The sequence below is a fragment of the Gopherus flavomarginatus genome, chromosome 4, assembly GCF_025201925.1.
Source record: "Gopherus flavomarginatus isolate rGopFla2 chromosome 4, rGopFla2.mat.asm, whole genome shotgun sequence".
Classification (NCBI taxonomy): domain Eukaryota; kingdom Metazoa; phylum Chordata; order Testudines; family Testudinidae; genus Gopherus; species Gopherus flavomarginatus.
Window position 1 is genome coordinate 107,820,090 of NC_066620.1, and position 230,523 is coordinate 108,050,612.

The 230,523-nt window shown below is 42.6% G+C and overlaps 1 protein-coding gene across 11 annotated transcripts; it reads right to left on the reverse strand.

Annotated features, from left to right (window-relative positions):
* Positions 1 to 7,823: 7,823 nt before the first annotated feature.
* On the reverse strand, positions 7,824 to 204,809 carry AIG1 (androgen induced 1). 11 transcript variants are annotated; one of them, XM_050949895.1, is made up of 6 exons: positions 204,481 to 204,761; positions 137,772 to 137,927; positions 126,202 to 126,303; positions 23,342 to 23,457; positions 11,920 to 12,083; positions 7,824 to 8,485 (listed from the first exon to the last, which is right to left on the reverse strand). In XM_050949895.1, exons 1-6 carry the CDS (start codon positions 204,619 to 204,621, stop codon positions 8,448 to 8,450), a joined length of 717 nt encoding a protein of 238 aa, XP_050805852.1. In that variant the 5' UTR covers positions 204,622 to 204,761; the 3' UTR covers positions 7,824 to 8,447. The 11 variants fall into 11 exon arrangements, 8 of the variants coding, with proteins under 8 accessions (XP_050805852.1, XP_050805853.1, XP_050805858.1 ...); XR_007773904.1 differs by lacking the exon at positions 23,342 to 23,457 and having other exon boundaries at positions 204,481 to 204,733; XM_050949896.1 differs by lacking the exon at positions 137,772 to 137,927 and having other exon boundaries at positions 204,481 to 204,806.
* Positions 204,810 to 230,523: the final 25,714 nt, after the last annotated feature.

Here is a 230,523-nt window from a genome sequence, read left to right on the forward strand (position 1 = left end):
AGAACTGGTTAAAAAGACAGGGAACAAAGGGTAGGAATAAATGGTAAATTCTCAGAATGGAGAGGGGTAACTAGTGGTGTTCCTCAAAGGTCAGTCCTAGGACCAATCCTATTCAACTTATTCATAAATGATCTGGAGAAAGGGGTAAAAGTGAGGTGGCAAAGTTTGCAGATGATATTAAACTGCTCAAGATAGTGAAGACCAAAGCAGACTGTGAAGAACTTCAAAGAGATCTCACAAAACTAAGTGATTGGGCAACAAAATGAGAAATGAAATTTAATGAGTATAAATGTAAATTAATGCACACTGGAAAAAATAAGCCCAACTATACATACAATATGATGGGGGCTAATTTAGCTACAACGAATCAGGAAAAAGATCTTGGAGTCATTGTGGATAGTTCTCTGAAGACGTCCATGCAGTGTGCAGAGGCAGTCAAAAAAGCAAACATGATGTTAGGAATAATTTAAAAGGGGATAGAGAATAAGATGGAGAATATATTATTGCCCTTATGTAAAGGGATGGTACACCCATATCTTGAATACTGCGTACAGATGGTGTCCTCATCTCAAAAAAGATATACTGGCACTAGAAAAGGTTCAGAGAAGGGCAACTAAAATGATTAGGGGTTTGAAACAGGTCCCATATGAGGAGAGATTAAAGAGGCTAGGACTTTTCAGCTTGGAAGAGACTTAGGGGGGGATATGATAGAGGTATATAAAATCATGAGTGATGTGGAGAAAGTAGATAAGAAAAAGTTATATACTTATTCCCACAAGAACTAGGGGCCACTAAATGAAATTAATGGGCAGCAGGTTTAAAACAAATAAAAGGAAGTTCTTCTTCACACAGCGCACAGTCAACTTGTGGAACTCCTTGCCTGAGGAAGTTGTGAAGGCTAGGACTATAACAGCATTTAAAAGAGAACTGGATAAATTCATGGAGGTTAAGTCCATTAATGGCTATTAGCCAGGATGGGTAAGGAATGGTGTACCTAGCCTCTGTTTGTCAGAGGGTGGAGATGGATGGCAGGAGAGAGATCACCTGATCATTACCTGTTAGGTTCACTCCCTCTGGGACACCTGGCATTGGCCATGGTCAGTAGACAGGATACTGGGCTAGACGGACCTTTGGTCTGACCCAGTACGGCTGTTCTTATGAAAGAAGTCACTCATGTTATCATCAAGCAGGACCATATGCAGAAGAGTCTAGTTAATCCTGTTCACCGCCTGAAGAGAAAAGAATTGTTTCTGCAAAATGTGTCAGAGGCAAGCATTAAACCTGAGTAACAAATACATTATGCCACTGCTGACAGGATGGGACAATTGGTGGAGATACCAACAAAGCCTAACCATCAGAGAAGGAGCACTGTGGGAGATGTGTTAGGAACAGTGGGCAACATTTGAGTTATAACTCAGGTTAACTTTGCAGTAAAGACAAGCTCTCAGACTTATTGGTTCCTCACACAGCCATTTATCTCACTCCAGTGAGGCAAAGCATGTGTGAACCTAGCTTCAGTGGCTGGCTAAACTGCTTGCAGTCACTGGAGCTGCACAAAGCAGCTGAGGCAAGGCAGTGAATCTGGCCCATTATACACTATTATGTATAGATCTTCGGCAAGATGCTTTCTTTCATTAACACTTACTGTACTCTCTGTGACAGCACAGTTGCAAAACACCTTGCTTCACACTGTCTCACATTTCACAAACTGCATTTATAGCACAACGCGCCAATGCACATATTATAGTTTGTGTATTTAACCCAAATGCTAGATTTACCACAATCACTGTAACCTGATGCCTTGCAACAGCTTTGCTAGGATATGTGAGGTTGAGAAATCTTCAGGATGATTTGCTGTCTCACATTCTATTTTGTGGAACCTCACAACACCAATTAACGGGATATGATAGTGACTGAAGGACACTAGAATGTGCCTTTGAGCTCTCTCCATGCTGATCCATCTTGATATGATGGAGTGGAGAAGAAGAGCTTGTCATCAAAGTTGGGAAGAGTCTCAGTGCAAATTCAAAAAAGAAAGCCAAAGGAAAAGCAGAGACCTTATATGCCATTGTTCTGAACTGTCATTGAAGAGTCTGAGCCATCACTGGTCACCTCATGGCTTTGGCATGCATTGGCATCAGTGCAACTAGTGTTCCTCATGTCCAGAACAAAAGCCTCTTGCCAGCAAGCTGAACGTTGACATGACAAAGATCAAAAGGTCAACATTTTTTCTTTTGGCCTGCAGCCACTGCTAGGTTGTAGAGGAGGAGTGTAAGGGTGAGGGAAAAGATGTGACACACTGGGGTAAACATTTGACAATGTAACCCTCAAGTGTGAGGCAATGGGTGAGATGGAAAGACAGTAAAATGGGCTTCTACCTCCCAGGAGTTCAGACTTCATAGAATCAGAGGGTTGGAAGGGACCTCAGGAGGTCATCTAGTACAACCCCCTGTTCAAAGCAGGACCAATCCCCAGACAGCTCTTTACCCCAGTTCCCTAAATGGCCCCCTCAAGGATGGAACTCACAGCCCTGGGTTTAGCAGGCCAATGCTCAAACCACCAAGCTATTCCTGCTCCCACCAAAGCTTCACATTTGGGTGGCAAATAGCTGATGTGTGGCAATCTCAGTCAGGAGCAGTTCTGTTTTTTGCTGCCCCAAGCCTGGCAGTAAGGCAGCCTTCAGCAGCGTTTCTGCAGGAGGTCTGCCAGTCACATGGATTCAGCAGTGGTTCTGCAGGTGATCTACTGGCCCCATGTGTTTGGCGTATCAGCTGCTGAATTGCTGCTCAAACCACGGAACCAGCAGACCTCCCGCAGAACTGCCGCCAAAGACTCCCTGACTGCAGCCCTCATGACAACCAGTACGCTGCCCCTCCCATCCCATCTTGCTGCACTGGTGCCTGGAGCCACCGCTGCTCATAGTAATGTTTAAAGGCGTATGAATACTTAAATATCTGCTTATAGTACATACTTCCAGCTGCACACAGAAGTTAGGGATGAGATTTTTCAAAGCCAGTTAGAGGATTTAGTCACAGAACTCCCATTGAAAGTTGTGAGTTACGTGGCCCAAGTCTACTAGTCAGCCTTGAAAAATCTCAGTCTATTTCTCTATTACACAAGAGAAAAAACTATGTTAAAAGAACATTATTGGGTTGAAAAGTAAAGCACTTAAAATTTAGAAAAGGCCACATCTCCCCCAGCTCCCAGTCTCCTTGCCCAGTTAAGTCGCAGTCTCCCTGCTCGACTTCCAGTCCCAGTTTCCCTCCAACCCCATCAGCCTCCAGCCCCAGTCTTCCCACCACCCCCTGACTCCTTGTCCTAGTCTAGTCTCCCCGCCCCCCAAGTCCAGCTGTTATCCCCTCTGCATTCAATTAAGGTAGCTTCCTCCTCCATGCTGTCTAGGCACCAGTGAGGGCATGGAGAGTCAGGATCCTTGGTCTCAGTTCTGGTGGCCAGATCGACCTGGAACAATCTGAGCTGCAGCTCTGCTCCTCCCTCGCCCGCCCTACAGTGCTGGGCCAAGCCGCTGGCCCAAACCCACTGCTGGCCCCAGAGCTGCCCCTGGGGCATGGCAGGCCCAAGCTCAGGGCCACCAGCTGAAGCTGAGCAGTGACTGGCTTCAGATAGAGAGAGAGGGTGGGGTTTCAGGGCACAATATGGGCAGGGCCATGGCCTAGGTCAGTGAAGGCTTAGCCTGCCCTGGCCTATGATACCCACTGCCCATGTCTACAAGAATTATGAATCCTATTTTTGAAGGAAAAACACAACAATTTATATGTAGTTGTACTCTACACCTGGGTTTGTAGGCAGTAAAGATTTTGAAAGATAGGTCTTGTATTAAAGGCTGGAATTAAATTGCCCACTATTTCTGTGCTTTAAAGCCCATGACCCAAAGGAGTAGAAGAACTTTGAGATAATGGGGAACAACTGAGTTCAAACCTTGCCAGACTACTATGCATTTTCCAAATCAATTGGAAAATATTAATCTCCACTGCATGTATTGCTACTGGCACCCAAATTTGAAAATGTTTGGCCTAAATCCATATTTAATACGTAATTGGAGAGTGTACAGATTTCCAGATCCAACAGCAGACAATACTAGTTGTGTGTACTCAGCTCCTTTGAAAGTAAGGTCACTTTGATTTAGGTGACCATCTAAGGCATTTGACAGCTTTGATTTCTGTCAGCAACCATGATGGGGATAATCAGTCTTAGTGGCTGGAGTCAGGTGTCAGAGCCAGAATCAGGAGTCTAGAAGTGGGCTGGAGTAAGAACAAGGCTGGAGCAGGCTAGGTCTTGGGGAGGAGAGGGTTGCAAGCTCTGGAGTGACAATGAGTAAACTAAGCTGCTGGCCCTCCTGTGATCACACCCACACACCCACACACACACCCACCCCCTAGTGGATTGCCTGGAAAGTGTTAGGAAATCTAAGTATAGGTGGTCACTACCAACTCCCCCATTAGAATTTATTCTTAACACTAGTATGCAACACTGATAAATGCAATTATTAATGAGGGTTCCACAGCAAGGGACAAGTTATCTAGGTCTTCAAACAACCCCTGACCTCATCAGACAAGAGCTCCCCGCAGACCAGACACACCAACTCAAAGTGGAACCAGACCCTGCCAGAATGACACATGCAAAAACCTGCAGACATGTTTCCACTGCTACAATGATCAACACCCCATACAACACACTTTTTTAAGATCTATGGGGCCTACACATGCCTATCATAACATGTGATATACCTCATCCAGTTCACTAAATGCCTCAATAGCAACTATGTCTGTCTGGTTTCACCCACAATCACCATGCTCTTCAAATGAGCTCACATAAAAGAATTATAAGACAAAAATACCATACCACCCACAGACGAACACTTTTCACAGAGTGATCACTCTATCACTGACCTCTCAGGTCTTGTCCTCAAAGGAAACTTGCACAACACCTTCAAAAGATATGCCTGATGCTTAAAGTCATAGACTTGCTAGACATTAAAAACATGGTCTTAAAGACTTTGGATTTATAGTTTATTAAAACAATATGTAACCTACTAACCTCCCTTTTTTATCCCATGACAGTAGAAGGGTTAAGGGCCCGTAACAGGGTCAGCACCCGCCTCTTGGGCATGCCTCTTTTTCTCAGGCCAATAGTGCCTGCAAACAGTCTTTTCACCCGGGGGAGGGCGGAGAAACCACACACCTTTCATGGATGGCCCCCTTTCCTCTCAGTTAGGTGTGAGCCTGCTTTTCTTTTTTAGTCTTACATCAGGGTGGTACCTGCCTCTTGCAAGCACCCCCAGGCCACTGGTTCTCTCAGCGGTCTTCAGCAGCTCAGTCCTCCAGCCGAGCTGCATACACTATCTCAGGGTATACAGTCCAGAGTCCTTATCACAGCCCTGGTATGGGGCCATAGCTCTTAAGCATCTTCCCAGAGGCACTGCCTTCTAAAGGCACCTAGTTGGGGCCCATCTTGGTACCCTCAACTAGTGTCCTTTTCAGCAGCTCTCCCTGGGCTCAGTCTGCTACTAGTCCAGCAGGACTCATCTCGGTACCCTCATATGGTTTGGCCAGGATTTATGCTCAGTCCCCTGGGCTCAGCCTTCCTGCACTGACCTTCGATGGCTCTGTTGCTATTCTATCCAGCCAGGAAGCAGTTCTTTGGCACCTTTCCCTTGGCTCAGTTGGGTCTGGTGAGCTCTCTGCAGCAAGCTATCCATAGTCCTGGTGTTCATCTAACTAGCCAGGCACCCAGTCCTCCCTTGTCAAGCTCTGCACAGCAACTGAAGGTTCTACTCTGCTCTGCTGCTTGTCTTTTATCTGGCCCTTCTGGCCCCTTATTGGTTGCTCCAGCAGCCTCTCTGATTGGCTGCTTTTCTGCAGCCACTCTAGGCTGCCTGGAGGACCTCTCACTGCTCTATTCTGGAGCAGGGTGATGCAGGGCCTCAAAGTCTTCAGCAGGGGGCCTCCAGACCTAGTCCACCCTGCCACAGTGCCACTTCACCCTGAATGGTCCCTTAGAATATGTGTTAACTTCTTATGCTAAACAATCTGTTCCACATTGTAGTTAGTTGTGACACGGTGGGTGGCTTCCTCCCTACTCCTGGCTGAGAGTGGGAAGGTGAGAAGCCTGGGAGGCAGCTGGGCCCCGCCGAGGTGAGAGCCCTGACTCTCAGCCCTTCACAATGCCTCTCGTCAGTCAGCAGAAGCGCTCCTGGTGAGGAAATACACAGTCGACAGAAGAAGAGTACTATGGACATCAGTAATTACTGTGGTGACTATAAATTGACCTAACATAGGTCGATTTAAGATTATAGTGTAGATATGCCCTTAGTTTCCCAGACCTGAAGAAGAGCTCTGTGTAGCTTGAAAGCTTGTCTCTCTCACCAACAGAATTAGGTCCAATAAAAGATATTACCTCACCCACCTTATCTCTCTAAAATCCTGGGACCAACATGGCTAAAACAACACTGCAAATAGGCATGAGTATGTCAAGTGTGTGGTGGACATTTAAGTCAGATTTTCCCTGTTTTTGAAATTTAAAGGAACATTGTGAAAGTTTTAAGAGTTAAAACTTTTCCTATGGTATTTTAATATTCAGGGGCGGCTCCAGGCTCCAGCACGCCAAGTGCTTGCTTGGGGCGGCATGCTGCGGGGTGGGGCTCTGCCGGTCACTGGGAGGGCGGCAGGTGGCTCCGGTGGACCTCCCGCAGGCGTGCCTGTGGAGGGTCCGCTGATCCCGCGGCTTCAATGGACCTCCCGCAGGTGTGCCTGCGGAGGGTCCGCTGGCCCTGCAGCTTCAGTGGAGCATCCGCAGGCAAGCCTGTGGGAGGTCCACCGGAGCCGCGAGACCAGCGGACCCTCCGCAGGCACATCTGCGGGAGGTCCACCGGAGCCGTGAGATCGGCGACTGGCAGAGCGCCCCCCACTGTGTGCCGCCATGCTTGGGGCAGCGAAATGGCTAGAGCCGCCCCTGTTAATATTTAGTCCATCTATGTATTTTAAATAGATCCTGCTTTTTTAAACAACCAACCACTACACCCCAAAATCTCTGTTTAACCTCTCCCCCCTCCCAAAAAACCCATAACTCCTGAAATGTTTATCATACTGTATGTATACCAATTTGTTGATAGTAAAACACATTGCAACTTGCATGTCATGTTCTGCAGTTAAATCCAGAATGGACACACTAACAAATTTTAGTTCCAGATTAGGACTACTGTCGAGCCAACTCAACCCCCTGATACTGTCCTTCTCGTTAAATATATATTGAACACCTACAACACTTTACACCATCAGAGTGCTTTATAAACATTTAAGTAAATACATTTTAGTATATTTAAAAATTCAATATCATTATGAAGTGTGTGTGAGCTGGACATCAAGTTACTTGTATATTTGGAAGATTATTTTTTCGTAAGTATATTTTCCAGTTAAAAATAATTCTGTTCATTAATTTTAATCCCATACAGCTTTCTCCTGGCTGTAACATTTCCCATTTAATTGCCTGGCAGTCAATTGGAATCCAAAAGAACATAGACCATGGCGAATACTTAGAAACTAAGGCCCCAATACACTTAAGTGCCTTCCTGAATGGAGGTCCGAATGCATTCTCTCCAGTACACTATGTACTGCCACTTATCTGTTAAGAGCCCAGGGCGTGGCTACCCAGTTTCAGGACTTCAGCATATTATGTGGCAGTCAATTTTGTATTAGAAATGCCATCATCTACAGGTGACATAACAAAAACTAGACATAGATTATACAGTACATGCTGCATCTATCCATCTGGAATTCTTAGAAGCAGCATTCAGAAAGAGAAAACTGGGCATATTTTGTTCTTTATTTATGTGCTTTTGTATTTAAGAAAAGTTCCATCATATGCACATAGGTTCTAATTACAATTAGGGTTTGATTCAATTGAAATAATTAATATTAACATGGCCTACTTAAGGCAACTGTTATACGCTAGTACATTAATATATCATAGTTCAATTAGATTATTTCTTCAGGTAAGCTTGTGTAGTGGTCTTTTAATAGATCTTTGCAGTATACAGTACTCTGAAATATACAGGATTATTACATTTATCCACAGTAGGCCTATCTGCTTAACCTCTTTCTGAAAATGATACACAAATGGACCCATTATTCCTCTCACAATAAATGGAAATACATTTACACTGATGTAGATAATAATACACGTTGAGAATGTTGTGGAGATAATTAATATACATATCTCCATGGATATGATATGTACAAATATTGGAAAGAGGAGGATCAACACATATTTAATGTTTTAGCTAAAATCAATTCTCCTCTAAATAAAAGCATTGGGCACATGGTCCATATAAACTTTTTTCCAAGAGATTCCTTTTCCTGCCAGCATCTGTTCAAGCCAAAAAGTTTTCCATGGAGCAAAAAGCAAACTCTCCTTGTTGTATTCAATGCTCAGTCCATTTTAGGCTTTTCTTTTCCTTCTTCTATACCTGAAACAATATGGAGAACACCTTTTAAAACACCTGAGTGAATAAAAACTGATTATTTACTCAGAAACCTAATACATTAATCTTCTTCTTTGCTAGCAGCCTCTGTCATGTTACCTGACCTGCTGTGAAGGAAAAGAACATCTACACACCTGAAACCAGCAGTTGTCTGGTAACAACCTACCTAACCCTTTCCTTCCCCAAGATTCTTTTTAGAATCTTAATCTGAATCTATAGCAAACTCTGCCTCTGACTGCTTCAGGAGAATGAAGATAATTGTCTCCTGGGGCTCCAATTGCTTACATACAAACAAAACAGAGCAGATTTTATTATGGCTACCATTAGCTGAAGCTAAGCAGCTGACATTTTTTTAAAGTACATTTTCAAACTATTATTGCTAATTCCATTTAGGTTTCTTTTTCTTTCTTTCCATTGTCAGATTTAAAAAAAAAAATCATAAGTAGAAGTCATTCTTCCTGACAGTGCACAAAGAATCAATTACTGCTAATAGGTTTTTTTTTTTCTCATTAATGTCCATTCCTTTTAGTAATCTAGGTAGCATGAGCACAGTACATATACTCTTTAGAAGATTTGTCCTTGCTGCAGAACTGCTCTCTGTCATCTGTGTTGAAAGGCGGCTGGGTTGGGCAACAGGTTGTTTTCCTGGTGATGAAAAGTCAGCTCTTTCAGATGCTTGTTCCTGGGCAATTAATTTATTATTAGACTCTAGCAAAAATGTTGTTCTTTTGCCCATTTTGTTTCTTCTGACTAAACCTCCCTGCCCAATGTATCAAAGATAATCTGAAAATGTTTCTTTTGGCGGTTTCCTGGACTGTTGCAAATCGCAGAAGAAAGATTTCTCAGGATTAAAGGGCAATGGAAAGTCATTTTGAAAGCAGCAAAAGGGAAATCCGACCATAGATGATATTACCTACTAATGGAATATGTGCACAGATGTTAATTCTTCCCATGGGCCATTCTGAAAACGTACCTTTTAATACCCAGATAGGGGGTAGGAGGAAAGTATCTACAGAGGAGACTTTACTGAAAGAAGCCATAAGGAAACAAATGGCTCCAGACATTGCCAGCAATCTGAATACAATGGGCGTTGTATTTTTGGTTTGCCAGCAACCATGGGATAGCCATAGTCAAAGGTCTGAAAAACAAAACAAATGGGCTGGCTTCAAAAGAACCACTACTAGCCTAACAGTCTGCTCCAGAGCCAATCTCAGGTCCCTTGTGTCCTGTGCTGTGAGGAACTTACCCAGTGGTTTTAATTAGAGCATTGTATTTGTCTTTTAAAAAGAGTCTCTTTCCTTTCTTCTGAGGTATTCTACTGCAGATGGATCAATTAGTTTGGCAGGAATGCAGGTATCTTCAGCACTAAGAGAAGGCCTGTGGAAAGGGCAATTTTTTCCTTCCCTATCATGTCTGTGGGTTGGAAAAACTAACTTCAAAATCATTTAGTCAGTACTGGGTTTTTTTCTTAATGCACCTCCAGAGGAAAAGGATCACAGAAAAAATGAAACCTTCTTAAGTCAGATTGTTTTAATTTGAAGGCCCCTTTTAAAGGTTTGGTTTCCAAATATTTTTTGCTCCAAATCTTACATATAATTATTATTTTACAGTTTTTATGGTTGTCGTGTTCCGATCATACACTTTAAGTCTGATCTATATACCAAGCTTCATACATGGCCACACAGCAGGTGACTCATGCCATTTGCTGGCTTGCATGTCGCTGAACCAAAAGAATCTGGATCAGTGTCTTCTAACCAACTGGAGGAAAACTGAAGAGTAGCTAAAGGCCTTGCTGAGCCTATTGAGACTATGGCAACATTAACCTAAATTCTCCTGAGATGGGGAACCAAAGGAGCTAAAGTTTCTATTATACATAATATGAGGGAGATTTTCCTTGAGCTACTTGTTTGTGGGATTCAATAAGAACATGTGCTTCTTCATCATATTATTATTATATTTTATATTATATGGAATTTATACACAGTGAAGCCTTCTTCTTTTGGATAACCTTTCTTTAAAGGACCTTTCTTGCATTATCAGAAGAAGAGGTAAGTGGTTTAAATAGACATTAACATGAAATTGAATTACAGGTTCAGGACCAGCCATGAATGCAGTGCCAAATGACCAGAGGCTCTACAGTTAAAAAAGAGGTGCCGGATATCTGGAGTCTAATATTGAAAAGGGGCAAATGAGGCACACAGAAAAGCAGGTTTTGCACTTTCTAATTAGAAGTTTAGGGTGACATTCTGGCCCCACTGACGTTAATGACAAAATGCCCATTGACTTCAGTTTGGTGTTGTTCCAGCGGGATGATTATGGCCATCTGGGTTATGTGAGAGGGCACACCCTCACTGGCAGAGAGGAGTCTAAGGAGCTCTTCTGGGTTTAGCTAGCACTAATCAGGTGCACCTGTAGGGCTTGTGCTGTGTGAGGGAAGAAGCTTAAGGCTACAGGGACAGAGCAGCAACCAGGAACATAGCTGCACAGCTTACTGACCTTAAGACTGTATGAACCAGGAGTATTCCTAAAATCGGGGCTGGAGGCAGGCCATAACAAGACACTATACCTGCCGATAAGCCAAATTCCAAAGAGGTGACCAAAAAGACTGCCTAAGAGACTGATCACCTTTGTCTTTCTGCTTCCTTTTGGACTCTTGACTCCCTTGCTCAGGGAAATGAGAGGAAAAAGGATCTTTTTTGTTCGGAGAATTCTTTGTGTGCCACAAACAGGGGAAGAACTCTATAAGTAGCTCAAATCATGATCTACTGAGGACCTGGGATGGTAATTTTATAAATTTTTTCCCTCCCCTCCAAACCATCAAATAGAACAGTTATATAAAGAATCCACTAAGTTTTGTGCCTCTCATTTTATATGCCTAGTTGCAAGTGATTGGTAAATAGGCTAGTGATATTAATTCTGTAAAATTTTGCAGAATGGTTATCTGTGATCTCTTATTACTTGAGGACTATTTGATATGGACATATTTAATTTCATAGGACAAACTGATTTATAAATACATGAGTACCTTATGCTTGAAAATACCTTTTAAAAACAATCTTTCTCTTCCTAACCTCAAGCATAACAATAAGATCATTTCCATAGAATGGCACTTTATTCTAGCTAGATTTTACTGGTTCCTGAGCTAATAAAACAGAGTGGGTTGCAAATCTTTCAGGTAATTGCCAACAGCTCTTAAATTAGAAGTTATAAAAATGAATACATATTCATAGCTAATCTTGTTACCTGGGAGACATTTCATTCATTTGACATTTTTTAAGAGGAAGAAAGAAAAGTTACAATGAAATCTTGTCAGCTCCCCCCATGTTTAAATCCTAAAACTTCCATTAACATCAATGGAAACAGGATCAAGCCTCAAGAGAGGAATCCTATTGGTTAGTGCTCCTGAAAACAATACTTACATTTTTGTGTATCCCAAATGTAGTTATTCAGGACTTCTCCCAGCAAGTAGAAAATGTTAAGTACTAGGGTGACAGTTGCAAAGAAAATTATCTTGGCACCTGGGCTGATGTAATCCAGGAGAGGGTACACCCAGACCCCTGTTACTTGATGGATCCAGCACACCCTAAAACGGAATCAAAAGACCAGTGAATATATTGCTTATGTACTGGTTTTAAAGCAGCGCTGGCGACTGTGTCTAGTTACTTTAACCTACCAATGAGTCAATTTTTTCAAAGAACTGCAAGGTGCAATTGAATGTTTGATTTTTAGATCACCTGAGACGATGCCTCCTGGTACAGAGGTGGCACAATGAAACTGAAATAGTTTTACAAGAATACTGTTACTCCTTTTGACCTGAGTGGTTAAACCCTGAAGACTGGTTATCAGGTTGTTTCTATTAGAAGGAGAAATTGAGGCTGGACTGGGTATTTCTCTGATGCAATCCTCCTTATTTACAAAGAATGTACAAAGTCCTCTTTCCCTGAACACCGGAGGCATGAACCAACAGGAGACAGTTTCTTTGATTTCAGTTCCAAGCCTTTGAGTCAGCACTTTACCTGAAAACTCTCTTTTAGTTCTTGGTGTTTGGTGGTGAATGTTGATCTGTAAAATATGGCTTGTTGTATTGTATTTCTAAGATGGTGGGTTGTAATGTCAGAAAGGAACAGACAGTTTTAGCATATTCCCCCACAGTCACAAGACAAGTGATTGCAAATCAGTAAGGGTGAATGGTCTAACTGCAAAAGAATGGAGCAACCATCATGGGAGCATTCCTTAGATGGCTGGGCGGGCTGGCTGACTGGAGGTGGGAGGGAAAACAGTTGGAAGGAAAGAGAAGATGACACACTTAGACCCCTATAACAAAAGTTAGAGTGATATGATAACTGGGCTCAAGTGCACACAAGGACTGTGGGGCTCTGAGAAAAGGAGCCTTCCTGAAAGGGGAGAGAACCGACTGGTGGTAGGGGGAATCATACAGTGGAAAGCAATTGGAGATTAGGCAGGATCCCAACAATCTTTTGGCCTCCTAAAAGAATTTATGTTAGTTACAGGAACAGAAAAGAACTCAAGAGGGAAGCCCATCTAACTTTACTTCTAGGGAAGCATAGGTTTAGATGAGACTAAACCTTCACATACGCTTGTCATGGGGCACGTGCCCTTTCTGGGGAGTTAGAGCCCACCTTGCATGTTACTGCCTTATGAAGGCCTCCTTGGGGGTAGCTGCCCGCCCCAGGTGGCTGATTAGTAAATAATAAAGGTTACCCAAACTCAGTTAGGGATAGAAACTCCTGGGTGGAGAGGAGCTTGTATGAGTGCTGATCAGGGAGCCTAGAGGGTGAACTCTCCAGGGAACCCATCAAAATGGAGACTGTATAAGAGGTGCTCCTAGAGAGAGGATCCTCACAGACCCAGGGCTATAGTTGGCAGGCATCCAAGAGGGTCTGATCTCAACCAGGGGGTCTTCCAGATACTCTCTTTGGCAAGGATCACCTGCTGTCCCTGGTGAAGTGTTGCAGAGGATGGATCTCCCCAGATTCTTCTCTGAAGTTAGGGATCCTTCTCCAGTAGGGGCAAGATGCCTAACATCAAGGGCAAAGACTGGAATGGAGAGAGCCCCTGTAAAACAGCCTAGGTAGAGAAGACCACCAGACTCAGGTTGGGGACAGATGGACTAAGAATGACTGGGTCACCCAGCTGAGATGTGGCAGGTGAAAGTTTGGTTTTTGTGTAGGTTTTCTGTCAATAAATGAGACCCTCCACAAGGAGGTGTTCTTTAGCATTGAACAGTCTGCCAGGACTTGTTGATATGCTGGGTAAGAGCTCATCCACAACACCATGCCTGCCTGCAAGGGGGTGCCCTGGGTCAGCCTGGAACGATACGGCTGTTTGTTGTGGAATCCTTTTCTGTATTTCTCTGTTCCACTTGTTAATAAACCTACTTGTTTTAGAAAGGTCTTTGGGCACTACATCTCTGGTCATAGGTTCCTGAGGGAAAGAGATGCCAGTGTCCTTACTGGACCTACATGGTAATATGGGTTGGCATAGGTGGGGTATTGTACCCAGATCCCAGTCTAAGAGTGGGAGAACTGCAACATTCCACCCCAGACTAATAAGGGCATGAGGCTTAACCTCTGAGAGGGTTCACTTAGACACCAGAAAGGGAATGGAGGTGCAATTAGCTTTTGCAACTCTGAAAATTACTATTGTTATGCATGCTCACAACTACAATGACATGGTTGGTTCCCCAGCTGCCTCTGGAGATTCAGGCAGCAGCAACCAAGAGTTCTCTGTATCACTTTCTTTCAGCTCCAGACCTCACCACTGTCATCAATGCCTTTGTCACCTTGAGGAAGGATTATGGAAATGCCCTCTGGTGTCTTGGTAGAGTAGTGGTAGTGTTCTGACTGCGCATGGGAGGGCTCAGGGGTTCAAGTTCTGGGAAATCTTTTGCAGAAATTGTGGAAACTCTCACCTTTATATTCACTGGGTGAAATTCCATGGCCTGTGTTATGCATCAGGCCATACTAGATGATCACAGTGGACCTCTCCTTCCATCCCAAGTGCTCTCCCTTACCTTGGTCCTGTACCATATCCTCCTTCAGCTGCTGGTTACAGAAGCTTTATTATACAGTCAAATCCCAAATTACTAGAAACTTCATGTAGGAATTAAAATGTTGGCAGTAGGCTAATCTGTGAGATAACTGTGATTGGCTGCTGACCATAGTCCCCCTCCTGCCTCTCTGAAAGAGTCCACATATGAAAAAGTCCCTCCATACTTGTGGATAGCTTGTCTTCTACAGCTCTTGTACTGTGCCAGAATCAGAGGGGTAGTCGTGTTAGTCTGGATATGTAAAAGCAGCAAAGAGTCCTGTGGCACCTTATAGACTAACAGACGTATTGGAGCATGAGCTTTTGTGGGTGAATGCCCACTTCATCAGATGCACGTCAGATGCACTTCGTCAGATGCATGCTCCAATATGTCTGTTATATAAGGTGCCACAGGACTCTTTGCTGCTGTGCCAGAATGTACTTGTAAAAAGGTAAAAGTGCTAAAGACCCTAAATGACTAATAGGTCTTAGCTTGTCAGATAGCTGCTGGGGGTAAAGGAAGGGGAATGGTATGTCCTCTCCACTCTTGGCTGACTCAAAGCAGGGAAACCATGGAAATTACTGCTCCGAATTTTTTTTCACTTTTGTTTTGTGATCATTAGGTGAACTGTAAAACAAACCTTGAGGAAAAAGTCTTAAAAGACCTGTGCTTGGAGCTTTATTTCCCTTCCTTGGCTGGTGAAACTGCCCACCAGTTTACAGCACCTCTAGTGGAGGAATACTCAAAAGGGTCTTTGATCTACTGCTGTGCACTTGAATGATTGGTTCATGAACCAAGTGGAAGTGACATTTACTAGAATCAATTTATTTTGGACACCAAAAATATTGTCTAAATCCAACTGTGTCACTAAAGAATTCTTGAATGTTATCTATGGCTTGTTGAATGTAGCATCCTGGCTTATGTTCTGTAAGTTTTACTCTTTGCTGGCCAAAGTGGTATGCCCTTTAGTTATTAACACACATCATGATGGATTGCAAGTTATGCTTCCAGTTTAGCAGTCATGGGCTAGATCCACAAAGGTATTTAAGGAGCTCATCATTTAGGTGCCACAGACATTCTGAAAACCACCACTTAGCTACCATCTAATCTTGCAGAGGCCTAGATTTTCCCCAGTAGGTATATGCAAAGCTGCCTAAATCTTGATGCTGCCCCATGGCTAACAAATTGCTTGGAGCCCTAACTCACCCCTGAGCTCTGGCAGTCTTCTTCAATTAGGCACTCTCTTGCCTATCACACCTTTGGGGCTTGATCTCCTTGGTGTGCTCATAGCATGCCTATGGGAATTCCCTTCCTAGATGCTTAGCTCTCCCCATGCTTTGTATGGGGAGCCTGACATAACTCAGGGCTGAGGAGTCTACCAGGTGGCAGGGTGCTTAAGAGGTAGGTGTTGCAACGCTCAGCATTGCAATGCCTAAGTCCTTTTGTGGATCCAGCTTTGTAACTGTCCCTACAGCAACATGATCAGGTCACTAACAGGAACTAATATGACAAGAACAAGATAAAACAAGTGCTGCTTAAGAAACAAAGTTCAAAAGCACACCTGACTAGCCATCCTGACCTCACTGAAAATCAACCACACAACCCAGTTGTCTGTGCTGGAATTATTAACATTGTACTTCTTTCCACTGAGCAGTGACACAGCGAGTATTGCTGCATTGTCTATATTACAAATGTGAGTAGCAAAAGTAGGACTGCTGCCATGGAAACATTACCTGATGTCCTTTGTTAGTTTGTATTCAAGAAGGAATGAATTCACTAACTGAACACTGCACAATTAAGGGCTGATCAACTGTAGGCATAAATCTTCGATACAAGACTACTGATTATTAACTTTAATGAATGCCTTCGACACGGCAATTCTAGCAATCATTATTCTTGTTCAACCTCATTATTAGATAAGCACAGGGGAACATGCATTAAGACACACTTTGGATTGCAAAGCCAGAGCCAATTTAAGACCCTACTATTGTACAGGTTAAAAAAGTTGCTAGTTGAGATATAAATACAGTGTGTGTGGTGGTGGTGGTGGAGATTAAATTGACTTTGTCTACTGCAAAGTTAGTTGGTCCAGTTTTAGTTTAGTTTTAAGATACACCCATCGGTGCAACCTTCATTAAATGGTTTATATTCACGTATGCAATGTTTAATATTTTTATCTGCAAAAGTCCAGAAGGTTAGAACCTCTGATCTCCCTCTGATTCTGTGACAGCACATGTATCCTATCACACAGCTTTCTTTTTTTGAAGATGAATATCCCATAGGTCCCAAATAATGACATCCTGTCATTATTACTGAGTTCAGCTGGTTGAAAAGACATTTCTGAAGAAATTTCTTACAAAATATTTGTCATTACTTCAATGAAACATTTGAAATTTTTCAACCTGCTCACTAGCTAGTTTGAAAACAGGAAAAAAAATAGAAAAATGTAGCTCTTTTTCATATAAACATTTTTGGAGGGGGAGCAGCTCTGTTCTGGGATTCCAAAAAATTGAAGTTTACCTTTAAAAAAAAACAAAACCCAAAAAACTGCTACTATTGCAGTTAATCCTTTAGCTCCTTCCTGCCAAAATACTGAGTCTTCCTCGCTGCCATTTTTCTAGCTTGCATTAAAAAACAAGCTTGCTTGAGGAAGTAGAAGATGCATTGGAAAACTCTGGACCTCTATTACTTCTAGTGCTAACTGAGATAAACCAACTAAGCCTAAGCATGTGGTGTGTGACATTCTATACATATCTACCTGAAAAAAATTCTTGACATATTGAATGATGTGACTGTGCTTGTTTTAGATGTTACAGTGTGAGCTTGAAAGCTTATCTGTCTCACCAACAGAAGTTGGTCCAATAAAAGATATTCCCTCACCCCCCTTGTTTCTCTAATATCCTGGGACCAACACAGCAACAAGAACATTGCAGACTATGGAATGTCTCCCAGCGGAAGTGAGGGAGTTGTATCAGCTGAGTCATTCGAAACTGGAATGAATGAATCACTCAAGATTACAGTGTAGGGAACAACCCTGCACTTTCAGGGGCATGAACTCAGTGACCCATAGTAGGTCTGGTCTATTTCTGAGTTCTGTGATGCAGGGTAAATAGACTGACAGAAAGCTGCTAGACATTTTAGCCAGGAATGTATTTTTTTGCAAATTTGGTCCTTACTAATTTCTTCTTCCCTTTTCATGTTGGAAGAAAGTAGCGTGAACTTCAGTCTACGTGGGATTCAGAAATAAAGGTAGGCTGTAGTGAAGTATAAAATGACCAGCTCACTGAAGATGGAGATCACTACGATGGGAGGTGTGAGAGGCATGAGAACACGTGGGATGCCTAGGATAAGTGAATGTAAATTTAATTTTTCTCTTGCATATATCCAGCACTATTTGTCTTGATTTATTATCACACTACCAAACATCTAGGAACTTCCTTTTTTAAAAAATGCATACAATCATCACCCTATGCAAACGTCTCTTCCTCCACTTATCAAATTAACAGACCTCCCTAAAGCCAGCTGTAAGAAAATCCATGTTTTTCTAAATAAGTTTGATGGGACCTGCCTTGCCTGAATTGTTTTATTAAGTAGTGGAAAAAATGAACCCAAGTTCAGCCCTGGCACAGGTAGGGGCAACTCCCATTGTAGTGAATGTAGGAACAAGAATATTGATCAAGTGCTTTACTCCCAGATACCTATTCCCACATGACTAAAGCGCAGTCACGTCCTTGGGAGTGGCTCTTTGGCATCCAGTACATCTCAGCAGCAGAAGGAACACAAAGATCTTTTAACTATACCCCTTTGGCTTCATTTCTTCTGTGGCCACATATGGCTCAGACAGTAGTTGCCATGAGACCATGATTGCTACAATGAGCAAAACAATATCTTGCGATTTTATCTGCCTTGACAATCAAATACATAGACCCAGTGCCTGTGGGTTTTTTGTTTGCTTTGGGTAGTCAGAATGTGCTCAGAACAGTTTTCTAGCACTAATGAAAATAAAGTGTGATCCCATTATCAATAAAGCACATTATACCAAGGCCTTGATCCCAAAAGTCCATGTAAGGTGGGCAGTTAGGGCGACCAGACAGCAAGTGTGAAAAATTGGGACAGGGGGTGGGGGGTAATAGGAGCCTATATGAGAAAAAGACCCAAAAATCAAGACTGTCCCTATAAAATCAGGACATCTGGTCACCCTATGGGCAGTATGCAGTGCTAGACTATTGTCTTCTGATGCAAATCTGAGAGACTGCTGTATAGGGCCATGAGAAAAGTTAATTAAAAGCTAAGACTTGTCCTTGCACAGAGAGAGTGTGTGTCTCTGCAGTTTGTGTGCCTGCTCTAATCCTTTCATGAATGCAGGGGTGAAAGAGAAAATAAAGGGGTGATGGGTTGGGGGTGAGAGAAATGGGCTTCAGTGTAATCTCCAGCATACAACTTGGCTCTGATCCTTTCTGTTGCTACTTGTGGGTGGGGTTTTTTTTATACACTATAGAAGGAAAAAGCACCTCTATCAGCACCCTAGTACCTTTCCATAAATGAAACAGACACATGACAAATAGAAACACCTGCTTCCCCTTATCCTAAAACCAGAAAATAACTAATCCCAAACCTTTACTCCCAAACCTAAACCTAAACACTATTCCTAATGTGCCCCTTTCTCTCCATACAGCTGGCTCCAACGATGATCACTGTAGTGTGTCCAAAAGGTCAAAAGATCTGGACTAGGTCAGACCCACGCAAAGAGTACATTTAAAACCTGAGGACAAACCACCCTGGCACCAGCTTCCACCACATCTGCCTCTCCTGATCTCAAATATGGCAGGATGGCACAAGGAGAGAGACCATCTCTCAGGCAGGCAGGCTATGAGCTTTATAAGTCAAAAACAACCCCTTAAGCTCTAACTGGGAGTCCAGCCAAGTCCTGGGGCAATGGCAGTGTGTGCTCCCAGCAAGATACACTGCTTAATGAGCAGGCTGTTGCATTCTGCTCTAGTTTTATTTTCCAGGTCCAGCCTCAGATAGAATGCAATAAGTTTGAGGTGACACAGGCATGGATTGATAGTTGGATCCCACAGCCCATCTCCAAATGAAATCAATACAACCTCCTAGCAAGACAGATGAATACAAGCATTCATGGTTAGTGTTTGTATATGGTCACTTACCAACAGGTGGGGAATCCAGCACTACCTCAAGTTGGTAAGTTCTCGTTACGAAATGTGGGCGCACCCTTGCTAAAAGGGGCAGATATAATCCTTCTCATATTTTCTGGTTTCTCCTTCCACCCTGAGCCTACCATCATCACTTCAGTTCTGTTGGGCTTGAACTTAACCCAACGATCTTTGATCTATATTCCAGTCTCAGTCTACAGACTGGGTAGAACCTTCAATAGCACTGAACTGTCTGGGGAGATTCAGAGATATAAAACTAGGTGTTATCCGCAGGCTGACACACGACAGACCATGCTGCCTCACTAATCCTCCCACTGACCTTTATAGGCCATTAATGTGAGAGGAAACAAAATGCAGTTGTGCAGAACCCCACATGCATGTCCTCAGAGAGGAGAAGCAATTGCTCCAACTCCCTTTTGGGAATTCTCAGCAAGGAAGAAACGGCGTTAGCTGAGAGCAGCCCTATCCACTCTTGGTACAGTCTGTAGGAAAATCAATACTGGAGCGGAGAGTGTGCTTATAAAACTTACAGCTGACCCAAAGCTGGGAGGGATGGCAAGCATTTTGGAGGACAGGATTAGAATTCAAAATGACCTTGACAAAGGAGAGAATTTGGTCAGAAATCAACATGCCAAAAGTCAATAAAAACAAATGCAAAGTACTACACTTAGGAAGGAAAAAAATCAAATGCACAAGTACAAAAGGGGGAATAACTGGCAAGGCAGTAGTGCTGCTGAAGAGGATGTGAGGATTATAGTTGAGCACAAATGGAATATGAGCCACCAACGTGACACAGTTTTGAAAAAAAAGGCTAATATGCTGGTGTGTATTAATAGGTGTGTCCTATGTAAGACATGGCAGGTACTTGTCCTGCTCTATTTGACACTGGTGAGGTCTCAGCTGAAGTGCTATGTCCAGTTCTGGGTACCACACTCTAGGAAAGATGTAGACAAATTTGAAAGCGTGCAGATGAGAGCAATAAAATGATAAAAGATTTAGAAAACTTGACCTATGAGGAAAGGTTAAAAAAAATATAACCTGGGCATGTTTAGTCCTGAGACAGGAAAACTGAAGTGAGATTTGATAACAGCCTTGAAATATGTTAAGGGCTGCTCTAAAGAGGGGAGTGATCAATTGTTCTCCATGTCCACTAAAGGTAGGACAAGAAATAATCGGCTCAGTCTGCAGTAAGGGAGATTGAGGTTGGATATCAGGAAAAGTTTTCTAACTATAAGCATAGTTAAGTACTGGAATAGGCTTCCAAGGGAGGTTGTAGAATCCCTATCGCAGGAGGTTTTAAAGACCATGTTAGACAAATGCTTTTCAGGGGTAGTCTAGTTATACTTGGTCCTGCCTCAGGGCAGGAGACTGGACTAGACGCTCACTCAAGGTCCCTTGCACTCCTACACAGCTATGAATCACACCTAAATGATCAACAATGCTGAAGGGAGCTCATTGGGGAAAAAGGCAACAGTGTGGTATAATGGACAGCGCAAAAAACTGGAATGCAAGGAAACTGGGTTCAAGTCCCACCTGTACCACTGCTTTGCTGCATGACCTTGGGCAAGTCACTGTGCCTCAGTTTCCCTCAGCTGTAAAATGGTAATTATGATAGTGGTTTCTGTAAAGCATTTTGAGGTCTATGAATGAAAAACACCATAGCAGGGCTGAGTATTATTACGATAGCACTGAAATATGTAGACAGGAGTAACAAAGTGAATGGGTAGCAGTGTATATCTCTTAATGCAGAATCAGTTTCCCTTGTGTTCCCTGTCCTGTTCATCTCCTTTTACTTTGTGCTTCTAAATGCAGGATGCAGATACCTGTGCTGGGCAGGAGCAAGCTATACAGGGCTCTTAGCTGTTTTAAGAAATAAATTACCTAGTGCTTGGAATGAGAGGTGCATGCTGTGCAATAACAATTTCCGTCAGGATCTTTGCAAGTATAAATGTAATGAAAATAACTGATATGGAGGATGTGACTGTGTAGAAGCTGCAAGATACTGTATCACCTAGCACCTTGTGTCAGTGTCAATTTATGTATGCAACTCACTTGAGAAAAAAATAAACACATGTAAAACAATCTTTTCATACTGATTTTGTAACACTGCCTTAAAAAGCTCTTAAGACACTACTTGAATTTATTTCCACTTACACAAGTGGACTGCTTCAACTTTTCCATTCCTGTGGAATAATTTTCCATTGGCCTCATCTCATGATTTGCACAGATTCATAGACTCAGAGACCCAAAGGGACCATTTTGGAAAAAAGAAAGGTTGCCGTACTAAATAAGCCCATTAATTTATTAAGTCTGGTATCTTGCTGTTGTGTATTGTTCAGAGGAAAGTGAAAAAATAACCACAACACACCTAGCTAGTTGTGCATTTTTGCATGTAGGTGAAAAAAAGAATCCTTCCTTTTCTCTAGAGCAATCAGTTTATGCCCTGATGCATGAGATTTTTTTATCTTTATCTCACCAAGCACAACTACAAATATTATTAATAATAAAATTATCCTGATCCTTTTGAAATCCGGCCACAGAATTTGACTCTGATCACCTTGATTTTGGTTATTACATGATGACTCTGTGTGTGGTGGGTACCTATACCTGGGGATAATGTCCCCTTTTTCCTTGGCCCGAATATGGTCAGGGAGCATTGAAGAGGTAGCACTTTTCAGATCCTATGTTGCTTTCTAACTAGTGGCCCCCTTTGGCTGGTGGAAAAGGTAGTATTCCTGAGTTCTGGAAGGAGCTGTATCCCCAGTTCGCTTAGCCTATGGGAAGGCTGTTGTGAAGTAAAGTCTCAGAGGAAGGGAGTAGGAGGAGAGGTAAACGGCATCATAAAGGGCCTCAAGGGAAGGGGAGAGGGGAGAGAGAGAGTGTGTGCGCGTGTGGGTTGTGTGTGTGCGCGTGTGCACATGTATGTGAAGGGGGAGGGGAGGACAGACTTTTTAACCAAACAAGGATCTTGTATGTGTGTGTGGCGGGGGCAGAATGATTAAATAATTGCAGGGTTTAAAAAAAAAAAGTCCAATGGGTAAAGCTGCTTTGTCAGATAAGTCAGATATTTTTAATTGGAAAACTCCCCAAAGACCAAGTTTAGTGTTGCTTATGCTTTCTTTACTTAAAGATTTTCCCAAATATTTGCATTTGAAATAAATTACAGAATGTTTGGATTTCTGTAATTGATTCTAACACAAGAATTAGTGAACTAAAAGAAAAATGAAAAAAAAGCGTTATCTTTTCTGAAGGGGCTTAAAATGCTGTTGAAGGAAATCATTTGCCTATTCTCAATTTTTGTTTGATAGGACAAAAAACCCTAAGCAATAAAATCAGGGTCCAAGAAAAACATTTAGTTTGAAAAAAGATGGAAAAATGTAGCTTTGGAAAGATCAGTGCTTACATGGGATTGTTCAACAAATTCCTGTTGTGTGAGGTTTGGCATATACTTTCTAAAAATATCAGCATCTGGGGAAGCCAGACAAAGCCCAGGTCTTGGACCAAACTAGGCATGCAGTGTGAATCTGTTAGTGATTATATCCCTAATGAAATATGTGCCCAAATTTAGCAGTACAATCCCCCAATACAATATGAAAACACAGCATGTACGGTCCTTACCATAATATATAGCCAACAGAGAAGGTGCATACTGCAGCCAGTCCACAGCTCCTGCTGGGATACTGATGATGTGTTGTTCTCATCTCGATTAATATAAAGGGCAAAACTGTTGTATGCTAAGAAAAAAACAAAACGCAACAGGAGAAAACCAGGTGATACAAATGATTCTCACTGCATTTCAGCACTTGTTCTGCAACAGGAAACTTAATAGCAAAGACTTCTCACAGGGGAAAAAACAAAATTCAGAGGTAATCTCTTTATAGGGATGGAAAAAGACAAAACCATGAGCATATAAAGCCAATCAAATTTAAACCCTATTACTTAAATTGGCCTTTTTAATGCTTGATAGCTGAGGGGAATGTAGGAAAAAGTGAACAGAACGTACATTTTTGTTTTGCCTGAGGGTTGCAGTGAAGCATCATTTTGTGATTAAGGGACATGACCTGGAACTAGGGGAACTGGATTATACTCCCAGGTCTGCTCCACAATTGCTACATGACCTTTGCCACATCACTTAGGTCAGGGGCGGGCAAACTTTTTGGCCTGAGGGCTGCATCGGGTTTCCAAAATTATACGGAGGGCAGGATAGCGGAGGCTGTGCCTCCCCAAACAGGCAAGTGCGGCCCGGCCTCACCCCTGTCTGACCTACCCCTGCTTCTTGTCCCCTGATGCCCTTCTGGGACTCCTGCCCCATCTACGCCCCCCATACCCTGTCCCCTGACCGCCCCCGGAACTCCTGCCTCTGACTGCCCCCCCGCCACCCCATCCAACCCCTCCTCTCCTTCCTGACTGCCCCCTGGGGACTCCTGCCCCCATTCAACCCCCTTGTTCCCTGCCCGCTGACCACCTCGACCCCTATCCACACCCCTGTCCCTGACCACCACCTCAAACTCCCCTGCCTTCTATCCAACCCCCCTGCTCCTTGCCCCCTTACTGCGCTGCCTCGAGCACTGGTGGCTGGCAGCGCTACAGCCATGCTGCCCGGAGCACCAGGACAGCCTGCCGTGCTGCCCGGCTGGAGCCAGTCACTCTGCCGCGCAGCACAGAGCACCGCCCCAGCTCTGCAGCTGTGCTGCCCTAGGCACTTGCAGCCCTACCACCCAGAGCATTGCGTTGAGAGCATTGCACCGGCGGCGGAGCGAGCTGAGGCTGCAGGGGAGGGGCTGGGTGCTAGCTACCTGGGGCAGGAGCTCAGGGGCCAGGCAGGAGGGTTCTGTGGGCTGGATGCAGCCCACGGGCTGTAGTTTGCCCAGCTCTGACTCATGTCAAATGTGTCCACTATTTTCGGACACCCAACCCCAGACTCCAGTTGTCAGAGGCACAGAGCACTTAAACTCCAAGTGAATCAATGCAAGCTGAAAGTGTTTAGAACCCCTGAAGCAGACCTGATGTGTCTCAATTTGGGCATCCAAAAATAGGGGTAAAATTAGGGATAATTACCTTTCTTACAGAAGTGTCGTGAGTCTTAACTTGTTAATCTTGGTAACATTAATTGATATCCTCAGATAAAAGGCACTAAGGCCAGTGTTCTAACAATGCCTATACAGCACCTGCCCATGTTTAGAAGGGACAGTCTTTATTTTATCATTCCACCTTCTAGTTTTCCTGAACTGCACCTTCTAAAATGATCTCCTCATCCAATTAATATCAGCAGAGTGAAAAAGGGTGCCCTCCCCCTATCCCCAAGCTATACATAACTTGATGTATAGATTTCAAAATGTTAGCAGGTATGAAAATGTACAGAAATGAGGAGCAAATCCATCTTAAAATAAAGTTCTGGATTAAACTTTCATTTTTGAACATACAGCTCAGGCAGAAGTGATCCTATTGGTGACTCCAGCAGCACCCATTGCATTGCAGACCTGCGGTGGATCTGTACACCAGTCTCCCACTGAGTTGAAGGAGAGGTCTACAGGTGTCAGGATTGCAGGAGCAGTCTAAATCATAAACCAGTTTCAATCCTTTCTTGATACTGGCTCAGGAATAAGACAAGAATGTTGTTGCTTGTGGCCAAATTCTGCCAGCAGATGTGCATGTGCAGCCTTCATTTTATTGACCTCGACGAAAGCTGCAGATTGAGGGCTGAATTTGAAATTTAATAATTACACTGTGAATGCCTTAAAACATTAAAAAGTATTATGGTGGAAGGGACAAAGAAGCTAAAAATATCTTTGTGGGGATAACAGGCCTTAATGAGATAAAACAGAACAGCCTTTTGCAGACCTGCTCTTCTTTAACAACTTTAAAAAAAAGTATTTAGCTGGGAAAGACTAAGACAGTGGAAACTTCTCTGGCTCACAGATGTAACCTAATCTGGATTGGATAAGTGTTCTGATTTTCAATACACTAGTAATTAATGACTGGCATTTAGAGAATGTCAGGTGGATAATATAGCAGTGAGGGGAGCTTTCAATTTCTTCATCTTTTAACAGCTTGTCCCGCCCCCATCTCTTTAAACAATATAAATCACCACCAAGGGAATGCGTGTATGTTTTACACGTGGTCTATTATAGTTGCGCCCACTACTATCTTAAGGTCTATTAATGGTGCAAAACCTTCAGAGTGCACTGACGGGTTGGCAGCAAACCAACTCTGAAATATTCACTTGGAGGTTTGGGGTCTGCATGTGAAACCCTTTAGATTCTGGTAACCAGCTTTATATGCCTGGGCTAATGTAGTGCAGCCGAAGCTGTGTAAACAACTCCAGACCAGGCTCAATAATCTATTTAGGAACCAGAGGTCAGTAAATATGTTAGCCTCCAAAACCCCTTGAATCTGTGCAGGTTATCAGTTCTTTCTGATCTGTTCACCAAGTCTTAATTATCCATCATAAACCTGGTTTAATGTATTATTGTTGATTATTTGTATTATTGTAGCCCTAGGAGCCCCAGTCACGGACCAGGACCCCATTGTGGTAGATGATGTACAAATAAAACAAAAAGACAGTCCCTGCCCCCAAAGATCTTACAACCTAAGCCTAAAATGTGAGATAACAGGTGGATAGAGGCAGATGAGAGAGACCAAGGAAGCAACGAGACAATATCTGTCAGTACGCTAGGCTGTAGTGTCAACACACCAGCAGCCTAATTGTTGTCAAGTGTTTTTGTGGACCTCACAGCAAAGCAGAGTTTTAAGGAGGGATTTGAAGGTGGATCATGAGGAAGTTTTGTGGATGCTTATGGGAGCATCTCCCAAGCGTGAGGGGCAGCATGGGAGAAAGCACTTGCCCCATTTTGCCAGAGATTAATGTTTCTTTTGACACCAGGTAATAACAGTATGACACACAGGAAAGTTGAACGAACTGATCTTTAATTCTGAGCCCTAACTAAGAGACATGGGTTAGTATTACATCAGGTTAATAAGTATCACATGGCAGATGTCATTATCCCCCAGTTCCAGTGGCTACTGCTCCAGGTCTTCAGGATGGTCCTTAATTCTGAGGTACACAAATGAAAAAGGTCAGTGGAACTTCATTTTTTCCCTTGCACAGAGATGTATGGCGCTGCAGCTCCTCTGTGCCTTAGTCATCTCTCATTTTGACACCACTCTTTGGGCCGGTCTACACAGCAGGGAAAAACCCACGGCTGACCCATGCCAGCCAACTCAGGCTTACAGGGTTTGGGCTGCGGGGCTGTTTCATTACTTTGTAAACTTCCAGGCTCAGGCTGTACCCTGGGTTCTAGGACCCTGTGCAGCGGGAGGGTCCCAGAGATAAGGCTCCAGCTCGAGCCCAGAAGTCTACACAACAATGAAACAGCTCTGCAGCCTGAGCCCTGCAAGCCCTAGTTGGTAGGCATGGGCCAGACCCAGGTTTTTCTTTGCGGTGTAGATATACCCTTTGAAACTGTGCAATGACTCTCTCTCACTTTATACATCAAGTTAAATCTTGTGGCCCTCAGCTTTCCACATTTGTCTGCACCTCTGTCCCCACTTCTTCTTATTCCCCCTCTTGCTCTGCCACTCCCTGCTACCTTATTGCTCCATTTTGTATGCTTCTCCCACTTTTGGACTTTCTGCCATGCTGCCCCTCTCAGCTGTGACTCATTCTCACACCTTGTCAGACAGGCAATCATCCTGACCTTCATTAAAATCATTCTTTAAAACACGCTTCAGCTAAGCCTACCACCTCAGCTAGAAGTATTGTGATTCACACCTTAAAGTGCAGTGCCAACTACTCTGGACATTAATGTAGCTGTATTGTTTTGCACTTCTCTCTATTTCATTCTAGTAGAACCATGTCTATCACTGTGTTTTGTACAGCTCACAGCACTCTGTTGCCATTTAAACAAATAATAAGTCGCTAAACAGTTTGGCAAACTTTAGAAGGAATGCCCAGCTTCTGGGCTGAGAACTTGTGTCTATCAGCTTTCGATCCAATGCAAATTAAAATGATCAGACTGTAAACCTAACAAAAATAAAGAGTTTACCACAAAAATGATAGAATACCCTGAAGAGTGGTGTACCCTGAAAAATGGCTATGTAAAAAGTAATGGCACAATTTTACTCAACAGATCCATTTCTTTTGCATAAATAATAAATAAAAAGCTTTTTCTGCTTTTTTATCCCTGCTAACTCTGAAGAGCTGGCACTGCTCTCTGTGGGAGAGTGAACTACAGGTTTTATTCCATCTTGTGCATCAGAGTTCTCCCCTAAGGCCTGGTCTACACTTAAAATTGGATTGACCTAACTGTCATTCAGGACTGTGAAAAATTTCTCACCCTTAGAGCTATAGTTAGGTCAACCTAACCCCCTAGGTTGCTGGAAAAATTCTTCCGTTGACCTCTCAGAGAGATGGATTAATTACATCAGTGGAAAAACCCCTTTCATGTGTGTAGGAAGTGTCTACACTATGGCCTACAGCATCACAGCTGCTTCGACATAGTCTTGCCACGGCAGGGCTGCCCAGAGGTGGGGGGAGACAAGTGGGGCAATTTGCCCTGGGCCTCACAGGGGCCCCACGAGCTGCTCCGGGTTTTCGATGGCACTTCGGTGCAGTGGAAGACTTGGAGTGAGTGAAGTGCTGCCAAAGCCTCGGAGCACCGCCCGGTGAGTACAAGCACTGCAAGCGGTGGGGAAAAAAAAGCCACGATCGGCGGCACTTAGGCTGCTCTACCGCCGCCACTTCATTCTTCGGCGGCAATTCGCCAAGATCCGGCCCAGCCAGAATCCTCTGGGCGGCCCTGTGCCACTGTAGTGTAAAAATGCCCTAAGTTTCAATCACTTACATCCGTGCAAACCTACTGAAGGCAAAGAGGTTGCACAGGTGTCACTGAGCGTATAATTCAAAGAGAGTGGGATTGCACAGATGTAGCTAAGGGCAACTTGGCCTCCATGACCTTTACTCCTGGAAACAATGCAGAGAAAGCAAAACCTCAACTGTCAGAGCCCAGGCTGAGTGTGCAGGTCATCTTACACACAGAAATCACTGATGGATAATAAACACCAAACCTCCCAGCCTCACTGCCTTTTAAAAAGACTGATCTTTTAGCATGGCTGTGTGAGCACATAATGCAATAGTTTTCCCTGACAGCTGCAGGGTGGAGCAATTCCCCTAACCACTGTACTCGCTTCTGAAAGAGATGGAGCTATACTGAGACGTATGCTCAAAATGCACATTTATTACTGCCTTTTTAAAGGATATTTTAAAAAAATTCTCCCCATCCCCCCTCATGCGGTTTGGAGTGTGTGTATACATATGACCCGTGGAAATTTTAGACTGAAAAAATCATAATACAAATAGGCACATCTGTACTGTCAGCCCAGCAAATTTAGACTTGATGTACTATACTTTCCATTTTTAGTTATAAACCGCTACAGGTATTCAGAAGAAAAGGTTTTATGCAAATCACATACATTAAGAATGAGTCTGTAATAGACTTTTTAAAAAAAATTAAATGCTCCAGTGTTGAAAGCCTGATTACATTTTGCCTTCCCACCAGTAAGTACTGCTTTAACACTATTTTCATCAGTACCTTGCTTAGCTTCCCATCCCCTACCCAAAATTGTGTTTTAAAATGAATTTTAGGTAGTTTAAAAAAAGGTACTGGCTGAATTGTCAGACCTGTATATTAACATCTTCTTTCCTCAGGACAGGTAATGTAAAGTGGTAATGTAACCTTCCTCACTAATCTGATCCAATCCCAATCCTGACCTGAAATGATCACTTTGAATCATTCTAGGAGTGAGAAGTTGGTTCACTTCAACAGTCCATTTGTGCCTCTGAGATGCTCAGTAAGGGTGCGTAAGGGGTGACTGCCACTCAAGCAGCCCCTCGTGGCTGGAAGTCACTCCCCAGGCATCCTGCTTCACTTTCTCTCATTGGACTCCTTAAAACTCCAGATCACAATCCAGAGTTAGTTTAAACACTCCCCTTTCTTGGGTCCAATTTATTTAATCATCCTGACAAACAGTTCCTTCTGGCCTCAACCCCAGTTCAGCATCTCTCTCTCTCTCTCACCTCCCCCTTGGTAAGGGGTTCCCAAATCTCCTTCATAAAGAAGAATCTCAGTTCACCATCTCCCAGGCTTTACCTGGCTGCAGTTCAGCCTTCAGGCACTAACTTCCAAACTCCCTGGTCACAGGGTCTTTCTCCTGCCTTAGCAGGCTACTCCCAATCCTCCTCGCTGAGGCAACTCCCCTTGTCTCAGGTCTTTCATGCAGAAGCTTTTCCTGATTCCCTGCCATTTCTGACACAGCTTCTTGAGCCCCCCTACTTTGTGGGGGCTTTTATAGGGGAATCAGCTGTTTTCCATTAGGCCTCATCAAAGCAGTTAATTCAGCACAGGTGGGCTTGAGAGGTCCTTCAGTAAATCAAGGTTGGCTGACCCCAGGCCTCCAGCCCTTTAGGGTAAGCCACCCTGTTACAACCTCCCCTTAGAACCTTGCCCTCCCCAGGGAAAGTTCTACTTTTGGGGATACTCTTCCCCTGTCCCCGCGCCCCAAGGGTGGCCAGGTGCCATGCACCCTGACAAGGAACTTGAGCTACCTATGTTTCCCTTGTTTTTCCCAAGGCTCATTGTTTGGGTGCCCCACCTCCTTGCATGTGTTATTTGGGTTCTAACTTCATCCCACTGGAACACAGTTTGGGTTTCCAGTGTCTCCTGATCCCACATCTTCTTCCCAAGATTCCTCTCAGAGCCTTGCCCACCCTGATGCAAGCTTTCTGCCATACCTCGCAAGGGAGCTCACAAAACTGGGTGACTGGGCAACAAAAGGGCAGATGAAATTCAGTGTTGATAAATGCAAAGTAATGCACACTGGAAAACATAATCCCAACTATACATATAAAATGATGGGGTCTAAATTAGCTGTTACCACTCAAGAAAGAGATCTTGAAAACATTGTGGGTAGTTCTCGAAAACATCTACTCAATGTGCAGTAGCAGTCAAGAAAGCAAACAGAATGTTAGGAACCATTGGGAAAGGGATCAATAATAAGACAAAGTACAATGCTACTATATAAATCCATGATAAGACCACAATTTGAATACTGTGTGCAGTTCTGGTTGTCCCATCACAAAAAAGATACATTAGAATTGGAAAAGGTACCGAGAAGGGCAACAAAAATTCTTAAGAGTAGGAAACAGCTTCCATATGAGGAGAGATTAAAAGACTGGGAGATGACTAAGGAGGGGGGGGGCTATGATAGAGGTCTATAAAATTATGAATGGTGTGGAGAAAGTGCATAAGGAAGTGTTATTTACTCCTTCTCAGAACACAAGAGCCAGGGGTCATCCAATGAAATTATTAGGCAGCAGGTTTAAAACAAACAAAAGGAAGCACTTCTTCACACAATGCACAGTCAAACTGTGGAATTAGATAAATTCATGGAGGACAGGTCCATCAATGGCTATTAGCTGAAATGGTCAGGAATGCATCCCCATGCTCTGGGTGTCCCTAAGCCTCTGACTGCGAGAAGCTGGGAGTGGATGACAGGGGATAGATAACTTGATGATTGCCTGTTCTGTTCTTTCCCTCTGAAGCACCTGGCATTGGCCAAAGTTGGACGACAGGATACTGTGCTAGATGGACCATTGATCTGATCCAGTATGGCTGTTCTTATGTTCTTTCTTCCTTTGCCGCTTGTCAGTCTGCTTCTGAGATGCAAGCTCTCCAGCTCCCCATCCAGTTTGCTCAACATAATGAGTGAGTTCTCTCTCTTCTACAGTTGCCTGATGCACTCTGCCTAACTTGTCCAGCTGCCTCAGGGCCTGCTGCCTGACCTCCTCGATAACAGCTAGCTCCTGCCAATACTTCTCCCCTAAAGAGGTCAGGCTTTCTATATTCCCTCTGCACATCTTGGCAGCCGTAAGAGCTGCTCTCATTACTGCAACATTCACTTTTGCTGCAGCCTCAGTGGTCTCCCAAACACTAATCCGACCGTGCCTGTCATAACTTTCCTACTCAGATCTGAACTTTAGAGTTCAGAACCTGAGAAGCTAGCATGAAACCTCCAAACTTAATTACCAGCTTGGATCTGATATCGCTGCCACCAGCCAGAAAATTCCAGTGTCTGGCTCACTCTGGTCTCCCCAAAACCTTCCCTGGGGAACCCCAAGACTCAGATGCCCTGAGTCTCACCACAAAGGGAAATAACCCACTTCCCCTCCCCCTCTTTACCTCCTCCCAGATTTCCCCGCCCTGGGTACTCTAGGAGATTCCCTGCTTCAAGTCATTGAAACACCGCACCGAGAAATCAAATATTTCTCTCCCCTCACCCAGAGGTTATGCAAATTCAGGCTTAGTAAATCTAACACAAAGAGATTCTCTCTTCTCCCCTGTCTTCTTTCTCCCACCAATTCCCTGGTGAGCTGCAGACTCAATCCCCTTGAGCCCCCACTAAAAAAAATCCAACAGGTCTTAAAAAGAAAGCTTTATATAAAAAGAAAGAAAAAGATATAAAATTGGTCTCTGTATCAACGTGACAATATACAGGGTCAATGCTTAAAAGAAATAATGAATAAACAGCCTTATCCAAAAAGAATACAATTTAACACATTCCAGCAACTACACACATGTAAATACAAAAAAACAATATAAACCTATTGTCTTACTATCCTTGTACTTACAACTTGGAGACAGAAGATTAGAAAACTTGGAGATAGAGAGATCACTCTCAGAGCTGAGAGGATCACCGAACCGAGACAAAGAACAAAAGAACTCACACCCAAACTTCCGTCCACCCAGTTTTGAAAGTATTTTGTCTCCTGATTGGTCCTCTGGTCAGGTGTTGTTTGTTAACCCTTTGCAAGTGAAAGAGACATTAACCCTTAGCTATCTGTTTATGACAGTGCCACTCTCTGGGCATCTCTATGCTTTGATCACATTTCCTCATGGCTATTCTGGCTATCACTGTGGATATCACTGCTCCACTTGTTTTCCAGGGCTGACACACTGCTGTGAACATACCACAGACTGCTTCCCCCTTTAGCTCTCTCTCTTTGACACTCTCTTCGCCTGTTGGGCTTTTCCCTTCCCTTCCACCTCATTATCCAAGGTACAAACTCTTTTAATGTACCCGATCTCTCCATATCAAACACTTGGGCAGATGGTCCCTGCCCTCTCATTCTTCTGTTTCTTTCCTATTCATCCCCCACTAAAGTACTCATACTGCTTCTTGGGGCACTCAAATCTTCTGTGCCCCAGTCTTCCACACTGGAAACACACAGAGATCACTGTTTTGCAGGTGGCAGTGGTCTTCCTGCCAGCACTGCTGGGTCCCAAAGCCCACTGTGTGACCCATTGTGATTTCTGTCGCTGCTTCTGCAGAACTGTCTGCATCCACTGCTGCTGTTCAGCCAAGCAGCTTCTTCCATTTTGCTTTCTGCCGCTGCACTGTCACTTTCCTTGGTGGGAGGTGCTCTTGTCAATTCTGCCAACTACACCCGTTGTAACAGGGTAACTGCCACCCATGCACCCCCTTGTGGCCTGGGCTTGCTCTGCTTCAGTTTCCCACCTCAAAAAATCCAGATCACAATCTGAAGTTAGTTAAAACACTCCCTTTCTGAAGTCCAATTTATTTAACCTTCAGGCACACACTGGCCCTCTAGGACGCAACTCTGTCAGGGTTCTGAGGTGGGACTCAGGGATCGAGCAGCTTGAGGTCAGATTTCCAGGCCAAGATCAGTACCAGAGGTGAGTTGTGTCAAGGTTCTGGATCCAGAGCAAGTGTCAGAATTCTAGTCAGAGCCCAAGTCAATGCTGGGAGTTCAGGAAAGGAGAAGCAGAGTCAGTTGTGGCAGCTCACTAGGGATCTGCGTTGTTGCCTGGGTGCTTCCTGGTATGCCCCATGGACTTATATGGGGTCAAAAGATCAATTAGGAGCCTCAAAAGCAGCTGCTAACTGGATCCTTGGGAAGCATTTCCCATCTGTGTACATCCACTGCAGTTTGTGGATCACGGGAAGCAGCCAGGTTACAGCTGCCACCGAGTGGCCATGTGGAGGTGTCCATTGCTTAGTTTCTCTGCCAACCCAGGTTTGAGTCCCACTGATCTTTACGAAGCCTGGTTCAGAGTGTCTCTCTCTCCTCCTACTCAGCACTTGGTAGGGAGTCCCCAGCACTCCTTCCCAGAGCAGGATCTTAGATCACCAACTCGCAGGTGTCGCTTGGCTGGTGCTCAGCCTTCAGGCTCTGACTTCCAAACTCCCCTGGTGTCACAGTCTTCCTCCTGACTTAGAAGGTTACTCCCAATCCTCCTTGCCAAGGCAACTCCCCTGGTCTCCAAGCCTTCCCTGCGGAAGGCTCTCCTCAGTCTCTGCCACAGCTTCCCCCTTCCCTTTATTGGGAGAATCAACTGTCCATCAAGGCTATTAACACAACACAGGTGGGCTGGAACAGTTCCTCCAAAACTCAGTGTTGGCTGGCTCCAGGCCTCCAGCCCTTAATGGCAAACCACACTGTTACAGGGTGTAAGTTCTGATGGTGTTTCTTGTCATGTAGTCACCTGTTTACAAGGAAATGGCCTGAAACCAACATATGATTTCACATCAGTCACTAAAGAGCCATCAGAAGAGGATAATTTTTATTACTGACTCAGGCTAGATTCAGAACTAAAGATCTAAAGGTGAAAGATTATTTTAGTTCAGTGGAAATCCCATGAGCCATCTTGTCTTGTTAGCAAAAGGGTTTAATTATGACAGGTATATAGCAGAGTGTTAATAATTAGTACAAGTCAATAAAGTGATGAAAAAGGAAGTTTAATGGCTTTGATATCAGAAATAAATCTTTTGTCACAACAGACTGTGAGGTTCTGAAGTATTGGCTTCTCCACAGAATAATAAGCTTGAATGATTCTACAAAAATTAATGAGTAATGATGTTTCAGTCCTGTGAAAACAGTATGTAGGTATCCATGGATACTATACATAACTATGAAGAGCTGCAGTGCTTCATTAGCAATAAGTGATCCAGCAGGCCGACAGAAGTGTAGGAAACAGAACATTACAGAATATTGTGAGAGGCCAGCATTACATGCTGAGGTTCAGCATTACAGCATTACATGGTGTGGTAGTAGCCTGGTCTTGGCTTGCATTCCTGAACCTTCAGTACCCACCACATTTGGTCCCTCCTGAAACCTGACCCTCATCCTTCAGTCCCAGTTATCATATTATAGGCAGCATTTCTATATATGCAACAGACACTTTCATGCTTAATCAGAATACGTGCTTCTAAGACATTTCATTTTTGAAAATGAGACTGTTATGCAAATCATCAGGCCATAGCACATATTCTAGACTTACCATCTTGTGCTGTGATCCCATCAGATCCCACAAGATAAGCAATACTGAGCCAGGGCAGTGCTTGAATGGGAGACCTCTAAGCGTATGTCTTCGCTGCAGCTGGGAGCAAGCCTCTCAGCCCTGGTAGACAGACTCTCACTAGCGGGTCTCAAGCTATGATGCTAAAAATAGCAACATGGCGGTTCCAAACCAGGATCTTAAGCCCAGCTGGGCTCGAGAGCTCGAACTCCAGCCTGAACTGGAATATCCACATTGCTAGCGCAAGTCTGTTTACCCAGCCTAGGAGACTCACTGTCAGCTGCAGTGCAGCCATACCAGAGCTACCCTGAGCTGCTGCAGCAAATGTTTACTGTGATTCAACTGCTAGCACTCTTCCTTCTCAGCCAGTACTGAATAAGGCTCCAGAAGGGTACTAGTAAGGGACGTCAGAGGTGTTGTCTTTTGCATAAGAAACAAAACTGAGATCCTGACCACTTAGGGTCATTGAAGATACAACCTCTTGACACATTCTGTAAGGGCACGAGAACTCCTGGGGCGGGGTGAACTTCCCTTATGGGCATCCTATTGTCTATTCACAGTGTTTAATGCCTCCCTCTGAAGCATCTGGTACCGGTCAGAGACAGGATATTGGTGTGTGTGGGGCAATTCCTACATTCCTAACCTCAATGTCCTGACCAAATTCCAATAATATTCTGCTTTTCTAAATTCCTTTCAGCCATTTCAATCAGATATCGTATTATCCTTCACTTTCTGTTCTAAATTCTCACGTAGTTGTGTGCTGTTAAACAGCTGCTGCATTTCAGAGTGGGTGAAGCAATCCATGTCCCTCCCTTCCCTACTTCCCATGGGCATGTAAAACATTGTGAGATTAAAGGTGTTGCAGAAATGAAAAATATTATTAGCAAAATAACCTACATACTTTCCACTAAATTTAAAATCTCTGCCAGTGTGCTCACCTTAGCAACGGATAATGACATATCTAAAAATTGCCACAATAGCAGGCAGCCGCACTTGTAGCATAATAGCCCTCCTGTACTAATAAAGCCATCTCTGTGTTCTCTTCTGGGGTAAAATGGAGAACTAGATAGCTATCTTATAAAACAAGGGGCAGGATTTTTAAACTTTTGAGAGCTGAAACAGTTGACCAGGGAATATTTATGTGTCATTTGAAGGATGGCACTTTCCACCAAGACAGCATAATCCACACAGAGAACAGCAGGGTATCAGAACTGGGCATATAATAAATTGGAATCCTTGAGTGAGTCTGAAACCCTCCGAGACTGAGATCATCGGCAGCACTTTCCCTTTTACAAATGAGAAATTATTACTATTAACTGAGACACACTGATGCACAGGATGCACTCCAAGGCAGCCACAGACAGCTCATTAATTATTATTGTACGGTTTAAGAGAGGAAGAAGTATGATGTGATCTGAACAAAGACTCATACTATACAATGCCACAAGAGCTAGAGAAAACAACTTTCAATCAATATGAGAGTGCAATGCTCTTTGGGAAAAAAAATTTAACACTCTTGCATGTAAACCCCTCTCTTCCTCTTTTATATGGCTATATATACAGGATACCGTGCATCTGAATTAACTGGAATTGTATAGTAGGCCTCTCCATCCCTACCCATTGTTGGCGGCCTCATCCTCCTTATTACTGATAATACATAGTACATACCATACATTAAAATAGCAATAATGGTCCAGTCTCGCCATATTCCTGGGTGGATTAGTGGGAGTTATTTAGGTTTATTTATAGCTTTTCCATAATCTCAATCACTGCTGTATCTGAACACTTCAAAAATATTAATAAACTTATCCTCAAAATATTGCTAGAAGGAATGGAAAGGAAGTATTATTGTTCCCATTTTGCAGAAGAGGAACTGAGTCAGAGGGAGATTAAATGACTTGCCCAAAGTCACTCAGGAAATCTGGGGCAGAGCTGAGAACAGACCTCAAACCTGAGTTCTAGTCCAGTGCCTTAACCACAAGACCATTCTCTCTCATACAGAGGGGAGACAAGGTAACACAAAGTTGGCTAAAATTGTTTCCAGACACTAATGTTTGTAACTTTGGAACATTCTGGAATTCTGCATTCTCAGTTCCTTTGATCTACCTTCTGTCCTTGATCCTCCTCCATCAGTTTTCCCAGGCTGCTCTGATTACCTCCCTCAGAGCCATTCCACTCCCATCTTTCAGCTCCTGCTGCTTCAAGCTGCTCTCTTTCAGCTCCTGTTTTGTCAAGCCAAGTTACTCCTTCTCTGCTCTTCCCCCGCCATTAGCCGATGATGCATTATCTCTGTTTCTCTGTATCTTCCGCTTATCACAGCTCCTCTCTTTACATAATTTAGTATCTCCTCCAGGTATACATAGTACTCTATAATTGGACCACATGAAAATCTTTGTCACTAGCACTTGAAACAAGATTGTGTAGCAAAATTAGCAATTTTTATTTTAGTGCAATACACCCCCAAACCAAACAAAATTATGTGCCCCACAACAATTCTGTGCCATCAGTTGAAACTGCAGTGCCACATAATATAGTGATACAACAGTAGTATCCCCATTACCCTTTGTGTGATACAGGAAACAGTAAACCAAGCAAATCATTTACTCTACTTATTTCTCCAGTAACAGATCCTACTCCTTTGTTTCCTGAGACCATAAAGTACCCTGTGAACCAGAATTTAACTGTCCACTCCAGGTCAAAACATTAGCAGGAAAAAAACCAAACAAATCAACCACGAGCAGAGTTTCTGAATTTTGGCGAATGCCACTTGTTTATGAGTGCTATAATTATTATTTAATGAGTGTTATAATTCATGAATCTCTTGTCCAACTGATCTCAATTTTAGTAGAAATTTTATTTCATCCACATACCTAATCTTCCAGTTTTTAAATTGATATTCCTCTGTGATTTTCTGAGGGAGGGGAGCAAGTTGGATTTATAATATAAACTCAGTACAACCTTCACTATGGAGCAGCCAGAGCCTGTACCACACACAAATACTGGAACTACTGCAAACGGCTGCCAATTTTTTTTAAAGAACCATCCAGAGAAATATTTCCTTGTTTCTTCCAATTGCCCCCAAAATCACAGTCCCAGTGCATAGATACCGAATTATGTATACCATAAAGGTTTTACTGGCATGACTGTTGGATGGTCACTTTATGCACAAATGAGTGCCAATAGAATCTTTATACCACACTGCACCATCATGTTTTAATAGGCCACATTTCACAAAAAAAAAACCTTGTAGGTATATTTTAGAGATTATTTTAGAAAATGTTACTGATATGAAAAATAGCATTCCTTTCCCTGAAAAGCCAGGCTCTCTGAGTACCATGAATCCAATTGTACAAGTTTCTGATAGAGAGAAATATTACAATCAATACCTTTTATAAACCACTTACAATGACCTAAAATAGCTTATTTATACATGCATTATATTGTTTTAAAGTCCTTGCAATCTACCAGGGCTAGAACAAAGCTTTAGAAATTTGGGGAAGGATATTTCTGGCTTTACGAAGATGTAAAGCTCCTGCTTCTAGCTTGGAGATACTGGACTTTGAACCTGTGACTAGTCCAGGGCTGAACATGGCTTGTCCTGGGTCTCAGGCCAGTGTAATTTTGAGGCAGAAATTCCACATTTGGAAAAAGCAAGAAACATTTCTTTGGCAGTTTCATTTTTAAGTGGTGGCTAGAGTTGCCAGCCCTCCAGGATTGCCCTGGAGTCTCCAGGAATAAAAAATTAATCTTTAAGTAAAGATTATGTCATGTGATGAGATCTCCAGGAATACATCAACCAAAATTGACAAGTGGTGGCTGTTGAGAAATCTGAACACTTGGGAGTGGATAGTGAGGAGGTGGATTGTTCAGGTGAGGTACCCAATGATTCATAAATGTAATCATTCACACAGCTCTGCAATTTATCACATAGTTCAACAATTTATCTCAAGGCTACTGCCACTATATATATAATGTGTTTATACATTACACACTATAATAGACAATTTTACATGGGCCTATAAGCCCTTTCCCTCTGAAATTACAAAGAGAAACAGGCAAATATGAATCCAGTACCATCAATGCACACAGCCAGGGCTGCTGAGAGGGGGTTCAGGCCCCGGTGAAAAAATTTTTTTGGGTCCCCCAGCAAGGGTGGACCAGCTAAACAGGGCCGACTAAGCCGGGGAAGCTAGACCCCAGGCCCCCTTCCGGACTGCTAGGCCCCGGTAATTTGTACTGGCTTCTCCCCTGCACACAGCAACTCAATTTGTAATTTGTTTTGCATGATGTGTATGGTACTATACATTTTAAACTGCAAGTATTCCACTTTGAGAGCGAGCGAGCAATATGCTTTGTCATAAAATATAATATACATTTCCAACACATTCTGCACATTGTATTTCAAGCTTCTCCACTCCACAGACCCACTAGCTTGTGTTCTAAGTGCAATTATTGTAGATTATTTTAATTTGGCATTGTTTATGTTAAAAGAAATGTTATTTTGATTGATCAGCAAAAGTCTACAAGCTGCAGTAAAGGCAATTATGTCTGACATAGGGACATTATAGAAATCTATAACCTGAACCTTTAAAGCCTGACTTGAACCATCAAGTTTGACTTACGAGACCAGTTACAATACTGCTTCATGCAAAAAGCATTAGGTTAATGCTGGATCAAGCAGTTTTGCCAAACATGCACTGGCATAATTAATAAAAAATATTTCAGAAATAGGTTGCCTGCAAGAGGTTATTGATTTCCTGTCATGACATGTTTTCCTTATGAGGTGCTATGATGCTACGTATCTGAGATGTTTTGGCATGTATTTTTCAGTGACTAAGCCTTGATCTCTTCCTGGATTTCTGCCATTGGTGCATTGACATCTGAAACTACTCATGTTTGACAGCCTCATGCCTGAGCTATGTGGCTTCCAAGTTAGATGGGATTAGTATAGGAGACTTTCTGAATATTTCAAGTTTAATTGAAAGCAGATAAATACAAGGGTCTCAAGAGGGTGGCATACTTCTTACAAATGGCATCACATTAAATCATACACACGCTTAGAATGAGGAAAATTTCAGAGTTAATCAGTGTAGCATGCTCAAGAAATCAGTTGCCCTTGTTTTAATCTAGAAAAATGATTCTGATAATGACACATATTCCTAAACTATGAATTTGCTCCATGATTGTAAGTGGGTGTATGCCATGTACACATTGGTACACACATTTTCTGGGGAACAGCATTTTTTTATTGTGACTGGAAGGTGTTTTGCCTTTCATCCAAACTTTTATTAAGGCATTATTTGATTTCTTTTGTTAACCATTCCAGCTGATGATACCTAACACAAACTACTCATGAATGCAACCTTAAGGTTGTACAGTTACAATTAAAAATGTCAGAAAATATGAAAGATAAGGTTTCCATAACAGAATAGATTCAGCCACATTATATATATATATTGTAAGGAGAATATTTCCTGTTTTTCCTTGTTAAATGTGCAATTTAATATATTTTTGAGCATATTTATGTACTAGTAACTGAAAACCTGTGTCACACAGGTATAATTAGTAAATTCATGTGTGTAAAAGACTCAAAATTGTGGAGAATATAAAAATTGGACGGTAACAGACCACAGATCCAGTGAGGACTGTACACTGGTGATATTCTGAACAAAAAGAGCTCTCAGTCATTGTTGAAGCTCTTTCCAGCACTTCACACTGACTCAACAGATAGTATAGGCTGCAGAAGGATGTTTGGGGTTATTGTATGTACTGCACTGAGGGATTATGTGTATTTGGGGTTATTGTATATGCTTGTTGTGGTGTTGTGTGGGTGGCTGTGTTGATTTGTGTCTAGAAGAATTGTGCTGGGAGAATTGGTGTTGATCTGTGCTGGTGGCAGTTGGGTACCTGGGTATGGCCACTGGACCAAGTAATTCACCATCAGGGTAGTGTCCGTCATACAAACAATGAAATTGTTGCTTCCAAATTAGTTATAGAGTAAGGCTAATGATTGGTTGAGTTACTTCTGATATCACAATGGTCTAGAACTTTTGCCATGGCATAGATTCTGTACACTGCTGAAGTGTAATTCATAAAGTCAAAATTAACAAGAGTTTAAAAACTGGATGGTAACAAAGAGCAAATTCCAGTGACCACTGAACCTGGTAATAGTCTGAACAAAAAGACCTCTCAACCATGCTAGTAACTGCTTTCATCGCTTCACACTGACTCAACAGACATTTTAGGCTTTAGTGACACAGAGTAACATTAGTGGAATCTTATTATACAGATTTACTATATACTAGATAGGAAACATGCATGTATGTTTGGTATATGAAGCTTATCTTTTGCATTTCCTTTATTTTTTTAGCTTTTAACTGTGCTAATATAATGTTGCTTTAATGTAGATTATGAGCTTGATGCATTCTCTTGATGGAAGATGGACTGTTGGTCTCTGATGTCAGAAAGCCCACCTAACAGAACGGGTGCAATATGGGAAAACCCCTGCAATACAGTCCAAAAGGCTATGCAAAGAGGGGGGTTGTGGATTAAACCATTTTGCCATGTTACCTATAGCATTCACCATACTTTGCACTTCTATCATACCCTTCACCTCAGAATCTTGAAGCATTTCATAAACAATTTTCATAACAGCTTTGTGAAGTGGATAGGGACACTGAAGAACAGGGAGGTCTCATAAAGGCCATAGTTAGGTGTGCTAATCACTAGCCTATCTTCCCTTCCTGTTAGTGATTATGCTGTGTATTAATGTGCCTTGGAGATTATGGAAATACTGTGGGTGTGGGTGGCAACAGATTGTCCAATGTCTAGATAAATTTCAAATTGCTAGTTTACACCCCTGTTTTGTTGCTTTTAAAACAATCATAGTAACTACAATGTACACCCATGCCTTGTTTGATAAGTCTCATCCTTTTGTATCATCTCTTCTGCCTCGTGTACAGTACTTTTTATTTGGTTACTAACCTTCATATTAACTAGTCTGCGGACAGTGTATATCATATTATGAGGCAAGCTGGTTAGCTACCATTCCACTAACTTTTCAGATACTTAGTCCACTGAACAAACCAATGACCTACCTAAGTGTAGTTTTCTTCTCAGGTCTTTTCCAGCCCAAAGGAAACCTTTTAGCTCTGTACTCACGCATGAAATAAAGGTGGCAAATTTTATCTCTCACTATTATGATGGTTCAACAGCAGAACTGCTATACAAAAATTTTCAGCTGTATGCCAATCCTTAAATAATTTCTTTGTTTATGGAAAGGTGATGCCTTTACTTCCCATATTGAGTGTCTCATGACGGGCACAGAGGCACAGCTGGAGCCACTTACCACCAAAACCAAATCAGTATCCCAGGCAGATTGGACCATCAGTGATAGCCTCCTAATAATTCCTAATCGTGGCTGTACATTTTTATTAATACTTAAAAGGTTCTGTATAAACTTTTCATTTTTTACTCTGTTTTATGGAAATAATTAATCCTTTCATTGCCCCTGTGAAATAGGAAAATATTAACAATTCCATTTCACCAATGAGGAAACACACACAGAAAGGCACACACAACCTGCATAAAATCACAGAGGAAATCAATGTCTGAGCCTGGAGTGGAATGCAGAAATTCTTAGTTCCTCAGACTACCAGACCACATCTTTCTGCCTAATTTGATGAGGCTGAATTCCAAAGTCTCAGTGTGAGGTCAGCAACTAAGTAGGGGCTGAGAGCACTGACCTTATCTAACCATGGGAAAAGGAGGAGACAATTACATGTATAACATTCAGTAGTAGGTCCCAAATTAAAACAGATTATCTGAAATGTTGTAATTAAATGTGTGTGCATCTGCCTGTGTAAATGTCAGCATAGTCATGCAAGAGGAAATTCAAGAAGCCCAGAGAAATACTTTGGCCATTCCCTGAAAAATATATCCTTGCCCTGACTCCTTTGCTGATGAAAACCATCAAAGAGCAACTAAGACTTCAACTAACAGAATCCTCAGCGGCGGATGTAGATGGGGTCTATGGATTTGGTCCAGGAGTTAGCAGAATGCCCAGTGACCCACAAGGTTTGGATTCAAGGCTCCATGAGGCTTCTTTTGCCAGAGAATGCTATGGTCCACCTGGAGAAATAGCAGAAGGTAAACATTGGCAGGGTAGGGAGCCAGGATTGTTACAAGCATTTCTGGGAGAGAGCTATTGTACTGTCTCTGAACACCTCTTCCTGGCGAAGTCATCTGACAGGGTGGTAACAAGCATACATCAACAAAAGCTAGCAACTGCTGGAATTACAGACTCATCCTAATCAGCCTTCAAACTAGGTCATGGCATGGAGATGGGCCTAGCAGCACTAATGTGTGATCTTATTATTGGTATGGATAGAATACAAACTTCAAGGAAAAGTTTGTTTCTTATGAAAAGTCATTTCTTTAAAAAATAAGGGTTTGATGAAAAAAATTGAGAAAGTTTTGAAAGTTTGAAGGAAGGAAGAAAGAAAGAAAGAAGCCCAACAAAATTCTTAGACATTGTTCATTCCGTTGCATTCAGAGACAAAAAGGGATGGGAGGGGGGTTGGAATGGAAGGGAAGGGAGGAGAAAAACAGCATAGGGGGAGGGGAATGTGAAATTCCAAAATTTTGAAATTGCCAGTTTTGATGAAAAATGAGATAATAAATTTAAAATCCCAGCCCCCCACACTTTTAAAGAAAGTTTTCAGTTTTTTAAAAAACTATTTTTCATTGGAAAATAGATTTAAATGGAAAATGTTGACTAACTATATTTGTACCTTTCCAGTGCTGACAACTTTACAACCAAGAAAATCAGCCCCCCCAAGCCAGCCCATCCATGCTGCCTGGCTCATGCAGCCTGGGGCTCCGGCGGTGATTTAAAAGGGCCCGGGGCTCCGGCCTCTGCTGCAGTAGCGGCGGCCAGGAGCCCCAGGCCCTTTTAAATCTCCAGCTCCGGGGCAGCTGCTCCTTTTGCCCCACTCCCGTCGCCCCCCTCCATGAGCTAGGTTCTATTCAGTGTCTCCTGGGAGACTCAGCACAGAAGAGGCAGCCCAGGAGGAGAGGGGCAAAGACAGCTTTATGCTGCCTTTATGCTGCCCAGTTGGCCCTCAAGCTCTCTGTCTGTCCCATTTTTATATTAAAAAGAATCATTGCTGTTCCATTCTGAGCAGGTAGCAGAAGCTGCTGCACAGAACAGGAATCATTTAATTAAAAAAAAACAACTTGCACACACACAAGAAACCAACAGCTCTCATCTCACTATCTAACTTTAAAACTTTGCTGGAGCCTGTATAATTAATTTAAACAGATGAGCTTTTTTTTTTTAAATGCTGGTTACTCTGACAGACTGTGCAATGGAGCTGCAACAATTTCAAAGGCTTCCGCTCCCTGCACAGAACCGAGCAGCTGCAGAACAGTTCTTTGAAGAGGAAATGGCACCCAATGGGACAAGCAAGCAGCTCAGGGCTGAGCTCAATCAGCCCCAGAAGTCCTAGGGAGCGTCTGAGGACATCAAAAGAGGGAAGAACCAGGCTTAGAGAAATCTGAAGAATTAATTTGAAAGATTTTCCACCTTCCTGGAGCTTTCTTCAGTGCAAGCAGCAGTGACTGGAGGAAGGAGGCTTTTACAGATCACATGACATTTGACTGAGGCAGTCCTAACTATTGGGGCCTGGGAATTAAGGGTCCAGCTTGAGTTGTGGCAGGCTTCTCAGTCTGTGTATTAAAAATATAGATCTACATTTAAACAATAAGAGTACGTTGTTAAAAAGGGATTCCTGTATTTAAACGTGTCTTAGAGCTCGTCCTCACTGAGGAGGGGGAGGGTTTAAACCAAAGTGATTTGACACACATTTAACTAACAGTATGTATGTCATAAACAGATAGCTAAGGGTTAATGTTCTTTTACCTGTAAAGGGGTAACACCAGTAACCTGAAACACCTGACCAGAGGACCAATCAGGAAACAAGACTTTTTCAAATCTGGGTGGAGGGAAGTTTTGGGTGTGAGTTCTTTGTTCTTTGTCTTGTGTCTGTGCCCTCTCGGCTCTGAGAGTGATTTTTCTATCTCCTGCCTTTCTAATCTTCTGTTTCCAAGTTGTAAGTACAAAGATAGTAAGACAATAGGTTTATATTGTTTTTTTGTATTTACATGTGTGTAGTTGCTGGAGTGTTTTGAATTGTATTCTTTTTGGATAAGGCTGTTTATTCACTTTTTTTTCTTAAGCAATTGACCCTGTATATTTTCACCTTATACAGAGACTATTTTTAATGTATTTCTCCTTCTTTTTATAAAGCTTTCTTTTTAAGACCTGTTGGAGTTTTTCTTTAGTGGGGACTCCAGGGAATTGAGTCTGCAGCTCACCAGGGAATTGGTGGGAGGAAGAAGTCAGGGGGAAAATCTCTTTGTGTTAGATTTACTAAGCCTGACTTTGCATACCCTCTGGGTGAGGGGGGAAGAGAGATTAGCTCTCTCGGTACTTGTGTTTCCAGAACTGGAAACAGGGAGGGTGGAGTCCCTCTGTTTAGATTCACGGAGCTTGCTTCTGTATATCTCTTCAGGAACCCAGGGAGGGAACACCTGGAGGGGAGGAGGGGGAAGGGAAATGGTTTATTCCCCTTTGTTGTGAGACTCAAGGAATCTGAGTCTTGGGGTCCCTTGGGGTCCCTGGCTGGTGGCAGCGTTATCAGGTCCAAGCTGGTAACTAAGCTTGGAGGTTTTCATGCTAACACCCATATTTTGGACCCTAAGGTCCAGATCTGGGAAAAAATGTTATGACAATGTAAGGCACAGTAATAGCATGCACATGGGATGCTGTGCCATCTTTCAATTCACATCATTGTGTGCACATGGCAGTGGCTTGCCGCATATTAAGTGTGTGGCATTCTCAGAAGGTATCCCATTGGTCCTTTGCATCACTGCTCAGCAGCATGCATTCTGGGATTTTTCTTGCTCTGCCCAGCAGAAGCCAGCTGGGCTCAAAGTTTTTAAAAATCCCATGTTTCCACTGTATTGAACCCAGGCTTCATTTCCAGGCAGACTTTTTAGATTGTTGTGAGTCAGCATAGACTCAGGCATATTCTGCGCTATTCTGCTGGCAACCACAAGTACACAGAAGCTGTTTGGGTGTATTTCAGCTCTTAAAGCCAGATTAATTCAGCACTGAACTTCACCAGCTGCACCACCGAGTGGAAGATGTGGCAGCAGCAGCAGATTCAGTGGCATCAGAGGAAGTGGGACAAGAATGAAAAAGAGGAGGACATAGAGCAACTGATACTAGAGGAGCAATTCCTGGAACAGCTTCACACTGGACAGCACCGCTTTGGGCTTGCGAAACCAATGTGGATTGGTGGGAAAGAATTGGTCTGCTGACCCGGGATGGCCAGCAACAGAGAGAGAATTTCAGGATGGCGATGGCAACCTTTTTTGAGCTATATGCTGAGCTAACCTTGGATCTGCAGCAGTAGTGTATCAACATGCAGTGCCCCATATCCATGGAGAAGCGGGTCGCCATTGCCTTCTGGAAGCTGACAACACCCGAATACTACCAGCTGATAGCCACACAACTGGGGAGGTCAACCACTAGTGCAACTGTCTTGCAGGTGTGTGATGCCAAGGAAAAGGCACTGTTGTACTGGATTGTAAAGCTTGAAGTGCTCAGGAGATTGCTGATGGCTTTTGCTCACAAGGCAGTCCCAAACCGTATTAGAGCAATAATGACCCATATGCCTATTATTTGCCTCCTCTTCCCTAGGGCACAGAATTTATACACTGAAAGGGGTATTTCTCCATGTGTTCCAATATCATGGCAAGTTTACATATTAAATGCACGGTGGTCTGGAAGGGTCCATGCTGCTAAGCGCTTTTGGAACTTCACTCTATGGATCTTTATGGAGAAAGGATTGCTTGCCTCCAGGATCACTATGGACATTAATGGTGTGGAGATTGCTCTGGTTATCCAGGGAAACCTGACTAATCCTCTGGCTTTGCTGGTTAATAAAGCCATTCAAAGATTGCTTGGAGAGAAGGAGGGAACAGTTTAACTATCACCTCAGTAGTTGCAAAATGGTAGTGGAGTGTGCATCTGGCCGTCTGAAAGGAAGGTGGTGCTATTTGTGGAATAAGTTGGAAGCAGCAGGAAAAAATGTGCCAAAGATTTAGCAGCATGTTGTACTTTGCACAATATTTGTGAGACTAAGGGAGAAAGCATTAACAATGGGTGGGAGGCGGAGGTGCAGAGACTTGCTCAGTGGTTTGAGCAGCCAGCAAGGCATCCAATAGAAAACGGAAACAGCTGGGGCAACATTATTATGGAATGCCTATTCATTTTACTTTGAGGCTCAGGCCTGAAGCTGTGCAACTGAACTGCAGCTACTAAGCCATCAGGTGGACTAAGGGTGGGATGGATTGTGAGCAGTTCAGTATTGTTTCTGAGTGGTGGAAGTGCAGCATTGTGGGAATCCTCATTTTAGCTCATGTCTGTGCTTAGAATGCACTGATGACTCCTCATAAATTAATTTTAACAGGTTTTTATTATTAAATACTGTATTAAATTAGAGCACTAGTGAAACAAAAATTCACAGTGGTACAGTACAGTGGAGGGCAGAACAAAACCAGAGGAGGGGGATTCAAGCAACAGATATATGCCTTCCCTCTGCCACCTTTTGTTCGTGAGTCCTCTGTCGTTGAGTGGTGAGGCTTGAAGTTACCAGGGTTGTTAGATGGCTCAAAAGAGCTGGGCTCCCAGGTATGGCCTGGGGAATGGCCTCTAGGAGCATAGCTCCAGGGATGGAGAGGGGAGGAGTTGCAGATATTCCTAGTACCCTATATTGTCCAGGGCAGGGCTTCCAGGGCTCAAGGCCTCAGCCCCGCGAGAGGCACTGAGGCTGGGAGCTTCAGACCTGTGGGAGATGCCAAGGTTCAAGCCTTGAAATATTTACCAGAGCTCCACTCCAGCCAGCTCCAGCTGAATTTAAGCTCTGGTCCAGGAGCTACAGAACATGTGCTGCAGCAGAGCATTCTGGCTCTGTATTGCCTCTCTAGGGGTTGCCTTTGCATCTCGCTGTCTTTTCCAATACTGTACTGTCTTTTGCCAGGGCCACACTGTCCCTGGCTACTGCAACACAGACTTTGGCCAGTCCAAAGATCTCTCTGGAGCTCCATTTCTTTTTCCATCTGTGTCCTCAGGTGCTGTCTCCACCTTTCTGCTATTTTCATTTTTCCTAGGGACTCTGCAGTGGTGTCTGCAAACACTTCATCCTGAGTGTTCTGTTTTCCACCCCTCAGGTTAGCCAGCCACTGAGCTATTGATAATGGCCCTGCCCTTTAGGGTCTCTCCACTACCAGTGCTTTGGGGTTGGGAGTAGGAAAAACCCACAAGTGTTTATTGTTCATATTCCAAAGAGGCCATGATGGCATTTTTTGATACGCACTTCTGACTTTCCCTTTCTGAGATTCTTTCCAGTCTTGAGGAAACCTCAGAGTTGTTAAGTAGTGTATGCACAAGGAGGGTTGTACTGGGATTTTTGCAGGGGTGAAAGTAAGGCAGTACTGGCCGGTACGGTGTACCAGTAAAAAGTGGCTGCCAGTACCAGCCCGTACCCAGCTGACTTTAAAGTGCTGTCGTGGTAGTGCTTTAACATTGCTGCCCCTTCTGTGTCCCCCATCGGCGGCCCTGCCGGGTCCCTACCAGAAGAGCCGCTGATGGCAGGGCGCAAAAGGGCCAGAGACGCCAGAGTCCCAGGCCCTTTAAATTGCTGCTGGAGCCTTGGGTGGCGCGGGCTAGGCAGTGCGGATGGGCTGGCTGGGGGACACTGACCGCCCCTTCCACCTGAGGCCCCACCCCTTCTGGGGGCCAGAGCCAGCCCCTGTACGGGTAAATCTTTGGCTTCACTTTCACCCCTGGATTTTCATAAGTGTGGTATATGCAGTTTGGGTTTGCTGTTGTGCATTAAAAGCAAGGTGGAAGGGACATGTTGGGAACAGGGGCAGCTCCAGGCACCAGCATGCCAAGCGTGTGCCTGGGGCGGCAAGCCGTGGGGGACGCTCTGCTGGTTGCCGCAATGGTGGCAGGCAGGCTGCCTTCGGTGGCCTGCCTGCGGAGGGTCTGCTGGTCCCGCAGCTTTGGCAGACCTCCCACAGGCTGCCGCCGAATCCGCAGGACCGGGGACCTCCCGCAGGCAAGCCGCCAAAGACAGCCTGCCTGCCATGCTTGGGGTGGCAAAATACCTAGAGCCGCCCCTGGTTGGGAATTATGTTTCCAGTTTGGATTTTTGCTTATATGGTGTCGGAAGGATTAATGTGGGACATCTGGGGGTAAGCTGGAGAGTAATTCCCTCTACATCCCCTTTAGGCTGTCCTGACTCTTGATGACATTACACTGAGGTGGGTGACCTGGAGGCAGAGAATGGCCATATTCCAAAAGCCAAAGGGCAGACCAGAAAGACAGAGATATGCTGTGAAGTTATTCATTAGGATGTGGGAGTGCGGGAGTGGAAAGGTGTTGGGAGCTATACCAGCAGCTGTCCCCCATAATATCCAGACCAAAAATGGGTAATTTCTCAGCGTTAGCTTCTGCTTGATCTCCCTTGCAGACATGGAGAAAGAGTAGAGAAAAACAGACAGGGTTTTGCAATGACTGTCTGATGCATTCACTGTAAGAATGCAGACTACATGGGCTTGCAAACGGCCAATGGTCAGGGCTTTAGAATGAAACAGCGGCCGACTGCCCACCTGGAGCAGCCGTCATTTGAAAATGTGTACATGGGAGCCAAATGGACAGTGGAGGCCGAGTGAGGAAGAGAGGGAGGCAGGAGCTGGAGACTCGGAAAGATTCCTAACTCGCGTCTGCCTAAAATGGCTGCGGCCATGGGGCACCAGGAACAGAAGCTAGCATGCCCATATAGCACACTAATAAAGACAGGATCTTACATGCCAAAGTTTCCTTAAGAGGATCCCCCTGGTCCCAGATCCCTACTTTTGAACCAGTGACCCTCACTCCCGTTCTTGTTTTTTCATTTGTTGTTCCTGCCTAATCTTTTGATGCCTGCATCCAGTGGCTCCTCCCCTTAAGCTCGGGAGCAGTGGGGTAGGGGGGGCGTTAGATGTGGACAGGCCTGTGCCTGCCCCTCCCCAGAGCCTGCGTTTCTGTCTGGGAATTGGACTCGGCAGCTGCACAGCAGGAATTGGGCTTGCCATCTACCTGGCTGGCTTCAAGATCCTCAGGCCTGAAGAGATCCTGGCCTTCCAGAGAGAGCTCTTCACTGGCCTCCCCCTGCTCATCCTCCAGTGAGTCTTGCTGGTTGTCCTTGCAGAGGGTAGAGGGGGTAGAAAGAAAGAGAGCAGCAAGGTCCATGACCTTCCTGGGTTGGGAGGTTGTGTAATTGTGCAAAATCCTGTCCAGCTGATACACTTAAATCCAAGAGCAAGTGGGCAAATTTTGGCCCCATGTCAATTTTTAAAATGGGGGAGGGGGTATCCAGTCAACTTGACACTAGAGCAGTGCACTCAGTAAATAGAAGGTCATTAATGGCTGCCTGCAAAGCAGTGTAAGATTGCTGTTGCAGGACTGCCAAAGAAGTACACAGAAGCATTACTTGCACATAAACAATGGACTGAACAAACTCAATTCACAGCAAATGTAGTTAACTTGGAAAGAGGACTCTGGCGCTCCCAGTAAATACAGAATTAGTGTGCTATACTGAATTACGTTGTGTGTATGCAAGCACTTTCAAACCGCTTTAATTGGACATAATCTGGTTTAACCCTGCACCCCCCCGCCAGACAAGCTTAGTCAGAGATTATTTTCTAAAAATCATTAAACATAATCTGAGGCTTCAGTTCAGGATTTAGGCTGAACAGAGGCATTCACCATGAGAATTCCAATATCTCAAGTGCAGTAGTTTCCTTACCCACAGGTGAACATGGTCCCGGGGATGCTCTGGGAGACCTAGAACTTCAGGGCAAAATACCTTCCCAAACAACCCAAAATGCAAAGGGAGTGCACACACTGCAACATCCCTGGGGCTGGAGCAGCCTTCTCCCTGCAGCATGACCAGGCAGCTTTGTGGGCTAGTGCAAAGAGAAGAGGGTCCATGGTCCCATCTTCTCCCCACACACTGCGGGATAATTTGAATCAAAAGGGGAGAGTCCTTGTGCTCTCCCAGTATCAGCAGCTGTGATTGCCCTCGCCCTCATGTGATGTGTGCAAGGAGATGGGGAGGTTTCTTTCACCCTTCCTCCCCCTATACTCTTGGAGGAATTCTGCGCCACTGCGCATGCAAAATTTGTGGAGAAATTAATGGTTTTTGCGCAGAATTTCCTTTTCCTCCACAAAAATGGACTGTAGAGTTGCTGGCCGCCACAAGGGGCCGCTGGACCCAGCAGAGCACAGCTTGCAAGTAGAAGACAGCTTGCCAGGGGGCAGGAGTGGAGGAGGGAGCTGAAGGGTTCCCAGCAGCTGCAGTTCTCAGCATGCCCTGAAGGAAGGAGGGGTAGGAAACTCCATACAAGCCCAGGACCCAACATCAGTGTGTTTCTCCCTCTGGAGCTCTGGGAGAAGAGGGGGTATGAGTAACTGGGCAGGGGGGCCCGCAGCTGAAGTCTGGGGGGTGGGGATAAGGAGGTGCATGCGAGTGTCTGGACTGGGGGGAGGTGCAACAGGGTTCTGGTGGGGAGGGGGTGTGGGTGCCTGGCCCCCCTGCTTGTCTGTCAGGGGAGAGGGCAGAGAAACAGGAACTGGGTTGTCATAGCGGCTTCCTTAACTCTCTACTCCTGGAGGAATTTTTGGGTCTTTGTATTATTACAGACATACCTGCTGACAGGTATTTTGAAATAAATTACCAAAATAATAAAAACTTGTGTGATTATATAATGTTATTTTGACCAAAAAAATGCAGAATTTTGCAATATTGTGCACAGAATTTTTAATTTTTTTGGCACATAATTCCCCCAGAAGTACCCCTATCACATCCATACTATCCTTTTGAGTACAGGGCCAACCTGTCCCTTTATAAACCCTCCATTCCAGATGGAGGTCTGCATCCATTACTCACACTACTGTATGTATACTTCGTCTATACAGAAGTATTTAACTACGCTGCTTGCCTCAGTTCACTGAAGGGGTTTGTATGCTGATTGACAAATACTCATCCTGAAATTTGCACCCACTTTGATCTACGGTCTCCATAACACACCCATAACTACCTTTTCTATTTAACAGATTGCTAGCAAAATCAATAAATAAAAACCAACAAATCTTGTCATCGCTCCATGCACACACATACAAACTTGCAGAGCATAATACTGGTGACCTTCTGCCTAATTCTGTAACCCACAGAACTATCCGGCTCAACCCATAACCTTTATTTAATAAACCCAAACTGTTCCTTTAATTTAAAAATATAATTTTCAGTTGATTCAGTTTTTTTGTAGATTAAATTTATTCCAACATTTAACACCCCCCACTCAGGCCCAAAACATATATGGAATATTGGCTTAAGTGCACTGATCTATCCTAATTAGAGTACCAAATACCACCAAAGTCACAATACAAATAGCAGTTAATTTAGTGCAAGGCTCACAGAACAAAGATATTAAACTGAATGCATATTCTTTGGAAGTTGTGTGTTCCCTTTATTACTAATGTATAAATAGATACAATTTTAGTACACTCTGCTATGGCACATAATCAAAATGTTGTCTAGAAAAAGAACTGACACAACACATCCTGCCTCTGCTTTGTTGGATTGTCTAATTATACACCTATCACATCAAACCACTCCATCTTTGTCCTGTAACCAGCATTCTCTCTCTCCCCTTGTCAGTTTCATGCTAATCTTCTCTCCATAGTTATTAACTTTATTCTCCGTGTGTGTGTGCATGCGTGTGGGAGAGAAAGAGTGTGTAAGAGAGTGTGTAAGAGAGTGTGTGCTAATACCAATGACTTGAGCCAAACTGAATACAAATAGATACTATATACGTTTTCACAAACAGCTTTACCTTCACAATTCCCAGATGTATGGGGACCCATTTTTTTTTCTGGGATCATTCTGACTTTGACAGAACAATACTTTTTCTTGCAATGAACTATCCCAGCATAATTTTGCATTATAAATAGTTTTGCTTGGCAATTAACTTTATGTTACAATGTTGTGATGTCAGTCTTAGACGTGAATTGTGGCATAGCATTATTGCATTACGACAAATACTGTAATTTGGCTGAAGATCTTAATTGTAAACACTTTTACTATATTATTGACTTTTACGATTCCAGTCCTTGGCCTCACCTGAGCACAGAGTGCTTTACTGTGCTGTTGTATGCCGTGGAAAAATAGAACAAAGATGAGACCACTGGACTAATTTACACTTGAACTTTCTTCTCTGAGAGTGAAAAGTGTACTGATCTCCTGTGCCATCTCACTTCTTTTAATAATATTTTAAAAGGATGATGAGACCAAGTGCTGTAGAATGAAAACTCAGTGGGCAGTTGTTTATAGTTACAATGGCAAGATAAAAATGCAAACCAGAAAATAAATTCAAATGGCCTCAAACTTTTGAATGGAATGTACAAATTTTGTTTAATTAGGTCACTAAGCATATATTTTTGTACTTGGGGATGTTTTGCCTTTGGCAGTTCTCCTGTGGCAGCTAACCCATTTGAGATATTGGAGTTCTCACTGTGAATAACATGAAGTTAATCATTTCTGGGCTAGAAAAATCCAAGTACTAAAACACTCATCAAAAATTTGTCTTTGCTAATTGAGAGAGAGCACAATGCCATGGCTTATTGATTCTAGGTCAGATTTTCTGCTGTACCACAACAGAGAGGCAGTGCCATCAGGGAGCCAGTTACAGCTGTATGGCTCTGCCCAGCTCTGGCAGAGGTTAGAGCAGTCCATCCCTAACATATCCATGATGTGGCCCCTAAGCAGAGAGTGAGCTAGGAGGCTGACACCCAGTGGGACCTCCCCCATGCTGAGAGACAGTGTGGGGCAGGGAATCTAACCCTCAATCTCTGTAATGTTTTTTTTGAACAAAGATTTGAAAATCCTGTGCTGTGTCTGGACCAACACATTAAGAGTCTGACCGTGAATTAGAAAAGTAACTACAGCTTTTATTAAGAACTCAGTAGGACTGAGCTTAACAGAAACTGCCTATGCAGGTTTGAAAACCACTTCTAATTCTGACCAATCCTCTATCCAAAGCTGCCCAGAAGCAAATCAAGTTACAAACCTTGTATCATTCAAACAACTTCCTGAGGGCATGACAGCTACCTAGCAGCTTTTCAGAGCAGCTTAATCCTTTGTGGTGTCACATACATTGCCAAGTAATTCTGGAACTTCCTGGTTAAACAGAATATTATGAATTTGCAAGGACAGGTTTGTTATGCTTATATATTTTATTACCTTGATTGCATTTCTCATTAATAGACAGCAAGAAGGTTTCTTAGGGCATGGTTACACTTGCAGATGTAGAGTGCTGTGAGTTAAACCCGCCTTCGGAGAGCACAGTAGGGAAAGCACTGCCGTCTGTCCACGCTGGCAGCTTAAAGTGCACATTTGTGGCACTTGTGCCTCTCTCTCACTCACTCCCTCAAAGCAAACAGTAAATGTTTGCTTTTTCTTGGAGCTGATAAGCAGCCGGCCTCTCTGAAACGGAGCTTTCAAAGGGCATATCCACATTCCTGCAGCCGCTTTCACAATGACAAGAGTAACCACTTGACTTAAGGGGATTATGGGACGTTTCCGGAGGCTGATCACAGCGCAGTAACGCAACACCTCATTCACACTGGCACCACGGTGCTCCAGCAGGGGCACAGCAAACTTTATTCCTCTCGCCGAGGTGGAATACCAGCAGCGCTGTAGCTGCGGAGTCAAGAGTGCTCTACGTGCCTTGCCAGTGTGGATGGGCAGTGAGCTAGGGTGCCTGGGGCTGCTTTATTGTGCTGTAACTCGCAAGTGTAGCCAAGGCCTTAGTGAGAAGCAGTAGGTTAAAAAGTGGATACAGGTCTGGTTCTGGGTTACTGTATGGGAATGAACATAAAAAGGGAGGTTAAGGAAAAGTTTCTGGTTGGAGAATGCACCTGTTAACAAATAACATTCTTTACAATTTTATGCAATTTACAAAAGAGGAATAGTTGGTTACTTTGCTTGTGGAACTAGTAGAGTAGCACATTGTTTTCAATGACAGAGAGCCCTTCAACTCCACCCTTGTCAGGCCATTGTTACTCTTCTTGGGGGGAAAAGGGAACAAGATGTCAGGCTGTTCAAGGCTGAAACAGAGGCCTGTGTAACTGCCAATGATACTCATGAAAATTATATACAGACTTTCCCTCTTGAATAAGTGCTAATAACAATAGTTGAGGGAGGAACACTGTTATATATATATATATATATGGTCTGTTCTACACTATAGACCTATATCAGTATAACAACATCGCTCAGGGTGTGAAAAATCCACACCCCTGATCGACGTAGTTATACTGACCTAAGCCCCCATGTAGACAGCACTATGGTGGTGGGAGAGCTTCTCCCACCGATATAGCTACTGCCTCTTGGGGAGGTGAGTTATCTACACCAATGGGAGAGCTCTTCATTAAAGCACTACAGTGGTGCACTTGTGCTGATCCAGCATTTTAAGTGTAGACCTGCCCTAATTAAAAAAAAGCTACTGTAAAAGAACACCAAGGTTGCAGAGCCAAGCACTCAAAAGAATTGCCACCTTAATTATATCACCTTGTGCTGATACAAGTTTCTTAAACGTAGAAATTCCATCATGTGGAACCATTTTGATCCCCACATAGGTCATCTTCTGGGTTGGGATCTTTAGGTTTATAGGACTGTCCTCTGTCACTTGACCTAATGGAGTAACTGGTAGTAGTTGAAGGCTGTTACCTTCTATGTGGACCTGCCACTATAGGTGGATGGAGAAACACATTATCAGTGGGTTTCACCGCTATTTGCTGACAGCAAAGCAATATTGAGACTCAGGAATAATGGTTTCCATTCCATGTTCTGCAGGGAAGTGTTCTTGAGGGGGCACAGACCCTGCACCCAGTCCACCTCATGCAAGCTTGCCCCCTTCTGTCCATGGCCCCTCCAGCCTGTCCTCATCCTGTTCCAGTCTCCCACTGAGCTCCTTGTCCCAGTTATCATTCCTCCTGACCCTCTTGACTCCTTATCCCATTTGCAGTCTTCCTGTACTGCTCCCCTTCAGCTTCTTATCTCAGTTCCAGCTCTGCTCTCTCACCCTGGGGTGAACATCCCTGTCCTTCACCCTTGCCCGCTCATCTCCTCTAGCCCCTTGTCCCAGTCCCCTCCCTCATCTTCCCTTGCCCAGCCCAGCTCCTCATCCTTCCAGTGTGGCTGTCTCTTCTTTCTGCTCCAGGCTGGCTGGGCACCTGAGAGCACTGGAGAGCCAGTCTTCCCGCTCTCAGTACCTGCACATGGCACCATAATTACCTCCATCAGCCAGGAGGAGCACTTTCAGGGAAAGTCCTGGTCATCGTTTCCAGCAGGCCATAGCATGCTCAGATGCTATGTGGGGTTGGCACATGCCCAATCTAGTCAGCATATAGGAACTGTAAGGGGATGTAGTATACCCAGTAAAAACATAATCTTTGGAGAATTTATCTGCCAGACTGTAAGGGTTTGTCTACATTACCCGCATGATCGACGGGCAGAGATCGATCCAGCGGGGGTCAATTTATTGCATTTAGTCTAGACACGATAAATTGACTGCCGAGCGCTCTCCCATCGACTCTGATACTCCACCTGTGTGAGAGGCACAGGCGGAGTTGACAGGGAGTGTCAGCTGTCGGCTCACCTCAGTGAAGACACCATGGTGAGCAGATCTAAGTAAATCAATTTCAGCTACTTTATTCACGTAGCTGAAATTGCGTAACTTAGATTGATTTCTCCTCCCCCTGACCCCACCCAGTGTAGACCAGGCCTAAGTCTCTACTGTGTGAACTGAGATTTTTTAAAGGCTTGTTACTTGTTCAATGTTGGATAGATTTTCACCGGTGCAGCAAAAGGCACACCCCTGACATAGGGTATGTTCACAGTGTAATAAGAAAACCGACAGAACGGAGTCTCAGAGCCTGTGTCAATTGACTCAGGTTCATGGGACTTGGGCAGAGGGGTTGGCGCCTGAGTTTTGAAACCACGTTAGGGGAGTTGTGTCTCAAACTTCACTGTTACACTTCAATTTTTAGCCCCACAGCCCAAGCCCAAGTCAGCTGAACTGGACTGGCCATGGTATAGATGTACCCAGAAAGGCAACTCTGCCAAATGTCAAGTTCTTGCTCCAACTAATGATGATGCTAGAGCTTCTCGATGAAACACCTGTACGTTTGGTTTTTTTTAAGGAGGCTAACCTAGTTCTGAGAAATGGCTGATTTCTTTTTGCCCAAGTTTTTCCACAAAATTCAGCCTGAGGCAGATACCTGACACAGAAAAATTCAGCCTAAACTGTAAAAGTTTGGCATAGTTATAAGCAACTGAAAACAGAGTCTTATAATGCAAAGTGTCAGGCAACCTTAACTACAAGTGTCACTACCTGTGCCACCCTATAATATATATCAAATTTTATTTCTCACTTTGATTTCTTTTGCAACTCGTTCCCCTCCTCCTGCTGTATACTAGGTTTTTGTTGTTTTTTTTTGGGGGGGTGAGGTGTTTAAAATGGTAAGCTTTTCATAGCAGGGAACTTGTCTTTAAAGTTCCTGCCACACTTTTGGTGCTGTAGAAATAGATAAATAAATGACTCCTTCACCAGCACTACAGCGTTCAGGCCAAAAATAGGTACTGGAGGTAGATCTAGTGGGTATCACAGTTATACTGCAAAAGAGGAGCAATCTAATGCAAGCTAAAGTTAGGAGAGCAGATTCCCAATGCTATGGCAGGCCTCACCTTTCACTGCACTGTGCTGGAGTGGGACTACCAACCCTGTCAATGAGGTTGCAGCTATGAAGCAATACAAGAAAGGAATGGGAAGAGACAATGTGTGTTTTTTTTCTCCCCCCACACAGAGCTTGTATTTTCTGGATGGAGTGCCTCAGCTGTTCCTCTTCTGTGAGCCTCATCTGACCTCCTGGGATGTGTTTGTCTGATTTCTCAATAAAAATTATTTGCACCTGGATAGGGATGATTAGGGGTTGGCGGAGATACTAAACTGACAACAGGAGCTGGGAGAATCTTTGCCAGCCTTTATGTGTGCAACTGCTGAGTCAGTTCAACAGGCTCACATATCCCCAAACCTGGCCCCACATACACATGCAAATAACCATCAAAAAGGGAATCTTAATTTGGCTACATCCCAAATTTCACATTCCTCGTGGCTGAGCTATACCAGTTTTCCCATATGGCTTTGTCTTCCATGCCCTCATGGTGTACTGACAGTGAGGCAAAGCAGTTGCTTCTCTAAACATCCTGGAGTTGTTATGGGAGTGGATGAGAGTCAAATACAAGCCAGAGGAACAGCAAACAGACATGCCCGGGTCTGGATCTTTGACCTTCAGATTTCCCTTGCACCCATTAGAAACTGGGAGCCTGATCCTCAGCACTACTAAGTTCCTTTTGTGCCATTCCCCTAAACATTAAGTGGGCAGCTGAGGATACCGCCAGCATGAGGAAATCCACAGCTGGCATAAAGCCTGCTCTATACCAGCTCCTCCCACCCTGCTTCAGGGGGCACGTGATAGACAGTCAGGGTGCATCTGATCATCCTCGCTGACAAACACTACCCTTTCATGGGACATCCACGTCAGCACAAATTAGCATAAGATGTACCAGGGACTGGTTGGGCCTTCACTTAGCTTTGCTTCTCCCCTCCCCTCAGCTCGGTGTAGCGGAGGATTGAGCCACGGGAGAAGGAGAGTGGAAAGAGTGAGCAATTACAATGGTGTTATGTGGTCTGGCAATACTGGCCAGGACAAGTCCCTCCATTCTGTCAAGCAAAGGGACTACAACTCTGTCTGGCTCCTGTGCACATGGTAAGGGGAGTTTGCAAATTCTCCCAAGCATAACTATTCAAGGGCCTAAGATAGTTGTGCTAAATTGCGCAAGCCTATCCTCTGCCCCCACACATTCTTGATGTAGTTAAGTTAGCCACTCAGACAAACACAGTGAATCCTTCCTGAATTAAGGTTAGCAAAAAAAAAAACCAAAAAACAAAAAAACACAATTCTGCACCCACTCAGTATTTACAAAGGCTAATAATTTAGTCAAATCAAAACCAATTTCCTCATGAACAATGAAAGGCACTGCTTCTCAAAGAAGGTTATTTTCATGCCATATTTCACTTTTCAAACCCCAGACATTTTGACTGTACAGCTGATCAAACAAAGTTGCAGGATTTTTTTTTAATTTGGGAAGCATCTATTTCCGCCTCCCACCTAATGCTGTAAAAGCAGTGAAAACATTATGATTTATTTTTTTAAATAATACCTTTAGGCGGAGATCAACCCTGAAATATTTCAAGCCCAAATGGTGGAAGTTTAATGATAATTATGAGCAACTGAAAACAGATTAGAATAGAAACTATTATGCAACCTCAGCTGTAGTAGTCGCTGCTTCAGCTGCTATAATTATCCAAAAGAAATATCAAATTTGTGATACTTAATCATTTTCATATTTCATTTGGCTTGCTTAAGAACCAGCTATTCTCATCTAAATTTTAGTATCTTGTGAGTTAGGGCAAAAAATAAAAACTTGAGCAGATGGCTTGAGAATGACAAAATAAATGAGAGCCTACTGCTGTTAGAGGCTATATAGATGGAAAATTATGACTGCCAGGTTGGCTGAGCTTCAAACTTATCCTACAAACAGTGCAACTGGCTCAGGAAGGACTGGACAAGAGAGCAGAGTGGGTGTAAGTCACCGAAGAGCTAATAACTTACATCAATAGCTGGCTGACTCTGTGCTGGGCTCTCACACAGGCTCATGTAACAAGGACAACATAAACATCAAAGTTATGACCAGATAATGTCTCTGTAAAGCAAAGTTAAGTACACAAGAGGGAACAATAACAACAAATGTGCAGCACATGCAAAGCTAAAGTAAGGCTACATATGCAGGGGGCGCTGTTACGTTCAGGAACAGGACAGGAGTACAAAGTAGCATGAAGGTGTTTGTGCTGGCAAAGTGGAGGGTGGTCTACACTAGTAGCTCTTGGTAGGGAAGACAAAAAACTATGACCTGCAAAATGAATTCTGTTCTTAACATGTTGGTAACAGGCCCAGACTTTGTGTAAAAAATCATGGAAGCAGTGTGGATAGAGAGGGAAGAGTGGGGAAGGTTAGAATGTGCCCATTAAATTTCCTGCATTGGTTGGGAGACTCCCCTCCATTACTTCTGAGTGGCTACTTCATCCTACTCCTTGGGAGTAGTGCAGAGCTGTGGGGGAAGAACTCTAGGATGTGTCTCTATTAGTTAATCTCCTTCAGGTCTCTAACCACAGCGACCCCACCTAGAGCATAGAACCCAACCCACAATGCCATGGAAATATCCCCCCGAGCTGTCTCTTTTCTGAGCTGAAAAGTCCCAGTCTTTCTTAATGATTCCCAACATTCTGTTCACTTTTTGACTGGCGCTGCACATTGAGAGGGTGTTTTCAGAGAACTATCCACAATGACTCCAAGATCTCTTTTTTGAGTGGTAACAACTAATTTAGACCCCATCATTTTATATATATAGTTGGGATTATGTTTCCCAATGTGCATTACTTTGCATTTATCATCATTGACTTTCATCTGCTATTTTGTTGCCCAGTCACTCAGTTGTGAGAGATTTTTTTGTAGCTCTTCTCAGTTTGCCTGGGACTTAACTATCTTGAGTAGTTTTGTATCATCTGCAAATTTTGCCCCCTCACTGTTTACCCCTTTTTCCAGATAATTTATGAATATGTTGAATAGGACTGGGCCCAGTACAGACCCCTTGGTGACACCACTATTTACCTCTCTCCATTCTGAAAACTTACCATCTATTCCTACCCTTTGTTTCCTTTTAACCAGTGACCAATCCATGAGAAAACCTTCCCTCTTATCCAGGGGTGGGCAAACTTTTTGGCCTAAGGGCCACACTGGAAATTGTATGGCGGGTCACAAATGCTCACAAAATTGTGGTTGGGGTGCAGGAGGGGGTTCTGGGGTGGGGCTGGGGATGAGGAGTTCGGGGTGTAGGAGGGTGCTCTTGGCTGGGATCGAGAGGTTCGGAGGGCAGGAGGGGGATCAGGGCTGGGGCAGAGGGTTGGGGTGTAAGGAGAGGCTCAGGGGTGCAGGCTCTGAGTGGTGATTACCTCAAGCGTGGTGTGGCCAGAGCGGGGTTGAGCCGCGTGGTGCCCCCCCACAGTGCCCCAGCCGGAACGTTGGAGCAGGACCGAACTGCATGATGCGATCCCCGACCCAATGCCCTGGCCAGAGTGTCAGAGTGGGGCAGAGCCATTGGAGCGCTGGAGCAGGACCAAGCCACATGGTGCAGCTTGTGGGCCAGCTTAAAATGGCCCATGGGCCAGATCTGACCCACGGGCCATACTTTGCCCACCCCTGCTCTTATCCCATGACTGTAATTGCCGGGGTCACCTCTGGAGCCCTTTTTAAAAATTGGTGTCACATTAGCTATCATCCAGTCATTTGGTACAGAAGCTGATTTAAATGATAAGTTACAGATGACAGTTAGTAGTCCTGCAATTTTACATATAAGTTCCTTCAGAACTCTTGGGTGAATACCATCTGGTCCTAGTGACTTCTTATTGTGTAGTTGATTGATTTGTTCCAAAACCTCCTTTAATGACACCTCGATCTGGGACAGTTCTTCAGATTTGTCACCTAAAAAGAATGGCTCAGGTTTGGGAATCTCCCTCACATCCTCAGCTGTGAAGACAGATGCAAAGAATTCATTTAGTTTCTCCGCAATGGCCTTATTGTCCTTGAGTGCTCCTTTAGCACCTTGATTGTCCAGTGGCCCCACTGGTTGTTTAGCAGGCTTCCTGCTTCTGATGTACTTAATTGTTTTTTTTTTTTTGCTATTACTTTTTGAGTCTTTGGCTAGCTGTTTTTCAGATTCTTTTTTGGCCTTTCTAATTATATTTTTACACTTCATTTGTCATTAACATGCATTCTTATAAAAAGCCGTGTGGTAACATGTAACTGGGGACCATTACACTGTTCATAGGCTTTGAAGAGAATGCAAAGTGCAGATGCTGGCCTGTTTAGGCAGTCTTGCTTACCCGGGCTACCACACTGTAGGCAGGGAACTGTGCAACCTAGAAAAACCTTGATCATGAGAAAGAGGCACAAGTCTCTGTTCAGGAGAGGCGACGGCTGAGGAGTCAGTAGCCTAGAGTGGGTGCCCTTGGTGGATCATGAAGGGAGGAAATACAGGTGCAATTACTGTGTACTGTGACAATATCACCAAGGCTGACTTGGGAATCCAATGTGATTTAGCAACTAGAGATGGGTTGAACAAGTTTGGTTAAAATAAGAAATATCCCAAACCTGAACCATTATCCATCCCTCAAACAGAAACACAATCATTTTTTTTTTAAGGTTTGGAAAACTTCAGTAGTCTTTAGTGCATGTTTCACTGTAATTAAAACATAAATAAGAAGCAAATTAGCTTACACCTGACAGTGAGCCAGGTGATGATTTGTTTTTCTTAGAATTTTTTTTAGAAAGGGCATTTATAAGATTCCAGATATAGATTTGCTGCTCTGCATGTACAGTAAGTGGAACATTTGGTTGCACTGTGGTCATCTCAGTGCTATTAACCTGCAGTCTCATGATTCACTATTTATAACAGCACTCACTCTGTGAGGTATCAGATCACAGTCCTCATGAAAAGCAAAAGTTTGAAGTTATGAAAGTTGTGATCATTTTGTGGGAGGGGCTGGGGAAGGGGGAGAAGGGAGGGGAAGTACGTCATCCTAATGGGTAGAGTGATCAGATTTTCTGGACATCATTTCTAGGGCAAGCAGCCCAGGAGGTTGCCAAATCTACCAGGTCTAGAGATGACTAAAAACTCTTGTGGAGGGATGCAGGTTTGTCAAATGACAATGCTGAGCCTTGGGATATATTAAATAGGGTGACCAGCTGTCCAGCACTAAGGTAGGCTGCCTGCTTGTCATGGCAGTGGCACTGCGCTGCATGCGCCCTGGAAGCAGCCAGCAAGTCCAGGTCCTAGGAGGGGAGGGCGGGCAGGAGGCTCCATGTGCCGCTCCCACCCACAGGCACTGCCCCCCCAGCTCCCATTGGCCAGGAAGCCAGTGCTCAGGGCAGGGGCAGTGCGCGGAGCACCTAGGAGCTGGACCTGCTGGCTGCTTCCAGGGTGCAGTGCAGTGCCCAGGACAGGTAGGGACTAGCCTGCCTTAGGGCCACATCACTGCCAACCTGACTTTTAACAGCCCAGTCAGTGCTGACCAGAGCTGCCAGGGTCCCTTTTCGACCAGGTGTTCTGGTCAAAAACTGGACACCTGGTCACCCTATTTAATATATCCCAGGGTTTAGGATTATTGTTTGACAAACCTGCATCCCTCCATAAGAGCTTTTAGTCATCTCTAGACCTGGTAGAGTTGGCAGCCTCCTGGGCTGCTTGCCCTAAACTGATGTGCAGAAAATCTGATCACCCTACCCATTAGGATGACGTAGTTCCACTCCCTTCTCCCCCGTCCCTAACCTCTCCCACAAAATGATCAAAACTTTCATAACTTCAAACTTTTGCTTTTCATGAGGACTGTGATCTGATACCTCACAGAGTGAGTGCTGTTATAAATAGTGCCTCCTCAGTGGGGGAATATGACTTGGAACACAGCCTCTCCTGCTGATGTCGGTGGATGCAATTTGCCACACAATATGCTTGAGGGAAGGGAGACAGGTGTGAATGAAAGTTCGTTATCTACAGCTAGCAGTACCCTGTTGTATTTTGGGGAGCTGGTGATTCAAAACAGTGCCGCTCCCACTTACTTATGCAAATATATTATAAAGTACGAGCCAAATATTACTACTGTTCACCTTCATAAAACAAAAAGAAAAAGAAAAACTCAGATACAGAGACCTGGTACGGCAACTGGCATTGTAGCTGTGCACTCAAGCTCTACTCACTCAGTGGGTCGATCCACTTAAATCATCACAGCAAAGTCACTAAACTGTCTTTAGTACGCTAAAAGGCAGCATGTGTTTTGTTGGAAGAGGTACAACATGGTACCGTATATTGTGGACAATTAATTCATGTGATAAGATATTCTCCATGTCCTCACTCATCCCCACAAATTGTTGCCTTGGCCAATACATGTATAGAGTGGTTGCATGAGAGCAGGTGTTTGTTAATCTGAATGAAGGCAAGTCTCTATGCAGTCTCCTATCCATGCTCTCATCAAGATCTAGTCTCCCTCTACAGGGCTGGCTGAGACATCTAGAAAACTCTACATCTCCAGCCACACTTATTTTGTGACACCAATAGCACCAGCAGGACACTTGGGTTGTTTCTTTATAACCACGTACTCTATATCACAGCTAACCTACAAACCATTTATCATGGTTACAAGGCTAGCTACACCTCTGTCACCTTTCTGATTTCTCTGCACACAGCCCTTCAGGTCTTAGGCCTAATGGCTTTACCTATTCCGGGATGGAATTCCACAATTCTCCTAGTCTCAGACCAGTCCCTGGGCTACCATATCCTGATTATCCACCGTGCTTGCCCAGCAGGTCTGGTTATGTTTGAGTACCTGCAGTTCTTCCCTTCAGGTGACTGACCAGTGGCATAGAGGGATCAGATCTTCAAACAAAGTATTGTTTATTTTAATAGTAGGAACAAAACATTTGCGGGGGAAGGGGCGATTTTAAAATAAACAGCCTACACATGTCTGATGGTAACCTAGGCAGGCCTAACCATTTTAGATATCCCATTGGATGCCTATGTCAGTCTGGTTCCTCTGAATAAATCCTCCCTCTGGTGAGAGAGCCTTCCTTTTTAAACTTGCACAGTTCTGTGTGGGTCTTTTCCTATCCTGGCATTTTCTCTTAACAGCCCTCAAGTGTTTGTGGTGACAAAGTGTCTTATCTTGAGACTTTCTTTTCCCCTCCTGCTTGTTTTTCCCATACAGCCCCCTATCAAACTCAACCAATATAGCCATACAGTAACAGCCCAATAGTTAAGTCAACACATCATAGTAATAAATTACTACAGAGCAGCTCCAGATCTGCCACACCATCATTCTCTCATCTCCAAAAAGTCTTCATTCCACTGCCTCCTGCTGACTTTGCTGCCCATTGAATTTAATCCCACCGACTGATTGACATGTTGCTCATTTGATTTTTTAACTGACTCTCTAAGCCTTCTTTTGTCCTCCTTAATCATGCAGCCAGCCTTTTCCTCCATTACCAGTCTCACCTTTCGTTTTAACCACTCTCCACTCCACCCCGGCCAGCCTATTCTAGTCTCATGGCAAATCATCCACACATATCATTTTTAAAAACTTCTCAAACTTTAAAATGGAGAAACAACAAAGGATAGAGTTAGATGCATTATTTTCTAAAAAACAAAGCTCAAAACCTAGAGTCTCCTCCGGAGCCAGCACCACGCACCCCTTTCTGCACCCCAACCCCGTTTCCCAGCCCTGAGCCCCCCTCACACAAACACCTTCCCAGAACCCGCATCCCACAGCCCCTCCTGCACCCCAAGCCCCGGCCTGAGCCCCCTCTCACACCCCTGCCCCAGCCCTGAACACCCCCCCAAATGCCCTCCCTGAGCCTGCACCCTCTCCTGTACCCAACCCCCTCCCAGAGGCCACATCCCACACCCCTTCTTGCACCCCAACCCCATCCCAGTCCCCTCCCAGAACCTGCACCCTGCACCCCAACCCACTACCTGAGCCCCCACCCAGAGCCATCACCCTGCACCCCCTCCCATACCCCAACACCCTCCCTCAGCCCTAAGCCCCCTCCTGCTCCCAAATTCCCTCCCAGAGTCCACACCCTGAACCCACTCCTGCACCCCAACTCCCTGCCCCAGGCTCAGTCCAGAGTCTTTCCCACACCTCAACTTCCTGTCCCAGCCTGATGAAAGTGAGTGAGGGTGCGGGACAATGAGCGATGGAGGGAGGGGGAGTGGAGTGAGCAGGGCAGGGGTGTGGCCTCAGGGAAGGGGTGGGGCAAGGGTGTTTGGGTTTGTGATTACTGTTATTTCTACATTTTCTTTGGATTAGATCCTGGGTTGTACTTAAATTCAAAAAGTGAACTTGTGCTTAAAAAAGTTGGAGACCACTGAGCTAGAGCACCTTAGAACAGGATTGGTGGCTCTTAGTGTCTTGTTCTATAATCTCTTCAAAGACTATAGTTCTAAGTCACTTTCCAAAAATGCCTAAGTGAGCCAGGAGCCTAAATACTATTTTCAGTGATTTAGGCATAGGAGCCTAAGTCTAACTGATTTCACCTTAGGTCTGTACTTTATCCCAAACTCTGTTTCCTATCATCTCTGAGAAACTGATTGTGACACTATGCCTAATATTGTACATAGAGATATTGTTATAATATGAATATGGCATAATGAAGACATATTTTATGCAAGATTGGTCATGTGAGATATCACTGGAAAGGTTATGATTTACTGAATGTGATTATCCTATTTGTATGCCTGTATCATTTCTGTGTCTCAAGTTAGGAATATTAACTATGTATCAGTTACAAAAGTGTTTGCACCTGAGGAACGCCCACCAGCCAGAATGCAACCAGTCTGGGGGTATGGCTACACTTTCAGCTGTACAGCACTGGGAGTTAAAACTGTCTTCGTACAGCTGAATAGGGAAAGCACTGCAGTGTGGCCACACTGACAGCTACTAGCGCACTGTCATGACCACATTTGCAGCATCTGCAGCGGCACTGGGAGCGGTCCATTATGGGCAGCTATCCCAGCGTTCAAGTGGCTGGAACGTACTTTTCAAAAGGGGGGGTGGCGTGGAGTGTGACAGGGAGCGTGGGGGAGAGAGAGAGTGGATTTTTGGAGCTCACACTCTGTCAGCAGCTGCAAGTTCCGACCCTCTCCCCCACCCCTCTCTTACTCACTGAAAGCAAATAGCCTTCTTTGTTTTCTTCCTCACAGACCAGATAAGCAGCCTCCCCGAAACGGACCGCCCTTCCCTCCTGCATGCAAAGCTCATTCACAGCAAACAGGAGCTGTGTTTGTTTTTTTAGATAAGCAGCTCCAGGAGCCTTGAGTTCACAACAAAACAAACAGAGGCATCACAACAAAACAAAGAGAGTAATCTTCACTTAAAAGCATTATGGGAAGCTTCCAAAGGTCAGTTACAGCACAGTAAGATTATTCCCTGTTTACACTGGCACCCCAGAGCTGCAGCACCAGCGCTATTCTCTTTATTCCTCTCATCGAGGTGGAATACAAACAGCGCTGTAGCCAGGGAGATACAGCGCTGTATGTGCCTTGGCAGTGTGGACGGGGAGTAAGTTATAGCGCTGTAAACCCACCACCAGCGCTGTAACTCTCAAGTGTAGCCAAGGCTTGGCTGTTTAGTCAATGAACCATTAGGGAGAACAACAGGACTTTGAAAATGCTAATCTCCTACCTTCCTGGGATGCTGCTTTGACATGGCAGGGTCATGTGATCATGTCACCTGGTACTGGACCCCATCTTGTACTGCTAGTATTTTTCCACTAGTAGGGGTAGGGATCAAACTGGGAAACAAAGGATTCCAACCATATGTAAATCCTGAGTGAGTTAATCAGGGTCGGTTCTTCACTGAATCCCCGCCCAAGATGACTGCTGAAAACACATAAGACTGATCTGGGGAAAAAAGAACTGGACCCAGGCTGGAAAATGTGTCTGGACTGTGAAAGGAATATCTGGAGTTCTAAGCTGCAAGCAAGAGCAGTTTGTCTTCCAGAAACTCTACAACCTGCTTAACACAACATTTAGGGTGAGAAATTACTACTTGTAGCCAGTTTATTTAGTGTCTAAAACTTAGTTTGCGTGTTTGTTTTATTTGCTCGGTAATCTGCTTTGATCTGTTAGCTATCCCTTATAATCACTTAAAATCTATCCTTTGTAGTTAATAAACTTGCTTTTGTTTTCTCTAAACCAGTTTGTGCAATTCATAATTGGAAGGCAAAAAGCTGTGCATATCTTCCATCACACTGAGAGCGGGGGCGATTTTCATAAGCTTACACTGTACAGTTCTCTCTGCAGCACAAGACAATACAATTTGGGGTTCGCACCCCAGAGGTGTGGGTGCACTTGAGTCATGGGCAATCGCCTAGCTCAGGAGTTCTCAACCTTTTTTTTCTGAGCCTCCCTCCCACCCCCCGAACATGCAATACAAACTCCATGGCCCACCTGTGCCACAACAACTGTTTTTCTGCATATTAAAGCCGTGGCCAGCATTAAGAAGTAGCAAGCAGGGCAGTTGCTCAGGCTCCCACATCACAGAAGCTACCGCAAAGCTAAGTTGCTCAGGCTTCAGCTTCAGCCTTGGGTGGTGGAGCTCAGGATCCCGGGCTGCAGTCCCTTGCAGTGGGGCTTTGGCTTTCTGCCCTGGGCCCTAGAGAGACTAATGCCTGCCATGCTTGGCAGCTCCCTTGAAACCTGCCCGTGGGGCCCCGAACCCCTGGTTGAGAACCACTGTCCTAGCTGATTCTTCCCATGTAGAGCTGATTTCAGTGTCTGTGTCTTTCTGCAGCTGGGCATGTCCCTACCTGTGTGTGTGTGTTAGAGAGGCTTGAGGACCCGGCACAAAAGGACAGGGTGAGGGTACTCAGGCTAGTGTAACGGGTGGGCTCAGTGGGACTCCAGTACACCAGGTGGCACCCTGGAGTGGGGGGCAACCTGTTACACTGACATACACTTGTTTTGTTCCTATAGTTCCTATTCCTCTTCTGAGAACCACTGGCACTTGCCCTGACAAAAAGAACTTGGAAAAATATTATTTATTATTTGGAAGATGTGGGTTTCCTTCTACCCATACATAATTCTGGGTCTAAATGCCCCAATTTTTTCAACTCGTGCTCCTTATATTGAAAAGGGATACTTATTATTAAGTGATTGTTGTAGCTTGTCTCTCTTGCCAACAGAAGTTGGTGCAGTAAAAGATATTATCTCACCCAACTTGTCTCTCCATTATTAAGTGGAACAATTGAACAGAGAGCTATTTGCATTAGTACTCTAGCTAACATCCTGCAAATACATGATACATTGAGTCTTCATCTAAGAAACACAACCCATCGTGGTGTTTTTTTTTAATCTCTGCCAATTCATTGCAGGTGCTGATGAAGCTGAGAGGAGAGATTTCACTGCACTCCATCCCTAGGTTTGCCACTTCTGCAGTACAAAAACCAGGACATCCGGAATAAGTGTGAGCCCATACAACTGGCCAGCTGTCAGCTGAGCACCCCTACAGATTTCCTAGGACAACTACCTCAAAAAAGGGATGATCCTCAGAAAACCTGAACAGGTGGCAGCCCTCGCCATACCCGCCTTTCTCCCCAACTGACAGCATAAACATGGGGCAAGGATGCTGCCAATTCCTATGGGCAGCATGAGCAGGAGCAGTGTTTGATTCACCACCATCTCCTAACTATTCCTGCTGCCATCAGTCCCAACATTTCATACTACATCTATATTTTGTGTTTTTGTAACAGAAAACAGAACTTTTAAATGGGAGCTCTTAGTGTTAGATTTCTTTGGGGCAAAGGGTCAGTCCACTGTTCCTCCTCCTCACCAACCGCAAAATATTTTGGTGTCCATCTGTCTGCAATACCTACTTCTTCATCATCCTCTCAGAATCACTGTTTCAATGTTAAGGAATCCATCTTTTTATAATCACCATCACCAACAGCAACAGCAACAGCATTCTCTGTGGGGACTTGTACCTTGACCCTGTACAGGGCCGGCGCTTCCATTAGGCGACCCTAGGTGGTCGCCTAGGGTGCCAGGATTCGGGGGGCGGCATTTTGTGCACTCCCCACGGGGTGCACGGGAGCTTCTGGTTCTGCTCCTGTCACGCCGCCAAAGAAGGACCTTCTGCCGACGTGCCACAGAAAACAGCAGCAGGCAATTGAGCAGCTCAATGGCTGCCGCTCTTGCCTGCGGCATTTCAGCAGAGGGTCCTTCTTCGGCAGCGCGATGGGAGTGGAACCGGAAGCTCCCGTGTGCCCTATGGGGAGTGCACAAAATGCTGCCCTCTGAATTCTGCCTAGGGCGCCAGAAACCCTGGCGCCGCTCCTGACCCTGTAGTACCCAATCAGTGCCCAGCCCCAATTAGATTTGATATGTTAAAGGTAAGTGTGGGAAGAAATCCCTGAAGTTTGGAGGTAAAGCTGCCAAGTATGGAGATGACCAGTGCTGGCACACAGATATGGTACTTTAATAATAGCACATTTTGTTATAAGCTGCATCTCCGATTCTGCAGATGCTCATCATACTCTTGTGAATGTCTGGTAATGAAACAAGCATAGATCTATGACACAACACATTATGAGGCTGGATAATAAATAATAAATCAGTTCACTGGCAATAACTGAAGTATTTCCAGAAGACAGTAATATCAGGATGTGGGGAATGGATTTTAGGTTTTCTTCCATTAAAACTAAGAGGTACTTATGTCAGGACAACTAAGTTTCCAAACTAGTTATGAAATGTAATAAACATACTATTTAGTGCCAAAGTCAGAGATACTGAGGCAAGGATGATGAGAAAATGGTTCTTTTACCTGAATTTTTCTACATGGCTGAAATAATTCAGCTGAAATGTAGCCTCTCTGGCCTTACCTACACTTGTAAATTACAGTGTTAAAACATGGTAAGTAACACACGTAAAGCAATATAAGGTGAAATGCTTGGTACAGACAATGACTGTTGTGCTCCAAACACCATAGGGCTAACCACAACCAGATAACTACATGATAGTCCTTGTCACATTTAACATGTAAGCTACTATATTAGTTAACACATGCTCTAATATGGTATAATTTCCCAGTGTAGACAGACACCCCCACCCCCTGCTGAGCAGGGCTGACCTTGATAGTAGAAAAGATTCAGCGAGTTTGGAACAAAAGAAAAGTACTATGTGGTTTCCTGAATATTGTCTATCCCAACAAACAGCACTCAAGCTTTACATTCCACCTGGACAGACTTGGGGATACACAGCTGGAGCAAAAGGAAATGTAAAAAAAAATTTCTCCTCCACCATCTCTGGAAGTTCAGATAAAAATCCTGGTGATATGCAGGCACAGTTGGACAAAAGCTAATTTTGAGCAGTCTTAAGTTTAAACATCAGCAGTTACTGACAATCTTGCCTGATTCGAACACCTTCTTTTGTTTCATGGACCACCGTTGTTTCTTTTGTCAAATTAAGTGAAGTCCTGTACACTTTTTAAATGGTTCCGAGTTGAGTTAATATCCTCATCAAATATTTGACCTCTGACAGAAATCTGTGCTGGGCAGGCCTCATTTAAGACTAACGTTAGCCTATCATTGGCATTCTGGAGTATTGTGTCCAGTTCTGGGCACCGCATTTCAAGAAAGATGTGGAGAAACTGGAGAGGGTCCAGAGAAGAGCATCGAGAATGATTAAAGGTCTTGAGAACATGATCTATGAAGGAAGGCTGAAGGAATTGGTTTTGTTTAGTTTGGAAAAGAGAAGACTGAGAGGGGACATGATAGCAGTTTTCAGGTATCTAAAAGGGTGTCATCAGGAGGAGGGAGAAAACTTGTTCACCTTAGCCTCCAATGATAGAACAAGAAGCAATGGGCTTAAACTGCAGCAAGGGAGATTTAGGTTGGACATTAGGAAAAAGTTCCTAACTGTCAGGGTAGTTAAACCCTGGAATAGATTGCCTAGGGAAGTTGTGGAATCTCCATCTCTGGAGATATTTAAGAGTAGGTTAGATAAATGTCTATTAGGGATGGTCTAGACAGTATTTGGTCCTGCCATGAGGGCAGGGGACTGGACTCGATGACCTCTCGAGGTCCCTTCCAGTTCTAGAGTCTATGAGTCTATTCTCCTCTAGACAAAGTGGCAGAGCTACCACTTTTGGATTTCTCATTTAAGAACTCATTTCAAAATGCAGAGCACAGAGGTAGTGGGCTTTCTAAAACCTTCGTCATGCTATGCCCAGTTAATTTAAGCTCAAATCATACATTGTAGCAAGGTTCTGGATGTTCCTCCCCCTTATGAAGACTCATAGCTTGATTGTCAGAAGTGCAAGCACCCACAGCTCACACTGACTTTAATGAGATTTGAGGAACGACTGAAAACCAGGCCAAACTGTGTAGCCTTTCAGTGATGTGTAGAGCCTTCACTAGCCAAGGGTATGGCAATTCTTATGATCAGATTCTATTCTTGAGTCTCTATCATCTTGTTACAAGAGGCTGTGTGCCAAACAACTGAAAAATACCCAGTGGGGCCACACAAACACACTTCTTCAAATTGAGATTACAATTTTAGAAGCTGTAAGTGAATATTTATAGTAGGTCTTGGCAAAACTGAAAGGCCATATATGAAAAGAATTCAAAATAAAACATAAAAGTCTATGGCACTGATTTGTCTAAAGGAGAAATTTGCAAAAAGGCTCATCATTTCACAACAAATAAGGGGCCCTGAGGTCTAGGCAAAAACTTTTGAATTAAAGCAGAATACTTAACGTCTAAAACATTCAGCTTTTCAGATCTGACAGCTCGTATTTACCTTTGACTCTTTAACTGGAATTCATCAGATGGCCTCAGCAATTACCATGCAGTAATACAATAGTCAAATATTTTATTAATTAAAATAAGGATTTCAAGAAGTTGTCTCAGACTTACAATACAGGGAAGTGGGATTAATGCATCATACACCAGATTAGTAGCACAAATTGACCTTCAAATGCCTGCAAATAACTAGTGGATATTTCCCCATCTGCACACAAGCTTTCTGCTATCTTCTACACCAGTTCCTCCCACCACACCCAATGTAAAGGGAAGGAGAGGACATGTCAAGGGAGTTCCACGGGCAGGACCTGGGAGGGAAGAGGGTGTGGTGGAGTGAAGCTCCACTATAACTGATTCTCCACTGACATAAAGTCCAGTGGCTTATGTTGGGGCTGCCATAACTTGCACCAAAGCCATGAAGCTGTGAATCAGGAAACCACAACCACCCGCTGCCACCTCCATTAGTTCTGAGCTGGATCAGGGTATTGTGTTAAACTGAAAGGAGACATTAGAGGCTCAATTCTCCACTGCATCCAAGTGCTATTCAGAAGCAGTGGAGAGAGGAGGCTACTGGGAACCAATTGCAGATCCCTGATCCCGTGCTGCCTGGTCCCAGCATAAATTAAGAGCTGCTGATGTCACTGAGGAAAGATTCCTAAACTGTAATCTACATGAGAAAAGATCTACTGGTAGAGCAAAGTCAGTAGAGCTATACTGGCCAATCTTCCTAGTGTAGCTGCACTTTATACTAATTCCCTGGGCTAAATAAGCTATTCCAGCAAAGCCACTTTTATGCTAATAAAACTGCATCTACGTGAGGGCTTTTACTGAAGTGTAGTAAAAAATGCCACCCCTAACCAACATTGCTATGCCAGCAAAAGTTTCTAAGGTCACTTGTCCTAACTGACCCTGCACAAGTAGAAGATCAGCAAAGCAGAGCTGCACTTCACCATATCCCCTCCAAACCCATCCAGATACAAGCCCTACACCAGAGTTTGGAGACCAGCTGCTGTAGGAGGTGGTTAGGCCTCCATCTGGTTTTCAGCACCAGAGACAACTTCTGCAAAAGGAGAATTCTCTGCTGTCCTTTGCCATCCAGTTTCTGCTGTTCAAATGGTGCAAAGTGGGCAGAAACTGGATGTAGCAGACTGGAGAGTCCAGCTCTAATTCTCTTCCTTTATTCATGAGATGACAGAAGAACTCGGAAGACAAAGGAACTATAAATATGTGGTAGCCACACTTTCTGAGAATACTTCAGGGGAAGAGGCAGGAGAAGTTCTTGTTTTAGCCTCTCCTTCACATTCTCTTTTGCATCAAATGTAACAGAGGCTCTCCAAACTGCTGCTTGCATGCCGTCATGTTTCTTCAAAAACGTTCCTATAAGTTACAGTGGGTTCTGTCTGTTTTGATTTGATTGAATCTAAGACTGAGTCCCTTAATTTAAAGTATCAGAGGGGTAGCCGTGTTAGTCTGGATCTGTAAAAAGCAACAAAAAGAGTCCTGTGGCACCTTATAGACTAACAGATGTATTGGAGCATAAGATTTCGTGCGTGAATACCCACTTTGTCAGATGCATGTAAATTACTGATTTTGATAAAGATATAGAAGACCAGACCCTGGCCTCCACTGCAGCTATTCTGCACTGGTCTGCCCATGTAAAATGGTTGCAAAACTGACTTAGCTGGTACCGGGGAATCCTTCAGTGGCATATGGGAGGTTTAGCTGGTTTTACACCATGACTTCCTGCCTTCTACCCAAAATAGAGAAAGTGTTGGGCGTGTACAGTAGCCAAGTGAGGCATGAGACATGGCTGGGGAGCTGAGGTGACCCCCAGCTGCCATACAGCTCTGCTCCACTTGTCCAGGAGATAGTTTAAAGACCGTAACTATATTACAGTATATTGTAAAGTTGAGTTATTGGAAAACAATGCCAGACATGTAAAATTCCTGTTTTGGATCTGAAGATATGGAATTAGAATATTTTGATCAATTGATTACTTTTCAATATTATATACTGAATGTATTCATCTTCTCCAAATTTTAAAATAATTTTACTATCTTGATAAAGAATGAGCCACCTATGGCCATGTGTAATTTTATTTTAAGCAGATCTTCAATTGACCTTTTTGACTACTACTGATAGAGAAAAAAAGTTAGTTTTGCAATTTAAAAAAAATATATAAGGGAGAGGAAATCATATATGTCCGTACCTGGCCAGGGCTGCTCAATCATATGAGAAAAGTTTTTTAAAAAATCTCTGGTTAATCTCTTTCAATCAAAGCTTTAGTACTTTTTCTGACAAAATTCCGAAGTGGTATTGGAGATATATCTATTTGTTGGGCTTTTTAAAGTAGTGTAGGAGATCTAGCCCCAAGTGTTCCATTATATTAGGAGAATGTGTGGCTAAATCCTCCTGTGCTGGTCTGAACATTTTTTAAGTATGAAGATACTGTGACCTTTTTAAGGAAACAAAACAAAAGTAATAATGATGTGGCTGATGTTAATTTGAATGGCTGATGACGATGCTTTATCTAATTGCACATTTCCTCGATACAAAAAGTTTGGTTTCTGGAAGAAAAGTAGGTTGGCTATTTACTTCATTATTTCACCCTGGATCCTCGGTTTTAAGAGCAGATATATACACTGGCAATGTATACGTTTCAAAAGAAAATGTTCATTGATTTGTGGCAATGTTGCTCTTATTTAGCAATGAAACATTAGCTACAAACACAGTATAGACTTTTTTTCTATTTGTCATTTATATATAAAATCAGCGATCTTCACACAAAATATTTAGAGGGTTTCCATTTGATAAAATTACACTAAGTGAATTGTGATCTTATTTTTATTTTGTACATGCTTCCAGTTTGTCAATGATTTAATAAATAATTACCACTGATGTCTTAAAATATAAATTAAGCGCTTCAAATACTAAGTTATACCACTGAAAGCTGCCTCCTCCTCCTGAGGTTACATAAATATCTCAAGAATATAGCAGTGAAAGCATCGCCTGAAAAAATATGGCCAACTGATTTTAATTTTTATAAAATCGAAACAGGTTCAAGGGAACAGCATTCACAGGACTTTCATGTCACTTCTTCAGAGGCTTAGGAGGGAAGTGAGATGACCAATCTTTATAGGTTTCCTAAACAAATTCAAACAGGTGCTCTTTACTTTTCCACTTGGAGTGTGTGATATTTTGTGCCTGCCCTTATGAACACTTTGATCTGGATCAGTTAGGAAGAATCAAAGAATTTGCTTCCTTTGGGGCTCTGGACAGATGACAGCAGCACAATCTGCCCTGCTTAGTAGGGTGCACTCATCCACAACTCAGATTCACATCACTGTGATTAAGAAAGACATTTCAATATGTTAGTATTTTTTTTTTTAAAACCTCAACCCTTCGCCCCCAAATCCCTGTAGTCACCTCAGCTGTGTCATTCTGCTTGTTAGAGAGATGGAAAATGATATTACTTATTATTTTAACTAGCAGGGGAAAACAGTGACATGACAGCAATAGATATAAACGCAGTGGTAACTGTGACAAAATTTTATCACAAAACAGTTACCTTAAAAATAATTTGGCTCTGAAACACAAGAGCTAAATAACTGCTTGTTATTTCTGGAATTTCATAGCGAGGAAAAAATACTGAAATCTACATGTAGCAAACAAAGAACAAAGAATCTATGTGCCAGAAATACTGACAGCAGTACACTGCATTTCTTAAGTATGTAATGAGGTGTGATCTTATTTCTGGAGATATGTTATGCTATTTGATCTAACAATGACAATATACTATTGTTTAAAAGACAATGGAAGATAGTTACTTAGGAGTCGCTTGTGCAAAGAATCACACTGAGACAGCATATATACAGAAGAAAACCTATTATTTGGTATACTTTTTGTCCGCACAAGATTTTCTTTTTTATTGTCTGGGGACAATGTAGTAGGGTCAGAATTATTTCCTACCCATATATTTTTCAAACCAAGCAAGAAATAATATTAAAAATGACTTTTACTGATTGATACATTAACAGTACTCTGGGATGTTCCACTTTTAAGGTCTACACAGTGGTTTTAATGGATTAAGGACTGTTCCTCCACTCAAAAACTGACCCAAAGACAACAATGCCAGAAGCAACATTCTATCCATCTGAGATTAGACACTCAGGCATTTACTTTGAAAATATGAGATCAGCTTAACGAAAACAAATGTTTTGTTCTGCAGTGCAGGTTTTATTTAAACAGCAATGAACTCCCCCCATGTTAAATGCATCTACAAATACACACACAATTGACATTAGTCAGACCTAGATACCTCCTGTTTACATTATTCAGGACCTGACTACCTACTCATCTCTCCTATATTTCAAGAAGTGCAGCACAAGGAGTTGATGAAGCTCAGTTCTCATGGCACTCTGGAAAATGATTCAACTAAATGGTTTGGTGGATAGATCCAATTTTTTGCCTCATTGTCTGTGTTCAGACTCCAACCTTGTATGATATTTTGGAAAAAATTATCCTTTTCTGTACTGAGCAGAGTAAATATTTTGTCAGTTGTTAAGGATGAGCTAGAGAGTAAGACCCAACGATGTATCCAAATCCAGCAACAAGACTTGGAACTGCTTAAGAACTTTTTCCAGATTGTGACTTGTAATACACTTCAGAAGCCAGCCAGAAATACCAACCACTTGAACTATTAAAGAAAGGCTGAATGAACCCTTTTAAGAGCAGTGAAAATACATTTTCCACCCAGCTTTTAAAAAATTAATTAAATTAGCAAAGAAAGGGTGGGTGACAAACAGAAAATGTTTCCTTCCTTAAAGTGCTGGTTTTATGGTATCTTCTCAAGTGAAGAACAATTTCACCACACTTAAATCTCATCAGAGAGAAGAACCTTACTGAATTAAGCAAAAATTAAAAGTTTACTACTTATGTAAGGTTCAAAACCCAAACTACATACATAACAGACACAAGCATACATGTAAAATCTCCATCTCGTAAGGAAAGAGCAAGTTTTGTTGGGTATTTGAGTATCATAGCTTGTCAGTCAGGTTGTAATTGGCTGTAACTGGCAGCCCTACACTACAGAATATGCTTGTCCTCCAGCGAAGGGGCACTTAAACATTTTTTCCTACCTTTGAAAATATCAAAAAATTCAAAGAAATTCCTTCATATCTGATCCTTGGTGCCAAAAGCCCCACTAATAATTATAAGCTAGGGCCAAAGACATTACTGGAAGCTATATTGTGCCTTGCTATTCTACTGAAGTGCAAAAAAGTGAGGGGGAAGGGGTAAGAATCTCACTCCTACACAGTAGAGCTAGTCATGAATTTTCAAATGAAACTTCTTTTTTTTGAAGGAAAATATCAGTTAGTTGAGACCAAAGTTGTTCACAGGAATGCACCAGTTTCAACAAAATTTTCACTGGGAAAGGTTTCTTGAGTCAAGGATGGAATTTCTGTTCAAAACTAAAGAACTAAAGCTCCAATTTAGAGCAGGAACTTGAACCTCAGTCTCCCAGGTAAGTGCTCTAGCCCCAAGACTACAGCCTATTCTAGGATGGGTCTTTCTCAGTCTCTCCTGCTGAAGCTGCTCTACAACTAAATACTCATTAGGCCAGAGAGAGTAAGAGAGACTGACTCTATAGCCCAGTATTTAGGGCACCTTCCAGTCTGTAGAAGGGACTTGAGGCTCAGTCTACCACATCCAAAGAGAGTACCTTAGCCACTGATTTATTGGGTATTCTATGTGTGGGGAGGTCGCCCTCCCTCCTGTGAAAACTTAAGTCTCAGGTTCATCCCAATGCAGAACAGGAACATTTTTTTAGATGTTCAAGAGTTTCATGTGACAGGAAAACCATTTCCTACCCAGCACTACTACCGGGGCCGGATTAACCTTTTGTGGGCCCAGTGCCAAACATATTTGGGCACAGGGAGGTCAGTCTCCAGAGCGAGAGGCCAGCTGAGTGTAATGGGGCATGGCATGGCAGGGGCGGCCCCGCTCCACCAAGCCCAGTGAGAGGGCACTATTTACAGTCAGTTGCCAGATGCACTGCCCAGCCCTTTGCTGCCAGCATGCCCCTTCCCCTCGGGGGTGGCCCCATGCCATGCCACACAGCCCTTCCACCCAACACTTCCCTGACTCCATATGGCCTGAGCCTCCTCACATCCACTAAGTTCATCACCCTCTTCAAACCCTCCCCACAAATGCACAGTGCCCTGCACACCACCACCTGTGCCCAATGCCCCCCTGCCCACAGCCCCACCACAACTGCCCAGCACTCCACACAGAACCCCACTCCATAGTAGGGTGATCAGGGGTCCAGTTTTCAACCAGAACACCCGGTCGAAAAGGGATCCTGGCGGCTCTGGTCAGCATTGCTGACCAGGCTGTTGACTGTCCGGTTGGTGGCGCCACACAACGGGGCAGGCAGGCTCCCTGCCAGCCTCTGCGCTGCATGGCTCCCAGGAAGCAGCAGCATGTCCCTCCTCCGGCTCCTATGCACAGGGGCAGCCAGGGGACTCCTCATGCTGCCCCCACCCCAAGCTCCACCTCCACAGCTCCAATTGGCCAGGAATCATGGCCAATGGGAGCTGTGAGGGTGGCGCCTGCAGATGGGGAGGTGCGCAGAGCCACCTGGCTGTGCCATGGCTTACAAGCCAGAGGAGGCACACGCCACTGCTTCTGGGAGCTGCTTGAGGTAAGTGCGACAGGAGTCTGCACCCCTGAGCTACTCAACCCCCTGCCCCAGCCCAGAACCTCCTCCCGCTCTCCAAGCCCCTCAATCCGAGCCTGGAGTACCCTCCTACACCCCAAACTCCTCATTCCCAGCTCCATCCCAGAGCCTGCACCCCAACCAGAGCTCTTACACCCTGCCAGGCCTCAATCCCCTGTCCCAGCCCTGATCGCCTTCCTACACCCAAACCCCTCATTCCCAGCCTGCACCCCCAGCCAGAGCCCTCACACACACACGCCCTGCACCCCAACCCCCTGCCCTAGCCAAGAGCCCCCTCCCGCACTCCTAATGCCTCATTTCTGGCCCCACCCCAGAGCCCACACCCATAGCAGGAGCTCATACTGTACACACCCTGACCCCCTGATCCAGCTGGGTGAAAATGAGCAAGTGAGTGAGGTGGGGAGAGCAAGCGATAGAGGGATGGAGTGAGCAGGGGATCGGGGGCCTTGCAGAAGGGGTGGGACATGGGCGGGGCATCTGAGGAGGGGCAGGGCAGGGGGGGACAAGGGTGTTCCGTTTTATGCGAGTAGAAAGTTGGCCAGCCTACTCCTTAGTGTCCTCACACACACAGATCTTCCCCACCTCCTCACAACCTAGCTCCCTCCAGAGACCCACTCCCCCACATCCTGCCTTCTGACCGCACTCACCGGCCCTGCTGGGAGGTGACTGTGTCAGCTGGGCTGAGCCGGCAGTGCAGCCAGGGCTGGTCCCTTGGGAGGGGTGCGATCAGCCAGGCCAGGGCTGTCCCCGGCAGGCCCCCTTAGGACCCACTTGCCTGGAGAGGTCCATCCAAATCCCCTAGACTGCCATCCCTCCTGCCTGGCTGAGACTGACCAGGCTTCTGCACCAGCTCAGCTCTGGGGTGACAGGTGTGGCCCCACAGGTGGTGGAAAGCAGAGACTGCCTGGAGTCTGAAGTGCACTGGGGTCTGGCTGGGGGACAGAGAAGAGCCAGCTGGTGGGACCAGGGGGCAGAGAGGAGCCCTCGGCCAGTCGGTGGGCAGGCTGAGAGGAGCAAGTGGTGGTGATAGGGAGCCAGCAGGGTCTCAGTGCACAGTGCTAGTGCAGCAGGCTAGGGCCCCTTCTGGGCATGGACCCAGCTCCATGGAGTCCTGGCACTATTGTAAACTCAGCACTGACTACTATACAGAAACAGGGCACAAGCACCTTGTGCTCTGGAAAGCTCATGGATTTCTCTCTCTCTGTGGTGCAAGTCATTCTTTGCCATGCTCCCTTGCCCATGCAGCTAGCCAGGTGCACAGTGGGGTGTTTGCTGCAGTCCCTAAGAACAACGTAGCAGCAAGTACATGCCTTCTGTGCACTGGCATGCTGTGAGAGATATTCTACTTTGCTGAGTCATAGCTCCCATGGGATAAAATAAGACTTGACACCCTCAAGGTGGGGCTGTGCCATAAAGGACTACCAGGAAGGAAAGTGGCTTCAGGAATATAAGATCTTAGTTGCGTTGCAGCTAATCATTACAAGTGGTGATCAGTACAACTCAATTCCACTTAAGACATGGTTGATCGGTAACTACCTAAGCAGAGAAAGAAATGAAAACTAAGTGTCTAAATATAAGGAGATAATTGTGGAGCTCATCACATAATTATGAAAGTATCTTTGTGTTCATTTAAAAGGTATCTGTATTATGAGGGCTGTCCCAGTGGGGCTGGTCCTTTAAAGGGGGTTGGACCTGTGACAGGTCAGCAACTTCTCAGCTGCAACTGATCAGTGAGGGATCAGGTGATTACACAAGCTCAGCTGGGAATAGAGCTGCAGGGAGCAGGAAGGTTTCTATAGGTGATCCAGGGGGTGGGAGGGAAAAAGAACTGCAGGAAAGTGTTGGTTCGTGTACCTATTGTGTAAGTAGCTGTTGAGGATGTGAAAGATGAAAAGGGTGAGGAAAATGACAGGAAACAATGATGCCTCAATGGTAGCCATGTCAGAGGAAATTCCCCCCTCCACGCCTTCTGTTGGCAGCTGCACAAGAAGTCTGAGAAGTGAATACTTGACAGGTACAGCTCTACCTTGATATAACACTGTCCTTGAGAGCCAAAAAATCTTACCGTGTTATAGGTGAAACCGTGTTATATTGAACTTGCTTTGATCCACCGGAGTGCGCAGCCCCGCCCCCCTTCCGGAGTGCTGCTTTACCGCGTTATATCCGAATTCAAGTTATATCGAGTTAGCGGTGTAGTTACATTTAACAACTGATTCTGAAGCCTGAATTTTGAAGTGCAGCCTCAAAATGGAAGACATTGGTGACCCCTCCCCTCCATTCCCCTTTGCCAGGGACCCTGTTTGCCAGGGGGCAGACACATAGAGCTCAGAACCTCTTTAGGGCAGGGACTATGTTTTTGTTCTGTTTGTTGAATGCCTAGCACAATAGGATCCTGCTCCATGACTGGGGCTTCTATGCACTACTGTAAGCAAATAACAGAAAGGCTTTTAGAACCCTGTTATAGTCGTGCTGTCACTGTTAAGTGCTGCACATATAGTAATAGAATTTTGTTTGCATTTTATATAATTTAAAATAAAAAATAAAGGCTAATAATGTAGCATGTATTAACTGTATTGGTGTCTGATTTGATCATATCCTGCCAGCCACCCTTTTTGAATAGCAGAAAGGAATGACCTAATGGGCCATTGGTAGAGATACATCAGCCAGAATCTGTGTCTGGACTGATTTCAAGGCAGTAACACATCCTCTGATGGTCACCAATTTGTTGTAGGTTTAGCATTTTAAAATAAGTAAAAGAATGCCATGATTGTTTTCTTTTGCATTGCAATTTGATGTTCCTGTTCAAAATGTTCTGTGTAAATTAATTCTGTTTTGTGTGTGAATGAAGAATGTGTGGGTTAAAAAATGTGAAGGCCATTGCTGAACCAGATGGTCTAGGGAGGAATGGGAGACAGGAGGCTGCAACATGCCCCTATTGAAATGTCAGAGGAGGGCAGATTGATGATTCTAAAAATGAGACAGACACCTATAAATGGGGACAAAATAGCAGTAATCAAAACCAGCATGGAATAACTCCTTAAAAAAAAAAATAAAAAAACAAAATAAAAAATAAGAACAATTTGAAAAACAAGCACTCGTCAAACAATTGATTACAGCATGACGGTGCATAACTCATTGGTCCCAGTGAAGAAAAATCACTACATAAATAAGGTGCCTTGCCATGAAATTTTGGGTTCGTCCTGCCAAGACTTCCCCAGAGCATCATGTCGTGACCGACAGAACCCAGCTCCTCCCCACTAGATTGATCCAGACTGGTAACTATAACATCAACTGGTGGGACTGTGTGTGTGTGTGTGTGTGTAGTGTGACTGAATGCATATGCTAATTGTTGTACCTTCAATAAACATGGTGTATTGCCTTTTCCCCAGAAAAAAGATCCTGTGTGCTTCTTATAAGCATAACACACCCACCTCAGCAGTTGTCACTAAACAAATAATAAAAGGTAGGATATTTTTTCCACCTACATTTTACATTTTAATTTTTCCTTCATCCTTTAAAACAGAAGCATTAGCTCACAGTGTATCAGCACAAAGGAATTTGAATTACCATGGTCAGGAGGCATGCAGTATGTTCAATTTCTCTTTTAATTTTGTCAAAAATGTGAAGGAATTTCTCTTGCCCCTCCCCTACCTACAACAAGCACTTACAACATGATCATAGGTGTAAATCTTAACATCAACAACAGGCCCAAATCCTCTTTTTGTGTGGAATCTGTCTTGTCAAACAAAAATATCATCGAGCTCACGTGCCAATTTAGGCATGTGCTTCCAATTATTTTCTTCCAGTTCCTTATCTAAAATTGGAAGTTGTATTGGTGTATGAACAAAAATGTTCTCTCTCGTGGTTTATCTTCTCTTCTTGCTGGATCAAACAATAAAGTCATAAGGATATATTTATATATTTAAAAATTAGCCTCCATTTATATTTATTTTCTGATATAGCTGATTAAGGGCCAATCTTTAAAAAATGAGCAAAGCCCAAGTAAAATGCCTTGTTTAGCACCAAGATATGCTAAAAGCCAGTGGATCTGGAGGAAAATTTCTGTGCCAAAATGAGCTCCATGGGTGTCAGCATAACTGGGCTGTGGGCATGGGGTGAAGGGAGATTTATTTCCACTGGGTAAAGGGATAGCAGATGCGGCCTTGTGACCCCTTCTTATCCAGGGTCTAGCCCAAACTAATCTGAAGTGTGCACAAACCCATTAACCATATCTCCATTGGTAGGCAACATGCGCAATCTTTACTCCCAACATTTTCCTGAAAACCTTGGACATCACTTCCACAGCGTGCACATGTTCTCATAATTTGCTCAGCGAAATGCATCATTTCTGGGCATTTGACAATTAAGGATTTGGTCAAGTATGTTTAAAGTGCACAAACAAATGTCTACATGCTAGCAATTTCTAGGATTATTTTGCTATGGACACAGATCCACAGATAAATTCTACATTGTGCCTTAGGTAGCATGAAAGCCAACAAAGGGGGTGGCAAATAAGATGGAAAAGAAATCGCCTGCCTTATAGATTCACAGAAATGTAGGGCTGGAATGGACCTTGAGAGGTCATCAAGTCCAGTCCCCTGTGCTCAGACAGGACCCAGTAAACCTAAACCATTTGTGACAGGTGTTTGTCCAACCTGTTCTTAAAAACCTCCAATGATGGGGATCCCATAACCTCCCTTGGAAGCCTATTCCAGTGCTTTGTTACAACTATAGTTAGAAAGTTTTTCCTAATATCTAACCTAAATCTCTTTTGCTGCAGATTAAGCCCATTGCTTCTTGTCCTACCTTCAGTACACATGGAGAACAATTGATCACAGTCCTCTTTATAATAGCCCGTAACATATTTGAAGAGTATTATTAGGTCTCTGCTCAGTTTTATTTTCTCAAAACTAAACATGCCCAGTTTTTTTTAACTATTCCTCAGAAGTCAGGTTTTCTAAACCTTTTATCATTTTTATTATTCTCCTCTGGACTCTCTCCAGTCCATCCACACCTTTCCTAAAGCACGATGCCCAGCACTGGACACAGGACACCAGCTGAAGACTCACCAGTTCCAATTAGAGTAGGACAATTACCTCCGATGCCTTACATAAAATACTCCTGTTAATACACCCTAGAATGACAGCAACTTTGTTTACGACTTCATCACATTGTTGGCTCATATTTCATTTATGATCCTCTATAAAGCCCAGATCCTTTTAGCAGTACTACCACCTACCCAGTTATTCCCCATTTTGTAGTGCATCTGATTTTTCCTTCCTAAGCATACTTCTTTGCAGTTAACTTTATTGAATTTCATCTTGTTGAATTCATACCAATTCTCCAATTTGTCAAGGTCATTTAGAATTCTAATTCTGTCCTCCAAAGTGCTTGCAACCCTCCCACGTTGGTTTTATCTTTATAGGTATTGAAGTTAAGCTGACTGATCTATAGTACTGAGGGTCCGCTTTGTTCCTCCTTTTAAAGATAGGTACTATGTTTGTTCGTCTCCAGTCCTGTGGAACCTCACTCATCCTCCATGAGTTCTCAAAGATTGCTTCAGCTAGTTCTTTAAGTACCCTAGGATGAATTTCACCAGGCTCTGCTAACTTGGATATACGTAACTTATCTAAATGTTCTTTAATGTATTCTTTCTCTATTTTGGCTTGCATTTCCTTCCTCTTGTCAATATTAATGTGTTGAGTATCTGGTCACATTTTAGTGAAAACTGAAGTGAACTATGCTTAAACAACTCAGCCTTCTTGATGTCATCAGTTATTAGCTCTTCTTCCCCACTAAACAGAGAACCTACACTTTCCTTAATCTTTCTCTTGCTTCTAATGTATTTAAAGAACTTCTTATTGCTTTTCATGTCCCTTGATAGTTGTTTCTTATTTGGTCCCTAAATGGTTGTGCTATTCTTTTGTACTCCTGCTTAGCAATTCGTCTACGTTTCCACTTTTCGTAAGAGTCCTTTTTTATTTTCAAGTCATTAAAGAGCTCCTGTTTTGGTGCCATATTGTCACTGTATTATTCTTCCTCGCTCCCCCTCACATTGGGATAGTTTGCAATTGTGCCTTTAATATTGTCTCCTTCAAGAACTGATAGCTCTCCCGAACACCTTTTTCCCCGTAGATTTTCTTCCCATGGTACGTTGGCCTTAGAATCATGAAATCTATAATTTCATGATCAGTTTCTCACAAATTGCCTTCTAGCTTCAGATTCACTACCAATTCCTCCTTGCTGGTCAGAATCAAGCCTAAAACAGGTGTCCCCAAAGCATTCCAAGAACTTATTGGAAATTTTGTTTTGCCATATTACCTTTTCCACAGATCTCAGTGTAATTAAAGTCCCCCATTACTACCAGGTCTTTTGTTGCCTATGTGCTAATATTTCCAGTTCTTCCTGTTTATTCCCCATACTCTTTGCCTTATTAAACTATCACTAATTTAAAACAACGTTAGAAGATACTTTCAAACTCTGGTAATTTTTAATGGTATTTTTAAATTATTTTTTTCAATAAATAGATGAACATGCTGCTCAAAATAAGTAAGCCACCAGTGAAATCCTGGCTTCATTGAAGTCCCTGGCTAAACTCCCATTGTCTTCAAAGGGGACAGGATTTCACCATAGATACCAAATGAGAAACTATATCAATAGAAAACTAAATCTAATAATGTTCCTTGTTTGAGAAGATATGCTCTCAGCATGAAAGGGATAAAAGGATAAACATAGTCATTACATATTTTTCAGAGGCAGGAATCCATATTCATATATGTTTTATAAATTTCACCTAGTACTCCATACCATCCAGTGTAAACTATCACAATCCAGACAGACACACATTTATCTGAGAAAAACATTTTTAAAATTCGACCTATTTCACCAAGAGCCATCTAAAAGTAAGCTCTGAAAGGGAAGATCTTGCTTAACTTCATCAAAATGAATCGGAAGAAAACAGAGAGTGGGCTCTTCACCTGCACTCCAGCCTTTTCATGCTGACTAAAAAAGGCAGAGTGGCCCTACAAGCTCTGTAAACTGCCAGAGAAGGATTCCCCCAGCACAGACACCAGGGGAACAGCTATCAAGATACTCTTCCATAGACCTCCTCACAAGTCCTAATGTAGGGGGCATTCTAGGGCTGGAATGGCATCATGTAATACTCCTGGGATTTCAGACAGAGTTGCAACCCATAGGGCAGCCTGGAGAGGCTGCCATAAACTTACGCGGGGCCCTGGCCCTGTTCACCCTAGGGACCTCTTGGGTCTCTGGAGCAGCCCAGGAGTGAGGGTATAAAAGTGGCTTAGAGACACATTTGTCTCTCTCCCTGGGCTGCAAGTTATGTGCTGTCTCTCTTAGGCTCTGTCTATGCGGCAGCTAGGAGAGTGTTTCCTAGCGTGGGTAGACAGATGTGTGCTTGAACTTGCATGCTAAAAATAGCAGTGGGGTCAAAGTAGCGCTGTGAGTGGCATCAGCTAATTACCTAGGCACCGTCCTACCTGAACCTCATGCTATGTACTCAGGCGGCTCACCCAAGACAATGCCTGTGTCACTGCAGCTGCACTGCTGTTTTTAACATGCTGGCTGCGGCAGAGCTAGCACAAGTCTGTCTGTGTAAACATAGCCTTAGAGGCATAGTTCCTACAACTCATGGTTTAAATCAGTGGTTCTCAACCTTTTTCACACTATTTTTCACCCCAGGACCCATTTTCAGATCTAGTGAACAATCCCCTCCACCCTTTAACAATATGGGAAGGCAGGGTGGTTGTGACCCCTTGATACCTGTGCATGACCCTCAGGTCAAGAACTCACATTGTTTTTATCTATACGGTTACATGAAACTTGATATAAGCTATTTCATTGGGGAAGGGATAAAACTAAACAATAAGATAGTGGGGTTTTGTTTTTGTTTTTTTTTTGACTTTGCATCTGTGGCTTTTCTTTACCCTGATCTTCAGAACTCCCAACTTGAACAAAAACTCCATGGAGACAAACATTACAAACTCAATTAATTATATCTCCCTTTTCAGAAGTATAATTTAGGGTTGTTTCCAAAGTTATCTTGCACAGACTACTACAGCAACAAACATAAGACCATGCTGATCACAAGATCCTCCCATTGGCTTGTCTAATCTCATCTAGAGTATGGAAGGTTAATAAAAAAGTCTAAAGACTAAACACTAAAACTAGTGCCAAAATTAGTTTGACTCATTCATTCTTTCTAGAAGCTGATGCCTAGATAGCCAGTGTCCTCTGAGATTCTTGCTCCTGACTTCAAACAGATTTTATATTTGCCACTCATAATTCCAGTGGTCACTAAATTCCAGTTAAGATTTAAAACTCCTTAAGATACAATATATTACACTTCCTCTTCAAAATATGTAAGAAGTGCCATTTTAATATAAAAACTTTATTAACAGAACATAAATCAGCAGAGTGAAATGTGCGTGTGACTGAATGAAAGACAGACAGACAAACATTCTACTTCCGATTCAGCTCGTACTGAAAGTTTCTGGGTACGTAAGAACTTACAAACCCAAACCAGGGCCTTTTTTAAAAAAAAGCTAAAACAAAAATGTCCAAAGGTAACCAGAAGAAAAACTTCTGTTTAGCTGGAGTTAAGATTGTAATTCCATATCAGTAACTTAAGGGAAACACATAAAAGAACATTGAAATTGGGAGGCATTTAGAAAGCCATACGATTTTTGCTTAAGGTCAAACTAAAAAAACGGGAACGTATGAAAATACAGAGTTCTGTATTCCCTGCCTGTGTTCATTCAAAACAGACTAGTAAGGTGTGGTCTGTTGGCTGGCCACAAGATCTCTGCCTGCTCTGATCCAGTGATCCAAACCTTTTCTTAGGGGAGGTAGAGAGGCAATTGTCTTTATTCCTGTCAGTAGGTTGTGTAACGGGGTATACTGGCCCTTTAAAACTGAGCTGGGAAGTCTCTGGGGCAATATTACTCCTTTCTAGGTATAGCGTCTTAAAAAAAGACAGAACTGTGGGACAAAGGAACTGATTACCCTGAAAGAGGAAGTGGTCTCAGAGTGGCAGTTTGGGGTTTGGGAAGGTATCCAGGCCGCTGACTCTGTGTAAGGCTTGGGACCAGAGATTTGAGCGTGGGCAGGGCAAGACTCCTCTACAACTTAACCAGAACAAATCCGGGAAAATGAAATCCCAGGGTCTGCTGTAGACCTCTACAGAAAGGCATACTTGGAGAGGCTGCAAGACAGCAGCCTCTCCTTCCTAGTAACTTAGGAGAGTGTGGAGGGAACTGGAACTGCTGCTAGATCCTGAAGCAGGGAGAATGCTGCTTAATTTGCCTTTAGCTGCCAAACCTCTGGGGAGAGCCTCATAACCCACCAGGAACACTTGGCAGGAAGAAGCCCTGTGGGCAGGCCATTCTCTAACAATATTACAACAATTTTCAGTTTGTTTAGATTTTACCACAAGAGCTCTAGGGAGAGAAATCCCTCCAGTTAGAGGCAGTACTGCTTGTTTTTAAAATAGCTTAATAAGCAAGACCTCCAGGGAACACTGGTCTGTTACAGGCTGGAATAGCACACCCAGAGGGAATGGATTCCAAGGTTAATGCAGAATCAATGCCCCCAAATAGCCAACCCCTCATCCCAATGTAATGAGAAATCTGTACTCCTGCACAGGGTACATCTTCAAACTGAGACAATGTGAATCATGTGCCTACATCACTGTACCATACCAGACATAGAATCATAGGACTGGAAGGGACTTTGAGAGGTCATTTAGTCCAGTCCCCTACACTCATGGCAGGACTAAGTATTATCTAGGCCTGGGGTCGGCAATCTTTCAGAAGTGGTGTGCCGAGTCTTCATTTATTCACTCTAATTTAAGGTTTCGTGTTCCAGTAATACATTTTAACGTTTTTAGAAGGTCTCTTTCTATAAGTCTGTAATATATAACTAAACTATTGTTGTATGTAAAGTAAATAAGGTTTTAAAAATGTTTAAGAAGCTTCATTTAAAATTAAATTAAAATGCAGAGCCCCCCGGACCAGTGGCCAGGACCCAGGCAGTGTGAGTGCCACTGAAAATCAGCTCATGTGCCACCTTTGGCACCTGTGCCATAGGTTGCCTACCCCGATCTAGGCCATCCCTGACAGGTGTTTTTCTAACCTGCTCTTAAAAATCTCCAATGACAGAAATTCCACAACCTCCTTGTGTAACTTATTCCAGTGCTCAACTACCCTCACAGGAAGTTTTTCCTAATGTCCAACCTAAACCGCCCTTGAGGCAAATTAAGCCCATTGCTTCTTGTCCTATCTTCAGAGGTAAAGGAGAACAATTTTTCTCCCTCCTCTTTGTAACAACCTTTTATGTATTTGGAAACTGCTATCATGTCCCCTCTCAGTCTTCTCTTCTCTAGACTAAACAAATTTCCCTTTCCAATATACCCTCATAGGTCATGTTTTCTAGACCTTTAATCATTTTTGTTGTTCTTCTCTGGACTTTCTCTAATTTGTCCATGTTTCCTGAAAAGTGGCGCCCAGAACTGGACACAATACTCCAGTTGATCAGGGTGGAGCAGAGCGAAAGATTTACTTCTCATGTCTGTTTTACAACACGGCTGCTAATACAGCCCAGAATGATGTTTGCTTTTTTTGAAACACAGTGTTACACTATTCGCTCCTATTTAGCTTGTGATCCAGTATGACCCCAAGATCCCTTTCTGCAGTACTCCTTCCTAAGCAGTCATTTCCCATATGGAATACCCAACCGCTACTTATGTGCCACCTACACAATCAAACTATCCTCCAATGCATCCTCCACTGCAAGACTGCAATATTAACATCTCACAGATTTAAGGCCAGAGGGGACTTTTATGATCATCTAGTCTAACCTTCTACAAAACACAGGTCATAGAATTTCACCCAGTGATTCCTGTAGTTGCTGGAATTATGCTTCCTTACTACATATGTGAACACTATGGAGCACCATGCCATGTGGTTTAACTAAAGACTGCCCTCTACACCCCCATGTACACACATAAGACTTACCCTTTCTCCTCCTCACCTTTCCAACAGAGTTCCCTCAAACCAGCCATTGGAAATTTTACCAAGAGCTATAAGAATTTGCCAATGTCTTACACCTATCCAAGTTTTCAAACTTCCTCCTCTCAGAAATGGTTATTTTCTGATGTGGGGCTTCAACTAACTTCCTCCAAAATTTAAATCCAAATCTGTTAATTTACTTTGACTGGCTTATTCACCATCATCCCCTCCATTTTCCACCTTTCTTGCATGAGGAACTAACCGGAAGCTGTGGTGTGTATTAAAAAGTGTATGCATTTATGTAAATGAAATGGGGGGTGACAAAGGCTCCCAGGAAACTCAGTAACATACCAGCTGAATCCAGAAACCATTAGGAAAACCAAACACAAAATATTCTGTTTTGAATCAGTTAAATGTTGCACTGCATTTCCCTATTATGGCACATTGCTTTGTGGGATTTGCAGTGTGAGGTGGCTGATGCCCCTCATTCTCTCCTACAGGCTGAGCTCGCTGGATGGACTACAGTTTCTCCTATGGAGTGCAGTGTCCCCGCAAACTAAGTGGTGCGATGCATAACAGGAGCCAGTCCACGGCACAGAACGGGAACATCAGATCAGAACTATAACTCCCATAAGGCAAAAACAATGAGGAGTACTTGTGGCACCTTAGAGACTAACAAGGTGTGAGTAACAGTAGGGGGAAATTAGTTTTTAGTTTCTGTAGTGACCCATCCACTCCCAGTCTTTATTCAAACCTAATTTGATGGTGTCCAGTTTGCAAATTAATTCCAGTTCTGCAGTTTCTCATTGGAGTCTGTTTTTGAAGTTTTTTTTGTTGAAGAATTGTCACTTTTAAGTCTGTTATTGAGTGTCCAGGGAGGTTGAAGTGTTCTCTGACTGGTTTTTGAATGTTATAATTCTTGGCATCTGATTTGTGTCCATTTATTCTTTTGTGTATAGATTGTCTGGTTTGGCCGATGTACATGGCAGGGGGCATTGCTGGCTAATTTCCCCATACTAATTTCCCACTACTGTTACTCACACCTTCTTGTCAACTGTTTGAAATAAGCCACCCTGATTACCACTACAAAAGTGACTTTTTGTCCTGTTGATAATATCCCACTTTAATTGAATTGTCTCATTAGAACTGACCCCTCACTTGGTAAGGCAATTCCCATCTTTTCATGTACTGTTTTATATATATATATATATATATTCCTAATGTATTTTCCACTCCATGCATCTGATGAAGTAGGTTTTAGCCCACAAAAGCTTATGCCCAAATAAATTTGCTAGTCTCTAAGGTGCCACAAGTACTCCTCATTGTTTTTGCTGATACAGACTAACATAGCTACCACTCTGAAACCTGTTCCCATAAGGCAAACAATCACAACAGGGAAATGCAGTTTATTGTTAAACTGACTCAAAACTAAACATTTAGTTGTTTCCAAACTGAATTTTTTAAATTTTTTTTTCTCAGAACAAAGTCAGGGACAATGCATCAGACATGGCAAGAAAGGGCAAGTGAGGCGTATTGGTGCTATTACTTCTTTAACCTTCTAATCTGCCTTATCTAATATACAGACCTGAGTAAATTCATCTTAAAACAACTCGAAGTTGCTCAGCATGCCCAGAACAGCACAAGTAACTTGAGCAAAAAGACAGACCTCACTCCCTAGGGAAGTATGCTTTCCAAGCACAACTCATGTCACAGGACTGAGTTCACAATGTGTGAAAGCACTTGAGCAAAACTACAAAAAAGTATAACTCATATATTCACTTCACTTGGGACAATTAGTCCATAGAATCAGTGCACTGAAGAATTTAATCTAGGAAGAAGGATTGAAGAAACAAAATAGATACAGTTTGGCTAAGCAGTTATAAAAAAATATTGGAAAGGTGTCAAAATCAGGAACACAGAGAAATTTAGGACTACAGATGAGTACAGACAAGGAAAATCGGCTGAAATTAGGAAATGGTAAATTTAAGCTAAGCGTCACGACTAAAATTCCTGACAGCAAGTTTTCTTAGACTGTGGAACCGTTTGCAAGGAAAGTGATGGACGTCTTATCACTTAGGACTAGACTACAAGGAACAATCCTATCCTTGGCAGGAAAGGGACTAAATAAGCAGTAAGTCTATTCCATCTCTAGTTCTACAGCAGCACATAAAACTGTGCTGTCAGCCCCTATCTCCCATTTGCTGAATTTTCAGACATCTCTCTTTTTCCCAGGCTGCAGCACATGCCTGGAGGAGCTCGCTGTAAACACCACAAAACTCTTTCATTATTTACCTTCAAACTCTCCTTCTCCATGAGGCCTACAGAAAACTTGACAATGGCTAGGCTGCTTGTGGGCCAAGACCATTGTCTGTCATGCTGACCAAGGGGGTCTCATAGGTCTGGTCTACACTACACGTTTAAACCAAATTTAGCAGCGTTAAACCGATTTAACCCTGCACCCGTCCACACAACGAGGCTCTTTATATCGATATAAAGGGCTCTTTAAACTGGTTTCTGTACTCCTCCCCGACGAGAGGAGTAGCGCTGAAATCGGTATTGCCATGTCAGATTAGGGTTAGTGTGGCCGCAAATCGACAGTATTGGCCTCCGGGTGGTATCCTACAGTGCACCATTGTGACTGCTCTGGAAAGCAATCTGAACTCGGATGCACTGGCCAAGTAGACAGGAAAAGCCCCGCGAACTTTTGAATTGCATTTCCTGTTTGCCCAGCGTGGAGCTCTGATCATCACGGGTGGCTATGCAGTCCCAAATCCAAAAAGAGCTCCAGCATGGACCGTACGGGAGATACTGGATCTGATTGCTGTATGGGGAGACAAATCTGTTTTATCTGAGCTCCGTTACAGAAGACGAAATGCCAAAGCATTTGAAAAACATCTCCAGGCTATGATACAGAGTCCACAGCACAGTGCTGTGTGAAAAGCGTAACGGAAAGCCAAAGAATCAAATGGACGTTCATGGGGGGGGGGGGGACTGAGAACTCCAGCTATTCCACAGTCCCCACAGTCTCCGAAAAGCATTTGCATTCTTGGCTGAGCTCCCAATGCCTGTAGGGTTAAACACATTGTCCGGGGTGGTTCAGGGTATATCTCGTTAATTTACCCCCTCTCACCCCCCGTGAAAGAAAAGGAAAAAAAATCGTTTCTTGACTTTTTTCAATGTCACCCTACGTCTACTGCATGCTGCTGGTAGACGCGGTGCTGAGGCACTGAACAGCAACATCCTCTCCCCTCCCCTCCCCAGTGGCAGACGGTACAGTACAAAAGGACTGATAGCTGTCCTCATCAACCCATGAGTGCTCCTGGCTGTCCTCAGGTGAGGTCGGCCGGGGGCGCCTGGGTAAAAATAGGAATGATTCCTGGTCATTCCCAGCAGATGGTACAGAATGGCTGGTAACCATCCTCATCATAGCAACTGGGGGCTGAGTTCCATCAGCTCCCCCCTTTCCTGTGTAAAGAAAAGATTCTGTACTGCCTGGACTATCATAGCAGTTGGAGGCTGCCTCCCCCTCATTTTATCTCACTAAAAAGTCAGTGTTTCTTATTCCTGCATTCTTTTTTACTTCATCACACAAATGGGGGGACACTGCCACGGTAGCCCAGGAAGGTTCGGGGAGGAGGGAAGCAACAGGTGGGGTTGTTGCAGGGGCAACCCCGGGAATGGCATGTAGGTCATCATTTCTGCTGGATCTGACATGGAGCGGCTGTGCTCTCTGGTTCTCTGATACACTGGTTCTCTAGTACACTTGCCCCATATTCTAGGCAGGACTGACTATTTTTAGATAAAACATAAAGGAGGGAATGACCTGGGGAGACATTCTCATTTTTGTCTTTGTGCCCCCAGCCGACCTCAGCGAATGCCAGCCAGGAGCACCCATGACAGCAGCAGACGGTACAGAACGACTGATAACCGTCTCTGCTACCTTACAAAGGCAAATGAATGCTGCTGTGTACCACTGCAGTACTGCCTCTGTCAGCGGCATCCAGTACACATATGGTGACAGTGACCGAAGGCAAAACAGGCTCCATGGTTGCCATGCTATGGCGTCTGCCAGGGCAATCCAGGGAAAAAGGGCGCGAAATGATTGTCTGCTGTTGCTTTCACAGAGGAAGGAATGAGTGACGACATTTACCCAGAATAACCCGCGACACTGTTTTTGCACTATCATGCACTGGGATCTCAACCCAGAATTCCAATGGGCGGGGGAGACTGCGGGAACTATGGGATAGCTACCCACAGTGCAACGCTCCAGAAATCGACGCTAGCCTCAGTACATGGACGCACACCGCCGAATTATTGTGCTTTGTGTGGCCGCGTGCACTCGACTTTATACAATCTGTTTTACAAAACCGGTTTATGTAAAATTGGAATAATCCTATAGTGTAGACATACCCATAGTTTCCTTGTATTTCCCCATTTATCTGTATCCATCCGTTGTCTCTTGTCTTAGACTGTAAGCTCCTTGGAGTGGGGACTGTCTTTCTGCTCTGTGTTTCTACTGCGCCTAGCACAACAGGGTTCTGGCTCCACAACTACAGCAGCACAAACAATAAATCATAGATGATAATGTACTCAATGCAAAAGACTGGAAAAAAAGTACTCTGCTCACTAGTACTTATTCCAGTACAGGACACTGACATTTACAGGCCTGGTTAAGCTCTCGGTATAACGAACAAAAACCACAAATTTCTAGTCTTCATGGTTGTGGAGAATAGCTTGAAAAAAACGAACCCAATAGATTATGACACCAAGAGGCAAATAAAAAAAATCTCTACAAGTTATTATTTTTAACTCTGTCATGATGTTTGGGACTGGTGATGCTAATAAGAGTAATGGAGAACAGGAGCAGGATCTAAAAGAAAGATACCTAGCGTGTACTAATACCTGTATTATATACCCTGGGTTTATCTAGGCTTTCCACCAGGTGTGGGAGCCCAGATACAGGAATACTCTACTAATACGTGTGGCAGATGAGATGAATGCTTATGGTCAATCTTATAACATACCTCACATGGCTTTTACCTTACTATAGCAAAGTATGAACATTAAAACAGTCATAACATGTTGCCTTTTGTCTTTAAGTAGAAAATACATATGTGCCTATTTGGCTTTGATCACACTGGCTTTTTTATTTCAAAATGCTTTTGCTCAATGCATTGAGCAAGTTCAGTCATTTGAAGATGTATGTGATGGAATGATGAATAAGCTGTACCCTGGTGCCCTTGGTCATACAATAGAGAGAGGATTCCTGGTAGCACTGTACTCGGTGTAACTGGCTTTGGGGAGGAAAATTCCTTGAAAGCGGCACAACATTCAACAAAAGTAACAGAAAAAGAATGTGTAGGAGGAGAACAAATCAGTTAACAAATCTTTATTTCAGATACTGTAGATAAAATATAGCTAGCTAACTATACTACTACTATTAAAATGACACACTGATTGCCAAATTCAAATGTTCAAGTTGAAAATATTCCTCTTAATTTTGAACTTTACCGTCATCTTGAACCCTCTGGAGTTTAAAAAAGTCCCTGTGTGTTTTCAGCATGCACAGATGATACTCAGAAAAGCATGCTACTCTCATTGCTGTTTTAGGGGCAGTACCACGTCTAAAGAAACAGCATGGGCATTGCCCAGTGGAGACTTTCCAATAATCTTTATTCACAGGGGTTTATCATGGGTTATGAAAAAGGTGGCAGGACTTTCCTTGAGGAACACAAGGATGCTTGAGGAGCACATTGGAACATGTCAAGAATTCCCCCTGCAAGCACTTCAATGAAAAATATCTTTCAAGTGTAATTTTCTGTAGGTTTGCTGTTTCTTAGGAAGGTCAGGCTGTTTGACTATGTTGGGTCCATATTCATTTGCTTTGAACTTGTAGCTGGACTGTTAACAGTACTCCAACATGACTTCTAAACCAGGAGGCTAAGTTTAGCTAGCCAAGCATCCAAACAAGTAAATGGATTTAAGAAATATGAAGTGGATTCTATATATTATCATCCAATTCAGCTTTCAACATGTCTGAAAAAGAGAAAAGGTAGAGGGGATATATATAAAAGTTACTCACTGAGTGCTTTGCTTGTAGCAAGATTCCGGCTGCAGCCCAAACAGATAGTCTCTCTTATGGAGCCAGTAGGTTCCCAAAACTTAATAAAGAAGGAAGCAGCTGGGTCAGCATTCAAAATACCTTCCAAGACTTTGTGGACCAACACAAAAAGCTAATGAAGCTCCTGCTCCTTTCAAGCCCAGCACAGAACCAGAGTAAATGAGGGTCCATCAATTGAGTCTGAAGGGTTAAGGTGGGTTTTCTCCATGTGTTAACAACAGTTAATACAGTCCCTGACTCAGATCTAACCAGGTCATGCCAGCTCTCCTTGGGTAGCCAGGAGATAAGCTCACCAATTCCCTCCCAGCACTTCTTGTCAGCGAGGTTCGTACATTCATAAATAACATCAGAAGGGACCACTGTGAGCATCTAGTCTGATCTCCTCTGTAACACAGGCCATAGGACTTCCCAGATTTAATTCCTGTTTGGACTAGAACATAGCTTTTAGAAAAACCTCCCATCTTGATTTAAAATTTTCCAGAGATGGCAATTCTATCGCAACCCTTGGTTAGTTGTTCCAAGCAGGTTCAGCAATTGCCCTTGCTATGATCATAGCAGGAAGGAGAGGGATTTTATTGCACTCAGGCTCTCAACCCAGTGGCCTTCTCTTTGCACCTTTCTCTTATGTGACCCCCAGCAGGAATCTCTCTCCAGTCATCAAATCTGATAATTTAGCTGAGTTAGTCCTTACCCTTTTCCCATCTGTCGGCTGCTAACCCTTCCCTACACCCTCTGAGTGTGCAGTAGGTATGCCCTATCAGACTTATGTAAAATTAGAGTTACCAAAAGAAACTGGCCATTTGTTACTAAAAATGATAGTGTATCAGAGTCTTTATTCTTCCTCCCTCCTCATGTTGATATTTCACCTTGGACCTGTCCTATGAAATAAATAATAGCACCACCTCATTATGTTTTAATGTGTTGTAGTTCATATCTGAAAAGGTCAAAAACTAAAAATAATCTAACTAGGCCATCTATTCTACAACAGTTCTATTTAAAAGTGGTTGAGTATGTGTACGTGCACGTGAGCTGGTAACAGTGGGAGCCCAAACTCAAACTTGACTCTGTATGGCTGCAACTTCACTTGGATACTGACAGTTTACAACAATCTATGTTTTTGCAAAGTCATAATTTGCTGCCATGGAAAGAATTCCATTAGCAGAAAATAAATGCGTTGCCTCAAATCTTCAGGGAAAGAAATATTCCAGGAGGAGGAGAACTTTTTTTTTCCCTTGCAACTACAAGAAAGAAGCAGCCAGAAAAACAGAGAGGGGGAGGAGGGAATGGAGGTTGGGTACATGGTTTTGAGATGCTGACGTGGAAGATAAATAACCAAGGCTTGGGTAATAAAACTAAAACACTAATATTGTTCCTTCCAGCGCAAGGCCCAAATCTAGGTTTATCTCAGGGCAAATCTGATACAAAACCTCTTTGTAGAACTATCTTTTGATGAATATTCAAGTTGTTCTTAGAAGAATACAGGAAGGGAAAGGTTTGTAATCTGAAAAAGGAAACAACAGGAAGAAAATGAAATGAAATAACCGAGACACAGTTTTGAAATGGTAAAGGTTTCCCTTTTGAAAGTCATATTAGGACTGGTGAAAAGTGCCCGATTACTAGCCCAGGGGAATGAAGTATCCACAGAATAACGACAACATGAGCGGTGCTAGTATACAATCTGTCTCAACCATACACTGGAGGGATCACCTCTAGGCCTCAAGTGGTGTAAACTGTCATAGCTCCACTGCAGTCAATGGAGCTCTGACAATTACAGTAACTGAAGACCTACTCCTGTCAGTTTTTCCAACAATTTAATTCTTGGCCTCTCTGCTGAGACTTCCAACAGAGTTCCCAGTTAGTTTCCCTATGTCCTACCCTTCTCCTTTTTAGGCCCAATTCTGTGAAGTGCTTCTCAACATGAATTGAGGACACTCAGAGTTAGGACCATAGTTTGATTCATTAGACTGCAATACTATAGCCAGCTCAAAGCCTGCCCAAACCAGGCCTGAGATTTGGTAAGCAGGATTCATTGCCAAGTGTCAACCATCAGCTCAGCTGAAAGGGTCAACCAATATGTTATGCTTTGTTCCTTAATATCGTCATGCCAATGTAAGTTAGGAAGAGACACCTCATTATAAGGAAAAATCCACTCCAGACATTTACCTGGTGTTCTCCCACTACTACTATTAAAATTGTCATCAGTAGTGTGAAAGTATGAAATAAAGGTTAGAGAAAATGTTATTTATGCTAAGGAATCTGATCCCACATCTCAAAATTATTTTTCTTGCTGTCCTCATATTTTGTCCTGGGCCTACTGTACATCATATCCTGTATTTAGGTCCAGGAAGGATGAAGGCAATTAAAAGAGACATTTTTATTGCTAGTATAAACCCACACATACTTGTGCGTACACACACACACAGCCCCAATCAAAACTTTATTTTACAACCAGAGGGAAAGCTTCTTTTATTCCTCAGAAAATAAGTTTAATTTTTTATTGAGACAAGCTGAAGTAGTGATTTCGAGAGAATGCAACTGGAAAATTATTACACAGTTTTGCACATAGTTTTTTCTTTTTAAAGCATAATTCAGAAGATGCTAGGGGGAATTCTGAGGTGTAGGGAACCATCTTCATACTTTTTGGAATGTCACAAGTGGACAGTCCAAATTCTAGTCCACTGTAACAAAACTAAAGTAAGAGTTCTTCCAGCGACACACACTCTTCTCCCTTTCCAAATTCCTACTATTTTGGTAGTAAGGATATTTCCTATTTTACAGAAATTGAGTAAGGACATAAATCATGTTTAGAATCAAACAGCCCTAGTCTTGCAAGTTGATCCACACACACAGATGCATTGCATTCAGAGGGAACCCCACTATAGCCACAGTACTGTGAATTAGGCTGCAGGATCAGGCCTTTGTAACTACACTAATAGGCTCTCTAATTACAACTTTTTTAAAATTAAAGGTAAATAGATTTGCACACAATACAAATATCTTGAACAAGGGAGGGTTTTAGATATACAAGATAAGGGAACACCGTTGAACATAGACAATACTAGTTACAGTATTAAGTAAAAATCCATACTCTTGTATAAGGTATATCAATGATTTGTTTTCAATCACTTCATCCCACTTGGTCATTTTTCCAATCACTAGTTTACCTGTTAACATATGTGTTATATGTCTTTCAATTTCTCTTATTCTTGTTAAGCATATTTCTATAGTGAGTTTTTATTTCTGCAACCATAGAAATCAGGTACAACTACTATGCTCTTATTTTCCTCTTTAGTCTATTTCATTCTGCTAATTTTTAATGCCAAAGTTAATTGATCAGTAAAAACCACAGCAGCTGTGTGTGAACGAAAATGAGGGATGTTTATAGTTGTGAGAAGTCAGAAAAGGGAGGGGGAGGGGAAAATACCCTCATCACTTATAATTGATTAAAAATGACTGTCTCGTTCATACCCACAAATGAAACAACTCCAACTTCCCTGAGGTTCTAAATTTAACAGAAATTGAAAAAACTCCTGCAATTTTTATCTCAAGTTAAACGAAAAATCAAGGCGCTGACACGATACATTTTAGCACAGATCTATCATTCCGAACGAGAAATTTATTAATAGACTACACAGAACTCTGCAGCTTCTCCACTCCTCCCCAAACCATAGCCCTCCAGCAAGAGTACTACCAATGCATTCCCTCATAGGCATGGGTTACAACCAACACTCTTGTCCATTGTGAAGAGTGAAATCTGTAACTGGTATTTTAGTTGGGAAATCATCAGCTATTGTCTCAATTCTGCTGGCACAGCAGGTGAAAATCAGGAGCAGCTGTGCTTCTGGGTCGGACACTGTTTGCACTACCAGTAACTGCAGGGAGGGCAGGTTTAAAATCTGACTAATGTTCCATGAGAGCCTCCTGGCCAGGGGCTCATTGGGAGATTTGATAAATCAATGCATCTTTTGAGTCTCCTGGCCATGCTTCTTCCCCAGTTAGAGGCTATGCTGCTGACTCCCTGGAGAAGTGGGGTTTGCACTTGGCACCATTCCTCCTGATCATCTCCTCCCGCCAGATTTTCTGCTGAGAGCAGCCCTAAATTCAAGCTGGTTGAAATCAGCATATCCCAGGGCTAAATTAAGCTCGATGTCTTGCATGTGGAGAGTACACAAACAGAAATTAAGGAGTTCATTTTACATAAACAATAGAAAAATACAAAGCAAGAGAATGTACAGGGTGTAGATTTTTGATGTGTCAAGCTTCACTCCCTTTGCATGATACAGAACAAACTACCCTGCGAAGGACCAGAAAATAAAACAGACGTCACTTCTTTAGAAACACAACAACTTCTGAGAGAGTAGTATGTCTGTGCACATCGAGAGATATAGGCTAACGTCTATAAATAGCTCCAACCTGGCAGCACTGGAGCAGCAACGGAAGCCAGACTGAGGCAACAGCTGGCTTTGCTATGGAACTTTTAATCTAAATGCCATCCTACTTGTCCTCGGAGATGCACTGAAAATTGGTCTGGCTCATCAAAGCTTTATCATTCTTTTCAACATGGTTTCATCGGGCAATACTAGTAATTTTGCAATGTCATCTTTAAATATTACAGTATTTGGTCTTTATTTCAAGCCAATGCAGCAACCGATCAATACCCTGATTTCACTGTAAACTGACATGTCAAGTAACAGTATTTTAAAATGCAGTTTACATACACGTTCAATTAAATGCTGTTAGACGTGCAAAGTATGCTATGTCATGCTATGGAACAGTGTAGAAACAGTATAAAGAAACCTTGTATTGAAAGAAATCAGATCAAACAATCCCGTAGAAACAAAACACCAATCCACCGTCTTTAGATGCTATTTCTGTTATTTTTAATTGATTTACAGTGGTTATGCATTCAGGATGAATTTTACTACATCCCACTAAAAACAAACAAACAAACAAACAAACCTAAATCCTGAGTATATGGGCTTCAGCATTCTTGTAAAGTTGAATGCATTAATATTTGCAAAGTACTGAGATATTCTGAAGTGGAAATATTATTTATTATTCTATTAACTAAACTAATGTGCAGTTGGAAAATCTGGTGCAGTTAATTGTTTGCTTTCCATTAACCTGGAAAAAAATCTGGTGCACTTCACCTATGCTCATCATACTAGGGTGAGGTGGAGGGCAAGAAGCCAAGGAGCAGAGGGCTTAGGTAACTTTATACCACCTTTCCATCCCTCTGATAGTGGGGGGCAGATGGGAGAGAGTTTGTTCCCTAGTACAAATTAGAGTAACTTTAAGGATGTTCTAGGTTATGTTGGCAGTAACTGCTCCATAGATTCCAATCTGTTGGTCCAGGACTGCATTCCAGTTACATACCCCAACCCCAGCAGGCCCCTATGTTGGGCTGAGGTGGGGCAGGAACTGGTGATCCTATCCTGGGATTTCCCTACATCAGCAGAGTCCCTAGCTATCTATTTAAGTCAGTTCTCCCTCCAGTTTGTGCCACCAGACTGGCAGTAAAAGGACTGAGCAGGGATCTAGATCTGGCTAATTATTTTTATTGATATTCACCCGTAGTACAATTTTTCAGAGCACTATCTGAACACAGGAAGCAGAGAGAAAGGGCACTCTGACCACAAGATCTGCTATGCCCACCAGTGTAAATCAGAGACCATATTTTTTAATGCCAAAAGATATTAAAAGATTTCTTTTATTGTGAAACGTTCTAGAGTAATATCACTTGAAACTTGTAGGATTCTCTTTTCCCTCTGTTATAATACAGCGTTTACGGGATCTATAATACATAGGTGGTATGTTCTGTATATAATCCAGTTTGATAAAAACAGCTTTCAGGTTCACTGAGAGATGCTCTCCTTTTCACAGTAATACCCGCTAAGAGGCTGTATTATATTATGTTACATGGTAATGGTATTTCCAGAAAAAAAATGAATTACACATTAATAAAGCAATGAAAGTATGCAGGTAACCATGGCTACTGTTGTGGACTCAATAACATCTCTTATACAGCTGTTAACATTTGTATTATTGCCAATTAAGCTGCAGAGATCAGATTTGAAAAAGGGCTGGCAAACAGTAATTTCTCATCCGAAGGAAATAAATGCAGGCGTCTATATCAGATTACATTATTTTATGTCTTCTTAACAGGCACATCCTTCTTCCAACGTTCAAATTAATGCTGAGAAGTAATGAAAATATAACCCCTCCATGGCCATCAGTTATGTAACTTGTGTGTCAATAACATGTTTTACCCAAGCTACCTCTTATTTAAGTTATCTAAATAAAATTTCCTTTTCTGATGTCCCGACAAACTATGCATCTGTAACTGGACTTCCACAAAACCTCTTGAAGAGAGTCTCTTGAATACATGAAAGAGGCTTCTCAGTCCCTTTAAAAATGTGCTACCAAAATGCTAGTGTTTCTGTAACTGATCATAACATCTGCCCCTTCTACTTGGTGCCGCAACTAAGTGTCCTGGTCACCAAAAGTATTACTTCAAAGGAAGTCTGAAGGCAGCTGGGAAGAGGAAGAGGCAGCACTTTCCCCTTTGACACTGTTTACATTTCCAAACTGTTCTTTCTTATAGCACCTTTCTGTTTATGGGTCAGATTTTCTCCTCTCATAGCTCAAATAATCATAGAGGAGAGAGCATCCCTGGGGAATTTACCCTGCGTAAAAAAATGTACAAAAGAAAATTGTGCATTTGGGATATTTTGGAAGTAGCTGCTAAAACAAGTTGAAAGAGCAGCTAGAGGGCTATGTTAGGAACCCAAGAACAGCTTGCAAGGTGAGCCAGTGCCCCCTGAACAGATTCCAGTAACACCACTAAAACGAAGATAATGAAAAAGGCCAACTGTAAGCAGGGTGAGGAAGAACCTGGAGCAGCTGCCCCCCCAAGATTGAGTCTCTTGGTCTTCCCAACAGAATTGCCAAACTCTCTCTGAGTTTGAATCACATATGAATCTCTATCCTGCTTAGTTTGTGTTCCAGGCCTGCCTTGGAGAGGAAAAAAGATTTCTTGGTTAAGGCACTAGACTAGGACTGGATTTAATTCCAGCTTTGCCACAAACTCCCTGTACCACCTCATATAAGTCAATCTCTGTGCCTCAGTTCCTCATCTGTAAAACAGGGGTAATAATTCTTCCTTTCTCTCATCCTTAATCTGTTCTGTCCATTTAGATTGTAAGGTCTTTGAAGCAGAGTGTACATACAGTGCCCAGCAGAACGGGGCTCTGATTTAAGCTGGAGCATCTGGCTGCTACTCTAACATAAATTAATCAATAGTAATAATAATAATAATGTTTTAAAAAGTGATGCATGACCTTAGAAAGTTTTGGGTGCTTATGACATTCTGGTATTTAATCCAGACCTGTGAGGGGCTGTCACCACTTGCCCTGCAACTTGGGGTGCCTCACAACACTTGGCTGCTGTAGATCCCAACGTGGGCTCCTCACAAATAGCCAAGAAGCATGCAGGTCACACCCTGAGTGTCTGGGTATAGCCCTGCTCCAGCAGCTCTGGACCTCAGCAGCCTGTCAGCAAATACCAGCCACACTGGCTTCCAGCAGTCTTGGTCAGTACTTGCAGAATGACCTAAAAAACACACCCCATCCAGGATTCCTTCCCCCCCACCCAAAAAAACTTTGTGTTTTGCACTGTCCAGCCCTCTCCTGGATAGTCCAGATATATTAGGTCCATTGCCCCTCTCAGGGGATCAATATACAACTGTTGGCTACCTTAAATAGTGTTACCCAAACAATTCGCAACACTGGATTAATTTTGATTAAAGAATAAAACACATTTATTTACTCACAAAGAGACAGATTTTAAGTCAGTACAAGTAATGAAGCATTAAAGTCAGAAATGGTTACAAGAAAAATAAAGATAGAATGCTTTCTAAACTTAACAAGCTGGACTTGGTTCAATGAACTCCCTTACCACACGTTCCCAGTACCACTTGTGACCAAACTCTCAGGCCAGGATCTACTCCCAAAGTTCAATGGCTGTTTCTCTGTCGTCTTAGATGAAAAAAGAGAGGAGTTTTTGCCCCCTTACTCTCATAGTCTAGTCCCCCCATTTTTGTCTAGGTTACCCCTCAAAGCCAAATTTATTCAAACAGTAAAGGAGGCAACATGGTGTCTACTAGTGAAAGCTACTGTTTCTTCATGCTGTTTCTTCTCACATCTGTCTGCAAAAATGCAGATTTTTCTTGTCTCCTGTCTTCCCTCCCTCACTGTCTAAGGACCCTGTTTACACCTTATATGTAAACTGAGGTAAACCCCCATTCCTTTAAGACCTGCTTGACCAGTTCTGCCTAACTGGGGCTATGTGAGTTTGAACACGTGCAACCAACATCATTCGGGGCAATTTATAACTTTACATATATTGCTACATACATTTCACCATGATATTATTGACCAGAAAGTTATAATTTTCAAATGATACCTCACAAGGCATATTTGGTATGAAGATTATTACACTCGTATGTAAGGTATGAATACAGGGATGTATTCACCACAGTGCTGCTACCATGTGCTTTCTGGGGCACACTAGAGGCAGACAGAGAGCAGAGACCAAATAAAAAGACTCAAAAGCTCTGAGGAAATTAGTGCTTGTGAATTCAGGAAGGTAGGTAACACAAAATGAAGACTGCTAAACCATAGGGAAAATATATTTATGCTTCTTTAAGCTTTGCATAGGCAGGGAGGGTGGGAAGAAAAAAACAAACCTCTCTGCAAAGGATGACCCTGCATGATACACTTCACGGGAAATCAAATAAAACCAAAATTATACATGATGGCCTGGAATAAAGTAGGGGGCAATTTTTCAACATACACTGTACTTTAAACATTCTCATTTCCTTTTTGAGTTTTCTCCTCAGCAACATACAGGATATACGATTCTCAGTTCCATGTTCTCTGGCTCTTCCCAGCTGACTACCATCATCACTTCTTTATTTCAATATTTGGTTTCCTCCTTATTGATTCCTTTTTGTCTTGTACTGTATGAAACTTGCACCTTTATCACCTTTTCTCTTAACTTCTGACACACCTATTTCTTCCTCCATTCCTTTTTCCTCTTCTGCTTCATCTGCAGTTTCTCTGCCTTACATCTACCGAAATGTTCTCAACCTTATTTCCTGATTCAAAAATACACACATAAATACGCATTTGTACATACGTTTTTAAAAAGATTTTCAGCCAGCATGAATTATCCATGTTTGCTAATGGAAATCTCAATAAATTTTGTATTAAAGAAAATTCTCAGTATTATGTTTAAATAAAAGAAAATGGCTTACAGAAAATTGTTATTTTCCAGTTCTTAATTTTATAAAGTGGCTTAAAAATATCTGCCATGTTTGGTTCCTTTTCTAACTAGTTTTATGGAGATACGTATTTCACCCTTCCCATAAATAGTTCATAAAATTTTTCTACACTGCGTACTGTATTTGCAGAAGAAGCCACAAAAACATGTATGGCTTTGACTCAGCAGATTGGAACCCTGCATACAGGGTTTATGAAAAACTGGTAAAGTTCAAGATGATAAAATAAAACTCTTAAAGTCCTACTAAACAAATTAAATATTTTCCTCAGTTAAGGATGTAATTTGCATTTTAGTCCACCTCAGATAAGGGAGAAAAAATGGTTACTCGTCTTCTCGTAACTGTTGTTCTTCTGGGTGCACAGTCATCTGAAAGTTTTACCCCTAGCAGCACCCATTGGGTCAGGTGTGGAGCCCCATAGAGTGACGCCTTCATGGTGTTCAATATATGACCCAGCCAACCCAGCGCCGCCTCAGTTCCTTCTTGCCGGTTACTCTGACAGAGGTGAAGGTGGGTGGGTTTGCAATGGACATCTTGAAGAATAACAGTTACAAGAAGGTGAGTAACTCTTTTTTCTTCTCTGAGTGATTGTTCATATAGATTCCAGTTAGGTGACTCCCAAGCCTTTCCTAGATGGTGGGGTAGGAATGGAATCACTGACTGGAGCACCGCTCTGCTGGAAGCTGCATCCTCTCTGGCATGCCTGATGATGGTGTAATGAGAGGTGAACATATGTACCAAGGACCAAGTTACTGCCCTGCAGACTTCTTGTATCAGGACCTGGGCCAGGATCACCGCTGATGAGGCCTGTGGAGCGTGCTGTAAGAGCCGGGGCAGGTATTTTGGCCATCTCATAGCAAGTGTGGATGCATGACGTGATCCAGGAGGCTATTCTTTGAGATGAGACCGGGAGTCTTTTCATCCAGTCTGCCACTGCTATGAACAACTGGTTCAACTTCCTGAATGGCTTGGCGTGCTCGATGTAGAAGACTAGTGCTCGCCAAACATCCAGACTACAACCTCTGCTCAGGGCTACTGGCATGAGGCTTACAATAAAAAACAGGCAGGAAAATGTCCTGACTAGTGTGGAACTGTGGCACAATCTTAGGAAGAAAGGCTGAGTGAGGTCTGAGTTGCAGCTTATCCCTGTGGGAAACTGTATAAGGTGGGTCTGAGGTAAGGGCCTTTAACTCAGACATCCTCCTTGTGGACGTAATGGCGACCAGAAAAGCTACTCTCCACGGCAGATACAGAAGGGAGCAAGTTGCAAGCAGTTCAAATGGGGCCCCCATTAACCTGGAGAGGACCAGGTTAAGCTCCCACACAGGGACAGGCTGTCTGATCTGGGGATATAGCTGTTCCAGACCCTTAAGGAACCAACCAACCATAGGGTTGGCGAAGATAGAGCATCCAGATGCTCCTGGGTGGAAAGCTGAGATAGCAGTAAGATGTACCTTTTGGAGGACGCTGCTGGGCCTTGCTGTTTCAGGTGCAGAAGGTACTCTAAGATGAGAGATACGGGTGACTGAACAGGGGGTGTACAATGCTAGTCACACCAACAAGTAAATCTTTTCCACTTTGCCAGATATGTGGCTCTAGTAGAGGGCTCCCTGCTGCTGAGTAGGACCTCTGTTACTTGTTCTGAGCACAGAAGCTCCATGAGGTTCAGCCATGAAGCTAACATGCCGTGAGGTGGAGGGACTGCAGGTCGAGGTGATGAAGGCGACCGTGGTCCTGAGTGATCAGGTTGGGGAGGGGAGGCAAAGTGATCAGGGCAACTGCTGACAGCTCCAGGAGTGTGGTGTATTAATGTTGTTGAGGCCACGCTGGTGCCACCAGAATTATCTCTGCCTCATCCCTGCAGACCTTGAGCAGGACCTTGTGCACAAGAGGTAACGGGGGGACGTCGTAGAGGAGACAGCTTCCCTGGGGTAGCAGGAATCCATCTGTGTTTGAGCCTGGGCTGTGTTTCTGGAAGGAGCAGAACATTGGGCACTTTCTGTTGCTCTGGGTGGCGAACAGATTGACCTGGGGAAACCCCCACCTCTGGAAGATGGAGCGCCCACACCTCCTGGATAAGGAGTTGTTTGTGAGAAGTGGGACAGATGATTCAAGAATCTGGAATTGTGGCTGGTTCGCTATCCTCAGGCAAACCTTCAAAAGGCCTGCTTTGGACCTGCTGGGGCCGGGAAGGCTTGCGTCTGCCATTCCTGCCCCTTCTTCTATAAAAGTCCTGCCTTGGCCAAGAAAACAGGAACACTGCTGCTAAGGCTTGACATGTTTAGGTTGGGTTGCTGGGGTGAGCATACCCAAGGATTTCATGGTAGCCCTTGAGTCTTTTAGCCTATGCATTTGAGAGTCAGTCTGCTCTGCAAACAGACCTGCTCCATCAAAAGGCAGATCCTGCATGGTCTGTTGAACCTTGGCGATCATGGCGATACCGGAGGACAAGGTGCGTGACGCTGAGTCCACAGTACTCAGTGAGGCCTGTAAAGAGATCCATGCCACCATCTTGCCCTCCTCCACTATCACTCCAAACTTCTTGCTGGACTCAGTTGGCATTAGCTCCTTAAACTTGAGCATCGAGTTCCAGGAGCTGAAGCTGTATCTACTCAGAATTGCCTGCTGGTTGGCAATCCTGAATTGTAAACCCCTCGTGGAATACACTTTGTGCCCAAATAAATCTAGGCGACCTTGGACTTAGGCACTGGGGCTTGTTATCCCTACCTCTCCTTTTCATTTACTGCAGCCACCACCAATGAGCTAGGCTAGGGGTGTGTGAAGAGGTATTCGTACCCCTTAGATGGTACAAAATACTTTCCACACCCTTCGTGATGGGAGGGATGGAGGCTGGGGTCTGCCAAATGGTTTTAGCATTGACATGTATAGTCTTGATGAGGGATAGAGCCACCCAGGATGGGCCTTCCAGGACCAGGATGTTGACTATCGGGTCCTCTGATTCTATCCCCTCCTCGGCCTGAAGGCCCATATTTCACGCCACCCTGTGAAGGAGGTCCTGGTGGGCACAGCTGTCTATGGGGGATGGTCCAGAGATGGAGGTGCCTGCAACCGCCTCATCCAGGGAGGACGATTATGAGGCTAATGGGGGAACAGAGTCCTCCTAACACTCTTGGTCTCCAGGGGCCTTCTGTCCCATCTCTTTGTCAGGGCCATCCACAACTGGATCAGGCTCAGGAGCTGGGGTTGGTTCCACGGGAAATAGTGTGATCGGTACCCTTGGCACCCCTAGGGGTGAGGCAACTAGCTGATGCCTCTGGTACCTGTGGTTCAGATGCTGCCAAATGGAAACCTTTGGATTGGGCATATTACCAGGCCCAGGGTGCCCATGGGTCCAAAACGGCCACTGCGCTGGTCTCTGCCACTGCGCAGGCCATGGTCCTTCCCCCACCTTAGGCATTCCACAGCCTGACTGGTGCCAGTCCTGCTCTGAGTACCTAGACTCCGTCTCTGAGTCCAAAGACAGGGAGCAGGACTGCGATGGCCAGGGCAGTGCTGAGCAGAGCTGGACTGGGGAGCAGTGCTGAGATCGGGGCCTGCACGGGGATGCTGACTGGTGCCGGGATAATCAGTGCCAGGGGCGGGACCTGCTGCACGATGGCGATCGGTGCAATGATTGGTATCGCGACCTGGAGCTGTGTCGCGAGTCTAATTGGTGCCGGGACTCCATTGGCAGTGCTGAGGGATGAAGCATCGCCGGTTTGTCTCAAGACGTTGCCACATGTTGTGGTACCGGAGTCTTGGTTTGAAGGACCGGGCGCTGCGGTGCTGTCATGGCAATGAGGTCCCTCACGGTCTCTAAGGTGTTCAGGGTGTATGGCAATTCCACTTCCTCAATGACCTGGTTCAGGAAGTCCAATGGCACTGGACTCGACCGTCCCCCTTGCAGGGCCAAAGTCGACAGTGCTGGCTCCGAAGTCTTTGGCCCTGGGTGCTCCTCTCTGGGATGTGCCCCATCGGCCAGCTCCAAAGGAGTGGGTCTTGGAGTCGGAGATCCACTCCTCCTCTACTTCCGCCACTTCTGCGTTGGGGAATGGGACTGGTGCCAGGTTGATCCTGCCAGTTTTGGTGTCACCGCAGGTCTCTCTCCGAGTCCTTCTGCGTTGCCACTTCTATCACTGCCGCTGGGGTGCTGCGCACCGATGAGCTTGATGCCGGCTCTTGCTGCGCTGATGTAGGTTGCAGTCTAAGTGCTGCCTCCATACAGAACTGCTTGAAGTGAAAGTCTCACTCCCTTTTTGTTCTGGGGCAAAACCCTTTACAAATGCTCCACTTGTCATGCTTCCCCCAGACACTTAAAGCAAGCATTGTGGGGGTCACCCATTGGCATGAGCTTGCTGCAGGACTTGCTGCAGGAACTTGCAGGGTTCAGACCCTTGGGATTTAGGCATACCCCGAATCTCAACAGGGAACGCAGTCAGGGTGAAGGGGAAGACCCTCCCCCCCACTCCCAACAGCTATCTGCTATAACAACCGAAAACACTAAAACTAAATTTAACAAGGCTAGGAATAACTGTAAACAAAACTAAACTGAAAACTAGGGAAAATGAGGAGAGCTTGCTAAGCAAGTCACCGTGGTTCCAACAACAGTCACTGGTGGTAAGAAGGAACTGAGGCGGTGCCAGGTTGGCAGGGTCATATATTGAGTGCCATGAAGGTGCCACTCCAGGGAGCTCCACAGCCAACCTGATGGGTGCTGTTAGGGGAAAAGCTTTCTGATGACAGTACACCCAGCGCACACACCTAATTGGAATCGATATGAGCAATCACTCAAAGAACTCCCATTCTGCACTCAGTCTAGCTTGCTGCCATCGTGCCCATTGACCAGGTCAATCAGAAGCATTTTATGAGATATTGGCAATGCTAACCTTAGTATAAAATCCATGGATAATTTGATCATTTTAAACATAGTTCATGTATATCCTACAGAAGACTGGATCACACCATTAGCTCATCAGTTCTGATATCCTGCCACGATCAGTGACCAATATTTGACACACATTACAAAAATAGCAATACTTTTGACTTTTATATTAGGTTTCATCTGAGGGTGTTACAGACATTAATTAAGACTCATAGCACCCCTGTTATGTAGATATGACAGTATTATTATCTCCATTTCACAGGCAGGCAAGCTTAGGCAAAAAAATGTTAAAGGGTTTGATCCTTCAAAATGCTGAGCATTCTCAATTCCCTCTGACTTCAATGGGAGTTCAGGGCGCTCAGCACCTAGCAGGTTCAAGCCTAATAACACTTTTCCAAGATCATCCAGTAATTCAGTGGCAGAGTCAAGAATAGATCCCAGGCCTCCTGGAGCTCAGTCCTGTCCTTTAATAGCCACATGATGATTTTTCAGACTTGGGAGCAGTGTGACAATAAAAGAACACAATAATGCTCCCAGACAGTTGTGCTATGCTGTACATTTACTTCCTTCCCTGCAGAAAGGAGTCTTGCGGGGAGCCTTTGTGCTGTTGGGAGGGGATGGACTTGAAACAGATTTTGCACCAGCAGCATTCAATTCTTCTCCTTCCTCTAGTCAGGCTGTATCCTCGCTCCCTCATGCTAGCTGGGCTGCTAGCTCTGTGGATTTAAATAATATTAATTAAACTCATTACATCATTTGTTCTGAACAAAAATATCTTATACAAGTGATATAATAAGTAGTAGTTGTAACAAGAATAGGATAAGGTATCAGCTTCTGGTCTGCCTTTTGCCATTTTTCTTATTTCCTCACTCATTTCATTGCATCAGGGGCAGGGCCAGCTCCAGGCACCAGCATTCCAAGCAGGTGCTTAGGGCAGCAATGTGCAAGGGGCAGCAGTCCCTGTTGTTTTGCCCCCAAGCAGTGCGCCGAATTGCTGCTGTGGATGGCAGGGGCAGTCCGTGTACGTTAGGGTGGCTTGCGTATTCCCGCGGCAGCGGCAATTCGGTGGCAGCTTCTATGTTTAGCTGTCCGCGGCGGCGCAGCTTCTGTCTTCTGTCTGAAGACAGAAGCTGCTGCCAAATTGCTGCCGCTGCGGAAACACGTGAGCCACCTTAACGGCACATAGACTGCCCCCACCATCCGCGGTGACAATTTGGCGCGCTGCTTGGGGCAGCAAAAACAGTAGAGCCGGCCCTGATCAAGGGGCTAAGATGGTCAGTCTAAAAGGCAGGCACACAGCATCTGCCAAAGTCATTCCTAATACCACTTTTTGAACTGTCCAGAAAGTGGTGTTGGCACTTTCCTCTCCCTTGTGCCTATCCCCGCCCCCCCATTTTAGGCCAATAGAAATGCAAATGGAAGTTATTATACATTTTACAGGGTGGGATTGGGTTATGGGGGACAAATGGAGCCCCTGCACTTAAGACAGGTCACAGCTGATGCTCACAGTCACCGTAGGCAAGACTAAGTCTCAAGGTCACTCCCAAATCCTTGATTTCTGCAGATCAGCAGGTAAGCAGCATTAGTGCTGTGGCACTAGTTCCATGTATTCATCATTTGGCTAGAGACTTTTTCTGCAGAAATGCTGCCTGTTCTCAAGTACAACTGCACATGAAAAGAGAGTAATTAGAAAACTAAAAAGGCAAAAAAGGGAACTTTTAAAAGGTGATGATTTATTACAAAGACAATGGCAGAAAATGATTTCTGATACTGCTTCCATGTGAAATAATGGCTCACTCCAGCAATGAGAAATAGGTAAAAATCTGGTCACTGAGTTGGTGCATATGTCTTCAATTGAAGGAAATACTATCTGCCAAACATAAACCAAGTAGATCATAGGTCTGTGGAAAAAAACAAAAAAAGACAAAAAAAACCACCACCACCACAACTCTAAGGGGGTGGAATCTAGTTGCTATAGCAGCAAATTAAACAAATAAATGAGATACCATGGAATGCTGCAAAATATTTGCGGGCTGATTTTGTCATTTGCCACATGTGTGAATATCAGAAGTCAAGTTTTAGCTTACTAAGCAGGGTTCAATACAGTGAGTACAATATAGCACAACTATACTTTTATAGCATGTATACATTTATTCTTTCCTGATTACATGCTAATGGGTGTCAGCTGATGAGCTCTAGCATACACAACACTGCATTTTGTTAAGAGTGGAAAAAAGTTACCATAAAAGCATTTTGTCCTCTAGCTATACAAAAGTATACCTGAAATACTATTAACTGAATGTATACCACATACACTACTTTTCTATAAGGATATTTCTACCTTTCCCTGTTCTTGTATGAACTGGTAAAAATATAAGCTTTTTTGTAGTGATTACATCCAAAGTGATTTGCTTCTGGGGTTTTTTAGACTATTTTCTCTATCGGCTGTTAAACTCTCAATCACTTATTCTCCAATTATTTTACAAACTTATTAAAACAGGCTGTTGTACATTACAAACAGTATATGCCATTTCCTCTCCAACCCAAGAAAAACTACATTTGAAATTTCCACTGCAATATAGTGTATTGTTCCTCTTGTGGATGAAAGGCACTATCTGAATATAAGCTATTATTAGTCATAATAGTGTATCATTTTCAATTTTGATCCTATTGTCTGCTTATGTTCTTTGGAAAAGGAGGAATACTTGAAATATGAATATAAAAGAGTCCTAGAAATCTCTGATGTCAGAGGACACAGAGAATAAGTTTGTTATTTTATCTGAGGAGGGAGAACAGATCCTCATCCATATGTACCTACAGGATGGTATAATCATTTTACCTTTATACAGTATTTTATATTTATTTCCTGAGAATCACAACAAGATAAAATGTGAACTAGCATCACAAAAATGCACCTGTTACAGAAAACTACTACACAGTTTAATCACTACAAAAGAATTGCACACGGTCACAAAAGATCATGTAGTCAGCTATTGAAATTGTGTTTTAAATAAACATTAAAAAAATAAAATCAACATTCCCAAGCCTTCTGCATTTGACTATGTACTATCAGAATTATGGACGTGCACTATTAGATTGTAAACCAGTTTCTGTCCTGTCCTGTGGTAGTACTGGTTTTAAAAATAGCAACCAAATTTTAGGGCCAAATCTCTGGTTCCAGAAAAGCTGTGCTCCGCATATAACTCAAAGAGAGAGGGAGTTTCTAAATCATCTTTCTGTTTGCCCAATCCTGTGGCTTTTCATTGGTCACTTGTGTGTATTGATCATGCTTGTGAAAATGTCGGCATGTGCAATTTTCTGAAAACATGGCTTTCAACATTTTAAAAAACAGCAAACTCAACAACATACATCTGAAGGCTAAACCAATATTAAAGCAGGAAGTTTACAAATTCTGGAATTAGACTTCCTTATCTCTGGTGTCACAAAGTGAGTCACTTTCCGTCATAATAGTGACTTGTAGCAAGTAGCTTATTTGACTTTTTTAATATGCAGCACAAACCATGTGTTGCAGCCAATATGCACAAATAAACTAAACTGGCTTCTTTCAAGAAGACATGATATTCTGAGAGTTAGCCAGGGAGCTGAGATAATGTATCACACTGATAGTTAAAGATACAGACAAAAAGAAACGGATACATAGAGATACTAACACCAGTCTATCGATACCACACAGATATGGTTTAAGCAGTCACAGATCTTGTATTAACATTAGGATAAATGTTATCAGGACTTGAGATTCGGGGGAAAAAACTGTCTTGTCACCATGCAAATATTAAATACACCTGCCCTATTAATATATTTACATGTCTAATAGTATCAGCAGCAAGTTGGCTCAAGTCTCACTAGCAGCATCATTACACTATCAACTTCCTCCCCCGTCCCTGTAATTAACAGAACTGTGGGATGTTTCCCAGAGGACATGCAATGAACAGTAAGACATATGAATTAAACATATTTTCCTTTCCCTCTTCTTTCCTTTTTTCTTCTATAATTCTCTCCCCCCCTTCAGTTCCTCTTTCACCATTTTGTCTCTCTCTCTTCCTGTTGTCTATACTGTTTTCTGCTCCCATTTTCATTCCCTTGTCTGTCATTTATTTATATTTTGTCACAAGCTGGAGCAACATCTGCTTTTTGTTTTGTGATCTGTCCCTGTTCCCCTAATCAGATGCACCTCCCCTGCCTGTCTTTCCATCATAGTCAGCTGTCCCTCCCTGACATCTCTCTCATTCTATTCTCATTGCTTCTCCCTTCCTTTCTTTCCCTTGGCGGTCACATTTCTTGCCTTCATCCCTGTTTCCTGCCAGAATGAGTTATGTTCCCGTGTGGGTAGTGATAGGTGGCTTGCACAAAAATGACCTGACATGGGGAGTTCAACTTAATACAAACTTTTAACTTGTAATAATACTTCTTTTCAGTGGGGATCAGATCTAGGAACATTCAACTGACATTAAGTAATCAAGTGCATTTTATGAGAGATTATGACATTTCAGGGTGCAAGCCAGACCAGTGAGACAGTGTGTCACCCTTGCCCTGCAACCTGGAGTGCCTCACAATGCTTTGGTGTTGTAGCTTCCAACCTGGGCTTCTCACAAACAGCATGCAGGTCAGACCTTGAGTGTCTGTGTATAGCTGTTGCCTACCAGCATACTCCAGTCATACTCTGGCTTTCACTAGCCTTGGTTACCATTTGCAGGGTGACTGAAGTCCCAATCCCAAATTTTCCCAAAACGTGTATTCTCCAGTGTCCTGGACAGTTCAGAGATTTTAGGTCTGTTGCCCCTCTAAGGGGATCAATATTCAACAGTCTGCTACTTTAAATGAAGTTACCCCACAGCCCAGTTGAACCAAAACACTGAATTAGTTTTGATTAAATAATAAAACTAGTTTATTTAACTACATGAAGATAGGTTTTAAGTGGGTACCAGTATAAGGCATCAAAGTCAGAAATGGTTACAAGAGAAATAAAGATAAAACACGTCCTAGTATTAAAACATAACTAACTAGACTAGGTTAAAAGTGAAGTCCCTTACCATATGTTCTCAATAACATTGCTGACCAAATTCCCAGGTCAGAATCTTCTTCCAAAATCCAATGGATGTTTCTTTTGTTGCCTTAGGTGAAAGAGAGAAAGATGGATAGAGAGAGAGAACTTGGTGTGTTCTTGTCCCTCACTTTTATAGCTCAGTCACCCTGTGAAATGCATTTTCCTGAGGGTTGCCCCTAGATAAAGTTCATTCCCACTGTAATGATGGAGACAAGGGAGTTGTTAGCGAAAGAGGTTCCATGCTGCTGTTTTGCTAAGATGCAAATCTGTTTGTTACTGCCTCCCTTCCCTTGTCGAAGGATGGTCACTTGATAGGTGATTGACCATCAGCTTTGGTGACACCTGGCTACAGGAGTCAGCTTGTCTATCATTTAAACAGTTAACCCATTAAAGGGAGAGGGGCCAGGGTTGCTCTTGGGGCTACTTGGCTGGCTGTTGGGCCGGGTTCAGCTGGCTGGCCAGCCAGTTAGGGCCGGGGCCGGTTGGCCGGCCAGCGTGGCTGGGGTCTGGTGTGGTGCAGCTGTGTTCCGAGGTCCAGCCAGTGTGGCTGAGGTCCAGCGTGTCACAGCCAGGTCTGTCCGGCAGGGCCAGGGTCCAGCCAGAGCAGCACGGGGTTAATAGTTAATGTTGGTTAACTAGTAAGCCTAATGCTTATCGGTTAACCGGTTAACATTTTACATCCCTAGTAGGGAGTGAATACAGGAGTGCATTCTGTCACAGAGACCTGTCATTGTTATACTGTAGTTTCTTTTGTAAGTCTTGGAGGAGGCTGTGTGTGTTTCTTGTAGACCACAAATGCAACTGGAAATGACTGATAATCAGGAGCATCCAACATGTATGTTCAGCAAGGAGCTCTATCTCAGACCTACATTACAATAAGTAATCTCACTTGGCAGGTGCATAGTATTGTTAAGACACAAATCCTAATTTTACAGAAAATGGCTTGTGCTTTTTTGTATTAGGTAAAGGGTCTTTTTTCAGAATGTCAGGGGATGTCACTCTCATAATCCAGTATTTTTTATCCAGGTGCCTCTCAGTTTCTGGATGCTATGCTGACACAAGTTTTGACATACATCCAGTTTCCAAGCACTCCATACAAGTAACAGAAAACCAAGATAAGTTTTTATGTTATTGCGGTTTTTCTTCCCAGTGTGTGTGGATAACTGATACCACTGTATTCATGTTCCAGTTGTGGGACTGGCAGATAATGAAGAGATATATCAGAAGATGTAGCATAACCACAGCATGAATATGCAAGAAGTGTTCAAAGCCAGGAAAGTTATTTTCAGTGTTCTAGTTAAATGTCCTGAGCCCACAAGTGATGTCTACTTATTCAGTATTCCATCATTTAGACAGCTGTTCAAGTGATGGATATTTATTCTGCGTGAAACATAGTTCATTAGTAAATTGTATACTTTCTGTGCTTTCTATTAGTAAACCCTTCAATTAATGTCATAGGCAAGTGTCTACACTCTGAAACATTAATTAAAGATCCCGTTTCTGAATCTTTATAATCAGACTCTGATGGTTTTTATAGATATTGTGATAGACCCAGGCCAGTTGGGTACATCAGAATAGCAGAAGGCAGATATATTGGCCACTGAATTAACAGTTTTCTGTTCCCCGACTAACCAGAGCAGGGGCTGCTCGAGGCTAATGAGAACACCTGACTCTAATTAACCTGCAAAGAGTCAGGTGATGCCATTAAGTTAATGTGACCACCTGACTCTAATTAAGGCCCTGCTGATACTATAAAAAGGGCTCACTCCAGTCAGGCAGAGGAAAGCCAGGGAGCCAGAGGAGAGGAAGTGCGTCTGAAGGTTACTGAAGACACCCTCAAATCATCGTTAAAGGAGCCCTAAGGTAAGGGTGAAGAAGGGAGAAGCAGGAGATCTGTGGGGAAGTGGCCCAGGGAAATGTAGCAATTCCGTTGCAGTGAAAGGTTGGCTGCCAACAGCTGCTATGATTAGGGTCCCTGGGCCGGAACCCGGAGTAGAGGGCGGGCCCAGGTTCCCCCCCAACCCACCACTACAGGAACATCTCCTGGGAGGGGAAGTCAGGCCCGTCAGGACAGGAGGCTAAACAGAGACTGTGGGAGTTCTCTCACCAACCTCCTTGCTGGCCTATGATGAAAAGGGCTCAGTAGACCGTAACCCTGGCCCCACAGAGAGAAGGGCTACGTGGAGGGTCACAGTGAGCCATTGAGGCTAGCATAAACCGCCTAGAAGTGCAGGACCCACGGGAGCAAGGTCAGAGCTCCGCCACAATATATATAAAAAGAGAGCTCAATTAAACTGAAGGATCCTTGAGATGCTTACCATGGATTTAGATATCAATCAAGCAGAGAGACTACAGTAAAATTCACTTCCAGCAAGCCTGTCAGATGTTAGCGGTTATGGGGGTGTTGAATTAAATGGCCCAAAAATGGGGTGTTCCTGTACAAGAAGCAGTATGAATTGTTAAATGTACTTTAGTCCACAGTCTTCTACTAGAGCCTGTCTGCAAAGGGTGCAGCATGCTAGTTAAAGACAATATGGATTAAACAAAAAAACATGGGTCATCTCCTTAGTTGTTCCTCACAAAGACTCAGTGAGCAACTGGTTTGATTCTGAGCTCCTGATGGAGTGACTAAGGAACTGTAGGTTTGTAAATAACTTTTACCTGATCTATACAGGCCAGGTCACTATGAGCTTTGATCTAAAGCATCTTTCATGTTGCTTCCCTATTTCTGCATTGGCCTGAATCATTCTTGAATCAAAAAGAAAACTGAGTATCAATGTTTTCTTCTGGCAATAGTCCTCTGCTTCTCCAAATTCACTAGATCTGTAAGATGTGTTTGTTACAAAAAGTAGTAACAGGACATATCAGAGCACTAGATCCATCCCACTCTTCAATTGTCTGAATCTTTAAATTTGAGCTGACAATAATGAAGAGGAGAGAGAATCTGTAAGAGAGGCTGGAAATGTATCATTTGGATATCCTTCCCTCCATAATTCATTTCCATGTCTCCTACATGTCCCTTTTGGGCATGTATGCTTTCATTTAAACCAAAGTGAGCTAAGAGGTCTTTCTAATAATCCTTTTGTTTTCAGTAAACATCATCAAAGAATAAGCAACATAAAAAAGGAAAATATCATATTAAAAACTACACTGGCACATAATCCATACAATAATTAACTTTCCAGCACCATAAAGGCAGCCGACATTTCCCACAAGATTCTCTCCTCTGTATTTTCATATTGAGATAGCTCATCATTTCTGATCTTTGAATCCATTAAACAGTTCAGTAATAAGTTTTACTACTCTGTGTTATCTTCCTTGCCACAAATTAAATTGATTCAAATATATATACACACGCACACACACGTAACCAAAAACATCCCAGATTCCTAGAAAATGTGTGTGTGTGTGTGTGTATATATATATTTAAACATTATTTTAAGAATCTGGGATGTTCTCAGTTAGAAATGAACAAGGATTCTTGTGCAAACCGTGTGATAACTTGGATAGATTTTATATGCAGACCTGCTCACGTGTTGCTGTGTAAGCGTAAAGGACTGCATTATAATAATTATTATTAGAGTGCATGTTGTACATGTGGTAGGCACTGAGTGTCATCAGCTCTAAATAAAGCCAATGAGAATTGAGGATACTTTACATCTCCTTACAACCTGTCAGGATGACTCAATGTTTGAGGGTATGTCTAAGCTAGAGCAGCATAGCTCATAGTTGTACTGTTACGGTGCCACAGTACAGAAGCGTCTTACATCAGTGAAAGCAGTATTTCCGTCAATGTACTTAATACAACCCTGCAAGAGGCAGCAAGAATTCTTCCATCGACATAGTTGCATCTATACTGGGAGTTAGGGTGACCTAAGTATGTCATACAGGGCATGACATTTTTCACAGTCCAGTTGCATTACTAGGTTGGTCTGATTTGAAAGTGTAGATCAGACCTAAGAGTTTGTTTTCACTGTAACTGAGCTTGAATTAGAACACTTGAATTACTCCACCTGAAGTAGCTCAAGTGAGAGTGGAACGAGAGTAAGGACACTGCAAAACAACAGTGGAGCTACATGGCATAATTGGATTAGCAGACTGATTGGATTAGCAAAGTGATTAGATTAGCATTTGATGCTTGTAACTTGAACTGCTGCATCCTCACTGCATTACTAGCTTAACCTACAGCAGCATTCAAGCTTTGCCCCTCTCATCCCTTCCAGGCCAGCCAGCTCTAGTTTAAAGGACCTAGCCAGATGTTAACTTGAGCTATATGTTTATGTGTGTGGATGGGAGTTGAGTTAGGGACAAACCTAGAGTTAAAACTCAAGCTAAGAATGTATGTCGTGAAGACAAGCCCTAGAAATATACAATATATATATATATGTGTCACTTCATCCATTGCTGACATGTAGCCACAATATGACATAAATTTTACCCAGGACCAATGACCCAACAGTTTAAAGTAACTAAAGCTTATTTTTTAATTAACAATACTTAAGATTACTGGAGATCAAGTCTGAAAGCGAGTTATTAGAAAGTGGACCCACAGAACTGAGCAATGACATAGTGAGAGTCATGAGGTTGAAGCACTTTTAAAACAATACGGCTCTTTGGTGATGTAAGAGAAAAAACACAAAGTATATCCAGAGCAAAGGACCCTACAGCAAAGACTTGAACAACAACTTGTCTGAGGAAGGGATTCAGTTTTAGAACTAATTTAACCAAACTAGCAAGGCTGTGTTCCGTCGTGCAGTCTGCTAAAATTACAAAACATTTGATAAATAGAGGAAATAAGCCCACCTGGTTAGCGATTTATAAACATGTATTGCTTGATGCAATCACACTGTTCTCAGATAATCTCTTCAGTATAAAATGAAGATATAGCCTGTGGTTTACACAACTATATACTCAACCTGAGTTATTTAGGGGTGGCATTCACTTCACTAAATGAAATAGGTCAAATCCTGGCCCACTAAAGTCAATGGCATTGACTTCAGTGAAATCACTATTTCATGTTAGTTCTTTGTTTTGTCTTACACAAATTTCTGTGTATAACAAAAATCATACATACTTTACTCAATCTAGGTACTCTGGCCTCTTTATCATAGTATGTGATGTAAGTATCAATATAAGGATTATTACTGTTTTAACATGAGCAAATCAAACACTGTACTAAATATGTCAAATAGCATGGATAACAGAGCTATTTCAGGCAACTGAACATGGTCCAATTACTATTTCTTCTTGTTTTAATTCACAGTGCCAGTTTAAAGAAACATTATATTGCCATTGTTTTCAATTGTTCTTAAAATTTATTTGTCCACTCCATGAACAGAAATTGGTCCAATAAAAGATATCTCACTTACCTTGTCTGCTCTTAAAAATATAGTTACTTTGAATTATATTTAAGTGTAAAGTGTCCTGAAATAGCTATTTTATTAAAAATAAATTCTTAAAAACAGGTTAATGTTAAGTGTGTTTCAGTGGAATCTAGCTAATATCTAACAACAGTTGATAACACTTCCCTTTAAAAAATTCTTCATCTTTTAAAAGCCAAACATTTGGACACAATGAATAGGTTCTCCAAGTTATTCATTCATCATTCTCTATCACTGCACTTCACTTCTGCCTATCCAGACGTAATTTTGTTCCTTTGCTCTGTTCTGCAATGGAAATACGCTGCTGGATATACACCGCTACCTCAGTATAACGCCACCTGATATAACACAAATTCAGATATAACATGGTAAAGCAGTGCTCCGGGAGGTGAGGGTGTGTGCGCGCACTCTGGTGGATCAAAGCAAGCTCAATATAACACGGTTTTACCTATAACGCGGTAAGATTTTTTGGCTCCCAAAGACAGCATTATATCGAGGTAGAGGTGTATATGATTTTATATATTGTTTATTAGATGTTTGTATTTGTTTTAAAGAAATACAGAGAAATACAGTTCCAAGTTACATTAAATTATGTCTGAATTCTATACAAGTTCTAGTGTGATGTGTTGGTGGAATAGAAGAATATTTGTTATGAGTGAGTGAACTAGCTGCTGTTAATCAGCATATGATGTTGTGGACTTATATAAGCATACAGTACTTAGCCTTGCAAGTTTATATGTATTAATTATATTCTGTACCATATAACACATCTAGATTTTCTTTGTAGAGAGTAAAGGTGTTATATATGTTTAGTGTTCTAGTAAATGAAAAATTTAAATCCCTTGATAGAATTATAATATTATAATCTTCTAGTAATTTGTTACTTTGATCACAGAAAATTTCAGGGACAACAATGAGGTTGGGTTGGTGACTGATGATTATTTAACAGTGGGATATTTATTGGCTGTTTCTGGTAAACATTAATTTCTAGACAGTCTAACATTTGTTTACTTGAAAGGGTGAAGAATTGTTGTTCAGAAACAGTGTTAGCTCGATTGCATTGTGTACACATGAAAATTGCTCTGTATGGCTGAGACACGCTGTAGCTGCAAATAACAGGAAAATGGAGGGGGGGAGGAGAGAGACAAAATATTGTAACCTAACACTTTGAGGCCCACACAGATCTACACAGAGCATTTCTTCCTGACCCAATGCACAGAGTAAGGACTCAGGCTTTCTTCAGACTGGTTCCAAAAATTCAAAAAAAAGAGCAAAAGAAATGATAGTGAAAGAGCAAACTATCCCTCACTCACGAAGTCTCTTTAAGCAGTATAGAAATACCATCGGTGCTGGAACTTGGAGTGCAGTAGCACTCCCAACACCCCCAGCTTGAAGTGGTAACAACAACCCAAATACATGGTTTCCACCTTCAGCATCCCCACTATAAAATTGTTCCAGCACCACTGACCAATACCACCAGTTTCCAGTCCCTCTGGCCTGGACTTGGACAGAGAAAACACTCCTCCTTCCTCTCAAGGCCTTCCCCAAGGTTTCAACTTCTATCCCTGCTTTAATAGGCTCTTACTTGACCCTTTTTCTGCCTATCCTGCTGTGCTGTTTATTTTATTATGAAGCTATTTGTTACATATTTTTCTAATTCTTCCCCATTGGGCCTGTCACCTCTCACCCCCACTCATCCATTAACCTCCCCCGCCCCCAAAAAAGCCTTAACAGTCTCAGCAAGACAAAGGGAAATGAAACAAATGGAGAGTCTGTAGGCCAAGCCAGTCAGGAAAATGTTTACAATTTGAAAGAGGGGTATATTTGCAAAACACTATTCCTATTCTGATATTTGATAATGTGGGGGTGGGGGGAGGAAACGAAATCTACTCTGGAATGAGAGGCTGCCCAAAATATGTCAGAGGGAATCAGTTTATTTTGGGGGAAGATACAAAGAGAATGAAAAATTATACTTATAAGAAGATGAAAACTCCAACGTCATCTTAGGCTCTGCTACCTCCGCTCCATAATAAATTATAGATGCATTTTATTGTTGTCAGAAGACATCAACAGGCCCTCCTTGAGTTACATGCAGTTATTTCTGTCTGGCCTAAAAACCCCAGGTAGGACTAGCATAAGATGAAGCAGTGATCAATTCCTGTTCCCTCTCTAGGGCTGCACCAAGGAAGAACCCCCAGCTTCCTCTAATTAGGATCTAAAATAAGAATATCCTCAAATATTTGGATATATGCCCATACTACTACTGACCATAATTAATCAGGGTTGATTCCCTATGTGGTTACCAAGGTAACCATAGATTTAATGATTGCTCCTGTTTAAAAAAACAACAACATATCCATAAATTTTCCCACTAAAAAGAATTTTTGCAAGTTGAAGGGTGGTTTGATAGGATGTTAACTGGGAGTTAATTAGAGTTGTCAGAATATTGTCAAAAACAACAACAAAAATGGCTTTTCGACCAAAACAATTTTTCGTATATGTGGAAAATTTTCATTTTGATTGAATCTTTCTCATCTTAAAACAAACCCCTGCCCCCAAACTGCAAATGGTTCAGTTTCATAGCATTTCCCAACCAGCTATAGTTGTTAACACTTGAGGCAGCTGTTGAGCATTGAGTACTGTGCCACTGGACTGAATGGGAGGCCAATAGAGAGCAGGAACTCATCAACTGCTCTCTATTGGACTTTCACTGACAGATTTAATTCCTTTGGGGTCCGAAATTCTATACGGGCTTTGGTTTATAAAGCACGGTTCCAATAAAGCAACTCTTGTCTTCAAAAGTTATCAAAATGTACTAAAAATTAGGAGAATAAACTTTAATTTGGATACAAAATAATGCCTCTAACTTTTGACTTTTCTAAACTATATTGCCATGACTACTGCCCTTTTCACCAAAAACACCTCCATGACACTTCCTAAAACCTCCCATGTCAAAACAATAGGCCTGCTCATAGACTCATAAATAAAGTGCTAATATACTGAGGGTACTTTAAGAGCAGAAGATATTTCTCTCCAGAGGAAAATCCCCCAAACCTCATATTCTGATAGGCACCTCATCAGAATGAATTAGAATGAAAGCTGGTGAATATAATGTGATGGGTAAAACATCAGATAAAGTTAGATTAAAAGATGGTGAAAAGCCCAACAGCAAGAAGTCTCCCTTGTGACCCAGTCAAAGTAACACTTGGATAAATAGAGACTGACAAGGCAAACAATTCCTTCACGCAAGATGTTCAAAAGTGCCTTCTACGATATTTTTAATTTTCAACTTTAAGTGTCCCAGATGTTTGCATGCAGTTCATTTCAGCAAATGCTACAATGTGCAAAGATTTTAAACAAAATCCCTCTTCACATGTTTCAGCAAAGCTACATTTCTTGAGAACAACATGGGCTTGAATTGCCCTTTAGGTTTGTGGTCTGGATGAAGAGACTTCCTGAATACACAGGGCCATACATTATCATCTGCTTCACAACGGAGGTCCATGAAAAAACATTGCAAGTGAGGCATTTTCAGTATGCAGAACATCACCTGTGAGGAATGTCCTCAGAGTTGGCTGATGCTGTGTGGAAAATATGAATTTATGTACAGGTTGGCAGCCTTTGTGAGTGCTTAGTGGATGACTTCAGAATTGACAGGGGGAGGTCTGAACAGACATGGGAAGATCCACCAGCAAGAGAGCATGTTACATCATATCATTCCCTCTAAAACTAGCATATAACATGGCAAAGTATCTGACAGAATTTACAGCTCTGTTTAGCAGTAGTGATTCCCAGGCTGCTCCCTATACATGCAGGGAAACAATAAATAACTACAGCCAGTTTGAGTATACCCCAGGAACATGAAACAATTAATCAAGATCAACATTTGTGAGCAGTTCTGATCTGCTCTGGCCATGTGGTGCATACTCCTTGAAGGATGACCTCTGCTGTAGCTAGATTAACAGTGCTAAATGGTTTGCTATGCTCTGATGCCAACAGAAAAGTATAATAAAATATCTTACACAGGCCCAGTCAGACAAGATGTGTGAAACAAGCATGAAATCTGTGAGCTCAGTATTGCATGTACTGCAGTAAGCGCTTGGTAACAAAGTGGGCTCTTAATCAAATGCTTTACCTCATCCACAAAATGCCACATTAGTTGAAGGCTGGCAAGAATATCCTACTGTTTCAGAGGCATATCACTGCCTCTGGCAAAGGGGCTGGGACAAAGATATGCTCCTTGTACTGTGGCAGATACACCATTTTTTCTCCAATAGCATTTTTAAAAAACCACACACGCGTCCACTAACGTAGGTTCTGCTACACAGTTTTGGCATACTTAGGCAGCTAGCACTTTTGTTTGTTTTTTAATCATACACAAGGGTACCGTATGGCCCACAGAAATTAATTTAATTTCTTGAACAAGCTTCTCTCACTTTCCAGCATTTTTGTTAAAACAGGTTTCATCACAAATTACAGTGATACAATCATACTGATTGCTTCAATGGGCCTAATAATCATACGCTTTGACCAGTAAGGGCAATATTCTCAGCTAGTATAAATCTGCATAATGCCATCAACTATGCTGATTTATACCAGTTCTGGCCTCCAGGTTCACTGACTTCTGTGTGGAGGTTCCAGGCAGATGCAAGAGTCCATTCTGAGTGTAGAATACAGGACTAAAGTATGTACAGATTTTATATTTGCTCAGCTTTCTTCCTTATCATGTGCTCTTTCATCGGAATTTTACAGACAGTACAAGACATGCATGAACCATTACATGGTGAAACCAGTCTCGTAACAGCTTTGGTTACACAAGAAAGTGCATGTGTTACTATACTCACCATTCCATGATTCAGCCAAGATGGTATAAAATTATCAAGAAGCTTTGGGTAAACCACTTCTCTGTCATAAATATAGAGGCTCCAAAACATTGTCACAACAAACTGAGGAGAGAAAGAAAAGACAATTTAAAAAATGCTTATGGTCAATTATCTCATTTCACTGCCCTTTTTCATTTTAGTTATCCATATCTCTACATCTACCTAAAGATCTACAGACAGACAGACATTATTGCTCATAAACCTAGTCTTCCTTTTTAATCAGTGTGGTCTAGAGTATTCTTTACATTCCCAAAAGTTATGATTTTTCTTTTCTGTTTTTGACATTTAGTCTGGAAAAATAACTTTTAGTTGCATACTTGAGGCCAAGTTACAATTGAGTACTATATTTTAGTAGTAGATGTGGTATATTAATAATGGTTTATTGCTAACAGCACAGAAAACAATGTGAAATCTGACAATATACAGCATATATCAACATAAGGAGTATTAAGTCTCTGTCCATATGGGGTGAAATTCAGCCTTGAATAGAAGGCCATCACTTCTTATATCCCAATTTGGCAACTAAATACATTAACCAAAAAATAAATTAACTCTTGAAGCGTTATTCACAGAATTTATGCACAGAGGTCCAAAAGGAAAAAAAAAAAAAAAAAGGTTTCCAACATCCTACTCACTTGTCCATATGAAACTCATCTTGGCTCTTGTCAAAGAGACAACTTACTAGATGCCCAAAAAGTGAGCATTCATTCTCCTCTCTCTTTCTCTCTCTCTAACCTGAGGAGGGAAGAACGAGTTTGAATAAAATAAAAACTCGCCTAAACCTTTAGCTAAAGCTTGCACAAAACCTTTTAACTTCTTTTGAAGTTCAAAAAAGCTGAGAACTTCTTTCCATAACATTTTTGATTTTGACCCACCTCTGCATTTTCTCTTTCTGTCCATGACTATGGAAGTAGAAATACTGAAAGGCTTTTCTCATAATATTTTTATCCTAATGGAAAGCATTAAGTATTAGAAGTCTGGAACTGCTAAATTTTTTGAGGTTTGCTCACCATTAATTTAGCTCCATTTCCTTTTTCTATTATTTAACAGTGCTGCCCCGATTCAGACTGTTCTGAACATGCCACTGTCAGCCATGGAGATTTCACTGTTGGCTCACACCACAAAAGTAGGTTATGCTTCCATTGAAACTTTGTCTATATTATGAACATCTTAAGATTTCCCTGCTTCTAAAATTTGTATTGTCCCTTCCTGAAAATGCAGTCTATCTAAAATAAAGTAAACATGATATAGAAATATTAGTGTTAGCTTAACTTAATAAAACCCTGAATGTTGGAAAGAAAACATAGCACTAAATTCTTTGTACATACACTATTTTCTTTTTAATTTGAGTTCAGTTCAAACCATGTTCACAGTCCTGTAGAGATAAAAGGGCTATCACTTGCTACAGAAAAAAATGACAACAGGTCCAGGAATCTTTCACTGATAAATTTCAGGAGAGATGAGAGGATCTCTGTGCAGAAGAGATTAGACCAACTTTAGCCCTACAGCAAGCAGGTGCAGCTCTCACTGAATCCAATGGGAATGTGTCCAATTGTGCTGGGTGAGGAATGGTTTTTGGGGAATAAGGAGTGGGAAAAAGGACTGTGGGGTTTGTGGGGGCAAGGGTGTTTCAAGGTCAGCAAATTATTAGTGGATGGGAATGGGATGAGCATAATTCACTTCATATGCTTCTAACTTTGAGAAGTTAGAATGTAGGTTACAGATTACCAGTGGTACCTAGTCCTAACCACAGATATGTACACTTAAGGAAGACAGACATTTGGATGATCTAGACTGGTAAATTGTTCCCTCACTGCACATACAATACATAGTTTCTTGGCTTCCAACACACTTTCCCATCTGTTATGATGGCTTTCGGTGCTCAAAATAAGTTTGGACCCTTCAACTTGTGTGCAGACGCCAGGAAAAAAATAGGTTATAATGGACAGCCTGCAAAATACTGAAAGTGTAAAGTGCTCTTCAAGAAGTCTCTCCTCTGTGCCAGTGTTATTGGCATCACAGAGCTTTCTACACATCTATTGACACTTAACTGCCAAAATATGAACAGTTGAACAATAGGAAATAAGGAAAAGTTTCCCAATTCTTTTGACTTCCTTGAAGTCATGTTGTATTGCAGTGGGTCACAGAGAATATATTAAGAACAACTGGGATATCAAAACACATGTAGCATGAAAACCAGGCTCAAAAGCACTCTGTATGGAGAAAATCCTACATCAAGCAGTGGCACCAAGGGTAAAGCCAAAACATATTAGAACGAATCCAGCTAAACTGGCAAACACTTGGGTCTGGCATTTTTTCATGGGGCAAACTAAAATGATAGGAAAATGAGGTAAAGGTAAGAAAAGAGACGAGGGACCATCTGTTTCTTAACCAAAGTCGGCCAATGGATGGAATTAGATCAACATAGCTGGTTGCAACCATCTGGAGCTACGGACGGTAAATGCTGCTTAGCAAAGCACCACTACAGGCAGACATAAGGAAAGACACAAAAAATAAAATATTACAGTTCTAACGTAAACCAACACAGAGAAGGACATTCAGACTCAGGGCTGCCACACTGACCTAAGTCTCTTTAATTGGAGGAATACTTCTCACATTGGTTGGTCAATGTCTCTAAGTGATTGACCCCAGCTTTTTTTTTCCCATGAATTAATATGGACAACAGAAAAATCTCAGTTCTAGGACACTTTACGTAGCTTCCTAGCCAACCTAGTGTCTTGCTTTGATTAATAAGCAATTGTTTGATAGTTCTAAATAGGTTTAAAATTCTCTTCAATATCAGAGAGTGTTTATATCGGTATTAGTGTAATTTAATTTGGGCTACACTCAGCTAGGTTTCATGTGGCTGATCAGTGAGGGGAAAGGGGACATGGGCTCCCCATTTACATGTATTGCAACTCCTGCTCAACTGGGGCAGCACAGCTAGTGATACTGAGTCACTTTTCCCCTCTCTCCCCCTAAGGAACAAATTCACTGGAATGGGGAAAGGAGGGACAGGGAGCAGGTGGAGTCATGGCTTGCCCCTGCTCATATACTGGCCAGCACAGTGGGCTGGCCACGCATGGGGGGCAGGAGAGTTTGAGGCATAGCAGTTTGTATGCTCTCTTGTATAGCTGAGGCAAAATGGCACAAGCCTCAGAAACCTCCTTCACTTTCCCTGCTGGGGATACCCCTGGCATGGGACCCCAGGAGGCAAAGAGCCATTGGAACTTACTTCTACACCTCCCTCCATGCAGCCCCTTGCACAGGGAATATCTCAGGAGCCAGGAGGGGCAGGATGGGAGTGGGAAGAAGCAGTGTCTAGACCACCATGCGCTTCAGCAATCCTCAGCTTCCATGTTATTCCTAGGATACTAAGGCCAACTGGTGCAAATCAGAGCTACTCCCAAATTTCTCTGCCTCAAGGTTGTAGCAAACAGCCAGGCAGCTATAATCAGCTCCCTGGGATGCTCTCTCTCTTTCCCCAACTCCGCTGCACAAAGCAGATGCTTACGTTGCAGAGAACCTGCATCTATGAGGGTGTCACTGTCACAGCTCAGAGCAATTGCACCTGCATTCCCTCTTTGTGGGCCAGCAAGGACAACCACACTCTAGGCTTCCAGTTCCTCTGCCACCACCTCTCTTGGACAGAGACCCAACTCTCTCTCCCTCCTGACCAGTTTTTTTTTTTTCTTCAGACTGCACAGTTTCCTACCTATACTGTGAGTTCCCCAACAATTCAGACTGCCTAAGCAGGCCTTCTTTTCTTTCTCCTCAGAGGTTATAAACAGTATAATTCCCTGAACCTGTAAGTTATCACAGAGTCCTTTTTAAACAAATACATTTATTCTTAAAGAAAGAGCGTTACAGAGAAAACATATTTAAAACAATAAGAGAACCTAAACACATGCTAATGAGCTTACCAGACCACCCCCAACTCCAACAAGGGTTCTCGCAGGTGATCAGCCCTTCAAACCCCACCAAGGGGTTTTTCTGTGGTTACAAGTCCATAACAGCTGTTAGCTCTGACATCCCCATGAAACTTAGAGTCTCTCCTTTATGCAACTCAGGGCTCTGATCTTTAGATTCTGGTAACAGGTGATCAGCAGACAATGGGTTTCCCCATAGGTAGGGTGACCAGATGTCCCACGTTTAAAGGGACAGTCCCGTTTTTTGGGACTTTTTCTTATATAGGCGCCTATTACCCCCTATCCCATCTGTTTTTTCACAGTTGCTATCTGGTAACCCTACCCTACCCCTTCAAATGATTGGGTCTGGAGGAGGGATTTTACTTCCTTCCAAGTATTTCCAAGGAAATCCACTCAGCTTTGTTTGTCGCAAAGGTTCCTTCTTGTCTGACACATTGTTTAAAATGGGCCTTTGAAGCTCAACACATTGGTCACATCTTCCCCCCTCTCCAAAGTGAAGTTACATATAATCCCACAATGATATGTACACTTTGCATTTTTAATACAATGGACTGCAAAGCTACTTAAACTTAATTCAGTAAGACTTCTCAGGGATATTGCAGGAAATTGCCATATTTGTCACAGTCACATGGCTGCATTTTAACCTGTGCTCCTTAAGCTTCCTGCCAACTTGAGTCTGCCACCTATTTTTGCGCAACAGTAAGAGATTACTTGTGGAGAAAGGAGCTGCACCACATGAGTAAGAATGGCAAAATCATGGCCTATGTTAATTCCTTCTCTCCCCTTCTACAGACAATACCACTCGGATAGTCAGTAGAAAGTTAAATAGCACATAAAATCCACAAGAAGGACACTTCTTTGCTACTCATTGTATTTTATGTACACTCTAGACAAGTGGGCACTTCAGTTTTTCAAGTGGGCCTTGGGTTCTCTTTGAGGAGTAACTGATTTGTAATATGCAACTCAATATCACTAAACAATACACAGCAGCAGCAAAAGTGTTACTAAGGCCCAAGAAACAATTTTCTTCTTCCACTTCAGAAAAACACATTAATCAATTTCCCCCTCAGCTTTAAAGCTTCAGAAACTAACACAGAAAGAACACAAAATACTACTGGGGGGGAAATTTTAAAGCATGAATCAGGAAACTTATTTCTCCTTTTGAGTCACCAAGGGCATTAGTAAAACAAAAGAAATTGAAGCAAAGACAAACTGACAGAGGGAGGCCAAAACTGTGTAATTTGCTGTTTATGTGCACATAAACAAAAAAACTACCATACAAATGAATAATGAACACAATAGAATTTTTTTTACTGTGTATTTTTGATTCTGAATAACCTGTACAATTAAGTTCCACTCATTTCCTGGGTGATTTCTAGGGAAAACTGGATGCTTTATCTGTTCCGTATGGACAAAAAGACCCTCTGGTGCTTTTTGCAAGAATAAAGATTTTCTCCTGTAACCTTGGGCAAAATTTCTTCTCCACACATTGTTGTACAGTTTGATGTAAGCTTTCTGGCTACCTCTCTGAGGTGGCTGTAGTAAAGTGGTGCTATATGTGTATGGCTTGTGAGGATCTTTGGAATCCTTCAGGACAAAAGGCACTATATAAATGCGAAATTTCATTATGGCAATCCCCAGCTGATGTAAACTAGCATAGCATTGACTTCCATGGAGCTACATCTATTTACACCAGGTTAACACTCAACCCAAACACATTTGATAAAGGCCTATCAAGAAAGTCGTGACGGGCAGGAACTGAGGAACTGGGAAGTCAGTGGGCCAGCCACCTCCTGTTCACCCCCTCATGGCCCAGGGTCACACTACAGGCAGCCTACCTCAGTTTCTCCTCTTGGACAGTTCAAATAAAACTTCATTTCAGGCATTTTCTTGGTCCTAAATACCACTCCTTAGAGTCTGGGTTTATAAATTGCAATAAAACACAAAATCTCAGATAAAGTCCATTTACAAGTCCACATAACACAAGGTTTCTCTTACTCCTCCTAGGCCTTCCTCCCTGAGGCCTTTGCAATCTCTTCCCTGCTTAGACTGGATCTTTGCCAGATGTCCTTGCCTGGGGCAAAGCCCTCATGTCAGGGTTTTCCTTGTAGGAGCCTTTCCTCATTCTCTGCAAACGCTGTCATAGCTTTTTGAGCTTTCCCTCTTCACTGCAGCCTCCCACTGCTTTTTACATGGAACTTCCTGATCCAACCCAGGTGTGTCTCTTTAGTAATCCGGGTCAGCTAGCTCCAGGCCCTTCAGCCAATAAGGGGTAAGCCATCCTGTTACAGGAAGGAATTTCCTACACAGGATAGAACTGCACAATTAGAGTTTTAAGTTTACATCTGGAGCATTTGGCATTGGCCACTTCTGATGGCAAAATATCAGACTAGGACATTGGTCTGTTCCAGTGCGGCAATTCTTGTCATTTATAGGCTATGGGGGGGGGGGGAGGCATTAGATGGGGACATCTGGTAAATATCTGCAGTAATTTTCTTAGACTTAGAAGACAGGGGAAGGGGATTTAAAACGTCCAGAAGACCTACAGATCTCTTCCATGCATGGCTTCTAAGACAGAATGACTACTAGTTAGGTTTGTGCAGGAGTGATCTTTTCAGTGTTCCTCCAGCAAATACTCAATAGGTTAATTGTGTGTATGGCTAAAATATATTTTTTTAAAAGCCAGCTATAGCATACCCAAAGATAAATGATAAACCTTTGAAAGTTTGACTACAATTATCGAAATGGGAAGGACTAGGGAAAAGGGTATTTTTATATACACAGGAAGAGGCAAAGCTCTTCAAAATATAAAAGCACAATTTTAATAATCTATAAATGCCTAGTCACCTGCTTCTTCTACTACATGAATTACAAGAAACAACGATATTGCCATATACAGTTTACATAAAACACTGAATTAGCCATAAAAACTTGGCAGACTTTGGGATCTGTGACAAACAGAAAACAAGAGGGATAAACTAAAAACATTGGTACAGATTCTGCCACACTTATGCCCTTATTCGCTTTGAGATGCATTCATATTCTCACAAAGGCTACTTCATACTGCTCTAGCAGTGTAATTTACTGCCTCTTTATACTGCTAGGTTGGTGAAAAATGAATTTAGGATAAATAGGAATGAGGTCTTTTGAGCAATACTTTAGTGTGCAAACAGTACCATTAATTTAATGGATCAGGTTCCTATACTCTTATTCACATTGAATAGTACCATAAGGTACTACTTAACTGAAGTAAACGTATCAGAATGTTGTCCAATGGGACTATTCATGAAATAAACTGCTACCCACCAGGAGTAAGAACGGCAAAATTGGGCCATTATTTTCTGGTTTCATTAAATAAAAACAGAAAATCCATCACTAAAAGTCCTATTAAAAAGGACAGCAAGGTAGTCAATGGTGGTTATTGGTTTCATCTAACAAGCTCGTGTGTATTTTTTTTTTTTTGATGCTCCTAAAACAGCTCCTGTTTCATTTGAGAAGCTGGAGAAATAAAGAACAAAACACAAAAGAGGCAAAGTTCTGCATATCTTCTGGCCATTGTTTCCATTGCTGCTGCTGTTGTGTTTTACTTGGGGTGGGGGAGGGAGGCGTTGGATTTGTTTTTTGTAGGGAGGGAGGAGGATGCTGACCAGGCTACCCAGATGGCTTAACTGTGATACTTATTTATTAGGAGGAACTATAAATAAAAAGTGTTTTGTTAGGGTTTTTTCCCCCTACACACATCGTTTGACCTGGGAGTGAAAAGCTGCTTTCTTGTCTATTTTTCAGAACAATCCATTTTGAAGACTTTAGAAAGTTGGAAACAGAGAGACAATTATTTAGAATAATTCTTAGAACTGCAGTTATTGCACTTTAAAACTTTCCAATTCTATCTTGAATAACTTACCCCAATATATGAATTATTTCACATAAAGAGCACAGAATGAGGCAAAATATTTATGTAACATTAATTTAAATGTGTAAGGCAACTGATAAGTTTTTAAGCATGACCACTCTGGTTTCAATCAGAAACCTAATTAGCATTTTATTCACATCTGTTTAATTTTCTATTTTGGGATTCCCACATGTCTCTAATATAAACCACTGAGAAGCCCTTAGAGAGTTGTTTATGCACTTGTCAAGGAAACCTGCTTTCCAACACTGCTTTCTGTAAGGAGGAAGCTGTTGAGAGAATAGAGGAAGTTAGGGAATTTTAATTTTTCTCTGCAGACACTCTGTTGTATAATAATTTTTCTACAGCCTCTGACATATAAAGACCTCATTGCATATTTTCTTATATATATATATATTGGCAGAACAATACTGGCATTAGACCTACGCTATGGTGGGCACACCCTTAAATCACACTGCATAGTATCTTATTCTACAAGTAGCCCCACTCAAGTGAATGTGCCAGAATCTGCCTCCCTATATTTTGCCATTCCTCTCCCTACTGGTTAACACCACTGTGAGTGGTAACCGATGAACAGGAGAAAGAGTCGGGTTTTAGGAGGGACCCTGGACTGGTGAGGGACCAGACATTCAGAACAGTAAAGTCTGAGGCTGGCTGCTAAGGCCACTGTTACATTCAGAGGCTCTACTGTTTGTCTCCCAGCAGCCAGGACAGAAAGGAACAAAATCTTTTTAGGCTTTCTTTATACAAAACTAAAAGCAAAAAATGCAGCAAAGACATTTTGTTCCCTATCTGGAGGTCACTTTTGGGGGGGAAAAAAAAAAAGACTATTTTTACAATATACTTCGCTAGTTATTTTCTCGTTTTCCTTTGACAATACACAACATTTGTGTGTGTATTTTAACCCTTAGGAAACTAGCTAGTTCCCATGTGTAAAGTGTATCCCCTAGGAACTGGTTAATTTAGAAAATGCTCATTTGCACATCTCATTTAGAGAGTGCTTACAATACTTGCTAGCTCCTCTTTCACAGATGGCAAAACAAGTAACTCTTGAAAGAAAAAAATAGATATCACTCAGAATGCTTAGAAACTGCTGCTATTGCCAACAGAAGTTGTAGCTAAGGTCTTCAAAGGAGGCCTCATATGGTCTTAAAAAGTTTCAGGGCAGGGAAGATGAGAGGAGGTACTGAAGTAGTACACAAAAGCCAGCAGTTTTAAAACAGAGGAGAGAGAAACACAGTATCACAAGTGGCATTGTGGATACTGAATAGCTGGGGAGAGAGCCAGAAAAAAGCAGGAGAATGTGTCTCTTGATGTGCGTAAAAGCTTATATTGTGGGTTTTTTCCCCAAAAAAGAATGTTGTGCTGTTCTTAAGTGGCATTTTTTTCTAGTAATAACTGTAGGAAAAGCATCTGTAATCAGTCACAGTCACAACTACTACATAACTCCCAATCTTCCTCAAAATATAGTTGTAAAAAAATGATATTTTGCAAGCCTGTTTATTTCCAGATATTTTTAAAAAATACATTAATTATTATTGTATGTTTCTTATGTGATAGAAGAAAAATTGCAGCAGTTAACCCAGTATAAATAGCAGCAGTTACCCTTAGCAGTGGCTAGTAAGTAAAGTAATTTAAGGCTACCAACTGGGTGTTTTGGGAACACCTGCACAATGCTGTACACGTGTTTTATATTTTAGAACCTTGCACAAGCATTGTGTATTTCTTCATGGACTGGACTCTAAAATATCACACCAAAGATTTTAACAAAGCCAAGCCAGCCGAAGTATATAAAATTCGATATTTTAAATTAGTGTATTAACTGTAAAGTTACAATAGATGCCTAGTTATTATACACAGTGTCAACAATGAGACCTCATACCGTTAGCTAAAAGCTCCATCTATACAAGAAGAAGAGTGGTTCACAAGGTTGCAACTAGAACTGGCAAACTTTCATGATGAAACAAAAAATGAGGCATAGTTTCCAGTTTCATTACAGCCTGTGTTTATTATAAGATTCACAAACCTTTTGCTAACCTGATCCAAGTTTTGGACAAACCTGGGCCAAATTGTAGTTTTGGGTGGAAAGCACTGGCAATCTGAGTTTTGTCATGCTTAAAGTGCCCAGTCCTGCTCCACCGTAGTCAATGGCAAAAGCCCCATTGATTTCAGTGCAGTAGAAGAGCAGTTTTACTCTGAAAAGTACTCAAACACCTTCTTACTCTGCTCCCTCTTAGGAACTTGTGCACCTTAATGACAAAAACATGTTTTTACTCCTGTTAGCTCTGAAGAGCCAATAAGGCTAACAGGGAAAGCACTAGATCAGGGGTCGGCAACCTTTCGGAAGTTGTGTGCAGAGTCTTCATTTATTCACTCTAATTTAAGGTTTCGCGTGCCAGTAATACATTTTAACGTTTTTAGAAGGTCTCTTTCTATAAGTCTATGATATATAACTAAACTATTGTATGTAAAGTAAATAAGGTTTTTAAAATGTGTAGGAAGCTTCATTTAAAATTAAACTAAAATGCAGAGCCCCCCGGACCAGTGGCCAGGACCCAGGCAGTATGAGTGCCACTGAAAATCAGCTCGTGTGCTGCCTTCGGCATGTGTGCCATAGGTTGCCTACCCCTGCATTAGATTCTATTATCTTTTGCATCATCAACAGAATTGCTTAGCAAACTCCAGTCAGTTATACTTGTGCAAACCCATGGAGGGCAGAACTTCTATCACTGATGATAATGTGTGATATAGAAAGAATCCAGCTCGACTCCCAAACAGTCTACATGCCAAGCCACCTCATACTTGGAAAGACTTACAGGATCAAGACCCTAATGCAGGGGTGGGCAAACTTTTTGGCCTGAGGGCCGCATTGGGGAATAGAAATTGTATGGTGGGCCATGAATGCTCACAAAATTGGGGTTGGTGTGTGTGTGTGGGGTGCTGGCTCTGGGATAGAGCTGGGGATGAGGAGTTTGATGTAGGAGGGTGCTCCGGGCTGGGATTGAGGGGTTTGGAGAGTGGGAGGGGGATCAGGGCTGGGACAGGGGGTTGGGGTGCAGGGAGAGGCTCAGGGGTGCAGGCTCCGAGTGGCGCAGGCTCTGAGTGGCGCTTACTTCAAGCAGCTCCCGGAAGCAGTGGCATGTCCCTTCTCCAGTTCCTATGTGCAGAGCAGCCCCTGACCTTCCGAGCGGGGCCACGCGGCTGCTTCCAGGAGTCACGTGGTATGGCCCCCGACCCTGTGCCCTGGAGCGGGGCCATGCTGTGCCTTCTGAGAGCCACGTGGTGCAGCCCCTGACCCTGCACCCCAGAGCGGGGCCATGCTGCGGCTTCCAGAAGCTGCGTGGTGTAACCCCCAGACCCTGCTCCCCCGCAGGAGCTGGCAGCCTGGCTTTAAACAGCTTGCAGGCCATAGTTTGCCCACCCCTGTCCTAATGTGTTAGTACATTTTATTTATATCATGAATCCAGATGCCTCAACAGTGGATTATTTTTTAAAAAATGAAATGAAAAAGTAACTGAAAGTTCTCTTCAGGATAACTAAATTGTGACAAAAGCGTGCTCCCATTTTCCCCTTTTTTCATAGTCATTTATCCTTTTGGCTAAGAATGTCAATTTTTACTGTCAGGAAACAATGAACAAGTTAAACGATGCACCTGCATGGAAGTGAAATTAACTGCTTAGCACCATACTTACAACTCCAATGGGAAAGGCTAAAACAGCCATCATCCAGTCGCGGAGGGAAATGAGCTTTTTTAACTGTCTTTCTTGTTCTTGGCTGTCACTTCCTTTGGTGAGAAGACTGGAGAGATCAGTCAATACGCAGATCCCAAAAAAGACAGCCTGGATAACCTGCACGGAAATAAAATCCAATTCTGAAGACTATAGATACACAAATCATCAGATGCAATAGAGATACAGATAAAGACTCTGATTCAGCCAAGCACTTAAGTGCGTTCTTAAAATTAAGAACATGTTTTTAAGTATTTCACTGAATCAGGACCCTAGAGATGGAGCATAGTGCTGGACAGTCAGCAAGGAAGTCCTCAAGTCAAATCTCAGCTCCGACAGTGACTCGTGTCACTTTGGGAAAGTCACTTAACCTCTCAATGTTACCAGTCCATAAAATGTGGATGATAGTATTTACTCAACAGGAGATTCCAGTATGAGGATTATTAGTTCATGTTTATACAGTGTTATGTAATAGCTAAGCATTATTACATTCAATGGGAAAAAATTACTTAGGCTCAGATCCTGCAAAGTATAATTAAATATGTGCACAAGTCTTGGCAGAATAGGGACCTTAGAAAACCCTATAAGGATGATAGTGGATATGAACTTGCAATATGGAAGAAAAAAAACAAAAACCAAAAAACTAGTGAGACAACAATATATTTCTGGACTCTATGATACCAGACAGAGGGAATTAATAAAAATACAAGATAAATGATTAAATGGTTGGAGGGACTGATTTACAAGTAAGGGGTCTGTTGTTAGGATTCAACAAGAAAAAATTATTTCTACCCCAAGAATCCTTCCCTCCATTTTTTCTCCACCTGGCTATCTTACCTGAGCTGTTTGGTGATGATGTTGCAGAAGGCTCAATTTTTTCACTACTGGCTGTAAATTGGCAAACAGGCCTTCAAATGCCCACTGAGCATCCTGTGTCATCACCACACTAAAGGAACAGCTTGTGTTCCTGCTGCTGCCACAGCTCCCTCTCCACATACTGTAGATGCACACATTTCTCTTAAAAACCAGTGTAGAACATAGATCAAGCAACATTCCAAAACATACACTGATGATGCCAGCCATGACACATGACAAGTTGTTACAGTTAGGAATTTTTTAAAAAGTTCTTTGGGAAAACTCTCCACTTCTATTTAAAACTCAAAAAAACTTTTTGATTCTAAAAATAAGATTTTGGGTCCCCGAAACCCCACGATGCTAATGCATTTTTTCTAATTTGCTTCTTTTAAACCAGCATTTATTCAAAAATAACCCCCCCACCAATCAGATGGCCTACTTATACTGAAAGATTATAAGCACTAAAAGTGTTTTACCTTGGCCAAATGATGACCAAAGAGATAGGCTAACCATCTACAATTTACTCAAGGGTATAAGTATCAACGAAGGAAAAGGTCCCGTTAACGGAGGTCTAGAGAAGTATAACTACAAATAACAAGATGAATCTGAGCGTAAGAAAATTTAGGCCAAGTGACAGGAAATATTACCTAACAGTGAAATCTATTAGACCATGGAATAGTCTCCCAGAGGAAGTGGTGGAAGCCTTATTGCTTGAGTCATTCAAAGTTAGATTGGACAAAACATTCAAGAATATACTGCAGGGACCAATATTGCACTGGCAGGGTTTGGATGAGTGACCTAATAGGTTGTTTGCAAATCTAACTATGACTTCCTGAAATGACATCTAGCTAAAGTAACATAGCCTGCAAGACCTACACTTTTGAAGGGAACTGAAATTGTATATTTCCTAATCAATCATAAACTGAGCTGCTTCTTTAAGTCATTCTGCTATGAGGACAAAGTTACATGGGAGAAATGTAATGCTATTATAGTGTATAGTGATGAATTTGTGAAAATACTGAAGGGAAGGAAGCTATCCATAAGTTGCAAAGTTGTGGTATGAGGGATAATGTATAACAACTAACAATGAAAACTACAGAAAAACATAAGTGGGGAGGGAAAATATATTTTCTGGCCGAGAGTTACTGAACAGAGCCAGGAATAAATTCTTTAGAGTTTAGGGAGGAAACTTCCCTAGCTCCCCCATACAAACAACACACATAGCTATAGCTACTCACTTTCTTCCCTACATACAATGCATAAGAAGTGCTATACTGACAACTGCCCTCTTGTCCAACATTGGGAATTTAACTGGGGACCTCCAGAGCTGAAAACATGAGTCTCTACAGCATGAATTAGCATGTCAATCTCTGTAGGTGGGGAATATAACCAATTAATATCCTCTGGGATCAAGCACAGGAGATGCATGACACATACGGACCAGTGGGTTACGCTATGAAACAAGTTTTAAGGGCCCTTCAGTGTAAATTCTCTATAGTAGTTTAGAAGTTACAAATACATAACAAAGGAGGCCATGATATTTCTTCCTAAACAATCTCCATTGAAATACCTTGATGTTATCACAGATTAAAGAAGACATTTTCAGAACAGATGCCAGCTTTCAAAAACCTGGCCATAATGCTAAGTGGAGCAACCACAAAACAGTAAAGGAAGAATAGGTTTTATTTTTCTGGAGATTCAATAAATTGTGAGAATCCACCAGAAACAGCCCTCTTAATCTAAATATTTCTGGCCATGCGTCACAGCAAGGGTTAAACAACCTGCAGAATAAATAACCCTCAAAAGACAACTGTGGAGATAATGTTTGTGTTTTTGTGTATTATATATGTATGAGTAGGGTCACAATTTAAATCAACAGTCCCTGTCTATTCTGTATTCTGATCATTCAGAGGTCAAAAGAACATCCTATCATTTAAATGAACTGTAAACACGGGATATCTCTGTATTCATCTCTCTTTGTAATGTATAGCAAATAATCTGTGAATGGTGGAGGAATAAGCAAATTGCCCTGCGTTAATTTGTGTAACTAATTACTGGTGATGTTTAGAAAGCAAAGGTCTATTGTTTACCCAGGACTGTGTGGTCAAGTGGATGCTAGAACACTGTATAAAAAGACCCTTGGGTCCTGATCCTGTTCATCTCAGATCTGCTTAAGATTCATCAGGGGAAGTTTGAGTCACAAGACTGAGGTCCCAGTTCTGCTGATACGCTTTGAATATGCTATTTGGACATTGGACCATAACCTATGAACTATATCTGAAAGAACTCTTTGCCATTACAAAGATCACCATCTATGCTATGAATCTGAACCTCAATTAATTGAACCTCAATTAATTGAACTCATGTCTGTATGTATACTGATCTTTTAACCGTATTCTCTCTCTTCGTATATATTATATATATAAATTTTAGTTTAGTTAACAAGAATTGGCTGCAAGATCTGAAACATTCATTACCTGGGAGGTAATGTGTCCAATCCTTTGGGATTGGTAAAACCTTTTCTTTTATATGATGAAATAAGATTTTCAGAAATCATCATATTTGACTTAGGTATCTGGGGGTACTATATCCCCAACCAAGGTACTATGGAGGCCTGAGGCTGGATCACTTTAAGGGAACTGTGCTGTTTGGACTTCTGAGTAACCAGTGAGGTAATAAAGATGCTGTTTTATGCCGCCTTGATAAATCTTATTGGAATATTCACTAGCTTTATGGGGATTGTCTGCCCCATTCTTTGCAGTTCATGCTAACTGAAGGAGCACAGCTGGCTCCCCACTAGGATCCCGGTCACAATTGCAAAATGCAGGCAAACTTTTTTTTTTTTTTAATTTGCAATTCTGGGTCTCATCCATGTAGAAAGAGATACTGGTAGCCTATGAACAAAGTTTGAAGAGAGCACATATTTACAAAAAGAAATAAATACAGGTCCATTACGTAGAACAATAATGCAGTAGTAATCAAGAAACAAAACTAAGGAACTGACATAATGAATGAAATCACCTTTCTACATTCCAGAAATAGCCCTGGTTATGCATAAGATTAACACGCCTTTTCATGTAATACTACCTCCCAGTTTACTTACAGGTAAGTTTCCAGTGCAAAAGGTGGCGAATGTATTCATGAGGGATTCATAATTATGTGGCTATAGTTCACTGTTCTGAGAATATAATTCATATCTCCAAACTTTTAGGTATTCCATCAGCAATTCCCAGATACTGTCAGTATCTGAACAAGTTGTCCCTTGAAGGCAGCCTTACATGAATTTATAATTACTCTCTCTTCTGAGACAAGCAGCCCGAAACAACACCACCAAATTTTAGCTCTACCAGCATGCAAAGACAAAAATTGCTGGTATCTATCTGTCCACATAAATTACACTTTTTATAGTTTGCCAAATCCATGGTCTGATTTTGTTTTGGGAAAAGAAAAACAGAGTATGATTTATTACCTCAGATTATCTGTTACACTCATCACCTCCTAGCACTGTTGTTTTTATTCTTTCAGGCTTTTGACATGATGGATCAGTAAAATAATCTGGTGTTGTAAATATATATTATGCTTGAGCAGTTGCATGGTAGTGTGATTTAAGACACATTGAAGTAATTTAGGCCAGACTATTTGTCTGTTTGGCTACTGTAAGTGTGATTGATTGGAATCAGTGTATTGGGACCATACTTGTTTTAGCATCTATATATACATGGGAATGTGAATTATAATAGCAACTCCCTCCAAAGTTCAAATATCCTGAGCACGTTCAAGTAAGTCATGGGTAATGAAGTGGTTTTGATATCAGGCTGCTCTGTGTTTACAGAAGGCATCCTAGGATGGCGATTGTTTGCTAGGGCTGTTACCACTCTTGGCTAACTCAAGCTATTGATCCTTCTTCTCCACAGCTACTGTCTCCTCCACTATTTCCCGTGTCCACATGATTGTTCCATTCTTCTCAGCTCATTTTCCATCTCTGTCCCTTTGATAACTTGGGGAGCAAACAAACTGGGGAATGCATGCTTGAGTGCTATATTGCAGGATGGTACTGAGACTACTAGAACCATGAACTACAGCACAGACAAATACATGGTGTTCTTGGACAATAAATATATGAAATTAAATAAAACTTAGAAAGAAAATGATGATGAAAATGTAAGCATGAACTCACAACATTTTATTTAAATATATGTCAAACAACAGTTCATTAGTACTAAATTTTTCAGGAGAAAGGCCTCTTCTGGTGTGTGCCCTAAAAGGGCCATATTGATTGAGTTGCTTTTCCACAACAAGGCCATTGGTCAGTGTTCAGTCGCCATGTTGATGGCATTGGTCATGCCAAAGCCCTTAACAGGGAGGACGGCATGAAGGTTGCCATTTTCCTCCCATTTGTCATCATCTTGGATGACAACTTGAGCATTGACCTTTGATGTTGGATTTTTCAATTTTCAAACAAAAGAAGAATACCATTCAACATATAATTAAGTAAACTTATAGGGATCCAAAAAGTTACAAAAAATATTGGAAATTACTTGGAGTCACCTTCCTCTAACCTGCAAGGAATGGGGAAGAAGCCTTGTTAATTAAGAGCCAAAGATGAAAGAGCAGCAGCATTCTAGCAATCTGCTGAGTAGTTAATGTTGCACTGTTAAAGCAGAGCCCATTTGGGGATGGGGGCCAATGCTCCTCCACACAGGTTGGAGGTCCCAAGAGGTGTTTTGGATTATTTATTATTTTTTATTTGTTTTCAGTAGGTCCCACAATGTGGCAGGTGCTTTTACAACACAAAGCAGTGTGATGTCTTGGGTCTCGAACCCAGGCCTGGCTTTTGGCATTTGACATCAGCTTTGATTCCTGGCTCTAACTCTGGCTTGATGCCTGGCTCTGGTAACTGGTAGTTGACTCTGCTGCTGACCCTTGGCTTTGTTTCCCAACCTGGATGCCTGCTCTGCCCACTAGACCTGACTGCTGCTCTACTAGGACATACCACCTACACTTGGTCCATAACACACAGTACCTTCCCTTAAAAGAGTGTGTGTGTGGGGGGGGAGGGCAAAGGAGACCTAAATGCCAAACCCATTTCTTTGTTTTAGAGTTTTTGTTGGAATGCTCAGAGACACCTCAATGCAAACACACACATGCACATTCCTATTTATTTAAATCCCAACAATAACTTTGAATTTATTTTTGCCTGTAGAGCTGGTAGAGAGATATGTATTGTGTTTATTTTTTATGGAAGGTGCACAAATGCTACAGTGATGGTCAGCCTTATAAAAATCTGTAACCTTGTCACTACCCTCATCTTATCCTGTGATTCCTCTCCTAGTCTATACACTGTAATGCACAAGTGTGGACAAGGCTCCCATAATAAGAATGTGACACACAGGATGCAGAAAGAGAAACTCAACTTTATTTCCTGGATTTAGTCACATCACATGAGACAGAGTGATAAGACAGTAATAATTCCACATTACTTGACACAGGTCACCATCCACTGGCTCCTTTCACCCTTTTCCTCCACCTTTTGCACAACTGTGCCAATCTGGCTCACTGAAATATAATGGGGTTCCCTCAGGGTAATTGAGAGCACGATTTTAATCCAATGAGACTGCAAAGAATCTGGCACGCAGTGCTCATGAATGAGAAGGAAAGAACCCAGATTGACACCCAGGCTTTGATTTTTAAAGGTATTTAGGGTGTTGCTCCACTCTGTGTCGCAAGGGCTACATGGCTTAGAAAGCTAAGTCCTTTCAAAAATTATTTAGGCACATAGGAGCTTAAGTCTCATTGAAAGTCAGTGAAACTTGGGCTCCTAAGTGCCTAAATCACTTCTGAAAATGGGGCTTTGCCATCTAAGTTATATAGCAGGGGTCGGCAACCTTTCAGAAGCAGTGTGCCGAGTCTTCATTTATTCACTCTAATTTAAGGTTTCGCGTGCCAGTCATACATTTTAATGTTTTTTAGAAGGTCTCTCTCTATAAGTCTATATATTATATAACTAAACTAGTGTAGTATTGTAAAATAAACAAGGTTTTCAAAATGTTTAAGAAGCTTCATTAAATTAAAATGTTGATCTTATGCTGCCGGACCGCTCAGCCCACTGCTGGTCTGGGGTTCTGTTCACCTAGGCCAGCAGTGGGCTGAGCGAGGCCTGCGGCCGGGACCCCAGCTGGCAAGGGTCTGCAGCCAGACCAGCAGTGGGCTGTGTGGGGCCAGCGGCTGAAACCCCAGACTGGCAGTGGACTGAGCAGCTCAGCCCACTGCCGCTCAGGGGTTCCATCCACTGGCTCCTGCCAGCCGGGATCCTGGCTGCCGGATCCACTCAGCCCGCTGCCAGTCTGGGGTCCCGCCCTCCCCACGTACAGTGGGTACCTAACTTCTCCCTGGTTCTGGCCCATTCTCTTCTTCTCTCTACACTGAGCTGAAGGTGGGAGTGCACTGAGCACAGGGCTGGGGGTGAAGGATCAGGCCAGGAGCTAGAATGAGGGAAAGTGCTCAGAGTTGGGGCAGGAGGTTTGGGTGTGGGGCACATACCTGGGCAGCTCCCATTTGGTGCGAGGGGTGCAGGTGGGAATGTGGAGGTGTGTGTGCAGGAGCTCCCGTTTGGTGCTCAGGGTGGGGATGTGGCGGGTGCATGGAGTGTTGGGGTCTGGGGATGTGGCAGGGTGCAAGAGTCAGGGCAGAGGGCTGGAGTCAGGCCTGGGGGCTGGGTATGTGGGGGAGTGCAGGTATCAGGGTTGGAGGGGCTGGGTATGTGTGGGAGTGCCAGAGGCAGGGCTACAGTTGTGCAGGGGGGGGAAATGAAGGAGTCAAGAAGAGGGCTGGGTGTGTATGAGGGAGGTACAGGAGGCTCAGGGCAGGGGTGGGGTGTGTGTGTTTCTGAGGGGGGGGGGTCAGGGCTCAGGGGAGAAGGCTGACTGACTGCCCCCCCCCAAGAACTCCCAACCCCCCTGCTCCTTGTCCCCTGACTACCCCCTCCTGGGACCCCTGCCCCCAACTGTCCCCCAGGACCCCACCCCCTAAGCCTCCCTATTCCTTGTACCCTGACTGGACCCTACCCCCTACCTGTCCCCTGACTGCCCCACCCTTATCCACACCCCCACCCCAGCCAGACCCCCAGGACTCCCATGCCTATCCAACCACTCCCCACCCCTTGACAGGATCCCCAGAACTCCCGACTCATCCAACCCCCTCAGCTCCTTGTCCCCTGACCACCCCGTCCAGAGACTCCCCAACCCTAACTGCCCTCCTTGCTCCTGGTCCCCTGACTGCCTTGACCCCTATCCACCCCCTGACAGACCCCGGGACTCCCATGCCCCATCCAACTCCCCCTGCTCCCTGACTGCCCCCTCCAGAGACCTCTCGCCCCTAATCACCCTGCCCGGGATCCCACCCCCATCCAACCCACCCTGCCCTCTGTCCTCTGACTGCCCCCACCCTTATCTAAACCCCCAGCCCTGAACCTCTAACCATGAAGCTCCCTGCAAAGCCAGACACGCTGCCCTGTGGGAGTATACAGCCCCGCCCCTCAGAGCACTGCGCGTGTGGTGGCAGGGCTCCAGGTGAGCGGGGAGCGTTTCTGCCTCGCCGCAATGCCTAACACTGCCCCGCGGGAGCGCGCAGCCCCAGCCCCCAGTGCGCTGCGTGCGCGGTGGCAGGACTCCAGGGGAGGAGCGAAGGCGAGGGAGGGGCAAGCAGCTTGCTGCGCTTGGCCCGGTGCTTCGGTCCGGGAGCGTGGACCCTGTGGCTTACCGTGCTGGGAGAGTGGGGCCATTTGCCCACCCAGTGTTCACGGCTTTGCTTCTGCTCCCTGCCCCTGCGGGGGGAGCGGAGGGCAGAGGAGAGCGGGCCAGGTTGGGCAGGATTTTTAATGGCATGCTGAAGTCCTGCAGGCCCCAACGTGCTATGAAAAATTAGCTCATGTGCCGTCTTTGGCATGCGTGCCATAGATTGCTGACATCTGTTATATAGGCTTCTCTCTCTTTAACCATGAAGCTATAGAGTCATTCTCATGCTCTGTGCTGCCTCCCTCTCTCTGGTTCTCTGTCTTAAAGAGTCACTTCGGCCAGAGAGAGACAGTACGAGCATGAGAATTACTCAAATGGCTCTATAGCATCTGATGGTCAGAGCACTCACCCAGGATGTGGGAAACACCAGGTCCAATCCAGTCTCCCTGCCCCAATTATTCGTTATTTATCATGACTACAACAACAACAACAACAACAACAACATCAACAGGAAAGACTGAGGGAGCTTCACATCAGATCATCCCATAGCCAACTGGTTGGAGCACTCTTTGGAGAGGTGGCAGATTGCAGTTCAAATCTCTTTGCCCCCTCACATGGGGCAGGCAGTTGAACCGGGGGTCTCCAAAACCCAGGTGGATTAGCCCTAACTACAAGGGTAAAAGCTCTGAGGGAAGTCCTTCTCCTCCCCACTTCCCCAACTGTTGTGTGTGAACTCACCCGAGGGGCCCAATCTGGAAAATGGCTTCCGAGCACGCCTGTTGGATCAGGCCCTGCATGAGCCTTAGGTGGCCAAATGCCTGTCTTTCCCAGGTTGTGAACTGCTCTGTGGCTTAGGCAGGAGATAGGCATCCACTTAAAATGAGGCAGCAATGCACATGTCCAGGGCAGAAATATAGGCGCTAAGGAAACTTTTACTGCAAAAAGTTAGATGCCAAGTGAGTTTTGGTGCCTACAGGATTTGGTGTGGGATGCTGGGGTTGTACATTGCAGTGTTGCTGAAACCAGGATCCAAATTCCTAAAATAAGGCGTTAGGTGCCTACTTTTGTGCATTCAGGCCTTAGTCGGAAACACTATTCTGCCTTACCAGAGTTCACTACCTCTCAAGAATCATGTTGGATATGTTATGACACACTTACCAGAGAGGCTGTGTAGTTGTACTAATGTAGTTTCAAAAGTAGTTTCCATAACATTGTTAATATTTTTTTCAAAACCATATAAGTTCTTTGATGCTATGGACAGGACTTGAGTTAGGTAAACTGTCAAAAATCCTTAGAAATCCAGTATTTTTGTGGGGGAGGGGGTTAATAATGCATTTAATATACTCATTCTCATCTGTAAATAAAACACAAGAAAAAAATTAATGCCCTAAAATTAATGTTAACTGATAAAAACCAATAGCTATGTAACTATTGAAAACCTGACATCAACGTGTTATGTCTCAGCTGTTTTACATAGATGGCATTTCCAGCATGATCTCAACATGACAGAAGTATATGCCATCTGGTTCAGAAGTGCTAACAGCCTGGAATCTTCTACTATGTAGCACATGAAGAGATGGAATGGACAAAATACAGTATATCACAGCAATATAAATAAGAATTTGACCAGATGCTGAGAATGAAGAGTACTACATATTCTGAAATCATTGCAATTATTTTTACTTGTATCACTCCCCCTAGACACACACATTCCAACCTCTCATCTTCAGAAAAACAGTTTTCTTGGGTGGGTTTTGCTTTTTTTGAGTTTAGATTTGTCTCCTTCTATTTTCTCCCACCTAATATATCTGAGGAAACATTAAATTCACTTGTAGAAGCATTTAAGAAACCACAATTCAATTTTCATCTTTATCTTTTTTATTTTAAGTAGCTTTGACTACATTCATTTTGTAATAATCCCCATTCCCCGCCTTGCTTTCTTGCACTAAACATACAAAAGCTGCCATTACTACCTACCATATCCTGTTTATAAAACAGTACAATTTAATTAAACTTATATCATCCAGTCAGCAAATGTTAAATATAGTTTATTCAGAGCGTATTTTGATATTATTAGATTACACTATTTATGTTTTTCTTTGCTAAAACTTAATCTTATTAGTATTATACTCTGCACAGAGTTATGCTATTATTTTGGCTTAAATGCTAATTTTACACATTTCAGGAGGATTGGTAGTGTCTCCTCAGCAGCGCTCAGCAATCAGCAGGAAAGGCAGCATGCTAGGCAGTGTTCGGAATAGATAGTTAAGTAGGGTAAAGAGTCTTGCATTGCAGCTGTCTGTACTAAACAGAGCTTCAGTATAAGGTTTCTGATAGCTGGAAAGTCCCTAAAACTTGACAAGTAAACTATTTATTTCCCAAAATAAATAAATTTGATTAAAGAGTAATCTTCCCAGACTGACTGGTAGGACCCATCCCCAACAGACACACAGAAAGTTCAATTTAAGTGTCCTAATGTTTTGGAAAGTTTTGCAACTGATCTGCTTTTTGACTATTTAAAAAACGCTGTCTAAAAGTCACTAGATGTAGATCATTTTGGTAGAGCAGACTTGAAAATAATTTTTTTTTAAAGTGAGGAGAATGATTAAATGTGTTGGTTTAAAAAAAATCAAAAAGGAAACAGCTACTTTTTAACTGGTGACTCATCAATCCTGGATGTGTCATTCATGTCGCATTCACAAATGACCAAGACTGATGAATCTCAGTAGTGTTGTGACAGTTCTGGAAACAGGAAAAGAAACATTGTCTTCCGAAAACCATTGTCCCCAAACTGGAAAAAAATAAAATGAAATATTTTCATCTGTCTCTTCACAGCACTGTAAAAACATGAATGAATCCTCACAACCATCCAGCCAAGTAGGTAAGTATTACTTTCCTCACCATGCAGTGCTCAGCACATCTGAAGCAGCAGAAGGGGCACATCAGTAACTTTACTCCCCCTTTCTTTCTACCCACAAAAGATGCTAGGACAAATTAAATCAGCCCTGGGGTTGCTCTGGTTGGCACCTGTAAATAGTGATTCAAATCTACCATAAGAGCAGTTGCTTCCCAAAGGCAACATTAAGTCCCTTGTACACAGCAGCAGAAGCCTAAAGGAAATTTATGAAGGATCTTTACAGCATGTTTAAAAAAAAAATCAAAAAAATTACATTTACTAACAGTAAAGGTATCTTGGTAATTAGACTTCAGTAAAGGACTCTGCTATTAAAACTTTCTTGAAAACAAAGGAGAGGAGACTAACAATTTTGGTATTAATTATAAAGGCATGCAGGTTAACAAAAGGCAGTTTAGCAATTTTCTGCTGTATTCAAATATGCTACTACTCTTACTAAACACTTAAAGTACTGGGCACAATACAGAGCTGTGATTGGAGAACATTTATGGATCTCCTTGAATTTAACAGTGAGTTCTCTTAAAGAAGTAGCGATGCCATTTTGTAATGCACTGAGTTACAACCTTAATTATTGGGTCATGAGCATGATTCCATAATGCCAATGTTCATTTTCACAGTAAATAAATAAAATGTTTGACAATCTAATTGCCTTCAATGTCCCTTCATTTATCTTACAAAGTTAACACTGGTGTTAACTTGTTTATTCTCCTAAAACTCAAACACACACATGGGAAATTAAAACTGAAATAAGGAAACTTAATCAGCCTTGCTAAATGTGACTATTTAAATGGCTAACCCTTTTCTAACATGTCTGATTCCAATATCTTTTGATATGACAGAATTGTTCTTTTCCTAACCTGTTTTTTTGCTTAATGTCGTCAAAATTACTGGATGTGATATTATTTCTGCTTTAGAAAAGTGATAGGAATCCTGAAAATATTGAGTTCAAAATCTGATTAGGATTGCATTTTTATAAAATTACTTTTTTTTGTCGAGATGTCAAATAGAACACAATTCTTAAACTCAATTATTTTTATCATTCATAAATATTCTGATTCCAAAGAAAATGAAATAATGGAATGGCATTGCATTGTAATCCAAACCTTTTAACTATTCACCCAGGCTAGAAAACTGGTGAAATACTTCAGTCTTACAATGTAGTTCCCAGCTATGGATCTCAAATGCTTTATAAAGGAACTTGGGTAACTATTGCCATTTTACACTGATGAAGCTAAAGCACAAAGAGATGAAGTGAGTTTCTCAAAGTTATACAGCAAATCAGTGGCAGACCCAGGTCTCCCAGTTCCCAGACAGTGCCCTATCCCTGGACCTATGCTGTCTCCTACACATATATTCTCTTATTTTATGCCTGATACATGTGGGCAGAGGTATCTTAGCCACACTGGGAAGCAATCCCAAATTTCTGATTGGTGGTGGAAATAGCACAGGCCTCTTCTACCCTTCCATATGCAACCTTGCTACAAAATTCTTCTCCTCTGCAGTTCTTGCTGTCTGAAATAGTCTTCCTGTATCTTCCAACATTATTTAATGTACTGACACTTTGCACTTGGCAGCTATCTGACCTCTCTGTTCCAAGCGTGACAACAAACTAAAATTAACAAGGTCTGAAATGTGGCAGCTTCAAACAGCATGCTAATTATACACTGCCCTTACCTTCTGTGCTCTTCCACCCTATTGCTCTGTTCTGATTCATAATAGCAAACATTTGGATTTCCAGCAGTGCTAACACTGCAGAGATCTTTATAATTTTACTTCACCTGATCTGCCTCTACTTTTATTTTCCAGTCAGTCCATAAAGCGCGTTGCAGCAGGGTGTATGAAAGATGCTACACAAAATTAAGCTATTTTGAATCAACTGGTACGTCTAAATTCATCCTGTCTTTATGCGGGTGAGAACTTTGGCGGACAAGCCAGAGATGGAAAATCTGCTCAGGTGAGGAGAGGTTACAGCATAAACTCCCTTTAGCAGGATTACTATAGGGAGTCAGTGTATCCCAGAAGTAAGCAAGCAAAGACAAATGGGAAGAAGCATGCATAAGATACCTGAGAGACATGTTGGTACTATGTACCAATCACCTAGGGTGACCAGATGTCCCTGATATTTGGGGCTATTTTTTATATGGGCTCCTATTACCCCCCACCTCCACCCCAATTTTTCACACTTGCTATCTGGTCACCCTATAATCACCTCTCCACTCTTTGCCACTGACTCAATTCTCAGTTCTTTCCTTCCTGCTTTTGGGTCAGGAACAGACACATACGGGAAGGGTGCACAAATGGCTTTAAGCCATCTTTGCAATTGCCATATTCTGGGGCAGTCGCCAATCTGCTCAGTCCGTGGTGTAAGTTTGAGCAGAGTTTATTTTGCTTCCCAGAGCCCCTATCAGAAGAGCTGTCATGCATTAGGCTCTGGACAAAGGCCACCTCTTCGCTCCCTACCCTGATGCCTGTTATGCTGGAGGTATGGGGGGACTCGTAGCAGGGGTGGCATAGAACCTTTTATGCAGGCTATAAGCGGCCTCAGGGAAGCCCACTCACTATTCTGGCAGCACAAAAGAACCTTCATGTACCTTGGGAATTGGGCTCACTGTCTGTACTCCCTTGGAGTAAATCTATTTTCCTCACTAGCAGCTTTAGTGGTATAGCAAGCAGGGTTGTCAACTTTAATGGCACAAAACCGAACACCCCTTCCCCGAGGCCCTGCCCCATCCCTTCTCCGAGGACCCACCCCCACTCACTCCATCCCTCCTCCCTCCGTCGCTTGCTCTCCTTCACACTCACTCACTTTCACCTGGCTAGGACAGGGGATTGGGGTGCAGGAGGGAGTAAGGGCTCTGGTTGGGGGTGAGGGCTCTGGGGTGGGGCTGGGGATAAGGGTTTTGGGGTGTGGGAGATGGCTCCAGGCTAAGGCAGGGGATTGGAGTGTGGGAAGGGGTGTGGGCTCTGGGCTGGGGCCAGAAATGAGGGGTTCAGGGTGCGGGAGGGGACTCTGGGCTGGGGCAGGGGGTTGACGTGTGAGAGGGGGCCCAGGGTGCTGGGTCCTGGTGGTGCTTACCACGGCTCCCAGGAGGTGTCTGTCAGGTTCCTGCAAACCCTAGGAGCATGAGCGGCCAACGAGGCACCGCACGTTGCCTTCGTGCCTGCAGGTGCCACCTCCGCAGCTCCCATTGGTCGTGGTTTCCGGCCAGTGGGAGCTGTGGAATCAGCACTGGAGGCAGAGGCAGCGTGCAGAACCTCCCTGGCCACCCAGGCACCTAGGGGCTGCAGGGATCTGGCAGCCACTTCTGGGAACTGCGCAGAGCTAGGGCAGGCAGGAAGCCGGCCTTAGCCTCAGCCTCCCACGGTACCACCAACCAGAGTTTTAATGGCCACCGACTGGAGCTACCAGGGTCCCTTTTCGACTGGGCATTCCGGTCAAAAACTGAAAGGCTGGCAACCCTAATAGCGAGAGGCAATTTACATCTCACTATGCCAAATTCCACGTATCTGGCCTATAGTTTAGATCTTATATGGCCTAGGAATTCATGTTTATAAGACTCCTTCGAGGCTAACCTAGATCTGTTTCTAAAGGGTTGAAGTTAACAAGATTCTTATCCTTTTCATGGGTTAATAAGCCAATAACTCATACAGTAAATCTAATATGGGCAGAACAACATCTTTTTGTAAGAACAAAACACTAAAATAAAACTACAGTCCAGAAAAGCCACACGCACTTCAAGTTAAAAGATCATAGCTTTCAATTTTATAGCCTTGTCTTTGAAATCATATTAGCTAACCAGTCTGAGGAAAATAGGAAATAAAGATTGCTTTGATCTATAAATGCCTGACATTCAGTCATAAAGTTCCCCAAGTGCAGAGAAATAATATGATGGCTGCTTCTGTAGCCGTAGGTAGGGATTTCTCATTGGGGAGAATAGCGGCTTTTATCCTACTACAGATGTGATACTCCTATCATAACCTTAGTCCCAGATTTGGACCTTAGCATCCAAAATATGGGGGTTAGCATGAAAACCTCCAAGCTTAGCTACCAGCTTGGACCTGGTACTTGCTGCCACCACCCAAAAAATTAGAGTGTTTTGGGGCACTCTGGTCCCCCTGAACAACCTTCCCTGGGGACCCCAAGACCCAAATCCCTTGAGTCTCACAACAAAGGGAAATAATCCTTTTTCCCTTCCCCCCTCCAGGTGCTTCTGGAGAGATACACAGACACAAGCTCTGTGAATCCAAACAGAGTGACTCCCCCTCTCCGTTCCCAGTCCTGGAAACCAAAAGCACTTTCCTCTTCACCCAGAGGGAATGCAAAATCAGGCTAGCAAATCCAACACACACAGATCTCCCCCGATTTCTTCCTCCCACCAATTCCCTGGTGAGTACAGACTCAATTTCCCTGAAATTTCCCAGAAAAGAAAACTCCAACAGGTCTTAAAAGAAAGCTTTATATAAAAAAAGAAAGAAAAAATACATACAAATGGTCTCTCTGTATTAAGGTGACAAAATACAGGGTCAATTGCCTAAAAGAATATTGACTAAACAGCCTTATTCAAAAAGAATACAAATCAAAGCACTCCAGCACTTATATTCATGCAAATACCAAAGAAAAGAAACCATATAACTTACTATCTGATCTCTTTGTCCTTACACTTAGAAACAGAAGACTAGAAAGCAGAAACTACTTCTCCAAAGCTCAGAGAAAGCAGGCAGACAGAAAACAGACTCAGACACAAACTTCCCTCCACCCAGATTTGAAAAAATCTGGTTTCCTGATTGGTCCTCTGGTCAGGTGCTTCAGGTGAAAGAGACATTAACCCTTAGCTATCTGTTTATGACACGCCCCCCAAATTGCAGACAGTGGGGAAGCTCACTGGCGGCGATTTCCTTTTAGAACTTGAAAATAAACAGATTACTACAACACATGCACCTTTACATATACTACTAAGTATATAACTAACAGACTTGTACAGTTTAAGAACACTTTTTAACTACTGAATTCTGGGAAACTCTCACGGGAGAGAGCATCAGCAACTTTGTTAGAAGCTCCTGTGATGTGTTGAATTTCAAAATCAAAATCTTGGAGAGCTAAACTCTAACGAAGAAGTTTCTTGTTGTTCCCCTTGGCAGTATGAAGCCACTGTAGTGCAGCATGGTCAGTTTGTAGTTGGAACCGCCGTCCCCAAACATATGGGCGTAGCTTTTCCAGGGCGTACACAATGGCATAGCATTCCTTTTCACTGACTGACCAGTGACTTTCCCTCTCAGACAGTTTCTTGCTGAGAAACACGACAGGATGGAAGTTGTGATCTGTTGCTTCCTGCATGAGCACTGCTCCTATACCACGCTCAGATGCATCCGTGGTTACTAGGAATGGTTTGTCAAAATCCGGGGCCCTGAGCACAGGGTCAGACATGAGCATCGCCTTAAGCTGGGTAAAGGCCTTTTGACACTCATCAGTCCACTTAACGGCATTTGGCTGGGTCTTTTTGGTCAGGTCGGTCAGTGGGGCAGCGATTTGGCTGTAGTGTGGTACAAATCGCCTGTAGTATCCGGCCAAGCCTAAGAAGGATTGGACCTGCTTCTTGGACCGTGGGACAGGCCACTTTTGGATAGCATCCACCTTGGCCTGTAGGGGTTTTATGGTTCCTCGACCCACCTGGTGCCCCAGGTAAGTCACTCTGTTTTGGCCTATTTGACACTTTTTGGCCTTAACAGTTAGTCCGGCCTGCCTGATGCGCTCAAAGACCTTTTCCAGGTGTAGTAGGTGTTCGGGCCAGGAGTCTGAAAAAATGGCCACATTATCGAGGTAGGCAACTGCAAATTCTCCCAGTCCTGCTAGTAGACCATCTATCAGCCTCTGGAAGGTGGCGGGTGCATTTCGAAGGCCGAAAGGAAGGACATTGAATTCATACACCCCCGCATGGGTGACGAATGCTGACCTCTCCTTGGCAGGTTCATCCAGCGGTACTTGCCAGTACCCCTTGGTTAAGTCTATTGTAGAGATGAACTGGGCACGTCCCAACTTCTCCAATAGCTCATCGGTACGTGGCATTGGATAGTTGTCCGGACGAGCTACAGCATTTAGCTTACGGTAGTCCACGCAAAAGCGTATTTCCCCATCTGGTTTGGGTACCAGAACCACTAGAGATGCCCATGCACTGGTAGATGGGCGGATTATACCCATCTGTAGCATGTTCTGGATCTCCCATTCTATAGCAGCTTGGGCATGAGGAGACACCCGGTAGGGTGGGGTTCTGATTGGGTGAGCATTACCTGTATCAATGGAGTGGTATGCCCGTTCAGTCCGTCCTGGGGTGGCTGAGAACAATGGGGCGAAGCTAGTGCACAGCTCCTTGATTTGTCGCCGCTGCAGACGTTCCAGGGTGGTTGAGAGGTTCACCTCTTCCACGCCACCGTCTTTTTTCCCGTCGTAGTAGACACCGTCAGGCCACTCAGCCTCATCTCCCTGGACTGTAAACTGACAAACCTGTAAGTCTCTGGAATAGAAAGGCTTGAGAGAATTAACATGGTACACTTTAGGCTTTAGTGAGGAATTGGGAAATGCTATGAGGTAGTTTACAGTTCCCAGGCGCTCTTGGACCGTGAATGGCCCTTCCCATGATGCTTCCATCTTATGGGCCTGTTGCGCCTTCAAGATCATAACCTAGTCTCCTACCTTGAAGGAACGTTTTATGGCATGTCTGTCATACCAGGCCTTTTGCTCTTCTTGAGCATCCTTTAGGTTCTCTCTAGCAAGGGCTAAAGAGTGTCGGAGGGTGCTTTGAAGGTTGCTTACAAAGTCCAGAATGTTAGTTCCTGGAGAAGGCGTAAACCCCTCCCATTGCTGCTTCACCAACTGTAATGGTCCCTTAACCTCGTGACCATACACAAGTTCAAATGGTGAAAACCCTAAACTGGGATGTGGTACAGCCCTGTAGGCAAACAGCAACTGCTGCAACACTAGGTCCCAATTATTGGAGAATTCGTTGATGAATTTTCATATCATGGCCCCCAAAGTTCCATTGAACCTTTCCACCAGGCCATTGGTTTGATGGTGGTACGGGGTGGCAACCAAGTGATTCACCCCATGAGTTTCCCACAGTTTTTCCATGGTCCCTGCCAGGAAATTAGACCCTGAATCTGTAAGGATGTCGGAGGGCCAACCTACCCTGGCAAAGATGTCTGTTAGGGCCAGGCACACAGTGTTAGCCCTGGTGTTGCCTAGAGCGACTGCTTCTGGCCATCGGGTAGCAAAGTCCACTAAAGTCAGTACGTACTGCTTTCCTCTGGGCATCTTTTTTGGGAAAGGGCCCAGAATATCCACAGCTAAAGCTTTCTTTTAAAAAAAAAAAAAATACATACAAATGGTCTCTCTGTATTAAGGTGACAAAATACAGGGTCAATTGCTTAAAAGAATATTGAATAAACAGCCTTATTCAAAAAGAATACAAATCAAAGCACTCCAGCACTTATATTCATGCAAATACCAAAGAAAAGAAACCATATAACTTACTATCTGATCTCTTTGTCCTTACACTTAGAAACAGAAGACTAGAAAGCAGAAACTACTTCTCCAAAGCTCAGAGAAAGCAGGCAGACAGACAAAGACTCAGACACAAACTTCCCTCCACCCAGAGTTGAAAAAATCCGGTTTCCTGATTGGTCCTCTGGTCAGGTGCTTCAGGTGAAAGAGACATTAACTCTTAGCTATCTGTTTATGACAACTCCTCATAAAAACACACACTTCATTTAAAGGAAAGACATGACTACAGCATAATAGTACCCCGGAAAACTTAACAGCAGAATAAATTAAAAACCTACAGAATGTTTTCGAATACACATAGTTGCAATATTTTTATTTTTAATGTATAAGTGACAAGAAACTTTTCAGGTAATTATTTAAAAAAAAAAAAAAGTGGCACAACCATATGGCCAAAATGAGTGATGTGTATTTTAACCTTAACTTTACTAATCTTGATAAAAGCTAATTCATTATGCCACTTATTTCCATACTGTAAATTCAATTAATTGGATAATTAAATGATCCATGGAAACCCCAAAATAACAATACTACTACTGTAGCATACATTTCAATCTCTTCATTTTTTTTTTCTTACAATGTAGGTTACCTTCTTCCAGTTCCCCAGGATAAGAATGTACAGGTGCAAGGAGCACTCATCTCCCTGAAACAGTGATTCAGGACATCAGAAAAGTCTAAGTGGACTTCTGAAAGGATTTCCCACATATCATTCTCAGTTCCTCTCCCTTTAAAGCACTTGCACGATTTGCACTCTCTCTGGTGCTAGTGTTGCTCTCAGGTAACACCAACCCTCTCCTACTCCTCCCTCAGAGAACCTGCCATCCAAAGAATAAAAAACTCTTCACCGGTAGAAGGATGGAGTAGGTGACCTAGTACTCTTCATCCATCTCTGATTTATAGGACTCTAAATGTTACAAATGCAGTGGGTTGATTTTACACTGAATTGTCATATACTGATCTAACCTATGGGCTTCATTGCAGATGGTTAAACAATTACTATGGACAGATTACATATTGTTAAAAACCAAAAATAAATTATCTAAAACCACATTGACATGCACAGATCTTTGATTTTCACAGCTTCCTCATTGCTCAGATCAGTAAAATATGTTGCTGGAAAACAATGCACAGAAGGAAAGAAATAAAAATAAACTTTTCAGTTTGAAATAATGCACTTAAGGTGAGAAGCTATGAAGCAAGTTAGTTAAAATTGCAGATAATTGTATGCATTTATTTATATGTACGATTGAATGAACAAAGAAGGCATTGATCTTAAACTCTAGATCCCTTTAATAATTATTTAAAAACATAACCATAAAGACAGAGGCCAGTAACATTGTGCTGACCATATACAATAATTGCAAGTCAAACCTTACGACAAGAAATCAATACACCACTAACTCAAAACTTCATCTTATATAATATTCCTCTTCTTAAAGGTCCCCATAAAAAAAGATGTCCTAGAGGTCAACAAATTCAAGCTATTTCAGACAAACAAAGAGAGTGGATTTCAAAGCTGCAGCAATATGAAATGGAAACAGTATCTGTCTCTCAAGTAGGAAGGTCCAAGACCATTTAAAACTTTATAAACCAAAACCTAACATCTTAAATTCAAAAAGGAAACCCAGAAGCAGACATTGTAGGTCATGGAAACACTAGTGTAATGTCTTCATGGCAAGACACACTTAACGAGCAGGCTGCTGCATTCTGCACGGGGTTCAGCTTCTAAATGGATTTAAGATAGAACCTAAGTCGAGAACATTGCATTAATCTATTCTCAAGGTGAAAAGGTGTACATTACCGTAGCAAGGTCTGCATCACAAAGAGGTCACAGGCAATCTTCTCGATAGACACAGGTGGAAAAAAAAAATCTCAACTACTGCAGAAGGTTCATCATCAAGTAACTGGAAATCTAACCAGATTCGCAATGTCCAAAGACAAGTAACAAATGGCAGTCGCCCTCAAACAGGGGAGCAGACATTTTGCCATATCATCTCATTGTTTTTTAACCTACCATCACTTCTGTTTCATCTAGCTTGAGTTCTCAACCTGTTCACAATCATGCATGCCCCAGTCTCAAGCAGACACTATGAACGACACTCAACTGCACCATCCAAGTTAGTGATGGAAACATAAAGAACAGTGCGATCATACTACTGAAGACAACCCATGCTTCCCCCATATCCTTCTTAAATAGCATCACATAGATGTTGGACAAGACGGGATCCCAAAGAACCTCACATGAAAGAGCCCTTGAGGAACCCGAGCTATAGCCCAGCAGCACACTCTAGGCCTGCTCTGAGAGAAAGGCAGAGCTAACAATATCAGCATGGATATTTGATCTCCAGCTATCAAAAGGACATCGCCATCCAAGAGAAATAATATATACTGTATTGTACCCAGCTCCATACTCAGACTGGCAACAGTACTAAGATATCTATATGCAATTAACAACAACAGGAAAACAGTCATCTGAAGAAGGCATATGGATTTGCTTCAGAAATTAACAGATACAATCATCTACGTTCAATCATCTGGATTGATAGGGTACAGGGAGCTCTATGGAGTGACTCCACACTAGTGAGACTACATACCAACCTGCAACTAACGCTAGTACACCACAGAATTTAACAGAAATGGTGTACATCTGCAAATCACACTAAGGCACAGATGCCATATTTGCAAGAGTGGTCTTTGACTTCAGGTGTCTTCAACCTTTGCGTGATGAACTTGAGATACCTTGGGCCCAATTTTCAAAAATGCTGACCACCTCTGAAGAATCTGGCCTTAAATCCTAGTCTCAAATTGGGCACCCAAAATTAATGGATATGTTTGAAAATGTTTGGCCAGAATTACTTATGCTTTTATTATGAGGGGGAAGTGGAGTACTATACTGTGGATGATAATCTGAGAAGGGAGCATGGTTCACAGATTTGCAGACTGTAGGCACATTTGTATTAGCATGCCTACTACATGGGAACAAAACAAGGATAATGAATCTATTGCATTTGTATATACAGTTACATATATTTCTGAAATTCATCCAGTGGTAACCTCATGAATTTTTTACCTGGTCTGCAATAAGTAAATCAAAATAGCATGACCTGTGAATTCTAAATAATTTCATGGGATCTTGGTTAACATTTGCAAATATATTTATTAAACTCTTTGACTGTAAAATGAAACCCAGTTGATTAAGAGAGGGTCATGTGAAAAGCCGTTTCACTGAAAAGCCATTTTTCATTCAAAAAAATTTCCAACCAGCTCTACTTGCCAGCCACTGATGGAGACAAGGCTACAATTGTTATGTGTATTATTTGCATTGCAGTAGCGCTTAAGACTCCAACAAGCCTCACTGTGGCAGGCACTGTATACACACATAATGAAAAGGATGCTTCCTGTTTCAAAGAGGAGTCATAAGGAATCTAAGGAATCATATTTTGAGATCTAAAATAAAGCAGTCTTAAGAAGTCTTTAAATCTAAAACATGTTTAGGAAAAAAAAGATATTGTAGTTGAAACATTTAAACTTTAAATTTACTTTCAATGCAGATTTTGGAACACATTACCACCAGGCTCTTCCACTTCATTTTTAAAATTTCAAAATTAAGCATTTGAAGTGAATGCCCAGGAAAGAAATCTGCAAAGACTGTAACCAGTGGGAAAAAAGCTTTTCCTCATAACTAGATACCTGGGGTGGAGTGAAAGACTTTTGCAAAAGTACTTAAAAATTAAGAATAAGAAATTACTAACAATCCTGAATCCAGACAAGGGATGGATGAAGGCTGCACACAATCCTACCTTATATAGCAATTCTGAGGTGGTACAATCAGCTTCTGCAAAATTTAATTTTTTAAAATAAAATTTCACTTCTAGTCTATTTAGTTGCAAAGAAACCTTCTGAATGTGAACCAATGCAGTTTTGACTTAGTAAGTTTGCAGACAATGACAAGAAACAACATCACATATTCTCAGCAGCAGCAGAGCTTCAACTAGTGCAGCTCAGGATACAGGAAGGCAAATGTGGATTTAAGCACTTTGCATTCCCACAATCATTGCTGTAACTAGAGCAGTCTTTAGGTTGCACTAAATTACATCAAGCTCCAACAAATCCCAAGGGACCAGAAATCACTGATATAAATCAGAGCTATAGATGCATCCTTTCCCTTGGCCATACCCCTTATGCCAGAGCTGAAAGGAGGGATGGTAGAGAGCTAGCTACATTATCTCTCTGTCCCCAGGGGTTTTCACTACAACACGTAGCCGTTAAGCCACATTTAAGACAGAGGTATAGAGCAGGAGTGGTGGGAAGCAGCCTTATTTGGGGCAGGATTTGACACAGTAACTCTGACATATGCAACATACCCAATTTGTACCAATAGCTTCATAACTCCAACATCTATTAATGAAAAAATAAATGTTAACAGAGTCAACTGTTCCAGTGCTCTTCTGTTTAGCAGAAACAACCAGCTGTTTGGAGATGGGGAATGAGCCCTGGCAATGCAGATAAAGCCTTGAATAAAATCTCCCTAATCTAATTCATAAATGAAGGGATATAAGAAAATACAGGTGGTCAACTGAGCATGAATCATCAGTTAGAATCAGATAGGAAGATCTGAGATCTTACAAAATGCACTCCTTTATAGTCTCAGGAAATTGAAAATGCAGGATAAAGCTGTTTCTATCTTTCTATTTTGTTGTATATGAATAACTACGATGGAAGTTGATGTTTAATATTGTATTACATATTTGCCCACAAGAACATAATACATTCTTTTAGAACTAGTCCCAACTAGATATGGATTGATATAACACCAAAGATGGAATACTGAAAAAACGATATGTGTTTTATGTGCAGATAAGAGATGATAAAATCCAAGGACATACTGTACCCAAATCCTTGAGAGGTTATGAATAAGAGTATCATGTGAAGTACATATCCAGAAAACAAGATGATCAACTATAAGATTACTAACAGGCAATATGTTGGGGTAGTTCTAATAGGCAATAACAGAAAGAAAAGGAGTTAGTGTGCTTGTATTAGAGTAAAATTGTGTCTTGGTTTTCATATAGAGAAATATTCTGTCCTTGCCAAACAAGCAGGGACTACGTTATCCCTTCTTAGCTATCAAGAACTGTAACATAAGTACTGCTAGAAGGACTTGGGGTGATTTCCATTGAACAACTAGATCTTAACTATACGAGGGTATTCCTATAGCTCACGTGTAGCACTTTGGCTTTAGCAGAGGAGGTCATAAGTTTAAATTCTACAAGAGGACTTGAGTGCATATGTGGTACCACCCCTGCAGTATTAACAGGTGTAAGCAATTCCTGCTCAGTATGGCACTCTGTTCCCCTCTACTGGTGGCAAGCCAACTAGAGGTTGATGAGCCTGCTACAGCGCTGGTTATAAGAGCTGGCTCTTTCAGTTCAGGCAGTAGTGGGTCATGCATTAAGAGCCAGAGGTCCCAGGTTTGACTCTGACTGATGACCCACTCAGAGATGTTGCTTTTACTGGTTGCTGCCTTGGTGACATACCAACCTTCTGCTTAAACTATTTATTCAATATCTGGCAAATTAAGTCAATAGATTTACACAGCTGCGGACCTGGCCCTATGATTATATAATGTACAGTCACTATATTTGGTTCATTACTCTGTTAATACCTTTGAAAATACTTTCCATACGAAAAACACTATAAAAATATTTTTTCTATACATCTCTCCTTTCCTATAACTGGAGATCACAGCAACTGCTGCAATGGCAACAAAAGACTAGCTAAGCTCAACTCTTCCATAAGTATCAGTACAAGCGATCTTTGTACATTCGAATTTGTATCCATTACCAGATGCTCAGGAGGAGCGAAGTCAAGTGGTTACTTGATAATCATCCAGTTGTCTGATTAATAGGTCAGTGTGTCCTCAGGAGGTCCCTGCATTTTTAAAAAGTTATGTATCAGTACTGCTTTGCAAATCTGATGATTTTGTTTGTCCAAACACAGCCAAAAAGCTGACCTTCCAAGGGTTCTGATGTGCTTGGTGTTGGCCAAAATCTGATTTTACCTCAGTGAGACCAAGAGCAAAGTTTACAGAAATATATTACATGTATATTTTTAAAATGTAGTTTGTTTTACAGTCCTGCTGTTTATCTGAAATATAAAAGTATCGCCTTCATTCAAGTATTCATTCTCTCCTTGTTCACATTCACGTTGTACTAAGAGTTATTCAGTGATATCTCTTTGAGGATATTTGATTCTGTACTTTTTGAAGCCTTGGTGGTAGAATCTGGCTAAAGCCGTCTCCATGATACTCTTATATCACACATTTATTCAAGTTTGTAACTGTAAGACTACTTCCAAGGGGAAATATAAAGTCAGTGGCTTGACTTAAGAAGCTCTATTAGTTTTTCAAGTGGTTAATGGTATAAGGGACTTAGATACACAAAGCAGGGACATATCACAGGACCTACACACAGACGAAGAGCGTATTATTTTCTAAAGTGGTATTAAAAATGTTAGAGCAACTCAAACTCATTCTATATTTGCATGTTATTTTTGAATTAGCAGTTTTGTGTCTCTGTGTCCCTAAAAGAACACTTCAATATACATCCTTTGAAAATCTCAACCAAAGAGCTTTTAAGTAAATGACAATTCTGAAACAGCTGCATTGTGGCTTGAAGTCACAACTCATGGTAAGGGAGGCATGGAGTCATCCTGCCGCATTGTGCTAAGGACAGGCACATTGCCTAAATAAGCACAGAGGGACCATGGTTTCTAAAGCATTGTTTGAGAGTGTGCAATGGGTACTTCCCCACCATTCCTGTGTAGAACTAGCTCTGCCGACCAATATAGAGAGGGAAGACCCCACACCCTCTTAGGGGAGACTAGCGCTTTTGGTGGCACTAGGCTTGTGCAGCCCTTGTCTTCAGGGAACTGCAAGAACAGCGACTGTTTTCTATCTCAGCACAATGACACCAGGGGATGGTAGATGGCAGGAGAGGAGAAGGTGGCTCCTTGCAGTCTCTTTCCTCTTCCTGTTGCTAATGCACTTGGGTAGGACTGGGCACAACCCCGCCCTCAATATGCACCTCTGTTAAATGTGTTCAAGAACATAATACACATCCGGTGTTGAAAACCAACTTGTACACTTACACAGCTGTAATCTCGGATCCACCCAGCTATTTTTGCTTTCGTTTGGGAATGTAACATGCTCTGGCAGGGATTTTCAAAATTACTCAGAGTAGGTTTAACTCTGCTCCCACTGAAGTCTGACTTCAATGCGTGCAAAATTAGGACAACTCTGAATGCTTTTGAAAAATTGCACATTCTGTAGTTAGACCTGATACCAAATTAACACATAAGTCCCATGTTAAGGGTTTACAGTTGCACAAGACCCATGACTGGATCTTCTGTACAAGAATGTATGTTTTTAACTCAGTCCAGGGGTGAAAATAACTCCAGACACTTACCGGTACAGGGCTGGGGCCAGTTTGGCCTCTGGAAGGGGTGGGGCCTGGGGTGGAAGGCCTGCGCCACCTGGGGCTCCAGTGGTGATTTAAAGGGCCCGGGGCTCCAGACGCTGCTGCTGTGGTAGCAGCAGCGGCGTGTGGAGCCCCGGGCCCTTTTAAATCACTGACCCCAGGACAGCTTCTCCCTCCCCTCCCCGTCGGCGGCCGATGGGGGACAAAAGGGGCAGAGACGTTAAAGAGCTGCAGAGCCCTTTAACGTCCCTGCCCCTTTTGCCTCCCCTGTTGGGGGCCCTGCTGATATAGACCCTACCAGCAGGGCCGCCAACAGGGGAGGCAAAAGGGGCAGAGACATTAAAGTGCTGCCGCGGCAGCGCTTTAATGTGGGCTGCGTACAGGCCAGTGCAGGTCCTTACCGGTACGCCATACTGGCTCACTTTCACTCCTGACTCAGTCCTTGATGTCCAGTTATTGTATAGCTGGTAAAATATGTGGACACTAATGCCACATTGAACATCCGAAGATAGCAATGTTTTGTAGAAATTATATCTCTTGATATATGTTATAGCAATATTTACATAGCCTTTTAATTACTAAGATTTACACTACAGATGGAATTTTCCAAGGAGCCTAAGGGAGCCTGGCCCCCAAATCCCATAGAGTTTCATGACAACACAAGGTAGCAGGCAGTAGAGAATCCAATATTAATTACTCCTTATTACACCACCCCATGAAGTAATAATAGTTACCATTATCCCAATTTCATAGATGCCCAAGCTGAGGCACAGAGCTTTAACTGGTTTTTCTGGAGTGACACATCAAGGGACAGAATCTGGAATAGATAACAGTACTTCTGATTTTACACTGACCACTGAACTATGCTTCTTTCAGTCAAAAGAAATTCAAAGAAGTTCTGCGCCCTAACTCCCTTACACTTCTTTGAAAAATATATAAACATATTTTTAAAATCACAACGGCTAGCTTTTCTTCTCAGCTTTAAAATAATAAATAGATGATAAAATATTTTAACTGCCTATCATGGTGGAGGAAACATTGTCCAGTAGATAGAGTGAAGAGTCAGGAGTACTGGTGTCTATTACAGACTTTAACCTTAATGTGGAAAATCAGGTATCCTCCTCTCTCAGCTGTCCATTGTAAAATGGTAATATACTAACACTACTAACTGGTACTTAATTCATGGGGTTGTATAATAAGGCTAAATCAATCATGTCTGAATTTCCATTGCTTTGCACCTTGTGTTGTCATTTATAATTGTACACAATGAGGGCAAGATACCTGTAAATCCGAATGGTACTGCAGTTTTTGCGTTCACTTTGAAGAGATGTAAATGGCAACACCAGGTATGAGCCAGAGGCCCTAAAACTTGAGGAAAGGTGCTACAGAAGTTGAAACATTAATAAAGCTAAATTCTCCAATAATTCTGAAGAGGCTAGGAGAACAACAAAACAATCCCCATTCTCCAAGTGAAATCCTCAAAAGCAAATCTGGAGTATTATTAAATTAAACTGTATAAACACCTAAAATTCTTTAGCTGCCATGATTGTTTACCACTAATTAAGCCGATAATTTTATCACACTCCATTTGCAGCAACATCTTCTGTTTGAAGTATTCTAAAGATGTTGTGTTTGTCCAATACAGAAACAAACACTTGTTAATTTTCCTTTTTTGATGGTTCTAACACTTTGAGCAAATCAATTCTTTTTAAAGCTCCAGGAAAATTAGCTTTGAGATATTTATTTAATATCCCAGTGTTGAAAATAGTGAGAACTGGAGATATTAAATGTTTGGTGACAGCTAACTGTGACTCTTTACAGAGCCAACGTTAGACTTGTTGGGGCCCAGGGCAGAAAGCCGAAGCCGCACCACATGGGGCTGAAGTCCAGGGCCCTGAGCCCCGCCACCCAAGGCTGAAGCTGAACTTAGCTTCACAGGGGCTCCTGTGACACGGGGCCCCAGGCAACTGCTCTGCCTGCTACCCCCTAACGCAGACTCTGGCTTTTATATGCAGAAAGCCAGCTGTTGTGGCATAGGTGGGTCATGGAGTTTTATAGCATGTTGATGGGGGGCTCAGAAATTAAAAGGTTGAGAGCCCATGCTATAAACCAGTATTAAAAAATAAAATAAATAAAATAAATCAGATTACATATAAATACCAACTCCGTTCGTTTTTAAAAGAATGATACCAGTAAATACAAGCACAGAGAGCACTTTAAACAGCTCATAAGAAAAAATGATCTGTAGAATTCTGCTGTACAAAGATTGTTTCCACCTGCTTTTCTCCATTTTTTCATGTCTGTTTACGTCCCACTGTTAATAATAGAATGTTTTAGGTGTACTTAGTACTTTGGAAACAGATAAGAAGCATGATTTGACTAAACACCTAGCAACCTACAAGGTACTCAGTAAAGTACTCAGAGTTCAGATTAAAATTAATTCAGGCCCAAATAAGAGAAAAGACTTTGGCATAGCTGAATCTTGAATCTAAGTCTTGCAAACTCTTCTCATGAGATTACGGATTAAAATGGCAGCAATTTCTCAAGATCAGATGAACATGGAAGATTTCTGAAATCCTATGAAAGTAGATATACAACTTTATCTGAAACCAAACTGTAAAACACATCTTCCAGTTTGGGTCTAACCCATCACTGTACAGGGGCTCATTCAGATCTGGAGAATGGATTCCAAGCCCCATACTAAAATTTTAAGAGCTTCTGTTTCAAGGTTTCAATTCTGTCCCTTGTCTTGTAACAACATACTTTTATTATCAAATATATGCACTTCTATGCAAATTTATCATATTCTAATTCTTGATGATGTAGACATACAACTTGGCATAAATTAATTTACAACATATGCCTTTTCTTCTAATTTTCTTTTCAGATCAATTTTCTTTAATAGAATCAAAGTCCTTTTTAGGCTGCATAACTGAGAGGGGAAGCAAAATTATTCAGAAAATATTAATTTCATGCTCTGGTATGGGAATGTGAAAGGATCTATTCATTAAAAAATACCCTTGGAAAACATTCTTGAAAGGAAAAAAATAAAACTATAAACCCTTGTACTTCAAACAGAAAAGTGTTAATTAACGAGATGGTTGAATATCACAAACACAAGACAAATTAAAAACAATAAAAAAAAACCGTAAGAGGCTCTGAATTAACATGATGCTTTTTCCACTTCACCATTCCTTTGCATTACTTTTGTTGTGCCCTATATCCTCCTACCCTGATAGATATGCTGTCTTTTTAGAACTTTGGGGCTAGGAACTTGTAATCACCACCCCCTGGAAAGTTCCTTGCATACTGTTGGCAGTATTAAAAACAATAACTGTAGTAAACTAGGGTCTCTAGCATGCAAACACTTACACACTTCAGTATTTGCAGGATTGGAGCCTAAAAAAAATAAATGTTGACAAATGTTAGTATGCATGAAATTCATAATCAAAAGCAACTACCATAGCAATATGTTCATCCCTACAGAATTCACATGCACACGCAACCCAGTTTTCAACAGGGAAACTTTATAAGATAAATATGAAATTATACATAAAAAGGAAAGGTGGGGTCCTATAACATCAGAAAGGCAAGGGTGAAGACAGAAGATTATTTTTTATAATGGGGACATCCATAAAACTACAGTGAATCCTTGCTAAACTGAATTTACACCAAGATGGACAGTTTGCCCAAAATGATGATGTAGTACCAGGCAACTGCCTGTAATACTTTCCCCGCAGTCTCTTTAATTAATTCACTAACCTTTTACAAAAAAATTTTTAATAAGGAAAGGGATAATGTTTTTCTAGAATAGTCAGTTGTCTGGTGTAGTGAGGCAGTAATGCATGGACATGAAATGTGTTCCTCATTTGCCTCTCCACTCAACTTTGAAGCTACATGAAGACTAACACAGTAAACAAGCCTCCTACTCAACACACTCCAAGTCATTCTTCCCACACACAGCTGCCACTATCATGCATATTTCAAAGATTCCATCTGGGCATGACAACTGTACCTTACTTCCCTGCAGCCAAAAGAAATACACATCCTACTCAAACATGCCTGGACAATACCATTCTATACACTTTCAAAAGAAACCTCCATTGACATTCTACAAGCCAGGTCCCGGGGGTGGAAGCCTTCCATGGCTGCTTTGTATATTTCTCAGATAAAGAATCTCTCTCTCAAAATGCACATAGCATGATAGAAATGACTATATGAAAGGTATTATTCATCACATCTCTAGCCCAACACATTTCAATATCTTTCCCACTGGGTCTGTGATTGCTTTAAATTATGCCTTTCTGCAGAGGGACGTTGTGAGGTTTCATTAGCTAATGTTTTCAAAGTGCTTTGAGATCTTAGGATGAAAGGCACAATAGAATTGCCAGACAGTCTTGTTCTTTAGTAATATGCTTTTATTGTTATAGTAATAGAATTTATTAATCTAATTTCAAACATAAATCAAGAACTCTCCACCTATGCTTACAGACAGATATATTCATCCACTTCTTGGACTATTTGGTACTAATTAGATGGCATTAAGATAAGCATTTACAAGGTAAAGGTTAAAGGCTATAGCTCACCAGTCAGCTAGCTCTCCTTAATGCCCACTAGTACTTCTCTTTTTGGAAACGTGGAATCGAGAGAAACTGCAGGAGCACTGCTCCAGTCCAACACAGCCTTTCTAGATTCTAGAGGGAAGCCTGGATCCCAGAATGAAATCTTTTGCCATCTGATGTTGTTGCTGTTTCTCTCATTTCATCAGTATTTCCAGCAAACTGAGATGTGGCCTCCATTTCTATAATCTGAGCATGAAGACACTAAGATTTTTTTCCTTTGGAATTTGTCATAGTAATTTGGAGTCATCCTGGCATTTTACATAGTGTGTTGGTACTCTGCTTAGTCATTTCAGCAATTTCCTGCAGTAAATCAGAAGAGGTTATATCAATAAAAGATGGAGCTGTTCTACGCTGAGTCTTGGAGATTGAGCCTCGCCTACTAGGCTGAAGAAGTCTTTTGCAAAGCTCACTTTACCTTGGGGCTTTCTGTAAAACCAAGGCTGCAGAGTTTGCAACCACAACATCCATGCAAAGTGTTCAATCCAAACCCAGCATACAAAAGCCATCTAGAAGTTGCAAACAAAAAAGGACAGAATGGAGATTGGCTAACCAAATGTTTACAATGCTGCTTTACCCACAAGACCTCTTTGGAGTATTTGCCATGGAGACAGAGGCAGATCCTCCCAATGCAAATAGGTTTCACCTAAGGCTGCTCTACACAGAGGTACATCAGCTGAGCCTCTTCTCTGGCACAGTACCTGGACTCTAATAAATCACACTCATTGGGCTCAAGACCCAAAACAGTCAAAATATCATATCTTAAGGTGAAAGAAGTTGTTCACAAATGGCCAATCTGTTCGGAAATTAAATATTTCCAAGGACTTCACTTTCTCACCTACCTTGTATCATACATATGCTCTGCATCTAGAACCTACCTAGTAATACAAAGGCTTATACTCACATGCTTTTTTGGGGGGTGGATAGTCATCTCATCGCTCTCCCTCATTTTGCTTTCAATATAAGATTCAATGTGTATAGGATTTACTTTACTATAGTTTGAATGATAGCGCAGACAGATTTCCTTTGACGATAATGGATATTATGGATCATTAGCACCTTGCAAGATCAGGATATTTCTATGAAAATGGCATTGTGCTTAGTAACAATAAGGCAAGGATGGTAAGGATTTAAAATATTTATTAATAACTAGAGCTGGTCAAAATATTTCCAATGGAACAGTTTTCTATCAGAAAATGTTGATTCAATCAAATCTACACATTTTGTGGGAACATACTGATTTCAATGAAATTTTCAAGTGGAAATTAACAAAACGTTTTGTTTCAATAAAGACAAAACATTTTGTTTTGATTTTATCATTTCAACATTTATATAGCACAGAGTCTGGAAGATATGCTTTAGTCAGACAAGTTGTTTTTAGCTCCATTCAGTAGTAACTGGATGAAATTTAATGGCTTGCAATATACAGGAGGCCATACCAGATGACTGAATGGCTCCTTCTGGCTTTAAACTCTATGAATCAAAGCAAAATATTTTGATAACGTCAAAATTATTTTGGAATATTTTGTTTTTTGAAAAATTCTGAGATTTCAACATTTTCTTCCAATTTGAGGGTTGCAGGGTGTGAGTGGTTCAGGATGTGGGAGGGAGCTCAGGGCTGGGGTTGGGGTGCAGGAGAGGGTCAGGGCACTGGGCTGCAAGTGCAAGCTCTGGGGTGGGGCCGGGGATAAGGGGTTTAGGGTACAGGAAGAGGTTTTGGGTTTGGGAGGGTTCAGGGCTGGGACAGGAGATTGGGGCATGGGGTTACCTCAGTTGGCTCCTGGTCAATGGCGCAGTAGGGGTGCTAAGGCAGGCTTCCTGCCTGTCCTGGCACCGTGGACTGCGCTGCGCCCTGGAAGCAGCCAGCAGCAGGTCCAGCTCCTAAGCAGAGGCACACAAGCATTCTGTATGGCTCTTGCCCACAGGCACACACACTCCCAGTTCCCATTGGCTGGTTTCTGGCCAATGGCAGCATGGAGCTGGTGCTCAGGGAGGGGGCAGCATGCGGAGCTTCATGGGAACCCCCACCTAGGAGATGGACTTGCTGCTGGCCACTTCCGGGGTGAGGCACAGTGTCAGAACAGGTAGGGACTACCCTGCCTTAGCTGGGCAGCACCGCTGATGGGACTTTTAATGGCCCGGTTGGCGGTGCTGACCAGAGCCACCGCGACCCAGTGCCTTATGTTCCACAACCCAGTACTGGGTCACAACCTGCAGTTTGAAAACCACATTGCTAAACCATAACTATGCTGTCTCGGCAAAGACATCCATCCATACACACACATTTAGTGCTTAAGTCTGTGTATCTATTAAAAAAGAACAGGAGAAGTCCCTTCAATTAATAATAATAATAAATAAACCAGGCTATGCTGTAAATTTTAAAACATTGTTGTTCCCTCAATTAATAATGTTGATGTCAGCCTTCATGATAGCAAGTATACAAGTAAAAGGAAACTCATTTTCCTTTTGAATTCAGTTCCAACTTCTAAACAGATTATTTTATGCCAGCTAGAATTCTATGAGCAACTGATCTTGGAACATTTTAATTATCCTTAACATTTGGCATAGTTTTGAACCCAATTGCTATTTCATAAAAATATAAATTATCATTAAAATCATTTGTCAGCATTTACTTGTATTTTCACTTCAAACAGACAAATGGGAGGAATCACAAACAACTGAAAATGTTTGAATAGTGATTGCTGATTGCCTTGTACTAGACGTTATTAAGATTCTCCAACTGTAACATCAATTATGTTCAGGGGCTGTCTTCAGTACAGACAACCCCACGTTTTTAAAAAATATAATAATAGTAATAATAATAAAACACAAGGCAGGCCATACAAAAATCACGATATTTAAAAAAATAATAAACTTTACATTTTTTATTTGCCTTCTGGTTCTCAGGCTTGTATGGTTCACATTTTTCAAGCTTTTTCTCTGCTACAATGAGGGCTAAAACTTACTTACAAAAAGAAAAGCTGAGATTCTCAGGTAACCAAATAAATATAGGAACTAGGACTTTAAGGAAAACATCACAGATTTCAACATTCACAATAAAATTGGAATTGATGGCAACACTCGCTGACTTCTTTCTTGTAATTAGTTAAGTGTGATTGCTTAAAAACAGATTCTGGTTCTGATTTATTTATTTATTTATTACTGGTGTAGCAAAGTATTTGTAGTCCTGGCAAGCAATGAGATAATAGGAACTTAAAATCATTTCATTCTAATTATCGTTTCCATTGTAGCATTTGAATTTTAAGATGATTCACAGGGTTATTAACTCTCATAATTTTATCCTAAGTCTCATAATTCATTTATATATGTGTGTGTGTGTGCATGCGCGTACACACACACTTTCTTGTAACGTGATTCCAGCTTTAATAATACAAATTTTCCCTTATGCAAAGTGGTATCACCAGCCATTATTCTCAGTGGAAGTTAAGCCAGTCAGCCCTCCGACAAGATAGCCAAAGTTTCCCTGCAGTCTCAATGAGGAAATGAGGCTACTTGTTTACAACAAGACAGAAGCCAGGCTGTCCTCAGGGAAGATGGCTGTAGCTTAGTCGTTAGAGGGATAGATAGCACGCTGTGAACAGATGGGGAATTGGGGGAAAGAGGCAGAATGAAGAGGTCAAGTGAAGGTGGAGACCAAGGGGTATATCAGGGGACAGGGGGAAAGACTGAGGGACTGCAGGGAATATGGAGGTTAGGAGAAAAGACGGGAGCAGAAGCATGTGGGGTGGAGAGCAGAGATTGGGGACAAGAATACAGGGTGCAGAAAGGAGACTGGGAGGTGTAAATAAAGTTGTGGTACAGGAGTTGGGACTTCAGAAGAATGTGCGGGGCAGAAGGAGACTAAATGGAATGGTGGAATTTAAGGACTAGGAGGGAAATCTCAAGAGTAGGAAGTTCCTGTGAAAATATGGGGTGAATATAGGAACAGATGTGAGAGAGGAGATTGGAAAGAAGAGAGAAGGATTGGGTGAGGCAGGGATCAGGGCTGGCCTTACCATGAGGAAAACTGAGGTGGTCACCTCAGGCGCCAGACTGTGGGGGGGACACTGCTAGGACCCAGAGTGTAGAAAATTGTGTCTGCTGCTGGTGTATATGTATTCTCCCTGCTCCAGATGCACAGAGATGGTGGAGTGCTGTGCTGGAGGAAGGAGGGCACAAGAGACATAAAAGGCAGGCGGGCGAAAAGGTGAGAGGGAATAACAGAAAGCAGCAGGAGCTGCAGGGACAGAGGAGGGACCTCTTATGTAGCTCTCTAGAACTCGCAGGTGCCTAGACTGATTAACACCAGCTTCTCAGGGAGCTTCCTGCTGCTTCCCTGAACCCACTTGAGGAGAACAGGCAGTCAACTGAAGTAGTAAGAGCCAGTTAGGTCCTTAAGACCCTGATATCTTCCCTCACTCAGGCCCTGCTACCAGCCTGCATATTTGTCCCCTTCAACTGAGTGTTGAGAGCCCCTATAGCTGGCATAGAACAGCAGTCATGAGTGAAAGAAGAAAACGCCCCGCTGGGGAAGCATTCAGAAAAAGAAAACAAGCAAAGGAAGCTTTTATATTTAAGTAGGCAGGAGCTCTCCTGAGATACATAAACACAAATGTTCATGGTTAGTCTTCTGGCCCCAGTGAGGATGAGAGTGGTGAGGAGATGCCTGATCTTCCAGTTAATCAGAGTGCAGGTGACCTGGCAGCTACTGCAGCATCCATATCTCCATCTCAAATGTATATAACCATGCACATTCCTGAAAAAGAGTGTAGATCAGAGAAGAGTGTGGTGGAGCACAAGAAACAGCTGCTGATGAGTTTAGTTCCTTCAGGCTAGATGATCCAGGACTGTGGACCCATTTGAGCAATAGCCTAAGGGACTTCCTTGTACTGCTTGGGCCACAGCAAGTGAAAAACTTCATGGTCCCCAAAGACAATGAAAATAGAAGTTTCCATCCAACACATTACTGGCGTGAAATCCCCAATGGTGACAAAGTGGAGAGGCCATGGCTTATGTACTCAAAAATCCAGAATGCTGCATACTGTTTTTGTTGCAAACTCTTCCAGTCTAATGTTCCAGCCACATTGAGTTGTACAGGAACAAAGGACTGGAAAAATCTGGCTAGAAATCTGGCATGCCATGAGAAAGCAGCAAATCACCAGAGAGCATTCCATAGGTGGAAAGAGCATGAGATGAGACAAAGGTTAAAGGCCACCATAGATGATCCGCATCAAGAGAAGACTGCATCAGAATCTTTTTACTAGCAAAATGTTCTGAAAAGGCTCATTGCCATTGTGAGAATGCTTGCTACCCAAAACCTAGCACTGCATGGCACTTCAGATCACCTGGAAGTGCCAAACAATGAAAACTTCCTTAAAATTGTGGAGCTGATGGCTGAATTTGATGCTGTACTCCAGGAGCATCTAAGAAGAGTCATCACCCAAGAAATGTACATACACCACTACCTTGGAAAAACAATTCAAAAAGAGATCATATAGTTACTGGCAACAAAAGTCAAAACAGAAGATTGTGGCAGATCCGAAGTCAGCAAGATATTACTCTGTTATTCTGGACTGCACACCTAACATCAGCCATCTGGAATAAATTGCTTTAATGGTATATTTTGTAACAACAACAGAACCTAGTGAAAATGTCCCTGCAATGGTGACTGTCAGAGAGCTCTTTCTAGAATTTATTGACATTGAGGAGAGGCTGAGGGAACTGGGATTGTTTAGTCTGCAGAAGAGAAGAATGAGGGGGGATTTGACAGCTGCTTTCAACTACCTGAAAGGGGGTTCCAAAGAGAATGGATCTAGACTGTTCTCAGTGGTAGCAGATGACAGAACAAGGAGTAATAGTCTCAAGTCGTAGGGGCAGGGTGGGGGGAGTTTTAGGTTGGATATTGGGAAAAACTTTTTCACTAGGAGGGTGGTGAAGCACTGGAACGGGATACCGAGAGAGGTGGTGGAATCTCCTTCCTTAGAGGTTTTTAAGGTCAGGGTTGACAAAGCCCTGGCTCGGATTATTTAATTGGGGATTGGTTCTACTTTGAGCAGGGAGTTGGATTAGATGACCTCCTGAGGTCCCTTCCAACCCTGATATTCTATGAAGATACTACAGGAGCTGATATGACAAATCTGCTTCTTAAAAAGCTGGAACTGCGATTGCTGACATAAGAAGTCAGGGCTACGATAATGGTGCCAACATGAGAGGAAAAAACAGAGGAGTGCAGACACGGATCCCAGAGTTAAACCCTCAAGCTTTTTTTGTTCCATGCAGTTCTCATTTATTGAACTTGGTGGTCAGTGATGCAGCATCAGCTTCTAGTGAGGCAGCTGAATTTTTTAATGTAATTCAAAGCATCTATGTATTTTTCTCTGCATCAACTCATCGATGGCAAATTTTGAAGCAACATCTGGGAACATCCCTCTGACACTGAAACTGCTGAGTGCCACATGATGGGAAAGTCAAGTGGAGGCGATAAAACCTATCAAACACCAAATTGGGAAGATAGATAATGCCATAGTTGCCATTATGGAGGATAATGCTACGACAGGAACTGTTCATGGGAGAACAGTGGCAGCGGAAAATGGAATCACCAGAAACATACATAACTTCAAATTTCTGTGTGGCTTAGTGTTGTGGCATGACATACTGTTTGAAATAAATGTTATAAGCAAGAGTCTCCAAGGTGCGGACCTTAATATATCTGGAGCAATGGAACAACTGGACAAAGCAAAGTCATACCTACAGTCTTACTGGCCAGGTGAGGGATTTCAAAATGTTCTGAAGAGTGCACAGAAGTTGGCAGAGGAACTTCACACTGAAGCTATTTTCCCACCCATTCAAGAAATAAAAAAAGAGTCACCACAGAAGAAGACATTTTGATTATGAGGCATGGGCTAATCCCATAAGAGACCCCAAACAACAATTCAAAGCTGAATTCTGTAAACAGGTGTTAGATTGTGCAATACAGTCAGCTGAAGAACATTTCATGCAGCTCAAGGAACACAGCAGTATATCTGGAATGTTGTATGATATTCCAAAACTCCTCACTATATCTAAAGAAGACCTACACCAGCAATGGAAGGCACTAGATATAGTGTTGACACATGATGACGTGCAATATTGAAGTGAGTGATTTCGGTGATGAACTGAAAGCCTTTTCAAGATACATTTCAGCAGAATCAACTCCATAGGCTGTTCTGGAATATATGTGCACAAATAAGATGATCACCCTCTTTCCAAATGCTTTTGTTGCTCTGCGCATACTTCTCACACTTCCTGCAACAGATGCCAGTGGAGAACGCAGCTTCTCCAAGCTGAAGTTAATAAAAACACATCTACGCTCCACAATGACACAGGAGAGGCTGGTCGGCCTTGCAACCATCTCAATAGAGCATGAGCTGGCCCAGACTGTGGACCTTCAGGAAGCAGTTCAAATCTTTGCAACCAAGAAGCAATGGAAAGCACCACTTTGATTATTCAAACAGATAGAAATACCAGTGTTTACTATGCAGACAAGAAAAGTTACATTTGCTGTTCAGGCGTCTGAAAGTTAAGTATTACTTAAAATTTTTGAATAAGGCATTTTAAGTTGTTCTCCTTTATTGGGGTAGGTAGCAGAGCAGTACCATGAGAGGAGTAGAACAGAAAGAAGGCAGAATTGAGACTTTCAAAGTTTTGGCCCAGGCGAGGGGGAATGGAGGCGTCATTTGTGCTCCCCGCCTCAGGTGCCAAAATGTTGTGGGCCGGCCCTGGTAGGGATGGAGATGGGGAAGGGACAGAGACAGGATAGTGATAAGGAGAGGGAATGGACAGGGATAAAATGGCAGCTTCTCCACCACTAGGGTAAAGAGAAGGTAAGTGGAACCCTCTTCCAGCCAGTTGGATGCTCGCATTTTGCATGTGCATTTCAAGTTGAATTTTGAACCCAAGATGCTCAGATACATGTTGGTGCTGTCTGGAGTGGCTCACAACCGTGACTGCCTACCTCAGGGCAGACTGTCCCCAAACTGTCTATAATTAGATTTCCCCAAGTCAGTGACAAATGTGAACTCCTGGATCACTATGCCAGTCTTATGGAGTCACAGGCAGTTCCCTTAGGCTCTCCAGTCTATCTTGCCACCCAGGACAGCTGGACATTGTGATAAAAGGTCACTAATAACAAAAATCGTATTACATTTAGGTTGCTCCCCAGTCCCAAGAGACCAGTCACTTACCCCAGATCAATGGGTACTCTGGATCTCACACCAAAGACAATGCTGGTAGCCAATTCAACAGTAAAGCAACTAAAGGTTTATTAGCTAAGAAAAGGAAATGAGCGTTACTGAGGGGCTAAAGCAGGTACAATATATGAGCAGGTGAGGAACAGTTTGTAATTCCAAACTGTGGCAGTGATGTAATAAACTGCCAGTTTTCCAAAAGTCTTTTCAGGGTACTCAGATTGTCTCTGGGGATCTGCACTTTGCATCTGGCACACTTCCCTATAAGAACCCAAAAAGTCCAGAGATGCAGGATCTGTCCTTGAATCCACCCTTACAGCTTCTTCTTGCAGAAAACAAGCTGACAGGGTCACTACCCATGTGGGCTTTCCATCTGATGACGGAGAGTGAGGAATGCATTTAGAGTCTTTGACCTCCGATCATCACACACCATGACCACATGCTTTGAAATTAGCACTTTTCCGTTAATCTTCATTTGCATGCCACAAGGCTTCTTTCTTGTTTAATGGGTTAGTTAGTTATGGGGCCATACACAATGTAAATATTCATTACTACATTATAACTAAGGCTGTGAGTCCATCACAGAGGTCACAGGTTTCATGACCTCTGTAATGGCTGGTATGGCCACTGCTGGGACAGAACCCCGGGCCAGCCACACCAGAGTAGCAGTGGTCCTGGAGCAGCAGCAGCAGTCCCAGGAGCTGCCCCTGAGGCCGTCGGAGCAGCGGACCCAGGGCCGTGGTGTCAGCCCCTGCCACCAGAGCAGGGGACAACTGTCAGCTGCCGGGGTCTCCTAGAGCAGCAGCACCCCGAGGCCCCCCCCCAGAGCAGCAGTGCCCTTTAGGTAGGGATCTTTATAGTAAAAGTCATGGGCGTGAATTTTTGTTTACTGCCTGTGACATGTCCATGACTTGTACTAACAATGCCCATGACTAAATCTTAGCCTTAATTATAACGGGATACAGATAACTGAAAACAACACAAGTAATATACCACTAGTTTTCATGAAGTTTCAACACCAAATCCACTCTTATACATTTAATAATCGTACACAAGTGAATTGGCCTGGGGCTCTGGCATGAACTGATACCTAGTCTGCCAGCATCACACCCTCTTCCATTTATTTTTTAAAATCTCATTTTTTTTAATCCACCCATGATTTGGGGGGCTCTAACTCAAGATTTCTGAATGAGAACAACAATACAGTGTCAGTGGCCTCTGTCTCAAACCACTAGAGTTACAAACTATAGCACACCCTACCAGAAAGCCTGAAATGCCATATTGCCAACAGAATACAACATTAATCCTTGAGAGAGGCCTCTGAAATCATGCTGGAATTTAAGTGTGTGCATGTGGGGGGATTTTATTGTTGAATATCTTGTAGTCATATGACAGGACAAGTAACAAATGCCAGTTTTCTACTGATATAGGAGCATTCTTTTCTAGCTGTGATAGGTCTTGAGCTAGCTGACCTTAAGGGTGTGTCTAGTCACTCAGGGCTTGGCTACACTAGAGAGTTGCAGCGCTGGTGAGGGGGTTACAGCGCTGCAACTTAGGATGTGGCCACACTTGCAAAGCACGGCCAGCGCTGCAACTCCCTGGTTGCAGCGCTGGCTGTACACCCGGTCGAGCCTCGGGTGTAGGGATTCCAGCGCTGGTGATCCAGCGCTGGTCAGCAAGTGTGGACGCCCACCAGCGCTTTTATTGACCTCCGGGGTATAAGGAGGTATCCCAGAATTCCTGTCCACAACAAACCGGAAGAAAGGGAGAGCTCGGAGTTCAGCCAAACTGCTTATTTAAAAAACAAACACAGCTCCTGTTTGCTGAGCGAGCTGAGGCAGGCAGGGGAATTACTTTGGAATGTTCACAGCTGTTTGCTTGAAGAGAGAAACAGCACTCTCACACGGCAGGGGGGGAGGGGGAAGTCCGTGTTCAGCAGTTGCTGATCTGGTCTGACGGGTATTTAGCAGTACATAATTTGCATTTAGTGAATGAGAGAGGAGTGGGGGAAGGGAGTTAGAACTTTTAAAATGATTGAAGGTAGGCACAGTCCTTAGAACTTGCAAGGCAGAGAGCTGAGAACAGTGTCAACTCCAAAAATCCATTCTGTCTGTCTCCTCAACGCTCCCTGTCACATTCCACCCCACCCCCTGCTTTTGAAAAGCACGTTGCAGCCACTTGAATGCTGGGATAGCTGCTCACAATGCACCACTCCCAACAGCGCTGCAAGTGCTGCAAATGTGGCCACACTGCAGCGCTGGTAGCTGTCAGTGTGGCCACACTGCAGCGCTGGCCCTACACAGCTGTACGAACACAGCTGTAACTACCAGCGCTGCAAAACTGTAAGTGTAGCCATACCTTTAGTCAAGGCGTGCTTTTTGACACTCATCCAAGACTTAAACGAAGACTTGGACCTCAGATCAGTGTAATTTTCTATCCCTGGTTCACTCAGTCAACTTTTATCCACCAAATATATGCCTAGTGTATTGGCATCAAGTAGTAATAGTTTAATTTATTACTGAAAAGTACTTGGATGCCACAGTGGTGTGCACAGGATAAAAGCCTATATCGAATACAACGTTTTTAAAATAACTCTTTTCCTGTTATGTGCCTAAGTAACAATCTGTTAAACAGTTATTAAAAGATGCATATATTGTATGCCACACCACCAAAAATTCCAGTCCTCTTTCAAACTCTTGAATGCCAAGTTTAAAAGTATATTGCTATGTGATAGTTCCACAAGATAAAGGTTTCCTTTGTGATTCATGCATTCCTAGGGTTCATTTCCTGAAATATATATATATGAATGTAACTAGTTGTGTCTACTGTGCATGCAAATTTCCAGTACTTGGAACACACTTATAACAAGAAAATTAAGGTCAAGCACATTTTCACAGCATGTAATTTTAATTTGTTTGTAAACGTAAATGAACAGCAAACAGGGACCTTTACATCTGCCAGTGCTTATGGTTTCTAACTAAGGGCAAAATTCTGCAGGCACCCTCCATTGTGTACACAGTTGCTAAGCAGCTCAAGTCACGTGAGGGGGAGAGTAGTGTGCGACTGGTAAGTGGAGGGGAGCCCCAGAGCCAGCGTTAAGCATAAGCAGACTAAGGCTATGGCTACACTACACAGCTTTTAGTGACATAGCTGTGCCACTAAAAGGCACACAGTGTAGCTGCTGTTTGTCAGCAGGAGAAAGCTCTCCTGCCAACAAAACACACACCCCACAAACGGCAGCGGCTTTGTCGGCAGGAGAGCGCTCCTGCTGACGAAGCGCCATTCACACCAGTACTTTTCATGGGTAAAACTTTTGTTTGTTTAACACCTCTGAAAAACAAAAGTTTTGCCGACTAAGTGCCAGTGTAGACATGCCCTAAGCAACTGCTTAGGGCCCTGAGCAGCTCAAGAGGGCCCTCTACTCACTTCTTATGATAAGAATTTACCTGTTTTAGTATTGGAGAGGGGGGAAATTCCTACTTAGGGCCCACAATGGGCTAGCACCAGCACTGGGAGCCACAGCTGGCTAATAGGTTACTTCTGCTTTGCAACATACTGGCCACTCCACATCTCCACTCTTTGTTTCTCCACACACGCCCCATACAGTCAATCAGCATCAGTACTGGCTCTAAACAGCAGCCTATTACAGCCTCTGACTGACCCCCATCCCAAAGTGATAATCTTTCCCCTCCTTTCACACCGATATCCTGTAGCAACCCTCTATCAATGCCCAATTAGGCAATAAACCTAACCCCCATTCCTCCCTTTTTCAACAAGTCTCCAATTCAGCATTTCCCACTTTCTCTCCTTTCTCCTGCTTCCTCTACGGAACCAGGCCCTTTTTTGGTGGGACGCTCATATTCCATTTACATCTACATGAGCTGGGGAATTAAAAGCCACATCTCCTCTACAAGGTAGGGTTCTATTCCTCTGTCCCAGGTCTTCACAGAGATTCTAGGCTGCACCAGAGAGCAGCATTTTGCTCTGTGTGTTGTCTGCAAAACTTTCATTCAGCTATCAAGTTATTAAGCATTTGCATTCATCCACCCAACAAAAAAGTATAACAGTATCAGAAAGTAGAGAATCCTTGTTTTAAAAACTTACCATATATACTCATTCATTAGCCCATTCATTTATAAGCCGACCCCCCAAGATGGTTAGGTAAAAACAGCAAAAACTGTATGACCCTTTCATTAGCCGACCCTATATTTCAGGGGTTGGCAAACGTGGACTCCTGGCTCATTAGCGTCAGCCACTAGCAGGCCTGAACGTTTTGTTTACCTGGAGCGTTCACAGGCACGGAGCCCCTCAGCTCCCAGTGTCCATGGTTTGCCATTCCCAGCCACTGGGAGCCACGGGAAGGGCCTGCAGATGCTCCAAGTAAACAAAATGTCCCGACCCACAAGCAGCTTACCCTAAGGGGCTGTGAGCCAAAGTTTTCCAACCCTTGCTATACTTTAAAAGCCGGCATCACAAGAAACACTCAAAAGTTTTGCTAGAATTATTTTAATGTAATCTAACGAAAAACCTGTTGTTGTTATAACAACAACTGAACAAATATGTATTCACCTTCAAAATTACAGTCGATATTTAAAATCAGTAAATGGATATTTAAAACAAGTAACTTAAAACAATATGAGACTTTAAAAAGTCTTAACACCCTTCAAAGTCTGAATCAGTTTCTGATTCACCAAACAGTTCATTAAACTTGGCTTCAGTCACAGCTCACCTGCATTGTCATCATAGATGTCAGCAGTGATGTCTTCAGACTCAGATTCCTTCTCATCATCGGCTTCTGTTGTGTCATCATCAAACGTGGCATCATCTTCTGACCCGTCAAGTGCATTCCTGATACAGCATTTCCTAAATGATTTTTCTATCATTTCCGAGGCAATAGACACCTAAGTGTCCTTGATCCACTGAGTGAACAGATTGATTTTGGCCTTCATAAGATTCGCGCCTTTTGTCAACTTCGCCATGCCTAAGCATGTCCATTGAGACCACATTGTCCATAGCCTGTCTTTAAAGGGTTTGTTTAGGCAGACATCAAGCGGTTGTAGAACTGAAGTTAAGCCTCCAGGTATTACAGCCAAAGTCGTTTTCACATTTTTGGCCACATTTTTCATCTCATCCATCTTGTGTGCCCTGAACATGTCCCAAACAAGCATAGCAGGTTTCTTGAAAAGTGCTCCTGGTCTCTTATTCCACAATTTTTCCAGCCATTCAGTAGTCCCACTTTCATCTGTCCATCCCTTTTTGTGTGCACGTACGATGACACCAGCAGGAAATTTCATGTTTTCAGGCAAGGTTTTTCTTTTAAAAATAACAACAGGAGGGAGCTTTAATTCATTTGTCAAACACAATAAAACCACCATAAAATTGATTTTTTCATGGTCAGTGGTTTTAACTAAAACTGTTTTTTCTCCAACACCAGTAACTGTTCTGTTGCTCGGGAGATCAAGTGTCATTGGCGTTTCATCCATATGTCCTATTTGTGACAGTTCAAATGAATATTCCTTTTGATATTTTATAATAAACCTTTGGAAAGATTTGATTTTTTCTTCCAGATCTCTCGGCAGCTTTTGCGCTATCTTTTTTGCTGATGAAGACAGAGATGATGACGGTTCATGAAGTGAGTACACTAACCCGCTGATGCGACAACTACTGATGGCTTTAGTGACTTGTATTTGTCGTCTTTCGACATTTGCAGAGCACGCAGACAAATTCCAGTTCTAGTGACAATGTACCCATTTTATCGACATTTAACACCACAATTATTGAGATCTTTCTCTAGCTCAGGAAATGAAGCGCACCTCTCTGGACATTTTTGCTTGCTTCTTGGCATGACTTTTAGTGTTGTTTTATTTTTTCGCCATTCTCTTACTTGCTTCTCATTGATACAGAATTCACGAGCAGCGGTGCAATTATTGTTTGCTTTAAGTTTGAACGCTGGATAAGCAGACCTTTTTCTTTTGATCTCACCGTTGTTCATTTTAAATACTAGTATGAAAACAGATTATTATTACTGCAGTTATAGATTTTGTAGGACTTTATATAGGAATGTCACCTGCTTTATCACTGTCAAATTATTGTTCTTTGTTTATTTCAAAGCAGCCCTGTAGATTGGCATGTCTGTGGGAATAACAGGTTATTTCAATTTTATTAGTGATTTCATCAATTCTGCACGTTATATTTTCATATTGGCTCAAGACTTATGAGGTCCATTGGTAGAAATGCATGAAGAGATCAAATTACACGGTAGCAGACTGATATCAGTGTTATAGTACTATCATTCATCGTATTTTTCTAATTGGCTTGTAGACATAGCATTTTGTGAATGCATGGGTCAAATGTCATGCAGATCTGCAGCACTGCCCTTTTAGTATTCCTTTCAAGCCAATCTAGTCCACTAAACAAAGCCTTTGCAACTTTAAAAGTCTGCAGTATTGACATCAATAAATGGGTCAGCAAACTTTGGCTCCCGCCTATCAGGGTAAGCCGCTGGTGGGATGTTTGTTTACTTGGAGCGTCTTTGGCATGGAGCCCCTCAGCTCCCATTGGCTGGGAACAGTGAACCGTGGCTATAGGGAGCCGAGGGGCTCCATGCCAAAGACACTCCAAGTAAACAATGTACTAGATATTCAATTCAATGATTCCATAGAGTTTAAAATCATCAAATTTTGGTGTAGACTCATTTATAAGCTGTCATCCAGTGAAAAGGAATGCTATGCCATCGTGTACGTCCTGGAAAAGCTACGCCAATACGTTTGGGGATGGCGGTTCCAGCTACAAACCGACCATGCTGCGCTAAAGTGGCTTCATACTGCCAAGGGAAACAACAAAAAACTGTTTCCATGGAGTTTAGCTCTCCAAGATTTTAATTTTGAAATTCAACACATTTCAGCAGCTTCTAACAAAGTAGTTGATGCACTCTCTCGTGAAAGTTTCCCAAAATCCACTGGTTAAAAATTGTCCTTAAAATGTAGAAAATCTTGTACTTTACATACTTAGTAGTATATATAAAGGTGCATGTGTTGTATTAATCTGTTTATTCTAAAGTTCTAGGAAGAAATCACTGCCAGTGAGGTTCCCCACTGTCTGCGGTTTGGGGGGCGTGTCATAAACAGATAGTTAAGGGTTAATGTCTCTTTTACCTGTAAAGGGTTACAAGCAGTGAACCTGGACCACCTGACCAGAGGACCAATCAGAAGACAAGATGCTTTCAAATCTTGGTGGAGGGAAGTCTTTGTTTTGTGTTGTTTGTTTGTCTGTTGTTCTCTCTGGGTTCTGAGAGTGACCAGAGGTACCTACAGGCTCTCTAATTTTCTGTTCAAGTAGTAAGTACAAGTAGAAAGGAGGTTTAGTCTTTTTGATTGTTTTCTTTATTTGCAAATGTGTATTTTGCTGGAAGGATTTTAATTTGTATTTGTGCTGGAGGGAAGGCTTCTCTCTAGTGTCTATAAGCTGAAAGACCCTGTAATATTTACCATCTTGATTACAGAGAAAACTTTTACTTTTTTCTTTCTTTTATTAAAAGCTTTTCTTTTTTAAGACTTAATTGATTTTTTCCCCTTGTTGAGGCTCAAGGAAATTGAGTCTGTACTCACCAGGGAATTGGTGGGAGAAAGGGAGAGAGAAGGGAGGGGAGAAGGTGGAATTCCTCTGTTTTAGATTCATGGAGCTTAAATCTGTATTACCTCTTGGGGAGCGGAAAAAAGGAGAGGGGAAGGTGCATTCCTCTCTGTTTTAAGATTCAAGGAGTTTGAAATCACAGTGATCTTCCAGGGTAACCCAGGGAGGGAAAGCCTGGGAGCGGCAACGGTGGGGAAAAGGGTTTTCTCTCCTTGTGTAAGATCCAGGGGGTCTGAGTCCTGGGGTCCTCTGGGAAGGTTTTGGGGGGACCACAGTGTACCAGGCACTGCAAGTCCTGGTTGGTGGCAGCACTACAAGATCTAAGTTGGTAATTAAGCTTAGGGGGATTCATGCTGGTACCCCATCTTTTGGACGCTAAGGTTCAGAGTGGGGGTTATACCATGATATAAGCTGACCCCTGCTCTTTGATGCGTCGCTTTTTTACCAAAAACATTCTGTTTATGAATGAGTATAAACAGTATATCTGACCAAGAACAGTTTAGGGACACATGCCACCTCTGCTCTGCATGTGTGGACTCAGTTAAGAAGAGCAGTAATAATAAATAATTTGTTATTTATATGGTGCCAATGCCAAAAGGCTTCTAGGTCCCTAATTATACACGTTAAGACACAATTACAAAAGAAAATAAAATTCACCAGCTAGGACATAAACAGCCAAATTAGAAAAATTTTCACCATACAAAAATATAAGTGGAGATTGTCAAAGCCATCTAAGACATCCAGACACCAAAATACCATTATAATTCAAACTAGTCCCTCTCCTAGGCTACCATGTAACCAGCTCAAATGATCTAAAAGGCATAAGCCAGGTGTTAAGGGTCATTTTCAGTTGACTTAATCTAACTCACCTGAGCTAACTCATTTGGGAAAACACAACTTTTTTGCCTATGTAGACGGAGTCTAAGCGTGCCTTGGTTTGCATGGTGATTTAGAGCACAATCCTGAATTCCTGAGGGAAACTCCTGTGCCTTGTCTTCACTAAGACACTTCAGACTTCTACCCACCAAAAGATGAAGTTCCACTTGCGCTACTACCATTTTAAAGCTATATTGTAGACAAGGTGCAGGTGTTGTAAGGTCTGTGACAACTAAGCCTGTTAGATAACTTGATGGTAAAAACACCTATAACTTGTCTGCATTATAGGTTCCACTAGCGATAGCACTGATGGAGCTACATGCTTTGTGAATTATGGGTTTGGGAAATTTATTGTATACATAAGTCATCGGTGAGGTGAGTCAATGGCATGTTTGGGTGTGCAGGGACTGTAGGCCCTGGAAGTCTCATCTTAAACACTACAAAGTAAAATTGTATGGGCCCGTTTACAAAACTAGGGTGGCATCAATCGGCCTTAGTGTAAATGAGAATCAGGCTGCGTGTGTTTTCAAGTATTTCAGATGAGCCTAATTTGTTTCCTGCAAATAAATCCTCTAAATGCTGCAGGCATCCTCCATGATGCAGAAGAGAACCACGCAATGCAAACTATGGGGAAGGGAGAGTACCATATGGTGGGCAAACTGCTACTGGAGATCACCTATATACTTAATCTAACGAATAGGTTGGGAAGAAATTACCACACTTACAATTTGATGTTAAATCATTTAGAAGCATGCTTGGAAATTTTATCTTGATTCGATTTCTTCCTATCCAAAATGCCAGATATTTTGTTAATAGTTCTCAAAATGATCAGTTTCCATCTGAATTTTTTTTGGAGACACAAGGAAGCAAATCCACCCACTGAAGTTAGTTATGCTTTACGTAGGTGTGGTGAATTTCACCATTTTGAGCTGAAAAACCTTTGTTTATCTGATAATAGGAAAAAAAGAGCACAAAGCGACATCCCTTTGCAACGCTTTAAAGACTAATGATGACTTTGAACTTACTGAACTTTTTAAGAACTGGCTAAAAAAGATATATCCATTAAAATAAAAGCAGCTGAGTGGGGCATGATCTGGGGAAGCATTCGCTAGGAATGAAATTCACCCCTGGGCAGAAACCCAAACAAAAGCTTATGCTCCACTTACTCACTCAAAACAGGCCAACATGTTCAAGTCAGCTTTCCTTTCTTATAAGCCACAGATATATCTGGAATCAGAAGCACCGACTTCTCTGTTCAGGGGGTAGGGGGGCAAGACGCTCGACTCCTGCTCCACCCCTGGCCCCACCCCCACTCAACCCCTTCCCCCAAACTTCCACCCCGACTCTTCCCGCCTCCGCTCTGCCCTGCCTCTTCCTGTCCCCAACCCTGTCCCTCCCCACACACACCTCCTGAATGCTGCCAAAAAGCTGACCATAGGCAGGCGGGAGGCACTGGGGGGAGGGGAAGGTGCTGATTGGTGGGGATCCCAGGTGAGTGGGAGGGCTGGGGTGGAGGGGGAGGAGTTGATCCATGGGACTGTCTGTGGGTGCTGATCATCCACTATTTTTTTTCTGTGGGTGCTCCAGCCCCGGAGTGCCCATGGAGCTGGCACCTATGTTGAACTATAGTTAAAGAAAGAAGAGCAGTCCCCAGACTCACGTTTATTATAGAAGTAATTCAGATAAAAGGGATTTTATTGTATGTACAGCTCAGTAATTAAAGCATTCTAGTTTCAGGTACAAAAATTCATCCAATATGATGTGAATTCACCTACAATTCTATACATCTCACACTTTAGAATTCTGCTGAAAAAATATAAAGCTACCAATGATGCCGGTTTAGTTAGCATATAATTGTTGGAGTTGTACTGGATTACAACCCCCATCCTATCAAGAACCTCAGGAGGGTGAACACCTGCACCTGTGCAGAACCCTTTGTAAGATCAGGACTGAAATTAAAGCAGCCGAATTGAAAACATATCCAAAAGTCAATGTCTACATGTTGGAATATAGTATCTATGGTGATTAAATATGAAAAGTTGCATCACAAAAAGAAGGAAGACTTTGTGCAATGAAAGGAATTTGGGATATTTTATTAAATCTATCTCATTCAGACAAATACTTGGCATAATAGTATCTTGTGGATTTAAAACAGTTTCTCCGCATGTCCAGTACATAGTATTTAATCTGTTGCAATATGGTTTATTTTTACTGAACTGTTACTTTATTTTACTGTACTTTTTCTCCCTTTCTCCCCACCCCCAAACAAAAAAAAACCAAACAAAACCAAACCCTACATATGTATATTTTGGTGGGATTTCAATGTTTTGTTATTCTGGTTTCCTAAAGTTTTTTCTTTAATGATTTATATAATTTTGATATCATTTCATTGTTTTTTCAGTATATTTGTGTCTTTGTATATCCATTATACATACAATAATAAGTTAGTGAAGATTTAACCTACCTCTTATTTTTTATATCTGACTCTTACTTTTCATATCTTGACTGGATTTATGTGTTTGGTGTCTAATGATCAAGTTGCACTTCCTTTTTCAGGTTAAGCAATAAAATAAGCAATTGCATGTATTTTGTTTCTGATCTTGCAATTCTTTGCATGCATACAAATCACTCTATGGACAGACAGCCACAATGAAGTCAATGGCTTAGAGCAGTGTTTCCCAAACTTGAGACACCGCTTTGTGTAGGGAAAGCCCCTGGCGGGCCAGGCTGGTTTACCTACCTGCCACGTCCGCAGGTCTGGCCGATTGCAGCTCCCACTGGCCCTTGGGTATGTCCCTATGTCCCTCGGCCCACGCCGCTTCCCGCAGCTTCCACTGGCTGGGAGTCGCGATCGGCCGGACCTGTGGACGTGGCAGGTAAACAAACCAGCCTGGCCCGCCAGGGGCTTTCCCTACACAAGCAGCGTCCCAAGTTTGGGAAACACTGGCTTAGAGCCTTGTTTCATTTGTAATGAAAATAAAGTCCAGCAACTTTGTTTATCAGCTATCTTACTGAACAAGCTTTCTTTAACAGAGATAAACCAAGTCCACCGTCATAAAATTTGTCACTGGATTATACTTAAGTAGCCTCATGAATATACAATAAATATATTTAAAATGGCATATATATATATACACCTCAAACATTTTATTTTGGGAGTAAGTTCCAAAAAGGACAACATAATGATACAGAGATGCATCCAAAATTCCTTGATTCAAACAAGGCATATTTTATATTGTGCATAAAGTTAATTTTTCACATGCATATAATTGGGTAGTAATAATTTAGCTATGTATATCACTAAAAGAAACATATAAAAAATCCAGAGGGGACTGGAAATTTCTCAAGACACCATGGATGGAGTTTCTACTGCTTGACACTGTTCTGGCAACATTCCAGATTTCTCACCAAATTTAATAATGTAGCATTATTATATAATCATACCTATAACTTATGTAAGGTAAATTAGTGAAAGAATTCTAGTGCTATTAATTAAAGCCACTACCATGCCTATAAATAATATAGAAAACCTCAGATCCCGCCCCTGCAAAGAAAGAAAGTTCTATACATTAGAAATTTCATAATGGACATAATTTGTGAATTATTATGAAAATGACATGTTTATATATTAACGTCTAGTTGTAAAATAAAGCCATATTCATATAAAAATTTTAAAAGTAGCCTTGAAATAGTATTTACAAAAAGCTTTACAAAAAGTACCAAGGAATCATGACACAGAATAAGAAACACAAGAGTGATATTATTTTATTTTTATTATAGTGTCTAGGGTACTATTCAGAACTGTTTCTCTGACATGTTTACAACCTGAGAGGATGAAAGAAAGCTGTAAAACATACAGTTATTAAAAGGCTCACATATATATGTATTTCTCTCTCGCAAATGCATTAAACACCATTAAGAAATCTCACTTCATTATCCCGTAAAGAGCAATTCTGTGGTTTCCTGCTCTGTGAACTGACAAACAAATAATTGCTCCTGATTGTATTCTCAACAGCTACAGTAAGAACAGGATGATTGTGAAGCACTGTATTACCCCTTTATGGAAACGGTTGGAAGCTACAGCTGGAAGAGCCTGGGTGCAATCAAAGTGGCCCTGCCACACCCTAGAGCTGGATTATATGAAAGAGGAAGCTAAGCAAGGGTGGGGGGAAGGTAAGCCATAGTAGGTGGGGATTTTGCTCAGGCTGCAGGAGACTTAGGGTATGTCTCACTACCCGCCACATCAGCGAGCAGCAATCTTTCCAGCGGGGATCAATTTATCGTGTCTAGTCTCCTGTACTCCAGTGCCATGAGAGGCGCAGGCACAGTCGATAGGGGAGCAGCAGCAATTGACTCACCGCGATGAAGACATCATGGTAAGTCGATCTAAAGTACATCAACTTCAGCTACATTATTCACGTAGCTGAACTTGTGTAACTTAGATCAGTCCCTCCACCTAGTGTAGACCAGGGCTTGGTGTTAGAGATGTTAAGCTCAGGAGTTTTCAACCAGGTCCCTGAGGTAAGGACCTTAAGATCTGTTTGTTATAATTGCTCCTTTCCTGAAGCCTTATTAAAAGAGAACATGCTATTTTGTTAATGTATGTTGGCTTTTCTTGCCCAGGCTCTTCAAGTGAGTCTATTGCTGCTGTAATTGGGTGAAACTGAGGTGGGGCTCAACTGCAGCATTACATTGGGCTTGCAAGAGGGTGTGCAGGGACCTTTACAATGCTGTGTAAACATGCTGGTGACTCATCCTTAGGCAGAACAAATAATAATTCACACTTTTATGTGATGCCTTTCATCTCAAACTACCCTGTCTCTCTCAACAAGTCACTTGACAAAGGTGGGTAAATATTAGTATGCCAATTTTATAGATTATAAAACCAGAAGAAGCCCTTGTGATAATCTAGTCTGAAATCCTGTATAAAACAGGCTATAGAACTTCCCTGAATTAATTTCTGTTGGAATTAGAATATATCTTTTTAAAACACAACCAATCTTGATTTAAAACTTAACAGTAATGGAGAATCCACCACAATCCTTGGTAAACTATTCCAAGGATAAATGACTTTCACCATTAAAAATGGGTTTCAGAGCAGCAGCCGTTAATCTGTATCAGCAAAAAGAACAGGAGTACTTGTGGCACCTTAGAGACTAACAAATTTATTTGAGCATAAGCTTTCATAGGCTACAGCCCACTTCTTCAAATGCATACAATGGAACAGATAGTAAGGAAATATATATACACCTCTACCCCAATATAACGTAACCTGATATAACACGAATTCGGATATAACGCGGTAAAGCAGCGCTCGGGGGGAGGGGCTGTGCACTCCGGTGGATCAAAGCAAGTTCGATATAACACAGTTTCACTTATAACGCGGTAAGATTTTTTGGCTCCCGAGGACAGTGTTATACTGAGGTAGAGGTGTACATACAGAACATGAAAAGGTGGAAGTAGCCATATCAACTCTAACAGGCTAATTAATAAAGATGAGCTATTATCAGCAGGAGAAAAAAACTTTTGTAGTGATAATCAAGATGGCCCATTCAGACAGTTGACAAGAGGTGTGAGGATACTTAACATGGGGAAAGAGATTCAATCTGTGTAATGACTCAGCCACTCTCAGGGTATGTCTACATCTACAATTTTGCAGCGCTGGTTGTTACAGCTGTATTAGTACAGCTGTATAGGGCCAGCGCTGCAGAGTGGCCACACTTACAGCAACCAGCGCTGCAAGTGGTGTTAGATGTGGCCACACTGCAGCGCTGTTGGGCGGCTTCAAGGGGGGTTCGGGGAACGCGAGAGCAAACCGCGGGAAAGCAGGTCTCCTTCCCCAGTTTGCTCCAGTGTTCCCCGAACCCCCGAGCAAGCAGGTCTCCTTCCCCGCGGTTTGCTCTCGCGTTCCCCGAACCCCCAAGCAAGCAGATCTCCTTCCCCGCGGTTTGCTCTCGCGTTCCCCGAACCCTCGAGCAAGCAGATCTCCTTCCCCGCGGTTTGCTCTCGTGTTCCCCGAACCCTCGAGCAAGCAGATCTCCTTCCCCGCGGTTTGCTCTCGCGTTCCCCGAACCCTGCTGCAAACGGCGGGGAAGGAGACCTGCTTGCTCGGGGGTTCGGGGAACGCGAGAGCAAACCGGGGAAGGAGACCTGCTTCCCCGCGGTTTGCTCTCGCGTTCCCCGAACCCCCGTGCAAGCAGGTCTCCTTCCCAGCGGTTTGCTCTCGCGTTCCCCGAACCCCCGAGCAAGCAGATCTCCTTCCCCGCCGTTTGCTCTCGCGTTCCCCGAACCCCCCTGCAAACAGCGGGGAAGGAGACCTGCTTGCTCGGGGGTGCGGGGAAGGAGACCTGCTTGCACGGGGGTGCGGGGAACGCGAGAGCAAACCGGGGAAGGAGACCTGCTTCCCCGCGGTTTGCTCTCGCGTTCCCCAAACCCCCCTGCAAACCGCTGGGAAGGAGACCCGCTTGGGGGGGGATTCGGAGAACACCGGAGCAAACCGCGTGGAAGGAGACCTGCTTGATTACCAGAGAGGCTTCCTCAGGTATGCTGGGATACCTGCTTAGTCCACGGAGGTCAAGAAAAGCGCTGGTAAGTGTCTACACTTGATTACCAGCGCTAGATCACCAGCGCTGGATCCTCTACACCCGAGACAAAACAGGAGTACGGCCAGCGCTGCAAACAGGGAGTTGCAGCGCTGGTGATGCCCTGCAGATGTGTACACCTCCTAAGTTGCAGCGCTGTAACCCCCTCACCAGCGCTGCAACTTTGTGATGTAGACAAGCCCTGTGTCTCTATTCAAGCCCTGTCACTCAGTAACAGACTTAAAGGTGGCAATTTTGCACCAGAAGAGCTTCAAAACCAGACTCCAAGGAGAAACTGCTGAACTTGAATTAATATGCAAACTATAAACCATTAAATTAGGTGCTTTTTCTCTTTAAGAAAGGCACTCACTCTCCGTCCCTGAGTCTTCAGAGCTCAGACCACAGCAGCTCCAAGTCCTGAGCCAGGCTGTCCCCTCTCCCCTGCTCTGTGGAGATGGGGTAAAGGGTGTGGGAAGGGGGACACCTTGACATCAGCCCCCTCTCACCTTCCTGCACAGCCAGCAGGAGGGTCCCTGGAGCAGCTGCAGGAGCAACATGGGTGCAAAGCAGCGGGTGGAGGGCACCTGAACACATGCTGCCTGATGACTCTGCGCGCTCTGCTAATAAACTGCGCAATACTTAAATCTCTTGTGGGCGGCCACCCAGCTGTGCAGCTTACATGGAACACAGCTGTGGACACAAGAACTGGATACAGTATTCCAGTCGCAGTTGCACCAGTGCCAAATACAGATAATATAAACTCCCTATTCAAAATTCCTGTTTACACATCTAAGGGTCACTTTAGCATTTTGTGGCCACAACTTTGTGCTGGGAGCTCATATTCAACTGATTATCTACCAGAATCCCCAAGTTTTTCAGATACTGCTTGTTAGGATAGAGGCCCCGTCCTGTAAGTATGGCCCCCATTCTTATTACTAGATGGGTAGCTTTACATCTGGCAGTATTAAAATGATTATTTTTTTGCTTCTGCCCATCTTATCAAGCAATCCAGATCACACAAATCTGTGATCTGTCATCTTCATTGTTTATGATTCCCCAATCTTTGTGTCATCTGCAAACTTCATAGTGATGATTTTTTTCTTCTTCAAGGTCACCTGATAAAAAATGTTGAATGCCACAGGGCCAAGAACCAATCCCTCTCCATTCAGAAACACACCTGCTCAGTGCTTCCCCATTTACAATTATGTTTTGAGACCTGTCAGCCAGTCTGAATCCACTCAATGTGTGCCATGTTTTTTATACTGTTCTAGTCCAGGGGTTCTCAAACTTCATTGCACCATTGCTCCCTTCTGACAACAAAAATTACTACATGACACCAGAATGGGGGGGCCAAGCCTGAGCCCACCCGAGCCCTATCCCCAGGTGTTGGGGGCCGAAGTCAAACCCAAGGGCTTCAATCCTAGGTAGGGGACCTGTAAGCTGAGCCCCAATGCCCAGGGCTGAAGCCCTTGGCCTTCAGCTTCAGCCCTGGGTGGTGGGGCTCGGGCTTTGGCCCCAGGCCCCAAGAAGTCTAAACAAGCCATGGAAACACCATTAAAGTTTGAGAACCACTGTTGTCTATTTTAATCAAAATATCATGTGGTGCCAAGTTAAATTCCATATAGAAGTCAATGGTAAAAATGGTTGATGTAATATACTTAATCAACCAAACTTTAATCTCATCAAGTTTGTTTGACAAGATGTTTTCCAAACCCATGTTGATTCGTATTAATTATACTACCCTCCTTTAATTCTTTATTAATCAAGTGCCATATCAGCCATTCCATTATTTTGCCCATGATTAAAGTCAGGCTGACAGGCCTATAATTACCCAGGTCATCTCATTTATCCTTTTGATATATTGGCACAACATTAGTTTTCTTCCAGTCTTCTGGAACTTCCTCAGTGTTCAAAGAGTTATTAAAAACATTAAAATGGTAAAGCTAGATCCCCACCTAGTTCTTTTAAAACTCTTGGGTGCAAGTTATCCAGATGTGCTGATTTTAAAATGTATAACTTTAGTAGCTGCTGTTTAACATCGCCCTGAATTACTATTGGAACAAAAAGTATTTCATCATCTGATACGACTACATCATCTGTTTTTTCCCAAATGCAGAATAAAAATATTTCTGAACACTTCTTTCTTTTCTGCTCTATTAAGGACAGTTCTATCATTCCCACCTAGTAATGGATTGCTAGGATTATTTTTGTGCCTAATGTTCTTAAAAACAACAACAACAACAACAACAAGCAAACCCCAAACACCTGCTTCTTAACAACATAAGAACGGTCATACTAGGTCAGACCAATGGTCCATCTAGTCCAGTATCCTGTCTTCTGACAGTGTACAGTGCCATATTCTTCAGAGGAATGAAAAGAATAGGGCAATTTCAAGTGATCTACCCCACTGTTCACTCCCAGCTTCTGGCAGTTGGAGGTTAGGGACACCCACAGCATGAAGTTGTATCCCTGACCATTCTGGCTAATAGACATTGATGGATCTATCTTCCATGAACTTAGCCAATTCTTTTTTTTTTTAACCCGGTTATACTTTTGGCCTTCACAATATACCCTGGCAATGAGTTCCACGGGCTGATTGTGCATTGTGTGAAGAAGAACATCCTTTTGTTTGTTTTAAACCTGTTGCCTATTAATTTCACTGGGTAAACGCTGGTTCTTGTGTTAAGTGAAGGGGTAAATAACATTTCCCTATTCACTTTCTCAATACCATTCATGATTTTACAGAACTCTGTGATATCCATGATTACTCCAAGACCCTTCTTTTGTGGTAAAAACCACATGGTCACTTCCCCATGTGTTTATCTACGTGTCTGATATTTTTGTTCTTCACTATAGTGTCAACCAATCTATCTAACACTGAAGGTAGGCTTACCTGTCTGTAATTGCCAGCATTACCTCTGAAGCCTTTTTTAAAAACCTGTGTTACAGCAGCTACTCTCCAGTCATCTGGTACAGAGGCTGATTTAAGTGCTAGGCTACTTACCACACATACTTAATAGTTCTGCAGTTTCACATTTGAGTACCTCCAGAACACTTGGGCGAACAACACTTGGTCCTAATTTATCAATTTGTTCCAAAACCTCCTCTATTGACAGTTAGGGACAGTTCCGCAGATTTGTCTCCTAAAAAGAATGGCTCACGTGTGGGGATCTCCCCGACAGGCTCTGCAGTGAAGACTTATGCAAAGAATTCATTTAGCTTATTCACAATGGCCTTGTCTTCTATGAGGGCTCCCTTAGCACCTCAATCGTTCAGTGGCCCCACTGACTGACAGGCTTCCTGCTTCTGATGTAATTAAAAAATATGCTGTTAGTTTTTGTTTCTTTAGCTAGTTGCTCTTCAAAGTCTCTTAGCCCTTCTAGTTATACTTTTACACTTAACTTGCCAAATTTTATGCTCCTTTCTATCCTCCTCAGTAAGATTTGACTTCCAATTTTTAAAAGGAAGTATTTTTGCCTCTAACCACCTCTTTTACTCTGGTTAGCCCTGGTGGCATTTTTTTGTCCTTTTCCTGTTTGGTTTTTTTGGTGAGTGGGGGAGTATACATTTAGTTTGAGCCTCTCTTTTGGCAATTTGCAGGCTTTTCATCCTTGTGACTGTTCTGTTTAACTAGCTTCCTCATTTTTGTGTAGTCCCCCCTTTTTAAGTTAAATTCTACTGTAATGGGTTTCTTTGGTATTTTCCCCTCTACTAGGAAGTTACATTTAATTACATTATGGTTCTATTATCAAGTGGTTCAACTATATTCGTCTCTTGGACCAGATCCTGTGCTCCACATAAGACGAAATCAAGAACTGCCTCTCCCCTTGTGGGTTCCAGGAAAAGACACTCCAAGAAGCAGTCATTTAAGGTGTCCCTGCATCCCTCCTGAGGTGACACATACCCTATCAATATGAGAGTAGCTGAAATCCCCCCATTATTATTGCATTTTCTGCATTTCCAGCACCTCTAATCTCTCTGGCTATTTCACAATCACTGTCACCATCCTGATCAACTGTTTGGTATTATTTTCCTACTGCTATACTCTTATTACTCAAGCATGGAATTTCTGTCCACAGAGGTTCTATTGTACAGTTTGGTGCATTTAAGATTTTTACTGTATTTGACATACTGAACCCCCAACAACATGATCTACGCTGTCATTTCCATATATTTTGTACCCTGATACTATTATCCCATGGATTTATCTTCATTCCACCAAGCTTTTGCAATGCCTATTATATCAATGTCATTTAACGTCAGGAACTCTAGTTCACCCATCTTAGTATTTAGACTTCTAGCATTTACAGCTAAGCACTTGTACATTTTATCAATATTCAATTTCTGGCCTTGATGAGTTGTATTTAAATAGGACTTTTACATTTGATTCTTCCTCACAAGCTCCTACCTGTACTTCACCAACTTCTCTCCTATCTTCTTTACTGGGATATAGAGCTCCTCCTTTAATAAATTAATCTCTAATGGATAAACTGCGGGCTCCTCCGAACCTGTTGTCTTTCCCCCACCCATTAGTGTAAAAAATCATTTTTATTTGTACATGCCAGCAGTCTGGTTCCATTTTGGTTTAAGTGGAGCCTATCCTTCCTGAGCAGGCTCCTTAGGGTGACCAGACAGCAAGTGTGAAAAATCAGGGTGGGGGTTAATAGAAGCCTATATAAGAAAAAGCCCAAAATATTGGGACTGTCCCTATAAAATTGGGACATCTGGTCACCCTAAGGCTCCTCCTCTTCCAAAAGGTTCCCTAGTTACTGATAAACCTAAAATCCACCTCCCTACACCATCATCTCATGCACGTATTGAAACCCTGCAATTCTACCAGTCTTCCTGGAAGGAGCATCCCAACCATGGGATTGTTTCCCTCTGCTCCTGCATGATGTTTTCCTTCCCTGACACTTTCATCCTCCTCAGCAGCAGAAAGGCTATCAGGCTGGGGTTGTGGTCCCTCTGTTGGGTCCCTGAAAGTCTCCTCTTTGTACCTCTACATCTCCCTTAGCTCCTCCAGTTCAGCCACTCGGGCCTCAAGAGCCCATACTGTGTGTCTGAAGCCATGAGCTTCTTGCACTGCATGCATACATATACCAACTGTCCAAGAGGCAGGTAAACATATGCACTGCATTCAGTCACTATTAAATTGGATAGTCCCCCTCTCTGCCTCCCTTTGCTACTGGACTTCTTGTCCTCAACTCTGCTGGCCACTGATTTCTCCCTATGCCCCTTTGTACAATTCCTTGCTTCCCATATATATATTCATTATCATCAACTTCCACTTTCTTTCATTTTTATATTGTTTTGTTTTGTTTTAAATAGCTGCCTTCTCTTTCCCAGCTGGTTTGGCTCCTAATTATTTTCAGCTTTGTGAAATTGGCCCTTTTAAATGGTTGGGTATTAGTTGTTTGGACTTTACTCTCTTTGCACATTACAAATGTGATCAAGTCATGATTACTTATGCCTAAGCTATCATTATGATATAGTTCTGGGCTCAATTCTCTTCAACTGTCCAGAGAAATCTCTCATGCTGGATGCAACACTTTTTTGAGTTAGGAAACTTTCATCCACAACATTTAGAAATTCCAAAGATGTTTTAGTACTGTCTAATGAGATCTCCAGCATATTTCACTCAGATTTAAGTCCTCCATGATCATGCAAGTTTTTTCCCTACACATTATAGATAGGAGCTTAATGAGCCAGTCATTCTGTTCACTAGTGTGATTCGGTGGTCTTGTTTGTTACACAGGCTGCTAGCAGGGGTGTATAGGCAATTAAAGAAAGGGAAAGGGAAGCACAAAGATGAAATTCACCGCAGAGAAGGGGAGCTAAGCAAGGGGCTACACGCTTAAGCCCCATTTAAATAATGAATAGTGGTTTGCCTGGGTCTGCCACATTGTAGTGAAGTTCACTCATCGAGTGAGTTATGAAACTTGCTCAAATTCAGATATCAAGTCAATAGCAGTTAGGAACAAACTAGAAGGCACATACAGTTCCAGTCCTGTCCTCTAAACCGTAGCACCCCCTCTTAAAAAAATAATTTAAATCTTTTAAATTCTATTCTGGTGGCTTATTTAAATTAGACCAAAAGAAATTCAAAAACATCCTCTGAAAGCAAATAAACATTTTTATTGCCTCTGGCAAGGATGTGCCTGAGAATACAGATCCAAATCATGCCAGCAATGGGGAAGAACAAAACTCCATTAGGATAGTTTCAAATCACTTCAACAGCAACATTGTTTCAACAGAAATCTAGACTGTCCCATATATTTGATGAAGCAGACAATGGTAAAAGTGCCAGATGCAGGGTTTGGAAAGATCACAGGAACATAAATTTGCCACCGCCACACAGGATCAGATACCTGGCCTGGCTAATTAGTCCAACAGGAGCTAATACAACAGAGATTGGCAACCTTTGGCATGCAAGGGCGGCAGGAAGCGATGCGGGCTGAGGGATGTGCTGGCTGCTCTTCCTGCAGCCCCCATTGGCCTGGAGCGGCGAACCGCGGCCAGTGGGAGCCGCGATCGGCCGAATCTGCGGATGCGACAGGTAAACAGGTAAGCCAGCCAACCAGGGTGCTTACCCTGGCGGGCCACATGCCAAAGGTTGCTGAGCCCTATAACACAACAGGATGCTTTACTATATAGATCATTGTTGTTGTTTCTTGTAGTGCCCACAGTGTTTTAAATGTTTTGCAGGTAAAAGAAGGTACAGATATGACACCGAAAACCTTACACTTGAATGGAACAACAAAACAAAGAAAAAACTATAGAACCAATGGGTGCAATGTTACACTCTGGGATGGGCATGGGGGAGAGAATCAGTTCTTTCCTAACTCCAGTTACCCTCAATCATGGGTTATGAATATACTTGTTAGCACATTAGACATTATTCAGGACCATGTTGTTAATGAATCATAGTTATCTTTCTAGACTTTTGAAAATCTAGTCCCACTTTTGGTCTCAATTACCATGACCAACGTTAGACTTACTTTACCATCAGATATGTGCACTATTCTCAATGTATAAATTGTGGCAATACTGTATCTTGTTTAATCCTAACTGTGGTCTATAGCTGAAGGGGTGAAGATTTGATATGCAGTTGCATGATGAAAATTAGGAGTAATTTAGACCAGGACACATTTTACTAACTTAAATTTAACTGTAAGATAATTTTCTCATAACTTTCACACAAACCCAAATCCTCTTCCTTCTGCACACACTCTCCCTCATCCCAGTACCCAGAATCTACATACTTTTGCCTCATCTCCCCCACAGTTGTAGAGTGCCCTTTGTCCATAACGGGTGGCCAGAAGACACTAAGAAATCTTACCTTTGCAATAACGAAAAATCTGTTTTAAAAGAACTGGGAAAAGGGATCCCTCAAACATACATAAAATTAATCTGTGATTCTGCAGCATGATTTTCAATTATTCATACTACGAACAAACCACATTGCAAAATTTTCAGGCACTTATTAAGATAGAAGTATCAAAATGACAACTATTCATAACAAATGGCCAATCTCCACTTCCTACTATGCACTCAAACACCATTTCCAATTTAACAAAGCATTTCCAATTAATTTAACTCTGAAAGTCTAAACTGAGTGGAAGAGTGCAGATACCAAGACAAGAAATTTTACACATCCTATCATGTTTGCTCTTAAAAGTATGCCATCTGAACCATCTTCACCATTTCACTGCAGGTAACTTAGTGAGGCCTAATTAAGTTTGTGGGGTTGAAAAGCAGGGAAAATGTTGTAGCTATAAAGAAGTTTTCACCGGGAATATGGCATATTTACTTTGAACGGCATCTACCTTTACATGCCGAGAAGAGAAATTAAAGCAGAGGTGGTTACTTGCAGCAGCAGTGGTAAGCATAACTGGTATATTGTCAAAATGCACCTTCAATATTGCTCCACGAACTAGGTAAACCTTCCATTGCCGCAAGTTAAAAATTCAAGGCCAGGAAAGATTAAGAATTCATATCTAAGGAAATATTTGGGAATGGACGTCCAAATTTTATACTTGTTGGTAGGCAAAACAGAAAAATATAGATTATATAAATGGATATATCATGGTGAACAGTTCGAAAGATCATGCAGTAGACATCCATCCTCTAACCAAATGACACAAAACAAACAAACATTAATTTTGATGGCAACTGACCACCTCTCTGGGGCTTCACAGTCCATGAATTTCCCCAAAAGCTCAGCTTTTTATAAGCAGGGAACGAGCTGGAAATCTACTGCAAGGATAGAGTACAAATTAATGAACAGACAGTAGGAATGTTTTGGCTATTTAGTTTTTGCTTCAAATTCCTTTCAGCTATCGAATAGTATCATTTAATCCAAAACCATATTAAGTGCAGATACTAATAACTGGGTTAGAGGAAGCATTATGGCCAGCTATAGTCAGTTGCCTAATTTCTCCAGGTTGCAGACTGATGCTGAGACTCTTGAGCCGATTGAGAAGGAATGCCTCACGAAAGTCTGGACACGCAAAAAATGTTGAAATTTCTTGTTCAGATTAGATTCCTAACTTCACTTCTGACTGACTGCAAACCTCTCATACACCTCATAAACAGAAAGTGCTTGCACTGTGTGCCAGAGAGATGTCAAAGACACATTTTATCATCGTTGAGGTACAATCTGCAAAGAGAGTACATGCTTGCCAAGATTCTGTTGACGATATTTTGTCTAGACATTTTCTGAATGTGACTGATGCAGGGACGCTGCAAATAGTTGAGGAAATTGAAACTTACAAAAGAGCTCTGCAAACCTTAAAGCCACCATATAATATAGTGCAAGCATGCCGGAAGACATCCAAACTCTCCTCCTGGAGAAGAGTAGCCTCATTGGCTCTGATAGCATCTTATTTCCTGAAGTCAGGGAAGGTAACCAGCAGAAATGAAGAAATGTATCTTTATATGAGACACCATTAGGCCCCTTGGACATTACTAAATGTCATCAACAAGTAAAGAGGTGCCTGGTGGCTAGGAATTGGGAGACAAATCCAAGTGATTCAATTTCTTGAACCACTCAAACCAACAGTCAGGGACACATATCCTATTTAAGAAACCATTAATATTTCTCTGCTGTTAGACTTGGAAAGTGGGCCATAGAGGGTGACCCTTATGAGCTAAGGGACAGAAGTATGTGGCTGTAGTTGACTACTTTACTAGATATTTTAAAACCACACATTTACCTGATGCTCTTCGATCATGTCATGTTTAGATGAAAGAATGTGTCTGCACGGTGGGGAAGTCCACTTGAACTTGTTATAGTGGGCCATAATTTGTTGGGGAATAATTGTTATTTACTGACAAATAATACTTTTGCTACATTAAAAATAGCCTTCACCCACCTAAAGATGGTCCTGTGGTTAGAGCACTAGCCTAAGACTTGGAAGATGTGGGTTTAATTCCTTATTCTGCCACAGACTACCTGTGTGACCTTAGGTTAGGCACTTAGCCTCTCTATGCCTCTATTTCCCATCTGTAAAATGGGGATAATAATACTCTACCTCTCAGAAGTGTTGTGAGGATGAATACATTAAAGACTATGAAGTGCTTTGATAGTTACTGATGAAAAGATGTAAGAGGTAGGTATTATTTGTTGTTATTATTTTTATTAGGCCAAGGATTAGATAATAATGGTAAGGCTAAGAGAGCCAGGTAAAGGGTGAAGCAAATCCAGAAACAAGACTGTCAGTTTTTAGCTTTAGTCAATTACGGTCTGATCCAACTGCTATTAATGTAAATGGAAAGACTCCTGTTTGACTTCAGCGGGAGTTGGATTAGGCCCTTATTAATTCATGTCACTGAGTGCAGCCCAGCATCGCAGAGGGAAAAATCTAGAACAAGTCAAATAGGATAACAGAAGAGCAAAATATGCATATAAATTTCACTTTGACAAAAGGAATGCTGTTAAGACACTTCCTGAGTTGTATCCTGGTGTCTTGAGAGCAAACTTGGATAGTGATACAGGTTATATAACATACATGACAAACTTCTAGGTTTTACACAGCTATGACCAAGGTAAGTAAATTCTGGAAGAACAGAACATGTTTGCAGCTCATCCTAGATCCAAGAAATGGCTTTCTACAACTTATCACTCTAGAGTCAGTCTTACCCAGAGACTTAGATGGTAAGTTCTTTAGAAGGATCCTTCTTCTGTTTGTACTCACCCTAGCACAATAGGGTCCTGGTCCATGATTAGACCTTCTAGTCACCACAGTAATACAAATAAATAATAAATAATAAGGACAATTCTGCTTCTGCTCTAGAGGAATTATAGACAGAAGCAGCAATGCAGCCAGACTTGCCACATTGAGATCATTAGATAGCATCATCAATAATTGATTCCTTTCTAAATGCTGTGATCAAAACTTACAGAGAATACCTGAACATTGGAGAAACTCTTATATCAATGCCAGATGGGGCAAAATAATCTCCACTGTACTTCATACTTTGTTGAATACTGTCTTAAGTTAATTGCAAATAGTTTAAGAAATAGCATTGCCAACAACTCAAAGTTTAAAGGAATTGTGTGGGGGAGACACATAATTCAAATATCCTGGTTTAAATTCTACTGAGAATTCCTGATCTTATAAGTGTAAACTATTTTTTCAACAATACCATACTACATAGCTTGAAAGTTTAGATGTTAATTTAACATTACATAAGCTCTAGCTTAATTTTAAAATATTAACATTTTAAACAATATAAGCTTGTTATCTCTTCAATAGGAAAAGACCAAAACAAAAACAGGTCTGCATTTGTAAAGTACAATGAAAAATTAACATATGTAAAAATAGATCTTCTTCGATATAGACAATTGTTTGGGCCGAGCCCACACCTACCTACTGTCAAAACTAAGAATAAGTTTAGCCACCTCATGCACTGCAAACACCTGTAACTGGCACATGGCCTTAAACACAAAAATTCTCTTCTTTAGATAGAAGAATGGAATAAATGCTCCTACCCAACCAGAAAAATCTAGATCCTGATTAATCAGTGTAACAGTGTTACAAAATCTTGCATCTGGCACCTTGACCCCAGCAAATCACATAGATTTTAGGGTCTAAATTAAAAATTCTACCATCTAAAAGACACACATTATCAGCAGCTGGTGCAGTAAAAGTAGATACGCTTGTGCTCTATTTAGTTGGGAGAATTTGAGTTTGAGCCCAAAAATTAATGGCATTGTACTGGTACAGATTTCTGCTGTGCTCTTGTATCGGGGTCTAGACTTTTATGGTGGCCTGGTAGTGGTATAATGTCTTGTCTAATTCTATCATCTCATTTCTGGATTCAGCAGGGAAATTACTGGGTCCAGGTGCTGCATATGAGGCTTGCCATTGTATTGTACCTGGCTACATCAGGATCTGTTTTTTCCCCCTGCTGGACTAGGTGCATCAACATCTATCTGTTTAGGCAGTATGATTATGGAGTTCAGGGATACAATTTTTGAAGTCAGCATGGTTGAAGTGCTGGATATGGGTTTTCCTAGTGGTCTTATGCCATGATAGTAAGGTCTGGATCTTTGCGCTGAACTTCAAGGAGAAACCTGTCTAACCCAACAGGTGCACTGGTGGGTTTGGAGGCAAAAACTGGCTGAATCTGGTTACCAAATGTGTGGTTTGTGGCACTTTTACCTCACCTGTGTTAGGCTCAAGATTATTCTAGTGGGCCAGGCATGGCAAGTCATGTTCCTATTTTGATAGTATGTTTTGTGGTTTGGGGGCCAGCATTATAATCTCCTATATTTTGTTTTAGGAAAACTATGTTTAACATTTCTGTTGACACAAACATGGCTGCTGTGGCCCGTTTCAATAAAAACAACAAACAGGCTACAGGAGTTTGTTTTTTTTTAAATCCATCCGGTATTGTTGCTGCTTTATTGCTTGATTAGCTCTTTTCAGTGTCACCCATTTAATGAGTCACAAAAGGCCAAGTTCTTTTTTTCCTACACACAAGGTCGCCTAATTATGATGTTCTCATGGGGGAAGTGAGACTAGGGAGACTCATGCACAAGGGCGCTGAAACGCCTGTGCTCGAACATTACAGCCTGGCCAGCGACTCTCCTGCCAGAGCTCCCAGAGACACATTCACGCCACTTATCAAGTGCACACACAGGAGGAAGCAGCTTAGGCTGGGACGCACCCGCAGGCTGGGGGCGAAGGTGAGGGCAACTTACCAGGTCTATGAATGTCAGAAATTTCCAGCTCCCTCCATAGGTCTGATGCGCTGGCATGTCAATGGCGTTGTAAGCGCACAGGATGGAGAAGTAGGAGAGGAGGATGGCGACTCTCAACACCTGGCAGGGCACGAGCGCCATGTCGCCGCTTTGCAAGCGGGGCCTGCAAACTGCAAGACAGCGGCGGCGCGCTTCCCGCGCGGCGGCGCGCCGCGTTCTGCCCGGGGAGGACGCGCGAGCGAGCGCGCGCCTGGGTCTCCCCTAGTTCTGTGCGCGGGGGACGCGCCCGGCCCCGGGGAGAGCGGGCTCAGCCGGAGCCCCTCAGGCTACAGGGTGCTTCCCGGAGCAAAGGTGGGCGGGGAGAGGAGGAGATGTTGGAGGAGGGGTTACCATGACAATCTACTAAACCTGCCCTCAGCTGCTGCTGCTGCTTCAGCGGAGAGACCCCTGCAGCAGGTGACCCCCTCCACCTCTGGGGCTGTGTGAGTGTGGCTTGTTGTGTATTCGTCTTGTCAGCGCTACAAAAAACGAGCATGGGGTGACATGCAGAAATAAACATGGGCAGGGTCATTATCCTCTAAAGCCTTGCATTTTCACCCGCGCTGCCCCTGCACTTACGTGACCCCGGCTGACTACAGAGTCTGAGCACCTGTTCACAAACGCTGGCATACACCCATGCATACACCTGAGCACACGTGCACAGGCTTACATGAAATAGAGAAACTTGCTAGCGTGCATGCACATATCCTCACACTCGTGCATGCACAAGCATGTGTGTGTACATATGCACAAGCATTTGTGTGTACATATACACGCACTTGTGCACACATGCTCAAAGATACACAAGTGAACAAATGAATACACATTTTGATATGTTCACACACAAACATGCTCCCACACAGCTTGCTCTCACATCTACACATAAGAGTGGATGAGTGTGAATATGGATGATATACCCTGTGTCCATGTAAAATAAATAAACATATTTTTAAATGCATGGTTGCATGCATTGCTTTTGGTCTTACGGAATGGTGATTATGAACCTCTTAGAAATGTATATTTATTTTTCTTATCTACAGATCAAATTTTAAAATATTAAATCATAATAAAATGGTGTTTTACATATTTGCTTTTAGGACAATTGTAGTTCCATGCAGGCAATATTGCCTGAATGTTTTAAAGATTGCTTAGTTTGTTTTAGTCTAGGAGATTAGAGCACAATAGATGTATATATGTGATTCAATGATGTAAAGAACCAATGACACTAGTTTTGTTTTTAAACGTAAGTCATTGTTTTATTAAATATTTGGATCTCCTTCAGCGAGAAGAATATAAATTACATACATTCCCAGTTTGCCTTCCAGTAAGTGCTGTTGGATATCAGTTGCATCAGACTGTGGGCAGCAGATATTTTTTAAGAGGTCAGATGACTAAGTTTTAGCCAACCAAATATGGGGTCAATTTATGAAAAGACAACATAGGCATTTCCTGTGGTCCATTTAAAACAGGTGTCCACTCCAAATAGTCTGTGAGTCACAGGGTACTTCTGTAGTGGGGGGCTTGAGAGAAAGCAATGGGTAAATAATATTTTGTTCATAGTCCTGTTGCAGAGAATTGGAGTTGAACAGATGGACAAAAGATTAAACCTGCTAAAAATATAAATGTGCTCTAAGTGCCTGATTGTGCTGCTGAAGTCAATACTCTTCAACTATCCCCCGATACAAGGATGGTGTCTGCCAAGGGGGTTCATTGGTGGGTTTTTAAGTGGCAGAGGAGCCCAATTCATGCCCTGCAGATTTTCCCACAGAAGTGAAAGGTGTAATCTTGGAGGAGACATAGTTGTCAGCTGGACTGTTGTGCCCTTTCTCTCCTCCTTTGTTGCTTCTCTGTCTCATGAGCATGTCTGTTCTCCTCAAAGTGAACTGTGGCTTGGCACATGGTGTAGTGACACTGTGTTCTGTTCTTCGCCGAGTCCTCCCTGTTTGTTGGGTTGATGCCTCCCTTTTTAAGGTGTACTTTCTATATGTCTTTGAAGCACTTAATACTAGCTTTACCATTGATTTCAATTATTTCAGGATCAAGCCTTAAATATCCCTTATGTAAATGTAATGCAGCATTGAATAACAGTCCCACACTTGTACTGTAGAGTAAGTAAGCTGTAGCTTTTAGGACCATTGCTGTATAGCAAGTAATCTTTTTTTTTAAAAAATGAGACCTCCAGATCCTAAATGTTTACTACCAGTAAGTAGACTTTCCACCTATGTGTCTATAAACCAAATTCTTGAATGAATGAAAGAAGTGTTAACAGCGTGCTCTCTGTAAGCTCCTCAGAGCAGGGATCCTGCCTCCATCTGTGTATTTTATTGCACCAAGCATTGTAACTATACTTTAAAAAAAAACTCATAGTATTTTTATGATATATGATAATGATGAGTTCTAAAAAAATGGCCTTGTGTGGATTTATTTATTTTAACACTGTCACCGGGTAAGCTAGACTTTTAGGGGGTTTGAGACCCAGCTCCAACCTGTGCCTTGGTTTCCCCCTCCCCACTCACATGCTTTGAGAGGGGTCAGGTTATTGCAGTCTAAAAAGGAGGCTGCTATAAAAGCGGCATCTTTCCCTCTCTACAGGGAAGACTAGGGTTGAGACAATATCTGGGCCATGCTGGTCCAGAGAGGAGGTGGAATGACCTGGGAAAGAGATGGATGTTCAGGAGGAAAAGGCCTATGAAGAGGCAGGACGTAAAAAGACCCTGGGACAGGAGAATTAAGAGAATGACAATGCCTGGGGTAATAGTGTGAGTTGAAGGTTTAGTATTGGGAACAGTCTTTGCTTAGGGACCACAGGAACTTCTGGAGAGGGTAGGAGAAAACACTTTTCAACTCCTGTGTCAGCAATGAGGAGTCCAGTCCAGGGCAGACCCTAATGAAGAAAGGACTAGAGGCTGAGCTGAAGTTGGGCAGGCAGGGGTGGACAAAGAAAAGACTACTGAGGCTGGGGCAGGGACAAAGAGGTTTTTGTATTTGGACTTCTCTCTCACCCTGAATGGGCAGGTCTGTAAATGAGTTTGAGTGGAAGAGTAAATATCAAATGAGTCTGCCAGCCCAGCAGGGCTATTGTTGAGGGAGGAAAACAGGCAGCAGCTGTGTCTGGGCAGGGTGAGATAAACTACTACTGCAGACACCATAGGTACAGGCCTCCATTTACAATCAATACCTGAACAAACAATAAGGACTTGGTGCTCTTTCCAGTGCTCTTGGTGCTTTTTCTTGGTGGAAGGAAGCAGAGAACTGGTGTAGGGTTAGGACGTGGGTGGCCAACCTGAGTCTGAGAAGGAGCCAGAATTTACCAATGTACATTCCCAAAGAGCCACAGTAATACATCAGCAGCCCCACATCAGCTCTGCCCCTGCTCCCACTCTCAGCACCTCCTGCTCTCTGGCAGCCCCTCCCCCTCCTTCTCTCCCGATCAGCTGTTTCATGGTGTGGAGGGGGAGGAGCGATGGCATAGCAGGCTCAGGGGAGGGGGTGAAAAGGGGTGGAGTGAGGGCAGGGCCTGTGGCAGAGCCAGGGTTGAGCAGTGAGTACTCCCCAGCACATTGGAAAGTTGGTACCTGTAGCTCCAGCCCCAGAGTTGGTGCCTGTACAAGGAGCCGCATATTAACTTCTGAAGAGCGGCATGTGGCTCTGTAGCCACCCTGTGTTAGAAGAAGCAATAGCTCTGTGACATGCTCCCTGCTCTTACAACAATCAGTGGAGGCTTCTTCATCATGCATTCTTGGTATTTGAGCTTTGCAGTGTGGGAAGGGATAGCTGGGGAACCGCCAATCTCTGTGACATGCTCTGTGGGGTCCTGGTAGATATTCTAGAGAATTAATGCAGCTTCAAGATCTCTGCCTGTACACCCTTGAGAGGGGAGTATGGCTCAGGTATGGACAGGGAAACCAATAGAAGCATGGCTTCAGCAAGTGCCAAGCTGCCCTGGAAGTACAATAAAGGGGATTGATTTCATGCATAGAGGTCCTGGGTCTGCAAGATTTACTTACAAATTCTTGAGCTGTACAGGGTTTAGATCTCCTATCCCCGGCTTTCTTCATCGGCCCTCAAGGCCTCCTCAATTAGCATGCAACAAAAACTTTGAGAGTCTGACTTCCAAGTGTTTCTATGGACTTTTCTCTTTTCAGTCCAATAAAGATGAGTGTTTTACTGGTTTCCCCTTTATCTTGCTGTATACCTGTAACTTACCAATGGTTAAAACACCTAAAATGTAAGTACCTTCTAACCAATGTGAAAATCATGAAAAGATACATATATACATGTAAAATGTGATACATAGGGCTGGCCCTAGAATTTTGAGCGCCTAGTATATAATGTATTGTGCAGGGTCTCAACTGGATTCCCATGATTCACACACACTCGCTCATCTGTAGGTGGGAGAGTTTGGTAGTTTGTTGAGTCATGTTTGTCATTCAGGGGATAGGGAAGGGATTTAGAAACTGGGGGAGGAGAGTCAGAAGGGTTGCTATTTCTGGCATGGGAGGAGATTGATGGATTCCATCTATTAGAAGAGTTGTCAAAAAGCTTGTCAACAACAGTAGGGAATGGTTGAGTGGGCCACTGATTATATGATATCCATGATAAAAGTGCAAGGCCCTCTGAGGTGGCACATACAGCAATAATAATTTGAGCATGCTGTTTTACTGTTTTGACAGTATCAAATGTAACTTCTTAGTCTCCATGTTTTAATCTACCTTTAGATGGCTTTTAACAGAAGCACATTCTTGGTGATGATTTTCTTTATAGGATCATCCAGTGAATTTCTGGGCAATATTAGGAGTGGTGAAGGTAAAATACCCTCTTACTTAGAATTTGGTGGTAGATGGTATTTGCATGCTGACGTGAGATTTGGGCAAGGGAGTTCCCTTTCTTTCTTTCTTTCTTTTTTTCTGTATTAGGGAACGGTGAGTCTAAATGGAAATGTATTATCTACAGAGTACTCTGCTACAAACAGTTGGCCTCCCTCAGTGGGTAGTACACAAATTATTTGAATTCATAGGAAATTTATCAGAATTGCCTCATCACAATGTGTTCATGCTGATGCTCCTGATGATATTGCCATTTCTAGTGCCTGAGGCTGAATGCATGTAATCTGCCAAAGCAAACTCTCTTGGAAAATGGCGTACACTACACTTCAGTTCGATAAGAGTGAAGGTGGGGAAAGGAGGATTTTCTTACAATGGACACAAAAAGGTGGTTGCTGGCCATATTAAAAGTGAAAAAGGCACTCAGAAAAAGCCTGCTTGTACCTGCTATAGTGAAGACATTTTTTAGAACTATTACATGTCAAATATACTTTATCCAGTGACAAAATCCTGCTGTTTTTACTTGAGTAAGGGTAATGGGACTTTTTGCCTGATTAAAAAGTGCAGGATTTGTCCCAATGTCATCAGCAAAGCTGCTCACCTCATTCACCTAAATGAAACTTGACTTCAAAGTCTACTGTAATTGGGACCATTTAAATGCTAATATTAAGCATTAGACTGAACATAAAGAAGTTATCTTTCTCTTTACTTTTCTTAAAAGAAAACAAGAAAATGCACCCTGTAATGCTGTAAATGATTGCCCAAAGTGGAAGGTGGGGAGAGGGAGAAGGATGGCTATGCTGCTGCTATGAGAAAGTTTAGTTTGTTTAATTTTTGTCTTCAGTATCTAAACACTTGGTTTATGTGATGCTGTTTACATATGCAATGACTGAGCATGTTACTGGTAATGTAATTAATGGATTTAAGACTGTCACTATCTGTCCGAAGAGCATAGATGTCAATCAAATATGTTTTGCATTGGTACTGTACAGTATAAATACACACTAGCAATGGGGAAGGGATTAGAGGCAGAGACAACTCCTGTACTATTCAAAGAAAAGCCAAAATGGAAAAATATACAGTAACAACGTTTCCAGCGCTCAGGTTTCTGGTTAAGTTGGATGTTAAGTTGGTTACATTTTCAAAATGTCTTAAGAAAAAGCAGCTGAAAACCAACAGCAGATTGCTGCTCACCCTCTGCCAGCTCCTGCTCTCTCAATAAGAGTGGCTGCCTAGCAGCAAGCCACATCTTGTGGTATGCTTGTACCACCTGCCAGATAAAGGCAGCAGCAGCAAGGGTCACTCAATCATCGGCTGGAAGCTGTTCTGTCCGCCTAGGTTTGTACATAGTGCTCATGACCGTGCATCTGTTACCCAACTTGCTGCTACTGTTGTGGCTGTTGCTTGTATCCCTTTCCTCCCTAACTGGTACTGCTGTCTGATGTTTTTCTGTGCCAAGGCTCCCTGTCATTACTCTTTTGACACTGTGAGGAGATGGTTCCATAGGGTATTTGTCCCAGTTATTGATGCTTCTCACTTCCTCTGATGTAGTATCTGGCCACACTTTGATCCATGTTCTGGGGGGGCTAAAACATGTAGGAGCAAGAGACCTTTATGTCCCTTGAGTACCTCCATTTTACTGCTTTCTACTGTTTCCTTCTTGCTGCTGCCTATACTGAATGATCAAGTCACTGGCTTCTTGACTCACTTAAACTCTCCCTGCCTAATACTCTCATTCCTATACACACAAAGCCAGTATACATAAGGGAGATGGGTGAGCACTTTGGTGTGAATACGCTCCTTTACTTGCCTGCCATCTATCTATAGTCACACAACTGAAAGCATCTCCTGAAACACTCTTGCAAACCAAAGCCATGTTCACAGAAAAGTGAAAAAGGAAACATAGTTACACTGTGGGAGGATGGACAGCTCAGTTGTTTGAGCATTGGTCTGCTAAACTGAGGGTTGTGAGTTCAGTCTTTGAGGGGGCCATTTAGGGATCTGGGCCAAAAATCTGTCTGGGGATTGGGCCTGCTTTGAGCAGGGGGTTGGACTAGATGACCTCCTGAGGTCCCTTCCAACCCTGATATTCTACAATTCAATTTTTTAATTGCAAGTTGGATTTAGCAAATACGTTTGCAAATAACTTTTTCCACTATTTGCTCAATTCTCTATATGCATGTGGTCTGATGATCAGTTAATTGAACCTGATAACAGTCCTGGAGTGGAACACTCTGTTCTTTCTCCTCATCACATAGTCTGTTAGGAATGACATGTGATTGTTAAGAATTTGTAAGTATAGTGGTGAATGGTGTACCTGGAGACGAGAAGCCAGGAAGTCAGAAGACTATGTCTAGGCTGATCTTCAGGTGAAAGCCAGCTGTGCTAAAATTTTATATTCAGTTTCCCAAATAATCCCACCACAAATAAAGATGAATAAATTAACTTTTAATTAGTAATTAACTCATCTACATATCTTTTTAAAAGAAATTCTCCCACCCTACTGGTTTATACTGAAAGGTCTGTAACTTTCTCCTGGTTCCTGCATTATGAGCCTCACAGCTTGCTGGGCTGGGATAAAAGTAAAAATAAGTCCATAGTGTGACACTTACATAGCAATCATTTCTGTACATAACAAGTGAAACATGAATAGTTCCTGCTTCCCCGGCAGTGTGTCTGTTGCATAGTTTCTCTGAGTTGCAGAACAGGATCCAAAAGGATAAAAATTGGTCCAGTAAAAGACTAATGACTGACAGCGAAGAAAGGCTATTGACTAGTGCATTGAGCAAATGATTGGCAGATATGAGCGCCTGAGTTCACATCTCAATGCTACTTGCTCACTGCGTGGACTTGGGCAAATCACTTTGTCTTATTTTCGCCTTCTGTAAAAGGAGAACATAATCATACTTATCTCATAGATTTATTTTCAGAATTACCTAATCTATTTAGGTAGTAGGTAACATTATTACAAATGTTAAGAAAATGCTGCTTAACTAATAGAATGAGAAGTTAGAACTAAGAGAAGAAGATGGATATATTATGGCTTTGCTGGACATAGCCTCATAGGAGGGAGTAGCCTATAGTCTGCGAAAATAAGTGATGTATTTGAAAGCCTTGAGGGACCCATCTTAGAGTATGTTATCTCAAAAATCTGACTAGTTGTTTTCTATCACAAAACTAACATGAGTAGGAAGCATTTCAATACTTGCTAGAGCTAGTTACAAAATTTTAAGATTTAATTTAATTTGTTTTTTGGCTATAATTTTGATGGGGGAGGGAAACAAAATCTTTATGAACATTTTTGTGAAAATTACATCCCATTTTTTAACCAGCTTCAATGCTTGTATCTCTCTCTCTCTCTCTCTCTCTCTCTCTCTCTCTGTATGCCCTCTGACCCACCATCACCATAGTATCTGAGGAACTCTCAACAACGTCGTGAGATAAGGAAGTATTTTTATTCTCACAGGAGACCTGAGGTATCCTGCCGTATCCAAAACCTGTTCAAGTCAATGGAAAAAACAACCATTTAACTTCAGTGGGCTTTGGATCAAATCACAAAACCATCCATCCATTCTACTGTATCTAAAAAAAAAACCCCACACTTTTTTGCCATTCTTCTATATCTGACACCTTTTTTTCCCTTTACAAAAAGTGCAGTCATGAGTCTGCACCAACAAAGTATAGTTTTTAAAGTGTACATGGACTGATGGAACTTTTTGTTCTTCCTCTTGTTATTTAGCACTTATAGCTATCTAATTGCATCCATTACATTTTCTGACAGTCTATATACTGGTATGGGGTTACATAAGGTAGAATTAGCTAAAAGATTGATGTGATATGGACACTGGCAAAATGAGCACAGACGTGTGCATGGAATTAAGTGGCAGGCTGCAACTTTTATTAAACTTTAATACAAGGGAGGGGCACTACCTGACCATAGACTTATAGACTCATAGACTCTAGGACTGGAAGGGACCTCGAGAGGTCATCGAGTCCAGTCCCCTGCCCTCATGGTAGGACCAAATACTGTCTAGACCATCCCTAATAGATATTTATCTAACCTACTCTTAAATATCTCCAGAGATGGAGATTCCACAACTTCCCTAGGCAGTCTATTCCAGTGTTTAACTACCCTGACAGTTAGGAACTTTTTCCTAATGTCCAACCTAAATCTCCCTTGCTGCAGTTTAAGCCCATTGCTTCTTGTTCTATCATTGGAGGCTAAGGTGAACAAGTTTTCTCCCTCCTCCTGATGACACCCTTTTAGATACCTGAAAACTGCTATCATGTCCCCTCTCAGTCTTCTCTTTTCCAAACTAAACAAACCCAATTCCTTCAGCCTTCCTTCATAGGTCATGTTCTCAAGACCTTTAATCATTCTTGTTGCTCTTCTCTGGACCCTCTCCAATTTCTCCACATCTTTCTTGAAAGGTGGTGCCCAGAACTGGACACAATACTCCAGCTGAGGCCTAACCAGCGCAGAGTAAAGCGGAAGAATGACTTCTCGTGTCTTGTTTACAATACACCTGTTAATGCATCCCAGAATCACGTTTGCTTTTTTTGCAACAGTATCACACTGTTGACTCATATTAAGCTTGTGGTCCACTATGACCCCTAGATCTCTTTCTGCCATACTCCTTCCTAGACAGTCTCTTCCCATTCTGTATGTGTGAAACTGATTGTTCCTTCCTAAGTGGAGCACTTTGCATTTATCTTTATTGAACTTCATCCTGTTTAACTCAGACCATTTCTCCAATTTGTTCAGATCATTTTGAATTTTGACCCTGTCCTCCAAAGCAGTTGCAATCCCTCCCAGTTTGGTATCGTCCGCAAACTTAATAAGCGTACTTTCTATGCCAACATCTAAATCGTTGATGAAGATATTGAACAGAGCCGGTCCCAAAACAGACTCCTGCGGAACCCCACTTGTTATACCTCTCCACCAGGATTGGGAGCTACTAATAACTACTCTTTGAGTACGGTTATCCAGCCAGTTATGCACCCACCTTATAGTAGCCCCATCTAAATTGTGCTTTCCTAGTTTATCTATAAGAATATCGTGCGAGACCGTATCAAATGCCTTACTAAAGTCTAGGTATATCACATCCACCGCTTCTCCCTTATCCACAAGGCTCGTTATCCTAACAAAGAATGCTATCAGCTTAGTTTGACACGATTTGTTCTTTACAAATCCATGTTGGCTATTCCCTATCACCTTACCACCTTCCAAGTGCTTGCAGATGATTTCTTTAATTACTTGCTCCATTATCTTCCTTGGCACAGAAGTTAAACTAGCTGGTCTGTAGTTTCCTGGGTTGTTTTTATTTCCCTTTTTATAGATGGGCACTATATTTGCCCTTTTCCAGTCTTCTGGAATCTCCCCCGTCTCCCATGATTTCCCAAAGATAATAGCTAGAGGCTCAGATACCTCCTCTATTAACTCCTTGAGTATTCTAGGATGCATTTCATCAGGCCCTGGTGACTTGCAGGCATCTAACTTTTCTAAGTGATTTTTTACTTGCTCTTTTTTTATTTTATCTTCTAAACCTACCCTCTTCCCATAAGCATTCACTATATTGGACATTCCTTCAGACTTCTCAGTGAAGACCGAAACAAAGAAGTCATTAAGCATCTCTGCCATTTCCAAGTCTCCCGTTAATGTTTTCCCCTCCTCACTGAGCAGTGGGCCTACCCTGTCCTTGGTCTTCCTCTTGCTTCTAATGTATTGATAAAAAGTCTTCTTGTTTCCCTTTATTCCCATAGCTAGTTTGAGCTCATTTTGTGCCTTTGCCTTTCTAATCTTGCCTCTGCATTCCTGTGTTATTTGCCTATATTCATCCTTTGTAATCTGACCTAGTTTCCATTTTTTATATGACGCCTTTTTATTTTGTAGGTCATGCAAGCTCTCATGGTTAAGCCAAGGTGGTCTTTTGCCACATTTTCTTTCTTTCCTAACCATCGGAATAGCTTGCTTTTGGGCCCTTAATAGCGTCCCTTTGAAAAACTGCCAACTCTCCTCAGTTGTTTTTCCCCTCAGTCTTGATTCCCATGGGACCTTACCTATCAGCTCTCTGAGCTTACCAAAATCCGCCTTCCTGAAATCCATTGTCTCTATTTTGCTGTACTCCCTTCCACCCTTCCTTAGAACTGCAAACTCTATGATTTCATGATCACTTTCACCCAAGCTTCCTTCTACTTTCAAATTCTCAGTGAGTTCCTCCCTATTTGTTAAAATCAAGTCTAGAACAGCTTCCCCCCTAGTAGCTTTTTCAACTTTCTGAAATAAAAAGTTGTCTGCAATGCAGTCCAGGAACTTATTGGATAGTCTGTGGCCCGCGGTGTTATTTTCCCAACATATATCTGGATAGTTGAAGTACCCCATCACCACCAAATCTTGGGCTTTGGATGATTTTGTTAGTTGTTTGAAAAAAGCCTCATCCACTTCTTCCACCTGATTAGGTGGCCTGTAGTAGACTCCCAGCACGACATCACCTGTGTTTTTTACCCCTTTCAGCCTAACCCAGAGACTCTCAACACTTCCATCTCCTATGTCCATCTCCACCTCAGTCCAAGTGTGTACATTTTTAATATATAAGGCAACACCTCCTCCCTTTTTCCCCTGTCTATCCTTCCTGAGCAAACTATACCCATCCACACCAACATTCCAGTCGTGTGTATTATCCCACCAAGTTTCAGTAATGCCAACAATGTCATAGTTGTATTTATTTATTAGCACTTCCAGTTCTTCTTGCTTATTACCCATACTTCTTGCCTTTGTATATAGGCATCTAAGATACTGGTTTGATCTTGCCTCCCAGCTTTGCCCTGACCCTCCTTTCTCTCTGCTATTATAGCCCATTCTCCCTCCTGTTTCCGACCCATCTCCCAGGTCTTGTTCCCCACTTACCTGTGGGGTTTGCTCACCTGTCCCCGTCGAACCTAGTTTAAAGCCCTCCTTACTAGGTTAGCCAGTCTGTGTGCAAATAAGGCCTTTCCCCTCCTCGAAAGGTGAAGGCCATCTCTGCCTAGCAGTCCTTCCTCGAATAGCATCCCGTGGTCGAGGAAGCCAAAGCCCTCCTGGCGACACCATTTTTGCAGCCAGGCATTCACCTCCACGATGCATCTCCGTCACCCACACTCCCCTATACCAGGTGTTTAAGTGGTTCCAGTGTGGGAGTTGAAGGGCTCCTTACCATATAACCCATTAACAGGGACCAAACTTACAGGGCTTCTTACCATATAACCTGTAACATGGGGTTGCTTTCCTTAGTCTACCCCCTCAGGACTCAGCTCTCTGAGTTCTAGTACCATTCCCACCATGAGGGGGACAGAGGGTACAGCAGGGTGGCTCTCGAGGGCCACAAGGTTTGACCTCAACCCATGAAGGTCCTTATGACATAAGGCTCAGCACCAAAATTACAGGTATTTTTACCCCTGGGAGCTTCTTATTTTATTCTTTTGACCACACTGGAAACCAGCTGCAAGTAGGATTGAATAAACATCATCACCCCAGTACCTCAGTCAGGTACTAAGTGTGTTCCCACTTAACCCACTGTGGCTTGAAGGTGCTGTGAGAAAGGCAAAAAGCTCCTTGGTCCTCTGCCCATTGGCCCATGAGAGAAAAAATTGCTTCTTGACCCCCTAAATAGGTGATCAGCAATGATAAGCAAGGTTCTCATTCCCAATTCAGGTGGGTAGGTTGGGCTGCTAGAACAGCCCATTTAGCCCTTCACTGGACTAAATCCTGGGAATTGGGGAATGCCGGCCAATCATAACCCTTCTCTCCCAGCTGGCCAGTGGTTCCAGAGTCTCCCACGGTGAGGAGCTACGTATTGTCCCTTGGCAAGCATCTCCCTCCTTTGCTGCTGGACTTTCCCCCTTTCAACTCTGGCCTCATCATTTCCCCCAGCCATTGATGTGGCTGGGTGACATTTAGAGGTGGGGAGCATGCAACCTTCTGATATAAGAAAGAGCAGTTTCCATAGCTCTGTAGCCTGGAAATTTGGTTTCCTTCAAGGGCCAACAGGCCTGAATGAGCCTTTATTGATCCTACCACAGGCATATTTACACAGGGAAAATTGCTGGTATGTTGGATGTAGGGTAAACTGGAGGTGAACATGAATAAATCAGCTAATATGAGTACAAATTTCAAATAGGTAACTACACACCTAAGTATTCCCAGACCTAAAGTAATTTTTAAGTGCTTTACATATTGGGAGTAGTTAACTCTAAGATACATTTAGGCTGTTTCATTCTACCATCCATTTCCTCTACCTCTTATGAAGTTGTTTTTTAGATATTCCCACAAAATGTTGTAAATTACTTTTATTGTAGTTTATTTAATATTAATGTCCAAATTTGGCTAAGCACTGTGCCATAACTTCCATTGTTTTTAATGGTGCAGGATCAATCCCCTAATATTTAAAGTTAAGCACGGGCTTAAGTGTTTGCTTGTTCAAGGCCACTGTCCTCATGGCATCAGAAAAAAATAGTACATAAGAACATAGGTAGGATTTATCTAGAAAAGAATAAATCTTGAATAACACTGTTCCTCACTAGACTCACCAGCAGTGTTCTTAGTTGACAGTTCACTTGAATGTAACAAAGAAAAAAGGAAACAACAAGCAAACAGAATATTAAAACAAAACCAAAAAGCAGCTCAAATGAAACAACATGTATAAAAGAAAACATCCAGTAGTTTCAGGATTTGTTGTTGTTCTATCATAAGCTCCCCACCATTTTTCACATATTGAACTAGATATATTGTTATTGCTTATTCCAGGAACTCTACCATTATAGCATTTGCCCAGAAATTAATACATCATAATCACTTAATTTTCACAGAAAAAAAATTGTATTTTTAGACTGAATTCATACATCACGTGGAGTTACTTACAATTCACTAATTTTCAATTAATTTGTTAAGATCAGCTCTCCTTACTCTTTAATTGTCAATAATCAGTGTCACTCCTCTAGGAAAGCACCTCTGCAGTCTGGACAGTGTATACTCATGTGATAAATAATGGATAAATACTGAGTGTGCCATTAGCCGTTAATGTAGTGGATTGATTCCATGCAGCATATACTCTCCATCCTTGTTTTAGCACTTATGCCACCTGTCTCTTGCACTCATTGTATGATGCTTCAGTAAGAGCAAATGGGGTTCCCTAATCATACTTAATTTAGCTCCTTTGTATCATCTCATAAATATATTGAGAGAAAATAAAGCTCGTCTTTCTACAAGAGCACAGAAGGATGTACAAATTAAAAGGTGTATTAGGACTGTTGTTGTTTTGTAACATACATTTTAGAAGAGTTACTTGTGTGGATTATTTATTGCTAAGACAGCAGACCGAAAACAATTTTTTCGCTCACAAGCAATGTTTAACTTAAGTGGGCTGGTGCCACCAAGCTCTATACCAGTGGATGAAACAGGAAATCATTGGAAGCCTGTTTTCCCACCCCTGCAGAAGTAAGAGCAGGGTTTCTGAGAGAGGTGATCAACTCCACTTCTATTTCATAATGGCAGGAATCTGCAAGGAAAGAGGAAAGAGGCTGCTAGGAGCTGATTGCATTTGGCAGGAGCAGGAACTGTTGGTGGATCTCTCTCTCCCTCTCTGGGCCCAATCAAGCTCCCACTGAAGAAAATGGCAAAACTCCTGTGGAAGTATGACTGGGGCCTTTGGTAACAGAATCCCTCCCTGCAACACTTAAACACACACCATTTTCTTGAAGGCTGTGAGACTAATTTTCAATCCAATTTACACTAAAAGTACCTGATGTGATTAATATAAAGACTTGAATTTTCTGGTTCAGCATTATGGGCCTAATTGTTCTGCTTTTTGCATAGAGCAAAAGTGTTAAAATTGTGACTTATGCAGGAAGAAAAAGAAGGCAAGTTTCTCACGTGTGCACCCACTACAGCAATGAACCCAAACAGGACTGTCATGCTTCCCCAGATAATAAAACAGGGTGAACAGCATAGCCCTGGTGATGCACACCTGCCCAAAAATATGGGCAAGTCAAAAAGAAGTAGAAGTTTCGCCAAAGGAAACAGACCACTTCTGTATGGATCATGCAGAAATGGCCTTTTTTCTTGTTTATTGAACCTTTCAGACATGTGTGCGCAAAATCTGTACACAAACAGCTGTATGTAAAGGATGCTCTGGAAAGCTTTAGTTATATAGCTACACTTTATCTATATATCTAGTTTCTCAAATTGCAGCCTCCACTGTGTTATTTGAATACCATTGTAATGCATATCAGGGTGGCCAGCAGAAAACAGGAATTCAGAGAAAAGTGTGCTATATTTATCTGTGCACATTGGTGACAATGGACCATAGTACAGAGATAACAGATTAGCAAACTATGAACACAGCAAAGGGCAAATGTCAGTCCCTAAACAAAGAGCTGGGAGGCCCCAGGGCATGGGAAATATGTAGGAGATGAGGCATATGCGGTCTTTAGTCTTTTGGGAAATGTGGATGTCATAGCCATTGCCAACTGGTTGTTGCATGATGTTGCTTTGTATGTTGATGTTTGCACAGTGTTTGATGGATGTGATTGTGATGATGAATGTGGTATAGTCACTGGATGTTTTTGGCTCATGAAGGTGTGTTACTCCATGGTACAATAAGTTAGGGGACGTAGGTGTTCATCAGACATACAATTGATTACCTGTGTGTGTTCTTTCAGATACAAGCTTGTGACTGCAACATGCTACCAGTATATACTGATCATTGCTACACTTCTGAATTATGTTTTGTTTCACTGACATAAAAACTGTCCTGTTCTAGGCTCTTGTAGTCCATGCTAACCCAGTCCCAGATCCGTGTCCCAGCCTTAGCATTTTACAGAATGGTTGTCAGAATGCATCCCTTATGTGGATTGAGTTGTATCCCTGCCTACGTTTCTACTTTGAGACACAATAGCAGCACTCTCCCCCTACCTTACAGGCACAGTGTACTTTAGAGGCATCTTCCTGTTGGTGACAGAGTACTCAACTACAGTATATTTTACGTTTTGTATGGGGATAGTAGCATTAAAGTAGTGCTGCCCATTTTTGTACTTCTTTGCCTTATCTCCAACAATCCTCTCAGGGCATAGTGGGAAGATTGGGGTCTATATCCATTCTCCCCCCTGCACATACTTACCATATACCTTCTCCCACTATGTGTACATACTGCTTTCCTGAATCTGTGGAAAAACAGCAACAGAGGAAGCAATCCTTAAACATGTGTCAGTGTATAAATAGCTCAGGTAAAAGCATATCAAAGGCTCTGTTGCACTACAGAAGAATGCACCAGAATTTTCAGAAGGGCTCAGCATCTATAAACAATGAAACTCAGCAGGTTGGGTACTGAGCTTCTCTAAAAATCAGGCAACAGGTATCACAATGGGAGCTGCTCAGTACTGAGCTCTTTTGAAAATCTGGCCCTATATGTAGTGGAACGGTAGTGTAACATGTAACCAGGTAATTATGTAACAGAAAAAGGGGGAACTACTTTACACTGCTCTTGAGTTCCATTTGCACAATGACAGCTCTTCCAGACTCAGTTCCTCAAAGGTAGAAGTGCCTTTCAAAGATGTTTGCTTCAGAAAGAAGAATTACATTTTCATCCCAAGTCCATCTGTCTTTTATATAAGATGCAATGGAAAAACTCTTTTTTTTTACTTTCTAAATGATTTTTTGTCATAAAATTGACTCCTGCTTACTTTCCGCCAACTCTAACATCTTGCAGAAATATTAGTATAAGAATATTAGACAGAACAGAAGCTCTAGGGGAATATTTCAAAGTGGTGCACACTGGAACTAAATCACAACTCTGCCTTGTTATTGGAAATTGTCAAAAGGAGATTATTGGACAAAGGGACCAGCCATGTCCTGTGCCAGCCATGCCTGGGGTGAAAACCGGATTGGCAGGGCTCAAAGAAATCTGAAGACTCCAGAGACTGACTGACTGTCTCCTAGGGAGATTAACAACAAGAAGATAATTGGTGAGATTCTCAAGGGGTTGTTTCTTTAGCAAGAGCCCAACAGGAGCTTCTTTAAGAGATGCTGGTAGCTTGTTCTTCTGAACAGAAGTGTTGACAGTTTTCCTCCAATAATGGAGTTTATGTCTCCTGTCTGACTTTATCAGCCAAGTAAAACAGGAGTTAAGCTTGCAGATCATAGCCTGAATCTCTCAAGTACTTTTAGAATCCAAATGAGTTACACTAGCTGAAACTAAAACAGAAAAGACTGTAATTTTTTTCCTTATATGCTTCAACAAACACTCTGGCTTGAATCTGAGATTTTTTTTCTGTGCTGTAAACTGAAGATCCTGAAGTAGATTCACAAGATCTTGGGATAGCCTGCAGTAGAAGAGCTATTGTCATCCACATGGTCATTGAAGTCACCCAGAACAATAAGTCTTAATTACTCCAACACACTCTAGACACAAACTCTGTCATTTCCACCAGGGACTCTGGTCTAGTGGGCAGCTGTATAACAAAATCCATTTTAAGCTCCGTCCCCACATTCACCCACAATATGGATACATGCTGCTGAAATTTGTTTTGGAGTGAGGGGCTGTGACAGAGGCTTACCTTTCTGTCATACAAATGAGTTCTGTCTCATTGGCTGGGTAGCTTAGTCTGCTAGTAAAGCAATAATCCTGCCCCTTTTGGGGGTTAAATGAAAGTCTAAGCAAAAAAGTCCAATAGAAGGTCAAAAACTTTCATCCAATCTTTTCCCTAAATCATACTCCTCCCTTGAGGGTCGGTCAGTCTCCACCCTTCTCTGGAGCATAGAAGAAATGTCCCCTGTGGTCCCACAAAAGGAGTTCACACACTTCCTCATCCATGAGCTTTAACCAGTTCTCTATAATACATTCACAGTGGGGGCCTCATTTGTGATCAAGCCATCTGTCATGGTATAATTCCTCACTCTGAACCTTAGCGTCCAAAAGATGGGGTACCAGCATGAATTCCTCTAAGCTCAAACCCAGCTTAGTACTTGTAGCGCTGCCACCAACCAGGAATTTCAGTGCCTGGTACACTCTGGTCCCCCCAAAACCTTGCCCCAAGACCCTGTCCCTCTGGATCTTAACACAAGGAAAGTAAGCCCTTTCCCTCACCGTTGCCTCTCCCAGGCTTCCCCTCCCTGGGTTACCCTGGAAGATCACTGTGATTCAAACTCCTTGAATCTTAAAACAGAGAGGAAAATCCACCTTTCCCCCTCCTTCTCTCTCCCCCTCCCAGACTCTCCTTGAGAGAGAAAGTAATCCTAACACAGAGAGAAAATTAACCTCTCTCTCCCCCTTCCCTCCTTTCTCCCCACCAATTCCCTGGTGGATCCAGACCCAGTCCCCTGGGGTCTCACCAGAATAAAAAAACAATCAGGTTCTTAAACAAGAAAAGCTTTTAATTAAAGAAAGAAAAAACAGTAAAAATTATCTTTGTAAATTTAAGATGGAATATGTTACAGGGTCTTTCAGCTATAGACACTGGGAATACCCTCCCAGCCTAAGTATACAAGTACAAATTAAAATCCTTTCAGCAAAATACAAATTTGAACTCCTTCCAGCCAAATACACATTTGAACTCCTGCCAGCCAAATACACATTTGCAAATAAAGAAAACAAACATAAGCCTAACTCGCTTTATCTACCTAGTACTCACTATTCTGAACTTATAAGAGCCTGTATCGGAGAGACTGGAGCAAAACCTGGTTGCACATCTGGTCCCTCTGAGCCCCCAGAGTGAACAACAACCAAAAACTAACAGCACACACACAAACTTCCGTCTCTCAAGATTTGAAAGTATCCTGTCCCCTGATTGGTCCTCTGGTCAGGTGACAGCCAGGCTCACTGAACTTAACCCTTTACAGGCAAAAGAGACATGAAGTACTTCTGTTCTATTAACCCTTGACTATTTGTTTATGACACCATCGATAATATTAACCATATTGGCCACTGACTTTGCATTAGACAATATAATCAAAGACCTGGGTCCCTAACGGTTGACATCTTCACCAAATAAGACACAAGATGAGACCGGTGGAACTGATATCTAGTACATTTTCCTCTTCCTCAGCAAGACCTAGACAAGACTACAATAAAATATGCTTCATTACAGTTGTTCAACAGTACTGAAACCAGAATCTCTGCCTATTTAGATAATCCACCATGTCTATTCCTCTCATTCATCTTGACTAAATATCCTTTTTTTTTTTTTTTTACAGAGACGGTTTTAGCCATGTTCTTCTTCAGGTATTTTTTCACTAGTCGGTCAAATACAGCATCTGCTGGCTAACTCACTACAAATCAGTTCCTCTTCCTCTGTAGTCTGCAAATAGAATTTCATTATGTCTCAAGAATAACTCATATGAGTCTAGATTGTGCTCTCAGTTATACTGATGTAAATTCCGAGTAAGTCCACTGACTCATCCCCCATGCCTCACCGCTCACCCCACCCATATAATGGAAGATTTGCTGGAAAACTCCGTAAGCTGAAAGTTGTGGAGATTCCACTTTGCTGAGTTGGAACAATCCCTATGAAGGAGATTGGGATATGTATTTATCTTTGAATTTAATAAAATTCAAAGACCATCAGTGGATCAATTTATGCCTATACTAATTTAACAAATGAAAAGAATGGGAAAAAATCAGTGAAACAGCCCTTTCTCTCTCTCATTGCCCACTGTCTGTCCCCTCCTCCCCGCTGGGAATAATTGCATCTCAAGCATAATACAAAAATCTCAGTAATTTACAGGAGAACGTATGACCACACAATTTAAGCAATCAAATCCATTTGCTTAAAAGACTGTAACAGAAGCCCACTCTCTCATTTGAGCTGTTTATTCTGTGGAGGAGAATTCTGCACCCCAAAATCAGATTTATCTAAATCCATGAGACCCCAAAATAAAAGTAAACAGACAGAGATTAATAATGTCCTTATTAAAAATTATTGCATTTTGATATCAGTTCTACTTAGGGTCTCCTTTGTGGAATTTCAAGGAATTTTATGCAACTGATCCATGAAAATTAAAAGAGAAAACGAACAAAATAAAACACCTAACTTCACTTTTAGTCTGATTAACTATTATAACTGAATGTTGGAAAAAGCAATAATAGGCCAACTTTAAGTAACAGCCATAACTTCTTGTTGTTATAACACTGAGCTACAAATTGCTTAGCTCTTGATAGCCTCCCTTTTCTCTACAAGTTTTGTTACTGCATTTAGGATCCCTGCTACCACAAAGCTCGCTCAGGCTGTGCATACAACAAAACACGTGTGAACTGTAAACAATCCCTTGTATGTATCTATGCTATCAGCTATGCTAATTTATGTGCACAGGTTTGTGTATTGCTAGTCTATCAGAAAATCATGCAGAAGGGACCCAGTCATGTTTCCTTTGAATTCAGTGAGATTTACTATTGATTTGTGCAGAAATCTGGATTTATGAGTAAGATACTGGCCTGGGACTTGTGAGATCAAGGTTTTACGCTTGGCTTTGCCACACACTTCCTGCGTGACACTAGCAAGTTATTAGGGAAATGATCCAAAGCCCACTGAAGTCAGTGGAAGTTGTGCCTTGTAATTCACTGGGTTTTGGATCAGGCCCATAGCATTAGATTGAGTAATTTCTCCTCCCCCTGTGTAAGAGGCAGCACACAAAAAGACCAGGAATTATATGTCTCAGAAAGGTACACTTTCCTTCCTGCCCGTGAAGGTCAGCTATCTTCTACTGGCTGGTTATTAATCTTCATGCTTCATGCCACCTCAGCTGCACTGGATGGTACGTGGATGGTGGAGTCAAGGCTTGGTCCATTCCCTGCCACTCTCCATACATACTTTAGCCAACTGTGTGTGGTGGAAGTGAGCAAGCATGCCGTGACTGTAACCATGGTATGGGGGAGGTCGCGCAGAGGAGTGGGGAGGTTTGCTCCCCACTTATGTCCCTGCCTGACTGCAAAATGCTAGGACAGGATCTGGCCCCCAACTGTTTCTTTGCCTCAGTGTTCCATCCACAAAATTGGGATAATTATATTTCCCTATTGTGAGGATAAATGTATTAACTTTCTGAGAAGCAGTCAGATTCCACAGTGATGGTGGTCACCTAGAATCACATAGTTTTCAATAGGAGCAGATGCAGGTTGAAGGATTTAGCTGAATCCTAACATTTAGCATGGGTTAGTTAGTGCACATTCATGCATATACACACGCACAAAACCTATACAGATGCAAGGAACTCGGGGAGAAGAGTACAAGGCCCTCTAAATATGACCACTGATTAATGCAGGTCAGTTTGTTATCCTAACTGCCGTGATTGTGAACTCTGACTCACCCAGAGACACATTTCCATTAAAAAGATTTTAAAGATCCATTAAAACTCTCCTGTTCACATCTGAGTCTCCTCTGATTTTTCCAGCAGACTGAAGTCTCTCTCTTATATCAGACTAAATCTCAGACAGTTCCAACGGACCAACAAATGAACCCCAACAGTCAGCTCTAACAGTGATCTGACTCAGCGAGAAGAGTAATAATAAATCATAGACTATCAGGGTTGGAAGGGGATTGATTTAGAATCTAGAATACCCATTTAACATCCTATCTCCTAATTTTCCAAATGTTTTCTAGTTAGACCTTCATTAATTTTTTTAACTTGAGGCTCATAAAGTTCAAAAGCAGAAATATAGTTAAACTTCACAGTGGTCAAGGATTAATTGCTTGGATGAATTGGGACATATAAAAAGCCCCTGTAACTCAAGAAAGAAAGGGTAATTATTGATCACATTGGCTATAAACCATTCTAAAGAACTTTTATGAATGGTGTAGCTATTTTATATGTTATAAATGTCAATTTATCGCAATTAGAAATAACAGTACATCACAGTAAAAATCTGATTAATGTATATCAATATAAAATATATTTCATCAAGTGGCACAGTAACTCATATTGATGGTTCTAGCCTTCCTTTACTAACCTGACTGGATATTTAGGATATTTATAGTGGATTTAATTTATTAATAATAAGGTATTACTTGTGCCAACTATGCTATACAGATTAATAGTTTTCAAATGGGTAGTACTATTTAATGGTCTCTCCCTGAGCAATGAGAAATGTGCACTGTATGTTGAATGATGGAGGCAAGTAATTCAAGCAATATCATTCCACTGGCATCAACATGGGAGATTTGAGAACATTTTTTGTTATGTATTACCAGAATTTTCAATCTGCAATGCATAACAAAGAACTATTTGTTTTAAAAGACCAAGCTGAGTTTATGCAGAGCGAAAAAAACCTTCAGTGTTTAATGGATGGAACAGAGAATGGAAATAACTGATAGAATGCAAAGAAATTTTGTTCTGTTTGGAATGCCTTACCACTGGTCCTGCCATCTGTCATGCATGTCTTCATGAAATAAACAATTTTCAGAAAGGTTTGTCCTGAAAATGCAAATTATTATTATTTCTTATTTATTTCCAGTAATGCAAATGGATCTGTTTTTAAGCCATTTTTGCATGAAGGTATTTATACATTGCCTACTTCAGAAAATTAGTTAAGATGCTGAAATTAAGCATTTCTATTCAGGAAGGGTGCTTAAGCACATGCTTAGCATTAAGTATGGGAGAAGAGGGGATGGAGAAACTACGACCCCAGTTCAGAAAGTACTGGAATACATGCCTAACTTGAAGCACATGGGCCCTGATTCAGGAAGTCATTTAAATACATGTTCAAGTGTTTTCCTGAGTCAGGGCCCTTTAGTTTGCTGGTTTTGCTCAATGCCTCCACTCATTCCATCCATCCTGGTTCTCTTTTTGCCCCTTCACTTTCTGTTTCTCTCTCCTTCATTTCCCCCTTCACTTGTCCCACCTTCCCTTGCCTGCTCTGTATTCCAGCCTTCTTTATTTTCTTGCTGGTCCCTCGCTCTCTATGAGCCTGATCCACAGTTCATTGAAGGCAAAAGAAAAAAGCCCATTGACTTTAGTGTCCTTTGGATTAACCCTATACATGCTCCTTAGGTGCCCAGTCTTACCCCTGCTGTGGAAGCAGCATCCAATTGCTACACCATCCCGTTTCCTTGAAAATGCAGATCCTGGAGCAGAAAAGTTTCTAGAATTGCTGCATAAAGTGAAACAATGTTATTGGGGTAATATGAATAGAGATTCCAAATCATATGCAAGTTAGGGTCACCACCTGGCTGAGCTGACTGTCACTACTTTTCTGAACTATTCCAGCAGCACTACACTTGAGTTGAACTCTCTAAAACCTTTTGTTTTCTCAGCACTTAGATTTTTGGTGCTGGAACAATCTGTATAGTGGGTGCAGGGGGTGCTGAGAGCCATTGAACCAAACTGGAAACCCTGTATATAATGGAAACTACTTCAGGCCAGGGAGTACAGCAGCACCCTGAGTTCCAGCACCTATACCTTCAAGTATGTGTATGCTGCAATAAGATATCTGTGGCATAGTTGTGGGTGGCCCACGTCAGTTGACTCAGGCTTATCGGGCTCAGGCTGTGGGGCTAAATAATGCAGTGTAGACACTCAGGCAGGAGTCTGGGCTCTGAAACCCCATGAAGTGGATGAGTCTCAGAGCCCTGTCTCCAGCTAGAGCCCGAACTTGTACACTGTGATTTTGGGTAAGTGTGCACTGCAATACAACCCCAGGGTTAGTGGATTTTAAGTCAGCCGACCCGTGTTAGGGAATCCAGGGGCTGAGCATATGCACATTCAGAATTTTCTAACCTGGGCTTGAATCTGGGGCTCTGGTGTCTACACTGTAGCATGCAGACCTGAGTCAAACCAACCATATCCCAGACTCCCTAGTGACCACCCCAAATGTGGCCACACTAGCCCTTTAACTGTGGTGCACTGTGGGAAAGCTTTACTGCCCACCCTGCACCTGACAGGAAGTTTGAACAGCCTGCCAAGCAACATGGAGGAGATGCCTTTTCAAGAAGTTCTCTTGCTTGCACTTTGACTCCTGTGTCAGGAAACATGCAGAGCTTCCATGAGGCACTGGTGGACATTTTGGCAGTGTTTTCTGACCCACCAAAGGTGCATGACAGAGCTTTGTATGGAGCAGGAGGAGAAGGAAGAGTAACCTGGCATGGCAGACTTGCACTAGCTGATGCTGCTCGTTACACTCAGCATAGCCACTGATGCCCCCTATATACTGGTGCCTCTGGTGCTTGGCCACAAGCACAGACTGGTGGGATCACATTGACATATGGACCTGGTATCACCAGCAGTGGGTTCATATCTTTCGCATGAAGAAGCTACATTTCTGGAGCTCTGTGAACAGCTTTCCCCAACCTTCAACATAAAGGCAATAGAGCACCTTTGATAATTCAGAAGCAAGTTGCTGTCTGGAAGCTGGCTACCCTACTGCTACTGATCCGTGGTCAACCAGTTTGGTGTTGGAAAGACAACAGTGGGTACAGTGGTGGCAGAGGTTTGGTGGCAGTTTGTTGGACATCAGGGGTTTGGTTTACTCCAAGGTGGCGGGCATACAAAGATATTCCTGGGGTAATTGCTATCTTTGAGAAAATGGGGTTTCCACACTGTGCCAGGGCCATTGGTGGGACTTGTGTGTCCATAGTTTTCCCTCCTCAAGAAGCATGACTACATAAACTGCCAAGGGGACTACTCCATTGTTATGCAGGCCCCTGTGGACCACAGAGATCAATTTATGAATGTCAGTGTGGATTGCATTGGAAAGTTCATGATGCCAGGGTTTTCAATGGGGCTAATTGATTTGGGGAGGGTTCAGTGCTTGGGGAGAGAAGGGGGGTTGACTGCCATGCAATGTAGTTATGAATGACATGACAACTTATGAAATGGGGGAGGAGTTGATTCAGAGTATGGATTCATACAAGGAAGTAATTGAAGAGGGGATTGCTGTACCTAATTGTAGAGAGGAATAGTGTTTGCTTACTAATTCCTAATTGTTCCTGATCACGTGTTTAGCTTTATTATTTCAAATACTGATTGTACGATGAGACGCAGTGGTAGCAATAAACTTTCTTGATGACATAAAAAGCTTTATTTGTAAACATGTGTTAATACAATAAAACAGTCACCCATTGCCAGGCAGGCCAGCTGCCCTTACAACACCCAAACACCCAGTTACAAAAGAACATTTCCAAAACAAATTGAAAAAGTGCTTGAAAAAGTGCAAACGTGACAGAAAACCCCTCCTGCTGCCTGACCCCTGGCATGCTGTTCTCCTTTCCCTGTTTTCCACGCACCTGGCACCAGGGAAGGGGTGGAAGTAGCCACAAGAAAGGGGGTCGAGGGATGGCTGCATGGGGTTTAGTTGCCCTTTCCAGCTGCTCTTGCAGCCTGATCGCATAGATCACCCAGACAGGGAGTTTTCCAAGCTGTTTACCCTCTCCACTGTGCTCCCTCCTCCTCCATTAGCTGCTGTTCCTGTTCCAGGAACTGTGCAGCAAGTGCCTGCTCCAGCCTGGAAACCCTGTCCTCAAGCTGTGCAGTGAGCCTCAGCCTTTTCTCTTGTCTCTTGACCTGTGTTTTCTGTAGTCATAAATCCCTCTGTTTTCAGTATTGGACCTGCCTATTGGCACCATCAAGAACTTCAAGAATAAGTTCATCTCAGAAATGCTTCCTCTTGGAACAGTCCATGAAGATATTTTGGGCCAGCCTAGGGGTACGTCTACACTATGAAATTAAGTCAATTTAATAGAAGTCGATTTTTTAGAAATCGATCTGATACAGTCGATTGTGTGTGTCCCTACTAAGTGCATTAAGTCGGCGGTGTGCGTCCATAGTACTGAGGTTAGTGTTGACTTCTGGAGCGTTGCACTGTGGTAGCTATCCCACAGTTCCTGCAGTCTCCACCACCCATTGGAATTCTGGGTTGAACTCCCAATGCCTGATGGGGCAAAAACATTGTCAGGGGTGGTTCTGGGTACATGTTGTCAGGCCCCCTCCCTCCGTGAAAGCAACGGCAAAAAATCATTTCTCGCCTTTTTTTCCTGGGTTACTCATGCAGACAATAAAGTACGGCAAGCATGGAGCCTGCTTAGCTCCCTGTCACCATATGTCTCCTGGGTGCTGCTGGCAGATGCAGTACTGCAGTGCTACACAGCAGCATCTCCTTGCATTGCTTTGCGGATGGCAGACAGTGCAATACGACTGCTAACCGTTGTCGGCATCCCGTGTGTGCTC

What these genes read in the sequence shown, in the direction of transcription:
- AIG1 (XM_050949895.1), bottom strand. Translation starts at nt 204,621, where the DNA reads ATGGCGCTCGTGCCCTGCCAGGTGTTGAGAGTCGCCATCCTCCTCTCC. An exon ending in CTTGGCTGAATCATGGAATG is followed by an intron (nt 23,458 to 126,201) that starts GTGAGTATAGTA and finishes TTTTTTTCTTAG; the next exon opens with CATACAACAGTTTTGCCCTT. An exon ending in CATTTGGGATACACAAAAAT is followed by an intron (nt 8,486 to 11,919) that starts GTAAGTATTGTT and finishes ATATTGTTTCAG; the next exon opens with GTATAGAAGAAGGAAAAGAA.